Source organism: Chrysemys picta, chromosome 24 (genome assembly GCF_011386835.1).
Source record: "Chrysemys picta bellii isolate R12L10 chromosome 24, ASM1138683v2, whole genome shotgun sequence".
NCBI classification, from domain to species: Eukaryota; Metazoa; Chordata; order Testudines; family Emydidae; genus Chrysemys; species Chrysemys picta.
This window is the reverse complement of record NC_088814.1, coordinates 4,963,305-5,196,070: the sequence shown is the minus strand read 5'-3', so window position 1 is coordinate 5,196,070 and position 232,766 is coordinate 4,963,305. Positions and strand designations below refer to the sequence as shown.

At 47.8% G+C, this 232,766-nt stretch overlaps 5 protein-coding genes and 2 long non-coding RNA genes across 10 annotated transcripts; 4 read left to right on the top strand and 3 right to left on the bottom strand.

Moving 5' to 3' along the window:
* Positions 1 to 11,443: 11,443 nt before the first annotated feature.
* KPNB1 (karyopherin subunit beta 1) lies at positions 11,444 to 44,910 on the bottom strand. The gene is made up of 22 exons (XM_065577714.1): positions 44,600 to 44,910; positions 44,209 to 44,267; positions 41,000 to 41,182; positions 36,228 to 36,428; positions 33,794 to 33,946; positions 32,202 to 32,261; positions 31,785 to 31,874; positions 29,092 to 29,202; positions 27,193 to 27,294; positions 24,670 to 24,894; positions 23,876 to 24,067; positions 22,053 to 22,183; positions 20,821 to 20,968; positions 20,469 to 20,540; positions 18,579 to 18,723; positions 16,717 to 16,799; positions 15,949 to 16,056; positions 15,562 to 15,705; positions 15,347 to 15,452; positions 15,126 to 15,240; positions 14,221 to 14,382; positions 11,444 to 13,636 (listed from the first exon to the last, which is right to left on the bottom strand). Coding segments are annotated over exons 1-22 (2,631 nt in total). The 5' UTR covers positions 44,640 to 44,910; the 3' UTR covers positions 11,444 to 13,635.
* Positions 44,911 to 45,685: 775 nt separating this feature from the next.
* LOC135977321 (uncharacterized) lies at positions 45,686 to 60,396 on the top strand. Its single transcript, XR_010594760.1, has 2 exons — positions 45,686 to 53,122; positions 55,856 to 60,396. It is a non-coding gene; the product is annotated as an uncharacterized LOC135977321 (long non-coding RNA).
* NPEPPS (aminopeptidase puromycin sensitive) lies at positions 59,687 to 120,185 on the bottom strand. Its single transcript, XM_005301860.4, has 23 exons — positions 120,051 to 120,185; positions 109,532 to 109,616; positions 97,572 to 97,649; positions 92,344 to 92,465; positions 90,504 to 90,611; positions 89,328 to 89,528; positions 88,736 to 88,832; positions 88,593 to 88,626; positions 87,006 to 87,120; positions 83,624 to 83,788; positions 82,223 to 82,327; positions 81,707 to 81,767; positions 80,596 to 80,705; positions 75,549 to 75,612; positions 74,514 to 74,653; positions 68,935 to 69,069; positions 67,255 to 67,474; positions 66,488 to 66,630; positions 65,142 to 65,198; positions 64,505 to 64,612; positions 63,816 to 63,971; positions 63,659 to 63,706; positions 59,687 to 61,086 (listed from the first exon to the last, which is right to left on the bottom strand). Exons 1-23 carry the CDS (start codon positions 120,171 to 120,173, stop codon positions 60,934 to 60,936), a joined length of 2,628 nt encoding a protein of 875 aa, XP_005301917.2. The 5' UTR covers positions 120,174 to 120,185; the 3' UTR covers positions 59,687 to 60,933.
* On the top strand, positions 120,179 to 146,407 carry MRPL45 (mitochondrial ribosomal protein L45). Of its 2 annotated transcripts, none has more exons than XM_065577597.1 (8): positions 120,179 to 120,316; positions 140,215 to 140,416; positions 141,563 to 141,680; positions 142,658 to 142,756; positions 143,428 to 143,476; positions 144,351 to 144,500; positions 144,583 to 144,756; positions 145,618 to 146,407. In XM_065577597.1, exons 2-8 carry the CDS (start codon positions 140,323 to 140,325, stop codon positions 145,714 to 145,716), a joined length of 783 nt encoding a protein of 260 aa, XP_065433669.1. In that variant the 5' UTR covers positions 120,179 to 120,316; positions 140,215 to 140,322; the 3' UTR covers positions 145,717 to 146,407. The 2 variants fall into 2 exon arrangements, with proteins under 2 accessions (XP_065433669.1, XP_065433668.1); XM_065577596.1 differs by lacking the exon at positions 120,179 to 120,316 and adding an exon at positions 139,423 to 139,582.
* A 3,201-nt stretch (positions 146,408 to 149,608) lies between these two features.
* GPR179 (G protein-coupled receptor 179) lies at positions 149,609 to 188,632 on the bottom strand. Its single transcript, XM_005301858.5, has 11 exons — positions 187,350 to 188,632; positions 175,898 to 176,006; positions 170,617 to 170,719; positions 168,625 to 168,854; positions 167,254 to 167,322; positions 165,151 to 165,260; positions 163,321 to 163,559; positions 161,772 to 161,910; positions 160,217 to 160,322; positions 158,688 to 158,834; positions 149,609 to 157,079 (listed from the first exon to the last, which is right to left on the bottom strand). The coding sequence occupies exons 1-11, from the start codon at positions 188,216 to 188,218 to the stop codon at positions 152,736 to 152,738; spliced, it is 6,465 nt and encodes a 2,154-aa protein (XP_005301915.2). The 5' UTR covers positions 188,219 to 188,632; the 3' UTR covers positions 149,609 to 152,735.
* LOC122172610 (uncharacterized) lies at positions 171,467 to 175,059 on the top strand. The gene is made up of 3 exons (XR_006173065.2): positions 171,467 to 172,118; positions 172,989 to 173,062; positions 174,053 to 175,059. It is a non-coding gene; the product is annotated as an uncharacterized LOC122172610 (long non-coding RNA).
* Positions 188,633 to 196,950: 8,318 nt separating the features above from the next.
* On the top strand, positions 196,951 to 231,658 carry SOCS7 (suppressor of cytokine signaling 7). Of its 3 annotated transcripts, XM_065577665.1 has the most exons (10): positions 196,951 to 197,840; positions 205,176 to 205,240; positions 208,796 to 208,900; positions 209,573 to 209,674; positions 210,595 to 210,725; positions 211,576 to 211,744; positions 215,635 to 215,763; positions 218,568 to 218,703; positions 219,160 to 219,317; positions 225,134 to 231,658. In XM_065577665.1, exons 1-9 carry the CDS (start codon positions 197,029 to 197,031, stop codon positions 219,278 to 219,280), a joined length of 1,770 nt encoding a protein of 589 aa, XP_065433737.1. In that variant the 5' UTR covers positions 196,951 to 197,028; the 3' UTR covers positions 219,281 to 219,317; positions 225,134 to 231,658. The 3 variants fall into 3 exon arrangements, with proteins under 3 accessions (XP_065433737.1, XP_065433738.1, XP_065433739.1); XM_065577666.1 differs by lacking the exon at positions 209,573 to 209,674; XM_065577667.1 differs by lacking the exons at positions 208,796 to 208,900; positions 209,573 to 209,674.
* The last annotated feature ends 1,108 nt before the right edge of the window (positions 231,659 to 232,766 follow it).

Below are 232,766 nucleotides of genomic sequence, written 5' to 3'. Positions count from 1 at the left end.
GCTGTGAGCTGGGTTTTCATGTTTCATCTCCCTACCGTTAAGAGGAAACTCGTCTGACAGGTTTTCATTTATTAGCAGCTGAACACTGACAATGCCACAAAGTAACTGCGCCAGCAAGCTTACGTTCTGAGGGGCCGGATTCTGCAAATCGTCCTTACCTCTGAGAGCAGACAAGAGGGACAATGTCTCAGGTGAGTAAAGTTAGTAGGATAAGGCAGTGTGTGTGTGTGTGTCTGTGTGTTCAGGTTGGGGTAGATATGAGTGTGTGTCTATGTTGTTAAACTTTGGCAGCAAAATGCATCCATTTCCATTTTAGTTGGTGCTTAACTCTGTAGTAACCTGTCAAGTTGGATCAATTATTCTAGTCATGTGCATTGCAGAGATAGATAGATATTGAATACTGATGGCGATGACAGACCGAGGGATATTGGGTGATATTCCATAGATAGATTAATAGCCCTGATTCTAGGGAAATAGAGTTTCACTAAAGCACAATTAAAATGTACAAGCCGGGCTTGTAAATATGCCTTTGCGTTTGGGACTTAACAAGAAAACCCAACCTCGTTACTCAAACGGAAATAGGGCTATGGGAAAAAAACCAAGAGGCATAATTTTGGGCTTTGTTCATGCTCGTCGATTGCTGCAGAACGCTTTGAAGTGCAAATGGAGGCCTTCTATCAGGTTTGAAGTTAATTTCGATGCAAAGAAAAAACTCAGGCCGGCCTCTGCCCGTGCATGTTGGGAGGGAGGGCAAGTGTCGCGGCACCTGAATTCAGCGGCTGGAGTCAGCTGGGAACTGACGTCCTTGCAAGAATTAGCTCAGGAGGGGAAAAGAGCGAGACACTTGGAAACCTGAGTCCAGCCCCAGAACGAGCATTAAGGGACGGCACATTTGGTAGCTCTCGGACTGAAATATGAAACTTAACCTTGCTTTTGTAAGTGGGTTAAAATCTTATAAATGTTCCATGGAGAAGATTCCACACTGTATGCCAGGCTGATGGGCTCAGTAAAATGCCCAGAGACAGAGATTAGAAGGCCAGTTTTGGAGATGTGGTGTCTCCAACCCGGCGCTCGAGTGGCCAGACAGCATTGTAAGACTGGCCTTCCAATCGCCGGACCCAGGTCTCACAGCCGTGCTAGCATGTCCATGCTGCAAAATGACAGGTGTCAGGTCCGCGTCACAGCAGGCTCTGAACCACCTCCCCGGCAGGGTCCTAGGACCCGGGTCCTGAGTGTTGCTGACTCATGTGTGGATGGAAGTGGGGATTGGGCTGAAACCTGAGTCAGACCCCAAGTTTACGTGTGCAGTGTAGACATACCCTGACAGAGATTGGCTAAAACCCTGAAACATAAGGTTGACTGTCCCTCACAGAACCCCTGTTTTAACTATAACAGCTCAGGCAATCCTTGTTATCCACAGGAATTGGAAGGGACCCCCTGGGTCATGGAGTCCCCTGCTAACACAGGCAACTCCTAATACGCCCATTCATAAACGTATCAAGCTCCATTTGAAAACGAGTTAGGTCCTTTGTCCCCACTACATCCAACCCCTCTTTTCAGCTGGCTAATTTTTTTGGCCTGTCAACAGCATGAGGCAGGGAGTTCCGCAGTTCAAATCACGCGTTTTGTGAAAAAGTATTTCCTTTGATCCATTTTGAACTTGCCACGGTTTCATCACTCATCAGGCATTCTCGCCTCGTTTGTGAAGCTTAATGCAAATGAGCCTTTGATTCTTAAAGGTATTGGGTACCCAACTCTCACTGAAATCAAAGGGCCCTAAATACCTTTAAGAATCTGGCCCCTTAGTGCTTTCTTTATTGAAACAGTTGGATTGATGGAGCCAGCAGATTGGCCAAAGAAGTTCCTTTCACGTTACTATCACTGAAACATCGTTCCACCATTGACTTTTAATAGGGGTGGGGTCCCCAACTCCCTCAGGCGCCTTGAAAATCCCAGCTACAATCAAGATCTGCAAAGGCAACACTGCTCTTGAGGAAAAGATGCTGGATGACATAGCAGATGGGCAATGGGGGCTTTCACCAGTCGCTCGCCAGCTCTAATCCAGGTGGGCAGTAACAAAAAAGAACTCTTATTTACCATACTGTCGTCCACCTGGATTCCATGGCTGAAATCAATGAGAGTTTGGTGCTTAAATACCTTTCACATTCTGGGCCTTTGTCCTCAGCTTTCTGCCTCAAAGCTGCATCCGGCTTATTATTTGTATTGCGGGTACTGTCTAGCATCCCCAGTCATTGACCGTGCTAGGCACTGCAGGTATCCAAGCCTTACTGCTCACTTTGCATTACGCATGCATCCTGATCCTGCTTTTGCAAAGCTGTCCTCCTCCTGGACTCAAGGGGACTCCCTTGGGGGAGCTTACTCACGTGAGCAAGGGGTTAGCCTGATCTGGCCCCCATATTCCCCGCAAAGGAATTGTCTCACATTTCTACAACTAAACCCCAGAGAACCCCAACCCCGATAGCCCAGCAGGGAGAAGCAGGAGGAAGGAACCAGGGTATCTTCCCTTGTAGTTTAACTCCCTCCAATGGTACTCATACGCTGGCTTCTTGCATAAATCCACAAAGGGCTGGAGGTAAAACTCCACCATGTGGCCCCTGTATTCCAGAATCAAAGAGATTTTATTTGGAATAATTACTCCACTTCGGGAGTAACAGAGTGGGTAGCTACTCTCCCATAGCCGTGCCGATCCATTCCCACGGGCACAAGCCCTTAGAGCATTAATGTCATGGAGCTATGTTAAAAAAACGTCACTGATGTCAATGGCAAACCCCCCCTTTTTTCAGGATTTCACCCCTTCTCTCTATCGATGTAAGAAAACGACCACCTATCTCCCTATCAAACAGCTCCCCTGGCTCCCCAGCCATTGCGGAATCCAGTTCAAAACTGCCGTCTTTGTTCTTAAATCCCTCCATGGACAATATTCTGAGCCTGCTCCTTCTGCCTGCGTAGATCTGACCTCCCCTTCACTTCTTCTTAGTTTCTCCACTGTTTGGGCAAAACCCTTCTCCTCCGCAGCTCCTATCACAGTCTCCCCTACATCTCTCCATCTCACCTGCTTTGCACGGATTTTCAAGCATCTCTCATGTTGGCGTTTCTCTCTCGCTCATATTTTTTATGTTAACTTGGTAACTAAATTACTTCAACAGCGCTAGGCGCTGCACAACCACCTAGGGGAGAGACACACTCTGTCTTGATGAATTTATAATCTAAGGTGAGAGTGGGAGACCATAAGGAACTGCAGGAAATCTACAGACAACCAAGAACAGTAAATGTAGTGAAATCCCAACGCCTTCAGTGGGCAGGGCACATGGGAGACAAACCAGCTAAGAATCTCTTGGCAGGACATCTTTGCAGAGTCTGACCGAGGAGAAGAAGAAGTGATAGTAATGGGGCAACTCACAGTGTCGGATGCCATCAGGTGGTCGAGGGACATCTACATAGAATACATCACTGGACATCGGCAATACCAGGAGGGATGAGCTGGAGTGCAGATGAGAAGCACAGTCAGGAAAGTAACAAATACTTTCCTCATGGATTGTATTTTCTAAATGGACAACCAACGTAATTCTCAGGTGCTGAGGGACAATCTTCACTCATTGATACATTTTGCTTTCCACAACCAAATCTCTGTCCAACTTTTCATGAGCGATGTACCCGAGTATTCAGACTCTAATATCTAAACTGTGTTGTTAAATCTATTCACCTAAACTTGAGTTATTGCTGATTATGTAACTCTATGTATCATATGACTTTAAAAACAAACTTTGTATTGGTGGATAATCTAAGCACTATACCCAGATGTACAGACACTCTTTTTCCAACCCGTGTATTATATCATTTTTTTAACATTAGCTTTAATCAAATTTTTAATTTTGTTTGTCAAAAGCTGGGACTGGGCGACAGGGGATGGATCACTGGATGATTCCCTGTTCTGTTAATTCCCTCTGGGGCACCGGGCATGGGCCACTGTTGGAAGACAGGACACTGGTCTAGGTGGACCGTTGATGTGACCCAGTCTGGCCGTTCTTATGTAATGAGCAAGATGTAAGAGCTCTTACTGTGAATTACCATCAGTGGAGAAAATATGCCCTTGACAGAAAGAGGAGGGGCAAGTTGTGAGAGCTCCCTAGGTCCTCCGTGGTCTATAAAGCCAGGGAGTAAATCAGTCAAAGGGGGGGGGGGGGGGGAATGGTCCATTTTGGATATGGGGAACTAAGGCCCAGAGAGTGGTTGAGTGACTTCACTAAAAGCACACAGGAAACCTGTGTCAGAGCCGGGAATTTAACCAAGATCTCCTGAGTCCCAAGGCAATGGCTTAACCTCAAGACCAAACAAAAATAAAATAGTATTTTTGGAGGGTCCATAGACGATGTGAAAAACACCACATTTAGCCACTTCTCTTGCTGGGCCTCCACTTCTTCTCCCGCCCCTTTGTCTTTTCTCTTTAGACTGTAGTTCTTCAGGGCAGGGACCATTTCAGCCTGTATACGTACAGCTCCGAGCACAATGGAGCAGTCACCGTAATACCACCACCTTTTTTATTTAAATTGTGCGTTCATTTACCATTAACACAGCAGTGCTGGCCCGAAGTGGTTATGATTTTTCAGTGGCTCTGGGGACAGCAATGAAAGCTCAGTAGCTCAAGCGTGATGGGTGCGCAGCTGGTGCTGGGGGGATCCACTGCTCTACCCATCAGGCTCTGTCTATGGTAAGGAAATTTGCACGGCGCAAATGTAATGTAGGCAAGCTGCATGGGTGTGTCAGGAAGGAGTTCCCTTAGGTAGGACACCAGATTAAGCTGCAGCTGTTGCAGGTGCCACTTTGCATTGCTGCAGCGTGTCTACATTAGGGATTTGCACGAGGTGCGTGTTTTCACTAATTTCCCAATGTAGGCAGGCCCAAAAGGTGGGCTTTTGTTTTACGCACAGCACAATAGTCTGAAGGCAAACCACAAACCAGCAGCTTGTTGTCTGACACTGCTCAAAGAACATGCACCTGAGAGGCCGAATCATTACTTCTGATCTGAATTACCGTTGTGCCTGGAGTTCCCAAGGAAGCTCAGGGTTGTGCTAGAATCTGTACAAACAAATAATAAGAGACAGTCCCTGCCACAAAGAATTTACAATCTAAGCAGACAAGACCGAGGATGGGAGAGGAAACAGCAGCACTGAGAGGGTAAGTAAGCGACTTGCCCAAAATCACACAGCAGGTGAAGGGCAGGAATAGAATCTAGATCTCTTGGCTCCCAGCCCAGTGTCCTACCCACTAGACGATGCTGCCACCGAAGACAGTCTTACATTCCTTCCACCCTGCAATCTCTCAGGCTTCGCGGGAGGTTCCAGACTTACCAGGAATGCCCTCTGAGCCCGAAGATCAATTTTTCCTCCGTTTTTTTCATGAATTTCATTTAGCAAACAGGTCTGTTTTCTCCTTCGGTATTATTCAATGTATTGCTTTAATAATAGCCAGCAGGAACTGGGGAGCCATGCAGCCCTTTAACTTCAGTAGAACTACTCACCTAAGTTACTCGCACGCCAGAAGGTTTGCAGAATTGGACTCTAGTTCCATCTTGCAAAAATAACCTACTTAAAAAAAAAAACCAACACCAACAAGAGCAAAAAACAAAGGCATCATAAAATATCATTTGTTTTCTTCACTCTCCCCCTATAGGCTTGGCTTTTAAACGGTGATATTCAAGCACCTCCTTCATCATTGTCTGGTACCACTGCTGCAGTAAGGATGTGTGGGAAGATTTTATGCCTGGGCTGGTAAATTCTCATGTCAATTTCACATAGCTGTTGTCAACCAGACTTGTGTTCTACCTCTTCTTTGTCAAGGTTGCAATGCTTTAAAGAATCAACCTCATTTGCAGCCCCATTTGTGTGCTGCGGCTAACGTCACTCATTTGAAATTAGAAACTAAAGACTTGGGCTTTCAAAAGCATGGAGCCAAACTCCATTGAAATTCAAGTGGAGTCAAGCACCTAAATCCAGATTCTCAGCTGATGCAATTCAGTATAGCTCCAGCATTGAAACACCGCGTAGGTTGCAGAAAACTGGATGACAGCTAACATTGTGGCAATATTTAAAAAGGGCAAATGGGATGACCCGGGTAATGATAAGCCTGTTGGTCTGACATTAATCTCAAGCAAAACAATGGAGCAGGTGATAAAGGACTCAATTAATAAAAATTAAAGGACGGTAATATATCAATAATAATATAATCAACATGGGTTTATGGAAAATAGATCCTGTCCAACTACTTTATTTTTTTCAACGAGATCACAAGTTTGCTTGATAAAAGTAACCAGGCCGATGTAATATACTTAGACTTCCATAAGCCGTTTGACTTGGTCCTGAAAGACATTTTGATTAAAAAAACTAGAATGATATAAAATTAACCTGGCACATGTTTCATTGATTAAAAACTGGCTAACTGATAGGTCTCCAAATGTAATTGTAAACGGGGAGTTATCATTGAGCGAGGGTGTCCCGCAGGGATCTGTTCTTGGCCCTACGCTATTTAACCTTTTGATCGATAATCTAGAAGAAAACATGAAATCATCACTGATAAAGTTTGCAGATGACACAAAAATTGGGGGAGTGGTCAATAATGAAGAGGACAGGTCGCTAATACAGTGATCTGGATCACTTGGTAAACTGGGTAACAAGTGAGCAATAAGCATTTTAATATGGGTAAATGTATGCATCTAGGAACAAAGAACGGAGGCTGTACGTACAGGATGAAGATTTGGGGGTGGATAATCAGCTGAACCTGAGCTCCCAGTGCGACGCTGTGGCCAAAAGGGCTAATGAGATCCTTAGATGAATAAATGGGGAAATCTCGAGTCCATTAGAGAGGTTATTTCACTTCTGCATTTAGCACTGGGGCAACTGCTGCTGGAGTACTGTGTCCAGTTCTGGTGTCTACACTTCAAGAAGGATGTGGATAAATTGGGAGAGGGTTCAGAGAAGAGCTATAACAATGATTAAGGGGCTAGAAAACTTACCTTAGAGTGATAGACTCAAGAAGCTCAATCTATGTAGCTTAAAAAAGAGAAGAGTAAGGGGATGACTTGATTACAGTCTATAAGAACCCACATAGGGAACAAATATTTAATAATGGACTCTTCTGTCTAGCAGAGAAAGGTCGAGTATAATCCATTGGCTAGAAGTTGAAGCTAGATTAAATTCAGATTGGAAAGAAGACATACATCTGTAACAGTGAGAGTAATTAACCACTGGAACAATTTACCAAGGGTCACGGTGGATTCTCCACCACCAGCAATTTTTAAATCAAGATTAGATGTTTTTATAAAAGATCTGTTCTGGGAGTTATTTTGCGGGAAATTCTCTGGCTTGTGTTATACAAGGAGTGAGACTAGATGACCACAATGGTTCCTTTTGGCCTTGGGATCTATGAATTAACTTCAACAGGGTCCATCAGTTGAGGAGCCGACCCTATTTTTCTTTCTCCTTCCCACATTCAGGACAGAAGTAATGGCGCAAGTACAAGCAATTGGTTCTTAAAGTGCAATCAAATCCCGTGCTCAGCTCCGTTATTTATAACCCCTCTTAAGTACTGACAATTTTTATTTGATGTTCAGAGATGATTCACCCTTGTTCCGTTCAGCCTCCAGTTTATAGGCACTGCAGGTTCTGCGACGTTACCACATGACGTTCACAGGTTTGGTCGAGACAAAGTCACCAACATCAAAAGATGCTCTGGATTTGGGGCGCTACTTCGGGCCTGCAAGGTTAGCGTGGCTGTCTTAAATAAGCTTTGTGGCATCAGGATGTCACCAGAAGCAACGTATAGTATCGCGGGGTTTAGCAACTGTAGCTGCAGGATGGCATTAGTGTAACTGGTTAGGGGGAAACAAATGATTTAATGAGGTTGTGGCGTAATACAAGCCTTCTTTTCAGAGCCCACCTTTTGAATCTAGAGACCTCTTTTCTGGTGCTTTTAACCTCTTATTTGGGTAAGCGGAGCTAGCAACATCAGTGGAGAGGAGCTTAAATCCTGCTTGCCTTTATGCAAGAAGCCCCAGGGACTGCTGTGGGATTGCTCTCCAGGGTAGGAGGACATGGGTCGGTATGGATATGCAAATCAACAGTGGTCATATATTCCTAGCTCTAGGCATGGGTAGAGTCTGCCTATCAGATTCATAAGCCTGGATAGTGAAAAACATGAGAAGTTTACACCGGCCGATCTCGTGCCTTGTTTTACGCTGGCACCTAAGAGAGTAGAGCGTGCTCTGCTCGCCGCGTTGTTACAGAACCACCTTCCCCACCTGACTACAAGAGAACACCAGGCTGCTAGGGGGAACTCTCTTTCGAACAAGCTGTTGAAATAAGAGGCCCTGACCAGATAGTAATTTAAGGCTCCAGAAACCTTTGAAAAGAGAAATGTGTTAACACTACAGGCGTGCTTGAACTCCAGCTAGGGAAACTCCATTCTGCCTAGCTGGTTTGCCCCTGCCATTTCAACAGGGTAGAGTAGTGGGCAGGGATGCGCTCCCTAGTGTCTGTTTGCCAGACGCTGGGAATGGGCAACAGAGAATCACTTGATGACGTTTGGCTCATTTCCTCTGAAGCACCTGGCATTGGCCGCTGCCGCAAGACAGGATACTGGGTCAGATGGACCATTGATCTGACCCAGTGTAACCGTTCTTATGTAGCGTTGTGCATTTCACATCAGGCACAAGGAGGTTGTGAAGCTGAGAGAATGGAGAGGCCTTTAAGATCAAGGGGTGGCAGATGGTCTCCAGCACTCACTCCTGTGCAGCACACCAACACCCCCTCTTGTTTTACATTTAGAGGGTGAGCGTTCTCAGAAAGGCAGTCGTAACTCAGCAGTTGGATTAAGGGAGCAGGAAGGGTCCTAACCGGAGGCTACTATTAACAGAGTCATAGACGAGGTTGTGTTCTAATGGGGCGGAGCGTGCAGTTGCAGAGAGGTGATTTTAATGCCCCTGAACCCATCAGCTACACGGGGCCCTGAGGTTGAAGGAGGCTCTTTGGCTTACACTTTTAACTTGCTGAACTGCAGGATGGCTCTTGAGAGGTAATACTGGCAGAATGTAGCCTGGGGGTTGAATCCTCACATATTTCTACTGTTGCATCTTCATCTCCTGGCAGAGGTAGCAACAACTCCAGGAAGGGGTAGGGAGAGAATCATGGCAGTGGGGAACCAGCTGCACCATGATCCAGGGAAAATGAGACATACGCCATGAATCATCATCTCCTCCCTGGAGGCCTTACCTAATCAGCACAAGTGCTCCTTTCAGAATGGTACTCATCCTGGCTCAGATTCCTACCAGCTTAACCAGGCTCTAGCAACCTCGCTTGTATGAGCAGGAAGGTACTATAATTTTGATCAGTCAAGTGAGATTTCACAGTACGGATTGTAGGAGCTGTATGGGCTCTGTGTACCATCTCTCCCCCCTCCGCAGACAGCCTCCAATCACTCATGAGGTGGTAGGGATGCTAGGTATGATATATGGGAGCACGCTAGGAAGTCCCTAACTAGGTTCGCATAAGACACTGTTCTCAAGTTTCTCAGTATTGACACCTTCCCTCCCATTCGCATATCACCGAACAGCCCAGCTGCAAATGCCTACATGAAAAAGCCATTTTCACTTCTTTGAATGCTATATAGCAGCTGGAAACAGGGAGCTATTCCACACAGCATAAGGCCACACCTAAGAGGGTAATGGCAAGACCCTGTTGACTAAATTACATTCTACCTCCCTGCACTGCCTTTGCTACAGCTACTTGCTTAATACTTGCCTAAGATGGCGTAGGCTTGCCATGCCGTTAGAAACGGCCACAGCCCAAAGGGGGAAATGAGATTTTCAGTGACCGATAGTTGTATTAATAAGGTGGCTTTGGCAAAATGCAAAATCATACGTATGGGCAGAGAATAGCTTTGTCAAAGTGAGCAGTAGGTGTTACAATCATAAGCCGTTTTTAATTGGCAGTAAGTGGGATCCCAGTGAGCTCAGTCTTCCTTTACAAACAGGTTGATAAGCCTCTCACCTGTGCTTTGTGGCTCTACCCCCACTGCTCAAGTTATGCATCATTGGGGGGGGGGGGGGGGGGGAGGTATGAGGCAAATAAAACTGTTCTCCCTAACCACCACTTACGAGGCTACACAGCAACTGTGCATACAGAACAGAGGCAGCGCTGAAGATCAGCGAACCAACAGACAGCCAACCCTGCTCAAAGAGGCCAGACTTCTTCCATGAAAAGTTTTGTATAGCGCTGCTATTCCTGCTCAGTGATGATGCATGTTCGAATAGCACATATGGGCGGATGAGACATCACCGTCACCTCCAGCTCCCCCAAACAGGAAACTAGACGAGAGAGTGTCATTCATGCAATCAGAGAGTACACCCACACAGTCTCACTGAGCAAAGTAGAGGAGGAGGGTTTCTGGCAAGAGATGCAGTAGCTATATAAAATGAAGCAGCAAAAATAATGAAAACCAAAATAAAGCAGCTTTTATTTAGAAGGTAAATAAAATCAGTGGTACCAATTTGTTAGTAAGAGGGACCCTTTCCAATCCATCATTGTCAACAGGTCACAACTGCCAATTCATAGGTGACACAGTAACAGTATGTAAGTGTCAATACAGATTAAAGATATATAAAAAAGTATTCTCCGAAGCCAAATAAGCACCAACCTCCTTCGGTCTGGCTGACAATAATTTGACAGAATTGAGACAGTTAAAGTTGCTTGGTTCTGAAAGGTAAAATACTAGGACTGCATTAAGTGGGCACTTTGAAAGTTTACATTAACTTTTTCCCCCTCCATTCAACTGCAAGGGCAGTGCCATTAGCTGCCTTTGGCAAGACATTTGACCAGGAAAAGAAAAGCGTAAGAAACATACAGAAATGCTACAGCACAATATGAACTGAACTGCTTCTTGAGACCAAAAGCTTCTTACGCCACTTCCAGCACAGCAATATTTCCTCTCCTCTGTATCCCTTCCCCAATCACACATGAACCTTCACCTCACGTGGCAGCCAAAGCTGGTGCAAAGCCCAGGCTGGGAGCTAACAAAATGCTACCAAAATGCTTTGCTGAAACAAGCACATTTTGATCCGGGTGCTGAAATCGCACATTTAAAAATCAAGGATTTATCCCATTAATTAAGTCTGCCAGGCAGTGAAACTGGCTTTTCAGATTTTTTTTTTTAAATATATTTATATATTATATTGTCCCTCTCTCCAAACCACAGTGGTTACAGGATTAAAGGATAACAGTTGCAGGCGTAGCACCAACACTGGAGGTGACAGACCAGTTTTTCCTCACTACCACACTGTGGGATGGTGTTGCTTGTGTGAAAGTTGTTAAGGATTAGCTTGAACAGTTTCAAGAACTGCTTTCCCTGGAACAAAAACATGACAGACACAAGATTTGTTTCTACTACTGTCTCAGTGTACTTTATTCTCCTGCTGTCTACAGCTGAACAGCCACACAGGACAGAAACAGGTAGCACTGAGGAATGATCAGATTTCTCCCCTCCACGTCCCCCCTCCCCAACTTCAGGAATGGCTTTTTTAGGAAACCCCAACCCACGTCAAGAAACGAAACAAAAAGAAAAGGCATTAATAGAAATGTGACCCAGGCCTCTCCCTAACCAATGTTTTTGAGGTGGTCAACTCTCCCAATTCACAAACAGAGCTGTCCTCTCCTCTAAACACCTGGGATTTTTTTTGTACACTGGTTCAAAGGTCGGCACTTTGACTGCATTCTGAACCCGGCACTGAAAGGCACATATCCGATACCCTGTACAAGAGCTATTGTGGATGCTGCAGTGCGGATGGGCAACAGAAGTGGATTCCATTATCATGGATCAGTTGGGGAGAGAAGGAAGGGGATAAAACAGATTTTTACCTGCTTCTTGCAAAATACTAGATGGTTTTCCCTTCTCCCTCCCACAGGCAAACCGCTTTAAAAATGCTGCAAATTCAGAAATGCTGGTAATATCAATAACTGCATAATAAAGATGAAATTAAAAACTGTTTCAAACCCCACACCTCCTCTATTTTTCATGTCTTATTGCTGATAAAATCCAGAATAATTGAGGGACTATGCCTCAAAGAACAAAAAAACTGATTTTAAAAAGAGACAAGAGATTTTGATCCTTCACATCCTTCATTTTAGAGAAAAAAGCTGTATGCTAAGGGGAGAGGCAAACAGCCAATCTGTCCCAAGGTTGCCCATCAGACTTTTAGTACACTGTTAAAAAAAAGTTAATGGGTTCCCCTTTTAATTGGAAAGACCAAGAATACAAAAAGAAAGTACTGGGGAATGTTTGACACCATTTTATTAATCTTCAACTGCAGTGGAAAAATAGAACCTTTTACAAGTGCCGTCTTGTGTAAGCTCAAGCCAGTATATATATATTTATATAAATTTCTCTTTTTTTCCTTTTTTGTTTTGAAGTGCAGCAAGAGACCAATACCACATTAAATTCAATCAAATAAAAGAGCACAAAAGGCCAAGCAGTTTCCAAATGGCATTTTATCAGATTTTGTTTGAACATTGAATTTATCCTCATTTTGCAATCCAAAATATTACCTGAAGTTTTACTTTATTGTTTTTAAACTCTTTGGCACAATTTAGTGGGTGTTCGGGCTGCTACAGTACAAGTCAGGAGAGATCTTTCCCTTTGCATTCTCATTGCCAATTCTGAGCACTTACATTTATGGTGTTTGTTTGTTTGTTTAAGTCTGAAATCTTGTTTGACAGTTTGTTTCTAATCCCTCTAACGCAAGAGTTTTTCCCCCCCTCCCCCATTTCTACATTCACAGTTGAACAATATTAAGGAAGGAAAGGCGCTTTGATGAAACAAGATCATGAAAAGCGTCACTCAGAACGGGAGCTCTGAACATTCGTCAGTGTTTCCCTAAAATAAAAAGCCCTAAAGAGCGACTTTCCTTTTTTTCTCTTTTCTTTTTACATCTCTTATGCTGCATCAGTAGACTGAACTTCGGTTAGTTTGTGAAATGCAACTGCTAACCCTTTTTTGGGAAAAGATAAACTGCAATGACTTGAAGTTGAGAATGTGGATACCGCCTCATTCACACACACTCACTCTTAGACTGAAAATCCTTCACCCCTCCTTTTATCCCATGCACTGACAGCATTGTGTGGCAAAGGTTACAGAAGGCGGGCCAGAGACCCAGACTCCATCTCTCTTCAGCAGCAAAAGCCAGACCTCAAACACAGAGCACCACAGGTGAACCTAGTTTCCTCTCTCCCAAACTAGTCATTCCGCTTCGCACTGGCCAAAAGACAGAAAAGCTAGTTCTAGTCTCTGTCGGAAGAAGAGACTGCTTATTTTTTGATAGAAACCAGTCGTTCCCTCTTCCTCAAGACGGCCGATGTCAGGTTTTCTACGCAAGTCAGTGCTCAGCTCACGAACAGCGCCGCTGCTGTTGTTGCTGTGGCGGGATTTTCAATGTGGTGTGTTTCAAGCCTCACTCACTCATCCTCTCATTCCCAAACATTCAGCATCCGTGCACACTCCTCACTTCCGGGTTTTTTCAAAAGAGTGGAGATTTCCAGTGGGGGTCTCGGGTGTCATCCCAATGGTAACAGATCTGCAATCAAAGAGGGACAGGGGTAGAAATTTTAAAAAAGCCCCTCTTTGGAGCCAACGTGAGGCCACTTACAAGAGGCCGAGGAAAAAGCATCTTCGCAAAACCAGAAGGGGCCGTCATTCCGTGAATTCCAAGTTCAGGAATCACAATATCCCAGAGTGCACAGGAAAGCTGTTCCCCACTCTGTTCCTTTTAAAAGCCCTTACTCATACTGGGGGTCTAAATTTTACTAGCTACAACCAACCACTAAACCTCAGAAAAATCCATGCCCACGTGACCCAGAGAAAGCATGCTGGAACCCACTAGAACTCCTTAGCAGCTACAGCAGCATAGTTCTGATTCCAGCGTGAAGAGGACCTTACTCCAGATTTGTTACTCTCAAGCATCAGTTCTTTTCTCTAGGAACAAGCAGTTGCCATCTGGGCTTTATAGTTTTAAAGGGATAGTTTACAGAAAGCTCAACAAGGAAAAGCCTTTTTATAGCACGAGGCTCCTGTGAAGCGTCTCCTTCAATGGGCCTGAGCTTAGAAGTTTAACCGGTGTGGTCACTTCACAATATGAGGGAAAGGGAGAAGGGTCCTTACCAAGCTTGATTCTTCAGTTTTCTCAGTTCTTTAGTTGCCCAGGTAGCAAGGGTTTTTGTTTTGTTTGTCTTGGATCTTCTTCCTTCAGTGAGAAGTTCATGTATCATGGGTCTAGCTTCTACTAATTTCAGTACATCCTTTCCAAATGCTGTACACAAATCCCTGTGGGAAACAAAGAGGAGAGAATGGGCTTTAATGCTTGCTGAATGCCACAGCCAGAAACATGCCAGTTAGATCAGCTTTTGCTAGCAACAAGAGAAGACCGACTCCCAGCTAATGTCCCTTTTTAAATGTTGCATATGGTCAGCAACATGGGAGCCAAACAGTCTCCTAAACGGCGATTAGCTGGAAACATCCATGTCTCCTGTCCAAAGGATGTTCTCCCTGGAAGTTCCATCCAGCTCCCATTGAAGTCAAGAGAAAAGACTCCCATTGACTTCAATGACAGCTGAACTGGGCCCTTCACTGTCAATTCACAAGCTGAAAATTTCATTGTATGGAGCCTTCCTTTAAGATCATTGTCCCTGACTCCTTTTAAGGCATATACAATTTGTCCCTTCATGGCAATGATTGACAGGGAGCAAATACAGGGCTGCTACACAGCTTGTGATGAGGAACCACCACTCTGCACAGTCCTCCAGTTTCACGCCTGTTCCTGGGTTAGAACCCAACAATGAGTTACAAAAATCCTAAACTCAAGATTCTGTGGTTAGTACTTCAGATACATGAAGGAAGATTCAAATAAGTCCCTTTACAGGCTCCGGTCTCTCAAGAACCATTTCCAATTCAAGCAGATAACCTTAAAGAAAGCACTTCTTGTAATGTATTGTGTTTACGGTACTAACAATCTACCTGGCGAGTGTGCGGTCACTTATCCTCTAGCCAAAGGAGTCTGGAACGCTTACCCTATCAGCCCAGCAGCACAAGCTACTACTCCATCTGTGTGATCCTCATCTCCAGCAATGTGGTCAATGAAAGACAGAATAAATTCTACTCTGGGCTGCACCAGCATCACATCCGCTGAAAGGAAATGACTGGTTTAGTGTAGCAGGCTTAAGTTACAGCATACCTTTAAAAAAAGGTCCCCCTTCCCTAAAGGCAGTGTGCTACAGGACAAAATACTCACGATGCACATTTTCTTGGTCTCCCTTCAGTCCCTGAATGATGCCAGTGTAAGCTTCCAGACAGCCCTCCCTCAGCTCATTCAGGTAGTCCACCATGTCATAGTCCGACTAGATGGAAAACAAAGAACATGCCTGTACAATGGCCTTTGGCAAGCAACTAAGACAGACGTATTTCACGCTGGAGGAGAAGGAGCTGCCAAGTGCGCTTCTGGTTTACCTTATCGACCTGGGCTTGCGAGGCCTGCTGGAGAGTATTCAATACAACCTCTAGATATTTTTTAAACTCTCCTCCGATGGCCAGGGCAATATCACCAAACACAGAGAGAATCTGAGGCTTCACAGACCTATGGACATTCTCATTCTGAGAAAGAGAGAGATTGGAAATGGAGATCAATGACTGGAAACGTAAATCCCCTCCCCCCACAGAGGACACCCGAGTTCTCTTCAAATTATCACGTTCGCTAGCTATATATTGCTTGCGTCTCCTGATATAACCTTTTTCAAACATCTCTAACTTCTCCCAATACCGTCTCTGCCTCTCACTTTCCTTTATCGCCACTAATAGCTAGTTTGCTTAACTGGCTAAAAGTAGGTAAGCACTTACCCCCAAGTTCTCCAAGAGCAGCTGCATAACCTCGTCGCAGAAAGGCAAGATGTTGGACTGCAAGGCTCTACATAAGTCTCCAACTAGGCCTACTGCAGCCAGACAAACCTACAAAGAGAACAGTAAGTATGCACCAACCCAGTATAAGTTGGTATTCCCCACACTGCCTGACCTTACAGGGTTAGCCTATTAAAACACTAAATTATGGCATTGCGACAGGCAGGATCTAAAATCATCACTGAATAGTGACCCTTGTCTGCAATTGCCCATGAAAGTCAGAGCTTTGTTAACCGTTGAAATGCTAAGTCATAAAGAAGGGATCTGAATAAGTTTACCCGATCGGGGGCGAGAGTTCCAGATGCCAACGAGTGACAGATACGTGTTTTAGAGACATGCTGAAAAAGTTCAGCAGCCAGGTGTTCTAAGGATCAGCACCAGAGTAAATACCATGGCATGCCTGGTCTATTGGAAATTCATTCCTAGTAGCAACTTCTCTCCTGATCAATGCCACTGAATATGCAGTCAATGCAGAACCTCAGGTGTCAAGCTGATGACAGCCTGGGGTGGACAATTTTAAATAGAGGAGAGTCTATACATTCATTTACAAGTGCAGCCAGTAATTACTGAGTTCCTACAGTGCCCACATGCTGGCTTCTTCACCAGAAGCCAATAGGCCTCAGGGGATGCAATCCCGAAGAACTCTGTAAATCCCTAACTACCAACAGATGCAAAAGTTCTGAACGTGGGGCTCCCAGGTTCAGGTCCTACCTGGTACTCTGCATAGTTCTTCAGTCCAATGCCCAGGAAGGGTTTGAAGGCGTCCATATACTTCAGGAACTCTCCACCCAAGACTGCACAGAAAACACTCTGATTAGGTCTAATCCCCACAGGACAGTCTACATGTTCGCCTGATGTCTACAACAAGGAAACCCAGTCCTTTGCAGCTCTCAGGATGTACATTCAACAGCAGCATGACAAACTGATTCTCCACAAGATTTTACACTACGAATCGAGCACCAGTGGAAAACATCCTTTTGTAATAAAATGGACTTCAAGAGAATTGTAGGAGATGCAGTCCACTGAAGATAAGGAACAGATCCTTCCTGTGCTCAGAGGTGGCTGCAGGGTTCCCACAGAGGACCTGGGTTCCCCCAATACATACACAGCACCCTTTAGAGCAGTGGTTTTCAGCCTTTAATTACCCAGACTACACATATCTGGGTTGTTTTGTGGCTGCAAAGGACTGTGCAAGTGGGATCATGGCAAAAAATATGGCTGAGCCTGGGTGGGGTTTTCCACGCAGCGTTCAGTAGTGTGGGGATGCGTGGGGCAGCGCCAGGTCACACTACACCAGTTTGAGAAGTCCTACTTTGTAGGATTAAAGTTGATTGGGGGTGGGAGACAGCATAAATGAGACAATAGTAAAATCCTCCTTTCGGAACAGTTGTCCAGCTTCTATTTCAGCTATGGAAGAACTGTGGGGCCCAAGTGTAGAATAATATTTGGGGTACTTGTATTTAAAGAACATTTAACTATTTGGTGAAGGAAAAGGCTTCCTTTTATATTACATATCAGCCTTCCCCCAGCCCCTTATCACAAATTAACCCACAAGTTACTATTAACCTCTGGCAAGGAGAATGGCTTTGCCCAAAAAGGGCATCATACTGTTTATTCACAAGTCAGCCCGTTAGCCAGGGTCACAACCAATCCCCAGCAATCAGGCATTCCTCTTCCTCACTTGCAGAGCCGGCCAATCAATTCCATTGATTCCACTCACAGGATACCGATCACTTCAAGCGTAGTCACAAATCATTCAACCTCCCCCTCCTCGCCCCGTCTATGCCCCCAAAAGGGGATGCCAGGCAAAGTCACAAACCTGTTCTAACAAAGCAGCGACTCTCATATGGCTTTCTAACAGCACCCAACGTTCACATCCAAACGTACAGTGTTTGAAAACACAATGCATTCCTAGAGCTCAATATCATGCCATAGCAACAGCATTGTAAAGAGGAATCCCAATGAAGCTCTAAAACGGTCTGGTATGCGGCAACCCAAACTTTAGTAAGAATCAAAATTTGCAACGAAAAAAAATAAATTTCAGTCTCTGCTCTGTGTGGTTTTTAAAGACACAAAGATACACCAAGCGCTGACATCACTACACAAATCAATGGTGACAGATAACAGCAAATGTAAACCAGAATATTAATTGTCATTGCAATAGCATCTGGAGACCAGCAGCCCATTGTGCTAAGCACTGTACAAAAATAAAGAGAAAGTCCTATATACTGCCTATTCAACACACACAACCCATGTTATCTTCGGAAAACAACACACACACAAGAAATACAGTCTGGGAGAATCAAGCCGTCATCTGATTTGTTGGAGCGGCTAGCCTCAAACCTTCACAGATCTGGAGCCGTTATTCTGGAGTAGTTATGCAGTTAAATTTGCATCTGCGTAAACTCAACTATTTAGCAAAGGATGTTATACGTTAAGCCTTCATCAACAGTAGCAGCTGTCCGGGATAGACACAGTGCCAATCGCAAAACTACAAGTCTGATTTGTTCGCACGGAGCTGTTTGCGCACTGAATGAAGCAAAAGACTTTTTTTTCCAGTCGCCACTACTGACCTTCCACCAGGGTGCTGACTGCCATGAGGGCATCCTCTTGCACTCCCCCTGATCCAGCCGTGCTCTGGAACATTCTCAACAGAGATGCCATAACCACATCAGAGATCTGCAAAGCATCCTGGTGCTGCACTTTCCGGAGAACATTCTAGGTTTGGGGGAAGGGGGAAGAAAAAAAAAAAAGGAAGAGATTGTAATACACTACTCCCATATACATTAGGCTAAATTCTTCCTTTGAATTTTCCACACTAGCTCAGAACGCTACAGTTTTATCAAAACCATACTATGCTTTTTTTTTTAAAAAAGGATCAACTATTGCTCTGAAAACCATTGCTGCAAAAAATGCTTTGTCAGTACAAGTACAGAATGCTGTTCTCATTTCATCTATCCTTGATTTTCCAGCTACAGAACAAGCAGAGTTTATCTTTCCTGCTAGAGAGGCTGATCTCTGGGCATTTAATTTATGCCGGGAATTATGTTTGGCTAGACTTAAGCAATCCCTTTTTAACACTGCTCATTTCCCATTGTAACAATCTCATAGCAATTTTATTTCCGATTGTGGATTGTAATTGAATTTTGCTGGTAGCCCCATGAAGCGATAGGGAATTCCAGTTGCCCTGCATGTTTCATGTACACCATAGTATTAACAGGCAGGACACGTTTTACCATCGATGCTATAAAACAGGGTTTTCTACAACATTCCTAAATTTTGAACATGAGGGTGTTAAATCATTTCAGACTCTTACGTTAATGGAAATGGGAGAAGTCATGAACCCATAATGAGCACACAACAAAAACAGGGGGGAAAAGTGAGTTTCAGATAAAGATGGGTGTTCAGTAACGGCTTTTATGTCAGTGTACGTGATGTTCAAAACACACCTCTAGGAATGTTACCATACAGGAGAGAGCAGGGTCTGCTTCTGAATCCTGCATGGAGCATGCTGAATCCATGTCTACTGTAAAGTATTTTGGAGAAGTTCATTAAAGCTTATAATATGCTAATATTTTCCAGTAATATACAGAGGTATTAACTGCACTTTAGAAAAGTTACAGCAATGCTGTAACACATACAGTAGGCACGATCCCACAGCAGCTCCAGCCCTTTTGCAGTACAGACAGCAGAAAGCTATGCTGCCAGATATCACGTGATAGCAGAAAGACTGTCTGATGGATTTCCCAAGTGGCTTAGAAAAAGGATGGCAGTTTTCAGTAGCCTTTAAGACTAGGCAAGCAAGTGGAATTAATTAATTAATGGAGATATCCCATTTCCTAGAACTGGAAGGGACCTTGAAAGGTCTTCGAGTCCAGCCCCCTGCCTTCACTAGCAGGACCATGTACTGATTTTGCCCCAGATCCCCAAGTGGCCCCCTTAAGGATTGAACTCATAACCCTGGGTTTAGCAGGCCAATGCTCAAACCACTGAGCTATCCCTCCCCCCACTAACGCTCCCAAAACACGTGAGGTGTTCTTTACCAAGTTGTTTAATTTCAGTGCAAATTTAAATGAGTATTGAACTCCAACCACAAGCTGCAGTGAACAAGTTAAAACTGTTAATTTCTTTGACGAGTGTTGACAAAAGTGAGTGATTGTTCAATCTTACACTAACATGACAGCCAGTGTGAAATTGCACAGATATTTTACTTTAAATATTGCTGGTAAGATGTGTTCTGTTCCACAAAAACCAAGAGTATTTTGTTGGTTTTTAAACCGGGCACTTAGTTGTGAAAGGCTCCATCCTTTCATATGTTTAAACTCCTCTGCTCTTTTCACACTAACTTGGGTGTAAGGAGCGAATTTCATTTTAAAAATTTCATCTGCAAGCGTGCACTCTGTTCACAAGATTCTGCCTATTTCCTCTCCATGGATGTCAGAACTGGTAAGAAAGTGGTTTACCTGTAGAGTAGCACATAGTAGAGACTGAAGATCATTGAACTGGATTCTGTCTGATGTGCTCTGGATATGGGACTGTAGGAGAACAAAAACAGACTCTTAACACTTAGAAAAAAGGTCTCTAGTTGTATCATGGACACTAAGATGCCACCGCAACGGCAGTGCTATGACCAGAAGGAATGCAGCTTTAAACTGGCTTGTTCCACTTCAAGCTTCTCAAAAAGACTTGCTATATAGTCAATCAACAGAAGAACTCATTTGGCTAGAGACTAAAGCCAGAATACAGCAAAGTGATTATGCCGCGGAGTATTATATTTGCCCTGTGACCCTGGTAGCAAATTTGGCGTCTGTCTACCTCCATCTGCAGCACTTGCTGCAGCCGCTCCATAATGACCAAAGTCGTCTTCTGGACAGCAGGGTAACAGTCCTTGGCACTGTTTTTCACTATTTCCATCAGAGCTTCATATGCAGCACTCCGCAGGTTATTCTGGTGTCCATCCGGCCTACACAGGAAGAAAAGAGTTTATTTTCTTTGCTCCAAGTGGCCGTGCTGGCTTAAATACAGACCTCGTTTGACCAATTAGTAAAAGTTAAACCTCAATGCTACAGCAGAAGCTGAACAGATCTATCTGTAATAGAATACGTACTGTAATATCTGTACTATTACCAAGGCTTGAATCTAGGCTAAATTTTTGGTAGTTTGGTTTTATTAATCTGTGTTAATGAAAGATGCTGAAAGTCCTTTATTTAGCCATAGACAGCAGGGGCAGCACTTTGAGAAAAAACTTCCCAACACTATCTCCTGATGTGCCTCCACCCTAGAGGGACCACCTCAAAGACTGATCTTGTAGTTAAAGCACTAGAGCAAGGACTCAAAAGACCAACATTCAATTACTGGATCAGCCAGACTCCCTATTTGTCCTTGGGCAAGTCACTTACTCAGTGCCTTACTCCCCATCTGCAAAATGGCTGTCTTGTCTATTTTTGTGCGCTGTTTGGGGGCAGGGGCAGTGCTACTGTGTGTATACCACGTCTAGCATAATGTGGTTGTGATCTGCTGTGGGGCCTCTAGGTGCTACTGTAGTATCAAAATAAAAACTACACCACGATACACTGAGTACATGCAAGCTACAGTCATGAAAGTCACACCACACACACAGTTCTAGAGACCTTTAGTCTGTCTTGCTACAATCTTGACTACTTAGTGACTCAGGCCGGACAGGATATCTCAAATGGCTTGCTGAATATTGTGAAGACCTCTGTACGTTTCGGATTGCGTACACAGTTTTACGTGGTATTCCACAACTTGAAGGAAAGCACTGGAGGAGACAATACATTTACAGGTGCTCCGGAGATCTCAATAAGGATGAATGAGACCAAAAACTGGACAAATCCCTGTATGTGCAAATATGACTTTTCTCTTGGGAACTGACATTAGATATTCCAAGTCACATAAATTTTAGGCCATGACAAATTGACACCCTTAACACATCACTTCACATGAGAGTTTTAGGAGGCAACGGGAGCGGGACAGGAGGATAAAAAAGGGCATTTCTGCAGCGATTAGGACAGCTGGTTGGAGAGTACCTGTCTGTGGTCTCCAGGAGTTTCTGAACTATTAGCTCAAACGAGGAGGATAAACAGTAGGTTGCTGGCTCTTCTTGATCATCTGCTACATCTGCAGCTTCATAGGCAGCTTCAGCCAGACTAGAGAAGGCCTGAAATACAGAACAAATCACAGTTTCTACAACGGAGTGAGTTGATCATAACAGCAAACTAGCGCAGCCACATACATGCCCTTGCCAGTGTAAGGGATTGCAAGTGACACATTTAAAGTAATAATCTGTCAGCCTGCCCATTCGTTTCCATGGCAGCATCAATGGGTTAGGAGAAACGGCGATGTGTGGCCAAATTCATTTGCCAAAAACAATAGGAAAGGGTCAGCGGAATGAGAATTCAGCTCACAATATGAAACGAGCTGACTAGCAGGGAGAAAACTTGCCATTGTTTATAGTCCATTAGCAAGTGAGGGGCAGGAAGTCCATGCACCAACACTAGGAGCCATCGAAGTCACCCACAGAGAAGGCCACGGGCAGGACTAATGACTTCCTCCCCATGGCCAACTAGCCAAGCACAGTGACGTTTCAAAGCAATAACGAAGCCTGAGGCCTTGTCTAGACTAGGATATAAGATGTGTTAATAGCCTACCCTGTAAAGGCACACAGTCCTGACTCTCTGAGCTTTTAACACGTGAATGGACACCTGTTAGCTAACTTGTGCTATCATCTCACTTTAAAACCCTAGTCTAGACAAGGCCTGAGAGAAGGCGAACATTGCCAGCTGCAGGGCCAGGCAGTGACTGAAGCTGCCTTAAAGGACAAAGGAACTGAACAGATGAAAAGGTGAAAGCCTCATGATTTTCATTTCCATTTGCAACATTTACATTCGTTCACGTCTTCAGAAGAAAAATGCCCCAGTAACACGAGCCTTTGCCAGGGTCAATGGGATCAGAAAGAAACCTTGGCTGACCAGAGGCCCCTAAGCTCCTGGGACCAGCAGAGAAAATGTACTAAGGAAAATTAAATTTTTAATTCTACAGCTCCTAACACTTGATTTAACACCATAATCCTCACGCATCTCTGCTGGAACAGAACGAAAGGACTCAACAGTATAGCAGAAGTAGTTAATTGGTTAAAATGCAGTGAGGCGTGCCTCCTCCTTGCAATGACGCTACATGTTTGTTCAGATAAGCTGCCTAATATTAAATGCATTAGGAAGAAGATAAAGTTGAACTTGCCAAACCAGCCCAGTGGTTTGGCAATAACACAGCTTGAACGTATGCAAGGGAACGAGATGCACCTCATGTTCCTCGAGTTAGTGTTGCAGAGGCAGTATACTCAGCTAATAGGGAGAGAAAATATCCTGTGTCTCTCTCAGCTGAATGAGCAGCCGTGGCTGCCTGAGAAGGGAGGCTAGACAATACAAAAAGAGGGTGCATTAAAAAAAAGTCATCTGAAGACCTCTCTCTTATATAGTTACCATACCGCCCTAGGTCTTTGTAGGGAAGAGTAGTCTCCCCAGCATTTTCAAACTGAAGACAACGTCACACTTGTTCCCTCCCTGAGCACCTTTCCAGTTAGCTTTCTCCCCATCAGCACCCTTCCTTTTTTCCTGTCCCACCAGAGTGCGGCACTCCAGACTTGAGGCTTGTTCACACAAGGTTTCTTGTGGTGGATGAACAAGTCAGTCATCTCTTCACATTAATGTAGTGAGTACCCCATAGGCTGCTGAACGCCTCTGGTTTACGTAGGAGGTGTGCGCACAAGAATTGGTAAGTAAATCCTTCAACCCCACACCTGTTGGTAGAAGCCCAGCCCATATTGTCACATAGCAGTGGGGTCCTGCCTTACCCAGCACACATTGGAAGCCACTCTGGGCTCTGCACTCAGGCCCTCAATGAGACACTGCAACAGCGGAGCGAGGTAAATGTCATTGATGGCGGCTTCAGGGAGCAGCTCACAGATCCTGCCCACCGTCCATGCAGTCGTATCTCGAACCACCACACTAGGATCTTTCATTAGTTCTATTAGAGTGGGCATGGCCTAGAACAGAATCACAAAGTTAGTAAGAAGTCAGAATCATCGCTAATTCACTTGCATGATGCCAATAAGCCTGCAGCTGTATGGGCATGTCTTTTCAGAGTATTTATTCCATGGTCTACCAATAAATGGGACCCCCGAGCTAAGAAGCTACCTTTGGATGTAAAGAAGGGCCACGAAGTAAAGTATTTCCTAGTGACAAGGCCAGGAGCACTGAACCCTACAAGTTTCAAATCTCAGATCCTACATATTGCCTCACAGTGAGAGCTAACATACACAGGGTTAACAGCCTGCGCTAACCAAAGCTGTGTGGATTGAGTGTGCCTTCCATGTGCTGCACAAACAAAGGTGTTCCTGCTCTAAGGATAGCTACTCCAACTGATCACAAGAGTTTGCCAAATACATGCAAACGCTCGCACGTTACAATTCTAAAATTTACAGTCTTAAAAATCTCCTTTGCAGGTTGTTCAGCAACTGAGCAAAACTGAAGGGTTACACACAACCATGATCTCTGATCTCCCTTCCTGGGTAATACTCAAAGTAGTTACATGAAGTCAAATATTTTTGTTCAAGCAAGCCAACCTCCAAGAAAAACTTGGTCTGACCTGAATAACTAGTGGTTTGAGCTGGTTGGGCTCTGGCCCTTCCAAAATACACCCAAAAGCCATGACAGCGGCATCTCTGTATCGCCAATCTGGGTTTTTAATGTGTTCTTTAATGAAGGGCAGCACATGAGGAACAATGTCATCTTCACAGCAGGTTGCCAGAAGCATGAGGCAAACGCCAGCTGCTTTGCAGGGATTCCAGTCGTCATCGTCATCGTTTTCATCCTGGGAAGAGAAGAACACTTGGGTCACTCTTAGCTAAAATATCAGTTACCAACCAGAGCTTTGCTTCTACCACTTACAGATAAAACTATCTTGCTGGATCCAAGGACAAGGAATACGAACAGGTACTGACTGTGTTTTGACATGAATTCAGTCCACACTACAAACCTAAAAAAGTAAATGTCAGTTACTGGGCAAACTGCACCCTAGAGCCCTTTTATTCTCTCATGAGTGCACCCCTTTAGGTGATGGGCATCTTACTCTGGGTGGAACCACATGGTCCAACCACTCAGAATGGATCTCTGGGTTCCCAACCGTGTTAACTCTGTTTTGGCTCCTGTACGAGTTTCCCTTCAGAAGCCCATGAGAGCATAATTTTGCAGGAACGCAAACAACATCTTCAAACAAAATGTTAATCTTTCATCAGAAGATAAAATCATTTAGATCGAAGCATAAACACAATAAAAGGTCTACATGCATGGGTATTACCTACACCAGAGGTTCTCAAACTGTGGTGGTCCGCAGATAGTTCCCTTTAAGGTGCGCACCTGGGCGGCCACCCACCTAATTAATGGAGCCACGCAGGCATGGCTCCACTAATTAGGTGCCTGGACGCTGGAGAAGATGCACATGTAAGGTGAGGTGAGGGTCTTGGGTGAATAAGGGGTAGGTGGGAGGGGACAGGGGGGTGAGAAGAGGGGGCGGGGGGAATTTGGGACATGGAGGGCTGAGGCAGCCAAAGATGTGACTTTCCCCAGCTCCAGGGCTGCAGGGGAAGAGACCCCCCCTCCTTCCCAGCCCCAGCTTGAGGGCTGCCGCAGCAGGGGAAAACAGGGCACATCCATCGCATTAGAAAGGTAAGACTACTGATATTAAAATAGGAGTTGTGTGCTTCTATTTGTAGAACAAAAAAAGTTAATTATTAAGGTTTTTTAATATAGCGCTTTTATCCAAAGCGCTTTACAATAGCTAGCTAACGGTACAAACAACACTTGGAAAGATCATTGAGTGGTCCGCTGAGACCCTCAGCAATTTTCAAGTGGTCCGCGAAAAGAAAAGTTTAAGAACCACTGACCTAAACCTTTGTAAGTTCTCTTTTGCCAGCTAATTCCATCTCTGTCAGGAAGAAGCAGTGTGTCCTACCCACAGTGATTCTCTCTGTGCTGCAGTTCATGACACCCTCAATAGCCTCTTCTACACCACCCACCACCACCCCCTTTTCTAGGGTCTGAGATTTTAGGTCTCCTTTGACCCCAGGCTTAGCCTTTGGAAGAGTAACCCATTCTAGCTTGGATGGAACCAGTTAGGTAGCTTCTCCCTCCAGCTGATGGCCCTGCCATTGTTAACCTAACTCCTTTGAAGGTGCACATCTGAGGATGACTTATGTTTCCTGATTGGTTCTTTAACAACCTTACAGCCTCCTGTAATTGAACTATTTATTCAGGCAGTTAGCAATAAAACATGGAATAGGGAAACAATCTCAAACATAACAGCCATTAAAAATTACAGCCATTTCCTAGTGCGTCTCCAACTTGACAAAGCAAACAAAGGAACTCGATATGACGTGGATTTTTTAACTGTCATTTAATATCATGTTAACTAGACTTGATACAGCAAGTGATTTCATTCGGTTTTGTTTGGATACGGTTTTGTTTGTTCCACAGTCTAAATTAGCCCCTGAGAAGTCCTCATAAAAACAAACAAGTGTGGTAAAATGTGGTACTCAGAGCTTGGAATCTAAGGTTTAAAAAAACAAAAATAGGGTTCTAAATGAAGCAAACAAAACCTTGATGTCCTGTTTTTAATTCCACAAACACCAAACAGTCTGATACTGCAGACTCATGATAACCTATCAAAAGCCTTCAGTAATCAGAAAGGGAAACTTGCCTTAATGAAATGTTGTACAATAATGAAATCACCTCAAGTGGCTGGAACCAGCTTCATTGCAGCCCCAAGTCTCAGCTTTCACAAATAATGCATCATTCAGTCAGAGTGGTGCATGATGTCTCATCATAGACCAAGGACTGCTACATGAGGTGTTCAGAACAAGCATGCCTTTTCCACAACTCTATAAAGAGCCTAAAGGATCTTCCAGTCCCAGGTCATTAGTGAATCATCTATGAAAATAGAATAATGACCAGGAGCCACATTATTTAACTAATGGCATTCTATCCTACATAGTTGGACTAACAGCATTCCAGCAGTTGCTTGTGTAACGGAAGGCTGGTACCATAAGTGTAAGGTTCTTGGTGCATAGAGACAACTCCAGACAATGCATATAGCAAGGAACCTCCAACTCACCTGTTTAGTTAGTGTCTGTGTGAGAATTGGGACCAGATACTGTAGTGCTCCCTTAGCATAAAATTTGCTAGTGTGCTCTGGAGGCCTTCCTTGCTCTGCTGCCTAGAAAGAAAGGTTACAAAACAATCCTCAATAGCTGCACAGAAACACTTTTCCTTCTGAAAAAAATCTAGTTCAGTTTGTGATTTTAAGTTATCTACTTTATGCTGTAAGATCACCAGCAAAAGCTGGAACTCTTTTCCCAGGAGGACTCCTTGAATTCTACTCTAGTTAAATGTTTGATGCACATGCTCAGTTTGCTACTCCGCAAGTGCATGCTGCCACTCCCCACATTATACAAACATGCTGAAGACAAACTACAAATATTTACAAATTAAACAATTACTAAATGCCTCCAAACAGGAAGGGTAAGAGGCATTTAGCATACAGATTAGACCTCTGTGCCGACTGTCCCTTTACCCTGACTGTCCCTTTACCCTCGCTATTTTGAGCATTCAGCAGAAAAATACATTTAGCTCCCTTTAAAGAAGGAAGTTTACACTACCAGTTCTTGGAAAGAAAGAACATCTGCATGAAGAACAAGACACCATTTTCCTTTTCAATCCATCCACAATAAAGAAGAAGAACTACTTTTATTTTAGCCAATTGCTTTTTATAACCAAGCCATAAATCTCATGTATTATACACAATGCAAGAGTAAGCCTTTAAATGTTCCTAGAGGTAAACTACTGGTGCCAGTATCACTGAACTCCTAAGTCATGTTATTGGCTCATGGTACAGAAACCATTATTATTCACAGAGCTAAGGAAACTCAACCTAAGAAAATACTCATGTGGCCCTGTTCAGTACAAGGACTGAGGAAGGGCTCCAATGAGCCTTAATGAGGCAAGAGATCTAAGTTTTCCAAGGTGCTGAGAACTTTATGCACAAAGCTCAATGTAATGTGCAAACCAATGCGTGTGTTCACTATGCAGCCATATCAGCCACACATATGGGACCTCACTTGTCTTTAAAAGAATGCTAAAAATCATGCCCAAAATATGCACTTTACAAACGCTGTTTTCCAATAACCAAAACTCCCAAATCATAACCTAATTTCATCAGAATATTCAAAGACATCTCTTTAGCCCTGTTGAGTTTCAATTCCCAGCCATTCTGGCACTAGAACGCTTGTGTCCATTATTTTAAAAAAATTAAGTCCTGTTCTATTCCCATCTCAGAACAGAAGCATTTTGCTCCAGCTTTCCCAAAATTTTTACCTCAAGAGCCACTGAGCCTGAAGAATTTCAGCCCAATGGATACAAATTTTGAGAACTTACGGAAGGAACTTATAGGGACTTACAGTGGAAACACTCCTGCAACTTGTGCTCCGACTATAGTAAATATTTCCAAGGCACTCAAACCCAGAAATATTTGGGCAGCGTGTCAAGGACAGAGCAAGTTATTGGCCAAACACAATGAGCTGAGAAAAAGCTTTTACTGATGCTAAACAAACTCGAGATACTTGCAAATACAAAAGGTTACTTGTAAACCCTTGACAGACATCCAGAAGTCTAGTCAGTGAATGAGAAGTTTTGCTACTGAATCGCTCTTCATAAAGACAGCAACCGGAAATGGATGAAGCCAATATACTGCCTTGTATACCATGCAGCCGCAAGTCTCAGCTTCCATAATAGATATGCATCACTTAATACTCAGAGTGGTGCATGATCTCTCATCATGGACCTACGACTGCTACACAAGGGCTCAGAGCCAGCTCTTTAATAAAAAGATCGCCACCTTGGAAAAACAAAGGAGCTTCCAGACCTGGTTCAGTTCCTCCTTTTCAATGTTCGAAACAATGGTTACTTGTTTTACTCACCTAACACTGATCCCCACAAACACCAATTCCAAGCTCACCTCAGATGCTTCAATAGCCAGATCCATTTCCTCATCACAGACGTTTGACCAGAATTCTATTCCCTGCAGAGCCACCTCGTCAATGTCACTTTTCATTGCTTCAATGGTGATCTTCAGAAACACGAGAGAGAGAGAAAAGGGGACATTTTAGCAAAAGTCATTCTGACGCCACATATTGGCAGCATGGTACAGGAACCTAGACGTCCTGAAACAAGAGGCAGCCTGAGAGAGAGCTCGTCTTTCTTAGGGCTTGTCTACATTGAAACACTACAGTGTGGACCCTACCTATGCCAGCAGGAGAGGTTTCCCTGCTGGCATAGGTAATCCACCTCCCCAAGAGACGGTAGCTAAGTCAACAGAAGATTTCTTTCGTCCAACTAGCACTGTTTACACTGAGGGTTAGGTATATATAGCTATGACTTACGGGGGTGTGTTAAAAAAAAAAAAAATCTACACTCCGGAGAGATGTAGCTATGCCAATACAAGTTCCAAGTGGAGACAGCTGCTAAACAATACCTCCACATTTCAAGAGAGTATGACTGGGCAATAGGGAGAATAGCCTTTAAGAACTACAGAATAGCAACCAATTGCTCATGCACACTGCTTAGATACAAATGTTCACAGTACCAAGCACTAACAGATGTGACTCCAGTCATTGGTTATATGGATTTGATTGGAATAGGGGTGTTTGTAGAGAGACCTCCCCCCCACCCTAAAAAAAGAGATACACCAAAAACTAAAGATGATGGAGGATATTGTTCGAAATTCTTGCATAGGGACCTGCTGTTTTTCACATTCAAGATGTCTTGCTTATGAAGGTACTGCCCAGGTTTGGTGGTACATAAGAAGGCGGTGTGGAGGCAGAAGGCAACCTATGACATGGAAAAATCTAGCGATATTGGCGATGTTTGTGAATTTTGTGTATTCCATTATTTATCTGAAATTAACGTAGGATTACTGTCCCTTCAAAATATAGTTCCATCTACAATATGTGGTTCTTTAACTGAGACCTAAATCAAAAATCCTAAATCCTCTGCCTGGATTTTAAAGATTCTATGGCTCTTTAGTAAGAACAGAAGTTTTCCCCTTCACCACTATGTAATGCTATATGCTAGTTAGCTGCAATGCTCTGTCCCAGAGGTGGCTGCATTATAGTGGTACTATAAGTATCCAGCTTGAAATGTTTTTATTGTTCAGGAAGAGCAGTGCTATAGACCTTAAAATGAAAAGCAGGCACTCCTGTAAAAAAATAAAATCCACTCAAAGTCGCAGCCATACCAGGCAGCTAATGTAGAGACCACATTTATATTTAGACTCAGCCTTTAGTGCCCTAAGCCTGGAAAAGAACAGGCAATGAAAAGGGCCAGGGCCAGTTCCCCTGTGACTACAGGACTGCCAGGTGATTTGTGAAAATGCAATTTTTAAAACCTAAGTGACCAACCATCCTCTAGTAGCAACTGCCACATAGAAGAAATGGGGGGAAAAATTCCAATGAGGAAGGGGCAGAAAACCAATTTCTTCTTCACACAGGCGGAATAGCAGGGAAGTCCTACTTTAAACAAACACACAGAAATCCAATCCTGGGCAAAGGGATGGGGCAAGCATAAGGAACTTCTAAGACCGGGGTTCTCAAATGTTTGTACGGGTGACCCCTTTCACACAGCAAGCCTCTGAGTGCAAGCCCCCTTATAAATTAAAAACACTTTGTTGTATATTTAACACCATTATAAATGCTGGAGGCAAAGCAGGATTCGGGGTGGAAGCTGACAGCTCGCGACCCACCATGTAATAACCTCGTGACTTCCTGAGGGGTCCTGACCCCCCGTTTGAGAGGGTATCTGAGTGTTTCTTAGATTACCTATGTTTGGGATTAGTTATTTTACAATCCACTTAACAGAGAGGGAGAGGCGCTATGAACATAGCTGACAATCGTTGCTGTGAAGAGGTGAGATGCTTTTATATTCAGATTAAAAAAAAAAATCTATTTGCCATACATTTGGAGTTAAAGCCGCGGGACCGAGAATCAGGAGTTCAGGGCTCTATCCCCAGCTCTGCCAGTGACGACAAAACCTTGGGTGCATGTCAGCTAACTCAGTGGTCTCCAAACTTTTTTTGATTGCGCATCCCTATCCGTAAACATTTTTTGAGCACGCATCCCCTGCCGCGCCGCAGGGCCGGCTCTACCATTTTTGCTGCCCCAAGCGTGCAAAAAACAAAACAAAAAATAGGCCGCTCGGACTCCCGCCCAAACTGCCGAAGCGGCGCTGCTCCAGCGGCGCTCCTCCTGCCGTGCACCCCGAAGGATCCTCTTGCACACCCCACTTTGGAGACCACTTAGCTAACTCAATCTGTAAAATGTGACCACCACAACACTATGATATAATTAAATAGATATAATTGCAGGAGAGGATGTCCATAGTACAAGGAGTCATTCTTTGAGGAGGAAAGCCACTATAACTGCAAATTATCATAATGTATAAACGGTTCTAGCCACCCTAGGAAGGAAAGATTCCAGATTGGGGAGTGTGGGGGGAAACATGAGTGGAAGGCCACTCTTCCTTCTCCAGTTCTTGCACTGCAGGGGTTGGAGTGGGAGACACAGGGGAGCAATTTTCTTGGTTCCTGTCCCTCGGTTTATAAGCATGAGCACATGGAGTTAAGCCACTATTCCATTTTTGATTTGTAGTACTCACGGCAAAAAGAGCAGGACCCATATATGTTTCCATATACTGATAATAAAGGGACATTATCTTCACCAAGTTCTGTAAGGCAGCCACTCGTACCTGTCAGAGAAGGAAGCGGGTCAACAAATGTGTCATTTTTCTGAGCACATCAAGAAAATGTTACTCTCTATGCAGAATTCATGCAACAGTCACCAACACTCTTTTCAGGGACTAATACTTAATATTAGCATATTTGTAGCCTAAACATAGCATGACTAAAACAAAGGGAAGCAAAAATCAATGCAAATTATTAGTGATTAAAATTACTCCCAATTAAAATGAGTACTATCATATAGCACTATTTCTTTAAATATAACACACTTAAAATTCCAAAGGTCACTGGATGGTGCAGCGACAGACAGTTCAAGCCGTTATATCATCACTTACCCTTGTATCTGGACATTGCGTTGCTTCACAGACTACTTGCATAATAAAGTGCCTTTCAGACTGCAAAAGAAATAAAGAATTAGAAGTGTATTATGCAAAAGGGTTTAAAAATCTTCCGACGGGATTATATTTTAATTCTTTGACTCGGAGAGCACCTGATCTTTTCAGCAATTACTGCCACCAACATTACATTGCTACAAGAGCTAGGCAGGATATAGGCAGCCACTCGCCACACAGCGTTTTCATAATTACTTCCAAGTGATAAGCAGCCCACTGCAATTGTGAATCCCAAATTTGAATGTCACATGCAAGTAGGTACATTGCTCTAATCAGGAAAAAAAAAAATGGTCACAGCACTAGGGAAAGCAAGTTTTTTTTTTTTTTAAAAGCTATTGTCTCCTAGATTATTTCAGCAATTATTACAAAATGTGTCAAAAGCGGATTTAGCTGGGACACTAATTTTCTGGGAGGTGTTCAGAGGAGATAGGGAATATAATAATTTAACATTCTATTTACTACTCCCAGGCCCATTTAGAGGGCAGAAGTCCACTACAAATGCAGTATGAACAGATTACGCTCAACCAGTTCATCAAACGTTAAGGCATCGATGGAAATCAACAACAGCTGAATGGTTGACTCGGGAAAGGTTTTTATTAAGAAAGCATCCCAAGATAAAAGTTTAATTACTAGTTCCATTTTCCATGAAATCTCTATGGTAGGAACACGAGGGGTGTTCTGAACTCAGAAAGCCAGCAGAGGTCCCTACTTTAATGCCCTTGTAGATTTTAAATGTCCCCCCACACACAATTTCAGAGGTAGAGTCAAAAACTGGATTGCTGCCACACCACTAGAAAGGAAGTGCTGATCCGTGCTTATCCCTGGTCTACACTAGAGTGTTAGGTAGATGTAAAGCATCTTATGTTGACCTCTGTAAGCGTCTACATGAAGATGTAGCTCTCACTGATAAAACTTGCCCACTACACCGACTTAACTCCACATCCGTGCGAGGCGTAGTGCTTTAGTGGATGTAGTTCGGTCAACACCGTGTCAGCATAGACACTCTGTTGCTTACATTGACTGTTGCTGCCCTTCAGATGCCATCCCACAATGCTCCACCCTGGCAGTTAAACTGGTGGAAGCGCCCCTAGTGAGGACATGCAGTCGACACAACGAGCATAGTGTGAACATGCAAAAGCGATTTAATTACTGTGATGGCTATATGTCGACATAACTTAGGTTGACTGAATTCTGTAGTATAGACTTGCCCTTAGGCTACTACAACAACATTGCAGAGAGAAGAGTTTGATTAGGACACAGAGCGTATAACAGGCTAAACCCGAAATTCAGTTCATATTTAGCCAAAAAAGTCCGTGATGCTCCCTTTTCATTTTAGGTCTTCTCCAAACACTTCCCCAGTAGTTCTGCACCACAGCAGACTTTAAAACTTTAACTGTACAGCCGCGAACCCAAGTCTCAGCTCCAATGGAATGATGCATCAAGCAAAATTCAGCGTGGTGCATGATTTCTCATCATAGACCATGGATTCACTCCTTCCCTTTCGCACCCCGAATTCAGTTGCTTCCTTTACTCACCTCTTTGTCAAAGTTTGCTTTGGTGAATTCCAAAGAGTTCAAGAGTGCATTAGTCGCTGCTAGCTTCACATTGTTACTGGGTTCCTCCTTCCGCATCCCTTGGATAATGGCGGTGAGAATTTCATTGGATTTGTCCTGAAGCTGCTCTGGATCCTGAAACAAGGAATAAATAGTGGTGAAGTTAGCGGACGGCTTGCAGATTGCATCTCCGCTTTTCAGGTGCCTGCTCCCCTACGTATCAAGTCCCCCCCCATACAGTTTGGCAATGAATTCTACAGGCAGAGGAAATTCAAATCCTTTAAGGCCAAAAGGTCTTTCGTTCACTAGAAACACCAGGGGTCAAATATGAGCAACTTAACACCTCCCTGTGACACCAAGGCAGTGCATCCTTAAAGAGGGCGGTCTGCTGCACCTGGACAGCAAATGCATTCCAGAGTTTAAATCACAAGTGCCAAATATAAAAAATAAACATTAAATATTACCACTGTGCTTCAAGTCAGCAAGCCTCAGGCTGCCTCATGCAGCTATGTTATAGTGAGGTCAAACTGCCGCCAATTTCCACTCTATTCCCATTTGAGCAGAGAGGCATATATCAGTGGTCATAGCCCTACCACTGTGTCACTAATAGGCCCACGTTTGGTACTGCCAGCGGATCATGCAAGGATCAGTAGCAAGGAAGGACAGCTATAACCAAAAGAGGTAGTAGAGGTTAATCATTCAGGGTTGGAGGGACTAAATGATGAATACAGAACACCACCACTTATACCACAGGAAAAAATGAGTATCTGGAATGCAAAGTCTCAAGGGCCCCTAAACTATTGTGTTAGGATTTATCAATATCACATTGAGGCACAATACAAAGCAGTGTAAAAGGGAAAAATTCTGTTCAGCAACCCAGGACAATCAAAAAATCCACTATGGATTAGTGAAGCTTAATTACTTGCTGTCTTCCAGACAAACGGCTGACATGCACTTAGAAATCCTGGGTGTATTTGTAACTGACGATGGTTGACCTGAAGCCCCCCTATTCTAGTAGTAGTGATTGCAACTTTGAATCACCTCTTCATTTTACGTATCTCAGTACCAGTATTTTCCCTCCCAAGCCTGTTTACTTGCCCCAGAACTTATTACTGACAAAATTTTTAGTTTTCAATTCAAATCAGTCAGGCAGCAATTCAAACCCTTCAGACACTCAGTGCAGCTAGAGGCACACTTATCTTTTCAGGTCGCTTTCAAAATCTGTTTTTCCTCTGGTCTCTCCTCCTGCCTTATTTTTGTTGGTTTCTTCCACTCCCTGTCCTCACTGACACTTCTGATACTGTTTCTTCATTTTACCCTATGAGGCTTCCCTCACTGCCTGCTCCCTGTCTCTCTGCTCTTCAAGGAGGGGACCCGCCTTCTGCAGTCATTACACGTTCTTCAGACCTCTCCATCTACCACGGAAGCTTCCCAAACTTTGATTCCAATATTCCATCCTTTCTCCTGTAAAAGGGACACCACCTAAAATATCCCACTTGCTGCACGAACAGCAGAAGGGGAAAACATGTTTATCCTATTACACACTGACTGACAAGATGTTTGACCATAGATTGAAAAGTGAAAGCGGACCCTCCTGCTTTCCTTGTGAAAGCCATTACACAGAAAACTTGCCTATCTAGACCATTGCTTTTATAAACTTCTCTGTCTGATGAACTAGATGTACTGCACTGTACACTTCAGAAGGAGCACGTCTGTACGCTTTCCAGAGTGTAATAAGGGACAAAATAACCATTCAATGGCATTTACACAGAAACAGGCAGGAAGCCAGTTTTTGTTTTCAGCCTTAGGTCACAACACAGGGTTTTTAAGTGCAGTTCAGATCAGCCACTTGTCCTATATACACAACACAGTTTGATACTAAAAACAAAGTTGTCTATAAAAATTGTGACCGCTGTTTTCTTAAGGTCCTTGGCTGGAAGGTGCTGTATAGAGCGAAATATGTGTGTCAATATATAGAGGATACCTAGCGCAGCCCATGATATAATGAAATAATTTAGACTTTCGAGTCCCCAGAGACAACCTCAGTAAGCATTTACCACTTAGTTGTAATCATTGGACTCATCAGGACATTTATCTGGGTTCTTAAAATGGCACCCATCTCCATAGACTGAACACCATGCACACTCCATGATTAAATCTGCACTTTAGTAAAGATGACCTGGATTTATGTTGCGAAACCAGGTCAATTCTTCCTTCAGATGCCACTCTTTGCACTTTGGTCTCATCCGTGGGTTTTGTGGGGAATCATTCTGCTGCCTAACTCTTAGTATAGACCTCCTCAACCCGCAGGCAACAAAACAGCCTAGAGGGGTTGTCTAGAGAAAACAAGTTTAGAAGGGAGAAAAGGTGAGGAAAGAGGACACTGCATAGCATATATTCAAGAGAAAGCACTTACAATATCCTGACAGATGTAACCAATTGCCTCCAACGTTGACTCTTTCATGTGCTCAGTGCTGTGTTGATTTGTAACATTAGCTACCAGCTGAGGAATGAGTTCAGGCCACTGGTTCATGGGAATCTCGGCACAGGCAATGCCAGCCACACACTGTGAGGCTGAGCTGGGCCTGTATGTTTCCGTACCCAATGTCTGCAAAACCTGGGGAGAAAACATCAGCAATTTAGTCAGACTTTTCCAAATCAATTTCACTAGTCTACACACTTTGATTATTTGATATCAGTGACCCAATAGAGGAAGATTGGAATCTAAGAGCTCTACTTGATGGGGGAGAGGAGAGAGAGTATAGCAAATGTAACTAGCATGAGTTAGCCGATCAATTTTATTTTTACCCGCAAACATGGATTAAAACAGGTAGATTTGCTGCCTTTCCCTCTACAAACAAGCATTTAACCCCAGCAACTGAAATGAGTTTGCCCCTATATTGACAGGGTCGTGGTTTACCCCCTCCAGGCAGCAGGATTTGTCTGCATGATTAAATACATTTCTCTAAGGCACCCTTCACATTCTGTGAAGAGTGCCCATATACAGCGAACCATGAAGGGAACAATTCCCCTTTCTCTGCTATAAGATTATAAATCAGAAAAATTATCCGCAAAAGAAAGCTTTTCAACTTAGAGAAGAATTACATGAATTTCAAGTAATTTGGACCCTATTTCTTGATAAACTTGACAAAGAATGGTGAAATGGCTCAAACAATGCTAAACTTCCATTCCACCTGACCTCTCTGCTTTTCCCCTTCCCTCTTTCCACCCCTCCTTCCTTGTTTTGCTAGTGCATGTACGTTTTTTTAAATTGTTACTCCCCCCACCCTAACATGTTATGCCTGTGTAATATTGTCCGATTCTCTATTGCCTGGTCTTGCAGCTTTGATGAGTTATAAAGTTGCATAACTGTATTGGATATCCTGTGAAATGGGCAGCATTTGGTAAACATATACATGCTGAGATTCATTTACTTCTTTGTATTTTTTATTATGAAAACGAATAAAAATTAATCACAAAAAAATTGGATAAATGGCATTCCCAATCAAAATTGCTTCTGGCAGAGTAGTATGGCACAAATTAAACCTGTTTATTCTAACTGGTCGACTTGCTGAACAGTCTTTCTAGTCTTTGCTCAGCAGCAAAGGCATTTTGTACTCTCCACTTCAACAAATAACTGCCATTTTTTTTATTTTTAAAGAATTTTAGTAATTGCAGAACACTCAGCCTTGGATATTGAGATCTTTCATTTATCCATACAATAGGTACAGCACTGTTGGTAGTATTGCAAGATTCTCCCAAGCTACCTACCACTATTGTCTTAGTTGACCTTTAGGAACAAGGGAAAAAGCTTCCATGGCCATTCAATGTTTGGTATTCACAATACCAGTTGGAGCCAAACATGGAAGTGATTTAATGATGGGAATGGGACGGATACACCAACTCATTTCACATTAGGCCACTGATAATCAGACAGCAGTAATTGGTCAATACTCTCCCGTCACTGTTTAGGTCAACTGCACCTGTATTCCCCCTTTGTGATCCAGCACGGGCATCCACTATTAGGTTTTTGGCTCCCAGCCATCCCCTCTCTTGGATGGAGAGGCATCTCTCTCCATCCTGACCAGAGTTTTTCCCATGCTGCAGAGTCCCCATTCTAAACTGAGTTTCCCAGCAAACCAATCTGCCTTAATTGGTCAGCATCTGCATGTTGCTCTCTCTCCAAAGGCTTTGTATTGCCCAGTTTTAAGTTACCACACAGCCCTTTCTAAGCAAGTACATTTATTCTTAAAGTGAAAGCATTAGAGAAAATACATTAAAAACAATAAATCCCCACATGCACGCTAATAAGCTTACCAGAAATGACCCCCCCCCCCCAACTCCAACACGGGATCTGGCAGGCAACCAGCCCTTTAAATCTTATCACTGTTTTTTTTTTTAACCCTTGTGCTTACAAGTACATACCCGCTTTTAGCCCAGAACAAGCACATTCATGACAAGTCCGTCTCTTTCTGTAATGTACAGCTTGGGTCTTTGATCTTTAGAGACCATGAACATGTAATCAGTCAGACAATGGCTCTCTCTTCAGGGTGTAGCTTCAAAAGGTTGGGTCTGGAGGTGGGAACTTGCATTCACCCCTTCCCCACCCAGTCCAGGTGTCTCCTAGGAAACCCATTTCATTTTGTTTGTCCCCAAGTTCCTTCTTATCTGGCATATTGTTTAAAATAGTACTTTGAAGCTTCCCAGGTTTTACATTGGCCAGGTCTCCCCCCCAGAGAAGTCACATATAATCCCACAATAATATATACACTTTTCATTCATAATACGATGGACTCCAAAGCTATTTAAATTTAGTTCAGTAAGATCTCCCAAAGATACTGCAGCAAATCGCCATATCTGGCACAACTCCCACTTAACCTCTAAACAGGAAAAGGGGTAGTGCAAATAAGAAAATTCTCAAAGTTTTTAAGAAAGCTAGTCATCAAGAATCTTAAATCAAAAAGCTCTCTCAGTAGATCACTTGCACCAAATGATCCAATGACAATGAGTAAAGGATGATTATTTTAATTCTTTGGAGGGATAGTATTAAAGGCAAATGAAACTAATGAGTTTTCTTCAACATACTACAACACTGCAGCTCCTAAACTAGGGATCTGTTATTCTGTAATCATACTGTTACCAAAAACAAAAACTACTAAATTTCCTGTCACACATTTGTCAATTGAAGTAAAAAAACATCAAAACAGCATTACCCCTTCTTTTCCCCATTGGAAGTAATAACTGAAAAAAGTTAAAATTATCACACAATATCTAATCATCCAACCTTACTCTGGAGAATACTGTGTAAGTGTTAAACATTCAAAGACACCAATAATCCCAGACAAATGATTATGCAGAACGGGTAGTCCATTTGCACCCAGAATGTACCCATTATAAAGTTCTGCATAGATCCAAGTGCACATACATCTTCAAAAGTCAAAAAGATAACCAGCACAAAGGACTCTCTGGTTGAGAGCGCACGACCCATTGTCATTAAAGAATATAGCAGTTATCTGTTGGAAAGCCATTATTGCCAGGCCAGCATTATGTCTCTTCACGCTAACCACTTGCTAGCACAGCTAAAATCTCTTGCCATCTCCTCTGACAAAGGTCATAGCTTTTAGCTTGACAGATTACAAAGACACTCCACATCTTTACAAAACTTAGCGGTAGCTTTCAGCATCTGGAATTTCGGTAATAGTTTTTAACTGTATTCTGCAAACACCCACAGTGTGCTAGGCCCAGTGTGTGTACACACACACACACACAGAAAGACTGTGCCTGTCTCAAAGATTTCACAATGTATGCGACAATTAACACGGTTTAAAAAAAAATTTTTTTTTTTAATAAACTGTTCAAGTATGAAGAATAAAAATCAAATCCCAATGTATCTGTAAACTACTAGTGATGAAAACTATGTCCTCCAAAAAGTGTGGAATTGCAGGTCACCATTCAGAAATCATTCTGTCTGGCTATTCATATGCTTCTGAAGAATGCTTTAACAAAATACAAAAGCAGTCTCAGTTTTTGCCCCAAAACCTCACCTATAATTCCTCCTTCATGCTCCAATAGCAAATCCCACTTCTTTTCATGGTAAGGAAGAGAAAAACTAGTAGCAGAACAGAGAGGGTAGGTTTTTCCACCTAACATTATCTTAACAGGTGTTGGACATATTATTCTTCCCTAAGCACTGTCCTACATTGCTTATTTAAACATCAGAAGTAGACATTTGTCACATATTTTACACATCCCGATCTCATCACTGCTGGAAGAGTACTTACCAGGCTGCAAGCATTTGAGGGGATTAACTAAAGTAGAGGTTCTTATTGCACACCCCATTCCAGATCTACCAGATGCCCACATACCCCCACCATTCTCATCACCGATACGTTGGGTGTTCTTCCTAACACTACCTGTTCTTTAGCCATTTGCCCATAGTTCAGTTACAGACAGATATATAGTGCGACATATACAACTGAGAAGAAAAAAAAACCAACCAACCCTTGACTAAGTTCCGAGCTCAGTTAGACTGGACAGTTGCTGGGCAACTGAACCCGTGGTGTACGGTGTTTGGAGGTGAGGGCTCTGAATGTCAGTGTCTCTGTGTTCTCATTGGTATATCTTGAAAAAAATTAACTACCGTATTTTAGAACACAAATTCCCCCGGAGTTTTAAAGCTTCATCTGAGTAGCCTATTATGAAAATGCAATAAATAATAAATAAAATCCACCAGTACACAATTTCTCCCACGTACCCATCCAGAGAGATCTCGTGTACCCCCAGGGGTACACATATCACAGTTTGAGAAACCCTGAACTAAAGCAACACAGCCCTAGACCTCAATTTACGAGAAATTAAAAAACCCACGGTGCTGTGTTCTACCCCAGAGATAGCTGCATTACAGAGTTGGTGAACTTGTTCCCTCTTCCATCCTTTAGCTACCTCTCAGGTGTGTTCTGCAATTTAATGCTTATGAAACAGCTCCTCAGATTAAAGGTGCTACAGCAACATAAAGTATTAAGTACAAATGAGGTTCATTGTTCCATAATACCAAGAAACGCAACGATTTTTCAAACAGTGAAAAATAGATCAAATGTTCATTACTCAGCCATACTGTGGGAAAAATGATAAGCCGTTTGGAAGTGAATGGACAAAAATGGAATTCATTGAAGTACAGAAGTTACTTACATAGTTCTTGACTTCCCTGCGGGCATTGGCATCGATTGCAAGCCATCTCTGTTGGTACTGGGCCTTGATATCTGGGTCCTTAGACGTCAAAGAGTTCTTGATCTGTAAACCTGCTGCAACTCTGGCAACCTGGCTGTTCCCTGGATTTGCCAGCACTCTGGACAGTTCCACAAGGAAAGTGGGCTGGGTCAGGAGAAGAAAACATGCTTATGAATGGATACAAACACATACTTCTCTAATCTGCTCTTAATCGGAATCTGACCCATTAGGTTTTTGTAACTAAAGAGAATTAAACTTTTACCCAACCAAAAAAGAGCAAAACTCTTTGGACAGTTTATACAGTATCTGACCAATAGCATACTGCTGCTACCATACGACTGTGTTTTATCCCAAGAGTATGAATGTTAAGATCCTAATTTGAACTACTGAAAAGCAACGTAACTAGACTTGGATTTTTTCAGATTACTTCAGACACTCAGTTACCTTCCATGATCCTACTGTCTGTTTAAAGTATTCCTTTAAATAAAGCACTCAGGTCCTATTCCAAGGCCTATATCATCCAAGGTTGTCTGTGGTTTTTAAAATTAACATGAATTTAAATGCCCCATTGAATAAAAAATAATAATTCTTTTTTCCAAGGGGAGCACCAAGCCAGTTTCCTTTTGGAATTTTTTAATGCTTTTAAAAGCTCAAATCAGGTGCTTTATATACAGTAAAAATATTTCCGTAAGAGCAAGTTTATTACATGATTGCTCTGATGTCAAAGATATTATTTATGCAGGGCTATTTCACGTACGTTTATCAAAACCTGCATTTGTACTGTTCGCTTTTGGTAACAACTAGTGACAAAGTCCTTAGTATTCAGACTATTCGCAATTTGGCAGCTTGACATTTGATACATTTTTGCTTTGTGTGGTATGGAGAAAGAGCTCCACTAGTGCAGCTCTTGTGCCAAGACTGACCAAAGCCTTGTCTCCACTAAAAATTGTGTATGTGTTTTTCGATGCAGCTGCACTGGTTTCAGTATCAATTCATACACAAGTGACTCAGACATGGTGGAAAGAAGTCTTCCTGAAACAGTTTTGCCTGCTTTATACTAGCATTTAACCAATCTTTTAAATTGGTGCAACTGCACTCGTAGTTAATGCAAATAAAATTTCTATTGGAAACCAGGGCCTAAGAAAGACTACCTAAAAGTAGCTAGGCAACAATTTTTAAGGCGGTATTGAGGACAGAAGAACTTGTGTTCTCCATGGTCCAAAACATCACCCAAAAAGGTTAAATAAAGCTATCAAATCTGTTTTAACACCCAAACTGCAGAGTTTGTAAACAAATATATAGTTTAAACCCACCATTTTAAGCTAAATCAGTCTTGCAAAAATATCCTGAAAAATGCAATGCCCCGGGCACAAAATATACTTGTTCACTTTTTACCATAATGAAAAAGCTAATTTTACTTACCCATCAAAAAATGTATTCATATTTGAGACACAAAATTTTGCAAGGCTGGATTAAATTAAAAACGGGGAAAGCTTTCAGGAAAGGGATGTTTTTGGAATAGAAAGTGAAAATGTTGCAAGGACACACACATCCCTTGAGGGGAAACAGTGGGCTCAACTCCCAAAATGCCATACATTTGATGAAGACTATGCAAGGAAAATCCACTACAAATAAGAGTAGCCAGCAGTCACCAGTTATTTATTCTCACACCTGCCTCCCTCAAATGGTTAGGTGTTTTTTGTTTGTTTTTTTTTAAAGCTACTGACAATAGCGTTATTCATTCTAGGCCTAAACTCACAATTCTAATTTAGAATTTATTTAATTTTTCTAGACTACAGACCAAAACCCAATTGTAGTGTACCCGTTCTCACAGCTTCCACACACACAAGCATTGCAGGAAGACTCAGCAAGAGTCCTAAAATAAAGGCAGAAAAAAACTTGTGTTTCAGTGGAGGGCTATGATTCATTAAACAGTTAGCCAGAGAATTGGAGCCAATATAAAACCGTAAGCCCAATTGCAAGCAACTTTGATTACCAGGTTTCACAAACCTTTAACATTAAATTATATAGAAGTAACTCGCATAGGTTGTCAATTTATGCTGGTGGAGAGGAAAGAATGTATATGGTTGCCAAAAAATTAAACACCCAATTATTACCTCCAATCCATCAGACAAGTCGGTGACAACTAACCTTCACAGTAGCAAAGAGGAATGCAATAATTCACCCATTTTTAATCACTCACACAAAGAACCAAAGATTGCCTCCAGGATGAAAGCAGAATAGCAATTCTAAGAATCAGACCCATAGAACCTTATTTTAGTGTAATAGTTGTAATGTTGTGCTTCGATTACACAGACAACATACATTAATGATAGGACATATTTTTAACTCAATCCCCCCTTGATTTTAGTAGTGTGGACAATGCTAAGAGTTCATAACACGTTAATGAAAGTGTCTCATTTGCAGATTTCTGAGTACCCTTTCCCTCTGGAACAACGTGACCCCCAGCCTTTCATTTCCCTTAAACACATTTTAAACCTGCTCTAACTCCACCCAGGGCGGTGGACCTCAGGGCTCCCAACACTGGTAACACCTTCATCCTCTACCTCAACCGGGTCACAGACATGTAGGGGGAGCGAGGGGAGAAGCACCTAGTACAGAAGAGAACGAAGGTCCTTTTAAGAGTAAAAAGGGGACTAGAGTGAAAGGGAAACAGGATCCAGACACTGGAAGAGGAAAGAGAAAACTGAAGGGCCAAGAATGAGACCACCAGAAGGCCTGGCAAAGCGAGGAAGGAACGGACCGGCCTATGGGAGCAATGGGGGGGTTGAGAGCAGGCAGAGAAGGGTAAAGGCCCAGCACGGCAGGCCCAAGATAAAGGGGGCAGGATGCAGGATCAGGTTCTGCAGGGGGGAAGGGAAGGGCCTGCGGCCCTGGGGGGGCCTCTCCCGGGCGCACCCTGTGCAGCCCGGTCTCCCCACATGGCCCGCAGGCCCCACCGCAGCGCCGCGCAACCTAACGCGCTCCCCTCCCCCCCCCCCGGCCCGGCTCCGCGCCCCCATTGGCCGGCGCGGCTCCCGGGCGCGTCCCCATTGGCCGGCCGCCGCCCCGGCTGGGAGCCGGCAAGTTGGGCTGCGCCCTTGATGGCGGTTCGGCCTGCGCGGGGCCGGGGCCAGGGCGGGGCGCTCCCCGCCGCCCGGGGCGCTCACCAGGTTCTCGATCGCCGCCTGCTCCAGGAACTTCTGCGCCGCCTCCAGCTCGGAGCGGTCTGCGGGGAGGGGGGAGCCGGAGTCAGTCACTTGCCCGAGCCCGGGGCCCCACCCCCGGCCCGGAGCGGGGCAAACGGGCTTCCCCGCGGCCTAGCGCCTCCGACCGGCCTCCGCCCACAGCCAGCGCCCGGCCCCGGGCGCCGCCCTCCCCCATCCCCGCTGCAGGGCCGCCCTCGCCCCCCTTCTCCCCGCGCCGGGGCAGGCCCCGCGCCCGGACTCCCGCCCGCCGCCACCCAGGCCCGGCCTCCCCCTCAGGCCCGGCCGCGCCCGCCCCGGGCCTGGCGGCTGCCGCCCTCCGCTCCCCGTCCCTCCCCCACGTGCTGGCCCCTACCCGGCGAGACCGTCTTCTCCAGGATCGTGATGAGCTCCATGGCGGCGGCGGCGCGGCTCCGGCACGGGGTGGGGTCCCGCTCGCTCGCGCTCTCGGCTCCTGGTGCGTGGGGGACCCCGGGGCGGGCGGCGGCGGCTCCGGGCGGCTGTGGCGGGCGGCGGCGGAGGGAGAAAGGGCCGCGCGGGTGGGGGGAGCGCGCGCACCGACTAGGCGGAGCGGGGGGAAGGGCCCGGGCAGCCGCGCGGGCGGAGGGATATGCCTGAGCCGGGCCCGCGCCGCGCCGCTGCACAGACTCATTGGCTGGCAGCGCCCAGCACGCGCGGCGCTCATTGGGCCAGCGCCGGCGCCGGCGCGCGCGCGGCCATTGGCTGAGCGGGGCTCCGGCGCCGCGCGGCGATTGGCCCGTTTGGCCGGGCTGAGCAAGGGCGGCCAAGAGAAGCGGATGGAGAGGCCGGGGCCGCAAGGAGAAGTTCCTGACGGGGCGGGGCCAGCGGGGCCGCGGAGGGCGGGGCCTATCAAGGCCTGGGGCTAGAGGGGGTGGGGCCTATCAGGGCCAGGGGCTGCTGGGGGCTAAAGCGGGGTTGCACCATCAGGGGCTGCTGGGGGCTTAAGAGGCCAGGGGCAAGAGGGGGGTGGGACCTACCAGGGGCTGCTGGGGGGGGGGGCTTATCAGGGCCAGGGGCTGTTGGGGGGAGGCTGGGGGGGGTGGGGCTTATCAGGGCCAGAGGCTGCTGGGGGGGGGCCAGAGGGGCCAGGGGCTGTTGGGGGGGGGTAGAGGGGGTGGGGCTTATCAGGGACAGGGGCTGCTGGGGGTGGGGCCTATCAGGGCCAGGGGCTGCTGGGGGGGGTTAGAGAGGGGTGGGGCCTATCAGGGCCAGAGGCTAGAGGGGAGGTGGGGCCATCAGGGGCTGCTGGGGGCCTGGGCCATCAGGGCCAGGGGCTGCTGGGGGGGGGGGGGGCTAGAGGGGAGTGGGGCCTATCAGGACCAGAGGCTAAAGGGGGGGTGGGGCCATCAGGGCAAGGGGCTGTTGGGGGGGCTAGGGCTTATCAGGGCCAGGGGCTGCTGGGGGGGTTAGAGAGGGGTGGGGCCTATCAGGGCCAGAGGCTAAAGGGGGGGGGGGCATCAGGGCAAGGGGCTGCTGGGGTGAGGCCATAAAGGAAGCTGTATGTGGCTGGGATTACAAGGGACAGGAGCTGGGATCATATGAAAGGATGTGACGTGAGTGAGTTCTAGATGCTGGGACTGTACTATAGGGGAATGACTGAGGCCCTGTTCTAAATCAGAAGAAATACGGGATCAGATCAATAATACATCTGGGTGAGTGCCAGAGGCTTCAGAAGAGGGTGTAAGAAACTCATAATGGACAATTCTGGAATCCTCTGCCCACAGGGGAAGTTTCTTCCTAAACTCAGGCAGCTAGTGGCTGGTGCATGCTCTAAAGCAAGAGGATTTTTAGCCCATATGTAATTATCATGCTAACGTAGCTGTGGATTTCAATAGGGGCTGCAGCTCAAGGTCATTGGCCTGGGTCAATAGGAGCAAGGTCTGTAATGGCCGGTCTATAGCATTAGTCAGCCACTCACTGCTTGGGGTTAAGGAGACGCTGCCATGGGTAGGTTGCCCGTCATTGTCCATCACAACCTTTCTCATACATTCCTTTGAAACATCTGAGATAGTACGGGCTAATGGGTGGAGCACTGCTGGGATGCGGCAGACGGGGGTCAATTCCTGGCTCTGCTATACTGCCAGGTCTCATTTTGCCATATGTAAAATGAGGATAATAATACTGACCACCTTTGGAAAGTGCTTTGAGATCAACTGATGAAAAGAACTAGGGGTTAATAATTATCAATTTGTATTGTGGGTGTGACCTTTTCCTAGGTTCCTGTAGGAGACTGTGGTCACAGGGGGATGGGCTAGCATTCTGGGAACTGGGCTGGCAGGGGAAGGTGCTGTGACTATGAGGACATAGTAGGGCTCTAGGGACTGTGGGAAATGGACTAAAAGGGTTTGTGGCTAACTTTGTAATAAAGTGCTTCTTAGGGATGATTAAAACCACCATGAAGGGAAGGGCTGGAGGTAAGACACATCTCTTTGAAAGCTTTTGGGGGGAGCTGAGGGGTTTTTTAGGACATCTTCAGCCCTCCCCCGTTCAGAGGGCATTTTAAACATTGTAGGGATACAATGGAAGAGATAAGAGACTGGTGTGAATGCAGCAGTTTTCTCTCCAGCATCGTCTGTGGCTATATCTAATGGCTCCGTATAGATAAAGAACATTGGGGTAGTGGTGGGATTAGAGGAGTTTGCCAGCTAGGACACACCGTTGTCCCTCGTGGATGATAGTAACGGCTGTCCTGGTGGAAATACAAGCTAAGGAGCAAGGAATAATTACTTCAGTGGCCTCTTCCCTGTAAAACCGGGTAGAGTAGCCGAGGCTCAGGCTGACCTACGGTGCTTCACATTTTCAACATGTTTTATAAACATGAATTAATTCACCCTCCACACTCTCTCTATCCCCATATTTGGGGCTGGGGGCTGACTCATGCAATGAGGACATGAAGCAACTTGCCTGAGATCGCATAGTGCGTAGTATCCTCTCTTGTCCTGTCCACCTGAGCAACATCCCCCCCCCCCCCCCCGTAGTGTCACTTCCCATGTCCTCTCTACACCTGTGACAGCATCAAAGGCTCAGCGTTCACCCAGTCTGCGGGAAAGCCCAGGCTAACACCTGAGAAGAAACAGGAAAGCTTATAGATTATCTCCCAGGTATCAGCCCATGATATAACTGAAATTTAATGCTGTAGTCACAGAGCTGAAAACATTTCAGAGTAGCAGCTGTGTTAGTCTGTATCCACAAGTACTCCTGTTCTTGGAGCTGAAAGCAGTTACTGCTCCTTCATCGCTGGCCCCTGGGAAGCTAAGGGCTGCACCCCCTCCCCCCCGTATATACCACAACCCCAAAGAACCAGAAAATAAACCCTTTGAAGGATCCCATCTTCCAAAAAGGCTTTGGGCTTGACAGAATTTCCAGACTGGTTATCCTAAAAACTGCTATGAAGGCAAGGCAGACATTAAGGCAGACTTTGACTGTGTTCTCATTGGGGCTTCTTTTTGGTCTGTGTTTGTACAGCACCTCGCTCATTGGGGTCCTGGTCCCGGACTGGGGCTGTGTGGTGCTACCACAATAGAAGTTGTAAATCGTAATAATGCAGCCTGGTCCACACCCAGGTTTTGTACTGGTACCATACAAATATTTCAGTTACAGTGGTGATTGTTTGTATGGAGATAGTCGTACCAGTGCAATCCCTAGCAGGGATTATACTGGCAGAAAGGTGCCTTTGGCCACTGGAGCGATCCAGGAATAGCTAACCCAGTATAAAGCAGAATTGTGTGTGTGTGTAGACAAGGCCTGAGTGAAACTTGCAAGATGCACTGATGGAAAATAAAAACTCAGAAAAGGAGAATAAGTAAATCAAGGTGAAGAGGGTCTCTGGCTAGCTTGTTCTGCAGGGGAAAGAGTAATTAGTAACACAATCCGGCTCCGTTGTGATATTAAATACAGATGGCATGTGGAGAAGGGGAAGTTAGCCAGATACGTTCAAACTGATTCTCTCTTGCTACAGGTAGGAAGCGCCCCCAGGCTAATAACAGGCCCAATTGCTCGCACAAGAAGGAAGATGAGAAGGAAAGTCCAGTCTCTTTTGGCAGATGTATATTAGGTCCTTTCTGCTGCAGCCAGAGTGAGACATGACTCTCCTGGTCTGACATGAAATTCGTGCCCTGTAATTGACCATACTTCATACACATGTAAGGCTGTCTGGGAGCGGGAAGCAGTTTAAGAACTATGTGCCACTGAAATTCAACCACCTCTGGAGAGGAGGCTAAGAGAGGGAGGGAAAGTTTAGTTGATACCAGGGTGGGGGAAATCGACTCTTCTGAAAAGAGCCCTGGGAGCTTTAATGTCAATATGCAGCAGATCAGGTCTCAGCTTGCAAGGTCTCCTCTTAAGGTCCCACGCACAATAAACTCCATGGAATTCAATTTCTCTCTCTGTGAAGGTTGAAAGACTGTTGACTCTTTCAAGATATGAACCTGGGGCTCAAGGGAGTGTGTATGTTTAAAACCTGTTGCATAGACCTTCACGTCACCTTCTCAAGCCATTAAGTCCTTCACAACAGGGCTTGTTCGGCTAATTTTACAGGTGGGGACACTGAGGCACAGTGAGCCTAAGATCACATAGGGCCAGAAATAGAACCCAGGAGTCCTGGGTTCCCAGTGCCTTGCTCTAACCACTGGATAACTTGCCCCTTGCTAAATGATTGACCCTGGCAGATGGGTGCACTGATAAAGTGTAAAAAAGAACATATAAACTGGAAAAAATAATTGGGCAGCCCTGGGCTTGGGGGTATTGTCGATGGGCAGTACACACTGGGCTTGGGGGTATTGTCGATGGGCAGCACACTCTGTCCCTGGTAGCAGGGAGTTTCTTGTTCCTCAGTGGCTACTAGAGCTTGGCAGGCATCAGTTTTGCCATCCCACAGATATTTTCGAAAGTTTGAAATTTCCCGGCTTGAATCGGGACGAAGTGTCAAAAATATTTGCCCCCTGAAGACCGAGTTTGTGTTTGTTTTGGATCATTCAAGATGTTTCGTTTAAACTTTGACTTGTTTGTCCTATTTTTCAACCTTCTTTTCAGCCTCATTAACTGCAATTTCAAAACTGAGAAGGGGGATTCAGAACTGGGAAACTGGAATTTTTCATTTCAAACGGGGTCCAAATGAAACACTTTGACAATTTCAGACCTTGGTTTCTCCACGTTGTTTCCAGGCGGGGATTCATTGAGCCCGGTTCTGTTTGGCGAAGGGTTTTGATGAATCAGCGTGTTTCAATGAAAAAACAATATGTAGAAAAATTCCCAACCAACCCGTGTAGTGACCTCTGCTAGCGGGCTCCTGGGGGTTGCAACCTCTCAGCCTTCCCCACATTACTAAGTAGGAGGGGGTTCCCAGAGTGGGATACACTGAGAACCCCTTCCCTAGAATATCCGTGTCAACTCAACCTCCACCCCATTTACTATGGTGGCAGGAACCCAGCCGCCCACAGCCAGCTAGGAGAATCCGTCTTTTGAGTCTTTAACTTTGTTCTTTAGATCATTCACTGCATGGATGGATTAGACAGACACAAGCCTGTCTACTGAGTGCTAGCAGTTTCCTGAGGTACCTTTGCCATTGCTCTGTGATGCTCCTGACGCAGGCTGCTACAAGGACCCGGTTTGCTTTCCTCCTGGTGGGTTCCTCTACTGCAGTGGCCGCTGGCGCTGGGAGGGGGACAGTGGAAAAGCGGCACCTCTGCCTCGCTCGTTGCTTCTGACGAACCCCAGCGCCTCCTCTTAGAACTTAAACATTTCCCCTAATTCAGCCTAAGCAGCAAAGCAAGCCTGGATGTTTTTCTAGATCTGCTCTGGTTCAAACAGGAAGGCATTCAAGGGAGGCCCTCCAGCCTGTATTTTAACATAGCAGATCAGACAATGATCCCTGCTGGCCTTGTAACCTGTGAAGTTGTGAACTTGAGACACTCTCCCTAAAAGCTAACAATACCAGCACCCCAGAACCAGGTTTTCTTCGCCATCAGCAACATGGCTGACAGACAGACCTTAAAAGAACGGTGCCCTCTTCTCAACCACCAAATTCCAGCTGCCAGTCTCATCTCGCACCTCCAGTTCTGAATTAAGAATGGCCATCCTGCGTCAGGCCAGTAGTCCATCTTGCCCAGTATCCTGTCTTGCCACAGTGGCTGGTGCCAGATGCTTCACAGGGAATGAACAGAAACAGAGCAATTTATCAAGTGATTCAGCCCATCGTCAAGTCCCAGTTTCCGGCAGTCAGAGGCTTAGGGACACCCAGAGCATGGGGTTGTATGCCTGACCATCTTGGCTCATCGCCATTGCTGGATCTATCCTCCATGAACTCATCTAATTCTTTTTTGTACTGTTATACTTTTGGCCATTACAACATCCCTTGGCAATGAGTTCCACAGGTTGACAGTGCGTTGTGTGAAGTAATTCCTCCTAACTGCCATGTCCATCTGGCCCCACCCACTCCCAACCGCCTGCCCTCCCAATCACCATTTCCAACTGGCCCTTCTAATGGCCTCATCCGCTCCCAAAGACCCCTTTCCACTGCCAGCTGCTGTCTCTAATGGCCCTTCTCACTCTCTGGGCCCAAAGCCACAGAGGGCGTCGTAGGGCAAACTCCACACCCAGAGTTGCAGCCAGACACCCACACCAATCCCAGCTCTGGGGCCTTTGTGTGCGATGCTTCTGTGAGCTGCCACTAAGTAAACGGTCCACTCATTTCTGCTCCAAGCTGGAGCGCCCAAGTAGTCTTCAAGTGCTGCCCTACAGGTTGTTCTTGAGGACTAACATTACCTGCCATTTCATCCTGAAGAATCCCAAAGTGCTTTTAAACTGTAACAAATCGAGATGGTATCACTCGCCCCACCAGTGAAGGGCAGCCACCTCTGAGGCAGAACGCGGGAGGTGTTTAAGAGCAACGCTGCGCCGGGATTGCTCACCAAGCACTGAAATGCAGCCACCTCTGGGGTGGAACGCAGGGGCTGTTTAACAGCTGAGTAATGCTGCATAGGGATTGCTCAGCCAATGTTGAAATGTGACTCCCTCTGGGGTGGACCGTGGGAGCCGTTTGACAGCCTCCCGGAAGTGCGGCCCAACGGTTTACCCCTGGAAGGGAAGAATCCCACGTCCGGTGAAACTGCGAGGAAGGGGAGCCTCTGGTCCTCCAGACAACGCCACGGACTTCCAGTCCTGCTGTACTTCAGGGTGAGTCACCGGCGTAGCTATTGCCCGACAGACGGGGGACTAACGACCTAGCCAGCTCATGCATGGCTGAGCAATCTCAAGCGCCCATAGCAACCGCCTCAATCGGGGAGACGAGTCTAGCAAGAACGCAAAGGAGGCTGTCTTACAGCGAGGGTCCGTGCATCACGGGGAATTGCCATTGGCCCCCGGCCCATTCAGAGTATATTACATACAGCTGGTGAGCGGAGCTGAGCTTAATATAGTCAAAAGGGAGGAAATCAAAGAGAAGGGCCAGGAGTTGGGACCTCTGGGTCAATCCTCAGCTTTGCTGCTGCCTTAACGGAGGTCCCTGTGCCTCTCTCTGCCTCAGGCACCAGCTGTAAAACAGGGTCTGGCTACCCTGCTGCGGTGTTAACCCAGGTCCACACACACAAAACCGGAGCTGAATATGGAGGTGCTCTGAACCCAGGCTGGGGGTCCAGGTCAGAGCTCAGGTTCTGTTTTAACTCAGGCTGTCACCCACCTCAGTGCGGACACGGGCTATAACCCCCGTTACTTATCTCGGGTGCGTCGTAGTCTTCCGGAGCCTTTGCACAATTCCCTCAGGGCTGTATGCTCCTGCACCGGAAAGCTCCCGCCAGTTTATAGGCACCACTTTGGTGATTCAGCCCCATCTTCCGCAGGGCCTGCTGCATGTCGACACAGCCCGTGAGCAGCGGGGCCACCTGGGAGACCCTCATCGCAGCAGGCTGACCCCAAGGTGCTCACAGCAGAGCAGCACTAAAACCCATGGGAATGCATGGGCTAACCAGGTGCCCAGACCCAGGTTAACTCTGTCGTGATGACATACGCTCAGGGATGAGCCTTGATCAAGGTGTTAGGAGGCAGAGTTCATGAATGCCTGTAAAAGTGCTTTGAGATCATCAGACCGGGCCCCAGGAAGGGGCAGGGGGTTGTGCAGAATTCACAGCTACATTGGCTAAGACCACTTCCTATTTGCAGCTCGGCTCACGAAACGGCTGTGAGATGTTATTCAGGGGCAAGGAGCGGATCCCTCTCCCCGTAAACCCCCGTCACTCCTCTCTGGGGTCCCTCCGCTAGCCAGGCAAATGGCTCAAGGTGAAACAGCTCAAACAGCACCGTTTGGGGTTGAAATCGCAATGCCAATAACTTGCACGTCGGTTCCACCCGAAATGGTAACGTGGCCCCGGCTGCTGGGTTTGACCACAGGGTGGCCTGGCTCTAAGCGCGGGCATTAGGGCACGTGTGAAAAGCGCCAACCCTTCAGCACGCATGGCTGGAGTTTTATGAAACACAGCGTTATGCACAGCTCGACGCATACGCCTGCCCTAAGGGTGAGCTCCTTCAGGACAGCCAAGGAGCGAGGGGCTAAGGCTCCACGTACAAATCTGCCCCCACTCCCCCCCCCCCCGCCCGGCAGAAATCAAAGCACTGGAACCTAGTGTAAAACCAGGCTCGAGCAGAGAAGTGAGATTTCAGCCTGGGCTCTGATTGGCCTGTTCTCTTGTGATGGATGCACGCTCCTGCTCTTCATTGCCATAAATGGTGTGCTCCGCATTCGTGGGACAGCGGGCTTGTATCTGCCTGTTTTCATAAACTGACTAGCTGAACCAAGGAAGGAAATCCTGGAATCCCCCTCCAGATAAACAGCTGACCTTTAGCCCAGCGCTCAGCCCAGTCGCAGGTACTCTGGGGACGCGACACTTCCAGCGGGGTGGAGGGGTTCGAGCGAGAACTGGCAAGGCCAGGCCTCGGTTCTATTCCTAACTCTGGGAGCACGGTTCAGTGGTTAGGGCAGACGACTGGGGGGCGGGAGTGCTGGGTTTCTTGCCAACTCTAGCTCATCGCGTGACCTTGAATGAGTCACTTAACTGCTCTGTGCCTCGGTTGCCCTATCTGTAAAAGGGGTGAGCTTCGTTGTGCGGCTGAACATTGGTACGGCTTCGAGAGGCTCAGCTTAAAGGCGGCAGAGCGGTGGAGTGGAGAGGGCAGTCGGTGTACAGGGCAGGAGAGCTAGGTTCTGTTCTTGGCTCCGACGCTGCTCTAACGTGTAACCGTGAGAAAGTCCCTTCCCCTGCCACCTTTTTGGCTCTGCTCTTAAATTACATGGACTGAAAGTGGGATTTGGCTGCTCCTTTGACAGTCCAGTGCCACAGATTGCAAGCTCCAGGGAGCAGGGACTGTCTCTTCCTAGCTGGTTGTAGAGTGCCCAAGTGCACCGGGGCCCTGATTGCAGGTGAGGCCCTTACATACTCCTGAAGTACAAATAAGGTTCGGACAGGAGTGAAAATGCTGGTAAGACACTTGGAGCTGTGCCTACACTCACGCCCGCCTTTGAAGAAGGTGCAACAGCAAGGAAGCAAATTTAGGCATAGCCAGAAATGCAGCCACCTCTGGGCTGGAACGTACCAATAGTTCAACCAGGCAAAGAGATATGACCTGAGTTTAGGACAGGAAATGAAGGAGGATGTGGGGGGGGGGAATTTAGGGTGGGGGGATGTAATTACCCCAAACTGGACCAGAGCAGGACTCCAGCACTGAACCGCCCACTGATGAAAAGCTCCAGGGAATTTTTAAGAACCACATGAGAGTCAGAGCTCCCGTTTGTGTCTCATTGAAAGGAGAGCGCCTCCAGCAACGGTTACCCCTTATACAATGGCAGGGCCGAGGCAGAGGAAAAGAGCGCCACCTATTGACCTACCCACCCTACTTCCTTAGGCTTGGGTACCCCCACCCTACCTGAAGCAGAATTAACACGCAAGTGCAGACAAGCTTTGGGAGTCAGCCCAGCCCTGTAACAAACAGGATCAACGGTACCGTGGGGTCAAGCCGTGCCTAGTGGGATTTCATACACACACTGACAGGCGAACAGAGCAGGTTTGTCCTTTCCCCTCTGGAGGAGTTTACACAGCAGGTAGATGGTCACCTTTTCCCTTCCCCCTCACTTGCCCTTAATGTAGCGGCCCAAGGTCTTTTACCTCCAGTGCAGGGAGAGGAGGCGTTTCCGTGGCAGGCCAGGGGACATTCAGCAGCTCCCGTAGCCAGCTCCAAACTGCCATAGGCTGAGCCAGGGCCGCCCAGAGGATTCAGGGGGCCTGGGGCAAAGCAATTTCGGGGGCCCCTTCCATTAAAAAAAAGTTGCAATACTATATTCTCATGGGGGCCTGGGGCAAATTGCCCCACTTGCCCCTCCCCCCCAGGCAGCCTTGGGCTGAGCTCAGACTGACCATGGGCACTTCTACACTGCAAAAAAAAGACCCGTGGCAGCAAAGCTCAGAGCCCTGCTCGACTGACTCGGGCTTGCGGTACTGGGCAGAGCCTGGGCTCCGAGACCCACCCCACTGGCTGGGTTCAGACCCTGGCCTCCAGCACAGCAGAAACATCTGCCCTGCCACTTCTAGCCCTACCACTCAACTTCCACCAGCCCAAGTCAATGGACCTGGGCTCTTCTTTGCAGTGCAGACGTACCCATTAGGCACTGAAGCACCTAATCCCTTTGAGGCCCTGGGTCTGGTGCTTAGTGCAAACCAAATCAGTGAGCGTAGCCCCTGGGAGAGCAGCCCATTGTCACCCTCCGTGGCAACAGAGCAGCTTTGAGTCTGCACCTGCACGGCTGCATTTTCACCAGGGACTTGTCGCTCGATTGCACGCGTCACTTGAAGGAACACGTCCTTTGGCTTCAGCCTAACCTAGGGCCAGGTCAGGAAAAACATCCGTTCCGAGCCAACCCGCTGCCCATTGCTCCGCCTAACGCTGCGTCTAGTGCCTGAGCAGCGTTGCATTGCCTGTGCTTTAGGATCTTTTGCACACTGGGAGCAGAACATGCTTGTGGCTAGAAGAGCTGCAGCACACTTTCCTCTTGACTAGCCCCCTAGCCTCGCATCAAGGGAAGTGTATTAGAATCAAGCTAGCCACAACCCTGCCTTTACCGGACTGTCTGAGCCTGGGGAGGGGGGGCAAGGAATACATTGGGGTAGCCAACGTATTCCCCCCTTTCCACAGAGTTCGGTGGCGGGTTTCTCATGGGCTAAGGCCGTGAAAAGTGTCTCAGATTAATAGATGAAGGGTGGGATGTTCAGCATGTAATGATTACCCATCTGACTGCAGGGACTACAGGCAAAAGAGAGAGCAGAGACCTCACAGCATCATCTTATCAGGGGGGCTGGAACAGTTTGTATAGTGGGGGTAGTGAGAGCCATTGAACCAAACTATAAACCCTATGATGGAACCCACTTCAAGACAGGGGTGCAGCAGCCCCCCCCCCAGCACCGATGCATCTGATGACCCAGTAAAGACGTAAGACAAACAGGGCCCTGTAATTAAATGACTTGGGGCAGAGTGACTACAGACCACCGCTAAGACGTTTGGCTCCTCATTGCTCGGCCTTAAAGCTTTTTGAATCCCCTCAAATTCACAGGTTCACCAACTGCTCTTCACCGAGCGCAGAGCTTATTCACTGCGGTGCTTTAATTAGCCCCGTGACAGTAAGAAATAAAGAACGTGCTCTTAATGCAGTTCTGGTTTGGAAAAGATGGGGATGGGAAGACTTCACCTCTTTCCAGCGGCTGCAACCCAGACTCCACCAGAGAGAACAGTCCTGTCTTTGGAAGTGGAGGTTTTTTGGAGCGTGGGACAGGATCTGAACAGTTTATGTCCAGCTTAACTCCACACATCAGCCTGGCAGGATAAATACTCCCTCCCTCCCCCCAACTCTGAGACCAAATATTCTCTCTCGTCCCCCGGGAAAGAGGTTTCAAGCATCAGCGATAGCTGTATGCGGGAAGGCCTCTCTTGTCTTTTGCTATATATTTAAAAAAATAAAACTCATCTGAAGTTTTCTAAATGCTTCCCCGTGTTGGCATTTGTGATTAGATAGAAAACGGATCTGACTTGCGTCAAGTCAGAACCGCTTGCGATTTGTGTCCCCAAAGGAAGCTCTGATCCAGGTAGGAACACCCAGTGGATGTTACTTTTATCCTTTACCCTAACCTGAAACGATTGGAAGTTAACCTTCTGTGTAAGATTTAGAGACTGGGACATTGCTCAAAGTAGTAAAGCTCCTTGTCAAAAGGCTAGAACACTTTAAAATCTAATTTAAAACTGAATTTAATCCTTGAGAAAGGGGCTGGGTTGATAGCCCTAGCCACAGTATAACAAGCGTCTTACTGCGTACCAGCCATGACGACTACTCCCAAGAGCTCAGCCCCACGGCCTCTTCAGACTTCGGCTAACAAGCACAGGATTTTCTATCATGCAGATACCTGCCCACTCCAAATTGAATTGATCAAGTCACTTCGCATGGACTATCAAACTGTCAGGTGATCATAATTCCCAATCACAACCAGGGCTGGCTGCATTTGAATCAGGGTCCTAGAGGCTAAAATGAAGGAGATAGTTGGCATCCTTTCCCAGACAAGACCAACTAGAAGTTTGCACCTAGAGTTTGAGCCCTGCTCGTATCTATCTGCTTCAGATGAGCTAGCAGAATTGATAGGATGTGACGTACTGAGTAGAAAAACATCAATGGATTCCTAAGTAAACAAAAATTCAAGTCAAATGCAGCCTCTCCATTTTTGTAAAAAGTTTACATAAAACTTAAAACCAATATAAGTATTTCAATGACATTTTAAAAATGTCAGTGGAGCGTCGAAACCAAAATCTTCCTCTACAGCATTTGTAGTCCAGACATGGAAGTGCGGGTGGCCGAGAACTTGAAAAGGAAATTGAGTAGGACTGGAGGTAAATTGAAACTCGGCTACTTTCATGGTCCAAACTGAGAAAATGGCAAAAGCAAACAAACCATAGGAAGTGAAGAGGTTGAGGTCTGTATTTTTTAAAAGCTGCGTTTTAATGATCTAAGTTGGGGTTTGTGGCATAAGCAAGGGAATTTATTTTAAAATCTGATTTAACTTTACTAGGTCCCGGTAGCCTTAGGGGTAGAGAGATCTGACAGTTAAACCTTCCACCCAAAGAAAAGCGCCCGTCACATTTCTCTTACTTTGATGCTTTGGGCTCAGGGAAGCCCCGCCTCCATTTGCACAGAGCAGGAAGTGAGCTCTGTGGTAGGAGCAGCATCTGTTCCAAACCTACCCAGCACCTCGGCTGACTGGGATTCAAATGAGCAGCTTTGGCACAGCTGTCAGAAAACCAAATAGGGGCTTGGGAGCACCATTTCCAAATGGGATTATCTCGATCGTGGAGCTTAGCAAAGCCCACCTGCCATTCCTGCTCCTTTAAAGGGACCTTCCACATAGGATGTGGGTCGCAATCACAGCCCCACCAGTCTGGGACAGAAACCAACAGCCAAGTCCCTGAGGGTGAGGTGCCACTTCCATAGCCCTCCACTCCAGTAGGCAGAAGAACATGGGAAGGGGGTAAGGAACCTTTCACGACAGCATCTTAGTGTTTAAGATGAACTCAAAACCTCAACCTGCTTAGGGGGCAAGTGTGGTACCCAAGGATGGGTGAGACGAGGCATAGATTACTCATCCGAAGTGTCAGTCACCAGGACTTCCACTCTTGCACGTCACACGCTGCTTCTCACTTGCTCTTAGGGATGCAGCCACGCCCAGGAGCTGTAGGCACGTAGAATATACCCAGATTGTCAGACGAGACCCTCAGAAAGCCCACGTTTCAGTGAGGGAGGATAACAGATTCCATATAGATTTTTCCACAAACGACCTTGGGATGGGAGTCAGCCTAGTACCAAAGTTCCTGCAGGGAGAATAGATTTGGGGGTATTTCGCAGCAGCCACGCCAGTGATGGGATGGGATGGAAGCAAACATCTCCAGAGCAGGCTAGGAAAGCTTTTACTACTGCTTCCCGGGCTGTAGGTCTCCTACTTCCTGCCTAATTTAGATCTCAATGGGGAGCTAGTGAGATAAAGAGTGAAACAGACTAGAAGAGGGGGGGAAAGAACAAACAGAATTCTGTATAACATTTCATGGGCTTAACTTCCAAACAATTGTTTAATGAGCTGACATGGAGGTTCCCTATAATCATCCCTGATGTCCCAGCCATGGGCTGCACACAGCGTAGCAAAATACACCTCACTCCTAACCTGCAAAATTCCTGTTGTTCATCACCCAAGCCTCAGGTCAAGGTCCACCAAGGCACCTCAAGCCTGATCGGCAGCAACTCCTGCTCTTCCTGTCCCGGATCTCTTTAGACAGGGTGCCAGTTTGTACCAAGCTGCAGGATGATTGGATGGACGAGGACAAAAGAAATGAGATGTATCTTCATCTGGGATTCAACCTAGATCAACTCTCCTGGATCCAGAAGAAAGACCCAAGCTTTCACTTTGTTAGTCAGCCAACTGAACAGTGACCACAAAGTTGTTATTTTTGTTGTTCTACCTCAATAACTTGCAAATCAAATACGCTTCGTTTACCAGTCAAAATGAGATGGTCTTAACTTAGCAGCTGCATCTGGTATCAGAAACCCAAACAGCATTCTTTCCTCTTCATACCTCACCCATCACACTGGAAGGATATGATTAAGTCGATATGATGCACAACACATAGGGAGCCGACCGATTGCCTATTTTAATCACATTTCTGACTATATAGCCACACTCATTCTAGGGATGCTGGCGTTTTTCAGACCATTATACGCTCAAGATGCTTAATAGCCCACATCTGCAATAGCCATAAAGCCGCCTGTTACCCATGTACACCACTGCCTTGACTCAGCATCAATGCTCAAGTGATCTGTGCCTTGAGCAGTCTTCTGTAGCTTTAAGTCCCCGCTTTCCTGCCTATAGCTTATGCAAAATTCTCCTCCCTGTCCCCTTCTCACACACATTAAGCATGGCTACATTAACCCAATTCTGTCGCCTTTAGTGGTTCCTTTTCCATTTCAGGATTCAGCTCCAAGCTCCCTCCTTGGTTTTTAAAGCCCGTGATGACTTGCGCCAGCGGTCTTTATACAACTAGTTTCTATTTTATTCCCCCCCTTTCTCTGCACTGCTAGATAATCTCACCTCTGCTGGTGCAAAAGCCCCTCTGCAGCTCCTGCCACTTGAAACATCTTCCTGCATCTCTACCACCCCAACTTTTCAGTTGAGATTTGGAATCTCTTCTCCCTTGTCTACACCTCGTAAATTCTGTCCCTCAGCTATTAGGTCTCTCATATTTGGGATATAGGCTGTATGCAAAATGCTGTACAAGATATACAGGTCTTCTGCGACGATTAATCTGAAGCAGCAACACCTCTTCAGGCCTTGAACAGAACACAAAAAGCAGGACATCAATTTCACATTGACATTTTTATTAACGCCAACTGTTTTAATTTTTTTTTTATTTTAAAACAATAGCACAAAAATTTTCAGGGAAGCAGTCGGACAGTTAGTCTGATGACCTTCTGAAACACAGTTAAGCCACACCAAATATGAATTCCTGTTAAAAGAAAAAACTGTGGGAACTCAAACGTTCGTTTATTAGATGGTGTTGTCTGATTAGTAGACCATGCCGTTTTGTGAAGTCAATGATGGCACACAGCTTAGACTTCATCTAAGTCACACCAGTTATCACTAATTTAAGGCTTCTGAATCAAATGACCATCAACATCACAGCAAAGGAACAAAAATAAAAGCAAGTGTGGCTATGGCTGTGAGGAGGCTGGACAAGCTAGATCTTTTAAACAAGTAATGGTGCCCGCCCCTTAACGGTGGCTATGGGGAAACCAGTCACACACTACTCTAGCTCCTCATTCACATGCATTTTGAGGGTGCATTTAATAAGGAAAAAAATATTGCATGAATTGATCTCTTATTTAATGTGGCTGTGAAAGATGTTTCTTTAACAATTCCTTTCTCTCTAAGAAGGACATCAGCAAGTGGAACCAAGGAGAAAAACCAAAGAGCAACAGAACATTTTTCTTTTTGCCAAGAGGTGACACAGAAGGGATGGGGGGGAACCTACTATCCTTGGATTTGATTGGAGGTTGCAGGAAAATAATCTCCCAAAAACCACGCAAGTGGAATTTATGCACAGATTCAGAGTATGTTATACCAGCTACCTGTCTTTCATAGTGAACTGTTCCACACGACGCGCACTACAGTGTCTTAGGTCTCTGTCTTACACAGAGGTGTTAACCCATTCCTGCCCCAGACATCACAAAATTCCACTGACCCAGAGCCTCTGGTTTCCTTTTTAGGGGAGGTAAAAAAACAGAACATCTGTCAATAAGAGTGTAGGAAGGGGGTGTTAAATATTTTAACCACTGACAAGGCTTGAGGAAGTTTCACAGTTTTGTTATGCTCTATTTTATTACTATCATATTTACAGACTTGTTTTTTTGCTGAATTGCTGATAATTTTTTTTAATAGAATTTAATTCTGGAGTGTGAGCAGGAACCAGTTAACTACATTCATCGTCCAATCCCCATTGCTTTGAGAAAAGACTCCAAATTCTTGGCATATGAACCAGCTGTTGGGTAGCTCCTCCCTCTCCCCCTGACGAGGCAGTAGGACTGCAGTAGCCGCATGCTCAGATTCACACCATGGCTGGCGGGGCCTTGCGCTGCAGAAGATATTGGTGGATGCTCTCGGCGTCCCGATTCAGCCAAGCTGCATTCAGCAAGATATTTTCACAGCACTGCTGGACAGTGCGTTCTGCCGACGGAGCAGGGTGAGTCTCGAAGAAGGCCTGAATAAAACACACACAATCATCCATAAAGGCGTAACACCCACACACAAAAATATGGTTTTTTAAATGGTCAAATTTACCAGTTGGGTAGAAAGTATTTCTACGAAACCAACGATTACACAGTATCTAGCTCCTTGGGAGCCCTTACTCATGCGAGAGGAGACAATGATGTCAATGAGCGTAGCTGGGTGAGTAAAGGCCACAGGATGGGGCTCTTCGTTTGCTAGGCTACTTGTGTAACCACAGGTACTGCAGGGGAACAGCAAAATGTCTGCTCTGGTAGGGAAAATCCACAGCATTATTTCTGCAAACTGGTTGAGACAGAGCCGTCTACTGCTACGTACTGACTACCAGTGACAGCAAACTGCGCTGAAACGAAGACAGGGCCAGCAGCCATCTCATCATGGGAGGGCAGCAAATGAGAAACAAATGCAAGGTGTGAATGTCACTAGGCTACTTGGAAGACACTAAATTACGCCCACGGCCCTTTAGGATTACTAATACCTTCGCTAACGATCACATTTTTTTTAACATGCTACTTTTAAATGGGCCTCTGTCCCAGAGAAGGGACACTGCTGAGAGCACGCAGACCTGCCCTTCTCTCCACTCCCTGGAAGAATGGAAGTTGACCACATGGAAATAATTCCAGCCAGAGAACACTCCATTAAAGACTGTCACTTAGCATTTCAGAATTAACTGACTACAGGGGCCGAGTGGAGGATGCTGTCAAAATAAGAATGAATAATCATTACATTTATTTGCATACTAGTGAGCTCTTCCCCACTACAGCAGAACCTCACTAACTCATACTATTGACTAGGAGAGCCACTGAGAATTAGCACATTAGTGAGCAAGGTAACAGTATCAATAATGACGGAAACGGCACCACAAAGTACTCTGTTCACTTCTCGGGATAAGCGGCTGAGTTTTGGGTAGGGGACAGGGCTTCTGCACATCTCCTGCAGCACAAGAGGATTGCAGAGGTGTGACGTGGCTCATTCCTCTCACTGAGTGTTCTTCCCCCTATCTCCCAAAGTCAAACCCAGCCCCGCTCCGGCACATCCATTTTCAAGACAATCTTACTAGGCTTCTGCGTTTTAGAACAATCTGAATATTAAAATCAGCTTCTTATGGTGGGAGCTGTATCTGAGGAACCCCTTGACCAAATGACCCCAACTTGCAAAACTAAACACTACTCCAGGCCCTGTGTGACAGCAATATTATTTAAAGATTCGTAGAATTAAAGGTCAAAGGAGCCCATTAGATCATCTAGTCTGACCTCCTGTCGAACACAGGTCATTACATTTCACCCTGTTACCCCTATACTGAGCCCAAGAGCTTGTGTTTGGCTTAAGTATCTCTTCCAGAAAGGCAACCAGTCTTGATCTGAAGACATCAAGACATGGAGAATCTGCCGATTATGATGGGGCAATAGCCCCACCTGTTATGGTTGACTAGGGATTTCCATTTTAACAGAGATGAAAAAGGTCTACAAAAACTGTCTTTTGGCTTGGAGTATCATTTCTAAATGGTTATTGTCGTTTGTGCACGGTTAGATTTTTCTATAGCATTTGTGGGAGAAAAATATCATTTGAGGTTTGCTATGACTGTTCTAATAAAGGAGGAAATGTGGGTGAGGTAATATCTTTTATTGGACCAATTTCTGTTGGTGAGAGAAGTTGGTCCAATAAAAGATATTACCTCCCTCATCACGTCTCTCTAATACCTTGGGACCAGCAGGGCTACGACGACACGTTTTAAAAAGGGCCATGTGACATCTGATATTTCTTTCCAGAAGAAGCCTCTGCAGGCAAAGAGCAAATATTGTCCACAACACATTTTCAGAAAGCTGCCACGGACAGGCCTTGAACTCTCAGTATATGGGTGCCGCTCAGATTCAATGGCCGAAGCTTGTCACCTTGAGCCAGCCACATACTCTGACATCAGACTGTCTGCAAACGTTCCGGCTTGCCCCAATGTAGCTGTACACTGGCAAATGACTCTCTGGCTCCTCATCCTGGCTCAAACCACGCTGCTGTCCAACTCTCACTAACTTACATCGTAAAAAGATGAACATTAGATAGTTAACCACCCCGCCGCTTCTGACATATGGAGGTTTTCATTCCAATTTACAAATGGTGGAAACAGGGCTAGTCTACATAACAAAAGTTGCACCAGTTTACCTAGTGGGATGATTTTAAACCAATTTAGTTAAACGGGTGCAAAAAGCTATGTGGACACTTATTCTAGTTCAAACCAGGTTTACTGCAGTTTACTTTGACTTGAATAGGCATCAGATTAAACTAAGCCAAAGTAAGCGTCCACACAGGGGGTTTGCACTGGTTCAACTAAATCAGGTTAAAAACCCATTTACTTAAACCAGTGAAACTTTCTCATGTTGACAAGACCTGAGAAACAGAGGTTAAGTGCCCAAAATCACAGCCAGAGTCAAGAGACAAAGCTGGGATTTGAAATCAGGCATCTCAGGCTCCCCCACTCCTGTTTCTGTCAAAGAAAGCTAGTCACTCTGTCGTGATGTTAGAGGACAAGATTAAAGCAAGAGGAGTCTTACCTTAACCTCTGCAGCCATTTTATCAATTGCAAATCCATCCACCGATAGCTGAAAAGGGATAAGAATATTTAGTTTTTAAGCCCGGAGAACCATTTTAATTAGAACTGTCTAGATGTTATTAACGACACGCCCAAAGTTTCCGGGCAACTGCACACACCTTTATTAGTCTGGATATTAAGAATCCACCCTGATAGCGATTATAAAGTTCCTCCCAATTGTCCTTTACAAATTTCCAAGCAGCTCTTCTTCCCTGCTTGCTGCTTCCAGCCACTCCACCGATAACAGACACGGTATCCTGGGGACGTACCTCTTCCTGCAAACAAGGAGGAAGCAAACATTCAAGCCAGTGTCCTCGGAAACAGACCCTTTGCTTTATTTCCCAAGGCACTTTTCAGAGGTTGCTCTCGTAGACAGCATCTATCAGCTTCTGTTCTCCCAGGCTGTACACCTTTTGGCTTTTTAAGGTAGAGAACAACAAGCCAATCCATGAGGAAGAGCTGACACTAGTTAAACAGGAGAATGACTAACCCTGGGGCCTCAGAGCAGAGATCCTCAGTCTAGGGCTGAACATTAAAATACAAAGACAGGTGACACCCCTTCACGCTCTCCCTCGATACCCCTCTTGGGCCTGACACTGGGGTCTTGAGAGGTCTATGCCGCATTAACCATGGGATACAGTACGACTCTAGAAGATTTGGCAACAAGGCCAAAGGTTGGTGGGTCCTTTTCAAAAGCAGTTCTGATACTTCACCCTACCCTAGAGCCGTCCATCCTACTACCTCAAGGTGCTCTATAACAGCCCTGTTCCCATGAAGTAGACAAGCACCAACCCATCCGATAACTTACTGAAAGTGCAAAGGTCAGAACTTTTTGGATCAGTTCAGGTTGAGAGATGGCTCCGAGGACTCGCTCAATTCGGTTCTTCTCCTCCTGCATATCTGCTTGTTTGTGTAGCTTCAGGGAACAAGATTAAGCAATGTTAAACACAGCACAGATTAGGAGCAATCCTTATGTGGATTCTTACCCTGTACAGTAAATCATTCGCAATATACTGGAGCTGAATGGCTGGCACTCAAGTATAGAAGATTATGAAGTGGCCATGTGGTACTACGCGGCTATGAATACTCCCACAGCTCTCCACATTAGCTTCCCAGCAATGGGGCATATAGCCAACTGGTAATCTGCACTGGACTACTCACCACTTAGTTTACATAGGGTCAAGCAGGCACCACTCCTTTGAGCAATGGTACATTATTTTAAGAAAACAGGTGTAGGAGCCCACTAGATGGCACCTTAACACTATTTGTAACCAAACAGTTCTGTGGCAAACTAGTTTCCACGTCACTGCAGAAGATGGGAGCGACACTAGCTTCAGACAAACTGCCTCATAGATCAGTTTGTGAGGAAGAACATTTAGTTCCTGGCTGTATAAATGGACAGATCTTGAGGTGACAGGAACATAAGGCAACAAGAGCGCACTCACCTTTAGCATAGTGTCTAAAGTAGCACCATCTCCATGCTTCAAAACAGTTACATATACCTAAGAGAGAACACAAACAAGGAAGGTTCCTTGAAAAGCAGGCTTTTAGAAATGGAAAGACAGAGGAAAGATGGCAACATGGATGAATAGGCTATAGGTAAGATATTATACACAAGAGTACCCGTAGGAGTTCTCTTACAATATAAGCGATCTGCAATAATAAATTTCTCTCATCAGTGGTCTGAGACCAGATCTTGGAGAAGTTTACTGGTCCTGAAAAGATCTGTACTGGCCCAGCCGCAGCAAGTCACAAGATAGTGGACTTTAAAGATCTGTCTTACTCCTTGCCCTCCTGCTTCAAGTCACATTTCAGGACACCTCAAAGCTAGAAATCAATACTTTAAAAAATGCTATCAAGCTTTAATCTAACTAGAAAAGGGAGAGAGAGATTTTGGCTGCTAAAATCATGTTGGAAATTAAACATGGGACAGTGGTGCCAGGAGGCAGTCACAAGAAAGCGATGACAGTGAAGTGATTTCCAGTGGGATAAGGCACAAACCATTCCTGGTTCTGGTAATTCACAAGATATCTGATCTTAAAACTTATCAACCCTTTGATCTAGTCAGTCTCAGACCAATGTGATTTTCAACCCCTGATCTGGGGATAGAGATAATTAGGGTTTTTGTGGCACTTGCCTTAGACATGCTAAATAGCAGACTAGTGAAAGAGTAAATGTTTTATTAAACTACATTAACTCACTGGTGACAGATATACAAAGATTAACAGAGTTTAAGGCCAGATGGGACCATTAGATCATCTGCTCTCACGTCCTATATATCACAGGCCACTGAATTTTATCCAAATACTCCTATGTTAAGCCCAATTATTTCAGTTAAATAAAGCATTTTAGTCCTCATGAGACTAAACACCTATAAGCATTCAGTCAGCTGCCTGGAGAAAGCCAGCAATTTAAGGATTAAACTGTGAATTACTGACTTGGAGCCAGCCACAATTCAATATAGGGCACAGCAGAAATGCATTTACCAAGCAACCTTAATTCTGTGGTACTGATTTCTGCTAGCTTGCCAAAGGGGATGGGGATCAGTTCACTAATAAGTTCCAAAGCAATGAGGAGGATTGCAAACTTGCTAGAAGCAAAATTCCAAAAACAAAAGGCAAGATCCGCTCTGTACAAACCTAATTCAGGGACAAAAACCTAGGCAGGCAGTGCTGCAGTATGGGACTCATACTAATTCTGGTCACCGTAAATACAACAGTTTGGTACAGAACAAGAGGCAGAGTGAAAATGGGATTGGCTCCATTAGGAAGTAGAGTTCACAGTAACCTACAGGACTTCTCAGGTCAGCTGACAGGATGTGTTTTCCTTCTACGTGGTCCTTAAACCGACGTCGCGCTTCTTCTAATGTTGCCTTATGCCCAGCTTTTCCTAGTTTTCCCAAAACCAGGCCCCTCAGAAGTGCATCCAGATGACCTGATAAACAAGGGTAAGGAAGAGAGAAAAATTAATTTGGGACAATATTTTAGCAGCTCCATTCACGACCTACAGCCATTAGGGCAGGCTATAAATGCACAATTGTCTTCTCTTCCACATCCTTGTAAACTATGTAAAAAAGCTAGATCTTTTCCACTCCCCTGGTTCTGCTGGAGAGTGCATTGATTTTTGAGTAGAGGTTCATGAGAAGGGGATTTTGAAGGCTAGACACAAATAGGTAGATCTGTAATCTGGCCTAACTGAAGTTAGGCTCAAATGGGGATTATACCTGTCAGTGCTTTGCTACAACAGTGACTCAGATTAGTCCAGGACAAGTAGTGCATGCATAAAGATTTTCATTGGCCTTGCAATCTTTGCACTATCAGACTCATAGCTAGGGTAAGAGACCTTTCAAGGTGCAGAGAATCATGCTGAGATGGATTTTACCATGTTAGCTGGCTTTAACTGCAGCAGGAAAACACGAGGAACATTTTTCTAAACACACCAGCAGCAATGCCCCATCCCTCAAAATGCTTTGCACCCCCCAAAATTTTTTAACCTATTCACCATATAGCAGTATTTCAAACCCACTATTAAATTCCATAGCATAAAAAAATCTCCTACCCTCTCCAGGTTTGGGGTCCCATCCCAGCCTCTCTCCTATGGGTGAAAAGACATCTTTCACAAACACCTGGATTTCCTCATAGAAGTCTGTGTGGGACAAGAGAGTTGAGAGAATCCCCAGGTTACAGCTCAGGTCGCTCCACACAGTATAATTGGGCTCATTCACAAAAGCCTCCATGACTTTTAGAACATCTACAGTGCTAATGATTCCAGCTCGGGCCTGGGAGAGGAAAAGAGACAAATTAATCTCATCTCCAAACAGAACTGAAACAGTCAATAGTTCACCACATAGTTATTTAACATTCTTTCCTCTTCACAGTCTACAGGGTCAGAATGTGAGCTGCACTTGTGTGTGGAGAAAGATAGTGTCAAGATGGGTCTATTGAGAGTTTCTCACCTGCCTTATTAATAATACACAGCACCCAGAGTGCACTGAACTGCAGACAAAGCACTTTATAAAAAGGAAGCTAAGGATAATAATGGGAAAAATCGAGGGACAGAGCTTAAGCAACTTTCTCAAAGTCACAGTATGTTTGTGTTAGGGCTGAAAACAGACCCCTCCCCCTGAGACCTTCCTTTCTCCCTGTCAGATTCTGTATCCACTGAAACCTCATTTTGGATTAAACATCTAAATTTTACTTGTTACCATTTTTGCTGTTTACTTTTTGCCCTTCGTTCAGTTGGGACAGGGAAACTAGGGAAGTCAGTTTCATTTCCCAGTTCTTGTGCGCTAGCACAAAATTGTTGTTTCCAGCACTATGAGAAAAGAATTAAATAACTGTTTTTTAAAAAAAAGTGTCATGAAAATATTTTTGTTCCGAGCAGTTTACAATACCTAAGCTACAGGCCAAAACTACTGACAGCTTCTCCTTAAAAACTGTAGCAGCTAAACCGTGGCATACTTTACAAGCTTAGGACTACTTCTATCTCTAAAGTTGCAGGAAGTCAATGTAGTCTCAAAATTGTGTTTAAATCCCTCAACTGATTGCTGACCGGCAATATAAGAAAGTATGACTTCAGTTACAGGCGCTAACTGCTCCAAGAGCCCACCTTATGGGACATTTGTATCTTCTAAAGGTGATACTCAAAGCTGGTACACCTTGCTTTAATGCAAATCTGTGCTTTGACACTGTGTCCAAAACCACCAGTCATTTCTTTCAGCAAAAGAGAACCTTATCTAGCCAATTTCAGGAAAGGAGAAGGGGGGTCGACTGTTTCATATCTAATGCTCAAACCCTCTGCAGTTTCCAAAAAAAGTGTATAGTAGATGGGACATAAAAATGGATTCTGTCCCCAGAGGGTAGACAGTTGACAAGCTTCCCCAACAAGCCCTTTACTCAAAACCCTTTTAGGGATCAGGAACTAATCCTGACCCAGGTGAGAGAAGCAAGGGAAGTTTTCCAGATACTATTTGTTTATAAAAAAACCCACTAAGTGTGAAACACCCCTGCGGGAAACAGCAAAACAGAGTTGCAGGTTCAGGTTCGTGCCACAGGATTTAAATTTATACTACAAGTTCTAACTTGCAAAGCTCATTAATAATCCTCTGTATACAGTAATCCCAAAGGTGCTTTGACTCCAGGAACAGAGCCTGGCTCTTCAGACACTGATAGCTACAGTAACTGTAGTTCATCATCATCTGCAAAGCGGACAACCTAGGGCAGGAAGCATGTTGCTCACCAGAGAGAAGAGATCATTCTGCAGCCCAAGCCTGTCCACAGGGGGTAGGGAGAGGTCTTGGATCGCTGGTATTAAACTCTCCAGCATGTCAGGGCTGTACTGAGTACGGTAAAACCCTACTGTTCCCAGGTTTAACTGAAATACACCAAAACAAAACCAACATTACCAGCACTGAATAAATAAGCACACTGTTGTCCTTCTGGAGTATATGGAAACAGTTTTCAAATAGTCCTTGTCTGTACATGCAGCAGAATCAGCCATGCAGTCATTTAAAAATCGTAACTATTTTGCACAGCACAGAGGGAAAAAGAAATTAAGAGGTATGAACAAGGGAGAACAGATCTGAAATAAGGTGTGCTGAAGCAGAGATATCCAGAATGGCAGAAGCAGCAGAGGTGAAAGCTCTTGCACCATTAGTGGTGAGTTTATGTGGGGGAGACAGAGGCTAGTATTTAAAATTAGTGGGGAAGAGAGCAGAGAGAAACTAGTTCCCTGAGGTAGACTGGATCAACTCCATAACAAGGAGGGCAATTCTGAATGGAAGCCTAAAGCGAACAGAGTGTCAGTGGAGCTGTTTGAGGATGGGGTGACATGGACATGCATCTGTATATGTCTGAAGGCAGACCGCAGCATTCTGGGTCTTGGAGGAATCAGCGAAGGGGACTGCAGTGTAGACACACATCTAAGTACAGAGGAAGAACAAAAACTGCGGCATCTAACGTCACTCCACAACCAGCTCAATTCAATTCTGATACTGGCAATGGCAATGCCAATGCAATATTTAGAAACCGTCCAAATCAAGTTTGCAGATCTCTTTCTACTTCCTGCAGAAAGACAACTAAACGTCTCTGTCCTGTGTAAAAGTGCTGTGTGATAAGTAAACGTGATAAACGGCACGTCAGCTGAAATAATATTACATTTCAATGACTCAAGCTGGGTGTTCACACGTCTGGGCTGGTTTAACCGTGTTAAGATATAAAGGAGCTCAGCCAGGCTTTGAATTTATCACCCAAACAGGACAGAGGGAAGTTCATACCTCTGCAGGTGTAACTGCACCAGGGAGTGGGCTGATTTAGCGAAGCAAAACAAAGGATGGTGATTCTCTCTCAGAAGGGCAAAGTGATATTTCAGACAATATGATCTCTACTCTGCTTCTCCCATTCTCAACGGGCATATCTGAAGGTTAATCTTGGTGGACCCCACCCAGGGCGCTACGCTCCCCACTTTAAACCTCTTAGAATTCCCTGTGTTGGAGTCCAAGGATGCAGTGTTCCTCCTCTAGCCAGTAAGAGGAATGCAAAATCTCTTCTCAAGAAGATAGTAACACAACTGAAACAAGCAGGAGTCAAATCTGTCAAGTCCCAACACACCACAAATAGAACAACCCTTGAACACCACAGGACCAGAGATCAAGCACCACCATGCAGCTCTATTCTGAAAAGTGACTCTGAAATGACATTGTAGGGTTCCAGATGTGTCTCACTGAGACCATATCAAATGATCTCAGTTTACAAACACAACTATAAAAAGCAACAGAGGGTCCTGTGGCACCTTTAAGACTAAGGCTTGGTCTACACTAACCCCCAAATCGAACTAAGGTACACAACTTCAGCTACGTGAATAACGTAGCTGAAGTTCGAAGTACCTTAGTTCGATCTTACCTCGGTCCACACGCGGCAGGCAGGCTCCCCCGTCGACTCCGCGGTACTCCTCTCGTCTAGCTGGAGTACCGCAGTCGACGGCGAGCACTTCCAGACAAGACGCGATAAGTCGAACCCAGAAGTTCGATTGCCAGCCGCCGAACTAGCGGCTGGGTATAGACGTACCCTAACAGAAGTATTGGGAGCATAAGCTTTCGTGGGTAAGAACCTCACTTCTTCAGATGCAAGTGAAAGAAAGAAGTGAGGTTCTTACTCACGAAAGCTTATGCTCCCAATACTTCTGTTAGTCTTAAAGGTGCCACAGGACCCTCTGTTGCTTTTTACAGATTCAGACTAACATGGCTACCCCTCTGATACTAAACACAACTATGTTTTTTTGTTACCTGCTAGCCTTACAAGTTCACCTTGGGTTGGGTTCCTTCCTTCTCAGGCATCACTAACTATCACAGATATCGCAAGTCAAGTCCCGCCCTCACTGACAAACGTGTAAGTCCATTGTCTTTTAAGTTATGCACTCTTATTACTGGTGAGGAGGAAGGAACTCAGCTTCATTCTCTGATTCCAAGGTGAACTTGGAAGAACTGCCAGCAGGAAAAGAGGATGTTACTTACCTGTAACTGGAGGTTCTTCGAGATGTATGGTCCCTACGTGTATTCCATATGTGGGTGCACATGTGCGCCATGCACCTGAGTCCGGAAGGTTTTCTTAGCAGTGTCTGTTGACCAACACGTGCGTTGTGCATCCCCTCATGCTCGCAGCCGAAGGTATAATAGGTTGTGTGGATCAACGCTTCTCCAGTATCCCTCTTACTGCTGAGTACTCCAGTCAGCAGCAGAGGGGATTGAGGGCAGGTATTGGAATACAAATAGGGACCACACATCTCGAAGAACCTCCAATTAGAGGTAAGCAACCTCCTCTCCTCTTTGAGTGATAGTCCCTATGCATATTCCATACAAGGTGAGTAGTGAGCAGTGCGAAGGCAGGTGCGAGGACAGGCAGTCTGCAGTATGGCACGGCCTACAGCAGCACCTGCAGCCGCCACTTGGGCAATGGCATAGTGAGACGTGAACGTGTGTACGGAGCGCCAGTTGCTGCATGACAGATGTCTTGCCACGAGACATCCGTGAGCCAGACTGACATGGCTGCTTTTGCTTGCGTAGAGTGTGCCATGACTCCATCATGGGGCAATCTATAAGGGCAATCTGCCATCATGGCCACCAGCTCACTGACCCATCTAGCTGAGGTGATGGCCAACAAAAATATCACCTTCATGGAGAGGTGAGAGAGGGAGCACGTTGTCAGCAGCTCAAAAGGTTGCTTTGCGAGGGTGGAGAGAACGAGGTTAAGGTCCCACAGGGGTGTGAGCTTGAGTACTGGCAAGAAGGTATTGAGTAAACCCTTCATGAAATGGATGGTGGTAAGATGTGTAAACATAGAGGCGTTGTCCATGCGGGAGGGAAGAGCGAGGGGCACCGAGCGCCACCAAATGGACTCAGAGGTCTTGCAATTGAAAAGGCCTGACATTCTGAGATCAAGAAGGTAGTCGAGGACGATAAATACCACACTCGGTGGGTGTTGATGGCAGACAGCCCACAAGATGAACTGTTGCCACGTAGCTGGCCCTGGGGGATGCCCTCCTGCCTTGGTTAAGGATGCCTCACACTGGGGTGTAGCAGGCTCTGTCTACCCTTGAGCCCCATCCAAATACCAGGTCGAGGTGAAAAGTGCCTGGTTAGGGTGTCGAACCTGGCCCCAATCTTGTGTCAGGAGATCTGGGAGTGAGCGGAGGCAAAGTGGCGAGTGAGTGGAGAGTATGAGGAGGTCTGTGAACCAGAACTGGTGTGGCCAGAACAGGTCTACAAGTATGACGGTAGCTTGGTCCCGTCAGATCTTGCATAACACTTGTGGGAGGAGGGGAATGAGGGCAAAAGGCATAGCGGAGGTCACCTGTCCAGGAGAGGAAAAGAGTGTCGCCCTGTGAATCTTCCCCTCTGACTCCCCACAGCAATAAAGGGGCAGCTTTTGGTTAGCAAAGGGGCCCCCGTGGGATGCCCCATTTGTGGAAGACGTATCAGAGTCTGACTTTGTGTAACTCCCACTCATGGTCAAGGTAGAGTCCTTCTGAGTGTGTCAGCTAGGGAATTTTGGGTGCCTGGGAGGTATGTGGCTTGGAGCGTCATGTGGTGTTTGATGCACCAGTTCCAAAAGTGGATGGACTCATTGCAGAAGGCGGGAGACTTGGCACCACCCGGCTTGATGTACACGACCGCTGCGATGTTGTTGTAGAGCAATTGAATGTGCCGAGACCAAATGAGAGGAAGAAATGCCTGGCATGCAAAATGGACTGCCCTCAGTTCCAGCACATTTATGTGCATTCTGACCTCTTGTGGCATCCAACCCTCCTGGACTATGTGATGGTCTAGATGGGCTCCCCAACCCACGAGGGAGGTGTCTGTTGTGATAGTGGCCTGCAGGGTGGGAAAGATGAAGGGGGTCCCGACCATGACCTTGGAAGGATCAGTCCACCACATGAGGGAGGCCAGAACTGTTTACAGAACAACAATTCTGGCCCCAAATGGTCCTTGTTGGGTATGTAGATGGAGAGGAGCCACAGGTGGAGGACACACATGTGCAGACTTGTGTGTGGTGTGACGGAGGTATGTCTAAGAAAAGAGAGCGAGAGAGAGAACGAACAGCAGACCATGGCGCGCGGCTTGAGATGCAGGTCTGCAATTATGGCTCTCAGAGTGGCCGTCCATTGGGAGGAAGGCTCATGCCACAATGGGGTCGAGCCATGCCCCAACAAATGGAATCATCTGTGTAGACAGGAGCACTGACTTGTCCTCGCTGATGCAAATACCTAGAGATGTCAGGAGAGTGCAAAGGTGAGGATGGCAGAGGTGAGTTCTTGTCGGGATAGCACGACAAGGATTCATTTGTCCAAGTAGGAGTACACAGAGTAGCCGAGGCAGCGTATTTGTGCTGCTATGATGGCAAAGACTTTCATGAAGACTCACGGAGCCGTTGCTATGACGAAAGGAAGGACGTGGAATTGGTAGTGGTGATGTCCTAGCTGGAAATGGAAAAATTTCTGGTGGGCCGGATGAATGTCGATGTGGAAGTAGGCATCCATGCCAAGAGTCACAAACCAGGCCCCGTGGGGGAGAGATGGGATAATTGATACCAGTGTTACCGTATGGAATTTGGATTTCCTGATTAAGGTGTTTAGTAGCTGAAGGTTGAGAATGGGACAGCGCCCATTTGATATGGAATCAGTGAGAGACTGGCCCATAATGTTATTTCATGGAGTCACCTTTCAAAGTACTTCTCTACCTTAAGAATGATTATTCCTTAACCTAAGTAGTTCATATGACAGCAATCCAACAAGGTAAGTGTTTTTCAGTTTTGACATTTAGATTCTGATACACGCACCACTATCTACAGAAGACCTTAACGCTGAATTTTTCACTTGCAGATCTGTATTGGCCTGGTAATAGCCAGTAAAAACTCTACACACTCGTGAAGATAAACAGGACTATTTTGGGCCAGGATGGGCTTAGTTAAGCTGTGGTTGCTATGGGGATGCACAAGAAGCCACCACAGTTCAATTCAAAAGCTGCCTCAGTTTAATGGCATCGCTCAGCTTTTCCAAGCGTGGACTCCTAAATGGTCTGAGTTTACGTTGTCTAGAACGCTCTTGGAAGCAAACCCTCAAAGGGAAAGGACCTCACTAAGCAGGCGCTATGGAGCAGAGCCAGTGCAGGGTAATGCAACCGACAAGACCCACCAGAAGCACAGCAAGCTTGCAACACAAAAGAGTAGGAAAGGAAAACAAATGGACCGAATGAAGCATAATGGAACATCTCAGTGAGGTTGAATTAAAGTCTCATGCATATGTTCCCTTCTGCACAAACTCACCTTCACCCACTGGCCTGGTTTAACATCTTTCAAAACCAACGTCAGCTCTGGCTTGTCCATCAGCACTTGCATTTTGGCACAGCTGGGGTCATCGCTTGTACAAATACTAATGGGGACCATCCACAGAGGGCAGTCCTCCCCTAAACACGGGAAAGGAAAAATGAAGCCTGAGGAAAGGAGGTAGCAGACACTACTCGACACAGAGGTTCAGGCTGATGTTCCAGCAGGTTTCAGTGGCCAATTGAACACAACAGTTTAAAGTCAGCTTATTCTGACAGTCAGAAAAATGGCAACGATTCTGAGAGAAAAGGATCATTTTAGGATCTGACAACAGGAGTCCATATATCACTTCTGAAATAAAACATTTTAATTTCTGTACATGCAGTAGCTAACCAGCAGTTGTAGCTACTTAAATTATAAACGACAAGCTTGTGCTTGCTCTTATACATGGAGAATTTACTCGGTTACTGAGGCCCATAAGATGAGCTCTTTAAGATGGCAGTCAAGGCCCTAGACTGGATATTGAACAAAGGTTTAAACATCTTGCTACGATAATATAAAAGCATTTTACAGGTGCAAGTCCCTCCCCCATACATGTGATAATAACATGCAGACTCAGGATACATCTACACTGCTGAGGAAAAACTCACAGAGCCGAGTCTCAGAGCCTGGGTCGACTGACATTTGGGCTCCGATTCCTTCCCTGCCGTAGGTGTCAGAATCTGGGCTTCAGCCCAAGCCCAAGCGTCTACACTGTTATTTTGAACCCCACACCCAGTGAGGCTGAGTCAATCGACCTGGGCTCTGAGACTCGGCGCTGGGTTTTTCTTTGCAGCATAGACATACTCTAAAAATGCAAGCGCACCCAGGGCTTAGCTTAACTTTGGGTTTTAACAAGTATTTAAAAAAAATCTAAATCCTAAAAGGGCACCTGCCTGTGCAATCAGACAGTGCAAGAGTTGAGTTTCACGGAAGTGCTGGCGCGGCATACAATATGATGCACGGCTCGACTCCTGCTATTAGCCTTCATCTTACCGCTATATGGTCCACTGGCACAGAACTTCTTCTGGACTAACTTCAGAACTTTGTCCTCTTCTTGCTAAAAATGGAAAATAAATGCTAGAGTAGTATCGATTTCAAAAACTTCCATGATGGAAGAACATTGACATGAAAACTCAGAATAACTGGAAAATGTTTTTTTTCCCAGTTCCCCTTCTCCCACTGCTCAAATCAATTGGGGCAGAGGTTTTTTTTTTTTTTTTTTAAACTAGCAAGCAACACAGCTGGAAATGGATACTAGGGTATCATTCACTAGATTCAGGACAGAGTCCCAGCACATTTAAAGATCCATAGAGTTTAAGGCCAGAAGGAACTTCTAGATCATCTAGTCTGACCTTCTGCATAGCACAGGCCATTCAATTTTACCCAGTTGCCCCTATATTAAGCACAATCACTTGTGTGGGGCAAAAGCGTATCTTCTAAAAAGGCATCCAGTCTATAAATCGAGACACCAAGAGATTAAGAATCTGCCACATCCCCCTTGGCAGTTTGTTCCAAAGGTTGATGCTGCATGCAGTATTCCTGTATTGGTCTCCCCAGTGTCGTAGAGAGTTAAAATCACCTCCCTACTCCTAACTCACTACTTCCCTGTTTATACATCCAAGGATTGCATTAGCCCTTTTTGCCACAGCATCACACTGGGAGATCATGTTGAGTAGCTTATCCGTTCTGACCTCTAAATCACTGCTTTCCAGGATGCAGTCCCCCATTCCGTAGGCATGACTTGCATTCCTTGTTCCTAGAAGTATAATTCTGCATTTGGCTATATTAAAACACATTTTTGTTGGAACAGGCTCATCTTACCAAGCCATCCAGTATCCCTCAGTATCACTGCCCTATTGTCATACGTTATCATTCCGCTAATCTTTGGGTTAGCCGCAAATTTTATCAGCAGCCATTTTACGTTCACTTCCAGAGCATTGATGAACATGTTGAACCGTGGTGAGCCTCGGGCCAGTCCCTGCAGAACCCCACTAGAAACACCCCTAATTTGATTATTATTCCCCAAAATGATGAATGGAGATTTCAGATCCACTATCAAGAGTGGCCTCCAGTTGTCACTAAGGTATGAGTTCCTCATCTGAAGTCCCCAGCCTGTCCCATAACTGCAGGCACAGAGAACCAGAATCAAAGCCGCTGAAATTCAAACATGTCCTTAATCTGTACCAATGCCGAAAACCTACTGGGAGTACAATAGGGTCATTCTTCACAGGCTCACCTACTCCAAGACTGACAAACTGTAACCGTGGCAGTTAAGTGTCTTCAGTGCAGAAAAACATTTTTATCTAATATATTCTAGAAACCAATAGATAAAAAAATTCAAACAACAGGTGATAGAAAGAAGCCCATATATTTTAATCCCTGGTATAGTATGATTCTGTGAGGCTATTCAAGTGTAAAGACAAGACACAAAAGGAAAAAAAATAGGCAGAGAAAAAAATGTTCATTTTAGGAAAATCAGATGCAAGAGAATCCCAACTACAGCAGTGGTGATAACTGCCAAGTGAGAAAAGTGAAACAGGTATTTGGTGCCTGGAAGGACTAATCTGAAAAGAACAGTATCAGGAAGTCGTTTCCTGCTTCTTGTAATTAACAGGAACCAGAGCACTCATATCGTCGGAAGATTGCCTGTTACAGCGGTGCTGGGCTAAGGTCAAAGGCTTTGGAAGAAAAAGTATCATTTACATGCAATGAGATTTTACAGGTGGACTCCTAGAATAGAGAGGTAATAAAAATACTAATGAAGAGTAGAGGCAGAGACAGCTTTGCCACAGTCTGAAGGGAAATGAGGCTTCCAATGGTTTGAAAGACTGACAAATTGGTTATATAGCACATATCTTAGAGATTAAATGCTCACAAAAATACACTCAGAAGTGCAATCAAAGGCTCTTCAGGTAAGGCAGGAAGTGGTCCATTAGCACAGCTACTGGAGGGAGAACTTCTCCTCTACTGGAGCTTGGGCACATTAGTTACACAGGGCTGGTCCCCAAAGCCTGCCTGAGTCAGGCAAAATTTGTCAGGCAGCACTTTTCCCAAGCTAATGCATGCCAACTTTGCCAAGTTTTTAGGGATCCTCATTCAGCCCTGGGGTGACTCGGGACAGGTTATCCATTCATCCTTTATTTTTCTTTAAAGTTGCCTTGCCACTTTTGCTTCAGAGTGGAGAATTGGGTTCCAGCTTGCAGGAAGCACGAAGAAAGAAGCCTGGGATGATTGTCAATGATTTAAAGTGTGACGGAATGGGTACACATAGCACTTCCCCTCAATGAGTAATTCTCCATTTTAAACAGTGTCAAACCAAAGTAAAGTCCACCCTTTTCCATTTAAAGGTGCTTCTAAACCTGAAAGTATAGGGCTTGAAAAGTACTGTAGGTTAAAGCCCCAATAATCAGAATTAAAGTAGAGGACGTGACAGTAGCACCCATAGTAAATATTCCTCAAGATGTTACGGTCCACTATGGTTCCCATAGAACATGAAAGACAAGTTAGCTACATGTTTGCAATGCAACATGGCACCAAGAAAGGCAAATACAACTTTGGTCAACATTAGTAGAGGCATCTATAAAATCATGAATGGTATGGAGAAAGTAAATAGGGAAGTGATATTTACCCCCTCACATAACCCAAGAGCTTGGGGTGTCTCCTGACGAAATTAATAAGCAGCTGGTTTAAAACAAAAGGAAGTACTTCACACAATGCACAATCAACTTGTGGAACTCATTGCCAGGGGATGCTGTGAAGGCCAAAAGTATAATTGGGTTCAAAAATGAATTAGATCACTTCCTGGAGGACAGTTCCATCAATGGCTATTAGACAAGATGGTTAGGGATGCAATCCATGCTCTGGGTGTCACTAAACCTCCAACTGCTAGAAGATGGGACTGGACAAAGGGAGTGGATCACTTGAACTTGCCCTATTTTGTTCATTCCCTCTGAAGCATCTGGCATTGGCTGCTGTCAGAAGACAAAACACTGGGCTTGACGGACCTGACCCAGTGTGGCCATTCTTACGCTCATCACATCAGAGCAGGGGTCAGCAACCTTTCAGAAGTGGTGTGCCGAGTCTTCATTTAGTCACTCTAATTTAAGGTTTCGCGTGCCAGTAATACATTTTAACGTTTTTAGAAGATCTTCTGTAAGTCTATAATATATAACTAAACTATTGTTGTAAGTAAAGTAAATAAGTTTTTTAAAATATTTAAGAAACTTCATTTAAAATTAAATTAAAAATGCAGAGCCCCCCCGACCGGTGGCCAGGACCCGGGCAGTGTGAGTGCCACTGAAAATCGGCTTGCGTGCCACCTTTGGCACACGTGCCATAGGTTGCCTATCCCTGCATCCGAGTATAGTAGAAGATAGTGGTCTATAAAGTGTTAGTGAGACCTAACATATTGTATGAAGTCATAAGTGCCTCAACACTAGATTTTAAGAGAAAAAGGAAAAATTAGTGGTGATAGAAACATTAGCTTATAAAAAGTGACTAAGTGGCTAAGCAACTACTAATGACAGGGACATGAGAATCATCCAACAAGTATTTGAAATGTGTAACATCAGTGATGGAAAGACACTGTATAGGATGGTATGAACTAAAAGTAAGGGGATGACATTAAAAAGGGGGACACTTACTGAAAGTGAGATTAATTAAACTGGAGAACAGTTTCCAGGAAAAGTGGTAGAAGCCCCTCTACTTAAGATACTTTGTCCACTCTAATGTTCAATTATGAAGAATATACGGTAATCCTGTCCTAACAGTGTGATGCATCTAACTTTAATGATGCACTTGCTCAGAGAATAATTTGCCAATTTTACTGCCCCATTATAACATTCTTAATGTATATGAGGTATGATGAATTAGAGAGAATTAGAGGTCAAGAGACTAATTTCTATGCAGTGTTTCCACATTTTAATTTCAACCACCACATATCTCAGCTCCTCATTCCTGCAGGTGTCTGAGACAGTCTCGCTCTCTGAATGTTTACAATGCTGCCAACCATATCGAGAAAAACAGCAAACTGAAAATGGGTCACTAGAGAACACAAAAGACTTCAGAGCAATTGAGGGCAGATCAGTCTTCTGGCTGTACCATTTCAGAAACAGGAAGTCTATCATGGCAGTTCATTAAACTCTTTCAGGAATTATTTCCCCAATCTCAAATCTTAGCACCTGCATTAACCAATTTTCTCCCTGTTAATCCCAGAGGGCACAGACTATTTCAAGTACATTGGAGTAACATCAGTAAAGCTTCTACATCCCTGTCTATAAACCTGGATGGTATGTTTCCTTTGAGAAACCTGAGCTAATACAGTCCTTCACATCATTCATTCAGCCACAGGATTGCTGGATTCACTTTGAATTTAACTCAGAAAGTGACTTACTAATGGATCACGGCTACCTTTGCCATACACTACGAGGATCCTAGGGATTGTAGCCCACTAGCAAGACTGGCCATGCATCTTAATCCACAGCTGATTCATTAACACAAGGAAGATTGATAGGGCCAGTCTCCTAAAGTCATTGTAATTAAACTGGAATAAGAAGTGAGTCACGCCAGGTATTCTCCCCCCTATACTTAATGCACACACAGAACAAAAAGGATACTTAATGTGCTTGGAGCTGGATGCATCAGGGGAATGAACTCCATACCGCTGTGAACAGCATTCCCCAAGGAAAGTGACAGAAGCTCCTCTACTTAAGATACTTTGTCCAGTCTAATTTTAAATTATGAAGAATATACGATAACACCCCTCCCCCCAACAGTGTGATTAAACATAAAAGTGACATGCTATCTAACAGCATTCTCCCTCCCTTCAGGGGCAGATTTTGTCACGGAACAAAAGCAAGTCACTGCACTGCCTCCTGATCAAACAGAAGAAAGTTAACGTTCTGAAATGACTGGATACTATTAAAAGTGATCCAGGACACTCAAGAAAGGTAATGTTTTCTTCTGAAGTGCACAGGAACATTTAGTGTAACTAGAATTTCAAAGCATCTAATGATGTTCTGTGTTTATCATCACAATTTACCTGCTCTGCTTCCACATAAATGAGTGGAAATCCCATTTGTTTGGTCCATGTACTCATTACAGCAGCAATAGGTTTACCACTGGATTTCTCCAGGCTCTCCCAAAGGTCCTCTGTAGAAGAAAAATCATCAGTCTAAGAATTCCCAGATCCCCCCCTCCCCCAAACACACACACAAAAATGTAAATCTAAACACGCATTAAATGCTGTTAAGGCCACTAGACTGGCACCATCAGGAGTCTAATTTGTGTCATTTTATTTATTCTTATTGTCACAAATATACCTAATCAGAAGTTAAAGATGCCTCCCTCTGGGGTTTTATGCTCCATTTTTGTAAAGTTACACTATAACAGAGATCACGCAGTTAGAATAAGCAGCAGTTTAAACCTCCCATGGAAAACATCAACCTCTTCATTAGGATTCCAAAGAGCACCATTTGTAATGCATTGTTATCCAAATGTCTGGAGTAAGTAATAAAACATTCAGAACTGTAACAGGCTTCAAAAACAACTGCTCTCTTCTCTACATACTTTCCCATATTACGCCCAGGAGCATTACTGAACATCTGGATCACTTGTACCTAAGTGACACAGAGAGCCCCTTATTCCACCTCAGCATTTGAACTTCGATACACAGTAAATCGCCATGTGAAATAAGTGCCAGGATACGCTGGACACAACCTCATTTGATCCGTTTAATCCCACATGTGATCAGTTCTGCAAACGGAAATTTGCAGAAGCCTTAATGGCCAATTATCAACTTACTCTGAAAAACCAACCGCTCATTAGAAAAAAGCCTCAAGGGCAAAAATTCTGAATTCGACTATTGCGTAGGCAGCTTTACTGGGGTAAATGCAGCTCTTTCAGATCATTGTGCCTGTGTACTCCGGAGGTTAGAGAAACAGATTGGGAGAAAGCCAAGAGTATATTGGGTTCTAATCCAGGCTGAGCGACTGACTCATTACATGACCTCAAGTGCAAGTCTATTGACTTCCTTGCATCTCAGTCAACTCAGCAGGGAAACTGGGTATTTTAGAAACCCAAGATACCGCCGAAAATTGAATTCTCCAGAGTTGAGCTTTCCTGGATAAAGTACAAGAATAACTGCTGATTACCTGTAGCTGCATTCCTCTGCTGGAACCTGGTTAAGTACAAATGCATTCCTTTCCGAAAATCCTAGAAACATACAATTAAACATGTAATTGCACCAGAAAGGAGGTGCTTATTGTCCTCCGAGTGCAGTGCGCTTACTTCCACACACCCGCCAGGGATCCCTAGCACCGGTTTTACTTATCTGCCACTCCCCTAGGACGTGACATTAGGCAGCAAAATGACTTTGTAGCATTGTTGGTAGATGGCATTCAAGTTTCAAATGCACTTGGAACTTTTAAACAATCATGTTTCTATGTTGTCCCAATAGTTTACTTCCTCCTTGAATTTATTCAGGGTGTTTACATTTCCTCTTGAAGTGTAGTTATGACTCCCCAAAACTGAGTGGGAGAATTAGTGTTCAGGAATATAAACGTTCAGCAACCAGAAATCACAAACATATACCTGTTTTTAACTGTTCAACAAGAGTTTTTACTAATAATCTGCATTGAATTGTGCACAATAGAATTGTGCATTTTTACCTCATCTCCAATGTAGTCATGTAACATTCGGATTACAGATGCGCCTTTGCTATAAGAAATAGCATCAAATATTTCGTCTACTTCAGATGGGTGGCCCACGCTGACCTGGGATTTACAATGCGTAGTTAGAACAAGCAACATCTTGTCTGCAACTCTAGCTCAAAAGAACAGAGCAAAAAAGTCTCAATAGCCAACGCTAAAACAATTTTCTTATTTAATAGTTCAGCTACAGAGGAGGTTCATGTAGCCTATCTCCATGTCTGAATCTCTTACTAAGCCTGCCTAATGTGCCTCTTCAACTAGATATGTTCAGAGATGGTGGCACCAGGATTAGTTTATAGGTTGACAGTCTTGTGCTTAGCTTCCAGCACCTCATAAATAGGTCTAAAGGTCTTGCCCCAGTCCTTTGTGGCCCATGATCTACACTCGAACACTCACACTTTGACTTGACTAAATTTGGTTGAGCTCAAAGTAAAAAAAATAATATAATGAAAACTGGTTACTGATAAGGCAATGCGAAAAGTTAGAGTACCAGCACGGTACCTGCCTGTGGGTGACTGCAGTACATCCACAAGTATCCAAAATTCCCTGTTATGCAAAGCAGGATCATGCCCCCGATATCTATTATAATCTATTGATTATCTGAAAGCTTGACTGAAGATATTAAATCCCTGTGTCATTTATATAATGGAGGCTAGACTATAAATATAGGTGAATAGATCCAATAGCTACCACCTCATCTATACAAATACTCAGCAGATCAGCAGCCTAATTTTCAAAGTGTTCAAAATGACACTTTATGCACATTTTTAGGTTAAGGTGCCAGACTGACAGCCCAGAAGACTTACATTCTTATTTGTTAACAGGTACAGCACAAGCAGTGGCAACGAGTTTCCTCATATTGTCCTGTTAATGGGCCTCCAATTCTGAACCAGAGTGACCAGCTCTAAGGATTACAGGGAAGTTATTGCCCTCTGGTCTATCCTTCCCTCACTGCTGAGACTCAAAGGTACCAATTAGGGGTGGTTGCTTCTAATGTGGGCAAGTATTGACTAGGAACTGGAGTGAGACCCCAACAACTCATTTCACTGTCGTCAGAGAAAAACCACGAGTTTTGGTCACTAGTTTGCCAGCTCAAGTCAGTAGAGATGAAAGGGTATTTAAACCATTACCAATTGCGTGAGCTTTCAGATCTCCCTTAAGCACTACTTTTACTAGAAGAGGCCTTCCTATTTTAACAGAAAATCTACTAGATGTAAAAGCAATTGGAGATTTTTCCTTTGCATTGTGAATACCTGCACACTTCCCTCCTTTCTAGCTATCAGTGGAAGGTTTCTACCCAGAATTCCCAGTTGAACTGAAAGAGACAAATAATGCCAATAGCAGGGAGTCACAGCTCACTTCAATAGGATGACTGTTGTCTAAGGCATCGAGCTCTTGAGCTCGTGTGTAATCAGCCGAAACAAACTGAGTCCAGATATCATACTCTGGGAAGCAGTGGTCTACACAAAGATACTCAATCCAGGAAGCAAAGCCTTCATTCAGCCAAAGGTGGGTCCACCATTCCTGGAAAGAAAAGAGTATTTGAATATAAAATGCTTTATTTCACTAGTTTCACTTATTTTTTAACACTCTTCCTACTCACTCAACTAAAAAGTCTGCATTACAGACTATAACCTATTAACGGCCCAGTTAACCGCAAATCAGAGAGAAAGGTCTACTGAGATGGTGTCTGAATCCCCCAATATGGAGACGTCAAATTCAGGAAGTGGAATAGAACACACAGCAGACTGTGTTACACAACAGTATCCCCTTTAGCCTTAGAACAGCTCGTGAACTGAACTGAACCCACTGCAGAATGATCTACCTAGCAACTGTTTGCTAGGTGAGCTGTGCTTCCAAGAACTCAAAAGAGAGGGCAAACCTGCGGGTGGTACAAAAGTAATTGCATATTAGGCTGGATTTGAGGGCAGAGCCACAGAGGGAACAGTTGCAGGAAGCTGACAAGGGAAGACCAGATTGGGGAAGCTGTCTGTGGCATGGAAGGCCACAGTTCAACAAAGTAGCCAGATCCTGGGGAATCCACACATTCTGCTAATTACGGAAAGGCCTCCGTCAATCACAGCCTCACAGGAGTTTTTGTATTAATGTCCTTACAGGTAATAGAAAAGGAGTTTGGATACCTGAGAGAGAAAGAATACTGTTGTAAACAGATACTGAAAACCTGAAATCTAGTAATTAATTATTATTGGGGGGGGGGGGGGAGTTAAAGTAGTTTCAGGATTATACCTGTCCAAGACACACTCGCTGACAATTTTTGCAGCTTTACAATTATATGTCCTATATTTTAAGATGCATCCTCCTTCCCCATGCCTGGCTAAGAGAGACAATGCCTACTGTACTGAGGGAGATAAGGAAACCGACTACATATGAAACTGAAAAAAAAATGAGAGGAAAAGGCTTTCCCATCCTCTTATTTCTTTCAGATATAGTACTCTTACTCATAAACCAGTGGTAGGTAAATTCAGATATGTTTGATTAAGTTGCCAGGTCTATTTAAGGAGAAAAAATTGGAAAGTGATGCAGAGTCAACCCAATAGAAATTCAGCCACACAACAATTCTACTTCCTGGTTAAGAATGAAACATCACAGAGGGAATTCGAAAAGGAATAATTTCACTGACATTCTACCCAGATAAGTCCAACATTATTTATTTTTAGAGTGGAGCCTGTTCAATTTTCATTATAGTTCTGATTAAATCCGTTTCCAAGACAAAGTTCCAGAACTTAAATATAGTACTGGTGCCAAAGGATTCATGCAACTGTGAAAAATGAAAGATATTCAACTTTACTTTCAAACTCCCAACAAGTCAGGTTTTTTCTGTATTAATTTCATGACGTGTAAGTGGCTGTCAGTCACATGCTAAGTGCAACAAGCTGCTAGCCTATCCCAATGAAAACTAAAGACCGGGGTGGGGAGATGAGATTCCCGTCTCGTTGCTCAGGCATCCATTTATTTCTCAGAACTATTTTGATTCCAATTAGTTTAATATCTTCAGTGTTAAAGAGCTGGCTATCTGGTAAGATCCAACATTGGCACACTGTAACCACGATGTAACTGACACTTCCTGCAGCGATAGTATCTTTGTTCCCTGCGTACAACAAGCTACCTGAACTGGGAAAGTGAAAGACTTTCACTTCACAAAACATAATCCTATTTCAAATACAAAAAATCTGAAAATATGAAAATTAAAAGAAAAAACTTTATGAATGGCACAAAGCTTCAAAGGGGAAAGAAAAGGTAAAACTTTTTATCAAAGTAGCAAAGCCCTTACAAGACAATATTGCTTTGTTAAATGCCTTACTGTACTGGTTCTCAAGGTGTGGTAGACCACTAAAGGTCTGTGAGCCACCGGTGGTCCCAAAATCACTTGCTAGTGATCCACAAAGAGCTGGTTGATCACACAACGCCGGCTCTCAATTTCCAGCTGCCCGATTGCATTCAAAGCTAAACATACATTACATACTATCCTAATATTACTTTTCAAATTAATTGCTGTTGCTGTGACAGGGATGTGACTTGAATCACACAGGGAGGTGGCCTGTGCAATCGTGAAAGGGAAAAGACAACTTTCTATTATGATGCGTGCCACACTATGGAAAAGGCTGAGAACTGCTTCCTTACTAGTTTCCCTGGTGAAGTGACATATAAATCTCTCTTCCACCGAAGTCATGACCTCTGTTTTGGCAGCCTAAAAGATACGGCTAGGAAACTGCTGGCTCCAGAAGCTGTGCTCCTTTTGCTGCAGTGCTTCTAGTTCAATTACCAAACACACTCTGCTTCTGGCAACAAGGCTTCTGAACATTTAACAGGGTTGGCTTCCAAGGACCCATTAGCAGGGTTGTTGTTTTTTTTGAGGGGGTGTCAGAGGAAAGAAAGGAGCATCAGGCTACAACAGCACTGTAAAGATCTAATCAGGACAGGCAGACACTTCAGTAAACATGGCTTTCGGGTTTGTAAGCACAGTGGGGAGTTTATTAGCACCTTTCAACCTGCTGCCTCTCCTGTACTTTTATTCCCATCTAAATGACTTCAGCGTCAATCATTCAGAAGACTGGTTCCCTATAGACCCAAAATAATCTATGTCAGCTACTACCAGGCAACTTTTCAACTAATGGATTAGAATAATACAGTCCCAGTGTCACAAACTGAGAAGGCCTGCTTAGTAAGAAAAGTTCCTGATGACACAGTGAATCATCCCTACCAGAAAGGAAAATAAGGATTTATCACTTTAAAAGTAATCTAATATGGTGGCTTAGCTCATTTCCATGGAAACCTGCTGTTCTCTTCCCACTCTCTGGCTACATTCAAACAGACTAAGTCAACTTCTTAACATTAATTCACGCACACATGAACTAGAACAGGTTAATTAGCATTTTTCTGTTTATACACCTGTTCTTCAGGCGCATCTGGTCAAGTAGGTATTTTAAAGTCCACTTTAAAGACAGCTTTTTAAAGTATCTAACTCAACATGTCTATTCCCTTTTACATGATACTTTAGGGGGCACTTGAAGAATCTAATCATAGTTAGGAGCAGCATGACAAATCTAAACATATATGTCATGTCTCATCTTAGTTAGCATGCAAGCTCCTTGGGGTGGGGACAGTCTCTTTGTTCTGTGTTTGTACAGTGCCTAGCACAATGTGGTACTGGTCCATGTTTAGGACTCCAAGGTGCAATGGTAATACAAATAATAACAAAAATACTTTAAATATTAGATACCATAGTTACAAGGTTTCCAAACCACTGGTGAGCAAGTTCGTGTCCCACAACCAGAGCAACCCACTGGCGGGACGAAGAGCAGGAATTTTTGGGATCAATCAGCAGTGCAGTCTCCCTGTTTTTAAGAAATAAAGAGAGATTAATTGAGCAGCACAATCTGGGAAAAATAAGATTTTAAACAGTCTGAATTACCTAAGCAAGCTACAAACATGATCCGCACAACTGAAAAACAGAAGTTGTTTCAGTTTGCACATAAAACAGTTACATTAAATTTCAGAGCTGTTGGGATGACTTGGGGCAACACTTCCTCAAAGTATGCATGAAATCAAGGGCAAGAAACCCAGACAGGAGAAAAACTTTACTCTGCAAAAAATAGTCCAGCTACATGACTAGAAAAAACAGGGGAAAAGTCTCACCTTGACTGCAGTTTGCTTTCACACTTCATAACGTATGCAAAGCAAGTCTTCTTTCCCACACTCAACCCAGAAGGAGTCACCACTCATCCACGTGCCCAGTCATCAGTTGTGTTACATTTACCATCTCAGAAGCATACGAATATCCACACACAGACAGACACACACACACTCATTTCACTTGTGATCCAATAAGGGAACGCTAAAGAAATCTGTGTCATAACCATGGCTCAATAGGTCAATCAGAAGAGACTTTCAGACTCCTGCGACTCAAGGAGGGAAAAATTGTCTTGGATAAAATAGAGCCTGCACATTATGCCAGCCTCTTATCTATCATACAGGTAACAGGCAAGACTGCCAATCTGAATGCAAGGGGAGAATGTAGCACTAGCATTAAAGCAGGCTTACAAAATTCTACACACCCAGGGCAAATAATTTTTGCACAGGGAATAAAATATCAGTTCTCGTCAGCATGGTAGAGTGGGCAAGTAGATTTTGTGCATGGGCTAGTAATTTTTCATGACAATTTTGTAAGGCCAAATTAATGGGGTAAATTTAAAAGAAGAAAAATCCTGAAATCTCACTTCAATGCTAATTAACCTAGCGCTAATGAGAGTCCCATGTTGCAGAGGCTGAAGGGAGCACCTTCCAACAGCTCAAAACAAACATGAGACTATCAAGCAGAAGGTATGAAAGTTTGGTCATCTGATCAAGCAACTGAAAATGGAAGGCAAGCTAAAGTTTTTAAAATTACTCAACCCACATGTTTGTCCTATGGTTGCAGAAGTTTACCGACTTGGCTAGAACATGCAAAAATCAAAAACAGTTTTCTAAGCTGCGTAAATAACTACAGAACTATGGGGGGGTTGGGGGGGGAAATGTAGCCAAGAAAACACTTTCTTTTTTTGCAGAAGCTGCTGCTGCCAGATGCTTTTAAAATCTTTCAGGCTATCTTGGCCAGTAGCCTTAAAAGCTCATTCTTGCCCTTCTGAGATGTGAACACCAGTGCATTTTGGTGTAAAAGCCTAAATTACTCAAGACTGAAGCTAGAGTTTGGAGGAAGTTACTCAACCTTACTTGGGATGAAGCCCAATTATTATATCTCCCTAAAACCAGTCTGATTGCCTCCAAAATTAGTGAACAAAGGGGGAAAGACAGTATTTTAACAGCATACCTATAAGTAACAAGGCCCCAGTTCTCCATGGCACCTTTATAAAATAAATACAAAGGTTTATTGACATTGATACACACCTCTTCCTAAATGTTTAAAATTCAAAGAAAATCAATACCGTTCAGCAATAAAGTGAGTTACTTTACCAGCTGCAAAGTCTGCAATAGCTATGAGATCAATTTTAGGAAGAGGATAAGGAACATTGAAGTAGTCCTTATAAAAAGGCAGAGTTTTAGCAGCAACCTATAAAAAGATAAAAGGAAAAACCTAGTAAACATTTTGAACTAACTCGCAAGGATAGGCCAGAACTGACATTTCCACATGGCTGTAAGTACTCCAGAAAGCAGCACATACTGGCTCTCTGCCCCAGAAATCCCACTTCTAAAATGTGGGACTTCCAGGAATGCCAGAGTACCAACATTGGAAGTACCCCTGTTTTTTCCAGGCTTCAGCCAATCTCTACTATCTTACATTGACTTTATATAAAAGGTGATCATGCTAAATCATCTCAGTCGGGTCAGAATCTAGATTTTTGTCATGACTTCATGTTTTATTTGTATGTAATGAATTTCAGTTTACTTTCAAGCCTTGTTTCTCCATGTCACTAATCAAACCAAAACCAAAGCAGCATGACAAGTTTCACATTAATTGTGCTGTTGATAGAACTCAGCCAGAACGTAGGCTCCCCACAACTGGGGACTATACAAATAGTAGAGAAATCACTTCAAGCGCATTTACCTCTAATGCAAACTTTCCCTGTTCTGCTTTGCCAACAGGAGTGTAAACACGGACTAACACACCATCAGACGACCTGGTCTCTACAAAGTCATATTCTCCCACCACAAATGCTACTAGGTACGTTGACATCACAGGTGTGCGGGCAAACTTCACTTCCACCAGATTTTCATCATCGGGGTATGGCTTCCGATCAGTGACATTCTTTCCAACCAACACAAAAAGGAATCTGATTAGTTCCATAAAAAGCAACACTGGATTACAACTTTAAAATGCTCATTACATTTATAGTCCCCAGCTGAAAAACAAATACTTAATTTCTATAGTTTACTCCACAAGTCATATTTCGCACCGCAGTAGCTAAGGTCTGATGGATAGCTTTTGCTATCAGTTCCTGGACTCCCGCTCTCCAGGACTGGTGACAGGACCCATGACTATAGAGCCAGTTTCCTCTAAAAAGTTTCCAGAGCATGATTCTTTTGTTCAAACACAGAAAGGATGGCTGCAACAAAATGGTCGATGGACAAGACTTCTGGCTTGCATTAACACATTACAGCATCAAGCTGCCTGAGCAGAAGAAACTGAGTCCTAACTGAAAATGGCCTTTATTAGTAAACAGTCATCCAACAATAGGAGCCTGCAGGATGAGACACTGAAGGGTGGTTTCTCAGTGGCAAATGACTATTATGAAGATTTACACCATATTTGAAATGGGGAATGTGAAGATATCCCCTTTGTACCTGCGATGAAATTGCTACCACTCGCTCCTGTTACGTCTGAACTTTAATTATCAGCTCTCCAGGGCAGAGACTGGTCTTATTCGTCTAGAAAATGCCATGCATGTCTATGTAGCTTTCTAAACAAGCAAAAGTTTTATTTTTTTCATTCATTTAATTGAGCAGCACATGTCATGCCACGTGTTAGGACTCGTTTTAATAAACAACCCTCTCTGGCTTGTGCAGCGTATTTAATTTCTGTACTAGCGTCAGCTAGCAATGGATATCTACTTTTAAAAAAGCTTCCCTCAATCAAGTATAACTGCTTAGTAATGACAAATACTACAATCCATCTTCCTATTAATGGGTGTCACCAAAACACATCACTAACTTGCAAACAAAACCGCTACACAGCCAGTTGCTATTAAAAACTGAGTTCATTACTTGCACATTAAGCACTTACCATATTTGACAAAGCTACTCTGTCTTTAGGGATGACCAATGAGATATCGAATGTTGCCTTAATAGCAGGTTCATCCCAGCAAGGGAAGGCTCTGCGAGCATCAGTGGCCTCAAGGAAATAAGAGCATTAACTGAACAAATCTTTCACAGAGATTATCACAATGAAGCACATAAAAATACATTCTATTGATAGTCTGGCAAGCTAGGGTCAGTCTCTGCTAGAAAAAGTTTCCTTGTTCATCTTCCTTGGCCCTTGGATTAGTATGTTTTCTCTTAAACTATATGCTAATTCACTCTCAGGTTAAAAAAAAGGGCAAGAGAAATTCATCTTGTGTTGCCACTGAAGTTTACAGTCCCTGAGCAAAATTCAGCACAACCATGACCCAAGTAATGCTTCAGTCATGTAAAAGGGAGGGTGCACAAACATCCATAGAAAGCACACATGACCCCTTGGTTGCATCATCTCATTAGACTGCACACACCATGGTATGTTTTATGTGCATTAGATAAAGGAAAGAGTGCTTCATGTTTTTATTTATGTAACAAACTAAGACAACCGTTAAACCGTAGTCACCAACCAGTCGACTGCGATCGACTGGTCAATCCTGGAGAGATCGCGATCTCCGGCTGCTAAAAATTTGGCAGTGCAGCAGGGTCCCTGCCTGCCCCGGCCCCACACCACACCTGGAAGCGGCCAGCAGCCCCGGGGGAGGGGGAGGCAAGGGTCATCGCATGCTGCTCTTGCCTGCAAGCACCGCCCCCACAACTTTCATTGGCCAGGAATGGGGAACTGTGGTCAATGGGTGCTGCGGGGGCGGTGCCTGAGGAGAGGGGCAGCACGTGGAGCCACGTGCCCTCCCCGGAGCACGTGGGCCCCTTACGGGAGCAGCGTGGGGCAGAGGCAGGCAGGGAGCCTGCCTTAGCTCCGCTACGCCACCGCCTGAGGTAAGTGCCACCCGGCAGGAGCCAGCACCCAATACCTCTCCTGCACCCTAACCTCCTGCTCCAGCCCGGAGCCCCTTCCTGCACCCAAACTCCCTCCCAGAGCTGCACCTCTCACCCCCTGTCCCAGGCTCAGCCCAGAGCTCCCTCCCACACTGTGAACCCCTTGGTCCCAAGCCCAGTGCCCACACCCCCTCCCAAACCCCTGCCCGATGAAAGTGAATGAGGGTGGGATGGAGGGCGACGTGTGTGTGTGTGTGTGTGTGTGTGTGTGTGTGTGTGTGTGTGTGTGTGTGTGTGAGAGTGAGAGAGAGAGAGAGAGCGCGCGTGAGCGAGCAGGGCGGGGCCTCAGGGAGGGGGTGGGGTAGAACTAGGTTGCCCTTAAATTCAAAAAGTGATCGTGTGCGCAAAAAGTTGGAGACCACTGGTTTAAAGAATGGTATTAAAATGTAATGATGTTAAGAGCTATAGAATACTTGAGACAGAAGACAGCACACAATCTGAGTGCCATTAAGCTATTGGGAGTAAGTCAGAGAGTCAAAGTAAAATATTAGTGTACTTTCAAAAGGCAATTTATATGGACATTTGGTTCAAAGCAGCTGTTAAAGGGATTTGTTTCTAACACTGCAGCTGTTATACATATGCATATACTATATATAGACAGAGACTTCGACTGAGGAATTTGCCAGACCCTGGATTTGTTGACTTTTAGGTCACAGTACAAAGCTTATTTTTTATTACCTTCTACTTTGTTGAGAATGAGAAGTGGAAAATATGGATTCTAAAAAAATCAGGCCATGCATGTAGTTGAGACTAAAAAAACTGTCCCCAAATCTTCTCCCAAGAGTAAACCTTATATTATGAATGACCCTTTCTGAAAACAAAAATACAGCTCATACCTCAAACTGAGTGACAGCAGCATAGCGCGTGTCTCCGGAAGGGGTGGTATATTTACTTCTATAGAAACCTTTCATTTTATCATTCAGCTCTCCAACAAAGTCTATCTTTAACGTCCCCGTCCCTGTGACAAAAAAAGAACAGATGGGACATGTTATTTGGAGGTGCCAAACAGAACATTTATTTCGTCTGGTTTCTCAGGCTGGGCTACTTAGTTGGCTCACTGCCCTTCTGAAATAACTCTTCCCTCCAATTCCTCCCCACCCACCGCTCCATCGCCAGCACCCCTCGAACCCTCCCCTTTTTTGGCAGCACTGCATAGAACACTGCTCAGTGGCAGCTAAGCATTAGGAGTAATACAAGCAAAATCTAACCAGCCATGGAGATATAGCACTTGACCGGTGTAGTACCTGTGAGGCTTCTGCTTGTATTCACTTTTTCTACTTGATTGTAACCAGACTAAGCTCTATCTTTTTACCCAATTTAAGGACCTGATACTGCAACTATTACAAGTGAGGGATGCATGACGGGATGTTAGTTTTAACTCTACGCTCCACAGGTAGGCTTAGAAAGCCTATTTATATGGAGTGCCTAAGCGGATATTAATAGAATCTTATGAAAATCTAATACAGTAGTCAAGGTAGAGCTGTCTGCACTCTGACATCCAGGATTTATTCTGCCCTTGATGCCTCAGCACACAAGGGGAACCTGATCTTGCTAAGAAAGGCAACATGCCAATAACCTACAGAATAGAGCACAGTAACATTTGTATCTGCATAGAATCTTTACAAAACTGCATGCACAGATAAAAATATACACCTTATTCAACTGTGGTGTCAAATTCCAACCTAAAAAAATCTCTCAGAAAACGGAACTGCCACACAGTTAACAAGGAGTTTGTATATTCACAGCCTGGAGAGCACTACATTAATTCAGCTTAGCCCTTTCTGGGTAACAAGAGAACAGATCAACAATCTCTCACATAAATAGCTCCTAAGCCTAACTCCCAATGGCAGGCAGATGATTAGAATCACCTCAGGTGTTCAAGAGCAAACTTCACCATTACCAAAAGCAAACAATCACAGAATCATCATTTAGTTCTATAGGCCCAGAGTCGGACACATCAACGTAACTTTATCACAGGCGCTGTTTACTTAGTGTGTCAGCGAGAATGTTCTTTGTAGAGCAGGTCTCAAGTCAAGTGAATGTCATTTACAGTGTCAATGCAAATTAAACTTTATTCTAGTGCAATCCAGCCACTGATACAGTTCTAATGTGGAATCAACTGCTAACTAAGGAGCTAGACTGACAGTAATTTTTTAAGGCACAGGCACAATTGTTCTTATTTAAAATATACTCTTGCAAAAGCCTACTAGAATTCTAGAAAAGAGGACCTACAAACCTTTAATCCCATCATTGTGTTTTAATTTCAACCTGCTACCGCCAAATATAATTGAACAAATAGGATTCTTGTACATTTCAATCTTCTACTGGCTCACTATAATGAACAAACTAGACCAACTGGATAAGACCTACATGCATAGAATCAGACTTTGTGCATCTGTACATGAAACGTGAAGCCTGTTGCAGCTCCCCATTCTTTCTTGGAGGGGGCGGGGGAGGAACGTCAAGAACTGAGACAATGAAGTATGAGGGAATGAAATATGGAATTTTTAAAGTAGTTGACATTTTGTATCTTTCAAATCTTGATTTTTTTTTTTTTTAACAGCTAGGCAAATAGTAACCTGCACTAGATTTTTTTTTTTAGTCAGTGAAATATTTAAACATCTCTACAAGACGAGTGTTTCCAGCTGACCCAGACACTAGTATTTTACCATACAAATTGCCGCTATCAACAGGAACCCTCTCCTACAATGCTGCCATTGCTAGGCATCATGACACCTATAGGCAGAAAACCATCAACTGCACATTTTTTCCCCACTGAACTACAAGTTACTCTACTAATTATCATGCAAAATAGTTAATGTGCCTAACCACACAAGACAATATCAAACAGAGGATCTGCTGAAAGATTCCTGGAGTTGTCAGCACCGAACTACTTCTGCTGGGTACTTCTGCTGGGTAATGACAAAATTATTCTATAGCTAAGAGTGGGTGTGTGGCTTGATAGGAAGATTTCTTTAAATGCTGCAATACCAGTAGGCCATGTGATTTCAGTCAGCACAAACACTTAAATATGAGCATCTGCAGCGTCCCACCAATGTATCTTAACCTTTTAAATGATTTCTCCCCATCAAGTCAGAAGATAGTTCAGTTTACTTTTCATACCCATTCAGTCTTGGGCTTCTCTGCATGGGCTGCCAAAGGAGACTGCCTAGAGGTAGAGCCAACTGTGGTACGGATTTGTGCGAGATGGACATCAGCCCCTCCAGGACATGGGGTGAATCCAAATGCTCATTTTATATAAGCCTCTCAGTAACCAACTCTCTTCCAGTCCCTACCAACCTGGGATAGATTTTAACTCATGTCAGATGTGAAATTATTCATCTCCTAAACTATCCAATGGTGTCACCAACTCCAACAACTACTTGAACAATGCTGAGGTCTAAACCGGCCTCAAAAAGTTACTTTATGTTTAGATGACAGAGAGGGAATAAGTATTGTGAGTAAATCTTGAAACTGTGAGTAAATCTTGGAATAGAGCAGTCTTACATTATAGTACTTTGGCCTTACTGCAGCTTTCATTCAGGGATACTAAGGCACTTTACAAACAAATACTTAGCACTTTGCACTGTGGTTTATATGCTTAGAACACTATACAAACATTCATTAATTCCCAGTTATGGAATCAAGACTCTAGAAGAGGGCTGAGCCTTAAGCAACTTCTGTCATTCCCAGGTCACCAATTTTTCTTGGTCCTCTTCTTGTTTTCTCTTTCTTGTCTAGCCAAGACACCCAAAATATTCAGTGAACAATTAAGCTACCTGTTTGGTGGAATTGAGAACGGAAAGCAACTCTAGCCGAGACAGAGCCAAAGCAGGAGAGTCATAGTAACCTGAACCAGGCCCACTTTCTATGATCCTCACCCACTTCTTCTAGGGCATTCTATATAAAGGAGTTTTTCAATTAACTAGATAATTTCCCTATTAACTAGGACTGTCAAACGATTACAAAAATATTCACAATTAACCGTGAGATAAAAATAGTCACGATTAATTGCCGTTTTAATCGCACTTTAAATCAATAATAGAAAACCAATTTAAATTTATTATATATATTTTTGGATGTTTTTCTACATTTTAAAATATATTGATTTCAATTACAACACAAAACACAAAGTATACAGTGCTCACTTTATATTATTTGTTCTTACAAATATTTGCACTGTAAAAATATAAACAAAAGAAATAGTATTTTTTAATTCACCTGAGACAATTACTGTAGTGTGGTGGTTCTCAACCAGGAGACTAGGGCCCCCTGCGGGGCCGCGAGCTGGTTTCAGGGGGCCCACCAATCAGGGCTAGCATTAGACTCGCTGGAGCAAAGGACACAAAGCCGAAGTCTTACTGCATGGGGCTGAAGCCCGGGTCCCTGAGTCCCACCACCCGGGGCTGAAGCCTGAGGAATGTAACTTTGCAGGGGCCCCAGGCAACTGCCCTGCTTGCTACCCCCTAATGCCGGCCCTGGCTTTTATATGCAGAAAAACAATTGTTGTGACACAGGTGGGCTGTGGAGTTTTTATAGCTTTTGGGGGGGGGGCGGGGGGGGAAGGAGAGTGGAAGAGGGCTCAGAAAGAAAAAGGTTGAGAACCCCTGCTGTAGTGCAATCTCTATCATAAAAGTGCAATTTACAAATGTAGAACTTTTTTTTTTTTTTTACACAACTGTACTCAAAACCAAAACAATGTAAAACTTTAGAGCCTACAAGTTAAAGCATGAAGGGGCATACAAATGTTTAGCATATCTGGCACATAAATACCTGGCTACGCCAGCTACAACATGCCATGGGAATGCCTGTTCTCATTGCCAGGTGACATGTAAATAAGAAGAGGGCAGCATTATCTCCTGTAAATGTAAACAAACATGTTTGTCTTAGCGATTGGCTGAACAAGAAGTAGGAGTGAGTGGACTTGTAGGCTCTACAGTTTCACATTGTTTTGTTTTTGAGTACAGTTATGTAAAAATATTTCTACATTTGTAAGTTACACTTTCACGATAGAGATTGCACTACAGTACTTGTACAAGATGAACTGCAAAATACCATTTCTTTTATTTTTTTACAGTGCAAATACTTGTAATCAAAATAATACAAAGTGAGCACTGTATATTTTGTATTCTGCATTGTAATTGAAATACATATATTTGAAAATGTAGGAAAACATCCAAAAATATTTATAATAAATTCAAATTGGTGTTCTATTATTGTTTTCCAGTGCGATTAAAACGGTGATTAATCACAGCTATTTTTTAATCTAGTTATTTTGTTTTGCGTTAATTGCTTGCATTAACTGCAATTAATTGACAGCCCTACTATTAACACTGAGGCGTTATGGAAACTGGCCCCTCTGTTTAACTGCAATGTAAATATTAAGCTAGTTAGAAACTGGGCACTAACTGTTCAGTTGCCTGACATTCGCCCATCAGATTGTGAAATTCAGAAGGGGAAATTTTAAATAAAACAAATAGCAAAAGGAATACACAATAAGAGAGGCAGACAGACCCACCCTGAGTGACGGTATTTTAACTTGGCTGAGCCATGTAGCATGTCAGTCTGAGGCCTGGTCTACACTACAGAGTTAGGTCTACACTAAAATGTAACTCCCACCGATGTGAGTTGCCCACTACACCGACTTAACTCCACATTCATGAGAGGCGTAGCACTTAAGTTGATGTAGTTATGTGATGCAGTATCTGTGTTGACACTGTGTTACTTACATCGCCTGTTGGCTGTCAGCCCCACTGCGGGGCTCACAGCTAGAGCTCACCTGCCCCAGGGCTGACAGCTGAAGCCCCCCGCACCCCTAGGCAGTATGGGGACTCCAGCTGTGAGCTGTCAGTCCCAAGACAGTGAGGCTCCAGCTGCCACTGCCCCACCATGCCCCACACAGTTAAGCTGGTGGAAGCACGCCTGGTGAGGACGCGCACAGCCGACAGAACAAGCACAGTGTGGATGTGAAACACCTCTTTAATTACTGCAGCAGTCGAATTATCTTAAGTCGATTTAATTTTGTAATGTAGACATGCCCTGAAACTTTGGAAGCACCTCTTACCTTTTTGTAGAGTACTGGGAAAGGAGAGAGTAACTTTCTCATCTTCATTCTGATAGTTGAATCCCGTGGCGTGTATTTCTGAAACGGAAAGAGCACTTGGTTCAAACAAGAGCCTAGAATGTTTCCGTAACTCAAGAGTACTTTACGTTCACACTTCAGTGAATTGAATCCAGCTGAACTTAGCAAAATGCTGTAATCACTAATCAAGATTTCAATTAACAGAGAACAATGTAAACCTAAACACCCAAAGAAATACCACACTTATTGACAAGGTTCAATGCTCTATTCTCATGCCTCAGAAAACCAATTTAAGCATATTTATGTGGGGGTCATAGGGTTCCCACACACGGATTTCATTCCAAGCTACTACCTCGATCTCTTCCCACACACACTCCATTGGAATGCTGCACTTACACAGATCTGCAAAGGCTGAGCAACCTAATTGTTTCACAACTAGAGCAATGAGAGCTGCATGTTCAGATTCTAAACTCTTTGGGGTGAGGATTGTCTGCCTCTTGTTCAGCACCAAGCATGTTGGTGGCACTTAAATGCTGCTCTCCTGATACAGAGTGAAATTCCAGTTGAGATCTCTCAGTTGACACGAGATGCAGCAGTGTTACGGAGAACAAAGAGAAAAGTTGGTCCAATAGAGATCTGTTTAATTTTACCTAGTTGTCCAAAACATAATATTTACAAAAATCAGACAATCTGTTTTAGAAGCTTCTAGATCTCAATTTGAAAAACCAATATTCAATTTTTCAAAGCTGGTTCTTATACCCTGAAAATGAAACTCAGAGGTCTTCAGGAACAGGGACCCTGTCTTTGTTTAGATTTGTAAAGCAGCTAACAAGGGGCTCCCAGGTCCAATTGGAGCTGCTAAGCACTACATTGTAAACGGTTACTGTTAAATAACAACTCCAGGCCAGACTGACAGAGAGTGGAAATCAGCACTCCGATACCACGCTCATCCACAGAGCTGCAGTGTGCTCAGTGCCGAGGAAGCACCTTTCTAACCACCTTGCTGCCTCCTTTCTAACCAATTCAGTGAGTGGCACTTACTGTGTTTGGAGAGAACGGTTGGGTCCAGCACTCCTCACCCAGGAAAATTGCTACAGCTTTCAAGGTGAGATCCTAGACCCCCTTCACCACACCCCTGGTCTACACAAATAATCCATCACTAACAAGCCTTGAGAAACAGAGTTGTACGTAATCAACGGATGAACACTATTTTTAATACTTCCCAATGTTCTGAGCTGGTAAATTTCCATTCAACACATCACGTGCCTACACAGCATTATATACACCGAGGCATAGTTGTGGATTTACTAATACACATTGGCTTAGTCTTCTAAGGTATTAATATTTAAAGGACAACAGAAATAAGGAAAAGGGTGATAGAAGAAATTGACTGTGTTAGATATGAACACATTAAAAAGGAACATTCCACAGTATCCATTCTCATTGCATGGATCCTTGAATCACTATGCACTACAGCTACAAACAACGGAGTTTAATTTTGAAGCATTACAGAATGACCTCTTTTTCTAGGGTCATATATTGTGGTATTTTCCAGACATGCATTTTTAGATACAGCCACAGAACACTCAAGTTCATTTTATCAAGCCAGGAACTGCCAGGAAGAACTCCTTTTTCAGGAATACTGTTTACTGAAAATGTGCTTTAGTTTACTCTAGTATAAAATATTAGGGGAGAGAACATGTTGCTCCATTTTTTAAAATGGTGCGTTATTTCAGCTTGAAAGTCATGCAGAGTAAATACCAATCTCTGTTGACAAAATTTAAATGTAAAAATTGCATGAATGCATACGGTCTTACCTGCTTGCTCCATGATACTTTACTCGGGAATTAATCCGCATTGATTGCGATAGTGAGATAGTCAACCCTCACTATAAAACAATTGTAAGTGGAAAGAAATATAGCAGTGACTCAATCCAAAGAGAAAAATGATAGTTTAGTGGACTGATGTGTTGAAAGTTTAATCTAATAGTTAACACTCTGCACTTCCACAATTTTAAATTGTCTATCCCCTTCTGCTCAAACCACGGAATTCAAGTGAAAACAGGTCTGGGATATTAAGACACAAGAAAGACTTGAACAATGCTTTCTGGACAAAGGTTCACCAAATACAGCCAGGGAAAAAAAGAGAAGTGATTGGGTTCCTCTATTCTCTTAGTTTTGTAGAAGGTGGAGAAAGCAAAGGAGCCATTCCCAGCAAGCTGTAGGTCGAAGCATACTGGACAGAATGTGGTTGGACTTCTGAGTGTATGGATGTCTGAAGAATAAGGCACAATAATGAGCTTTGCGGTAAAATGAGGGAGCAAAACTGGTTGCCAATTGTATCACTAAATAAGATTCACTGAATTTTGACCCCTGCTATCTTTAGATTCCAACAGAAAACAAACCTGGTGTAGCAAGATAGAGCACCAGCAATCTGTCGAATGAGGAGGAAGGGGCTGAACATCTGCCTCAGATATTTCTCTGTCAGGCTGCCTGGAAAGTATGTTATCCACCACAGGGGCCAGCAAGTGATGCTGAGCTGACCAACTGCATGTCAGCTTGAGGACAGAGGCTAAAATAAAGAGCTAAGAAAGCAGAGTGGAAGGTCTCTTGATCCCGAGCTCAGTGAAAGAACACTATGCTCTCCATACAGGGCTGTGGCAAGGCCTGATCATGAAGTCAAGGCCTCAATGTCACTGCAGATTCACAGCTCCACCCTACTGAACCTAAGGAAGTACCTGACAGCATGCATACATAAGGCATGCAGATTGTTGCCAAATTTGACATCAAATATTTAATTTCTTAATTTATTTTTTCTCCCACAGGCTCTAAATCACTACAAACCAATCGTGCTTAGCATCAGCACATTGTTGTGGTGTGGTTTGAAAACTTTTCTTGCCTGTGCATGAAAAACATTGGGCAACTGTTTTAACCATGGTAGATACATAGCCAAAACAGCCCTCGCTCCCCCACCCCGCAGTTTTATTTTTCTGCTTGCACAGGAAGAAACTTTGTTTATACATGCAGATAACAACCATGTTTCACAACAGTACTTAAACGTGGTTAATTGTGTAGGGAAGATGGGGTCTAACACTATGTTTAAACAGGGTTGCTTCCAACATTAGTTTCCAGTGTAATGTACATAGGGCCTTAGCACTTGATTGTTCAGAGGGGATGATTTTGATGAATACTCTGGGTGCTCTCTGCAACTCTGAAAATAAGGACTCAAGAACAGCCTAACTTGCTATCACAAACTTCCTCTGGTTAACTTACATTTTTAAAATAGCAGAAAGATTTAAATCTATGAGGGTAACAAAGAGAATTTATTCAGTTAATGTTTCAAAAATGCACATAACAGAATTATTGATAATGGTGTCAAATCAAATGTCTCTTCCCAGCCCCTCAAACTCTGGCTTCCATATGCATTTTTATGTTAAAATACACAAGAGATAATTGCCTTTCTATCAAGTCAAAAATCATACTTGAAGTTGCACTATTTTTAAGGATTTGAAGGATGCCCATTCAAGACTGCAAGATTTTTTTAAATACCCAGCAAAGTATGAATAAATTAGTGATTATGCAGACCACAAATACTTAAGCCTTAGAATACGGTCTACAATATTTTTGTAAGTGCCTAAGAGAACTACTTGTAACAAACATGTAAGTGCTGCAAGAGGCTGCTGGAATTCCTGATGGAGCTGAATACAAAGGCTCCTGAAGGAAACAGCACAATTTTGGCTGTTTGGCACTGCCAGGTGATGAGTTCATCACTGGCACACTAGTATATACACTGGACCAAGTAGCATGAGAAAACAGGCAGAAGGTATTAGTTCTCAGTTTCTTTGGAAAAGGGCATTAAAAAAAGATCCAGTAAAGTTTCCAAAATATGGGGCACTACATATTTAACATCAGTTTTCCATAAAGAACATCCAGTATTTTAAATAACTCATTGCACTTTTACAGAGTAATTCCTGAAACTGCACAGTATCCAGGTGGATATGTCAATTAATTAATTATTCCAATTTACAGGAATGTACTACAAAAGTCTAGATCCTGGCCAAAGGTTTTATGCAGTTATGTCCAATCTAGTGTACTATATTTGAGAGAATACACAGACAAATACCAAAAGATAGAATTATATATGTTAGGAATCAAGCTGATTGTAAAAGATGATTCCCCCTACACTCAACTGGGGTCACTGTCCATACTTGGGGGTAAAAAAGGTGCATTAAAATACTAGAGAAGACAGTTGTAGCTTTAACACATGCTAGCTGGCAGAGGTAAACCCTAAGCTCTACCCCTCCCCCATCCCTCACAGGGCTTACCTCAATTCACTAAGATGCATTAAACACACTTTTCCCTAGTGAAAACAAGACTTTCAGTGGTGTTTTCTGAGCTAAAAATTAAAGAACCTCCTTGGTCATTTATGAGTTAAGTACGACTCTGATCTATTTATGTAGATTCTACATTAATTGTCTTTCAAAACACATTCTACATCCTGTTTGCTGCATCAAACATATTAAATACCAACAGTTACTGAGTTTAACAGCACAAACTGTAAAAAGCAGGTTTAGTGTTCTGGTTTTTCCACTAAATTCCCTAGGTAAATATCCAAGAGCTTTATAATGGCATACAGAGTCACATTCTCCCCCTCACAGAAATCAGCTTGGGAATTTTTGCTGCCACATTCAATGGCATCAGATTTTGGCCAACAGAGCTCAAAATTGAAGCAACTCACCACTATGCCTATATTTATGTTATGACCCCACCTACACTTGCAGAAAAAACATGTTATCTGAGTGGTTTTAACACACACTCCTCAGGACATGACCCGTCTCTTCCTGCTCTGCAGCAGATCTAGCACAGAGGTGGGCAAACTACAGCCTGCAGGCTGCATCTGGCCTGTGGGACCGTCCTGCCTAGACCTTGAGCTCCCAGACGGGGAGGCTAGCCCCCGGCCCCTCCCCTGCTGTTCCCTCTCCCCCGCAGCCTCAGCTCACTGTGCCACCAGCGCTCTGGGCGGCGGGGCTGAGAGCTCCTGCCGGGAAGCACGGCTGTGAGAGCCATCAGCCTGCCCCGGTGCTCTAGACTGCGTGGTTGGCTCCGGCCGGGCAGCGCGGCTGCCAATCCTGGTGCTCTCATGGTAAGAGGGCAGGGAGCAGGGGGGTTGGATAAGAGACGGGGCAGTTGGATAGGCGTGGGAGTCCTGGGGGCCTGTCAGGGTGTGGGGGTGTGGATAGGGGTCGGGGCAGTCAGAGGACGGGGGGGGATGGATTATGGCTAATATTGTTTTAAAACGTGGGTAAATGGGGTCAGCGGGTTCCATGTTTTAAACGTTATTTATAGTCACACTTAACTACAAAAGTTAATCTGTCCCAGGGAAGGGAGTCAATAAAGTGGTTTGGGCAAGCTCAGAACCACCATACTAGGAATCCTGACAAGCACAGTGCTTCTCAAAACTGTGCTGGGATCTATTTTTAAACACTGTTGCTAGCACAGTGTGGACAAACTTCAGCCTTTCATTAAAGGTGTGCCCAAGCAATCTGCCAGAGTAGAAAGTGAATTCAAGGCTCCTCACCTACCCTCTTGTGGAGTTTAAGTTTCACAGATGCAAGAAGTTAACATCTTGTACTTCCTCAGTCATCAGCATTAATCACTGACCTCCGGCAATGTGATTTATGGAGAGCTTTCTGGTGATTTTCACAAAATTTCATTGGACACTCCGCAACTAAATTAGTTAAAAGAAGTACTACTTTCTCCTTCACAAAAATGCTTACGCATCACACCATCACTCTCATCCCATCAGGTCCAGATTAAGGCAATCCAGGGCCCTCAGCACACAGAGTACGTCTGTAGTTTTAGCATGTGCGCCTACATTCGTTTTTGCCCAAAGTCTGTTACTATCCACCCTCATCCATATGCTTAATTGCACTTGAAACCTGTGCTTGCATGCACAGCTTGGGGGCCTGGGTTAAAGCACAAACTGCTTTAGCAAGGGCTAGAACCTGAGGATGGACAAGAGCACTCAAGTGCTCAAATGCCCTTCCCACAATTCCCCCTCTCCGCCTCTAAAGGACAGGCAAGTTCTCCGGCAATTGATACAATTAATTGGGAAAGAATCCCCGAGCATCTCAGCATAAATCATGGGATATGCCCACAGACAGAAGCGAGTGCAGAAACACTGAGGAAACAATGTGGGTAAAGATTTGCAGCGGAAACAGCTCATACTCAGGCAAGGTAACCAGAGAGCCAAACACCAGGTCAGTTGTGCAGTGCAGACAAACCCTACGGCCCAGGATCCCTTGTGGCCATTCAATGATTTAGATAATGGCATAGAGAGCACACTTATAAAGTTTGTGGACAACACCAAGCTGGGAGGAGTTGCAAGTGCTTTGGAGGACAGGATTAAAATTCAAAATGATCTGGACAAACTGGAGAACTGGTTTGAAGTAAACAGGATGAAATTCAATAAGGACAAATGCAAAATACTCCACTTAGGAAGGAACAATCAGCCGCACATACAAAATGGGAAATGACTGCCTAGGAAGGAGTACTGCGGAAAGGGATCTGGGGGTCATAGTGGATCACAAGCTAAATATGAGTCAACAGTGCAACGCTGTTGCAAAAAAAGCAAACATCATTCTGAGATGTATTAGCAGGAGTGTTGTAACCAAACATAAGTAATTCTTCTACTCTACTCCGCGCTGATTAGGCCTCAACTAGAGTATTGTGTCCAGTTCTGGGCACCACATTTCAGGAAGAATGTGGACAAATTGGAGAGAGTCCAGAGAAGAGTGACAAAAATGATTAAAGGTCTAGAAAACATGACCCACGAGGGAAGACTAAAAAAATTGGGTTTGTTTAGTCTGGAGAAGAGAAGGCTGAGAGGGGACATGATAACAGTTTCAAGTAAGTAAAAGGTTGTTACAAGGAGGAGAGAGAAAAGTTGTTTTTCTTGACCTCTGAGGATAGGACAAGAAACAATGGGCTTAAATTGCAGCAAGGGAGGTTTAGGTTGGACATTAGGAAAAACTTCCTGTCAGGGTGCTTAAGCAGTGGAATAATTCATTGCCTAGGGAGGTTGTGGAATCTCCATCACTGGAGATTTTTAAGAGCAGGTTAGACAAACACCTGTCAGGAATGGTCTAGATAATTCTTAGTCCTGCCATGAGGCAGGGGACTGGACTAGATGACACCTCGAAGTCCCTTCCAGTCCTATGATTCTATGAAAGGTGGTGTTGATAGGCCCCTTTGGAGCATTAGGTTTTGAAGTTAACACTCCATTGAAATGCACAAGGTGGTTCACACACCTCAGTTCAAATTATCTGCAGACTCAAGCAGATATAACTGCATATTGCCAAGCTTTTCACAACTACTAGAAACTTAATTTTTGTTTTTAAATGACAGCTGAGATTCTGATGTAATCATATTGACTTAAGGAGCTGGGGATCTAGGAACACCTTAATCAGGTCCTGCATCCTATTAGTGGCTGTTGACTAACTTCCTGTGGGACTGAAAAGACTGAAGTGGCAAACATCAAGTGGCAAAAATTTAAATAAGGAGTCAGCTGGCAACATTTTTTTCAAAAATTGTATATAGAAAAATGGCAATGCTAAAATAGAAGGCCAGTGCTCACTCAATTTGGTAAAATTAACAGATAACACTACTTCTGTGTGCAATTCTGCATGTGAAATTGCTGATTATTACCCTCCGAGCTCCTCAACATTCATGTCTTTAATAACGAGTTGCTTGTAATCCGTGAAACATCCAAAATGCTCTCCAAGTTAAATGAAGATGAAAAATAATTAGCCAATAATTATGACTTCAGCACGTAATTCACACCTCCTTAAAATGCAGACTTGCAGGGAAATCAAGCTACTTAATATCCAATATTAAATATGAGTAAAATACAATCCCCTGAAATTTACTTAAAGAGCCAACTACTTATACTTGTTTTCTTAATCCCTTATTTAGTGGAGCATGGCCATTCATTTGGACAAAGGTAATATGGCTAATGCATAACTATTCACCTTAACCAGAGGGAGATGGCCAAAAGTATAGGCCCAGGAATCTAGAAGGCAACAAATGATCCAGTCATGAAAGAAAACTCACTGAAGTGAAGGAAGAGTTTGCAATAGAAAATTCTGAGTAATTCTAAACTGAGCATCATGGTTCCAGTGTAATGTTAGTTGGTCTATGTGGCAAGTTCACAGCTACCAGGCAGAATTTCAATTACTATTTCTAATAATATCATTCATTCTCATATTTCAGTAGTCAATGCCTTTGCATATTAAGTCCTATTTATCCTGACTCGTGCATCACAATCAATAATGCAGATTCTGGAGTCCAAATTCTGCTCTCAGTTATAACTCTTTTCAAATGGGCCAAACACATGTAACACAGAGAAAAGAGTGGCCACAATTGCAGTTAAAAGTTTTGTTGATTCATGAGTCACACTTGAATCCATCTCCCATATATCTGTGCTGGCTCTGCAGGGCTTATAGGAATTAGTAATAAAAAACCCAACTACAGTTTTCACTGAAGTCAGCAAACCTGCCTCTATTCACAAGGGGAGCAGATTTGTTGAGAAAGAAGGTGCTATTTCTACCCTGTTACTTTTCAGCGTAGAACCACACTTTAAAAGGAGATAAGACATTATCTCGTCTCACATATAACAATGTATACATCAAGCAGAAATTCTTCCCCCAGTTATAGAATTAAAATGGGTAGCAATTCCTCACTACAGCCTGTAGAGGAGAAAGTTTACTGATCTTACAAAGATTCCTATAATTCTTGTTTTAAAATCTAATACATAATATTTATATTGACCCTTGTAAAATGTTATTAGTAGCAAAAGTTCAATTGATTTGTTTTATATTTGCATCCCTTTCTAGTACAATATTTTGTATTTGTGGTCAATCAAACAAATACCATGTAAAAGCAATGCATATTATCACAATAGCAGCACTAGTAAGACAGACTTCTAAGTAACAGCAACAGGTGCCAGAAAAGAACCTCTACAAATGGAATGCCAATTCCATGCAATTTTACTTTGAAAGTCATTACTATTTGGCAGCCTACCAAACTGAATTAAATGCCTTAACCCTACAAAGAAATAGCCAGAGTATAAGAATAAACCTTATTAGGAATACATTTTCTATGTATTTACGCTGCCACAGTTTACCACAGTCAAGGTAATTAAAACTCAGGATAAAGTGTTTTAGCCACAGAAATTTCTTTTCTATTTTACTTGATTATGAAAACAACAGAGGGACAGAACATACAATTATTTTAAAGGATAATTTTTTATACTAAGTTCTGCTACTGGTACTTCCAAGCTATCCAGTAAGGATACCAACACTGAAACAGTATAAAATGAATGTCACAGGGAAACTCTACGAGGTTCATTTCAGAGTATGGCAAATGGGGGGCCAATAACTAAAAACAGGTGGTGCAAAATTTTAAATCTCTTGGGCTTCATTTTAATTTTGTGGGAAGACAAGATTTTGGGGGACGTGATTTATCCTCTCCTGCTCGCTCCTGCCATTTCCTCAGGACTTGAACAGACTTTTCAAGAGGCATCATGTACACATGGTGGTTTTGTTAGGTAGGATAAATTCTACGTCCTCTGCTATTGTCATCACGCTCTTCACCTCCTCACCACCAGCACGATGCATAGCTTCAGGAATGCCTAGCAATACAGTGTGTTTAATGAGACTAAAGATCACTAATGACACAGTGTGCAATGTTGTCCTGGGGGATAAAATGTTTGTGAAATCTATGCGGGATTGGGGAGTCAGGATACGGCCCCACCGCCTGAATTAAACCTTGCCTCTGGAACAGCTAGCACTGCGTTCTCCCACCATCAAGGCTGAATGGACAGCTTCCAAATTGCTCGACAATGCTCCCTGCACCACAGTCTTGTTCTTTCACTGCCCACGGCACTTCCTGCATGAAGTTCAACTTTCTCAAAACATACCCATTGAATGCTACTTCCTTACAGCACAGATCCCTATCTGCCTGGGCACTATTCAGCTGTTCACGGCCAACACTGGCAGGTCCTCTGGTTACTTTCCTGATGTTTGCAGAAAACGTCGCCCCACCGAAGACCAAGATCAAACCAAATTAAAAACAAAGCCTGCTGGTGGATGTTCCTCTGGTCACACAAAAACCTGCACTTCTGACATATCTAATGGACACTTTAGTAAATCTTTTCCTGGTACATCACTGCAAAAGGAACATAAGCTTTCCCTATCTAAACTAGTCAGGAGAATTTTAAGCTTCAATTTTTTCTTAAGTGTTAAAAAAAATGTAATGGGTCCCATCCCTCCAATTCCCTTTCGTTTATCCAACAACTGAAGACACTGTAGGAAAATTTAAACCTATTTAACGGAACATCTTCCTAATCCAAACCCACAGTAGTTCATCTTATTTATAACCAAATTTCAAGGGAACGCTTCATGACATCACTATCATAGCGTTCTCTTCGGAAAGTTCTGCAGAGTTTTTTTTTACAGGCTGGAGGATTTAAAATGTACTCTTACACAGTGGGCCAAATAGCTGCTATCATGTTTGTACTATTAAAGACTCCATAAAAAAAAAATTAAGAGCTCACAAACAAGTCATTAAAACATCCTTAACTCTCCTTATTTTGTAAATCTACTTCATAGTACGCTAAGCATTTCTATATCAAGGACCACATTGTCCATACCTAGGTCATCTCATGCTTTCATTACTATAATTTCTCTCCACCCTCCAATCTATTTAAAATCCCATTGCTGAAATCATCTTCTCTCACCACCTTGACAATCTTGAATCTCTTCACTAGCTTCCCGTCTTTTCATATCAATTGAAAGTTCCAGTCCTCTCTGTTAAGGCCCTATGTAATCTCATCTCCACCTTTCTCTGTTCTTATTTCCTCCCAATTGGGACTCCTGTTGTCTCCTATATCAACTTAGATTCATGCCTTCTAACCATGTTGCTCCTATGCTTGGAACACTCTCACAAGCATCTACCAAGTATCAGGGGGGTAGCCTTGTTAGTCTGTATCTACAAAAACAACAAGGAGTCTGGTGGCACCTTAAAGACTAACAGATTTATTTGGGCATAAGCTTTTGTGGGTAAAAACATCTGAAGAAGCGAGGTTTTTACCCACGAAAGCTTATGCCCAAATAAAACTGAACCATCTACTAAGTACCTTCTTCCCACCTTCGCCCATGAATCTTTCCTACATTGATCTGACCATTGATTCTACCACACCTCCCTTACCTGCACTGTTACCCCATGTTTTGTCACTTGTGTTGAACTGCACACGCCTCACAGGACAGACCATGTCTCACTCTGGTGTTACATCCCTTGAGCTGAAATGCTAAAGCACAGCAGGCTAGAATTCCAGCTGCAACTCAATTTCCTTTTTTTTGTGCAAAATTAAAATAGACTTTTTTTTTAAACACAGTGTGTAGAAGAATTAAACTTCGGCTCTGGACTAACGCCTAAACTCAAAGCGTAAAATTATTTGTAATCTCAGCTCTTTCACTCACCCATTTAAATAAATGCTCAAATAATAGGACTTCTTTCTATGCATCCCTTTTGAATCCACCAACAAGGAAAGAGGGAGAATCTACCTCTTCTTTTTTGCCACTTTTCTATTCAGGGTTGGAAAAGTAGTATCTGCCTACTACCCAACATTTACCATATTGTCCCTCTGTATTTTCCCCCCATTTCAGAACTAGGAGTCCCAATGAAGAATCTGCAAATCAAATTAAGAACATCCACTACATTACACATTTAAAATCTATGCACAGCAAACTAAAGTAGACTAGAGTTTGGTGCAACAGCTAAGAAAATCTTGTGACAGTGCTCAACTCTGAGAGTGACGGAACTTCCAGTGTCAAAAGCATTGTGAGGGAACATGTAACAAACTGCATCAAGAGTAGTTCTTACCTTCATCTCCCTCTGGTGCATAGGAGGCTGTAATAATGTCAATGTCAGCACAATTCATCACAATTTGATTGGTTGCCTGTCTCACCTGCAAAAGAAGTTCTATCAGCAAGTGTCATGAAAGGCTCATATACATTACCCTTTAACACTATCTATTGTTTGGTATTCACTTGGTATCTTCATTTAATCTGACATCGGTCATTTGGAATTAGAGGAAATATTGCAACAAAGTAGCTACTAAGAAAAAAAATACACCACCATATCCTCTCTTTCTTCCATAAAATAATTTACTAGAACATGCATATTTACATTACATTCAGACTATTTCAACCTATTTATTATTACTTAGATTATACAATTTGGGGGCAGGGATTTGTATTAAATTTGTAGAGGACCCTAGCACAATGGGGCCCTGGTCCTTTACTGGGGTTTCTAAGCACTATCCCCATGCACATAATAAACACTTAGAGAAGTTCGAGATCTTCCCAGTTAGTAATGAGCAATAATGGATTACAGTAGAAGTGGAGAGTATAACTACTGAAGATGAGCTAAAACATCTTACAATATTTAAAAGATTACACAAGAACTTCATAGCACAGGAACATCTGCTAAAAGGGTAGCATTTAACTTCTAGTAAAACGTTATCTTCCGAGAACTTGTGTCTGTATACACATTGTTTTATTTTTTAAATGGCTGGCTACCAATGTAATAAAGTGCCTCGCTTCTACAACATCTCACTTGGATGCAAAAGCTCAAATAGAGAGATGCCCAAATTAAATACCAATCTACTACAAAATGAGTACAATTCTGGATGAAAGAAAACTGGAAGTTTTTAGGAACTGCTTGTCTCCCACAGTGGCTAGTAACAGATTATTCAGAAGAAAGTGCTATAAGCCTGCACGATAGAAAAATACCCAACACACCTACTGAGGCAGTTTCATCCTAACCATAAGTAGTTAGCGACTGGCTTAGTCCTGAGGCAAAAGGGGATAATATTCTTTACACACTTTTATCCTAACTAATGTAACTATAAATATTTTAATAAATGTATAATTATTTTGTGCATACTACAAAGCTCTGCTTCAATCACACTGTGGCAGTATGCTCCACAGAACTGTGTATGGTATATAAAGAGAGTACTTCCTTCTGTCAGGTTTTGATATGTTGCCTTTTAATTTCACTGGGCAGAAAATAACCCAACAATATTACCCAGTACATTTAATGTGGTACCAAAGTACCAAGAAACACATTTCCATGATATGAAACTAAACAAATGTAACAGCTAAAGTGACATGATCTAGATCTGGCAAAGAGCTAATCTTTTCCACATAGTGTACAACTCAGGAGGTTCTACATCCCCTCCCATAAATATAACCTTCATAACCAACACAGTTTCATCATGAGATTATGAAAGGAAATTTCTTATTTAGGTTTAAAAAAAAAATAATCAAGGGACACAGTCAATCTGGTTTTCAGAAAAAAATAGATGGCGTGAAAACTTTTTTCTAAATGGTACTAAATTGGAAGACCCTTATTATTCAACCTATTAGTCCAAATTCCTCAGCTAGTTGGGATCTTAAAAGTGGAATGATGCATGAAAGAGCGGTCCAAAGTCCAGAAAATACCAAAGTTAATAACAAGTCTTTGGCTTTAAAAGCTCTGAATAGCCCTAAGCACACAGAACTGGTTTCATTAGAACACAGTGCCTGAAATACAGTAGAGGTTAGGATTGATTGGAGACAACTTCATAGGCAAATCTCTGTGAGGATGCACTATTTTTAGATTTCCCTTGCCTCCTGCAAACACAAGCCAGTTTTACAAAAGGGTGCAAAGTGCTGGAAAACATTTATAAGAATCAGGTTAACCGTTAACATGTGATGTTTACTCTATCAGCCCCCACAAATATCAGGTGAAATCAGCAAATTAATATGACTATGCACCAAGAATTATAGAGTACACTTGTGATGCTATAATTACACAGCACAGTTAAAAAAAAATCTTCAAACAGGAAAGCAGGTTCTCAGTTTAAGAGACCTCCCCCCGTTCTATTAAAAATAAGTAGGAATCAACTAAATCTTTAACAAGTCTTCAACAATCCTTAAAGACAAGGCAGAATGAAAATAAAATCCATGCAAAACACTCAACATTTAACCATTTCTACCTTACCAGAACCTAAATCTTAAATTTAACAGACATTCATAGTGCCTTGTGGAGACTGATACTTTTAAATAAAAACTAAGTATTTAAGTTAATACTTAGAAAATACAGCTTATAAACTTGAGAAGTTTGTTTTCTGGAAGACAGTTATTCTGCTCATGTAGTAGTTTGAATTCATGAATACAATCACGTTAAGAAGGCAAAAAGCACTCTTGATGGATGCGGTACATTCATTTCCAAGATTATAAATATGTGAAGTGTCACCTTTGCTCCACACAGCTGTACAACATAATTAAGCTGCCCTTCAAACAGATCAGGCTGATCAAGGAGATTCAGTACAAGAAAAAGGTGGAGAGAAGAATAGTAGTAACAGGGCCAACAATAACCAAAATAAAAACACTTGCAATAAAACTGAGATGAGATGGGTGTTGGAGTTTAAATACCCAACAGATCCCTCCAGAATGGCCATCCTGGAACAGACCAACAGTCTGTCCGCTATCTTGCTACTGTCTGTAGCCTAATAACAGGGAAAAGTGAAGCCCTACTCCAGTCCTCCTCCCGCTCCCCCAACCATGCTTATTTCTCTGGAGAGTGGGAAATCAAAGTTTAATGTTTTGAAGCACAAGCTTCCCCTCCTCTCTGTTACCAACTTGAACTGGGTTGTTGATGTCCCAGATATATCAAGTCTCAATGGAAACAACAATTGCTTTTCCATGTTCTCAGAGGAAGAATAGTTATAATTGTTCTACTGAACTCAAACTCAAAGCCAGTTCAATTTCACCTCTTCAAATACCAGTAAAAATTTAACTCTTTTCTTAAGCTTTCCTTGTGGGATTCATTTTCAAAATGGTGTACATATCTGAAGAGGAGTGTCTACTTGCTCATATTTGCATCCACAATTAATTTGGAGGGATCTATAAATTTCACTCTCAAAAAAAAGATGCAGAGACTAAGCCTACCTGAAATTTTACTTTTCATTGTCCAGATTAGACATTGCAAAGATCCGAAAATTCAGAAATAATATTTTCACTGAAGTCCGAATATTCATGTAAACCAGCAGCAATTTAAAATAAAAAGTTCATGCCACTGCAAAAATGACCAATTTCATTGGAATAGACGTGAACTAGACATATCAGGCACCTCATTCAGAACTGAAAAGAGTAAAGGCTAATGCTCTGGCTATCATCCATATCAAACTACCTTAGCACAAAGAATAGTGATCATTGAACAGTTTGAGTCCTTGAGTAATAAGAGAATAAAGGCAGTGAATCTGTGGACAATTACTGCATAGAGGCTAAGTAACTTAACCATCAAGGGAGGTTGGCTCATGGAATCCTTTTATAGTTTCCATTACATAATAATCAATAAAGTCTGAACTGCATTTATTGGACTTTGCCAACCAGAAAGCCCAACTGTATCCATAGCTTTAAAAGTCAAGCCATTCCGCAATTCATTACAAGGGAAAAATTAGACAGTATGCCAAGATTTCACTCTGAAAATGACCAGTTTTTTATCCTTTAATTCAGATGTATTTTAAAATACTCATGTATAGTTTTAGTTTCAAAGGTCAAAGAGCAATGAGAGTGTCCCTCCCCCCCATACACTTTTTTATAATTCCCATCGTCAAGGCTTTCTGGTGTTCAGATCAAATTTAACATAGATGTGTCCATGTTTAACACACTAATAGGTGGGGCACAAGGAAAAGTCAGTTACAGATTACCTCACCTGAACCATAATTCTGAAAGTCCAAAACTTGTGAACATAGATATTTTCATAAGTATTCCAAAAATGAGTTGAAGATGTTCAGAAATTTTTGATTAGGTACTGAAGCAGCAGAAGAGTGGAGGGAAAGAAACCTCTTTAGGATTTCTGTACTATTTACAGCAATTAAAAAACAAGACATCTGAGGAGTTCTGATGGCATCTGAATTCACTTGAACTTCAGTCTCAAGGTTTATTCATCAGAAGCCCCTTTTTAATACGACTAAGATCTTAGCTTGTAAAATCTTTGGTGCATGGACTCTTTCTGTGTACTGTACAGTTTGTCAACACTTGATAAACAAAACCTTGTAATTTAAAGTTGTCTGATGGTTATTCTAAATATACCATTCCAACAAGCATGTACTCAGTCTGCCAAACGTTTGATTAGTATTTTACTCTCCAGAAATATGAAAACTAGTTCAGAGCCTAGAATGTAAACAAATACCCAGAGAGATCTTTCTTAGAACTGAAAGATCAATCACATCAATGAGAGAAAAGCAGCGGCAGTTACATTTATTAGTCCTTATCCACATTTTTATTCACCTATATCTAGATTGGATTATGGTAGCCAGGTAGTAAATCTACTAATACTGAACACAGTATTGCTCTGCTATAAAAAGCTATATCATATTTCAATCAGCTTTTGATTCTATTATTTTCCTATAGTTTTCACACACTTCAGAAATGTTTAAGTTTACACAGTCCCTATGCAAGTGTCTTTTCGATGTATAACGAAGGATAACCGTTTAGTCGGATGAATTATAGCATTGCACAGAACTAAGAATTAAGGGGTTTTGCCGATTTTGAAAAGCAGGAGGAATGGAAAGAGTAATAGCAGGGACCCCTGCTATTTGAATACCTATTTGAATAAATGGATTCAAACTTAGTGCATTGCCTTTAATTTTCATACTCAGATCTAAATTAAAGTACAAGTCCAAACTGCTATACTGGACTCTGACTCAAAGGGTATGTCTACACTGGCACTTCATCGTCAAAACTTTTGTTTTCAGGGATGTTAAAAAAACATACACCTTTGAATGACAAAAGTTTTACCGACGAAAAGCGCCGGTGTGAACAGCGCTTTGTGGGCAGGAGCGCTCTCCTGCCGACAAAGCCGCTGCCACTCATGGGGGGTGGACGTTTTTTGTCGGCAGGAGCCGACAAACAGCAGCTACACTGCATGGCTTTTAGCAGCATGGTGCCACTAAAAGCTGCATAGTGTAGCTATAGCCTAAAAGTTTAAGACTTTATCCAAAAGAGATGGTCTACAAACACTGTATCCTAAAGATGGATCTTCAGAGTCTTAAATGCAACACTTCACAATCAATCAATCCCTAATCAGCCTACTACAAGATCAGACACTATGCATGCCTTCCCCTAGTCTGGCAGACACTGCAAAGGCAAGCTATAAAAAGCGACAGATGCGGGCTAAAACACTGCTAAATATATCAGAATATCCTGAAGACATATTAAAGGGACTGGGAAAGGAGAGATTTAAAAGGTCCATCCATTTTATATTGTACGGCTAGCGTTTTAGGTAGAAGATATCTATTGTGCAGCCAAAACGACTTTTGCTGGCAGTTTATACACAGCAAAACTGAACTATCATGAGCTGATATTCTCTGTGTTTAATATGATGGCTTACAATTTCCAGTATGTGCAAACCAGCAAAATCTTGCTGCCCAAGTCTGTCTGAAGCTCTGAGCGGTTACACCCTTAACTGGACAGGTAATTGTTCAGAGGCACTACAGCACTACGAACTTTAATTTATAGGATTAAAACAGAAGTCGAACGTTAGGAGTCAGCTGATTAGTTTTGTTGATAGCTAACTCAGATTTGCCTTTTCAATTTGACGCTGCTGAAGAACGGTATGTTAGTATATCCCTTCTTTGTTCCTGGTCCAGCAGTAAGCCTTTTGGGACATGGAAACAGAATAGACTTCAATTGACCTAGACATTGTGTAATGACTGTGCTGAGATGATGGCTGGATCCTTAGAAATAGAGTTACAAGAGGAGACTTCCATGAATTGGAGACTTAACTATCTGGCAGTTGATATCTTTTTCTGAATAAACATTATGTTTTTTTAAAACCGTTCACAAAAAGGTACTTGCAGCAGTCTGGACTATTGAGAGGAAGCGTGGTTAGCGGACTGAACACAGAACCAGGAGCTAGACCTCCTTAGTTTCAATTCCAGCTAAACCTGCAGCTGGCCCATGCCAGCGGACTCTGGTTCGTGAGGCTCAGGCTAAGGGGCTGTCGAACTGTGGTGTAGACGTTCAGGTCCGAGCTGGAGTCCAGGCTCTAGAACCCTCCAAGGTGGGTCTAAATCACATCTTCACCACAATTAAACAGCCCCTTAGACGGAGCCAGCTGGCATGGACTAGCCTTGGGTGTCTAACTGCAGTGTAGACAGACCCTCTAACTTTAGGAGAGTTAGTTAGCCCATCTTATCTTCCCCATCTGTAAAATGGGGGATAACAAATGAACTACCTCACAAGATGCTTTTAAGGATCACCGTTTGTAGTGTGATATAAGCGTTATGTAATATAAATTTCAGTTTATACGACTGTTATATAATTTAGAAGTCTGTAGAGATCCATATGTATTTGTGTAAATGCTAAATTTTTGCAGTTAAAAGTCATATTGAATAACCAGACAGAAAATAGCTATCACTTAAATAATAAGTTAACAAGCTCCATCACTGCTCTGAAAAAGACGTTCGATTCCCCTGGCTATAAACGAGAACTTTTTCAAGAGCTTTATCAAGAGGCAGATCATAACATTGTAGTTTCTTGATAAGAGAGCAGATAACAAGCAAACCTAAAGTGCCAAAATTAAAAACTACATATAAGTACTGGTCATTTTCAAGACTTTGAAATTGCATGATTTGCTTCAGTCAACAATTGACACACAATCTTAACTACTGAATCATAAAAGGTTCTGCTCTCTGATGCTGACAGGAAAAGACCCTGTATAAGCATAACATTTACTTCTGTGGAGTAAATGAAAAGTTTTTTTTAATCAATCAGTTTACATGGTTAAAAGTTTTCAAAAGTCTGATGTTCCAAAGCCAAGGCTTCAAGCACAACACATATTTGGGCCTCAAATGCCCAGGGCAGCAGTGTCCCCAACAGAAATACTGCACAAAAGACTAACACATCCTGCTTACTGCTACAAATGCAAAGAACAATTTCACTGATTGGACGCTGACCTTTAATCTGACACTCAAAAGGATAGTTGAATTATATATTTATTATTGATTCTACAGCTCACTACTGAGGATACCAAATGGCAGAACATAAGACACTTGAGGTACACAGTAGCACAAGCTTTCATAAACAAATTGGTTAACTCAGTGATTCATCCAGGTGTCAATGTTACACCCTCCAGGTCAGAAAGTATTTCTCTTTAACCCCTTAGCACAAACTACTGTCTGCACAGCCATTGCTAGTACTGGGGTTCTTGTTAATAAATCCTGATATTAGCCCTTCGGGAGGCGGTGATGAGGGTCCAGTTATCACTCTCAATCCAAATCCAAATAATCTGGAAGACTCAAGACCCATAAACTAAGTGTCTATGCATGAAATCAGTTGCAACTTGGTGCCTAGACAAAGGCCTAGGATTCTCAGAAAATGAATAGGCGTATCTTCAAAATATTCCCGTTACCTCACATTACATTTTTTCTTCACTAGTTGATGCATTCTCTCTAAATGCATTGATCAGTGCTCTCTGAACTGTACCCTAACCTTAAGAGCACCTCAAAGGGGATAACAAACCCACCAAATACAAACTCAATGAAGGCCTTTCAAAATTCCAAAACCAGTCCATGCCTTGCACCAAGACCTAAGAGCCTAGCAGCACATCTCTAGCACTTGAGCTAAAGAACCACCACCAAATACAGAATTTCAATATTTCTTCCTCATGATGCAAATTTACTCATAATTGGTCATCTTCCTGCCAAGTCACAGGATTCACTATCATTCAAAGCCTTTCACCCACCCCCAATCCTAATCTACACAGACACCAGGAACTTGTCTGGTGAAGCAGTCTTCTCACCCCTACACGTTATATTTAACAACCTTATTACTCACATAGGATTACGTTGACAGAGAGGTTTTAACTCCCTTTTATGACAAAGGATTTTGGGATGGGTGTGTTTCAAACAAGGTATTTACAATCTTCCTCAAATATTTTTCATTCTCCTTTCAAAAGAAAGCCCAGCAAGAACCTAACAAATGTGCATCATTTTCAAACTAACTTCAGAGGGCAAAGCCTGAGCACGGTAAAGCTTTTGCCTTTCAGAAAAAGTGAGAAATTCAGTGTTTTGGGTTGTTTACACATTTTTTCTGGCAGGGTAGCCTCTTGTTTCACTGACATGTCTGCTCTGCATGATACTGAGGCCCACAGTCCCTTCCAACCGGGTGTTAACCAAGGGGAAAAGAAGAATTTGTAATGTTATACATAAAGGCTTTCAACCAGATAATTCCAAGTCACTTCAGAGACTGAATGCATACAATACCACTCAAATGCAGCACCATTTGGATTGGAATACTGACTGGGGCAAACCCTGACACATAAGGATGGCCATATGGGGTCAGACCAATGGTCCCTCTAGCCCATTATCCTGTCTTCCGACAGTGGCCAATGCCAGATGCTCCAAAGGGAATAAATAGAACAGGGCAATCATCAACTGACCCATCCCGTCATCCAGTCCCAGCATCTGGCAAGTCAGAGGCTTAAGGACAACCAGAACATGGGGTTGCATCCCTGACCATCTTGGCTAAAAGCCGTTGATGGACCTATCCTCCAGGAACTTATCTAATTCTTTTATGAATCCAGTTATACTTTTGGCCTTCACAACATCCCCTGACAACGAGTTCCACAGGTTGACTGTGCATTGTGTGAAGAACTTTCATTTGTTTTAAACATGTCGTCTATTAATTTCATTGGGTGACCCCAGGTTCTTACCTTAGGTGAAGCAGTAAATAACACTTCCTTATTCAATTTCTCCACACCATTCATTATTTCATAGACCTCTATCATATCCCCATCTCAGCAGTCTCTTTTTCAAGCCAAATAGTCCCACTCTTTTTAGTCTCTCCTCACATGGAAGCTGTTCCATACCCTTAATCATTTCTGTTGCCCTTCTCTGCACCTTTTCCAGTTCTAATACATCTTTTTTGACATGAGGCGACCAGAACTGCATGTACTATTCAAGAAGTGAGCATACAATGGATTTATATAATGGCATTATGATATTTACTGTCTTATTATCTATCCTTTTCCTAATGGTTCCTAACGTTAGCTTTTTTTGATTCCCACAGCACACTGAGCAGACCGTTTCAGAGAACTATCCATAGTGACTCCAAAATCTCTTTCTTGAGTGGTAATAACGACCTTAGACCCCATCATGTTGTATGTATAGTTGGGATTACATTTTCCTGTATACATTACTCTACATTTATCAACACTGAATTTCATCTGCCATTTTGTTGCCCAGTCACCCAATGTTGTGACATCCCTTCGTAACTCTTCGCAGTCTACTTTGGACTTAACTATTTTGAGTAATTTTGTATCATCTGCAAACTTTGCCAGCTCACTGTTTACCTTTCTCCAGATCATTTATGAATATGTTGAACAGTACTGGTGTACAGATGAGATGCTTGGGGTACACCGCTATTTACCTCTCTCCATTGTGAAAACTGACCATTTATCCCTACCCTTTGTTTTCTGTCTTTTAACCAGTTACTGATCCATGAGAGGACCTTCTCTCTTAACGCATGACTGCTTAATTTGCTTAAGAGCCTTTGGTGAGGGACCTGGTCAAAGGCTGTCTGAATGTCCAAGTGTGTGATATCCACTGGATCCCCCTTGTCCACGTGTTTGTTGACCCGCCTCAAAGAAATCTAACCGATTGGTGAGGGATGATTTCCCTTTACAAAAGCTGTGTTAACTCTTCCCCCAACAAATCGTGTTCACCTGTGTGTCTAATAATACTATTCTTGACTACAGTGTCAACCAATTTGCCTAGTACTGGTCCTACTGCCTACTACTGGATGTTTAACATCCATACAGAAGAAAAGACAGAGCTTGGATTCTTTGACTCGGAAAGGAAACCTTGGGGAGAAATGGGGAAGCGGACAGGGAACTAACCAAGAAATGTGGGGAAGGCGGGGGCGACCAAGAGCAAATGGCAGGGAACAGAGCCTCCCGACAGAGACCCCCAAAAGGGAAAACTAAAGGCTGATCTTCAGACACTGCCCCTAAGGTGGGGCCCCCCCGGGGGAGGGCGTCCCGCCTCTCAGCCCCCCCCCACGCTCCCCCACCGGGGGAGAGCCCCCCCAGGATCCCCCACAGGGGAGAGCCCCCCCCCCGATCCCCCCCCCACGGGAGACCCCAAGGTTCCTCAGTTGTAAGGACCGGGGTGGGGCGGGGCCGCAGCGCGTGGTCACCCCGCCCCCCTCCTCACCCAAGGCCCAGCCCCCCCCCCCCCCGTACCCGGCCTCCTGCCTCAGTCTGAGCCCGGGCCTGGCACCTGCACGTCGCCCCCCCCCCCCCCCGGCCGCCCCCGCCCCTCAGCCCGCCCCCCCCGGGCCCGCCGTACCTGCACGGCCGCCTCCAGCTTGCCCTCGAAGGTGAAGTCGATGAGGTCGGGCTTGAGGCAGAGCCCGTAGTTGAGCGGGGACACCTCGGCCGGCAGCCGCTCGAAGGGCCGCTTCTCCGGCATGGCGGGGCGAGGGGGAGGAGGCCTGAGGCAGCGGGGACCCACCGAGCGGAGCGCGCCGCGCCCGGCCAGCGAGCGACACACACACACACACACACACACACGGAGGGAAGGACGGGTCGGCCCGGCGCGTTCCCGACACAGGAGTGAGTACGGTCGGGTGAGGGGGGCGGGGCTGAGAGAGAGAGGGCAGGGGTTGGACGTTGCGTGCGCGGGGACGGCGCCACGCCCCGCCGCGAGAGGGCGCACGCCACGGCGTGACGAAGCGCGGCGGGCGCGCGCCGTTCGAAACCGCCGCTCCGCGCGCGCGAGAGAGAGCAAGCGAGCGCGCGTTTGCGTCAGACGCGCGCCCGCGTCCAGGCTCCTGCTCGCGAAGGCGGGGCCGTGCGCGTGCGCGTGGGGAGAGGGTTGCAGGGGGGGGAGCCTAGGTGTGGCGGGGAGGGGATACACTCCCCCCCTCCCCCCGCTCCCGAAGTGGGGCAGGGGTTCCCATGTCTAGAACCTGCACCCCCCCCCTCCCATTTCTAGAGCCATCCCACCCACCCCTCCCTCCAGAGCTGAGCGCCTCCTCCGGCCACTGCAGCATCTTCTGGGGCGTGTTTCCCCCACACCAGCCCCCCGCCTTCCAACAGCATTAGCCAGGCCCCTGGAGGCGGTGAGCTCGCCTTTAGAGCCACTAGGCTGTTCAGGAAAACGATACATTTGGGGTTCTTCTTATTTGCCTTCTGATTTGTGACCTTCCCCATGTGCTCGGGACATGTTTCCCTGCGTTTCTCCACAACAGGAATGCCACCTGTCCAGGTTTTCCCAGCATTGCCCCCCCCCTTTTTTTTTTTCTGGGGGTAGCTGTCCCTGGCAATCTGTTAAGGTGCTTTGTACGCATGGCTAGCTGTCCAGTTTTATGGGCTCAGGAAAATCCCAGTTTTTGTACCTCAAAGGTGGCAACCCTATTCCACAACCATGATTAATGAGAGCCAAGCAGCTCATGAAATAACAGGACTCCAGGAGCTGGGGCTTTGAGGAAAAAAACACCAGTTGAGGTTAACCACTGCTGAACGGGAGGATACATGAATTTATTTTATTATCAGTGGTGGATCAGTTTCATACAGCCCTTTTCTCTGCCCATTAAGCTTGGGCCTGCACTGAATCAAGCACCTCTGTTCAGCTGAAGGATGTGCAGGTCTCATAAACTAACCCCACCTCTGTATCCTATCACTGGGGTTCCTTAGCTCTCTGTTCAGTGACAGAGGACATTCCATTCCACCCAGCATGTTAATTTCCACTGTTCCTGGTAGACTGGGGAGAGTAATTTTAGGTCCAATAAATAGGTCCCAGATCTCCTCTATGGGTACACCCAGTGTTAAACATTAACCCGATTAAAATCTCAAATGCCAAAAAATAAAATCTCTTTTTGAGTTCTATTTCCTCCTTTATTTTAAGAGGGAGCAAAATATCTTACGCAGGGAAAGTGTTTTGTTGTTAATTTCCTTCTAGCCTTGGAAACCACAACTGGATTTTTCAGAAGGTTTTATTTTAGTTAAAAGTGATATCTCACTGTTTAAAATATAAGTTAGCACAGAGAGAGAGAGAGCATTAATTTGCTGAGATCCAGAGGAGTTTACAGCAGGAACTGGGGCACGGAAAAAGAACAGACCATCTTGAAGCATAATTAAAAAACAGCTGATGAGCATAGGTTTGTTTGGGATTTCTTTTTGGCTGCAAGGCCCCGAGGACAGGCAAGGAGACAGAAGAGGATGGCTGGAAGTGTGCATGGTATTTAATAAGTTCTCTATACCTGTTCCTCAGGATTGCTTTTCCAATCTCATGGTCCAGATGCCCAGAACTGAACATCTCAGATGGCCTCATGCATTTTCATGGCAGCCAGCCAGCCACAGTGCATTGTACCAGTTGTATGAAGGCTGCCTATGCAGGGACCATAATTGTGCAGCACCACCCATTAATGCCACTGTATAGAGGTGTCAAATTACCTTTGCCATCAGAAAACCCATTGTCCTGGGTGCTGTACAAAGGCATTGGAAAAGACAGCATCTTGCCCCAACTCTTGTGGCGAAAGGATCAGTTTGTCTCCATTGCCCATTCACTCCTTGGCTGCTTTTCTGAGGCCTGGCCTTCATTACACAATTAGGTCAATGCAAGGCAGCTTACGCTGACCTAACTATGGAAGTGTCTACACTAACATTTTTTCACTCCCACCGATGTAACTGCTCCGCTACACCAACTTAGTAACTCTACCTCCACGAGAGGTGTAGAGTCAGTGTCGATGTAGTTAGGTCGACGCAGTGTCAGTATAGACACGGCGTTGCTTACATTATTACTGGCTTTCAGAAGCCATCCCACAATGCCCCACACTGACAGTACAATCAGTACAAGTGCTCCCGGTGAGGTCGCGCACTGCCAACGCAAGGACTGTAGTGTGGACACTCAAAAGTGATTTCATTACTGCTGCGGCTGTATGCTGATGTAGTTGAGGTCGTCGGCATAATTTCATAGTGTCGACGTGCCCTGAGCCTGCCAAAAAAGGGCCAATGATTCGAGCCAATGATTTTGGAAATATTGACCCCGGTCTACAGGAAACTAATCTGTTACCACCAAACTCATTGTACATAGGGCAGGGAATAGCCTCCAGACAATGACTGTCAGCCACTACCATGCTGTACTGAATAAGAACTGGTTTCAGAGGGGTAGCCGTGTTAATCTGTATAGGCCAAAACAGTGAGGAGTCCTTGTGGCTCCTTAGAAGTGGGTTTTAGCCCACAAAAGCTTAGGCCCAAATACATTTGTTAGTCTCTAAGGTGCCACAAGGACTCCTCGTTGTTTTTGCTGAATAAGAACTGAGGACCAAAGTTGTAAGGCTCCATATCCTATTACCCATCCCCTGAACCACTTGCTCATTTTAGTAGGCAAACAGCGAGAACCAGAATAACCCATTACAGATACATCACTTGTTTCTGGGTGCTGTTCAAGGGCAGCCCAAAGCAGGAACCTAATCAATGAGCTTAGGCACAACGAAGGTTTAGGTAACTATGCCAAGGTCCCTAGCAGAGAGGACTGGCTGCAGAGAGATACCTGGATAGATAGCCACCTTCCTGTTGCTGTCCAGATCACCTTTGTTTTCAAATGTGTCATTACAATTCACATAAAAATATCTTCTAAATCGGTTTCTGTCTCAGACAGGGGCTGCCTAACGCTGCTGAAGGGTTTGAAGGAATAAACTTCGGTTTGGCACAGAGTAAGGGCATTTGGGGACTAGATCTAAATCCTGGAACGGGTCAGCTTCTAGGTCTGGTTTACATCCAGGGGTGTTCGTCCGTTTGAACAGTTTATTCTGGTCTCAGGTATCCTTTTGAAAGCGATTCATTTGATAGCTATGTATTGATATTGCACTAATCACAGTAGTTTCTGAGTGACTACCAAAGGTTTGCCGCATAGACCGGTTGCACAGGAAGCAATTTGTCTTCTCCGAATGGAAACAAATATTTGCAGACAGATTGCATTTGAATTCGGTTGCCAAAGTAGTTGCTTGGCTTGAGTTTGATAAAAGGGATGATAGATTCTTTCCATGGCTATGGTTCTCCCATAGGTAGAGTATGAGATGGTCTTGGCTGTGTTGAACCGCTGGAAGAATCCTTCCACCCAGAAAACCCATGGAAACATCTCTACCCCCCGCCAATGTTGCATCCCAATCAAATCAGCTTCTCCTGTGGTTCCACAAGACAAATGTATAGCGTTGTTTACAGCATTGTTGTAGCCGTGTGTTGGTGCCAGGATTTGACAGACAAGGTGGGTGAGGTCATATCTTTTATTGGACCAATTTCCGTTAGTGGAAGAGACAAGCTTTCGAGCGTCACAGAGCCCGTCTTCAGGTCTGGGAAAGATAACCAGTGTCGCAGCTTGATACAAATTGAGACAGATTGTTAAGCATAAAGAGTTAACACATGTTGCAAGAAACCACTTAAAACGAAGCGGGCAGGTCACATCTCTGCAGCTGTTGGACAAAGAAGGGATGGAGGATTAAATATCATCCTTGCATAAAAGACCTAAACTCCTCCACGGAAGTCAATGAGCTGTAATTGACCCAGAATCTCCGCAGCCACTGTTAATTCATCATTTTATCTGGCGAACAAAAGAGATCTCAAGGTTTTTTTGCCCCTCCTTCTGTTGTGAAAACCGGCGAATGTTGCCTTGAAGGTATGGGAAAAGCGGCTCACTGTTGGAATCTCAGGTATTTTTACAGAAACACGCACAAGTTTGACATTTTTTCTTGGGAACAGTAACAGATGGGGAAATAACTCAATAGGCCCCTTTATGAGTTGCCCTTGAGCACCAGTTGCCTCCAGCTGTTGCATTTAAAAACCTGTTTGCACTGATTCTCTCTCCACCCCTGCTTTCTCATGTATTTTAATGCTCCAGATGCAGTTAACTAATTTTGACTGATATTTATCTATCGTTATTCAGTCAGTCTGGGAATAAAGCCGCCTGGCCCTTTGATCCGCAGATGGAATGGTGATCTGCATGCATTGTAGCTGCTCCTGTATAAAATCTCGCTGTTTGCTACTGAAAGGCTATTTTGTAACTTCCTGCAACAAACATTCCTCTGTGAGTTAGACTGGGAGGGATCTTCTGTGTTGGGTAACTATGATTTCAGGACTCTGTCCTCTCTCTCTTACAATGGGATATAGCATGGTCCAGTGGAAAGGATGCTGGACCAGAAGACCGGGGTTTCATGGCTTTTCCACTGAATTTCTGTGTGATTTTGGGCAAGTCACTTCCATTTAGGGTGACCAGATGAGGGGAAGAAAATATCGGGACACATGGCGGGGGGGGGGGGTGCCCACCGGCAGAGCAAAAAAAAAAAAATATATTGGGACAAATTGGGACAGACACCGAAATATCGTCTGGTCACCCTACTTCCATTCCATTTCCCCTCCCATCGTTTGTCTGTCTTATCTATTTAGACCAGGGATTGGCAACCTTTGGCCCGCGGCCCGCCAGGGTAAGCACCCTGGCGGGCCGGGCCGCTTTGTTTACCTGGCGGCCAGCACATCCCTCGGTCTGCGCTGCTTCCCGCAGTCCCCATTGGCCTGGAGCGGCGAACCGCGGCCAGTGGGAGCCGCGATCGGCCGAACCTGCGGATGCGGCAGGTAAACAAACCGGCCCAGCCCACCAGGGTGCTTACCCTGGCGGGCCACGTGCCAAAGGTTGCCAATCCCTGATTTAGACTGTAAGCTCTTCAGAGCAGAGTCTGTCTCTAAGGCTATGTCTACACTACAGCTTATGTTGGCATAACGTATGTCACTCGGGGGGGTGAGTAAATCAACCTGCTGAGTGACATAAGTTACATCAACATAAGCCAGCATGCACAGCGCTATGTCGGTGGGAGAGATTCTCCCGCCAAAATAGCTACTGACGCTCGCCGGGGTTGGAGTAGTTAAGCCAACGGGAGACCCCTCTCCCGTTATCTTAGAGCAGCTGCATTAGAGAACTTACAGCGGCACAGCTGCAGATGCATTCCCTAGTGTAGCCATGCCCTTCCTCTGTGCCTGTACAGCACCTACCACGCTGCAATACAAATAATGAAATGTAATCGTAGTGACGGGCTTGGCTGTGCCTGCAGGAGCTGAACTCAACAGCCAGCCCTGGGTCGTTTGCTCAGCTTTAGTGTTATCTTAATGCAAGGACAGTTCAGACAATGAAGCCAAACCTGCAGTTTCAAGGGGGTCCCAGGGCGCTATGTTACAAAGACAGCTGAAATGCTAGAGCATGATCCCGGGGCGGGGGGAGGGAGCAGGAGCAGTGAACAATTGGAGGTGCAGCCTGATCCGCACCGTGCGGAGGAAGCTTGAACCTTCTGGGGAATTGGGGTGTTTTCTGCATTCATTGCAGCCCCAGCTGGGGCACGACCCCTATTCTTCTGTTTTACAAGGGCCCTCCAGCTTCTTTTCCATGGACTGTCTGCACCGGATACGTTTCCCATTCCCCTCCATCAGCTGTAGCCCGTTACAGCCTAGCATCGTCGTTTGTTGCAGGGAGAAGGTTACACTGACTTTCAGGCTTTGCATCGGGAAGTCACTGGAGGTTGCAGCGTTGCTCGAATGGGCCTCTCCACGAACAGGAGAGTTCTCCGGACATATGTCACAAAGAGCTCTCCATAGGCCTTCTCCAGAACCACTATGCAGGAGGGGTATAGATCACCTCTTCCTCCAGGCCTGGCTGGGATGTAGCCATGCCAAGTAGATGGCTGAGATCGCCTCCAGCAATCTCTGTGCTCCACGGTCACGAATGGCTTGTAATAGCGGCTCACAGGTGGTCAAAGTGAGTGCCAGTTCGGGCCAGGTGATCTCACAGGATAGTTACCACGTCTGTTAGAGGCGATCTGTGAAGGATTTGTTGGCACTGGATAGATCCCACCCCACAATTCCCCGTGTGTGGTTGTGTAACCCACTAATGAGTGTTACAGAGTCTTGGCTGTGCTGATCCACAGAGAATATGAGTTGTTACAATGCCTAACTACAGCAGCATGGCTCTTTAGCTCAAACTGCAGTTCATGCTTTTAGCTGTGGAAGTTCCTGGTTCAATCCCCAGGGTGTCGGCCAAGATGGAGGCTGCCACAGTAGCAGTGGTGAAGCTGCCGGGTTACAGGTGTTTTCATCTGCAGAGTTAGATGAGTCATCCCCTCTGGTTCCCTAGCAGGGACCAGCGAATGGGAACTCCAGGGTTCCAATCCCAGCTCTGACACTGACACTTTCTGTGCCTCAGTTTCCCCATTTGTAAAATGGGGATAAAATTGATTTACCTACTTCATGCGGCATGTGGCTGGGAGGATTAATCAGCTTATCTTTGTAAAGGATCTTGACAATGAAAATCATTATGTCAACTCAGATTTTCAAATCTTTGCCTTGGGGGTTTAGGTCCACAGTCCCCATTTAAAGTAATAGGAGCCATGTGCCTAAACCCCTTAGGTGTCTTAGAAAATCTCAGTCACTAAGAATCTTTCCTTAATTATTATAACACGTATTATCTCATAGGAGCTGCAGCCATGAAACTGAAAGCAAAACCCTTGTGCCTTGCCTCTTTTGTTCAGCTACCACCAATTCACACCCAGTGAGGAAAACCTTCCTCCCACCCTAGTTGTTGCTCCTCCTCCTCTGGGGAGCGTGTGCGGGTGCAGGTCAGAGAAGGGATTTCTGAGGTAGCCCTGAGAATGCCCAGCTCTGGGCAACTCCCTTACTCTGTAAAGATTATGAGTTCAGCTCTTGATTATTCAGATTTAAACTAAACTTCCTACTTTCATCCCCCTTCCCTCCCCACTGTCGACCCTCCAAATCAACTGCACGGTTCTGTGCCCCCTCTCCCAGCCTGCTTTGCTCACACAGTCACTCGCACAGAACATCGCATGGGCAGAGACGAGATGGGCTCCTGCCCAACCATGCCCCCGTCACTACACATTAGCCAGCTATTTGATACAGAAACATTTCCTCTCGGCCAAGATCAACAGTCCCCAGAGCAAACCCCAGAGCACGTCTGGGCAAGGAACAATCCTGCCAGCATGTGCGCTGAAATAAGAAACAGGACGGGAGGTGCATTGATTCGGAGCTTCGCCAGGGCTCCCGGGAGGTCGCCGTTACGTCCTGGCTGGCCTTGCAGTTCAAGAGCTGCGTTTGTCACTGTTGGCGTATCCCTCCAGGGCTCCAGCAGGCCCCCGTTTATCCCTCAGTCTGTCATCAAAGAGCAACGCAGCGTGTCGGGTCCGGACGTCACCGAAACTGATCGCAAGCTGCAGAACATCACAGCACGGCTGTTCTCAACGGATTCTCCCCATGCCATTTCCCAGGCAGGGCCGGCCCATGGTGGAAACCTTTCCTGGGAAAGGCTGATTTTGAAAGAGGACGCCGCTGAGCGGAAAGGACGTAAGCCTGGCTATAAAAAATCATGAGATTTAATAAGAACAACAGTTTGGATTCTTGTTATTTGCCTTCTGAGTTTTCAGCCTTTCTAATACACTGAGGTCACATTTCCATGCTTTTATCTGCAACCATGAGGACTAGAGATTTTTCATTCACAAAACACAGGCAGGCCCTTGCCAAAGATAGGAGCATTTATCACAAACGGGACACCGTATCTGGGGTGACATGCGGCCATTTCCCCCCAACATGCTGGGCACCCACAATGAAGGCCTTATTTTAGAAGAGCTCGGTTCCCATGTAAGCACCTAACTATACCAGCAGATTTGCAAAAGGGTTCACCACTTTGGGTGCCGAGCTATTTAGAAAATCTTAACAGGAGCTGCCGGGGGTTGAGCACTTTGGAAAATCTGGCCTTTATTTCAGTGCCCAGATCGGAGTGTCTGATAATCCAGTCCCTATTGTGAGTGCTGAGCCCTTGAGAATCTAGCCAGTGGAGCATGCCGGAAACCCAAAGGGGATGGACTCGGTAATGAATGTGGCAGAAGGGAGGGACTGAAACTGTGAGACAAACCCAGCCAGCTTGCAAAGTGCTATGCAAACATGCCTCACCAAGCTCTCTAAAAGCAGGAGAAGTCCCACTAAACAGCCATGGAGAAAAACTCGGTATAACTTTGAGGAGAAAAGAAAGAGGCACCGGAAAATAGCCTCCTTACATGGAGCCCCCTGAATAGAAAAGGCGTGAGAATGTAAAACGGGCACCTGGGCGAAACGCAATCGAAAAGTTGTAATTAACAGACAGAAACTGAGCGACTCACCCCTCTGTGAAATAGGTCTTACTACAGATAGGGACATTGAGGCCCAGAGTGATTGGCCGACAGCCATGCAGCAGCTCCGTGGAAGAGCTCAGACTAGATCCAGGCGTCCTGACACCCACACCGGATGACACACTTGCCTCTCTAGCCCTGCAGCTCTGGCAAGTCCTAGGCACAGATGTGTGACGCGCCGGGGGCACTTGTACAACTTGTCAAGCCAGCAAAGTGAAGGAGCCAGACCCTGACATCCTTTACTCCCGTTGACTTCAGTGGGGGAATGTGCCTGAGTACAAACTAGGGTGACCAGATGTCCCAATTTTATAGGGACAGTCCCCATTTTTGGGTCTTTTTCTTATATAGGCTCCTATTACCCCCCCCACCCCCGTCCCGATTTTTCACATTTGCTGTCTGGTCATCCTAGTACAAACTGGGGAAGAGCCTCTAGATTTGCCCTGTTGGGAGCCAAAGTGCCTCTGCGTCTGCTTCTAGGCAGTGCTTAATTTGTGCCAGGGCTTGCCAAGGCTGAGCCCCGGCACCTCTGGGCCTGGCAGTTCAGAGCCCCGGCACCTCTGGGCCTGGCGGTTCAGAGCCCCGGCACCTCTGGGCCTGGCGGTTCAGAGCCCCGGCACCTCTGGGCCTGGCGGATCAGAGCCCCGGCACCTCTGGGCCTGGCGGTTCAGAGCCCCTTCACCTCTGGGCTTGGCAGTTCAGAGCCCCGGTACCTCTGGGCTTGGCAGTTCAGAGCCCCGGTACCTCTGGGCTTGGCAGTTCAGAGCCCCAGCACCTCTTGGCTTGGCAGTTCAGAGCCCCAGCACCTCTGGGCCTGGCGGTTTGTAGCCCCGGCACCTCTGGGCCTGGCGGTTCAGAGCCTGGCACCTCTGGGCTTGCTGCATTAGTTATGAATATAAAAAAATTGCTTGAGCCCTGGCACCTAATTGCTTGATCCTGACCACCTCTTTCATTACAAATTAAGCACTGCTTCTAGGCCCGGGCTGGATCTAGTCTCACAGCCTTTGCACGGCCAACAAAGCTGGAGCTCAAAGAGCAAGTTATACACAGGGGCAAACTCTCTTCTCCCACTCCCTTGCCTGTGATGGTAACTGACTAAACCTGGAGGGAAAGTGAGCCCGGCAGGGCAGGAACAGACGCAGTGCTTTGATTTAGCACATCAGCCTTTTGCCTCTGGGGACCTGGGTTGACACCGGAGGTTTCCAAGTAAAAATGAGTCAGAGAGTTTCGGTTTAGTCCCTGGTGGAATGAATATTTGTCCATATGCAGCGGGAGGGGTAGAGGGAAACAGCACCAGTGAGGAAAATAAATTACCACATGCTCTGTGGTGGAGTTTTTCATTTCATGTCCCTCCACTTGGCACTCCCAACCCAGCAAGAGCAAATCTGCTAGCATGGGACGGCGTTCTGAGACGGACCGGCGTGGGCATTAGCACTGGCATTGCCATGCGCAGAGAGGTTGCTAGTTAACTGAAACGTCAGGGGAGTTGCCCACAGTTATTGCACACACACAGAGAGAGGGAGACATTGACTAATATCGTGCCAGTGCCAATAGGCCCCTATCTCTAACAATAATTATTATTAATCTCTACTAATCGGTTCTCCTCCAACACAACAGACTCAGAGCTAGAACCGCAGGCCCTTGTGGAGCGCTGGCCTCTCTCTCCATCCGTCCAGATGAACACTCTGGCAAGGAGCTTCTTCTGGTTCATGTATTCAATGTGCCCATCATACTCTCAAGGGCCTGCTACATAGCCAGCCACTGAAGGGAAGGCAGCCAGTTAGAGATGGCTAAAAGGGATGACCTAACGAGAACGTGCCAGCTCAACCAACAGCCCAGAAAGCTTAGCATGGGTCAGGACAGATGACCTTCCCTCATGGTTCTGAGATCAGGAATGATTTGGAAAGAGCCCACACGAGTTTGTGAAGCAAAGTACTGGCCAGGTGCTGTCTTTTGTGTCTCGGGGCTAGTCAGGGACAGAACAGCCTGATAAGACAGTTGCTTTAGAGTCTGGAGGAGACGCCCCTGCTTTTCAGAACGCCATTGGGGACAGGCAGAAAGATGGTATTGAAAGGAGCAACAAGAGCAACGCTGTTCCTGCCGCAATGGACGCCAAGAGTGATAGCCTGTCTGGTACCTGTGGATATCTGGCGCCGTCGTAAAGTTTTGCAGGGCAGATATATCTAAGGCCCTGTGGGGTGTGTAAAGGAGAAGCCCAGAAGCCACAGAGAGCCTAGGGTTCATGGGAACTCTGGAACCCATGAAAAAAATAAAACCCATTGGAAGCCTAGAACCTATGAGAAATTAGAGTCATATGAGAAACCTAGAATCTATTTGGAGACTAGATCCCACAAGAAACATGAGATACGTGGACCCCATAGGAAATTAGAAGCACACAAGAAACCTAGAATCTACTAGAAATCTAGACTGAAGCATGAGACATCTAGAACCCACACTTGGCACATCTGCACTTGGCCCCTTTCTAGATGCAGCACTTGTTTTTTCCTAGTGCTGGGGTGATGCCGTCTTCCCTCCAGTGCATTGTCTCGGATTATTCCCGCCTGCCCACACACTCTCCATTGTGATGTCCCGCGCTGCCCTTTCACATCTAGGGACAACACCTTTTCTAGAGCAAAGCGGAAACCATTAGCTTGATCATATGCTCACTTGCCCTGGTCCAAACTGGGCTAACTCTGCTGACATCAACAGACTCTTGCCCAGTGCCGTTTGCTTTTTTCCTCCCTTCTCTCTGCCCTCCCTGCTGCTTTCTCTGCGTAAGTGGATAATCAGCCATAAAGACTTTCCCCATTACAGGCTCGTGAACGTCGTAAATCGCCAGCTGAGACTTGAACGGCAGCGAGCGAGCCAGAGAGCAGCGGTGGCAGCGGTCGCCAGCTCCATTCCAGCAGCTCCAGTCCTTGGAGTGGGTCCAGCTCTGGACACAGCTGAGGACCCGTGTCCTTCAGTCCAGTCCTGGGAGCCAGCCAGGAGCCAAACAGAACCTCCTGCACTGAACTCAGCACCACTTCCTGAGGCTCGGACGCTGGGCTGGCACGCTGACGCCTTCTGCCCAGCGTTTGGAGCTGATGGCACAGGGAGGATTAACATTCGGAGCCAGCTTTGGCAAGAGCCGCTCAGGATCCCCGGGGAGTCAACGTGGCCAAGAGGAGAGGCAGTGTGGGACTAGAAACACTGGGCCTGATGCTTGAGGCAGGGACAAGGGCAGCAGGGGGGGAGAAGGTAGCTTTAAGCAGCTCCCAATATTCCGGGGCTTCTCAGGGCCCTGCCTGCACCCTGGCATAAGGGGAGCTGTTCTAATTTAGACTCTGATTTCCACGGCTCCCTATGGGCCCTGGGCAACGGAACAGCCATAGCGCACCGTGGGCATGCCCCCGACTTGCCCCCTACAGCGGGGGCTGGGAGCAAGGTTGGTGTAGAGGTGTGGGTGGGGGGGAGGCTCAGGGAGTTCTTTCCACCCCGTTTGCACTGTCAGAGCAGCTTGAGGGGGCCTCCGAGGGTAAGTGAGAATCCGGCCCTCTGAGCAAGAAGGCAGCCTGGGTGAACAAGCCTCCTTCCACAGTGAGATCCACGCACCCTGCCGGTTACGGTCATGTGTCAACATCGCTGTCAATAGCCCCGTTCCAGCCAGGTCTCCCTGTTCAGCAGGGCCAGGGATCGTGTGTGTGGGAAGCATGCTAGCCAATGTCCCCCGTGGAACCCATGCCTAGAACCGCAGACACACCCTGCTGTAGCTGGCACGGCTCTGATCTCTGCCCGGACGGAGTGCAGGTGCGAGCGGACGCCCCGTGCCGAAGGCTGCACACTGGGCTTTTCAGAACCAGGACCCAGCCTGGGCAATTCAAAACGTCATCGTGTTTTCCCTTTCTAGCTTCTCTGCTCGGTGGGGAGGGTCGAGAGAGCCAGGCCCCCAGCTTTCCCCGTCCATTCCGCTCCACCCCCAAAGCAAGCTGCTTTCGGAAGGGTCTTATGTTTTCCTAAACTGGTTCCCCTATGCCGAGTCAGGTCCCCTCCCTCGCTCGTAACTCTTATTCCTCCTCCAGCTGCCCCAGGACTTTCAGCAGCGGGCGGAGAGAACTCTGGGAGGGGAGAGCAGCCAGGGCACATTCCAGGGCTGCTTCTCTTCCCTCCCTCAGAGCACACATTGCTGGAGACGGAGTCAGGAAGGTAGAGCTGCTGGAGGAATGCCCGTGGCGTGAGGGATCCGGGCCAAGAAAGCCACGAATGAAAATGACTTTGCATCTTTCCTCCCCCGCTTTGATACAAACTGGATCCCTAGCTATGAAATGCAGCCACTTCTGGGGTGGAGCCGGTGACAGCAATGGAGCTGATATGTAACACGGTGACAATAATAAGTTTATGAACTCTGTATGCGACCAAGTCGGTGACGGGAAGTTATTGCCTGTTGGGGCTCGTCACAGGGTGGCTGGCCCTTTAACAGGAAATGGGGCTTAGCCCCGCCTGTGACATTGTTAATTCTCTTTCCCCAGGTGGGGAAAATCAAGATGGGTCATTGATTCAATCAGGACTCTGGGATAAATAAAGAAGAGGCTTGGAGAAGGTGGCATGGTCGTAAGGCTCCTGTAGGCTATTTTGAGCTACCAGGGAGGACCAGAAGAATGGGTTTGCTGGGGATCTCTAAGCCATAGAGAAGACAACCCAGGGAGAATTTTGGATCCTCTCCTGGGTGGGAGAAGAAGGACTCCAGATAGGAAAGCCTGAGGGTGCTGCTTGCAGAGCCCCCGGACTAGCAGAAAATGCAAGAGCGGAGTATGAACTTTTGTGTTGGGTGATGGACTTTACTTTGACGCTTGTTTTGAATTATGTTAGGAAACCAGCCCTAAGCTGGTGTGTCATTAGCTCCAAGACCGCCTCTGTGGATTATTTCTGGGACCCTTAGAGGGAAACTGAGACAGGACTGTGGCAGATGCACCATCAGCCATGAGGGGTTGCTCTAGAGGTGGGAACCCTGTAATAGAAAACATTCTTGTATGAATGGGTTGATCTCCCTTAGTAGGAAGCTGAGGAAAGGACAAATGGGAAGGCAGGCCAGTGGTCCCAGAGAAGCAACCTCTCAGCAAACAGTGGAGGGTAACTAGAAGACTGTTCTAGAAGCAGCCTTCAACTACCTGAAGGGGGGTTCCAAAGAGGATGGAGCTCGGCTGTTCTCAGTGGTGGCAGATGACAGAACAAGGAGCAATGGTCTCAAGTTGCAGTGGGGGAGGTCCAGGTTGGATATTAGGAAACACTATTTCACTAGGAGGGTGGTGAAGCACTGGAATGCGTTACCTAGGGAGGTGGTGGAGTCTCCTTCCTTGGAGGTTTTTAAGGCCCCGCTTGACAAAGCCCTGGCTGGGATGACTTAGTTGGGAATTGGTCCTGCTTTGAGCAGGGGGTTGGACTAGATGACCTCTTGAGGTCCCTTCCAACCCTGATATTCTATGATTCTATGATTGGCCTGCTTCTAGGCTGAAATGACCCAGCTGTTTTTGCCATGCTGGGAGGCTAGAGATCAAAAGGGCTATCAACAGTTGTAAAAGAGGGGGGAATTTATTGCCACTGCCAGGGAGCTGTCCATGAGCAGGGCTAGGAAGACAAGGGACACAGTGGCTCTGTGAGAGTCTCTACAGGGAGCTAGTCCTTTCAGCGTCCCCAGGTGGAAGATGGTTAGACACCTGGTAAGCAGGCAGGCATATGGGCTGGCTGATGACTGCATTTCTCTGAAATGTTGTTGTTCTAAGCTTGGCTGTTTAGTTGCTGGTTTCTGCTATCCCAGCTCTGGAGAGACCAGAGCAGCAGGATCTGAGCCTGAATCAGACCTGCTGAGGTCCCCACAGTGAGTACCCTGGGACAGTTCAATCACAAGTGGGAGAATTGTGATTCCACCCTGAGCCAGGTGATGGCTGGAGTCCTGGGCGGTGGGGGGTGCACTCGGCCAGATCAGGAGGAGTCAAAGGGGCTGTTGGCCTGGTGACTCTGACAGAGCCCAGCAGCTGTTTGCAACCCAGTCATTCATGACCAGAAGCGAAAATGAATCTAACTGGAGCTGAAAAGGAGTAAGGATCAGCATAAAGGTACTCGCCAAACTGGAATCTCCTCAGGACGCTGAGGTTCACACACCTACTCGACCCCTCCCTCCTCCCACCCGGACAAAAAAGCCACGGGATTTTTGTTTTATGATCATGAGTCAATTCCACTGTAGCTGTTGCACCTGGGATACGTTTGGTCCAGCCTGTCTCATTCAGTTCATGTGATGAGTAGTATAGGAACCACGTCCCTTCTCAGGCCATTACATATGAATATTGGGCAAGAACCAAACCGAGGAGCCCTGGTTCAGCTTTGCCCATTCCAACCTGGATTTCGTCGGCCTGAGCCTGTGGTGCTAAGGCCCACTTACGTTGCTCTGCAGCAGCCTGTGGACTCCTCCGCCTCCCCGCGAAGTCCCTGAGAAGGCCTCCAGCGCTGGGAGCCTCCCCTGCTCAGTGCACAGCTGGTGTGAAGTCCTGCTCCCAGCCCCTCGAACAGGAGTTGTATGGGGGGGGGGTGGCACTGGATGCCATGGGAAGGAGGACCAAAGGCTGCTCTAACTTACATCGGGCTGAGCAGGGATTATGCTGCGCAGCCCCAGACTGGGAGGAACCAGAAAGGTGGCTTACGGTGACCTTTGGGCCCCACAGACTGAAATGGAGGTGGGCAAAAGAGGAGTGGTGGCTTGGGCTCTCAGCTGCCAAAGTCGGGGTGGTTTGAATCCAAGTCCCACTTTCTCAAAGCCCCCCCGAGTTTGTGGGGATGCAGGTAAATAAATGGTTTTAGGATTTGGCCGACCGAGATGCTCATTCTCTCTGACTAGCAGGGCTCCAAAGCCCAGATGGCCCTATACCTATCCCCCTAAGCCGCTCTGCTCCACCTCCAACGTGAGGGTTTGTAAATCAGAGCAGTGTGTTTAGCTGCCGAACGGCAGGGTGTATAAACGGGGCTCTCGTCACGTTTTGCACGTCTCTTTGCTGGCTCTCTAAAGCAGCCGAGTGTCTGCAACTCAACCTGTGTCCTGAATCAAAACTGTTGTGGTTAACGTTTCCTGACATATTTCAGGATCCTGGCTGGCAAAACAGAGAGAGCGCAACCCTGTGACCCCGTGAAGGTGCAGAGCCAACTCGAGCCCACTTTGCAAACCAATTGGAAGGCGTTCTCCTCCCCCCCGCCCGCCTGACTCAGACTAGCGTGGGGTAGGTGTTGCTCCCTGCATGTCCCTGGAACATCCGAGCTGTTTGCCTGCCCTGGGTGTGGGGAGTGTACGCTCTGATGCAGGCTGCTGCATGCCAGGAGCTGAGTGGCGCTAGGAGTGGAGTACGAATTCTGTCGTTTCCAGAGCACTCTGGGATCCTTCTGGATGTCAGGGGGCTGGTAACGGGCTATCGGGCCCGTGGAGTCAGATCTGCTTGTGGTTAGACTGGGGTAAATCTGGAGTCGTGAGCCAAATTTGCTGCATTGTCACCCTCTAGGTTAGTGGCCTCCCCCCCATTTGTCATATGGGCAGGTGCGCCTGGCACAAACACCCAGGGACAGCTGTCACTACCTGGCCGTCATTATGGTGTAGTCAGTAGAGGCCAAGGAATGAATTGATTTAAAAGGCCCAGCTATCCCTTGAGATCCAGAAATGCATCCCAGGGGGGCACTTCGGAGAAGTGCACAGGGGGAGCCTCAGTCCCCAGGGCTGCTAAGCCAACCCCTTTCACAAGCACAGTATTCACCAAGGAACAAACGAGAGGGCAAAGGTCCAGGGATTCCTCTCCAGCAGCTTCTCCCAGCGCCAAACCTTCCCCCTCCAGCGAGTGTCGGCTAGAAAGACAATAGGGCCAGCATCTCAGCTGGTAGAAATCAGCGCGGCTCCTGTCAAAACAGTGTATAGGAATGGAATTGTGACAACATAAGTTCCTGGGGAATAGCAATATTATACAAAATCCTTATGTAAAGAAGGGTTTTACAATTTAAAAAAAAGGGGGGGGGGTAACAAGACATGTCATAGCTTTCTAAATGTTTAAAGGAGTTCTTTAAAAACAGCGTTCATTTGCTTTTCAGAGTTTTGCCTAAATGAATTGACCAGAATACAAAAATCCCAACCAAACAAACTGTTACTAGTTATCACTACTACCGGTAGTAAATTGTAAAGAAAGCTTGAACATGTGGGATATAGTATAAAAGCCACAACTGAAGACTTTTGTCTCTTTTGCAATAAAAAAAAATTTTTTTTGCAAAACACTGCAGGAATGTTCCAGTTCACCAGTTCACAGATGTTCAATGCACCAGTTCACAGATAAGGCTGGTGCCCCTCGCTCAGTCATGTGAAGAAAGAGCCCCCAACCCCTCTGCTCTATTCCTCCTCCTCATGTCCTGACTTTTTTTCTGTTTAAAACTGTCTTTTCATGTTCTTTTGCTAAACATGCAGTTTTTAATCATATCAAATAGTTTTAAAATATAAACTTTGAAAAGTTGAACCTGTAATGCAGGACAGGGAGGGTAAGAGAACTGGCCTAGATTTTAGGGGAATATTGATAACTGCCTGAAATCTTTTAGTAAGTAGTGTGGTCGTAGCCATGTCTGTCCCAGGATATGAGAGAGACCAGGTGGGTGAGGTGATATCTTTTATTGGACCAACTTCTGAGAGAGAGAAGCTTTCAAGCCACACACAGCTCCTCTTTCAGGCTGGAGATCTCTCTCGCCAATTTTCCAGGATTGTCCTGGAGTCTCCAGGAATTCAAGATTAATCTTTAATTAAAGATGTTGTGATAAAACCTCCAGGAATATGTCCAACCAAAACTGGACCACCAACAGATGTGGGTCCAATAAAAGCCACCTAGTCTCTCTGAAATCTTTTTTGGTGAAACAGTTTAATAGGTGGCCCTCCTTTGTTGGGCAAGCATTTGTCATATAGAAAGACCTCCCTGCTTTGTGAGGTGTTATTTTCCCCCCTTCAATGGACTATCAGAAATAAGATGAACAAAATATTTGAGGGAGGACATGCTTAGATCTATTTTGTAGCAGTACCTGCCAAGCAACAATTACATGTTTTAAATATTTATTTGGCATTACAGTCCAGGAGCCCTAAAGAATTTTTTGTTTTTACACAACACTTTATATTTTACTTGTATACAAACTGTAACTGGTGATGCTTTGCAGTGTTAAATAATACAAGCCAGTGGATGAGAGAGCTGAGAAATGACTGAAAACAGAGGTGTTATGATGACTAATGCCCTAATGCAGAGGGCCTGGGGGAAATTAAAAGGCTCGGCTGAAGTAGAAGAAAGTATGATTTAAGAGAAGGGTGGGGGAGTTGAGTGTTTCGAGGCTACTTTGCAATGGCTAGACGCCCAACTACCAATATTCCTAATGCACAAGCACATGGGTGTTCTTGTTAGCAGAACAGGCTGTCCAGATGCCTTTTGTTAACAATCTGTCACCTAATAACAGGTGGAAAATAAAAAGAATACGTAACTAAGCATGCACCTTACTTTTCCTTTTAACAACCTCCCTTCCCCTCGACTATCGTGCCACAGACAGAAGTTTCTCCTTACCTACAGGGAAGCCAATGGACTTTTGAAGCATTGTCCCTAAGCTATTGGCTATGAAAGTATTGCATGAGTGTGGTATGAAAGAGGATGAGTTGTTGGAAGAGGCCTGTTGATTAAAGACAGAAGCTCCTGATTTCACCCCTCAAGGAGATGAAGAAGCTGGCTCTCCGATAGCACTACTTTATAGTTATACAAGAAAACTTATTCTAAAGGGGAAAAAACAACTGGTCATAGAGACTTAACAAATGATGCATTTCTGCTCCTGGGGCGTCAAAATGTGATCTATTCACTGGACCAGTTTGCAAAGTAAATGTTCTTGGGTCTGGAAAGAAAACGCTGAGCCCCCCACCCTACATAATGTGGGGGCGTAGGGAAGGCAGCATGTGTCGGTTGCCCCAGGAGCTTCCATTTTTAGTTTCTTAGCCAATGCCATTTGACTATGATTAAAAGGTTGCCTTTAGGATGCAAATAAAAAATAGAGGGTCTTTCCCTTACTGGTACACATTGGCTTATCAGCAGGGCCTCTGCTGGCACGTGGAGCCGTTCAGCACTTTCTGAGCTAACTTGGGCACACTGGGTTGGGGGCCCCCCTACCCCTGGTGCATACTGAGCTGGGGGGCTCCCTATCTTCTCCCCCCCCCCAAGGCACACGGAGCTGGGAGGGCTCCATATCTCTCCCACCCCCCTGGCACACTGAGTTGGGGGCCCCCTACCCCTGGTGCATACTGAGCTGGGGGGCTCCCTATCTTCCCCCCCCCAGTGCACACTGAGCTGTGGGGGGGCTCCCTATCTCCCCCCGGGACACTGAGCTGGGGGGGCTCCATATCTCTCCCCCCCCCCCCCAGCACACTGAGCTGGGGGGCTCCATATCTCCCCCCCCCCCAGCACACTGAGCTGGGGGGAGGGGAAATCAGGAAGCAGCCCGTGGAATTTTCCACTCTCCGCCCGCCCCGGCCTCAGCACAGGCTCCGCCCCCTGGCCCGGTATCCGTCCATCCCGTCATGCAATGCGGATCCAAGATGGCGGCCCCCATGCAGCGGGGCTTGTCCCGGCTCCTGCCGCTCGGGCGGTGGCTGCAGGTGGAGCCGCTTGCGCGGGGGACGCAGAGAGCTGGGGGGGAAGGGGGGCTGCAGGGTTTGGGACGCAGAGTGAGCCCGGGGGGTTTGGGGGGGATGCACGGTGAGCCGGGGGGAGGAGGCTGCGGGTTGGGGGGGGGGGGGAGACGCACGGTGAGCCGGGGGGAGGAGGCTGCGGGTTTGGGGGGGGGGACGCACGGTGAGCCGGGGGGAGGCTGCGGGGTTTGGGGGGGGGGGACGCACGGTGAGCCGGGGGGAGGAGGCTGCGGGTTTGGGGGGGGGGACGCACGGTGAGCCGGGGGGAGGCGGCTGCGGGTTTGGGGCGGGGGGACGCACGGTGAGCCGGGGGGTTGGAGGCTGCGGGTTTGGGGGGGGCATGCACGGTGAGCCGGGGGGAGGCTGCGGGGTTTGGGGGGCGATGCATGGTGAGCCGGGGGGAGGCTGCGGGGCTTGGGGGGTGATGCATGGTGAGCCGGGGGGAGGACTGTGGGGTTTTGGGGGATGCAGATTGAGGCTGGGGGCTGTAGAATTTGGGGGTGCATAGTGCGCTGGGGTTTGGGGGGATGCAGATTGAGCTGGGGGGAGGCAGTGGCTAAGAAGGCTGGGTGCTTGACTATCTGCGTTTTTTTCCTCAGAGTGTAGAACCTTTACTCAGTCCTACCAGACTGACTCGGACCTCGCTTGTGGTCCCGGTGAGAACAAAGCGACGGCACTTTATCCCTCCTGCTGTCAATGCCAAGCACATGACTCGGGACGAGCATAAGTTGAAAGCCAGGGCTGCAGGCATTGTGATCCCTTATGAGCCCCCAGAACGCCCCATCAATCTTGCCTGCACAGGTAGGAACAGGATCAAAATGCTGTTGGTGTCTTCCAGGGGTGGGAGCTGGATGTGGGACAGAGGAAGAACTAATCCTAGGCAGAAGTGTGGGACCAGTAACCTAACAAATCTGGAACCTTTCTCAATCTAGTGCATTGGTTCAAAATGGGGCTGTTGGCTCTGATTACACTCACTGTAGAGAGAATAACCCTCATACTTAACTTCTATTTAGTGCTGCTGAATGGTGCCGGACTAATGGATCAGAGATGGGATAGACAGTGCATGGCAAGCTTTCGTTTCCCACACAGGAACGTGCCTTTCTGTGATCTGCAGGGACTGCCTCTACGATTGAGAGGGGAGTCCAGTCTCTCTGACCCATTCAACCCCAATCTGCCATAAAGGGGGCCAGTTATTGATGATTGTGGTGGTGTTTCTTGTGTTGTGGAACCTGGTTTGAGACCCACGAAACACCTCTCACAGGGGCCACCCAACAGCCAATAGATGGTAATAACTTTAGGTCCAAACCTGTGCTGTTTTGGGGCCGGTGCCCTGGCAGTGATTGGATACTATTGATTGGCTATTGGCTACTATCGATCCTCTGAGCTTTTTAATCCCCTCTGTACCTCTGTCCCTTTCTTTAGGTTTTGGGATAAAAGCATATTTAGGGACTAAACAGGCAATCCAGTTTCTTACTTCTCCCTGCCTGTCTAGTATTTCACCTGTTTGTTCTCTTGATACTTTCATGTTTCTTTAAGTATCAGAGGGATAGCCGTGTTAGTCTAGATCTGTAAAAAGCAACAAAGAGTCCTGTGGCACCTTATAGACTCACAGATGTATTGGAGCATAAGCTTTCGTGGGTGAATCCCCACTTCGTCAGACGCATGTAATGGAAATTTCCAGAGGCGGGTATAAATATGCAGGCAAGAATCAGTCTAGAATCAGTCTTGCCTGCATATTTATACCTGCCTCTGGAAATTTCCATTACATGCGTCTGACGAAGTGGGGATTCACCCACGAAAGCTTATGCTCCAATACATCTGTGAGTCTATAAGGTGCCACAGGACTCTTTGTTGCTTTTTACATGTTTCTTTAAGAACCTACCTTTTGCCATGGTGTTGATCTCTTCCTGCGTGCGCTCTTTCTCTCTCTCTCTCTCTCTAATACAGCTGGAATTTTTGACCCCTATGTGCCTCCTGAGGGTGATGCCCGCTTGTCTTCTCTGTCAAAGGAGGGGCTGAAGCAAAGAGCGGAGAAGCTGAAGCAGAGTGCCGCTTCACGATTAGCGTATGTATCCCAGGCGTCCATTCAGGAGCTCCTTCACTGCAAATCCTTGCTTGCAACAGTAGGATGCTCAGTTTGTCCACGCAGCTCTTGCCTTATTGCTGTACTGTCCTATGTCCGTGCTGCTAACGCTGCTATTTCTGTGATACCATCAAATAATCTGGGGGGGGGGGGGGGGCTGTGATTTACTCAGCCGTATTTTGCCCTCAAGGGACCGTGTCCGTGATGTGCTACCTTCTGACAGATGATGGCTAGACTCCCATTTGTTGTTGTTTGTGTTACACTTGTGTCCACAGTCCCCAGCTAAGATTGGTGCTGTACTTTGCTAGACACTGTGTAGACAGAGTAAGAGGCCATCCCTTCCCTAGAGAACTTACAATCTAAATAGACAAGACAAAGGGTGGGAGGAGAGCGGAAATATTATCATCCCCCTTTCAAGGAACCAAGGTACGGGGATTAGATGACATGCTCAAGGTCACACAAGGGGGTCAGTGGCAGAGCTGAAAATTGAACCCAGAACTCTTGATTCCCACTCCAGTAGGTTAATCACACGGCTATCCTTCCTCTCTGCTTCCCTTCCGTGTCCACGGCCTCTGCTCACTTGCAAAGCCACTGATTGGAAACTTCAACATGAGTCTCTGCCATTGGGATTGAGCGTGAGGCACTAGTTACGGGGCAAATTGCCTGACTTTTGTTGCAATATTATGTGCTGTATGGTTGTTGGTTATTCTAGACCACACACTACACCCACGTAATAGCTTGTCGTGGGCACAAGAGACTCTGTGTCATCAAGGAGTCCCTAATCAGAGACTCCTTAATGGAAGCTGGGATTAAAGCAAGTGAAGCTGTCTTGATCTGGAGGATGGGAGGGCTCTGAATTGCACTTTGCCCAAGAGCACTATATTCGCTGTAAGCCATTGGATGCTGAGGGCGTCGGACCAGCTCCCATCATAAAGCATTTCTTATACTTGTCTTTGCAGAATCCCGAAGATAAAAGAGTATGATCCTGACTTCAGCACTAAAACGTTCCCCGAGAAGGCCCAGGAGATATTCGTTGAAGCTCACAATTGCTTGGCAAAGTAAGAGTTGTTCTTTCTGGGTGTTGTGGTTTTTCAGGGCTTTCCCTTTGCCTCCCTTATGTGCCATATTCTTTCCGCCTCTCTTTTTAGTAGCTCCTCTTTATTTCTCAGGTGCTATGTGTTTTCGTGCTGCTGCCTCCATGAATAGGAGGTGGTTGAGATGCCACAGGCCGATACTCCTTTAATTCCAGCTGACAAGGACAGCAGTAAACAAGAGGTGGCAAATATATTTGGGGCTTGATTTCCAGATGTGTTGAGCATCTGCCGCTCTCTCTGAAATTGGTGGAAACGCGAACACTCAGCACCTCTGGAAATCAGGCCCCTGAAGGATTGTTTTGATCCTAAGTGTTACAATGTCATGCTGATTTGCACCATTTTCCAGTGATAAGACAAAACACATTTCAAAATTGCATCTTGCTTAGTTACAGTTTTAACTGCCAATAAAACAGTTGAGACCTATTTGGCTTCCCGAGGGAGTCCTGCTGTTAAATGTCATTGCCTTTGGGGCCTGGTTCCATTTGGGCTCTGTCCTTCATCTGAAATCCCAGTTCACAGCTCAGCCCTTTGCATTTTGCCAGTGGATTATAGACAACATGTGTGGGAAGCAGGGCTTCTCGGGGGTGTCTTTTCAGCACGTGCCTCTGAGTAATGTAGTGCATTTCACTTTACAGTTTCAACAAGCAGAAACTTCACTCCCTGGTGACTGAACGCTGCTACCCGGTAAATATTTATCTGGAGTCCACATGTCCTTTAGAAACCACTAACAGGCTGAACCAGTCTCCTTTCTTTCTTTGTACTCAGAGAAATGAGGCAGAACACAAGTCTATCTGGGAGTTAAGGACCTGGCACTTCGTAGCATACATTCTGTGTTTATCTTGGGGCCAGAATGGAAGTGTCCTGTAAACACATGAGTTTGGGATCTGAATGGAGCTGAAGGGAGGTTGCTGTGTGCTACGGGACCAGAATTGGATCTACCTTTTAGAGAACAATGAACATCATTTTTGTAGGATCTCCACAATGGGCTTACTGCCCCCATTGGAGAGAATACCAAACTCCCCCGTTGCTTTCAGTGGCAACAGAATCAGGCCCAAAGAGAGTTGTGGCTGCCTCTTTGGCTCTGCCACGGTAACTAACAGAGGGACCCTGTTTGAGCAGTCAAAGAAAGTAAAGCCGCATTAATTGCTGTTGCATTGGAAACATAAGGGGAGACCCCGTTCAGCTGAGAGCAACCTTGTTTTCATTTTCCTAAGATGCTGTTAAAACCGTGCTAAGGAAGCGTGTAAACGAGACCATGTCTTTGAGTTCCTTTGTATTGGGGTAAGGGTGATACTGGAAGGGGTTCATCCATATCCCCAGGGAAAGCCAAGCGCCTTTTAGGGTGCCCTGGTGATACTGAGTATTTGTAACAGTGCTCAGCCCCGCGACCGGAGGGCCCGGAGTTAACCCCTCATGTTCTGCGTCTCACCATCGTGCCACATGAGCACAGACGGCACATTTACTCATTCATGGTTTCGGAGCTTCTTTCTCCCCTGAGTGCTGGAGCCTGTCGACCGATTAGTCTTTGTGTTGCTAAGGGACATCATTTTCTCCCTAGGAAATGGTGCGTGGGAACAGATACAATACCATCCGCTGGAGCTTTGTGGAGTCGCTGGAGCCTCCCAGGGTGGTTCAGATTCGATGCCCAACTATGGTGAACAAGGGCAACCTGTATGCCCAGGTGACGGTCCGCATGCACACCCGACAGGTACGGTCTCTTATCTGCGTGGTGTCGCACAGCCAGCCCTCGTTTGAGGTCAGCATGACCGGTTTCATGGTTCTCCCTACAGACCTTGGCTATCTATGACCGGTTTGGACGGCTGATGTACGGCGGGGAGCAGGTGCCGAAAGACGTCTTGGAGTATGTCGTATTCGAGAGGCACCTGGTCAACCCTTATGGCTCTTGGAGGGTACACGGCAAGATAGTGCCAGCCTGGGCTCCGCCCAAGGACCCCATTATCAAGGTAACGTATCTGAGAGCGGGCTCCCACTCCTGCTTCATAGACCATATGATAAGTCTGCAAAACTACCCCCACCCCCCAAATCCTGCACTCAAAAGCTGCTCTTTCAGGCTCTTGGCAACTTCACTGTTGGAGGCTCTCCGGTGCATGCACCAACCCCTCTTGCCATTCTGTGCAATTTGGATATTGCCAAGTAGCTTCTACAACGATTCGGGCAAAGAATAATACATCGGGCTAGATACAGTTGAGCCACTGCCTGGTGCAGCTGGTTGGAATGGGGACTAGGAGCTTTCGGGACTAGGAGCATGAGAGGCACAGGGAAAGGGATGATCTTGTGGCTAAAGCACGGGAGATCTGGGTTTCTAGTCCTGGCTCTGCCACAGACAAGCTGTGTGTCCTCTATTGAGTGACTTAACTTCCCCATCTGTAAAATGAGGGGAAGCGCTGACCTATCCCCATCTTGGGGTGTTGGAAGGCTTAATCAGTTAAGGTTTGTAAAGCATTTCAGGTCTTCAGCACTGATTGATTTTTATTGGCCTGAGAGTTGATTGGAGGAGAAAGTCAACCCCTTTTGGCCATGCTGCTGCTGCATGTGGCCAGGCAGAGACGTGCATGGGCAATCACCTGTTATAGCAGACAGGTTCCAGCTAAGGAAGGCTGATGAGACGAGAGAAATGGCACAGATGTTCCCAGCACACGTGCACCATCTGGCCACCTTCCTGCTCGAGGGCTGTGCAGTGCCATAACTCTGTGGTTGCCTTTGTAGCCTGGGAAGGTGTTTTTCTGTTAGCTTAGGGGCTTTCAGCTCAGAGCTTCTCCGCAGTCAGTCTGGTGGCAAGCTAATTCGGTGTCTTGCTCTCTCAGACGGTGATGGTCCCTGGCCCCGTCCTGGACCCCTCGCAAGAATTTGATGAGATCCAGTATGAAATTCCAAAGCCCAAACAGACGCAGTGGTACAAATAACGGTGGATGGATGGAGCAGCGACGGGGGTGAGGAAGCAATAGACTAGAGATGGGATTGCGTGATCAGCAAGCAGTGTGACTGCAGGCCTCTAGTCCAACTGAGCAGAGACACCATCAGAGAAGTCTGTGCAGGGAAACTTACAACGAGCAGAATGCTCCTGGCGCAGGTCGGCTCTTCCCCGTACCACACGCCGTCTAACTTGCTGCCTCTCAAACTATCGGTTTTGCTTTGGAGAGCAGTGATCCCACATCTTCAGAATTGCTCATTAAGCAACTCTCAGTGCAGAGACTGATGTCCCAGCTTCATTGGCCAGGGGGTGTCTATGGGTGTAGAGTGTGACGCACTGTCTTTATAAACCGTTGCTGCCCCCTTAATCTGCACTGCAAATGCTGCTGTGCTAGCACGGACCATCCTTTTCTTTTTTCCTTCCCCTAGTTTGCCTCAGTGGGTGGTGCCTACCCCTGGATTCTGTGATTCTGAGCCCCCTGTTCTCCTCCCTTGCTCTGTGCCCCGATAGTCCCAATAACGATCTGTGGGAGGCGAGCGTCAAACTCTCCCGCTCGAATGTTGGAAACCAAGCTGTCAATTGCCATCCACCCGGCTTGCACCCAGAAACGGGGAGCTCCCGGATGGGGTTGTAATACTGCGCCTGTAATGTAATAAATCTCCACTGGTTCGCTGACCGGGAAAGCTGTGTCAATTGCAGCCCAAGAGGCAGCAGGTTTTGCCGTCGATGCTTCTGGAAGGTCTGTATCCGATTGCCGATTGTGAAGATGGATGATGGTATATTGCTGACAGTGGCTACGTTGGGCGGGGGTTGGGAGGACATAGTTGCTCTCACACAAGTTTTTGCAGCCCCACATTCCCAGTAGGACAGCCTCAGTCATCTGAAAACGTTCAGAAAAGGGCAACTAAAATGAGTAGGGGTTTGGAACGGGTCCCATATGAGGAGAGATTAGAGGCTAGGACTTTTCAGCTTGGAAAAGAGGAGACTAAGGGGGGATATGATAGAGGTCTATAAAATCATGAGTGATGTGGAGAAAGTGAATAAGGAAAAGTTATTTACTTGTTCCCATAATATAAGAACTAGCGGCCACCAAATGAAATTAATGGGCAGCAGGTTTAAAACAAAAGGAAGTAGTTCTTCACACAGCGCACAGTCAACCTGTGGAACTCCTTACCTGAGGAGCTTGTGAAGGCTAGGACTATAACAGGGTTTAAAAGAGAACTGGATAAATTCATGCAGGTTAAGTCCATTAATGGCTATTAACCAGGATGGGTAAGGAATGGTGTCCCTAGCCTCTGTTTGTCAGAGGATGGAGATGGATGGCAGGAGAGAGATCACTTGCTCATTGCCTGTTAGGTTCACTCCCTCTGGGGCACCTGGCATTGGCCACTGTCGGTAGACAGGACACTGGGCTTGATGGACCTTTGGTCTGACCCAGTACGGCCATTCGTATGTTACCTTTGCCTCACTCTTGTCTCCCTGTGAGAGAAGTAAAAGGCTCCCCACCAGCTCCGGTTAGCTCCTGCTCCCCTCCTTGGGCTGTTCATGTAGCTCCTCCCTCCCTTTTTGCTTTGAGTTGGCATTCTGCTTGCAAGGGCTGCCTTGGGGACCAGCGTCCCCCTTGCTCTGCCTGGCTGGGGTGTTCTGTTTAGTGAATAGAATCATAGAATATCAGGGTTGGAAGGGACCTCAGGAGGTCACCTAGTCCAACCCCCTGCTCAAAGCAGGACCAATCCCCAGACAGATTTTTTTACCCCAGTTCCCTAAATGGCCCCCTCAAGGATTGAACTCACAACCCTGGGTTTAGCAGCCCAATGCTCAAACCACTGAGCTACCCCTAGAAATAGAAGCTACTCTGTCACCCACCCTGGGAGAGTAGCAAAGTACTGGCTTCGTGGCTTAAACCAGCCAAGTCTCCAGCGTCCTAGTTGGCTTTCCGAAGGAGAGGGTGATGAGCAAATGACTTGAATGAGGTCACAAGCTGCAGCACTAGCTAGAATACCGCTGGCTCCTAGTCCTCAGAGCAATCCCAGTATGGATGTAGCTGCGTTTTGAAACTGGCATACGTTCGCAGATCGAGGAACGATGCCCACACCTACTGGGAATACAGCGTTCTTAGAAACGGACCATGTCCTATTTTACTTTAGCACTCGGCCCCGTGGTGGCAGGTGCTGCCCCAGAGAGCTTGCAACCTAAAGCCAGTTTTGTTGGCTTAGAAATAGAAACATTTCTTACAAATGCGCAAGTGCCCCTCCGGATTTCTCAGTGGCGTGAACCTAAGGCAGGAGACCCTCCATTTTCTTCAGTCTCCCAGGTTTTCCCAGAGTGCAGGGTTTGGAAAGTGCCTACCCCGCAGATTACATGTTTGGTCTCTTGGGGGAGAAGCCAAGGGTGCTTTCTTGATCTGTCCTCAGACTCATTCCTTTTGCTCTTACTCACAATACAGCTGTTCATGTTTTAGCAGATGCCAGAACCCTTGTCTGTTACTCGGCCCTCTTCAGGAGGCCATGTGCCATGGGATTTGAGAGCATTATTCCTTCTGCCTCAGAGGAGAGTTGATCCCATCTGTTCCATATGGAGCCTGCAGTAAGAGACTCTGAACTACTTATTCTTGCATAATTCTTAAATATCTCCTGCGAGTGGAGTATTTCTAAAATCTCAGCCAAGGCCTCCTTCTCTCCATTGGGAGCAAAGCCAGCAATGGAACCTCTTTAAGAATCCCTTGATTTTTTTTAACCCCAATCCCCCAAAAGAGCATCTTCCAAACAGAGCTTTCAGAGGATAGTCAACCCATGGGCTCAGGGCTTATAGGGAAATCTCTCTACAGCCCCAGCCCCACAGGCTGGGAGGGGACCGGCTACCTAAGAAAAATTACAGTTTCAGACCCGTTTTGAGGCTGGGCTGACCAAAGCTGCTGGTCTAGTCTGTACGATACAAAACCAGACCCAAGTGTCTTCCCTGCTCTGGTTTTTGGTTAAGAATCCGTAGCGTGTGGGCTCTGAGTGAAAAGTGCCCATTCCTTTCTTACTGGAGTCGTTGAACGGGTTTGTGCTCGTCAGGGGAAAGTCTGCGCTGGCCGTCAACCCTAACGGGGCAGTTCATAGAATCATAGAATATCAGGGTGGGAAGGGACCTCAGGAGGTCATCTAGTCCAATCCCCTGCTCAAAGCAAGGCCAAACCCCAACTAAATCCCCAAATGGCCCCTTCAAGGATTGAACTCACAACCCTGGGTTTAGCAGACCAATGCTCAAACCACTGAGCTATCCCTCCCTCCAGGGTTAAACAGACCCTGCAAGTTTCACGCATGTGCACCTTGCGTAATCCTGTAGTGTCTCTAACATTATTTAGCACCTAGAGGCCCCAACCCAGCTGAAGGCTGCACTCTACAAACACTGTCTGTCCTGGAGTGCTTAATCTAAGTAGACAAGACAAAGGGTGAGAGGGGAAGTGACTTACTCAAGAGGCCAGTGGCAGAGTCAGGGATAGCCCCCTGATCTCCAGTCCCATGCTCTACTCACTAGACCGTGCTCCCTCTCTCCAGTACCATGTTTTCTCATACAGAGAGAGACACTTGCACCAAAGTGCCAGTCAGTAGAAGCACAGTTGCTTCTCTGTGTGACCTTCCGCCCACTTGAACCCACACCTAGTGAAAGGCCGGTGTTAAATTCTGGATGGCCTGCAGTGAAGGCTGGGTATGCAAAATTTTCCGTAACTGGAGGAACAGCACTGGGGAAAGTTACGCAGACCAGCTGGTCAAGCGATGCACTGCTTGGGCCTATAAGGACATCAAGGATTCCTTAATCCCTGAGTCACAGCTTCAGCGACACCAGAGTCTTGAGAGAGAAGCGATGGGAAAACCCCAGCAATAAATCACAGCCAGTAGTTCTGCGTGTGGATATAGATAACTCTCTTTATTCTCTGTATGTACATTTTCTTACACAATCGGATGATCTCGTGTGACATTCAGCGCTGAAACAGTCACGGACGCTACGGCATTGCTACTCCCTACGGACACAGTGAACGTAAAGGACGGGAGGGGAGAGGAGACAAATCCTGGGCCAAAGCCACGCAATGGGGGACGAAGCTAAAACATTCACTTTTGCTGTCTCTGATCTCACTGCTCCCATCTGAACGGGACCGGTGGCAGAGGTAACGAATACTGGGAAACGACTGTCCCGAGCAGCCCTGACTCTTGGAGAGAAGGGGAAAGGGACAAGGTCAAGTTGGTAGAACTGGCATCTCTCTCACAGCGCTTTCTCTGTAAGGGACTCAGACCTATGCTACCTGGGCAGCGAACCACTGCTGGACGGAGCTTGGAGTTGGGTGGGGACCTCTAAGGCTGGCCCGGGCTGTTCTCCCCACATTTCTTTCCTCGTGGGGAAAGCTTTCCTTTGTATTTCTCTTTCTGTCCATGGTCAATAATTGTCCCACGGTCAATCTGCCGCTGCCCACGTCAGACACCGCGTTTCCTCCCGTGGAAGGTTCCAGGGGGAGGAAGTTGCATGCACCTTCCGTTGTACAATTCCCACATGTTTTAAGGAGTGGGGAGAGCCAGCAAACGTTGGTCGTGGGGAGAACGAGGCACTGTCTAGAGCCAGGCACGGGGTGGGCAGGTAGGCACTGCTGGCTTCCCATACGCCCTTCTGCTGACGCACCTCGGTCCTTGCCCAGCAGCACTTCTGCTCTCCTGACTAGGGCCTAAGGACCCGCTACATTGATCCATGCTGCTCAGGTTCCCAGCATATGCCCTCCTCTGCACAGGGGCCCTTATTCGGGCTGCTGCAGCATTAGGCCTTTTTGGGGACTGGGTTTCCAGCAGGCATAACATCTCCCAACTCCACCCAAAAATGGGCGGAGGGTGGCGGGGGTAGGGTGGGGACAGGACAATAAAGGCATCCAGGAAAACACACTTTTTTTTTTAATATATCCCATCTTCTAGAACTGGAAGGGACCTTGAAAGATCATCGAGTCCAGCCCCCTGCCTTCACTAGCAGGACCAAGTACTGATTTTTGCCCCAGATCCTTAAGTGGCCCCCACAAGGATTGAACTCACAACCCTGGGTTTAGCAGGCCAATGCTCAAACCACTGAGCTATCCCTCCTGGACTCTCTGTGTAGTCTAAAAGTGAAGGCTTGCTATCCTTGACAGTGAAAACACTGTTGATGAAAGTGATTACCCTTCCTGGAAAGGCTTGGTTGCTTTCTGTGCCGGAAAGCTGAATCGTAGCCCTAGGCGTGTTTGCACAGGGTGTGATCACACAGATGCGCACAGTAACCAGGAATGACAAAGTGCTTTGGAAAGTTAGTGGCATTGTTAGTTAAGACAATAAACACCCTTAAGTTGGAGTTCCCATGACAGTAGTGTAACAGGGCATTGTATTTAGCCAGGTGTACTGAGCCCTGGGGTTCGTTAATACTGAGGTTTCTAAAACCGAAGCATTGGAATGGCCTGAAGGTTAGTTTATTCCCCGGGAAGACATGCGGAGCTTTGTGGCAAGAGAAAAGACAATCACTGACTCACAAATGACATTCAGGCACTGAGCCAGCATCACTGGAACGAAACAAAAATGGCTCGTTTGAGATGCATAACATTTGTGTGACTGGTTCAGGGCCCTTGTGGAGAATTTAAAAGTAAATTAATTTGAAATCTAGGCAGCAGAGTGACACGGGACTGGAGCGGAACATAAGCAGTAGCTTGTATATCTTGAGCTTCAGAACCTGAACTAGATCATTGGAGTTACCCTTCGCCGGAATGAAGATGGCAGCAGCATTTGACGAGTAATCAGTTGGGCTGTTGGCAAGGACTTGAAAAGCCTCTTCCCTTTCCTCCTTGGCCTCATCTTCGCAGTGACCTTGTCCCCTTGTTCCCCCTCACGATTACGTTTTTTGTTTGGCTCTGCACAATAGGCTTTTCATTGACGTTCAGGGTCCGAGCCTGTCAATTGCAGAAGTCTCTCGATACCCGTCGTCTTCAAATCGTAGACTCCAGTTGTGTGCCCAAAGTGCTGCTTATCACGCCAGACACAACTGTTTCCCTGTTGCCTTGTCCTGCCCTGTCTGTGTGTCTGTTTTCTCCACTGGCTAGCTCCCCTCCGTTGCTAAGATTGGTAGCTCTTTGGGGCGAGGACTGCCTTGTCATTACAGACTCCGCGCACGGCACAGTGGAGTCTTGACCCTGACCGGGGCCTCTACCATAATACAAATGTTCAACAACAATAATTTGAAGGTGCTCAGGACCTCGCCGGAGGTGACCTTGGCGGGCTCAGGCCTGGGAGAGAGGGTCAGTGACTTGGGAAAACACAAACCTCAACGTAAGTAGCTCAAGGGAGCAGTAAGATTCCTCAGTTAGACTAAGGATGAGCGGCATTTTGGGTGTAAGGCTTATTGATCCCTCATTGTTTGATTTTACCCTCCTGTTTGGGCCCATTGGTTTGCACACCAAGTAGTTCCACGCACTTCCAGACGCTCAGCTAACCGAGACAGAGCTGTAAACATAAACGGAGAATCGTATGATGAAGGACGCCATGCACATCCCTCGTTTCGCCAGAGCTCGCGGCTGAGACTTTGTGTTTAGCGAGTTCCAGTTTTAGATGAGCGCGTTGGACGTATGGCCGGTGAAAGCGGGTGAGGCTGGCTTTGAGGATGGTCTTAACGCTTTCCAATGCCACTGGTTTGACAAAGAGGACACTATGGAACCTCGCTACGTGTTGACAGACACAGGATGGAATCTGTAGAGTATCACAGTTGACTTGGGTTTTCAGTGAAGGCAGAAAATTGCAACTGTCCCCTGACCGGAGTGGCCCATAGAGTGTGGTTCGTTTCCACCAAATCAAGGATATTTGCGTCTGGGGTTTTGTCACCCACGCCATCTACTGTCCGTGTAGGATTCAGTCATGCCCTTAATCCCGGTTTGGTGGACACGCAGTAGGCTGTGCTAAGAATTGAAGCCGTCCTTGGTTGAAGCCGCCTTCTCACCTCATCTGCATCCGTTTCCCACCCGTATGGAAAAAGCTACTCACAGTCCCATGGGCAGACGTCTGATTTGGTTGGGCTGGGACCCCTGGTTTCCCCTCTCCGTTTTTCTGCTGTTTTGCTTTCGGCTGGGGTGGCGCGGACGGGACTGATGTCTCCTGCCTCCAGCGGACGTGCCTCCGAGGTTTTGCTGGTTTCCGCTTCATCCTTTGCGGCCGCCGTTGGAGCCTCTTCCGCTTCCCACGGGCAGATGTCTGCCATCACGCTGCTACCTGTGCTGAGACACCTGGTCACGATGGGCGCCATGCCCACTTCCCAGGGGAGCACATCTGCCATCAGGCTATGGCCTTTGCTGAAACCTCTCGGGGGCTTGGGGTCAGGCACGAGGCGATGCAGTGGCTTGTGTTCGGCCTGGCCCATGGGTTTACTTTTTGATTTTTTCGGCTGGGCTGTTGGAGTTTCTGTGACAGCTGTGCTGGCCGTTTCCACGGCTGCCTGACTGGGCAAGGCTCCTTCGACGTCCCACGGACATATTTCCGCCTTCGAACTTTCTTTTTCCACCACTTTTGGGTCTAATCCTTCCCAAGGGCAAATATCGGACGACTTGCTTTCGATGCTCTCAGATTTCCTCGAGGACATTTTGCCCGGGTCAGTTGTTATAGAGGAGTCCTCCCAGGGGCAGACGGATTCTCGCTGGCTGCTTCCCTTCTCCAGCGTTTTAGCTGGGATGTCTCCAGTTCCTCTTGAACCTGTCTCCTCCCCCCGACTTGTGTCCTGTCTTAATTTCCCTTTAGCTGATGGAGCTTCAGACGCTTCCCAAGGGCAGATTTCAGCTTTAACGCTGGCTTCAACCTCCTCGCTTTCCCAAGGGCAAACATCTGCCTTTTGGCTCTCCACACTGCCGGATTTCTTTGAAGGGCCTTTGGACGGTTCAAAGCTTCTATTGTCCATTTTTCCAGAGGATTCCTCCACGCTCAGGCTCTCCCAGGGGCAGATGGATTCTCGCTGGCTGCTTCCCTTCTCCAGCGTTTTAGATGGACCCGCTGCTGCTTTCAAGGTGATGCTCTGGTCGCCTTTGGAGAGACCAACTTTCTCCCGTGTTCCTTTCTCTGGTGGAGTCTCAGCCACCTCCCGGGGGCAGATTTCCGTTTTAACACTGGCTTCAACGTCTGCATTTTCCCAGGGACAAACCTCTGCCTTCTTGCTTTCAACGCTGTGCGATTTCTTTGAAGCAGCTTTATACAGATCTAGGCTTTTTGTAGCAGGCTTGTCCGAGAGTTCCTCCTTGTCCATACTCTCCCAGGGGCAGACAGATTCTCGCTGGCTGCCCCCCATTTCTAACTTCTTAGTTGGCATATCTCCAGTCTTTCTTGAACCGGCTCTGTAAGCTCCATCGCTATCCTGTTTTACTTTCCCTTTATCCGATGGAGCTTCAGCCGCTTCCCGGGGGCAGATTTCCATTTGAATGCTGGCTTCAACCTCTGCACTTTCCCATGGACAAACCGCTGCCTTTTTGTTATCAGCACTGTCAGATTTCTTGGAGGCAACTTTAGACAGATCAAAACTTTTGGAAGTTGGTTTTATTGGTGGTTCCTTCGCATCCATGGTCTCCCAGGGGCAGATGGATTCTCTCTGGCTGCTCCCCTTCTCCAGTGTTGTAGATGGACCTGTTGCTTTGGACCTGATGCTTTTATCCTCTTTGGAAGCCACACCAACTTTTCTTAATAAAGTTCCTTTCTCTGATGGCGCATCAGCCACCTCCCAGGGGTAGGTTTCAGCGTTAACACTGGCTTCATCCTCCTCCGTTTCCCAGGGACAAACCTCTGCCTTTCTGCTCTCGACGCTGTCACATTTCTTTGAAGCCTCTTTAGGCAGATCAGTGTGTTTTGTGTCCGGTTTTGCTGACGATTCCTGCACATCCAAGCTCTCCCAGGGGCAGATGGACTCTCGCTGGCTGCTCACCTTGTGCACTGTTTTACATGGACCTGCTGCTGCTTTCAGTGTAGTGCTCTTGTCCCCTTTGGAAAGACCCAGTTTATCTCCCGGTTTTATTGTTCCTTTCTCTGATGGAGTTTCAGCCACCTCCCAGGGGTAGGTTTCAGCGTTAACACTGGCTTCGTCCTCCTCCGTTTCCCAGGGACAAACCTCTGCCTTTCTGCTCTCGATGCTGTCCGATTTCTTTGAAGCCCCTTTAGGCAGATCAGTGTGTTTTGTGTCCGCTTTCGCGGACAGTTCCTCCATGTCCAAGCTCTCCCAGGGGCAGATGGCCTCTCGCTGGCTGCCTCCCTTCTCCAGTGTTTTGCCTGGACCTGCCTCTGCTTTCAGCGGGATGCTCTTGTCCCCTTTGGGAGCTCTCTCTTTATCCTGTTTCACTGGTGGAGCTTCAGTCGCGTCCACGGGGCAGATTTCATCTTTGACGCTGGTTGTCACCTCTGCGGTTTCCCAGGGGCATGCCTCGGGATTCTTGCTGTCCAGCTTGGAGTGACGGGGCGTTTTAGCCTCATCCCTGCTCAGGGGTTGTACGGCTCCGCCAGAATCTCTGGTCTCCCAGGGACACGTGGATTCCCATTGGCTTCTCACCCTCTCCAGCTTCCTACGTACGATGCCTCCTGCGTCTTTTGAACTCCTCCTTTCTGCGCTGCTGCTTGCTTTGGCTGGCGCCGACCCATCTTGGGGCCCATCTGCTTCTTCCACGCTCCCCTCCCAGGGGCATATTTCAAACATTTTGCTGGTGTCGTTTTGCTGGGGTGGGGTTGTAGTCTCCTCGTCCCAGGGGCAGATGGTGACTTGTTTACTGATCTTCTGCCTGCTTTCCTCAGGACTTCTGGCTGTGGCCTCTTGCCTTGCCGTCCCGCCGAGGGATAGCGTTGAGGTTTCAGCCAGTTTGGGCTTATCGCATCGACTGCCAGCCTCTTTTTCTTTCTCTTTCTCCCTCTGGTTCCCCTCGTCCTCCTGTCTTCTTTTAATGCTGCTCTTCTCCCTTGCCCGGTTAAACGCTTTTATGGCTAACCCTAAGCTCTTGAAGGAGCTTTTCTGGGGGGGGATTTTAAGGCTTTGGGCTTTGGCCAGAGAGCTGTTTGGTTTCTCAGCGCCTCCTGGCTCGCTCGGCTTGTCCTGCTGACTCTGATTGCAAACCTCCTCCTCCGCCAGTTCCCACGGGCATATTTCCGCAGCAAAGGACGGTACATACGGCAGCCTGCCGTTCCCAGGCGTGGCCGGAGGTTGCCCGTTATCTTCTCCCCGCTCTGCCTTCTCGGTCTTTCCCGAAAGCTCCTCCACCTCCCATGGACAGCTGTAGATCAGCGCCCCGGTATCTTTGGAGCCCTGGCCGGGAGCATCTGCGGCAGGCCGCGTGTGCTCCTGAGAGTCCCAGGGGGCAACCTCGCTCCTTTCGAGGCTGTGAGCCAAGCTTTGGTACCTGATGGGTGGTTGCGGCGGTTTTCTCTTGCCGGCAGGGGGCGCCCTCCCCAACAGGTGAGAGCTGTCGACGCTAATGCTTTTTATCGGGGCATACGTGACGTGTTTCTGCGTCTTGCTCTCTGGCGGGCTCACTTCCCCCTCCCAGGGGCAAACGGCGGCCCTGTCAAAGCTGTCTTGCAGGAGGGAGCTCTCAGTCCCTTTGGCTACAGCGTTGCTCTGCGGCTGCTTCCCTGCCTCCGGGGCCTGCTCAGCGGCCCCCCCGATATCTCCCTGCCCTGAGGATTGCGTTTCAGGAGTGGAAGCTTCCTCCTTCCCCTCCTTTTCTCCAGCTGGTTCGCAGCCGTCTTCCAAATATGCCCGGCTGGTCAACAGCAGGGCCTTCTCTCTGGCGCTCGTGAGGACGCTGAGGGATTTCTGCAAGGGGGAGGGCTTGGGGTGAAGGGGTTTCTTGTCCGCCAGCAGGTTGTGGGCACTGGCAGACTTGTAGACAAGGGGGGCTGAGTCCAGGGAATCACTGTTGGTTCTCTCGGAGGCTTTCTTGGCCAGCTTTTTCCTCATCAAGGTGTCTAGCAGCGGGGGTTCCTTGCAGACGCTGTCGTGCCTGGAGGGCGAGGAGCCCTCCTTGGGGTCCCGCACGTGGTCGTAGGTGCTGTGGGACTTCCTCAGAGAGAAGGCTTTGTGCTTGGAGGAGTCATCTTTCACCTTCACGCTGGAGCTGCCGGAGTCCAGAAGCCTTCTTTTGTAGGAGCCGGAGCGACTCCCACCGCCACTTCCACCAGAGCTCTCCTTGTCCTCTCTGCTGCACTGCCGAGACACGGACTCTGGTATCTCGGTGATGCGCCTCATAATGGAGCGGCCCAGGCCCTTCTTGGAGCTCCTCTTTTTCTGAAGGTGAGGGTTGTTGGCGGTCATCCTCTTGGTTTTGTGGACCTCCAGCTGCGTGTAAAGCTTTTTTAATTCATCCTACACATTGGGTGGAGTTTGGGAAGGCAGAGGAGAGAGGATAGAAAGAAAGGAGCACCGATAAATATATAAAAACTCTTACTCAATCAAAGTGTAATACCGGTAACTCGGCTCTGGAGCTAAAACCATAGGCCTCTGCTCCTTGAGTGAAAGGACTGGATCGGTTAGGCCTGGTTGGCTACAATTTCTCAAGCTATGTGGAAGAATGGGTGCATGAGACACCCGGAGGGTAGTTCACAATCAAACTCTTCTGTTTTTCAGCCAACATATTAGAATTTATTTTCATCTACCCCAAATTTTCCACAGAAAACGAATCCATTTCCCACCCAGCTCTAGGTATTCTCTGCGAGCCCAGGAATTAACAGCAAGCCCGGTTGCTCCCGGGATGGGCTGACACTGGGGAGCACACATACCCTGGAGAGCAATACAGCCTCCCAAAGTGAGATAAGAAATCTGATCCAATCAGGACTGAGTCATGTTTACACCACTTCCCCTCCCCTTTCACCAGCCTGAGTTTCTAAGCCCAGGCCTGTGGCTGATCGGGACATCACGGAGCGAATCTTGATTAAAGTTAGGGTGACCAGACAGCAAGTGTGAAAAATCGGGATGGGGGTGGAGGGTAATAGGATCCTATATAAGAAAAAGACCCAAAAATCGGGACTGTCCCTATAAAATCGGGACATCTGGTCACCCTAATTAAAGTGGATCATCCGGCTCTTTGAGGGGTGTTTTTTCAGGGGTGGGATTGTCAAAGGGAGGTGCCTAAATCCCATTGGAAGGCTCCTCATTGCCCTTTGTGCCTATGAACCTCTGAAATGTACGTTGTACGTCAGCCTCTTGAGTTCATTTTCCTTTTTGAGCAGGGGTGTAAAATGTGTCTGGATTTCCTCTAGGAGAGGGTTGGAAGGGAAGGGAGGGCGGTGGTGAGGGGGGTTGGATGGAGCTGGGATACGGCCATCCATTGAACCAGCCCCATCTGTTCATGCCGGATTTTTAAACCCCTGATTAAAAATAATAATAAAGAGCCCAAAGTCCTGGGCACTCCCAGGACCTGCTGAAGCCAACTGGCACTGCAGGTGCCCAGCACCTTGGAAAACCAGACTCCTCATTGCTAACACCTCACGTTGCAAAGGAAAAACCCTCCACTTGTGGGCCCCCCTCCCCCCGCAGCGCTGCGTGCCTGGGTCTTCAGCAAGGCAGACAGAGCCCACAGGCCAGTGGGATGACTCCTGTGAGTAAGGGCTGACGGATCAGGCCCTGAGACAGGTGTGAACTTGGGCCCCCCCCCATTTCAATTGAGTGTTGACTCTGGAGACTAACGATGACGTTGTAGATGTCAGCCTTATTAAGTGCTTTGCTACTGACTGTCCCACGGATTGCTGCTGGAGCACAGGTGAAGCAGCCCCTGCTTCCACCCCGTCCCATGCTCGCGGAGGGATGTCACCCCTCACCCGAGGAGGGAAGGGAGATCCACGAAAGCCCCAGGGCAGGTATAACCCTCGCCACCCCTTTTGGTTTGCTTCAGGAGAAAGACTGCAAAAGGCATCTCTTACTCTGCACAGTTCTGTATAGCTAGCGTCAAAAGAAGGTCCTGAGTGTGCCACCCACCCGAATGTCATCGGGGTCAAGACTGTGCTCGCTCCATGCCGACGTGATGCTGTTGTTCAGGTAGGAGCCCGAGCGCCGCATGTCCAGCTCGTCCTCGTAGACCTCCGCCGCAATCTCCTCCCGCAGGGGCGATTTGGCGTGCAAGAACTGGGGGAAGAGAGCGGTGGCACAGGTTGAAGCCCTTGCTGCTTGAGGGCTGGGGTTGTCAGGGCAGCTTAGAGAGTTTGGCCTGCAAATGCACCTATCTCCTCTTGGACGCCTTTGCAAATCCTGGAGCCATCTTGCCTATCTTTCTCCTTAATGACCTAGGGCTTGTCTTCACTGCACAGTTATACCCGGAGCATCGCCCCTCGCTCGAGTCCCATCCGCACGCGTGAACGCTTCTCCCGAGCGCGGTGGGTCTATGAACATCAGTTGTCTGGCCTTAGAGAGGGAATAGGCTACAGCGCGAGTGAGCGCAACTCAGCTGCTAACATGGCCTCTCTGGAGTGTGGACGCGGGCTAGCGCTGCTTGACTGCCGCTGATCCTCCATTGCCTTCCCACAATTCCCCCCGGGCGCCCCAGAGAGGACAGAAAAGTTGCCCCGCAATTGAGCGGGAAAGAATTTGTAGAGCGCTCAGCCTGCTGAAGCCCAAAGACCCCCGCGATACATCCCCCCGGGAGTCTTAACACGACAACATGAGTGCGAACAGCGGCGGTGTGGACACAGCCGCTGGGGTGCTGGCATGTGGCCGCGCTCCCTTGAGAGGAGCTACCTGGGTGTAGATAACTGGAGTGAACTCTGCGGTGAAGACAGACGCCTCCTGTCACCCCCCATGTCCTCGGCCTGCAGTAGAACGTAGATCCTAGCTTTGCACCAGTTAACCGGCGTGGTTGGCGCTAAACACGTCAGTCACTCAGCTACGAGCCAGGGCAGCTAATGGTGCGTCGCCCCTGTTGGAGGCCTTGGTACCCTGGTTTTTTACAGCATTCCTGAATGGTACCTGAGTGACAGATTTGGCTGGTCCTCCTTCCTCCCGGCTCTCTCTGCAGTCGCCTAACCCAGAATGCATTGCCCACCACTGCAATACATGCAAGCCCTCACGGCACTATCTACCCCTTGCCAGCTCTGCACCACTACCCCAGCCCTGGGCAGAGGGGGCACCGCAGGGCAGGCTGGAGGAGGGAAGGTGAGTGGCTGGGACTGACGTCTCCCCCTGCACAGCCCCATGGGGCAGTCATTGCTGCACCGTCCCCTACAGCTTCTGAATCAGGGAGGTACAAATTGCCCCCCTGTTGTCTCAGACTGTGCACGGACGAATCTGTCGCTCTATTTCCAATGCTGCAGCATCTGCCAATGGTTATCCCTTGCAGGCCGCTCAGTTCACAGGGAGCAGGCAGGCTGCTTAGGTTGTTAGGGAGGGCTCTGGGTGCTTGTCAAGGATTTAAACAGGGGACTCTACCCCAAAGGTAACTGGGAGGGAGAGCAGGATTGTGGTTTCAGCCTCGGGGAGAGCAATGCCGGGGGAAGAGGCCGGAGGCGGGTTACCTTGGGGATGAAGAGCAGCGCCAGCGTCATGGTGATGGTGACGTGCGTGTGAATAAAGAACAGCAGAAGCGTCCAGTCGGGGTGCAGCGAGGGAACCATCACGAACCTAGACGGTGGGGGGAAGAGGTAATTTACCGAGGGCCGGACTTGGTCTTTCTTCCCCACGGCCTTGGGGAATAAAATCTTACCCGCACATTTGCAAAAGGGGCTGGGGGCTAAAGGCCCAGTGATGGCTGGGAAACGACCCAGGCACTCTATTGGACTTTGGATCCAGACCAAGAGAGGCACCACATAAAAGCTTTGGGCCAGATCCCCTTTGCTCTGCCCCTTCCTTGCGCTGCCAGTGCCACTGCCTTTGTTCAGGGGCCTGCTTCACCTCTCCTGGACCCTGGTGTAAGTCACTGACACCAGGGACTTTACATGGATGTAACACAGGTGGGGGGGCGGGAATCGGTCCCAATGGGCGTTTGGCCCAAGAAAAGCCTGAGTAAAGACGAATAAAGTCCCCAGCATTTGGCCCATCTAATTAAATTATCCCGCCCCTTTGCTGGGCAAGGTGGGGGGGCCGTCCCCAAAACAAGAACCCCTCCCCAGCGGTTGCTTGCTGTCCTGCTAGTTGGTGCATATGTACATTCTGCATTTACCTGTCAGAATAACCCCTCGCTCTTATCTAGCAGTGTTCATCTGTAGATCTCAAAGTGCTTTACAATGGTCGGTCCCATTATCCCCATTTTACGGATGGGGAAACTGAGGCACGGAGCAAGGCTGTGACTTGCTGAACATCACCCAACAAACCAGTTGCAGAGCCAGGAATAGAAGCCAGGTCTCCTGACGGCCGCTCCAGGGTGCTACCCGCTAGGCAATGCTGCCGGTCTCCTTAGGTACTAACACTCTCAGGAGTGGACCTCTCTGAGCTTTACCAAAGTGGTAAGCATTATTCTCCAGGATGTGCTGCCGGGGGTGGGAAACTGAGGCTCGGAGTGATTAAAGTGACGCGCCTTATGTGGGACAGCGAGTCAGTGACTAGAACCCAGGATTCCTCGGACTTCCGCTCTCCTCCTCCGGCCTCCCTCCTGCTGGGAACAGAACCCAGGCATCCCGAACCCCCTCCTCTGCTCTAAGCACGAGGCCCCACTGTGGGGCGTTGGTGGGACAGTGCAGGGAGCGTCACTGGTCCTGTTCTACGCTGTTGGGGATCTCACTCTGCAGGGCTGGTTCACGGGCTGGGGAATCTTGCTCGTGCGCCTCAACTGTCTGGTATCCTTGGAGCTGAGCTGGGAGATCACAAGAGGAGGAGGAAAGGGCAGCCCGTTGAACCGACCTGGTTTTGAATGAGCTCAAGCTCCCACTTACACTTGACCTGCCCCCGTGACCTCAGCGGGTGTGCAAAATCTAGGTCCGGCCCTGGCGGGAGAGGGGAACGGGATTGCTGACACGTGAGTCTCCAGCTCCCTTTCTAGCTTAACTGGACTGAGCTGTGGGGCGCTCTGGGCAGAGACAGCCCCAGGTCCTGCAGCCGAAGGGAACCTCTGGCAGGGCGATTCCCCATCCCCACCTGACAACGTGGAAGGCTGCAGAGATGATCATCTCGTTGTGCAGGGCGATGCCCATGTAGCGAGGTTCGTGGAAGGCGGAGGGCACCATCCGGGTGGCGTAGCACAAGAAGCTGCCCCAGAATAAGAAGAGCATCTCGGCTGGCAGGAGAAAAAGAGAGATGGAGAGATGAGCAATAAAGGTCAGGGCCCGTTGCTCTAGGACATTCATTTTTTCTATCGCGAAGCCGTGCTCCGTGGAGCTGAGGTGGCAGCCGGTTGATGGTCTAGTTAAAGCGAGCTAGCTGGCATGAACTCTCTGTTAGGAGGGCAGCCTTCTTCCGTGCCCATCCTCCAAGCACTTCTCTCTGCCTAGAGCCAGAATGCCCTGTATGGTTGCCAAGTGGAACAGATTGATTGCAGGGCAGGATCGCTGTGGCTCTGAAGGCAGCGTTGTGATCCCCAGAACCACGGCACATTATTAGTCGTCAGGACCAGGATGGGAAAGAGGGGCAGCCCCGGAGACCTGCCTGGATAGCCCCTCTGTTTTGTTGTATTTGCCCCTCTCTGCCTCCGTGGACGCAAACCCGCAAGAGAGACCAGGAGGGGAAGCCCATGTGTGGGTTATGCACTAAGTACAATGGGAGCGGCTCCTTTGCGTCTGCCGCAGATCCCAGCCATGGTGCATTCGAGCCCGCGCCTCCCCATCAGTGCCCGGTGCGGGACGTCGCCATGTTGCTGAGGCAGGTGGGGGAGCCTGAAAGGAGGCCTGCCACAGCACCTCCACAGCACAGCGGGTGGCGTGGAGGACCAACAGCAGAGGGGTCTCCCATGAGGGCCGTCTCAGCGCTAACGCGCGGCCTTTCGTTATTAGTCAGGCACGTTTCCAGGGGCCATTCTGACCCTCCTCACCACGGGCCAGGTCCTGCCACTCTCGCTCCTCTCAGTGGTACCTTAAAGCAGGAATAATCCCCCTTGTGTCAACGGGGCCACTTAGGGAGCGGGGTAAGCATCGGTATGAAAACCCGGCCCCGTGTGATTTACATTGAACCTGCTTGTGGCTTTCCTGCCTCCTCGCTGAGAATTGCTCTGGGCCAGAACTGGTCGCAGTGGATGTGTCTACACTGCACACTAAGCTTGGGTTCTGACTCCGGCTTGAGCCCAAGCCTGCACTTCTGTCCACACACAAATCAGTCTGACCCAGGTCAGCAAGCGCTCAGGACCCAAGACCTAGGACCCTGCTAGGTGGGGTGGCTCAGAGTCCAAGCCCTGCTGAGACTTGGGTCCAAGCCCTGTCGTTTTGCAATGTGGACGCAGTTCAAGCCACAGACTCGAGTCAGAAGGACGTGTTAGCAATGGTAAACCCAGGTTTACACTGCAGTGTGGGATTGGAAACACCGAGTCCACAAGCCTGGGTCCTACAGACAAGCCCACTGAGTCTCTTAAGCACCTTGCCCCATTTGGGGGCTCTGTATCTTTAGACCTTTGTAGACTCTGGGACAATGACGCAAACTGAAGGCCCCCTCCCCTCCCTCTCTTGTGATGTCCGAAGCTTCGGACGGAGGGTCTCACCCACAACCATCATGTAGTCCCACCGGTCGTGGTCGCAGATGTAGAACTGGAGCCCCTGGGCGGTCTGGGAGCGGATCACCAGCGGGATGTTCTTCTCGATGTTCTCCAACATCCCCACCGTCCAGGCGGCCAGGAACCAGAGCACCAAGAGCAGGATCAGCCCAAGCATCTTCAGCACCCGCCCGCTGGTCATGTAGGGCATTCGCTGGGCCGAGCGGGAGAGAAACACCTTCAGGACCCTGCAGGACAGAGAGGGAGGAGGTGACTCTCGCATCCCCCTGGGCCTTTCCTTCGACGGCCAGCGGATGGCGGACTTAGGACTTCAAGGGGTCCCTTTGCACCGGGTGGCTTTCACCCTCACCCTCCCGTTGCATCTTGTCTGCGCCGTCGCGCCGCTAGAAGGAAAGCCCACCTGCTAGAAGGGGATTACAATATGACTGATCTCTGCTCCGAGGCCATGCAGGTGTACAGTAACTCCTCACCTAACGGTGTCGTTCTGTGCCTGAAAAATGCGACTTTCAGTGAAACGATGTTAAGCGAATACCACCCCTTCCCCCAAGCCCTCACCCTTGACCCTCCTCCCCCTTTACTTCGCATGCTGCGTCCTCGCTCCTCCCCTCCCCTCTCCTCCCCTCCTGCCTCCTAAACGCTGCAAGCCAGCTGATTGCTGGGGGCAGGAGGCGGAAGGCGCTGATCCGCGGGGTCTGCCGGCGGGCAGGAGGCGCTGTGGGGATGGGGGCGGGGGGCGTAGGGAGGCTGCCAGCTGTGAAGAAAGCAGGCAGCCAAACAACGAAAGAGAGGAGCATTGCACAACTTTAAATGAGCATCTTCCCTAATTGATCAGCAACGTAACAACAAAACAACGTTAACCGGGACGACTTTAAGTGAGGAGTTACTGTAACTGCAAACTAGCATGGGGCTGGGAGCTCAACAGCGAGTTTGTAAACCCCTTGGGTGGGGGACTGCCTTTTTGTTCTGTGTTTGTACAGCACCTGGCACATTGGGGGCCAGGCGGCTCCTGGGTGCTACGATATACGAAACAAAATGACACTCTCTTGTATGGAGCAAGATCTGCCCGTATGCCTATAGACCGACATTGGGCCTGGGTGAATTATGGCTTTTAATTGAAGCCATGTTGTTAGTATATGTGATAAGCCCAAAGTACGTGACTCAAAAGAAGGAGATCCTGAGAAAGTTGGGTGGTTTGTGTTAGATCTGTGTGAACCTTCAGATACCGGCATGATCTTATTTAAAGTTTGGGTTGAGACAAGAAAAAGAAAAATACGGTTAATTGGGTACATAAGGGCGGCCATATTGGGTCAGACCAAAGGTCCATCTAGCCCAGTATCCTGTCTTCCAACAGTGGCCAATGCCAGGTGCCCCAGAGGGAGTGAACCGAACAGGCAATGATCAAGTGATCTCTCTCCTGCCGTCCATCTCCACCCTCTGACAAACAGAGGCTAAGGACACCATTCCTTACCCATCCTGGCTAATAACCATTAATGGACTTAACCTGCATGAATTTATCTAGTTCTCTTTTAAACCCTGTTATAGTCCTAGCCTTCACAACCTCCTCAGGCAAGGAGTTCCACAGGTTGACTGTGCGCTGTGTGAAGAAGAACTTCCTTTTATTTGTTTTAAATCTGCTGCCCATTAAGATCTGCTCTAGAAATTATTTCTGGGGCAGTCCTATGGCCTGTGTCAGATGGGAGATGAGACTGGCTGTTCACAATGGTCCCCTTTTGGCTTTGGAGTCTATGAAACAGCTGCTTGTGGGAGGGCTGGTAGAAGGAGGTGCTGTCTGATGGGTCATTGCCCTGGCTGCGTTACCGGTAGAGCTTGAGGGTGATGGTCCCGTAGACGATGGCAAACCCAAGCATGCGCACCCAGCGCAGGACGATGCAGCGGAAAATGCTCGGCTTGAAGTACAGGATAAACACCTGGACAGAAAGGAGAGAGAGGGGTTGACTCTAGGGCAGCTCCGATCTCTGTTTGGGGAAGCTGAGAGGGCCTTGCTGCTCCGACTTCCCCAGCTTGGACATCATCTGAGATTTGGGTCCTAGGTCTCGGTTGCACCGGTGGAGATTTTCAGTCTGCTCGGGCAGCATTCTGGGGCATGGTAATGGGTGTCGGTGATGTTAAGAGCCACTTTGAGGCCCTGGGACGCCGCCAGTGCGGTGGAAAAAGGGGTTTGGGGCACATCTAGACTCGGACAAAAGTTGCGTTGTTGGATGGGGTTAGCTACCAAGTTCTAACAAAACCTCTTTTATCTTCGTCTAGATAGAGCCTTAATGTGAATTAGGCCCAACGTCTTCTGTGCAGTGTTGTGCGTCAGAACCCTAGCGTGATTCACAGAAGGGGCTGGATGTTTATAGGGATAATGGGAATGCTAGAGCTAGCAAATACTAACCAAACCAAGGCTAGCAAATACTAACCAAATACTAAACTAAGTAACTCCCCTCTGCCCCCTTATTTTGGGAGCGAGGGTACGTACGTGTGAGAAATTTGCTGAAAAACCCGAGGATCAATTACTTTGGAAAAGACTCACTCCCCTTCCCTGGTGCTTTCTTGAAAGGCAGAAGCTGTAAATCTTGCAGGACAGAGAGAGGATTAAGATCATTTAATTTAATTCCAGTGACCGAAAAAGGGATTTGAGTTCCTGAGAAGGATGATCTCACGGGAGCTGGTGGCCGGGCCAGCAAAATTAGCCATCAGCTTAGTTGCCCTCACGCCCTGTTGGATGGCAGATCTTTCGCTGCTCCTGGCCTGGAGGAGGAACCCCAGATCCTGGATCCACACTCTCCATCCGCCTTTTGTACACCGTCGGCGGCTTCTTGTCCCTCAGCTGCGTGCGAACCTGCCACGGACTCTTGTGCGCCGAAGGGAAGAGGTTGATCCTTGGGGTTCGGAAGGTGCTGGGGCTCCCTTGTCCCCTCTCCCCCAGGCAGGGGCACTGTGACCTATCCCAGGGGCTGGGGTGCCCTGTGATCAGCTTTGAGCTACGCCCGGGTAGGTGGGGAGAAGAACATCAGGAACACACAGGGCTGGTCTTCCTTTGACCTAGCTACTGCCTCTCGGGGAGGTGGCTTCTCCCATCGACGTAGATCGTGTCTACACCGACGCGGCGCCGCTGTAGCATTTGAAGTGTAGGCAGTGTACCCTCCGGCTAGCGAACTCTGGGTGTGAAATGTGCCACTGGACCCAAACCCTCACATGGTCTTTCCTAGCTACCATGGGGCCTATCAGGGGACCATGTGATGTTGTCTACCAATAGACAAGCTCCCCACCCAAGAGAACTAGAGTCCCGTGGGACAGCAGGAGCAGAGCCAATCCCCGGAGAGGAGGGACAGTAAATGTCTATGCTCTTGTGCCGTTGAGGACTCCTCTCTGCCTAGGAATTTACACGGTTCCATGCGCATCACTCTGCTACCGGACGGCTCTTACTAGATACTAGAGACACTCAAGTACGTGCAAGGCCTTGAAACATGGTTCTAGCCTCTGACTCCTCCACTGGATGATGGATCTGTGGGAGGGCCTGGCAGGTGGACTCAGGGTACATCTGGTGGTATAATTTCCAGCCGGGATAGATGGATCAGTGCTAGCTCTGATCAAGCCAGTGCACTAAAAGTAGCCGTGTAGCTGTGCTAGCGTGTGCAGTGGGACGGGTTAACTGCCCAGCGCGTGCCTTCATTGGGATTCCTGGAGTGAATCCATCCCCAGTGTAACTCTATTGGCTGGATTTGGCCCCCTGAGGTCTCTCTGTCCTGGCTAGAGTCAAAGATACCATGGCACAAGGAGATCACCAGACAGGAAGGTCTGAGAAGAGGGAAAGCACTGAACCTTCTTCTATCCGGCCCAGGCTCCTTCAAGAGTCAGGGTGCTCTCGGGGCAAGGGACGGAGTGCTGACTGCCCAGGGCAAGCCAGATACTTACAGGGAAGTAGAGAAGCAGAGATCCAAAGAGGATGGTCTCCAGCAGGATAACTCCTGATGCCCGGATCCTCTAGGGAAACAAAGAGAGAGAGACACACACACACGTGTGGTAGAGAATCCATGCGCTGGGGGAACAGAGCAAGCAAGCATATGCTGCCAATGTGGAGGATGGATCTGCAGGGGAGCTGAATGCAGAGAAGGTATTTCCTGAATGTGCCCCTACTTGGAGGGGGGAAATGCCCCACATCCTTACTGCAGCCCCCCAAAATCAAGCTCCCTGGGCGTGGGCACCCCTCTCTAATAAAACTAATATATATTCTAGACCTGGGCTCTTGAAATAATCCCACTGGAAAAAGAGGTGGTTTGAAAGTGGAGTTAATCCAGTGTGCCAGGTGAGACTGTGCACCAGCAGGAGGCGCCCTTGTCAATGGAAACAAACAGGAGCATGTGGAAACCTTGCTCTTGCCAGGTGAAGATTTTTATTTTAAATGAAAATGGATGGGGCAGGCGGGAAACCAAGCTGCTAACAATAATACTTTGCCACCTCTAGTGCCTTCCGGATGAGGCCCTTAAAGCAGTTCACAAACAATTAGGATGCCCCCCCCCCGCCTTCCTCCCCCATGACTGAAGCAGTTAAATATCACCCTGTTTTCCATATGGGGAAACTGAGGCACAGAGCAGGGAAAGCGACCTGTCCAGGTTCTGGGGCAGCACTGGGAAGAGAACTGAGGTCACCTGGCTTCTCATCCTCTGCTTAGCACTCCTCAGCTCCGGCGCACTGGAGGGGAAATCGACCCCTGGGTAGGGCACCAGCACAAGGCTTAAGCAGGGCTTTCTTGGGACTTAAGGTGTGTATAGAGGTTGGGCGGGTCCCCTGCCCATTGCACACAGCCAGCTGACCCTCCCAGGCCCCACTGAGGCAGGAGAGTCAATAGCATCCCCCCAGTTCAGAGGTTGAAGCAATGTTTTCTGAAGCGGCCTCTGATTTTGGCTACCTCCCTTTTATGGGTGCCCAGCTGGAGACCTTCAAGACCTGATTTACAGAGGGGTGCGCCGGGGCACCCCACTGCTCCAGCCAAAGTCAGCAGCAGCTGCAGGGGCTCGGTGCTGAGGAGGCTCCAGAAAACGGAGGCACCTAAAACCAGGGACCCCTGCAAATGTTTCCCTGGGTGAGGTGGGCTCTGAGCCGGGTTTAGCATCCTGCTTTCCTCTCTCTCCAAGGATACTGCAGAGAACTTGCGCCAGGTCTCGGAGGCTCCACGATATGGCCCCGAGGTGCTGCAGAGGGGAGAACCGGGTTCTTTGGAGTCCCCTGTAGCAGGAAAGTCCCCGTAGTAAAAGCGCATTCCTCGGTGACCGCCGCGTGCCTTGCCTTGCTCATTCGAAAGTGGTAGGAGACCAGCATGCTGAGAAAGACGGCCAGCATGCAGAAGGCCTGGAAAGAGAGGACGGCAGCCCGCAGGGACCAATCCTCCTGGATCAAACACGGGGTGTCGTCCATGCACGTCACGCATCCTTCCTTGCAGGGCCGGCACTCGAGCAAGGTCCCAGAGTCCACGGCTCCGTACTGTCCTGCGTACTGGGATGAGCTTTCCTGTGGGCCTGCAGGGGTGAAGAGGAGGCGCGCGGGAAGGTTAAAATGCCGTCGCGACTCTGCACAGCCTTTGATTTCTCTCCTCCCACAAAACAGATTCACGTGACCGGTCCCGAGCCTGATCAGAGCCGGCGCTAGGGGTAAGCAGACTAAGCAATCGCTTATGGCCCCGAGCAGCTCAAGGGGGCCCCCTATTCGCTTTTTATTATGTGTTGCGGGGTGGGGGGAGCAAAAACATTCCTGTTTACGGCACCCAATGGGCTAGCACTGCCTCTGGGCCTGATTCTCTGCTGCCCCGCACCACACACCGTCCTCTATACCAGCGCAGCGTAGGTAGCACCCTCTTTGCGCTGGTATCGGTGATAGCCCAAGGTGCAGAGCCATCACTGGGACGCTCTTCTGTCTCGCTAGGGCATCTCTAAGGCCTGGTCTACAGCCAGAGCTGCATCAGTTGAACTCAGTGGTTCCCAAACTGGGGTTCAGGAAATGTTACAGGGGGTTCTCGGGGAAAAAATTCCCTAGGGGCGGCCAGAGCTGTCCTTAGGGACCCCGGGCAGCACGGGGCCAGCAGTCCGGAGCCCCTGGACTTCCAAGAGCTACACAGATCAAAGCAAGCAGATCTATCACACTGAGGAGATTTCAACTTCAAGACTCCTTATAAGAAATGGAAAGGGAGGTGGATATTTTTTGCTGTTTTTTTAAATTAAATAGGCAGCTAGTCTTGTTTTTAAAATTATGACGAAGAACAAGTTTAAGCTTCGTTGTAATGTGCGTTGTTTGCCTGGACTGCTCAAGACCTGACTGCTTGTGTAGGAGGAACTCTTTGAGTTGGCTTTTTAAATACCTTCCTCCTGTTTCACATCTGATACTCCTTAATGAAACATAGGAGCCTTGTCTTATACAGGCTTAGTCAAAGTGATACAAGCTATGAAAGTGAGGTCTTGGAAGAGTGTTGCCCTTTTCATAATGTAATAAAAATACTGTAATAATAAATATGTGTAATAAGCATGTCATAAAAACCAATTTTATCTTTCCAAGATCACTGCTTTTATCATTTATACTCGGGTAAAGGAGAAAATATTCATTTTTAGGAGGGGGTTCGCGAGACTTGACATTTTAGTGGAAAGGGTTCACAGGTTGTTAAAAGGTTGGGAACCACTGGTTTAACTCAAGGTGTGACATAAACTGGCTCAACCAAGTAGGGTTAATCTTGGCCCTGTGATTTCCAGTCCCACCCATCCCTGTCCGCCGATGAAGGGTATTTTCCTGTACTGGGCGGGAGATCGGGGCAAGGTTAAGGCAAAGCAGGGCACAGATCAGCCCCAAGGGTCCAAACCCATGGATGCATTTCCAGACGGTGGATCTGCGGCAGCTAGGAAGGGAACCCTTTGGAGAGGCCGGGTGCTTAGAATTCTCGGAGATGGAGGGGGACGGGGGGGCGCTGTGGAGTCGCAGAACTGGGAAGCTAGAGAGGAAGGAGGGTGCAGTGGTTAAAGCACCGGCCGTGGCTATGGGAGACCAGGCTTCAGCTCCCTGCTCAGCCTCCGACGTTCTGCGCAGCCCTGGGCAAGTCACTTAGCTTCAGCTCCGCCGCTGGGAAACGGGGGAGGGGTGTTGGGGAGGTGCTCGCATGCTATGGGGCCGGTCGCTAGAAGAGCCAAGTACCAAGCTTTGGCTCTGCATTGTGGATGCAGCGCCAGGAAAGCGCCACGCCCAGCCACCCAGAGGAGACGCTCCGGCTGGGGTAGGCCGGGCAGGGTTACCACCTACCGGACCGGCCAGCTCCGGAGGCCCTGCTTGTGCCGTAGAAGCCCGGCTTGCACAGGCAGAGGTATCTTCCGAGGACGAAGCCGCGGCTTTCCTGCGGGACACACTAAACAAAACACGCCACATGTGAGTGACACGGATCCCCTTCTCCGGGGGGAACCTGGAGCCCCAATGGGAATGTTTGGCCTCTCCCTGACCCCTCCCAGCTGGGAATCTAGATGGCTTCCTTCGGTATGACTGTACCTGGAGGGGTTCCCTCCCCCGGCCCCCGCTCAGTGCAGTCCCCCCGTCCCTTTCAGTTTATTTCTGGAAGCCAGTGGTTAAACATTTAAGAATTAAAGGCAAAAGCCTGATGTTCAAATCCCCTCCTAAAACCTAAATGGACGCGTAATGCGGCCAAGCGCTAATCCCGCTACCGCGAGGGCAAAAGCCGGGCGCGGGCAGCCTGCAAAGAGCTTCCCAGTTAATGCCGGGGACGGCGAGATCCCATGCCGGAGGCCAGATGCCAATGGAGAAATGGGACAGATTGCATGCGAGGCCTAGAACAGGGAGCAGGGCAGGAGCTTGGAGAGCCCCAGCCATGAACCCACCGAAGAGCTGGCAGCGAGTGGCCTTCCTACCTGCCGCCCACGCGCCCGCTCCCCACCCCCGTCGTTCCAAACACAACAGCCATCGACCGCTGCTCTGCTGCCAGGAGGCAATTGCTTAACGGGGAGGAATCAATCTTTCGCCTGCCATGTGGAGTGCCCTCCAGGGCAGACTGAAGGCAGGGGCTCCAAAGAGGAGGCCGAGCAGGCCCAAGGAACCAGAGGGGGTGGGGAAGGAGAGGGGGAGGGCAGCCAAGGGAGTCAAGCTCCCCCCATCTCTGCTCTCCTGGCTCTCAACGTGCATTCCCCATCATCCACTTGGTGCAGGTGGCCGTAGTGCTGGCTCAGACAGTCCTGCCTCCGGTGCTACCCACCCACCGGTTCCCGCACTGCTCCGCTCTGGCCAGGTGTCTCAGCCTTCACCCTGCGGGGGTGCCGGGACTGCCAGTGAGTGGCGTAACCCGGGCTGTAAACGCCTGGCTCCTAGGAAGTGACCTGAGGCGACCAGCTCCGTTCCCCAGGCCAGTGATACCCCATCAGACAACGGGAACAGCTTGTATTGGTCTGGGATGTGGAGGTGACGAGCCCCTTAGCCCACCACTTCCCATCCCAGTGCTCCTTTTGGGCCAAGCAAGATGCCAGCAGCTCCCAAAGTATCCACTCTGCTCCCCCTGCAATCCTGTCTGTCCAGGCCAGTTCATCAGTGGGCGTTTTGCTTTTCCCTCTAGGGCTTTCTGTGTGAGTGCCGCTTCTCTGGGTCTGCATCATTGGAACGTGCGGAGCTGCTTTCAACATGGGCGAGAAACTTTAATCTAAGACAACAGGCCGAGCACCGGAAAGCAGGGACGAGGGCTACCAGCCAACTGGGTTCAACTCTCAGTCGCCAGAGTCGGGGGCGATGCAGCAGGTTCCAGCGAGGTAGGGCACTGGACTGGGAATCAGGACGCCTGGGTTCTCTTATCTAGGGTTACCATATTTTGTGCCTCCAAATGGAGGACACTCCACGGGGCCCCGCCCCCGCCCCCAGCCCCGCCCATGCCCCCGCCCCAACTCCACCCCCTCCCCAAAGTCTCCGCCCCCTCCCCTGCTTCCCGCGAACATTTGATTCGCGGGAAGCCTGAAGCAGGTAAGGGGGGAGTGTGGGGGGAGGAGGCGCGGCCCAGGCTGGCCCCCGGTGGCTCCAGCCTGGGTCGGCTCGGGCCCTGGGGTGCCGGCCCCGGCCGACCACCCCCGGCCCGCCCAGCACTGCTGGCCCCCAGCGGCCCGGCGCACCCCCCGGCTCCTGGCCCCGCGACCCCGGCCGACCGGCTCCCGGCCCCGCGACCCCGGCCGACCGGCTCCCGGGCCCGGCACCCCGGCTCCCGGCCCGGACCCCGGCCCGGCACCATGCCCCCGGCCCCGCGACCCCGGCCCCGCACCGCCGACCCCAGCGAAAGAGGCCCCGGCGGAGCCCTCCCTCCCTCCCTCCCGATTTCCCTGGACATGCCTGGCTTTTGGGGATTTCCCCCCGGACGGGGATTTGAACCCCCAAAAGCCGGACATGTCCGGGAAAATCCGGACGTATGGTAACCCTATCTTATCGTATCCGGCACTGAGCCGCTGGGTGACCTTGAGCACTTCACGTCCCCTCTCTGTGCCTCCCACCCCCTTGTCTATTCAGCGGTTTTTGGGGCAGGGACTGTCTCTCCCCATGTGTTTTCATAGTGGGGCCCAGATCTCAGTCGAGGCCTCTATGGTCATAAGGGGAAGCACAATCTTTGTAGGCTAATTTGCACATTGCTCATGCAGGACCAGTGACTATGCAGGAAGGGGGCACCAGCTGGCCCGTGGGTGGAAGTGGGGTGGAGCCGAATAACCATGTGGTGAGTATGGGGAGCCGCAATCCCCCAGGGGAGCCAGAAACAGACCAAGGAAACTGATAGCTAGTGGGGGCTAGGGAGACAAGGAGCCACCATGCTCATTAATGCTCTTGGGGGGATGTCTCTGAGCCGGGTCGTGGTGGCAAAGATCACGCTAACGGAGGCAGGATTATTACCCTTGGCTCTGTTAGCCCGTCCTGTTCGCCTGTCCTCCCTCCGCCATCCCATCTAGGGTGACCAGACAGCAAATGTGAAAAATCAGGACGGGGGTGGGGGGTAATAGGAGCCTATATAAGAAAAAGACCCAAAAATCAGGACTGTCCCCATAAACTCGGGACATCTGGTCACCCTAATCCCATCCCTCTCATTTTGCTCCTGGATGCCTTGAAAACTGCCCCCTTCCCCTCCTGATCTTGTATGCGGATTCCATGATTTCTGCCGACCGGAGTGCATTAACCCTGCAAACTTCAGCAGCGCTCCAGTAATTCAAAGGCAGCCTTTTAATTACACACAGAGAGAGCCGTGTGTCCCTGGTATTTACCCAGCATGGGAGAGAGGGGAGCAAAAAGAGAAGCAGGACGAGGCAAGATTCGTTAATTAACAAAGCCGGCCGCGCTTCCTTTCTATTTATTTTTTAATGGATAATTACATCAAAAGGGGCGTGGGGTGGGATCTTGCTGCGTTTGTCATTTAAAATTGCCCTGGAGGCTGCAGGAGATCTGATTGGACATTAGATCCCAAGCGCTGAACCTCCTAATCCCCAAATGATTAAAGCAACCCTCTCGCTCCCCATCTCACGCCTGCTTGGAGAAGCTGCTGCCTTCCTCTCTCCCTGCTGAGCAGAGGGGACGTGCCAGGGCTGCCAGGCTGGGTATTAGAGAGGTGACTGCTCAATGTGATGGCTAAGAGACACTGCCAAGTACATTAAGCCCTGAAATGTGACCTACCTTAACATGGTTATAATCTGGTATCTCTATCTATCTAATCATCCAGGCATTTATACGGCACTCAGCCCTAGGGGATGGGGAGGAAAACAGCGCACGCTAATGATGCTAACATATCTGCATTCCAGACAAATGGGACGTTCAAAGGAAGCTGGGGGCCCGACTCCCTTAAACGCCTTTGAGATCTCCAGGCTGCATTCTTGCCACACCACAACGAAGCCGCCTATTTTTGTAGGACCTACAGGAAAAGTCACACTTTGTACTGGTGTTGTCTTCAGTGCAGGAGGAGGGGGTTGGGCGGGGTTAGAAAACTCTTGAAATCTGATTCGTCCTTAACAAACAACACTCAGGGGTTTGTATGGTCAGACGTTAGCTAATGACCCCGGTGAGGGAGGAAAACATGATTCTCCCCATTCTACAGATGGGGAAATCACCCGAAAGGCGAAGGGATGTGCTCAACACCACACAGCAAGCAAGTAGGGTTGCCAGCTCTCCAGGATTTTCCTGGCCTCTCCAGGAACTAAAGATTAATCTTGAATTGAAGATCACCTCCTGTGATGAAATCTCCAGGAATACGTCCAATCAGAATTGGCAACCCTACAAGCAAGTGCTTCACTTCTAGCTCAGAATTGCACTCAGGACTTCCTGCCTCCTAAGGGCAGACCTCTATGCATCCCTGCCTCTCCCAAAGAGACAGCATTGCCTGGTGGTTAGGGCTCTAGCCTGGAACACCAGAGACGTACGTGCAATTTTTTCCTCCCGGACGGACTTCCAGTGTGACTTCGGGCAAGTCTCTTAGGCCCAGGCCCTCGAAGCTATTCAGGGGCCCAACTCCCATTGAAATAAAATAAACGCCTAATCATAATAAAAACCTGATACCTCTGAGGATCCGCCTCTTTGGCTCACTCTGTGCCTCAGTTTCCCCATCTGTACAATGGGGTTTTACCTGCCTCACTGGCGGGCTGTAAGGCTAACTGTGTTGAAGAGTGTGAGGTGTTCAGATAGTAGGGTCATGGGTGGCAGATCGGTACCTAAAATAGATCATTCTATTCCCATTGGGGTCCCTTCTTGGGGGCGGGGGGTGGTGGTGATGCACTGAAGATGGTTCTGATTCCAGGAGCTTTTCAAACTGCCCACTGCGTGCGGCTGGGAACTCTTTCCATAGGAGGGCATGCCAGCCAGCAGCTGGTCAGGGCAGGGTTGCGAGATCTGAACTCATGGGATAGGGGCGGTAACTGCCATGGAGTGGGGTCGATGGTCTGTGAATGGAGATGGGTTCTCGCAGCTCGGAGGGAGCCAGGTCACACGCTGTCTCTCGTGGCGAAACAGAAACCAATGTGCGTACATGCAGATTTGCGCAGTAAACCTCACTGGCTGCGAGGCAGGGAGCAGCTAAGCTAAGCAGATGGGTCAGCAGGAGTGGGGATAATATTCAGCGGTGAAGGAGATCCTGTAATCAGAGCCTGGGAGTAGCGGAAACCAGGAGCGAGGAATGACTCTGGAAAGAGGAGTGACGTTGCAAAGAAGGATAATGTCCTTTGGGGGTGGAGGGAAGGGAGATCTCAGGATTTGAACCGGAGCTCACTGAAGTCGGAGGGAGCTTTTCCGTTGGCTCCACTGAGGTTTGGATCAGGCCCTCCGGCCCAAGGAAAGGGCTTTCAGTCGCACTGGGGTTTGCCTGGGGAGCTGGACACTCCCCTGTCCCCAGATCCCAGCTTGGGCTGTGGGAAAGTCTGGATCTGGACTGGGCCTTTGAGGCCCGGCTGCTCCTACACAGGGGCTTCCGCGAGGCAAGAACCCAAGAGCTGTCAGGGGCAGAGCGGGCGAACAAGGTGCTAAGTGGTGCCTGGCAGGGAGGCGTGTGGGCAGCACTGGGAGCCCAGGTGCCGTTTACCTGTGTACTGTTGAGATCACACTGGTGCGTCTCGGTGAACCATCCCGGGCCGCTGGCGCACTGGTTGATGTCCACGTTCTGCAGCTTGACGTCCATCCTCACCACGCCCCTGGAAGAGAGGAGCAAGGGTTGGGTGCAGCAGGAGCTGGGAAGCTGAGCCGTAGGTTCCCCCTCTTGCCTCCCATGGGACCGGGCCGTAGCACTAAGGGTCCCCACAGCTGTTCTGGGGCCCAGGGCGGGAAAGGAGGCTGCCTTCCGCCTACGCCCCATGAACGACACCTGGACCGAGACTGTAAACTCAGGCTCTGCCCGTGTGGTCTAATAGCCAGGACATTGGGCTTGGCCACACGGGCTCCCAGTGGCTCAGACATCTTGTTCTGCTTTCACTAAGGCCGTGGGAGGCCTGGGTTTTATTCTCGGCTCTGCCGCTAATGGGCTCCATGACCCCGTGGAAGTCATTTCCCCTCTCTTTGCCTCAGTTTCCCCTTTCGCCCCTTGTCTGTCTCGTCTATTCAACCTGTGAGCGCTTTGGGGCAGATGTCTCTTGTGAGTTTGTACAGCCCCTAGCGCAATGGGACTCAGATTTCCAGTGGCTACTCTCATAGCAATGTCAGTCTGGAAGGGACCTCGAGAGATCATCCAGTCCAACCCCTTGCACTGAGGCAGGACCAAGTGAACCTAGACCAGCGCTGACAAGTGTTTGTTTGACCTGCTCTTAAAAAACAGCAATGACAGGGATTCCACAACCTCCCTTGAAAGCCTCACTTCACAGAGCTTAACGACCCTGATAGCTAGAAAGTTTTTTGGCTGCAGATTAAGTTCATTAAATCTTGTCCTGACTCCAGTGGTCCTAGAGAACAATGGATCCCTGTCCTCTTTGTAACAGCCCTTAATGTATTTGAAGAAAGTTACAGGTCCCCCCTCAGCCTTCTTTTCTCAAGCTTAAACACGCCTGTTTTTTTTAACCTTTTCTCATCGTTCAGGTTTTGATCACTTTGATCACTTTTGTTGCTCTCCTCTGGGCTCCCTCCAATTTGTCCACATCTTTCCGGAAGTGGTGCCCAGAACCGGACGCACGATTCCAGCTGAGGCCTCACCAGCGCCGAGTAGAACGAGAGAATCACCACAGTTACCTCCTGTGTCTTACATACAAAGCTCCTGTGAATACACCCCGGAGTGATATTAGCCTTGTGCACCACTGCACGTAAATAACCATCGTATTTCAGCAGAATGCGACCTGCAAATTGCAAAACCGAAACCTGAGCTGGAAAGAAAGGTGTCCTTGCTAGGTGAACCCTGCCCCCAGGCAGGGGACTTAAGTGGTGCTAACGGATCACACTGGCTCTCTACCCAGAGCAACGGAGGTATAGCTACATGATGGGGAAGGTGGGAGAGTTACACATCAAATGGGAAAACTAGGCCCCATTGGGGTAAATTCATAGAATATCAGGGTTGGAAGGGACCTCAAGAGGTCATCTAGTCCAACCCCCTGCTCAAAGCAGGACCAATCCCCAGACAGATTTTCGCCCCAGATCTCTAAATGGCCCCCTCAAGGATTGAGCTCATAACTCTGGATTTAGTAGGCCAATGCTCAAACCACCGAGCTATCCCTCCCCTTGGTTAAGCCCGTTAGTCCTCTGACTTCCCCACAGTTGCACTGGTGTGATTAAGAAGATAATTGGGCCTGGGAGCTATGGAGCTAAGTATCCTAGGGCAAGGAGCCATCCAACGAAGGAGACGACAGAGAGCAAGGAAAAGGAAACGGACAAATTAGGGGGAGAAAGAGCGGGTGGCTGGATGCATGGGGTGGGGAGATAGAAAGACAGAGGGATCTTGACTTGCATACGTTGGTAGATAGATTAGATCTGCCTGTGCAACTCCACTCAGGAACCATTCATTATTTAGAGTCAGGTTTTGACCCATTTTCCATGCACAGGATGACAACCACTTCCCTTCCCTGTTGCATGTCTCTCTCCCTTGTCATTCTCCAGCCAGACACAGGGAGAGGCTTTTAATCAGCATGGATCCAGGAGCTGGCAGGGAAGGGGGAATTGCCCCGCGCCAGGTGTTGCCTGGGGGGTTGTTTGTTTTGTAAACAAACCCCGATAGGCAGGACAAGCAGCGTGGGCTGCAGCAGGCCTGCCTCTACGGGCGGTGGGCCAGCTGGCTTCCTGGGCTCCCCCCGGCACGCTTCTGCCCTGGATGCAGGGAGATGAGATTTAGGGCTTACTGACTGCTCAGCCTGTGGATGTGTCTTCGGCACAGCTGTTCTCGAGGCTGAGCGATCCAGGCAGTCACAACCACCTTTCTATTTATATCACCTGCCTTGGGTGGCAGCCAGAGGCATGGGGGTGAGGTCCGGGGGGGGAAGGGAGGTAGGAATACAGCCTGAATTAGAGCAAGGTGCGGGTGAATCCCCCATCAGCTCCCTAATCTGGCTGGCTGGACATATTACAGCATCTCCCACTAGTGCTGCCCTAAGGTGGATCACCCTTTTAATTATAAACCCCATTTAAATAAGAGTAGGGTTTCTTAAAGGAACACTGCCAGGTTTAGCGCCTGATCCTGCAATGAGCTCCGGGTGGGTGCTGGGGTCCCCTGCCGGCCTAAACGCTAGATCTACGTTCCATAAAATCAATCCATCAAACGAAAACAAAATAAAATAAAAAACACCCCAGTCCTCCCCTCAACAAAAACCACAGACTTGTTAAGAAACCATAGAAATGACCCATAGCCTTATGAGATGGACAGGTTAGGATGATTTAGCTAGCTAGATAGATTAGATTAGATAGAAATTGACTATAAACCATAGGTGAAACTGACGTGTTTTCAGCACTTGCGTGATGGGCTCTAAAGGTGAACACAGAGCATCAGTTCAGTGGTGGAGAGTGAGATTTGTAAAAGGTGTAATCGTTTGAGGTATTTGCAGTAACTCAGGGAAGGACATTTCATAGAATCAGAGAAATGTAGGGCTGGAAGGGACCTCAAGAAGTCCTCCAGTCCAGCCCCCTGCGCTGAAGCAGGACCTAGACCATCCCTGACAGGGGTTTGTCCAGCCAGTTCTTAAAAACCTCCAGTGAATTCCACAACCTCCCTTGGAAGCCTGGTCCAGAGCTCAACTACTCGTATAGTTAGAAAGTTTTCCCTAACATCTAACCTAAATCTCCCTTGCTGCAGGTTAAGCCCATTACTTCTTATCCTACCTCCAGTGGACATAGACTCATAGATTTTAAGGTCAGAAGGGACCATTATGATCGTCTACTCTGACCTCCTGCACAACACAGGCCACAGAATCTCACCCACCCACTCCTGGAACAAACCCCTAACCTATGTCTGAGTTATTGAAGTCCTCAAATTGTGGTTTAAAGACCTCAAGGTGCAGAGAATCCGCCAGCAAGTGACCCGTACCCCACGCTGCAGAGGAAGGCGAAAAACCCCCAGGGCCTCTGCCAATCTGCCCTGGAGGAAAATTCCTTCCCAACCCCAAATATGGCGATCAGTTAAACCCTGAGCATGTGGGCAAGACTCACCAGCCAGCACCCAGGAAAGAATTCTCTGTAGTAACTCAGATCCCCCCCCCCCCCATCTAACATCCCATCACAGGCCATCGGGCATATTTACTGCTAATAGTCAAAGATCAATTAATTGCCAAAATTAGGCTATCCCATCATACCATCCCCTCCATAAACTTCTCAAGCTTAGTCTTGAAGCCAGATATGTCTTTTGCCCCCACTGCTCCCCTTGGGAGGCTGTTCCAGAACTTCACTCCTCTGATGGTTAGAAACCTTCATCTAATTTCAAGTCTAAACTTCCTGATGGCCAGTTTATATCCATTTGTGCTTGTGTCCACATTGGTACTGAGCTTAAATACTGACAGGTTTCAGAGTAGCAGCCGTGTTAGTCTGTATCCGCAAAAAGAACAGGAGTACTTGTGGCACCTTAGAGACTAACAAATTTATTAGAGCATAAGCTTTCGTGGACTACAGCCCACTTCTTCGGATGATATATGCATCCGAAGAAGTGGGCTGTAGTCCACGAAAGCTTATGCTCTAATAAATGTTAGTTTCTAAGGTGCCACAAGTACTCCTGTTCTTTTTGAGCTTAAATAATTCCTCTTCCTCCCTGGTATTTATTCCTCTGATATATCCCATCTCTCCCATCAGCCTTCTTTTGGTTAGGCTAAACAAGCCAAGCTCTTTGAGTCTCCTTTCATAAGACAGGTTTTCCATTCCTCGGATCATCCTAGTGGCCCTTCTCTGTCCCTGTTTCAGTTTGAATTCATCCTTCTTAAACATGGGAGACCAGAACTGCACACAGTATTCCAGGTCTCACCAGTGCCTTGTATAATGATACTAACACCTCCTTATCTCTACTGGAAATACCTCGCCTGATGCATCCCAAGACGCATTCGCTTTTTTCACGGCCATATCACATTGGCAGCTCATAGTCATCCTGCGATCAACCAATACTCCGAGATCCTTCTCCTCCTCTGTTACTTCCAACTGATGCGTCCCCAGCTTATAGCAAAAATTCTTGTTATTAATCCCTAAATGCATGACCTTGCACTTCTCACTATTAAATTTCATCCTATTACTATTACTCCAGTTTACAAGGTCATCCAGATCTTCCTGTATGATATCCCGGTCCTTCTCTGTATTAGCAATACCTCCCAGCTTTGTGTCATCTGCAAACTTTATTAGCACAGTCCCACTTTTTGTGCCAAGGTCATCAATAAAAAGATGAAATAAGATTGGTCCCAAAACTGATCCCTGAGGAACTCCACTAGTAACCTCCTTCTAGCCTGACAGTTCACCTTTCAGTACGACCCTTTGTAGTCTCCCCTTTAACCAGTTCCTTATCCGCCTTCCAATTTTCATATTGATCCCCATCTTTTCCAATTTAGCTAATCATTCCCCATGTGGAACCGTATCAAATGCCTTACTGAAATCGAGGTAAATTAGATCCACTGCGTTTCCTTTGTCTAAAAAATCTGTTACCGTCTCAAAGAAGGAGCTCAGGTTGGTTTGGCACGATCTACCTTTTGTAAAACCAGGTTGTATTTTGTCCCATGGAGAACAATTGATTACTGTCCTCTTTGCAACAGCCCTTTGCAACAGAAGACCGTTACCTGGCTTCCCCCCCAGTCTTATTTTCTCAAGACTAAGGACTTTGGGTTTTTTGTTTTTAAATCTTGGGGGGAAATCCTGAAATATTTACTCAGGTGAAATTCACCTTTGGGAATTCAGCAAGGAGCTTTTGTAAAGTATTGAGTAAAATCTGCCTATCTACCTTAGGGTTTTGTGTCATTGCCCATCACCATGGTATCTGAGCCCCGACGTTGGCAATAGCGAAGTCCATAGTGCACTTTGTGAAGTCTCTGGCTCTTTTCCCTTCTGGGGTTATAAAGTCCTACGTGACATAAGAGCAGGGGGGCTGGAACAATGTTTACAGTGTCGAGAGCCATTGAACCAAACTGCAAACCCTGGATATAATGGAAACCACTTCAAGCCAGGGGTGTGACAGCACCCCCAGCTCCAGCACCTAGATATTTGGTCTTTAATGAGTGCAAAGTTGCTGCTGTGACTGGTTACCGTGGAAAAAAAATTCAGGATTGAATGTCTTGTTGTTTGTATCGGAGTAGGGCCTCCATGTCCCCACCAGGGATCAGGGCCCCAGCGTGCCTGGAGCTGTACACAGCTATAACCAAAAAATGGGCCTTGCCCCGAAAGGTTTATAATCGCCGTATGAAACGAAAGACGACAAATGGATACTTTTGTCCCACTCCAGTCAATGGGGCTGCTCACGGACGTCAAACTAAGCATGTGCCGATGTGCTTTTGCTGGGTCCAGAGAGCTCAGCACCTTGCAGGATTGAGCTCTAATGCAGAAGCAAGGGGGAGGGACAACAAAGACAGCTCCGTGTAAATCCCACAGGGTTAAGGCTCTGGGTCTGTCTACACTACAGTCAGAGGAGCGACTGCAGCACGCGTAGACATATCCCAGCTCGCTCTGATCTAGCGGAGCTCCGGTAAGTAGCAGTGAAGCAGGGGGAGCCCAGGCCGTACAAGCCCATATGGGACCACTGGGTATGTACTCGAGGGGTGAGCCCATGTTGCTGCCGCTTCACTGTTATTGTTACTGGAGCTGGCTAGATCCGCAGCCACACCTCGGACTGCAGTGTAGACAGACCCTCTGCGTGATTCCAGGCGCCGTGGCTGGCTGGACCTGAGCGTTTGCCGGAGGTGGCGTTGTCTGAGGGAATTTCCTTCTGGAAAATCCACCAGGAGCGCTTGCTGCTCACAGCACTGTTAGAGCCACTCGGGGACTCCCAGCCTTCTCTCTGGGTGTCAGCACGAGGCTTATGCCCTATTTAAGTCAGGCTAGGACCAGTTACTTAAGAGCAGCTTGGATTGCAAGCTCTGTGAGACCGGGCCTGTCTTTTTGTTCTGGGATTGTACAGCGCCGAGCACAGTGCAGTGCTGGTCCAGGGCTGCTTGGCACAATAGTAATCATAGTGAACAAACAAACAAAGAGAGGTTAAGTGGGATTATTAAGTGGGGCATCAGCCCTGGGGCCCTCGGCACAGAGCTGAATTTTGCCCAGAAAGCGGGGGACAGAGAGAGTACTGTGCAGCTGTGTAGGACGGGTGGTTTAATGGATCGGGCACAGGACTGAGACTAGGTGCGCGTCCCGGTTCAGACACAGATGTCCTGTGTGACCTCGCTCAAGTCACTTTGGCCCAGTGTGTGGCTAACTCCCATTGAAAGCAGGGCAGGGTTAGGGGTTCAATGGGAGTTGGGCGCCTAGGTACCTTCGAGGATCTGGGTCTTAATCTCTCTGTGCCTCAGTCCCCCCACCTGCAAAGTGGCCAGGAGACGTCCCCACCTCCCCGGGATGCTGCGAGGCTGAAATCAATCAGTTCCCGTGAGAGGCTAGGGTGAGGGCAGATAAGCACCTAGGAAGAGCTGCAGGCTGAGAAGCAGAACTAAGAGGCTGGCTGGGAGGGCTTCCTTGCCCGGCCCGCCCTGGCCCTCTGAGAACGAGGCCCCCGGGAACCTCTCTGCAGAGAACTGACCCGAAGGGAGGTGGTTCTGCAGGAGGGGATGGTAGGGCCTTATCCCAGCACAAAGGGCTTCCCGTATGGCCGTTTCCGCCAAGAGGCCCCAGCGGTGTTCCCCGTTACAGGGCTCTCAAACAGTGACAGATCTTCAATAGACCTGGAAGTGATCAGAATTCAGGAGGGGTTTTTATATATATATGAAAGGAAGCACTCATTTAGCTAACACAATTAGGAGAACTAATTCCGGCCATTGTAGTGCCCAATAGACCAGCCATGAGCATGCAAATGAGGACCAGCGCCCATCAAATTATTATTTATATTACAACAGGCGAGATCAGGGCCCCATTGTGCTAGGTGCTGTACAGCCATGCAGCGAGAGACAGACCCTGCCCTGAAGAACGTACACGCTAAATAGACAAGGTAGGAGGGGAAACTGAGGCACAGAGCAGGGACGTGACTGGCTCGAGGTCACCCAGCAGGTCAGTGGCACAGAATGAAGGTCTCCTGATTCCCTAGTCTGCTGCTCCACCCATTAGACCATGCTGCCTGTTCCCAACAGGGATTCTGCCCCTTGAATCAAGGAGGAAAGTCAGTCCAACGTGGAGTTGGGAAATCAGGGAGAAAGAGAGTGGCGGGGAGAGAGGGACGAGTCAGGGAGTTATTAAGGGAATGTGTCCGCGGCACAGGCCACACCGAGCAGCGACTAGGGATTCGGCAGCGCACGAAGGACACGTGGGACATGTCGTGAAATACAGGGGAGGTGGGAAAATAAACCAAGGGGTGGGCTGGGCAGGAGGAGGTGTTGAATTGGGTCTGGTTTGTGCAGATAGCTGCCAAGGCAGGGTCTGAAATCCTCTAAGATTGAACCTCATTGACCGTAAAACTGAACCAACTGCCGTGTCGCTGCTGCTGGCTGAGTCCGACTGCCCCTGCCGCTGGAATAAAACCGAAGCTCGACGGGCCTGATCGCCGTCCAGAGAGCAACACGAACGTGCTGTGTATGAGCGCTAGATGGATGGATTACCTGGCTGATGCTGGAAAGGGGCTGACTGTGTATTTATTCAGCTGTTGTCCAGGTTCTGAGAAGTATTAAGCTCCACCAGGGAAGCCATTTTCCTTTTATTTTTTTTCAATGGGGCTAACTTCAACAATTCACGTTTCCCTAGGGAGAGGCGTCTGCTGGTAGAAACATTGGCTGTGCATTTCCAGCCATGGGGAGGGTTGTTTTTTGTTTTTTTTTACGGTGCTCAGAATACTTGTCTGGCGGTTGGGTGTGTGTTTGTGAGACTGTGTGTGTATCAGTGCGTGTGTGTCTAGTGTGTATCTGAGTGTGTGTGGTCCTGAGTCTGTAGGTGTGTGGGATTGGGTGTGACTCTGAGTCCATGGGGGTGTGACTGTGTGGGATTGTGTGCGTGTGACTGTGTATGTATACGAGTGTGTGTGCGTGTACCCTGCGATTTATACAAAAGGCACTGCCGGTTACACAACATGGTGGTACCTCTGTAGCAGGGCATGATTTTATAGCAGCTGAAACTGACACATACGGCCCTAGGTGACCAGAAACAAGCAGGAGGGCATGACGTATGCTCAGATCAGACTTATTCGCCTGCATAAACTCATGGCCAGGGGGTGCCAAGACACAGTGTAAAGGACCACCTGTTGTTTCTGTTTTCTGTAAGCAGGAAAACAGCTGTCAATAGAAGGGAGGGCTGTGGGGGGGGAACACATATTGATGCCTAGATACATGCAAAAGGAGAATGCTGAGACCCTGGGTGGCTCCAGACGGCACCAGCCTCAGAAAACAAATAGAAGGAGATACATGCCTCCATCAGCACCCAGTCCTAAGGCTGGGGTCATGGGACCTCTCTTTGGCTAGAGGGTAATATTGCTTCTCACTTCCGAGCCAATAAGGCAGGACCTGAGAGCAGAATCACCTGTAGGGGACACGCCCCAAGAAAAGATTAAACCAATCTTTTGATTGACTTGATCACAGTCTATAAGTACCTACCGGGGGGGGGGGGGGGGGAAACAAACATTTTATGACGGGCTCTTCAAGCTAGCAGAGGAAGGACTAACAGAATCCAATGGCTGGAAGTTGAAGCTAGACAAATTCAGGCTGGAAATTTAATGGTAAGAGACATTAACCATCAGATTTACCAATTTACCAAGGGTTGTGGTGGATTCGCCATCCATGACCATTTTTAAATCAAGACGGGTGTTTTTCTAAAAGATCCCCTCTAGGAATTACTTGGGGAAAGTTTTCTGGCCCTGTGTTATGCAGGAGGTCAGACTGGATGTCACAATGGGCCCTGCTGGCCTTAGGACATCTGACTCCAGTTCCCAGCTCTGGATGTAGCTCCAATCTTCTTCTCTCTCTAATGGGCTGAACTAGATTCCAGCCACCCCAAATAGGGGGGGTTCCAGCTCCAAATCCACAGTGACACAGAGTTTGGGGAGGTCCTCAGATTTGACCCACTGGAGCTGAGAATTTGGACGCAACTCTGGATTGGAACTTTTGGTTTGGGCTCCAGGTTGGGAATCGCTAGAAGGAAACGCGTAAATCCCATTTCTGGATGGATATCCTAGAGACTAGGCTCTGACTGGGACGTGTAGAAGGTTAACCTCTGAGCCCTGGTAAAGCACTGGCAATGTTCTGGTCTTATCACCCAGCGTTCTGGTCCTGCACCTTCTCTTGTGATCCTAGGTTTACCGTCCCTTCGCACCGGCATAGATCAACCCCCTTTAGCATCATCGTTCCAGAAACACCTCGGTATCAAACAGAGTCCAGAGCTGGCCCTATAAACCATAGCTGGGTAGGAGGAGAGCCACTATGGTCCAGTGGGGGAAACGCTAGACTGGGATCCGGGTAAATCCCAGTGTTGCCTCTGACCTACTGTTTGTCTTTGCATTTCTATAGTCCCCTCTCTGGCTTGTCTCGCCTGCCCTCCCTCCCGTTGGCCAAGCCACTGTTTGGCTCCTTGGTCCGGGTCACGGCATGGAAAGACAGGGGCTTGCTGGGGGGAATCCATTTTGGCTTGTAATAAGGCCGATCGTCCAGCCCACGCCAGCGAGGCAGCGTTCACCCTGTGCTGCTCCTCTCCCTGCTCTGACACGGTCCCCGATGGATCTGGAACGTTGGGATGCAAACAGGGAGGTCGGAGGCCCCCTCCCATTTCAGTCGGTCCCTGGCCACTCTGGGGGGCCGAAAATAGCTTCTCCCCTCCCCCTACATGATTCCCTGCAAAGGACGCCCGTGGGGAGCCTGGGAGGAAGGACGGGGATGCCAAGGGTCGCATGGGGACTTGGCACCGAGCGCCGGAGCTGCTCGCTGGAAGCTTGTAACCCCCAGACGTGGAGCAGAACCGAACGTGTAGGATGCCTGGAGTCTGGCAGGAGCATTGGGGTTCCCTGTGATCAGAGAGAGCCGCAGCAAGAAAGGAGGGCTGAGGCCAAGGGGGGGTGAAAGGGCTCCCCCCGCTCCCAATCCATCATGGCGTACCTCAAATCCCCCTTTGCAATAACCACCCGGAGCCAGGTTCGTTCAGGGCCCAGCCATGGATTGGCTGGCCAGGGCTGTGGCTTGGGGGTCTACTGGGGTCACCCCACCTGAATACACAGTGACAATGTCAGCTGGCGTCCAGCCTGTCTTCCAGCAGAGTCCAGGGCACTGGAAAACCCGGGGAAGGGGGGAGGAAAGATGTGGTGGAGACCCAGAAGTGTGTACATGGGGGCCCTGCAGGTCCGCACCCAGAGCGATGGACGAGAGGGGGTCCCCAGAACTCCGTCCCAGGCTGACGGGCACCTCTGCAGCTCTGTGCCAAAGTGTAGGTGGGGTGGAGAAATTCCCGCAACTCTTCGCCTCTGAGCGTGTCAGTGGCAGGGATTCCGTGTGAGGGATGGGGGAACCGTGCAGCGCTGCATCCCAGGGGTGTGTTAGGTGGGGGATCCCCCTGTTTTGCACCCCAGGGTGGGGTATGTTAAGTGGGGGATCCCCAGCTCTGCACACAGGGGTGGGGTATTTTAGGTCAGGGGCTCCCTAGCTCCGTACCCTGGGGTGGGGTATATTAGGTGGCGTATCCCCAGCTTGGTACCCTGGGCTGGGGTATGTTAGGTGGGGGGAATCCCCCATTTTGGCACCCCAGGAGGTACGTTAGGTGGGGGGGGGGTTTCCCCAGCTCTGCACTCTTTAGTGCGGGGGTGGAGGGAATCCCTCCAAGTCTGCAGCCTAGGGAAGTGAGACGAGAAGAGAATCTGCCCCACCCCCGGCGGCGGGCTGGAGGGGAGGGGGAATGCAGTGCTCTGAACTCTCCTTCCCAAGCACCCCCTACCCTCATCCTCATACACCTCCCCCCCACAGGCATCCTCCCCTCCCCCCGGCATTGCCCCCACTCACTTGAACTCGGGGGTCAGGTCCGGCTTCAGCCCGTAGAAGGAGGAGGACAGGGTCACCATCCAGCTGGGCAGGAACTGGCTGTCCTGGCACTCCAGGAAGGGCGGCGACCACTTGACGTGGCTGGCGTCCATCACGTAGCTGTCGCCCCGGTTCCACTTGGGGGTGTCCAGGCTCTGGAGGTCGTTGCAGAGGACCCGCTTGTGCAGGAAGAGGCCCCGCTGCTGGGCCTGCAGGCTGTTGAACCACTGGTTTTCCCAGCTCAGGTTCCGCAGGCTCTCGGAGGAGGCCGACAGGTCCTGCAGGAGGATCTCGTTGTTCTCCTTGGTGGCCTGGAGCATCAGCTGGGGTTTGGAAGACGCCGGGTGGGCGTCGAAGGTCAACACGGCCCGGTAGACCTGGGGATCCCCTTCGACGACGCTCCGGACCAGGGCGTGGTACCACTCCACGTCCTCCTTGACGCTCGACTCCCTGATGTCATTGGTCTGGAAGATCATGTTGAGGAAGTTGGTGGCGTGGGTCAGGGTCTCGGTGGCCCCCCGCAGGGCGGAGCGCAGGCCCGGCGGGGGACTGGAGGCCCTGCCCCCGTCCCGCACCTCGAAGCGGCGGCTGCAGTTGGCTTGGGAGAGCCTCAGCGCATCCCCCGAGTACAGGAAAGTCAAGGCTGCCGCAGCACCCTCCAGGTCCATCTTCTCCAGGTCGGGGGTGGGCACCCAAGTGGAAGCTGAGGAAGAGGACGACGACAGGGTCCATTCCTTCGCCTTGGGCGTCCTGGCCTTGGGGGGAGGCGACCTCTGGGGCTGGAAGATCCCCGCGCCCCACACAAGCTCCATCTGGAAGCCCCAGAGCAGAGGCCACAGCCAGACTCCCATGGCTGGGTGAAGGATCAAAAGAGCCAAGATCCCGCCGCCCTGCAGCCGGCAGGGCTCATCTCAGCAGCGGTGGCAGCAGAAGCCGGCGGGGGGAAGAAGCCTCCCCCCCGTGGACAAGCATCGGGAGAGCCGGGGACCCTTAGGTGGAGGAGGAGGCGGAACAAAGCGGTGACGGGCTCATTGCTAAGAGAAGCAGCGCCGGCGTGCATTTATGCCGGCCCAGGTGCCCTCTGCAGCTCCTGAAATAGGCAGGACTCTCTCTCAATCGCTCTTTTTTTTTTTTTTTTTTTTTGGTCCCCCTTCCCCCTCCCCTTTGCTGGCGACGGAACGGACGTCACCGGCTCCAAAATCTGTACATCTGTCGGCGCTGCCCTCTCCGCCACCCCTCCCCGGTCGCTCGTCCACGCCTGGACCTAATGCGAAGGCTTTTAAATCGCTGCAGATCCTCCCCCGCTCCCCCCGCCCCGCCGCACACGCCCAGAGCGGCTCGCTGCCCACTAATGCTCCCAATGGAGAAATCCACCCGGGGCCGGAGGCAGGGGATGATTGAAGGCGACTCTCCCTCCTGCTTTAGTTCCATTAGGGAGATCTGGGGCTGGCTGTGATGCAAGCCGATCCTCGATGGCTTCCATGGCAACGGAGCCTGAAAATGTTTCGCCCCCACCCCGCTTCCCCATTCAGCAGCTTCGCCAAGGCCAGACTGGGCATTGATAAGGTCACCGACTGCTGTTCGCATCACACCGCTACATGTCAGTAACCCTTTCGGCGCCGCCTTCCCCGGGTCGGGTGACCAGACAGCAAGTGTGAAAAATCGGGGCAGGGAGTGGGGGGGAATAGGAGCCTATATAAGAAAAAGACCCCAAAATCGGGACTGTCCCTATAAAATCGGGACATCTGGTCACCCTAGCCCTGGGCCAGGCCGGGCTGGGGGGGGGTTCAGCCAGTCTGTGCTGCTCACAAGCCCAATGTCACCATGCGGCGTGTGTGTGATGGGCAGCGTGTCGGAGGGATGGGGGGAGCAGACGAAAAGGGGGAGTGAGGCAGAGAGAATGAAAAAGGGAAGGAGACCCAGAAAGCGCGAGCGAGAGACGATCCGGGCAGGAGAGAGCCAGAGCCGCGGGGGGCGGGGGGGGGGGGCTGGGACTCAGGGTGTAGGGTTTGGTTCAACACCCCCACTGTACACATTGCTCCAAGGGCACTGGCCAGAGGGAGAGGTGGGGGGCTGGGAGCGGCCTCCCCTCCCCTCCTGCAGACGAGAGTTTCTGCCTCGACTGCCTGTTAACAAACACGCACGGCTGCTGGGAGTGGGGGCATGAGCTGGGAGGCCCCTACAAGCGGAGCCCCTTGCAGACAGTGGCTATTTATGAACCAGGAGGAGGCAGGTAACCCTCCCACATGGGGCCAAAGATCCCGGGACGGTGTAACCCTCCCACCTGGAGCCAGAGAGCCCAGGACGGTGTAACCCTCCCACCTGGGGCCAGAGAGTGGGATGGTGTAACCTTCCCTCCCGGGACCAGAGACCCGGGACAGTGTAGACCTCCCACCCAGGGCCAGAGATCCCGGGACGATGTATCCCTCCCACCCGGGGCCAGAGATCCCGGGACGGTGTAACCCTCCCACCCAAGTCCAGAGAGTGGGACAATGTAACCCTCCCACTCGGGGCCAGAGATCCTGGGATGGTGTAACCCTCCCACCCGGGGCCAAAGATCCCGGGACGATGTATCTCTCCCACCCGGGGCCAGAGACCCAGGACGATGTAACCCTCCCACCCAAGGCCAGAGACCCGGGACGGAGTAACCCTCCCACCCGGGGCCAGAGACCCAGGACGATGTAACCCTCCCACCCAAGGCCAGAGACCCGGGACGGTGTAACCCTCCCACCTGGGGTCCCGGGATCAGAGTCCCAGGGCGAAGGGGCCGGCCGTGACTCTGCAGCCACTTGATTTAGGCTAGAGGCAGGTGGCAAACCCCTGTTGGGGCCGCACCTCTGCGTGTGGACAGGGAGCCTGATTCTCTTCCCGCTCAGCCCGCTGCAGTGACTCCATCCAAGTCAATGGGGCGAATGGAGGAGGAGGGCGTCGGTGGGGCTGGAGCTGAGCCCAAAGCCCTGGGCAGCCGGGGTGGCTGTGCTGACGGTTCAGAGCGAGTGACGTGCTGGACCCCCCGGAGCAGGGGGAAAGCGGAGGCTGCTGCCTTTTGAGTTAGGCTTAAACGGGAATCTCTCTCGCCCAGGGATGGTTCCGCTCGGCCAGTGCCACAGCCCACAGTGCTGGTGGTTCCTGCTTCCTCCTCTCCATCTAACCCTGGGTCCTGATCTGCCGCCGAGCTAGCCCGTTCCCCGTTGTGAAGGTGGGGAAACTGAGGCACAGTGTGACTTGCCGCAGGTCCCACAGAGAGTCAGGAAGAGGACCCGGATCCCCTGAAGCATGGCCGCGAGCTGCAGCGGCTAGCCCGTGCGGCCGGCTCCCGCTGCCGCCTCCCCATCAGCACACCGAGGGTGGCGCTGTCATGTCACGTCCAGTCATTCAGCCGGGCCGGCCCGTTTATCAGCCAGGCCCTCGGCTCTGTGGAAAAGGACCTTTGCTGCAGTCTTGCGAGTGCTGACTGACGCTCCCGGCTTTAACACCTCGATGGTGGCCCCCTGCACTTGAACCTGTCCGGCCAATAGACTTCACCCGGGGCACTCCTGCATGCAGCTAATGGCATTTGGCTTCCCTGCAACGAGCAAGGAGGGAAACTGGACCCAAGGTGGCGGATCAGCAGCAGCGACAAAGCTGGAGAGAGTGTCTAGGGCTTTCCCCGTGGCGAGGGCCTGCAGGCTCGGCCCTGGGCCTGTCACGACGATGCTTTTGCCCAGTGGGCTCCGGAGTGCTCGCCAGGGCGTGATCCCCAAGCCACTGAGCAGCACCAGTCCCACTGGAGTCAGGCTGATGGGAAGGAGGACTGGGACTGGCACCGCCACCCACGGCCTGGTGTGGGGGGGACCGGCTTAGGTGGGAATGTGCGAACTATCCCTATAGAGCCTCCTTAGCGGAAGCCCAGCTGTGTCCGTAAGCAGCTCGCTTAGTGCCGGCTGCTGGGTCAGGCCCAGCGAGTGTTGAACTGAAGGGTGATGGGGCGTCTGGGGAGAAAGTCTTTCAGCTTGGCTGCTTGCCCGCCGGCCCTGCTCCCCGCACCTCCGATCTCATCAAAAGCCGTGGAAGAGCAAATGCACCAGGATGTCCCACGCAGCAGGTTCCCTGGGGAAGGATGCGCCTGAACCCCCACAAGCGCCAAAGGCTTTATGACCTGGCGGGAGACGGCTGAACGTCCCCCACAAGAGGGCTCCCCCGAACCACCCACCCACACTGCAGGGTTTCACCTTGCCCAGCCGCTTGGCTTTGTGTCACCAGAGGGCGCTGTGACATCACAGCAATCCCCTTTCCCATTAACTCTACAGGCCCATAGTTCATTCCTGCCCCAAGTGTCCAGTTCTCAGCCCTTCGCCTCACCTGCATGCGCTGTGGGGGCCCCCAGCAGGGACGGGCTGGCGTGCGCAGCCAGAAAGCCCACGCTGTGCCCTGGGGCAGGCATGCCCAGGTGAACATTAAAATAGCAAAGGGGTCGGTGCCATGGGGGAGTGACAGAAACCACGATGGAATCACTCGGCTTCTGATGAAGCAGGGGAGAGACCTTGGCCCTAGAAAATCTCTCTGGAGAACACCTCCCCGCGCCCGGATTCACAGGGCAATTACTAGCTATATTGCAGTACAGCCTAGAAGGCCCCACCTGAGATCAGGCCCCATGGTGCTGGGCCTGGCACAGACACATGGTAAGAGACAGGGCCCACCCGGAAGAGCTGGCGGTCTAAACAGACAAGGGGCAGGAGCAATGGAGTAGTATGGTCTCCGTTTTACAGGTGGGGAAACTGAGGCACAGAGCAACTAAGGGTGAGATTTTTCAAGCACCCACCGCCAGGGCCAGATGTTCGAGAACAGCTCATTTCTTAATAGTCTGAAAGATCTGGTCCCGCACAACTTGTCTATGGTCAAGTGGGGGAGCCAGGAAGCAAACCCAGATCCTAGCTACAACCCAGATCCTAGCTACAATGAGGCTTTCCCTTCTGCAGCAAAGCACTGGCCCCTGGGTGCTCTCGAAGCACTCTGCACACAGGAATGCAGCCGCCCAGCCCCCTCGAGGGGCAGGTCAGCCCCGTGTCTTACAGAGACACCCCAGGCACAGAGGGGTTACCTGACTTGCGAGATCACAGTGCAGGCTTGGTCCTGACGGTGCAGGGGCAGAGTGTGGCCCACAGGCCTGCAAGTTACAAAGTGATGGGGAGCCCAGGGACCCTGGGCGATGCTGCCTCGAAGCAGGAGAGAGGCCTAAGAGGGGAGCAAGTAGCTACACGCCTCCTCAGCACAAAGAAGATGCTGCGTCTCCCTTGTCTATGTCTGGTGCCTAGCTCCTGCTCACGTGGACTGAACAGCCTGTCCTGCTTGGCACCCTGAGAGGGCTGCTGGATCTAGGCGCGTATCTGTAATAATGCCACGTGCACGGTCGGGAGCCCTTTTCCATGGAGTCAGGGTCCCAGGTGGGAAACAGACACGCCTCAGGCTGCTAACTGAATCTGCACTTCTCCCGGCGTGATGTGGCATGGTGCCCCTTTGCACGCTCATAGGGAAGCAGGGAGCGGGAAGCACGGCCTAGTGGTTAAAGCCTGGGTGTGTACGTCCAGCGAGCTGGGCTGCGTGACCTTGGGCAAGTCTTCACCCTCCCACCCTGGGCTTCAGTTTCCCCGTCTGTGAAATGGGGATCATGTTCCTGACCGACATGGCCTGCCCCGGGAGATTAAAGTTTGCAATCAGAGCAGAGCATTTGTCCGGAGGGAGCTGATCCAACCCTGAAAAATCCAGTGTCATGTATCATAGGGAGGCCTTGGAAAATGTCTCCCTAGTTGCTTTTGCTGCTGTTTCATGCCCTCCTTCACTGGTATCCTCAGAGAATTGCTCTTAATCCTTCTCCCGGAAACGCGACTGGGCTGAAACGGCCACTTTCGAGTGCCAACCCTAAGCCAGCCGGGCGGTCAGTGGCGCTGCTGGATCTAACTTCTACCATCATTTAAAGGGATCTGGGATGCTGAGAGCAGCTGCGCGTCTCCTCCCCCCCGCGCTCAGCTTAACTCTCTCTGAATGCAGCTCTTGCCTTCTGGTCACTTCACTCAAATCACATGTAATGATGTGAAAGTGAATTGCTTTCTCCATTCCATTACCCCAGCTCCAAGGCTGGGCTGGGCTTTGGTTTTCCACTCAGCCCCTTTTCTGTAAAGTTCCATATTGTTACCTCCAACTACCTGCTTTGCAGCAGCGGCGTCACCTTAGCGCAGCTTTTGCAGCGAACTGTGGCGGGCTGCAATTCACCGGGACCTGCCCTTTTACTCTTCGCTGGATGTCACGTGCAACCTGCTTCCTCCGGAGCACACACAAGTGGTTTCGCATTGTGGAGGAGGCAGCTAGTGCTGCTCGGGTCAATAGGGTTTGAACCTCCTACCTCCAGCACTAAAAGCATGCTTCTGTTGGCTGAGCTAAAGGAATATCTCAGGTTATTACAGTCTCATAACTGCCTTACCCCTAGCAGGAGACCACTTCCAATTTGTATTGTGGTAGCACCTAGCGGCAAGGCCTTGCACTGTGCCATGCTTACCGCCTTAGACAAGCGGTCCCCAAACTTTCCCCCTTGCACCTCCCTTACCTGGTCTGCACTCCCCCTCTCCCAAGAGCCGTGGTCAGGAACCAGGGCCAGGAGAAAGGCTGGAGCCCCAGTTGGGAGCTGGGGCCATGAGCGGAGCCCCGGCCGGGAACTGGGAGTGGGGCCGCGGGTGGGGCTGGGAGCTGTGACTGGGGCCAGGAGCCAGGGACAGTGGCTGGGAGTGGGCCCGCGGTTGGGATCAGGAACTGGAGGCCGCGTCCGGGAGCGGGGCCGCAGTCGGGGCTGGGGCCAGGAGTGGGGCTGTGGTCAGGGCCGGGGTCAGGAGTGAGCTGGGGGCAGAGCGGTGCTGGGTGGTGCTCCCTCCCTGCCCACCGTGGGGGCTTGCCCAGGCCCTGCCGCGCCCCCCCAAACATTCCTCCACGCCGCCTGGGGGGCACCCCCCACAGTTTGGGAACCACTGCCTTAGACCCATTCATCAAGCCCCGCAAAGAGGAGCCTGATCTCTAGCGCCTCCTTCTGGCTCAGTGCAAGTCAGTGAGGGAGCCTTGTCCTGCACTCTCTGCAGAGGGGCAGCAGTGGGAAGGAGAACATTGGAGATGGGGCCAGGCTGCAGATTTGGGCTCTGAATTTAGCTGTCCTCGCAGGTCGGGTTGGGGTGTGAGGTTCTGGTTCTAGAGGAAATGGTTGGTTTCTAGCAGACCCCTGCTCGCACCACCCCAAAATACTGTGCCATGGTGCAGCAAAAGGGGGTGAATTCTTGCGAATCAAACCCTGATGGGGTACTCCGGTGGCTTGGCCCTGCCAGCACCAGGGCTAACGTTAGCCCGTGGTCGGTTTCCTCCTTTACGTAGCTCAGTTTGGATGTCCAGACGTTGTGTTTTGCAGGCGCTCAGGGCCCCTCCCACACACAGGGGCCAAGAAACAAGGCTCATCCCTTGCTTAAAAAACCTAAACCAACTTTTTTTTGTGCTCAGTAAAGCCAGCTTTTAACTCCCTCCCCTGCGCAGGGGGCAGGCAGCGTGAGGCGGTGGGAGGGAGTAGGCTGAGGTGTTGGGGATGGGGGTGGGGTGGCAGAGCGGAGGAAATGAAAATGGGTGGAAGAAACAGTGTGGACCCAAGGTAAAAACCGTGAAAGGAGAAAAGAGCCCAGCAGACTCGGAAATGCCCCTGGGAAGCCTGGTGGGCTCCAGAACGTGGCAGCAGCTTCTTGGTAGCACCCAGAGGCCCAAGCTAAGATCAAGGCTAATGGTGCTGTACAAACACATTGCGAAGGCCGACCCTGTCCCACAGCCTAATCGGAGGAGGCACAGAGAAGCGAAGCCCTTGAGCCAAGCTCACACACATTGACCAATGGCAGAGCTGAGACTAGACCCCAAGGTCCCCGAGTTTAAGAGCAGTGTCCTACCCACTAGGTCACACTGCCTGTCTAGCACTTGCTCCATTGAGATGTGAAGGGGCTGAACCTCTGCTGGACTTGTAAGTGCTTGACGAACGCTCCTCTTTTCAGCCGCAGCATTTGGGGCGCCGAGTCAGGAACTAGCCCTGGTGAGGAGCAGATGGGATCGAGGAGCAATGTTACTGGTCCCGAATAAGGACCTTAAAGATTGCTTTGGGAGGGATGGGGGCAGCATGGGGGCCTAGGGTTATAGAGCCGAGAGGGAGGTGGGGGTCTGGAGGCAGCTGTGACGGGATATGGAGAGAATGGTGAGCTGGTCCAAGTGAAGATAACAAGGGCCATAGTGGGTCAGACCAATGGTCCAGCCAGCCCACTATCCTGTCTCTGACAAGTGGCCAGTGCCAAATGCTTCAAAGGGAATGAACAACACAGGGCAATTTTGTGATCCATCCCCTGTCGTCCAGCCCCAGCGTCTGGCAGTTGGAGGTTTAGGGACACCCAGAGCATGGGGTTGTGTCCCGACCATCTTAGCTAATAGCCATTGATGGGCCTGTCCCCCATGAATTTACCTAATTCTTTTTTGAATCCAGTTATATTTTTGGTGTGAGCAGGGATGAGAGAGAGGAATGGACAGTGGGGGAGATTTAAGCCCTGATCCTGCAAATGGCTCATCTGTGACTGAGGATGCATTGAGCTGCCCGTGCAGAATGAGTTACAATCCTGGGGGCCTAAGACCACAGCCGGGTGGAGAAGGTGGTTGATGGAAAAGGAAACATAACGGGGCAATCAGAGGAGACCAGTCAGTGCAGGGTGACCAGATGTCCCAATTTTATAGGGACAGTCCTGATATTTGAGGCTTATATAGGCGCCTATTACCCCCTACCCCTTGCCCCGATTTTTCACACTTGCTGTCTGGTGACCCTAGGTCAGTGTCACATCAGGCCATAATCGGCATCTAGTTAACATGGCTTGAGTTGAAGGCAACAAGGCTGCGCGCGTGTGTGTGTGTGTAGTGTGTGTGTGTGTGCGCGCGTGCTCATGTACCACAATGATGGGCTGGCTAGGGGAAATCAGAGGGCAGGCTAAGCCCCACCCCACAGACAGCGCCGAGCACAACAAACATCAGGCCCACCACCAGGAGGAAAGGTAGGGGGCGCATAGGGCTGACGGTGGGGCAGAGACTCAGGAGGGGCGGGGCTTATGAGAGAAGGGGTGGGGCCTATCGGAGACACCACCAGGCTGGCATAGGGGTGTGGCCTAGGGAAGGGGGCGAGGCCTATCGGGGTCGGGGCGGACGTCGGGCGAAGTGACGTAGATAAGGGGTGGGGCCTAGGGAAGGCGGGGCTCACGTCGCTCGAGGGACGCAGGGGAGGGGCGGGGCCGAAGGCGGGGGGCGGGGCCTGCAGTGAGGGCCGGCGGCAGCGAGCGGAACGAGGGGGCGTGGCTGGCGGCGGAAGTGAGGGGGCGTGGCCGGCGGCAGCGAACGGGGCGAAGGGGCGTGGCCGGCGGCAGCGGAAGTGAGGGGGCGTGGCCGGCGGCAGCGAACGGCGCCAGGGGGCGTGGCCGGCGGCAGCGGAAGTGAGGGGGCGTGGCCGGCGGTAGTCCCCCCGCTGAGGGAGAGGGAGGGAAGGAAGCGGCGGCGGCGGCGGCGGGTCCCGGGGCGGGCGGGGGAAGGCCCGGGCGGGCGGGCGGGCGAGCGAGGCGCCGCCCCGAGCCGGGCCGGAGGGATGCAGCGAGCCGAGCTCCGGGAGGGGGAGGCGGCCGCCTCGTACCGGGTGCTCAGCCGCCTGCTGGGCTATGGGGCCGGGCCGCAGCCGGGCGGCGGCTCCAAGGGCCCCGCGGAGGAGGGCGGCGCGGCCGGGGGGTCCCCGCCGCCGCCGCTGAGGGGCTCCCGCCCGCCGCCGCAGCTCATGGTGTTCCGCAACGTGGGGCGGCCGGGGGACGGGGACGGCGGCGGCCCGGGCGGGGACGGGCCCGGGCCCGGCCCCTCGGAGCTGCTCTGCCCGCGGCACCGCTGCGCCCTGCAGCCCAAGGGGGACCCGCGCTGGGGGGGGCTCCCGCCGGCCGGGCTGGAGCTGCAGCTGGCGGCGCTGGAGGTGGGCGGGAAGGGCCCCGGCGGCTGCCCCTGCCTCAGCCTGCTGCCCGCGCCGGGGGGCCCGGCCGCCGAGGAGACCAGCGACGCGCTGCTGGTGCTGGAGGCGCTGGAGCCCGACGAGGCCGAGAGCGGCTCCGAGGAGGAGCTGGGCAGCCCGGGCCGGGCCGGGGCCGGCGTGGGAGGGAGGCCGGGGAGCCGGGCCCAGCCGCCGCCGCCGCCTCCTCCTGCCGCCCCCGCCGCGCCGCCCGGGACAGGCGGCCCCGGCGCGAGGAAGGGCTCGCTCAAAATCCGCCTCAGCCGCTTCTTCCGCACCAAGAGCTGCAGCGGCTCCCCGGCCGGGGGGGAGCCCGCCGCCGGCAGGAGGCGCTCGGGGGAGCTGCCCGCCTCGGCCGGGAGCCTGTCCGACGTGTCCAGCCCCAGGGGCCGGGAGCAGGACTCGGGCAGGTAAGGGGGGGGGGCGCGAGAGGGGGCCCAGCAATGGGGGGAGGGCTCGGGATTGGGGGCTCTATGGTGCTGGGGGAGGGCGCGAGAGGGGGCCCAGCAATGGGGGGAGGGCTCGGGATTGGGGGCTCTATGGTGCTGGGGGGGGCGCGAGAGGGGGCCCAGCAATGGGGGGAGGGCTCGGGATTGGGGGCTCTATGGTGCTGGGGGAGGGCGCGAGAGGGGGCCCGGCAATGGGGGGAGGGCTCGGGATTGGGGGCTCTATGGTGCTGGGGGGGTCAAGGCACTGGTGGGCTCTGCAGGCTTGGGGCTGTCAAGAGTATGGAGGTGGTGGCACATGCGAGTAGCAATAACCTGTGCTCGGCCTAAGGGTGTGGGGAATGAGGCCAGCCTGCACACTGACCTATGCTCTCTGTGCAAGGGTCCAGGGAAGCCATACTGGGGAGGTGTGTGCGTGCCAGGGTGTACAGTTTTAATGCAAGGGAGGGAGAGGGATCTAGAGGCTGCATGCCATAGTATGCCCTCTTAGTGTAAGGGTGGGAGGGGGGTATGTAAGATGGCACACGCATGCCATGGTGTGGGGTAGAAGGATGCTTTAGTGTCCATTCACCAGGAGGGGCATGGGGTACGCTGTAGGATACATTCCTGTCATTGACAGAAGGAGGTTGGCATGCATATGGAATAGCATGCCCGTTCAGCTCCATGGGCAGGCATGCACCATGATGTGTGTTCTCAGCACAAAGGCCTAAGGAGGTGGTGGGTTATGAATATCCAATATCGTGCTGGTTGCTGTTCAGTCCTTGCTCTGAGGGGCTCATCATTCCTACCAACAGAGTTCAGGCATATGAAATACACTCCTAACAATGCTTTGGGAGCATCCCTGGGAAGGAATAGTTGTTGATAAATACCCACGAGCATGAGCCATGGGGTTTTGGGTTCTTGTGTTGTTGTAGCTCTCTGAGCTGTGGCGCAAACGTAGTATCTGGTGTATGCATCCTCAGGGCAGAGCTTCTTAGTTGAAGAAGGCTTTAGTTCATCAGGCCATTGATTACTCCTAGAGCTTTCTAACTGCAGTTCTTTGGTTAGTCACTGCAGTCATGGCATGCCTAAAAAAACACTTGACATTGGCTAGGCTTGGAGTGTGCTGAGACAGCAGCCTGTTGTGCTGGTCTTTGCTGTCTCTTGTCTTGCACTTGGATTGACAAGGTGAGGGGAGGTGATTGCTTTTATTGGACCAACTTCCATTGGTTAGAGACACAAGCTTTGAAGCCACACTGAGCTCTTCTTCAGGTCTGGGAAAGATAGTCCAAGCATCACAGCTAAATATGAGGTGGAACAGGGTGTTTAGCATAAGCTGTTAGCGCGCATTCTAAGCAACCATTCAAGGTAGAGTGGCCCGTTAACACCAACTAAACAACCCCCCTCTTTTTGTCCAAAAATTAGGAAGCACTAGTATCACAGTCTAAATTTTACGGTAGACGTGGTGATACTAACAGTGCTGTTGTCTCCATCAGCAGGTGACTTCCGGGTTTTGAACCAGTGTTTGAGCTATTCTGTTTTGTTTATTCCTGGGACGCTAAAGTCAGCACCTATCTCATGAGCCATTGAGGAAAAGAATTGTGGAGCTGAACAGTGTTGTCCAAAGAATGAGCCTTATGTTCTCCTGGGCCACTTCCAATATGACTTCAGCAATAATATTCAGCGCTGTAGTAGGAATAGTCACATGTGAGCTCTGCATGCCCAGTGAGCTTGTATTCCTGTGACAGCCATAAGTTAATAGGGACAAAAGGAAACTGCTTCAGCAGGAGGAGTGAGGTATTTGGGACCAAAAGGGGCTCATGTGGTGGCCTGTTCTCTGCTCTCCATGTTACCATGTGGGCTTTGGAGTTCCAAGCTTCCATTGCGCTGCAGAGGCTACATGCTTGTTTCTGCGGCCGGGGATGCTGTAGGGGTGACATCACTTGGCTTTTGTTGGTGGGGAGGCAGGGAGTACCTTGCTGAGATCTCAAGGAAGTTTCTGGTCAGCCCAGGAGCAGCATTTAATGGACTCAGGAAACAGTCTAGTCCTCGACCAGGAGAATTGATTGGCCTAATGCAAGTCCTTTGTGAAGAGAGAGCATATAGAAGGACATAGTTTAAGAATTTATGATGGGTGAGCAAGAAAATCCCCCAACATCTTTGCTACTCACTCCTAACAGCCTTTGGAGAGTTGTGGCCCAGCGCACCAGTTTGTGGTAACTATACAGCCAATATGCCCAAAACCTTGCTCACCTTACTGGTGTAGGCTGGGAGACTGAAATTACTGGCTTCTTCTAAAAGGGGATGTCCTGAGTTAGCATCTGAGACCATATAGCCTAAACTTCTTGGCTAAATTGCAGTGTCAGCTTGTTACCACTTAACGCTGGTCAATGTGTTTGAGCCTTAAGTACTGTTAATGCACTCCTGAGATGAGCCTTGGTGGGTCTCTACATGTGGGATGTTGAAGCTGTTTTATACTGTGGTTTCCAAGCTCCATTTACCATAAATGGACCTTAGATGGCAGAGAGATTCCATTTGCTTGTAATGACACTATTTTGCTAATGTACTTGTGGTTTATTCACTCACGCCTTGTTCTTGCTATTGACCAGAACTGGAAGTCTTTAGGATTTCTGAGAACTGAAATAAAGTGGCGTGAAATTAGTTGTTACGTTTTACCAGATTTTGATCAGAAAGAGCATACTGCCACATGGATTCTTCCTTTTGTAGGAGAATTTAATGGTCACCGCTGTTGCCATTTCCAACTCTTACACATGGAAGCATGGGATTTTGTTGCACACATTAGGTAGTATTTTAACAAAGATTAGCTAAATGTGCTGAATCGAACTTTACGAGTCCTCTCAAAAAGGTCTAGATTTGAACTGTGCCTTCTGTTCCCATGGGCACTTTTTCATGGAGTTCTCCTTGGGAGGGATAGGAAAGGAGGCACATCACTGTTGTATTTTGTTCTAGTTCCCCTACTTGCCAGGAGGCTACATAGTAGTGAAGCATCCATTGCTAGCTACTAGAGAGTTCAGCTTTATGCCATCTTGTGCCAGTGAAGAAGAGTAGGTTAAGGTGGTGGGTTGCTGCCCAAGCCTGCAGCCTTATGTGCACAATCTGCTTCCATGCAGATGTGGGAAGGAAGAAAGGCTGCTTTCAAGGAACCATGTACTGCATTGCCCACATTTGCTGGACCCCCTGTGCTTTAGCAGTGGGGCAGCACCAAGGTTCTTACAGTTGCTTCTGCCCCCTATTTTATTCGTTTAACTTCCCGTCTGGGATCATATGGTGTCTTTTCTCCTTCTCCCGAGTTGCCTCAAAGTATGGAAGATTTTTTTTTAGGTTTCCTAACTTGCGTGCTGGGTACCCTTTCTCAAGATACCAAATCACCTGCACTGCTTAGCTGAGTTGCTGTCCCAAGGATGCCCATATCTGTAGGTTCCTCATGGCAAGGGGTGTTTTGTGCAGACTGCTGGTTCTTTGCCCTTGTCCTCACTAGAAGAAAAAGGGAGTCTTTAACACCCGTGAAAAGTCTAGTGTAAACAAGGCAGTTTATAGTTCTAACACGTTAGCTGCTTGAGGTAAATCCTATGCTCTCCCTTTGGGTTTACCTCCATCAGCTAATGCACGTTAAAACTGCAGCATGCCTTGTCTGCACCTGTCAGTATATCTGACTCTCTGCCCCTTCCTCCTTCCCAAATAATTCCTGTTCTAAGATACTGATGCTGAGACGTTTTGTCTCTATACTGCAGAAGGGTGTTTACCCAGTGCGACTTTTTCTTAAATGTTACTGCTAAGCAGAATCCCCAGTATTTGAAGTTGCGGTCTAGGCAATCCATAGCATTCAGATGCCCCGAGGGACCATGTTGCAACTCTGCTTGGTAAATGTAGCAAAAGTTAAAAGGAAAACTGACCCCATTAGCTAAGATCAATAGTCTGTTCTGATGAACTGGGGTAGACTTTGACTGCTACTGAATATAGGGATACCCGTGGCAACGTTCCTGCCTTTGGGCCTGAGCATTGATATTTAAATGCTGCATCACGGAAATGGCTCTCCGAAGCCATTGTGCACCACTGCTCCATTCGTATTGAACACGTGGGTGTGGAGTTAGGCATGGATACTGCATCTGCACACGCAGAGTCCCAATGACTTCCACAAGAGGCTGCCTGCATGAATCCAGTTGCAGGCTTGTAGCCCAAGGCTTATAGCAGCTCTGGCCAGCAGCATCTGCCCACCTAACGGTCAAGGATCTGATCTTTTTTTCAGTCCCTTCTAACATTCCTTTATGCATTCATATGCAGAAGGTGCCACATGACCCCAGTGGAAATGATCGGCCAGGACTTTGATCTAAGCCAGTTTAACTTATTACCATCTCTGCCTGTCTGGAACCAATTACAGAAACTGGAAATGGAAAAGATTTATGTCCCCTTGCCCTGACTTACTACAGAACAATGAGTTCTCATGGCTATTGTCTCGGCTTTATTGATTTGATGGACAACTGAACCTAAAACACTTTCCTCTCCTCTGATTTCTAATGATTTCAAGATACCCCATCTTCGCCATGTCATCTGTGATGTTTGATATGGCTCATCTGATGCTCAGACTTGCCGTTCATGCCATGTGAGCCGCTTGGAAATTCCATCACTAGCATTCTTTAGCAACTGCCATGTTCACCATAATGCCCACTTATGGCTCCCTCAGGACACTTAAGAGATCTTCTGCAGTATTAAGTTAAACTGATGCAGTGGTATTCTGTTGACGGTCACACTTGATTACTATTAACATTTTCCACCATAATTTGGAGACCATTGCTGTATGTGAGGAGAAGAGGGAAAGGAAATGTTAGAAGAGATCATATGAGTTTAATAGTGAAATGTAGCAGAGTCCAGTCCCTGTGAATCATTTCTGGATCTGACCCCACTGCAGATCTAGAAGTGAGAAATAACACATGGTGCTTTTTTTTTTTTACATGATTATAGAATGGTAGCGTAAAAATGTAGCCGTTTTGGTAATGGCACAGAGAGGTCCAAAATGTTTCTGCTCTGTGCTATTCATTCCTCTAAGGATAAAATAGGGCTTTAATAATAGATGGTTAGAGGTTTAATTCCAAACTATTTTGGTTTTAAGTGATTCCGTAAAAGTGATCAGTATCTAAATGGTAGGAGTATTTCTCACTACTGTCCTTATTTGCAAAAATAGAACTAAAAACTTCCTTCACACCTGTGCTACCCCATCAGAGTCAATGAGGTTACTCAGGTATAAAGGAGAGCAGAATTTTGTATCCCCTGCAGAAAAGGCAGGATTATACTTGCATATTCTGCACTCTTAACCGATTTTAATGCCCGATGATACAAAACTGGAGCTTAGATTTCAGTGTTCCAATAACTTGGTTAAATTGGAACATGCGTCTGACGAAGTGGGTATTCACCCACGAAAGTTTATGCTCCAATACTTCCCTTAGTCTATAAGGTGCCACAGGACTCTGTCGTTTTTTGGTTAAATGATATCATGTGGAGCGTAACACTTCCCAGAAGATGGGAGACAGCTAACTTTCTCTGAAACTGACTAGCATCTTAAGAGGCTGGTGATAGGACAGCCAAGGGACACAGGCAAAACCTTCTAGTGGATTTAAGGGAAGCATTCAGATTATGGAGAGCGCTTCCTCCTTGCAAATCTAAAAATGGAGGTGGAGAAGAGAGTTCATGAGGAACCAAGCCAGCCTTGTAAAATCCCACTTGCCCAGGGTGAGAGATTCTCTTGGATGGGCAAGTAAAATATGGGCATTTCCATCATGGTAAGGATGGGAAAGAAGAGCTTATGCCTAGGTTGGTAAATCTTTATGTCAATGTTGCAAGGCTGAATGTAGAAAAACATGTTTGTTTGGATGGCACTGCTCTTAAATTGTGAAGCATGGCACTAAGTAATTGACTCATCTGGCCTGGGGGGAGATTTCCGGAGCAGTGCATTTGACATCTTTCATGTGGCCAGCAGTTGGGTAGAGTCTTGTTAAGACAATGCTGTCTGCGATACTGGGTGCTACCACTGTGGACACTCTTATTAGAATTCTGTAGCACACTTTTAAGATCATGTCTTGCACAAAGGCCAAGATTCAGGCTTGATTTGCCTGGAAACACTCAAGTAGCAGCCATGTACTTCTTACCCCCAACACAGGAACTTTGCCTTGCAGCCTCTAGCATGAAACTAAACTTCTGCACAGCAAGCTTTAAACAGGCTAGTTTCTTTATTTGTTGTGGGACAAAAAACTGCTTCCTGTGAGGTTATAGGCCAGCCGGCCTGCCTGTCGGAGGCTTTTTTTAAACAACAGTTCATGGTCAGCATTGGCTGTGCTCAGATACCATTGTGGTTGGGCTCTCTATAAATAGTCCTTTCAAGTATAAAGCAAGGGATCAAGTTAGAGAATTCTGACCACTTTTTTAACGCTCTGTCGTTACTGTTGCAAGATCACCTCTTGCACGAAGAGCTAGATTTTAGACAAGAGCCTTGGAAGGGAGACGGCTGAGTTTCAGTTCCCACCTCCGCAATGAACTTGGATCTTGAGCAAGTCACAGCTACTCTGCCTTGGTTTCTTTTATGTTAATTGGTGATCATACCCAACCGGGCAAAGCCCTTCAGGGTGCTTCAGTCAAGGATACTGTACAGGCTAATTTTCACTGGGTAGTGGTAGTAGGTGGCTAAATTTGTAGGCCTCATACTAAGTAAATTTTGGAAAGGAAATGTTACGGGCGTCCTCAGAGGTACGTTTTAGCTACATTTCCGTGTAGCTGAATGGGCTTAGAGAGCAGCTTTTCCACAGTTCACCTGATCTCTCAAGGAGGCTGTGTACCTCATGTGACGCTTGCACATGGCGTGAGTGTCAGTGCAGAGTTAACTGCTCTGGTGTGCCACGTGTAACCTGTAACTCTGTCTTGGTGATATCTGTCCTTCACTAAGGCATCTTGATGTAATGGCCAACCTAGGGAAAGAATTAGCTCGGTTTTAAATAGGCCGCACGACTCCAGTTGGAGTATATTTGCTCTAACTGACTTTCCTCCTGAAATTAACTCGTTACTTAGCCGTTTAGAGACGTGGTATAAAGACTAAGACTTAGCTTTGTGTATTGGTGGTTGTACTTACATTTTCTAAAGCAGGTTTGGCTTGATATTGGCGTACGTTTTCTCATAAGTCTTAAACTGCATTGCAAGGGTAGTGACTGGGCTCTACCAGCTCTTCAGAAGATCAAGCTGAATGGTTTTTCCAGAGCTGAGGAAGAATTGCTACTTTCCTGTATTCATTCATTAGCTTTTTCTCTTTCTCAATAGGAAACCCCGATTGACAAGAACTCAAAGTGCCTTTTCTCCGGTTGCTTTCAGCCCCCTCTTCACAGGTAAGGATAGAAAGATGAAGTGAAACACTTTATTTTACACTTTTAGGTGTGTTACTCCTTTAGATTTAATTACAGATAATTAAAAGACTTCCTTTCTGTTCATCTACTAAGAGCTATGCAATCCATCAGGAATTACAACCCCCTAAAACTAGAACCCAGCATAAGGCTTGTCTGCACTGGGAAGTTAATGTGGATAAAGGTAGGGTGTGAATTTAAAGCACAATAGCTGTTCCTTATTAAATGCCTGTGGGGGACACCGTTGACAGGAACAGTTAATCAGAAGCAAGTCTGTGTAGACCAGCCCTGAGGAACACAGCTCCTCATTCTGCTTCATGTTTTATTTTCCCCTGTTGAAAGGGCAATGGGAGTCTGAACTATGATCCTAGCATGCAAAGGGCTGTCTTTATTAGACATGCTGGCACTTGTAGCCACAGCAGTGTGACCTACCATGTTTAAAAGCAAGAATCTTCACCCTGGTGCAAGCAACACTTCTGTACTGGGTTTTGTACTGGTGCAGAAGTCTGTAATGGAGAGCACCAGTCACATACCAGGACCCTGTCCTAGGCACTATGCAATCACAACAGTGTGTGTTCCTGCACCAACATGAGTTGAAACCCCCACAGAAGTAATTTTAATATTATAATAATATAATAATATTAGCACTCACTTGGTTTTTTTCTGTAACATGCCTAGCTTCCCGTAGATGTGCAAAATGTGCATTCATTCTGCAAACCAGAGATTGACAAAGCCGAAACTCCTAACACCATCTCCCCAGCTGTTGCCAGTGTCCTGGGATCTTTGTGTGTGTGTGTGTGTGTGTGTGTGTGTGTGTACATACGTGGGAATACAAACCTTGTATAACCTTTCTCTATAAAGAAATTAAAACTTTAATGAACTTCATCATGATGGGTTTTAAAGTAACTTTTCTCCAGAAAAACTTCAGAGAAGAAACTGGAAATGACTAAATCGATCACAAGTTTGAAATCACTTTTTAATTTTGCCGGTGAATGAATCTTGTGACTGGTTTTGTTACTCAGGTTTTTCCGATTGGCAAACATCTTCTAAATAGCTAAACTTTCGGTAATCTGGAAACCGTGTCGTCTCAAGACCTTTTCACTTGCATAAGACCATGCCAACTTCCTCAAACGGTCTTGTGTCTGGATTATTGATATCTTTGTCTGCTCACAGACGTCAGGTTCTCTTATGCAAAAAAAGGGTAGTTTTTTATTTGCTGATTTTAAATGGGACTTTTCCAAAACTTGACACTCACTAAGGATGACCTAATTAGAACCTGCTTGGACCAAGTTGCATGGATCAAAGAGGGGCCTCGTACCTGATTTGTCCAAAGGTCTTGGAAATCAAAGGTAAGGCCAAGAAGCCTGCCTCGCCTTCTAGGTCAATAAGCTACCTATGGGGAGACGTATGGTCAAGAATCTCAAGACTCTTTACCTTGGGGTGAGGAAGTCAGGATCTCAACTACCAGGCCACTCCTTCCTTTTCCAGTTTCTCCCTGCACCTGGAGGTTCATTAGCGGGAAATGTTGGATCCTTAATTAGCTAGCTTCTAGTCCACAAGACTGAGAGCTGATGTGTTTGCAGCCCCCGTTACCTTAAGTATTTTTATTCTGTCTTTTGTTTTTACTTGGCTTTATTTTTAGGGGGTGGCAGTAGGCACGCAGGTGTGAGCACCCACACGTGGGGAAGGCACCTGAAAGAGAGAAGCTACCCAAGTAAACCGCCTTCAATCTTGTTTCCTGAAATTATTCAGTGTGTTCTGTTTAAAAATCCAGAGACTTGAGATTGCCATCTGTAATTTCTAGTAAACAAGAGTTGTCAAACTTCTGCTTCTCCAGAGTTCTGTTCAGTGGGCTATCCTTTTTGTTCAGTGTTTCCATAGTGCTTGGCTGAGGCCCCTTCATGCTACGACAATGCAAATGATTACATCTTGAGAGTGGATTTGTCAGTTGGATTGCTTTAGGGTTAGTTTAGTTTAATAGTAGTAGTTTAGCTTTGGTGATGTTTCCTCGGTTTTATTGATGTGTTTTAACACACGTTCACTGCAATGGGGTCCAGAACCTTTGAGCACCTGGGTCAATACCAGCTAGGTAACAGCTCTCCCAGTTATTTGATTCAAGCAGGACGCTGATCTTAAGGGCTACTCTGCAGCATAAGCAGGCGTTTAACTCACTTGATCCTGTAGGCTGTTGGCAGGCAAACTCCCCTTGAAGTCAACAGGAATGTTGTCTGTAAGACTTCTGGCAGGGATGGGCAACTTTAAGGTGGTAGAGGGCCACAAAATCCTCTAAAACCCTTTGGCAGGCTGGGGTGTATGATGTGGGGGTTGGGTCCTGCACCTAGGAGGTGGGAGCCCCTGGGGGGGGGGGGTGTTAGAGAGTGAGCCAGCCCCACACCCACCCTGAAGTGGTGACTCCTGAACCATGGGGCTGGGCCTGGTACCCCACTCTGGCCCATTAGCTCTCACCACAGGATCACCTGACCCACATGCCTACATGTAAGGGAGGCCCTCCCCGCATAATACCTTATCCTGTCCCCTTCTTGGCCATTGTACCTGCCCCAAGCTGGGCTGTGATGGGCCAAATAAAATGATCTGGCAGGCTGTTGGCAGCCTCTGGGCTGCTAGATGCCCACCCCTGGCTTATCACATCTGGCCACAGGTACCAGTGCATGAAATTGGCTTTTTAAGCCACGTCATGAGCATTAAAGCCATAGAGAACTTCAGGGGAATTTTTGTAATGCTGTGGTGGTCAGCATCTGAATCTAGAAATCAGAAGAGCCCAGCGAAGCATATTGAAGGTTAATATCATGAGAAAGAGAATGTGGTCAAAGAACTGCCATTGAAGTATTGCTGACTATCTTCCACTTGGGTCGGTTGGTGGGAAAATCTCTTTAATAGCTAAAAACATGAATGGGTTTTTAAGTCCAAAATTTGACCGTTCCATCAGATGTGCCTTTGGCTATTGGAGTCTTTCCTTTTGTGTCTAGCAAATACCTAGGAGCGTGCATGAAATGCACACGTTAGGAAGCCTTGGCAAGCACTGGTATGTTTAATGTAGCAAATAGAGTTAAAAAACAAAACACACCCCCTCCAGCTCCTTGCTTGGAATGCCCTTCTGCGGTATACCTCAGTCGCCGAAATTCAGTGCCTGCTGCGTCAGCCTGGAAATCTTGCCTGGTAATAGCCTTCAAGATGACTGAGTCTGTTGTGCTATTGAAAGACTTTCTACTGTGTATGCTGAACTTAGGTTGGGTTCGGAAGCATGCATCAGTATTTGCCATTTGTTTGCACTTGACTGTTGCTTAGAGCCTGACCTTTGGGCTGCTGGGGCAGAGTTGATCAATGTCTTATAATCAGTGCAATGGGGAAATTCAACTTGAAAGCATTTAATAGGAGACTGAAGCAGAGGCCTCTGACCTGTGTGGAAACTGACCTCCAAAAACTTTCTAAAGCCACCTCCTTGCTGCTTGACTGTCTCTTCCCTTTGCATGCGCTGGAGAATGTGCAAACTCTTACCAGTCTCTCTCCATGAATCTTCAGGTGAAACTGTGTCACTAGTGGATGTGGACATCTCCCAGCGAGGACTGACCTCGCCTCACCCTCCGACTCCTCCACCTCCGCCACGGAGAAGCCTCAGCCTGCTAGGTACTCTACATACATCCCCCTAGAATTTCCTTCTTGGTCATGTCTGTGGCTGTAAGCGGTAGGGATTGAATTATTTTTCCATTTTGGAGTACAGTGCAGGCTCTTACAGGCTCCCTTCCGATAAACTGATCTCGCCTTCCCAAGCAAAGGATTTCTTCCAATTCCATATCCAGGGCTGCTGCTGAATCAGTTGGCAGGGAGGGTTATTCTAGAACACTGTGAGGTGGTCCCTTTCTCCCGGGTTCAGCATGCGAACTCGACAGCACTCCCTGGCTTCTGAGATTGAAACGCAAACTTGCATGTCTCATACGTGGCTGCATATTGGGCTGCCGTTAGACGTTCAGAAACCTGTTGATGTTCTTAATCTTGTATTGCCCGACACATTCTCCCTAAATACCCAGTTTAGAAACTAACTTCTGCAGGAGAGGTGGTGTAGGTATCCAGGTGACACTGAGTGACGCAAGTTCTGAGGTTACATCAATATCTGCTTTTCAGAGAAGCTAGTGCAAGGCTGAGCTGTTGGCTAATGTGCCATCCCTTCCCCTCCTGCTCAGCGCTGCAGGCGGAGCTGAACGCTGGGCTTGCTCTTGCGCCATTGGCAGGTGCTTGGCGATCTAGCAGCTCGCTTACTTTCCTATATTCTGAACCTCTCTTGCTTTTGTTCTCTTCTAGATGATATCAGTGGGACGCTGCCTACATCTGTTCTAGTGGGTCCGATGGGGTCTTCCCTGCAGTCTTTCCCTCTGCCTCCGCCTCCTCCACCCCATGCCCCAGGTCAGCTTAGTTTTAGCGGCAAGGCTGTGTTATGCAGAGATCTGGACTAATCTTTTTTGGCAAATGTCTGACCTTACTGAAGTCTGTATTGCCTGTAAGAACGATAGCAAGGGTTGGGTGCTGCCCCCTTGGCCGGTTCAGGTAATGCAAGATTGAGCTGGTGGTCTACCCATGTTACAAACTGGGACATGGTTGAGTCAAGCCTCTAGGTTCCTTTTTAAACTATTTGTACATGTAATGTGGCTGTCTGCATTGCTCGTAATAGCTGAGTTACCCTCTTCCATTTGGCAGCTTTCAAATCTCCACTTCCTCCCTGAGGCTCAGCAGAACTAGAATGTACCTGAATCACAGCCTCTAATCCTAAACTGGCTGCAGGATGCACTGCGTGGCCTAACAGGTGTGATCACTGGGGCCTCTTGTCTGCTAGTGTTAGCGTAGTTCTGGGAATAGGGCTCAACACTGGCTCCCTAGGCACCGGAGTAAAATCACATACAGGGCTCTGCAGCGACATAGCTCTATCACTTAACCTTCCGGTTTCTATCTTCCGCGTCAAATTTTTTAAGCTGTCAGATTTTGGGCCTAAATGACTTTGACAACATCCCTCTCCAATCCATTTTAAAAGCAGGTGAAAAGGCCTTGGCATTTCCATGGACAGGCCTCTGAGGGGACACGGGTGAATAGCTGGTGAAGACAATGAATTAGTTGCCTTGGAGTTGCTACCCAGGTTTCCTCACTCTGTCCTCATTCCCAAGGACGCTGTCCATCCATCAGTAAAGCTTCTTTTTCTATGCCATGGCTTCATTGCGCCTGCTTTGTCCTCTAGAATCCAGGGCCTGTTTGGGGAGGGCGGCTCTTATTCTTTGCAGTATTGCTTGTAAAGGAGTGACCGTTGCCTGCCATTGTTGGTTGTTTCCCTGCAGATGCGTTTCCCCGGATCGTCCCGTTCAGACCGTCCGAGGCAGTGATCAGCCAGACCACCCAGCATCTTCACTGTCCTCTCTACCGACCAGACTCGAGCAGCTTTGCAGCTAGCTTGCGAGAACTGGAAAAGGTAAAGGCTTCCTGTGGGGTCTAGATCTCGGGTCACTCTTACAAGACCTCCAGTGGGCAAAGGCTCTCCATTGCTGGACTGTTCGTGGGTTAAGTCAGAGATCAGCCTTATGGGCTTCGTTATTTTCCCCATATGCATTTGGAAGCGTGTGATGCGGATGGGACAAAAGGAAAGATGTTTCCCTAATGATAGCCCTGCCAGTGATCAGTTCCTCACTTGTATATCCCCACCAGCTTTAGAAGCACTTGGATATAAGTGGAAGAGGGGTAATGTCTTCCTTAGTCTGGTAGCTTGCATGTGTAAAGAGATGTTGCTTGTATGTGGTAGAGGGACGGGATGGCCTTGTTTATTCTAGGAAATTGACTCATTGCTGTCAATGATTGACCATCGCTCTTCCTGGACTAGTGATGAAACAGGTTTATCTGCTAGTATAGCTAGAACCAAATGGTTTAATGTCGTCTGACTTTCTGTAACGGTGTCTTAGTGTTCCCCAGCAGCAGGTTATGGGGGACCTGTGGCTGATACCTTTGGTCCGCATCAGATGGTTCCCCAGTGTAGGCTGGGTTGTTGATGGCAATTTATACCAGGATGCTAAACTGCTCCTCTTGTGGTGAAATACTGGCCTTGCCGAGGAAATGCTTCAGCACTGCTTTTGCCAACAGCTACAGACAATGCCAAACTGTTAATTCTTCCTGGGAGCGCACTGGTGCTAGGATGGGGCAGAAAAGGCCGACAGTTCTTTGAATCCGTTGATGGTTGAGTTAAGCCGTTTAGTACGGAGCTGTTAATGGGCAAGTGCCTTTCTAGCTTACCAGAAGTCTGAAGACCTCTTTGCACTCTCTACTGGTAGTGTGGTTGGTATTGGGGACCAATGAACTGGGAAGACGCAGAAATGAAGCTGAAGGGGAAGCCAGACGGATCCTTCCTGGTCCGAGACAGTTCCGACCCTCGTTACATCCTGAGCTTAAGCTTTCGATCGCAGGGGATCACCCATCACACCAGAATGGAGCACTACAGAGGTAAGAGCAGCCCGGTTCTTGGAGTCGTCTCGTTCGCTGAGATGTGGCTGTGGCCCATCTGCTAATCAGCTCTGCGCTGCAACTCCACCTGTCTGTAGGAGCCCAGAACAATGCATTGTGCAGAGACCTGCTTGCAAAGGGGGAACTGAATGCAGCCATACCTTGCCTTCTGCTTCTGTGCTAAACTGCAGACCTCAGTGAGGGTTCTGTTGTGGGTTGATCCCAGAGGCTATAATGAAGGACCTAAGTGGGAATATTTGGCTCTAAGTTGTGTGTGCGATTGATCCTATTAAAAAAACAAACAAAAAACCTAACCTTTTCTACTCTCTCACGACAGGGAAGGCTAAATAAGGAGCCATTCACCTCATGAGTTGTCATAGCACACAGACTAGCCTAAGTTGCAGCCATCTCTGCGGACTGTTCTTGTCCTAGCGATCACAGACTTAGTGGCCAAGGGAGGGTCTCGGGCTGTGAATGCTCCATTTAATCCCTTAACTCCTCTGAACGGCATCTTCCCATCCCCCTCCTTCTCAAACATCACTCCATTGAGAAACTGAGCAATATAATCCAAATCCCCTAGTCCCTTTTCCTCCGTGCCCATTCTGCATGCTTCATTTTCGGAAAGCTTATTAAGAAGGAGCTAATGGACTTCCAAAGTTGCTGTGCAAGAAAATATGAAGGAAAAGCTTATTGATTCATCAATAGAGCTTTAAGGCCAGAAGGGACCATTGTGATCATCAAGTCTGACCTGCCTAGAAGACCTAGCTCAGTGTGCAATCATTGTACCTTGTTCTTATTTATGAGAGTTCAGTTATTTTGGTTGTTGGAGACTAGCAAGGCTAAAACTTTGGGACTATTTAGTCTTGATGTTTCACCTGTTAAATGGGAGGTGATCATGGGATGTCATTGCTGATGAGTTACTTTGCCTTTTGGTCACCTTCACACGTACTGTGTTAAAGCAGAACTTCAGCGTTCATGCGTCTGGCTGGTACAAACTGCCGATGTCCAAGCTGAAGTTTTAACTTTGATCTTGTGGCTTTTCTATTCTGAGAACTCTTTGCATGTTGCTTATACCAGCTTCCTGCCTCATTTGTCATCTTGCTGAAGGATACTGCCCCCTGCCCACAAGCATTTGCATTTCAGATGTGGTTTTCTGTGTTGGGACTGCACAAACTGTTCTGGAGGGTAGCAAAATGCCTGAGATACTCAATGTTGTGAGGGGGTACCATCAAAACAGATGGTCTTACAACTCCCCGTAACAAATCAGCAGCCTTTACCTAGGTGCACAAGCACCAACGTACTTGAACCTCCGTGGATACCAAAATTAACCTCTAAAGACATGCCTGCGAAAAGGGTTTCCCTCTGAGATTGCCTAGCCCACTTCCCCTTTGGACAGTGGCCCTTGCCATAAAGCCGGAAAGGGCAGATGCTGGTAGCAATTTGTAATTTGAGGCCCTCTTGACAAAAGTTCTTGTATGGTGACTCTCTCCTACCATGAGCAAGAGCTGGCGCAAGTTTCCTTTGCTGCTTCTCAGGTTTAACACCTCAAGGGTGAGAGGTCTCTGTTACCAGAGCTTCATTCCTGTACTTCTGTAAGGCTGCTGCCCTTCACTCGGCGTCGCCTCCACTGTGTGGCCATAATCAATCGCACCTGTGTACATATCTGGTTGTATTCCCCCTTTCCCAGCTGCCCTTCACAAGTTGCTTAGACACTGGTTCATCAACACACCTAGAGTGTGTGCTTAGCTATTAGCATGTGAGTAGTTTTATTGATTTTTAAATGGGATTACTCATGGTTAAAGTTAAGCCTGTTCTTAGCAGCTCTGCAGGATTGGGGCCATAGATTATAAACTGTTTGGCGCGTAGTCCATTAATAAAACTTTCAAAAGTGACAGACCTTGAGGAGCCCAAGTATCATTAAAAGTCAATGGGACTTAAGATCCTAGGTGCTTGGGGTTTTGGCTCTTAAGTAACTAATGTGGTTTTGAAAATGTTACCCCAGGTCTTTGTGTGCGGTGTGTAGTATAATGAGACCCTGATTTGGGCCTCTGGGGCCCAGTCGAATATAAAAGATGAATTCCAAAGCTCAGAGCTGCCTCTCCACTCCAACAGTCCGGTCGCTTGCAGCAGTTCCCAGGAATCGCCTTACCGAGAGACCCCGGCACTCCTGTTTGTGTAATTAACTCGACACTTACACTAGGATTGGCGGCGCTGCCTGCTGAATGTGCTACAGCTGTTCTGAAAACTGCAGAGCTGAGCACTTTGCTAAACCAATGGAAGTGACAAGTGACCGAGCTAGAGGAAGGGTAAATAGGGAAATATTTGACCTTCGGATTTCAGGTGGGTGAAATGGCACAGTGGGACATTTATTTGTGCCTAGGGACTGGAGCATACACGCGACATAAAAATGTCCTGCGTTCTGAGCAACATGCAGACAACTGTTCTTTGATCTTCCTGAAGCAGGTAGATTTTAGAGCCTGGGGTTTATACGATACTTCTGGGGGGTTAACAGCTCAGTGTTACTACGTAGCTATTCCTGAATAATTCCATGGGTAGGGAAGCCCTAAAGGCTGAAACTTGCACTGGGATAACTACATTGATTTAGCTACCCCTTGGCCAGTCCCTAATTTAAGTGCTCTCTGCATGTCTGTAAAACTGAATTTACTGATAACTTACTGATTTAAATTGTGGCATTGCAAGTGCTGCTCTGGGCCAGTACAGCATGTCTGCATTCAGGGTCTGCCCCACGGGGGTACCAACCTTGGCGTAGGTGCCCACCTCTCTAATGTTGAGTTGGCCCTAGGTGTAGCTCTTGGGGATGTTACCTCTGCTGTTCGGATGAAGCTGTATTCCGTACTGTGCCCTCCTGAGGTACTTCTAAGTCTCTGTGCTTGCTCCTCCATTGCTAGGGGGCTTCTCTCTGCTCTGGTCACACGTTCCAGGCAGAGGGAAGGAGCAAACCTGGCACTGTGGGGTGCGCAGATAGCATTCCTGCAAGCAGGGGGGTGAGTGGGCCTGCATCTTGGGGTCAGGGAGGAAAGTGGTCTCCAATCACTGCACAAAGATGTTGAGGGAATGGTCTTGGGTGGCTTCTAAGGATCAAACTAACCTACTGAGAGATCTCGAAGTAGCTTAGATGGGGGAGGGCTGTCTCTATACTGGCTCTTCCCAGCTTCATCATTTCCAACCCTAGCTTAATGCAGAAATTGCATCAAGAGGGGGAACAAGGGAGAAACTATCACTATCCGTGTATCTTACCCCTGCCTCTAGAGTGAGAGGGCAGGGTTGGACTGAAGCGTGTCATAACATGGGGCCACACCGTTCCCGCTTGTAGAGGTGATGGCCAAAGGGTCTAGAGACACAGGCTCCCCGGTACTTACTCCAACAGCTGGGATGTATCTGTGTGGGTCGGCTGGGCTCACTGTGCTCGTGCTGCAGCCGCATTCTTCTGCTGGGATGGTGGTGTTGGGGCCCTTTAGAGCAACACTCCCTCGCGCCCCCCCCCCAACCCCCCCTCCGAGACACAGTGGGGCAGGTCACTCCTCTCAGAGCTATTGCTGAAGGTTATCTGCAGTTTCATGGAGAAATCACTGCAGCAGGTACACTCGGGTCATATTTTGGGGGGTTTCTTTACAACAGCAAGGGCTTAGAGGCGTTTTTAAGCAAAAGCGTACTTGTCAGTGGCGTGGGCATGGGCCATAATACCAGTGTTAATTCAGCTCTGAATGGGTAGCCCAGTCACTGGCCGGTCTGTTGAAATTGCCCACAAGTATGCCAGCGATGGTGGTGACTTGGTCATCTGTCCTTTGAAGACATGAGTGAGCAGCGCAGATTAGTCTCTCCTCTTCCCTGCCAGCCCCTTTGTAATACGAATCATTTCTTGTTGGAAGGAACCTTCAGTCTGTGGTGTCACCCCAAATTTGAGGATCGCTGCCAGTCTGTGGTGGAGTTTATAAAGAGAGCGATCATGCACTCAAAAAATGGGAAGTTCCTTTACTTCCTGCGATCCAGGGTTCCAGGTGAGTCTTGCACCTAAAACTACTTACAACTTTTTGTGTGTGTATGATCTGTGATCAGGCTGGGCAAGTCCTAGAGCTGTGTGTTGTGCGCTGTGACCAACACTGACACGTGTCCTCGCACATCCGCTTTGTACGTGTGGCTGAAAAGAGTTTCTCACCCAGAGCGTGTTGTGGAAATAACCTTTCCCCAGGCGGGAGCTCATCTCAACGTCTCCCACACCCAGGAAGTGCAGGGATTACTGGGGGATCGCCAACTTTTTATCCACGTTAAATGAATAAGTATCTGGTCCCATCATTTGCAGTAGCCCTGGATCCCTGCACTGTTAAACACTTATTAGCCAGTTCTTTTCAGCACTAGCGCGATAGTAACGGATAGCTCATTGCTATTACAGATGTGGTTGTACCCACTAGACAATGGACCCACCCCCTCGACACAGACTTCCTAGTGCTCCACGGTGCACATCATACCATGCACCTGGTTTGTAGCCAGTTAACTAGTTGCTAAAACTTGACTGTTTCCCCCAGTCTCAATGCTGCTACCCTTTCTTGTGGGCAACTCAGCAGTTCACAGCTCTCCAGTTCTCCCCTTGATCTCGCTGGGCAGAGACACATTAAGCAGTGCAGATGCATGGGAAGATTTCCAAGTGGTGAGCTAAACATGAGCCTCAAGCAGTCGCTACTGTAGATTCAGCATCCCTTGGGGAACAGCAGTGCCGGAATACATCCGTGCTTGCCACAAGAAGGGAGCATTAGTGAGGTTCTGTCAGTGCATGTTTGATTGTGGCCTGCTAGGGAACAGGCTTCTTGCAATTCCGCCCCAAAGTCAAACTCGGTATGCATGCTCTCAATTCCCTATTGCCCCAGTGCAATCTGACAGCAGAATTTGCATTCGTGTGCTGGGGCATTCTGTCACTGGCTCCCGCTCCCTCCCCCCCCCCCTCCCCCCCCGTATCCAAAAGCTGATGGGATAAATCCAGTACGGAAAGGAAGAAAATACTTCTGTAAAGTGAATAAATGTGAAACTGATTTGAAGGGGGCAGTAATGGGGTTCAGAAGTTCAAGTGGGGATGCACAGTGACCCCTGAATTAAATGGCTGGAGCGTGAGGAATTGGCACATTCAGCCACTCAAATAGGAAGTTGCAAAGAGCTGGAAGCGAATGGTAGCGATAGCTACACAGGGTGATGAGGGTGTGAATTTACAGCTTGCATTACAGTCCTAATTAGCGAGCCCAGCTGAGATTGGGGCTCCATTGTGGTAGGCCCTCTGCGTAACTAAGGCCCTTCTTGGTGTGCGGGGAGTCAATAAGATACATTTGTGCACATCATGTCTTGGAGTAACTAATACAGCTCCCCTTACTCTTGTCTCCAAAATATCCCCATGTGCATAGACCTGAAAGATTCTTTCCTTCCAGCCCCCTGTTTCTCCCTGAAATCTCTCCCTCCTCTCTACAAGGAGAGTAGCTTATTTAAAAGCAACTTACTCCGGGCAAGTGATCATCTCCTACCTGCCTCCCTGGGGTCGGTGTAGGAAAGGTCGTTGAATGGCACTGCTTGCCTCTCTCAAACGGCACATTTGCCCCTGCTGTCTCACCTGGATCTTAACGCTTTCCTTGTGATGCCCCACTGGGGTGCAGCCCTGAATCTGAACAGGTTGTGCAGCCCCTATGCCAGCAGTGATTTCTGGTGTAGTCTCCCTGAGTTCGAGTGCCTTGGATCCATATCTCCTCTGCACTCTTGTGTGTGCTATATTGCAGCAGAAATAATGTTCACCTCTTGGTGTGGGGGTTTCGAGTGTGTATCTGGCTGCTAGCAGCGAGGCAGATGGCTAGCGCAGTGTGCAGATCTCTCACTGTGTCCCTGTCGTTCCTGGCTGAGCTCCCAGAGGCTTATTCCTCTTTGCGGGGGCAGGGGGGAACCCTCAATTGATTCCTTTTCTTTGCTTTCTCAAAAGCTGGCTCACTGCTTCCTGAGCTGCCTGGAGCAGTTGCAAGCCCATCTTAGTGTGAAGAGCTTTTGCCTTCTCTCCTTTCACTCTGCTCTGCTGGCCTCCGAGGCTTCAGTCAGAAAACTCCCTGCCAGCAGGAGGGAGTTAGAGTGGAACTAGTACTGAATCCGTCAGAAAAGACAGATCAAACACATCCCTGCTGCTGCTGACCTCTCCGCTGCCCTTAAGCTTGGGTGGGTATCTCAGAAGGCTGTTCGGTGCATGGGCTGGCTCCAGTGATTCAATACAGTTCCTGCCCCCAGGGCTTGACACTGCTGCTGCCTCTATGCCCAGCCTCAAGAGTGAGTGAGTTACCCCATGGTTTGAGGCTCATTCCAACCTGCCCTTCCCAGTGCCGATACAGCTGCTCCCTGGTTACTCCAGTTTAGTCTCCTGCTTCCCCTCCCCCATGACGTCCGCATTCTTGAAATGTGATGGTCTTCAAAGCCCTGTCGCTTTCCTTCGTAAAGTGATGCTTCGGCTACTGCTGATTCCCAGAGAGCTCGGTCGGAAACGTGCGCAGTCCTAGAATCTGCTTCACTGCTGGAAATGGCAGAACTGATGGGGCATTAATCGGAGGGGACCGTTCTCCCCGGATTTGCTCATGAGACTGGCTCCCGTCCACGTAGAACATGGCCAGCAAAGCCATGCAAGCTGAAAGCAATGGCTCCCTCCTCTTGGAGGCTTTCCACTCCCCTGTGCGAAGCAATGCCTTGGTCTCCTCTCCGCTGGGGCCAGTTTGCTTCCTCCTGGTTTTGATAAATAACTTACTTTGCTTCTAATAAAGCCTTACCTTGGTCTCCTCTGTTTTTCTTTAAGGTCTCCCTCCAACACCTGTCCAGCTCCTGTATCCTGTCTCCAGGTTCAGCAACGTCAAATCCCTCCAGCACCTTTGCCGCTTCCGGATCAGGCAACTTGTCCGCATAGACCACATTCCAGAGCTCCCACTGCCCAAGTACGTTCTCATGACTGGGGGTGGGTGGGGGAACTTGTCTGTTTCTGGGCCTAGAATCTAGAGGGCAGATCTGAGCACTGCAGCCCCTTCCCTGTTCCTCCGTTTGCCTGTCGGTACCTTACGTGGCAGCTGTAGCATTTAGCCATGGAGCAGTGCAAGAGGGAATCTGCATGTGGAACTGGGGAAGGGAGGGACATTGGGCAGGAGCAGATGGCCACGGTGAGGAGCTGTTGGAGCAGGGACAGCTGGCACAAGGGCAAGCAGCAGCAAACGAACAGACAGGCGTGGTGGCTAGCTGATGAATGGGGAATGTGGAGTCTTAGACGGCTCGCTCTTCCGGCTGCAAAGCCCCTTGCTTTCCTGTTCGGAATTGGCACCCTTGGCCTTGGGTGGGGCGGCAGGAGGAATCTATCTGTTCTGACTCCTCGCTAAGGGGTCTGCCTCTGCCCTTTCCAGGCCGTTGATCTCCTACATCCGGAAGTTCTATTACTACGACCCCCAAGAGGAGGTGTATCTGTCGCTGAAGGAAGCTCAGCTGATCTCAAAACAGAAGCAGGAGACTGAATCCTTGACGTAGCGAGGCTGCCGCGCCCATCTTGTCACTGTCACGGACGGTAAAATCCACTCTGCCATCCCAGCCATTATTCCATGCAGTTAAAAAAAATCCTTGCTATCCTGTTATTGCGGGGAAAGTGCAAGGAGGTCAAGGGTCATTCTGGCTGACCAGGGTTTATCCTGGGATTTGTTCCTTCTGGTCTCTTGGTTAGTTGCAGGAAGATAACAATGTTCTGGTGTGTTTCATCTCTGATAGGGCTTGGGGAATACCAGCTGCTTTGGTGGTGGTGGGTCCTGCATCTAGCACTGTACACATTGGTGGTGGTCTAACCAGCCGGGACCCAAATCACATTGGACTGGATGAACACATTGGAAGTCAGTGCAGGATACAGAGCTTTCCCCGCACACACACGTGGTCAAGGAGTGAGCTCAGGCAGCTGCTGCAGTGACAAGAAAGCTGCAATCCAGGAACGAAGACTGGGAGGGAAATGCCTGGTCAGTAGGGAATGGTTTTCTCCATTTTAGCGGGGGGCAGCTGGACGCTTGATGGCAGCCTCAAGTGTTGGGACGCTGGAAGCTCGGGAGACGCCTCTCCTTCTCTACAAGACTCTTTTCAGGCGGCTGCAAAAGCAAATTGTTGGAGAGAATTGATTAACTGGGGAATTAATTAATCTAAGATTATTCTCCCAGTGCCCGAGTGGACTGACCTCTGCTAATTTATCTTCCTGCGAAGCTCCTTGGCACACCAGGGTATGCAGAAGAATTCTAATGACTCCTTAAATGGTATTAAAGTGGATGGAGGGAGCCGGGGGGTAGGGGAGATCACCAGAAATCTGAGTTGGAGGCAGTGATTAGGCTTGGTATTAACTGCATACACAGTTAAATTAAATTTCAGCCCGGCTGCCTTTTCACGTGGGCTGACAGTGTCGGGGCAGTGGGTCAAAGCTCAGCACAACGCACTATATCGTGAGTAGGAGGTGAAGCTACCTTTTCCTTTCCCCTGCTTTTTAAATGTAGAGGACACAGGTTCCTGGGTCTGATTCTGTGCCAGGTCTCCAAGAGGTGCAGTGCAGACCAGGGAGAGACGGGGATAGGTTGCTTTATGGCACTTTTGGGCCCTCCAGGTTCTAAGCTTCTCCAGGGATCCAAACAGCCCAGGCCTGGAACAGAGCAGTAGCCCATCCCAGTTTGCCTATGGACTGCAGCTCTGTCAAAAATCCCTGCAGTACCGGCTCTTAAAGGTCCATCCCAGCATGCCATCTATACTGAAGCTTGCAAGGAACGGGCCACGTTGTATTGTTTATGGCAGCCACGTGCTGTCTGACCTGTGGGGATGCTCTCCTGGTCCATTATGGCTCATTAACAGGCCTTAGACATCACTGGAGCAAAGTGACGACAAAGTGCACATGGGGATAGATTCTATCTGATGGGACAAGTTCTACTTGATAAGGGTGGGGTGGATGCTAGGCCTGTATCAAACATGCATGGTAAAAATCAAGAGCAGTGCAAAGGCTGGGGGAAGTAGCCTAACCTTGCTCTGACTTAGAGGAAATGTAGCGTTCATGATGTGCCTCTGATGGCTACCGCAGTGCTCGCTGGCATTGGAGTCTCCAGGCTTCTCAGAGACTTCAACTTTCTTGAGGGCGAGGTCGCCTTTGAATTGGCTCAGGATTTTGTGGCCACCATAGACCTATCCTAGGTGGTTGAGGCCTCCACACATGGAGTGAGGCATGTGCTGGGTCTTGCTTCCAAGTGGGGGTTGGTGGCTGACTGTTAAATCTTGATCATTTCCAGATTATAGGTTGGGATTGGAGGCTAACATTGGGGAAGAACAAGTTAAGAATTACTTAGACAAATTACATGTCTTTTGTCAGGCCCTGCCAACTTGAAGACATCTTGGAATACTTAAGAAACTAGCTGAAGAGCTCTCTGAGCCATTAGCTATTCCCTTTGAGAACTCATGGAGGACAGGAGATGTCCCAGAACTGGAAAAGGGCAAATATAGTACCTATCTATAAAAAGGGAAATAAGGACAACCCAGGGGATTATAGACCAGTCAGCTTCACTTTGGTACCCGGAAAGATAATGGAGCAAATAATCAATCAGTTTGTAAGTGCATAGAAAGATAATAAGGTGATAAGTAATAGTCAGCATGGATTTGTCAAGAACAAATGTCAAACCAACCTAATATCCTTTTTGGACGGGTTAACAAGCCTTGTGGATATGAAAGAAACAGTAGATGTGATCTATAGCGACTTTAGTAAGGCTTTTGATACTGTCTCACATGACCTTCTCATAAGCACAGTAGGGAAATATAGCCCAGAGAATCTACTATAAGGAGAGTGCCCACCTGGTTGGAAAAACGTACACTCAGAGTAGTTATCAATGGTCAGTCAAGCTGGAAAGGCATATTAGGTAGATCCCACAGGGATCTGATCCTGGGTCCAGTTCTGTTCACTATCTTCATAAAAGATTTGGATAATGGCATAGAAAGTACACTTATAAAGTTTGCGGATGATACCAAGCTGAGCGGGGTTGCAAGCACTTTGCAGGACAATTAAAATTCAGAATGATCTTTACAAACTAGAAGAGTGGTCTGAATTAAGGATGGAATTCATTAAGGATAAATACAGAATACTACAATTGCACAAATATAAATGGGAAATGACTGCCTAGGAATGAGTACTGCAGAAAAGGATCTGGTAGTTATAGTGAATTACAAACTAAATGAGTCAACAATGTAATACTTGTTGCAAAAAAAAAAAAATTGAACATCCATTCTGGGATGTATTAGCACAAGTGTAAGCAAGACACGAGAAGTAATTCTTGCACTGTTCTCAGCAATAAGACCTCAGCTGGAGTAGTGTCCAGTTGTGAGCACAACAATTTTGGAAAGAATTGGACAAATCAGAGAGTCCAGAGGAGAGCAACAAAAATAAGTCCAGAAAACATGACCTATGAGGAAGGATTGGAAAAAACTGGGTTTCTTTAGTTTGGAGAAGAGAAGAAGGGGGTGGGGGAAAACGTAAGTCTTTAAGTACGTAAGAAGTGGTTGTAAAGAAAGTGATAAATTGCTCTCCTTATCCATTGAGGACAGGACAAGAAGTAATGGGCTTCAATTGTAGCAAGGGAGATTTAGATTATACCTTAGGAAACGCTTCCTAACTGGAAGGGTGGTTAAGCACTGGAACAAATTTGCCTAGGGAACTTACGGAATCTGAGTCACTGGAGGTGTTTAAGAACCGGTAAGATAAACACCTGTCAGCGATAGTCCAGAGAATACATAGTCCGGCCTCAGTTCAGGGGACTGGACTAGATGACTTATTGCGGTCACTTCCAGTCCTACCTTTCTGTGATTCTCTGCCGTTTGAAGCTAGAGCTCACTGTTTCTCCCAGCAGAGCGATGGATGTGTTTTAATAACTCCTCCACAAAGATTGCAGGACTCCACTGCGTTCCAAAACTCTTACGGGATAACGCTCTGTGGCAGGCCCACTAACAGGGATCACTTGTCCTACCTTTTGAAGCACCTCTCCGCTATCCACTGCCCTCCGAACTCCATGGTGTGGTAATGACCTGCGCCGGAGTCAACACTTGGGGTGGAAGTTAAAGTGCCAATGGTTATTTTATCGTCTGATTGGTAAACAATGTTGACGCTTAGCAGGAGGAGCAAGGAGAATTTTCTTCTCCACCGTTGCACCCGCAGGGAACTATTTGGAGTGCTTGACAGCCTGATAAATCCTCTCGGGCTCTGCTTTGAAGCAGAGCTTTCCAGCGGCAAGGAATTTTCCATCTCCTTCATGGATAAAATCCATCAGACTGAATCTGCTGCCACGAAGAGGTAGATTCATTTCCGCTGAGGACAGATGCTCGGTCTCCTCTAGGAGTCCTGCCTCGTTCTGCTTGCTGAGCTTAGAGGTATTAAGGAAGCTTCCGCCTGCAAGTTGGACCCATCTCCCATAGCCAGTGTCGTCCAGTACTGCATACTTCCGTGACTTGTAGACTCTACCTCTTGGTGCAGAAATTTGTTCCAGCTTGTATTTTAAAAAAGCCTCTAGCCCTTATGGTTGTGAAGGCAACCTTAAACCTGAGCCGAATGTACCAATGCAGTGATGTTTGCACAGAGCCTGGAACAGCAGCTCTGGGAGGGCTGGACTGGCCCATACATCTCAATGAGCTTAGAAATGACACTTAAAATGCCAACATTTATTTATTTAGTTCCTGCTTAAATGATCAGCCGTTACTTGGCTAATGTGCTTATTTCCCAATCCCAAACTGCTCCCCATGCCATCTCCGCTGCCAGCAGTCCTGCTCCCCCCAGAACTTCCCAATGCCGTGGTGCTAGTACCGACACCTAGTGTGCACTGAGAACGTTCGGCGCACTGAAATAACATGGAATGACCCTCTCTTGATTGGGTGGTCAGCAGGGATGGTACCTGGTGTCTCAGGATGAGAGCTTGAACCTCTACGGCTTGAGCTGAGGGCCACGCCCATTAGCTAAAAGACAGTAGCAGACTCTCACCTGTACTGTTGTACAGTAAAAAAGCCCTTCGGTTTTGAATGGAAACAGAGGGTGCAAAACGCAAAACTTCCTGGTTCTCGGGGGGAGGGGGGTAGGAATGTTGCAGGGTATGTCCAGCTTGGCCTGCAGTACACAGGCAGCAAGTGTAGTCTGGTGCACTGACTCCTGAGCCAGCGATGGAAGAAGTGCCCCAACCATGGCTGTCCTTGCATCCCTTTCTTCATTTCCAAAACCAGCTGGAAATCAGGGCGGTTCAATGCATGCTACTGGGTACTAACCACCCAAAGCCTTTCCAGCTTCCGCCATCTCAGGGGAAGAGGACACACCCTTCCCCCATTGAGCCTTTCTGGCTTCCGCCATCTCAGGGGAAGAGGACACACCCTTCCCCCATTGAGCCTTTCTGGCTACTGTAGAAGGAACCACACTAGGGCTTCCCTCACTCTTGGGGTCCCGACAGGCTGTTGTCCCTGCCTATGAGGGAAGCCTTGTATCTGGCTTCCTGCAGGTCACGTGCCTGCAGTCAGTCATGTGACTGACGTCAGCTCCCCATGGTCATGACAGGTGTACTGGGGGGCCTGCATGTGCCCCGAAAGCCCCGTGCCCTGTTACAGGAAGGTTTTGAGTCCTTCATTCAGTATCTCTGCGTCTCGGGTACATGAGACAGGAGGGGTTTGTATGGGAATGGCTTTTTTCCCCTTGAAAAACAATTGTAAGAGTTGTAGAATGTTTTTGTGCATTTTCCCTGAAACGTGCTAGCTAGGACGCACTTCATAAATCCCCATGTGTAAATAATTAACTCTGGTTCCTTAGCCAGGCCAGAAGGTGCTGGGTAAGGGCCTCTCTAGCTCCGCTGGCTAAGCAGATCTGGAGACTGCTTTATGGGAGAGGCTAGTGCTAGCCTGGTGTTTTTGGAGAGAAGAAAGAGGACAGGAGAGCTAGAGATGAGATGGGCAGATCAATCTGATCAGGGGAGCGGGAGGGGAGGTTCCCTAGCTGGGAATCTAGGTGTGAGGTAGTTCAGGAAACAATTACTTGTAATCTAACCCTTTGAAGCCAAGAGCTAGGCTTCTAGGAACAAGCGGTCAATACTGGTACCCAAGTGGTTAACAAAGTGAGCCGTTAACTGACTCTCTGTTTTTGCCAAGGAATGGAGTTCTACCTCTCTGACTGGGGGAGTCTTTCCTCTTTAGCTTACTCCTTATCCACATTGCTGGGTCTGTCCGTATGGCGGTTCCTATGCTCCCCTCTGCACTCCTGTACCAGCCCAGCTCTCCTGTGGGAGTCTCTGATCTGCATTGGATTCTTCCCGTGTAAACCAGGCTGACTAATTCTCTTCCTCTTCTCTCTCCAATTAGGAATTTGCTTGCTGAGATCCTGTAGCAAAGAGCCTAAGCAAAGCTACAGTAGAAAGGAGGCGCGGGAAGGGGGAAGCCTGCCTCTTTCCTCCTCTGAAGAGGCTTCCGGACTCCTAAGAAGCCCAGCAGAACGGAAATTGGAGCTCTGGCTTGGGGATGGAGCCTTTGACAGCAAGTGAACTGGATCCCAGACTCCTCGCAGAACGGCGAATGTCACGGCACTGGTTACGATTTCAGTTTTTATTTTTGATGTTTCCGTTTCTCAGCATGGGAAATACTGTCTTTAAGAGCAGCTGGATTTTAGTCCACCGCAGATTCAAGGGTGAGGGAAGAGAGGGATCTCGCAGCAAGATCATCCAATCCAGCCATCCTGGGAAAACTGCTCTTTGGCTACCATCCATGCGGCTGTGGCCAAAGAGCTGCGGGGAAGGAGACTGAGCCAGATTCGTGTGCAGCTACGTAGAATAATTGTGGGTGGGGGGAGGGGAGGCGCTAGCGCTCTAAACAGAGCAGCTGCGTAGACCCTGTGCTTTCTAGGAGACGGTGCAAGAGCCCAACCTAGCCTGGAGTCGCCGAGTGGTCCTGTGCGCTTTCACATCCTACCCAAGGAGGGGAACTGTGCGCGCTCCATTCAAATGTTCTGAAGCCTTCTGCCAGCGGACTAGCTTGTAGCATTGAGGGGCAAGAGGCTATCAGCCACCCAGCACATGCCAGAAGATGTAGCCCAAGAGTTTTTCGGGCTAAAGTCCTTTACAGTTCCTCCTGTGATAGCTGTGGAATCTGGCAAAGCTGTTGTGTCTAAATTCCAGCAATCCGTGAGCCAAGGGCATTCCTGCCTCACTGAAGCCGTCTCAGCACTGCAGAGCCACAGGGAGTTTTGTTCAGGCCTCTGTGCTGGCTACTCCCAAAAGCTGTGAATGAAATGGCTTTTTCATCAAAGGAGCCGTGTCGAATCCTGACGACTAATTGCGAAGGCTGTTGTGGGGCATCTCTCCGACTCGACGGACCGGGAACCAATTTTTGACCCTGACCGTGGGTTAGGTGGGATGATGCAGGAGAGAAGGATGATCCCAACATACTTGGAGACGGCTTCCTGATCTTCCTGTGAGGGTGATGCTCTGTATTTCTGGTGATGAACTAGAACGTGATCTGGGAGGATTGCAGCCCAGAACAATTCCTGCAGATGGGGCCAGTAACAGGAGAGCTAAAAGAGTGTTGCTTCTACTGTATTTGCCATGTAGCTCCTAAATTTTCCATGGCTTACTGGGTTTGGCACTAGTAATAGCTCTCTCATCTCAAGGAGCCTGGTCTGCTGCTGTCTTCACAGCTTCTAAGGAGTTGTTTTCATAGCAAAATGTAGTGTCTGCCCTTTGGTGGGGATGAGGCCCTTCCAAGGAGGGATCTCGCATCCTGTATAGTTAAACTAAAAATTCCTCTCCGCGTGACTGCTGCCCACCTTCCCTCCCAGCAGTGTGGTGGTCTGGAAGTTGTGATGTTTGTGTCTGGCACTCGGGCTGCGGTCTTCTAACCTGGCATCCTTTCGCTGAGGTCTGAGTGTCCCCTACGTTGGATGTAGCAGTTCGTGAGCCTTTAGGATTCGCACCGTTCCTTAAGGAATGATGTACATATCGAGGTTAGAGAGAGTAGCATGAAATCTGCCTCGCTCTCTGTAAAGAGCACCTCTAGAGCAGGCTGGAGGCCAGGGCTCTTCCTTTCCTGTGTAAATGAGAACAGCTTCACTTCCGGATGAAACCACAACAAGGCTTAAGCAGTCTCTAGAAATACCTCATCTGAAAAAATTTGCTACTGAATCTGCATCCCGTTGGTGGTTACCTACGTGGGCAGGGGGTAGCAGAGAGGGATGAATGCCCTCTTAGACTGGTCATTTACAGTACGTCTACACTGCCTTTTCGGTTCTTCTCCCCCCCCCCCCCCCCAAAAAAAAAAAAAAAAAAAAAAAAAAACAACCAACCCATGACTGCAAGTCTCGGCGCCTGGGTCAGGCTATGGAGGCTAAAAATAACAGTGTAGATGTTCCTTCTTTGTGCTGGTGTTCAAGCCCCGAGACCCACCTCCCTGGCCAGGTTTCAGAGCCCAAGCGGGAACGTCTGTTGCTATTTTTAGCCCCGTAACGCAAGGCAGAGCCAGTTGATCTGGGCTCTGAGACGTGCTACTTTGGGTTTTATTGCAGTGTAGACAGAGCTGTCGCATGTCTTGTTCCCCTGTGAAATCTGCGCTCTTTAGGTCCATAGCACAACATGACCCACCAGCGAGGCTCCAGAAGTTTAATCTCTCTCATAAACCCTACGTCCCCCCCCCCACCAGCCGGAGATTTGCAGTTCACATATAGTCATGGGCCTGGTTAAGATCAAGGAGCGCACAGCAAATTGGGACGAATGATGCACAGCTTGAAAATCCAGCCGTGCCGCTGGGGTGCACAAGACTGATTGCATCTTCCTTTACAGTGGGAGGGGGCCTGGATGTGACAGCAATCCCTAGATGCGTAGCCCCTCCAGTTTTGATACAGCTCATCCTAGCCATGGATTAAGAATCCAAATATTCAACCTCCAGCGAATTCATACACTGGAAAAAATCTGCTTCCCTGGAGTGACTGCAAAGGAGGATCCGACACCTCCAAAATGTCTGTAAACTTATGTGCAGCTGCAGACTAACAGCTCATTAACCTTCCCTCTAATTGGACCGCTCTGAGAGGCACTGGATTGGGAGAGCAATGCAGAGTGTGAAGGGGCTGGCTGTTGGACTCCAATGGTCCCTTGTTTTCCGCCAGCCATGGGGAACAGCTGCAATCAACATGGGTCTGGGAGACTTGTGGATCTGCTTGTAAAGAGAGTGGGGGGAGGACCTATCCTCCTCTTCTCCCCCCCCCCCTTAAATTTGGAAGACGTCTGTGCTGTTTCTCACATACCTCCCACCCAGTTCTTTCTGGAGCAGATAAAGAGTCAAGCTGTCAAATTGATGCTGGATTTGGGGAAGCAAGGTGGAGACTTAAATAGGCAGGCTGGAAAAAGAAGAGGAAATGTATTTGGAATGGCCAAACACTGAAATAACCTGTAGAATGAACTACTGTCCCTGAATGGGGTTGCCTCGGGGGGGGAAATCTTTTTTTTTTTTTGAGGGGGGCGGGATAAAAACGCACAAATCTACAACCCAGCATTGGCTGGTTTAAAGAGAAATGCTGATCTCAACTATTTGACCTCTTAATTCTCTGGCATGTTAATTCTCCACTTCACTCTCCTTTTTTAAGCCCGATGCAACTACTGAGGACTTGTTCCCGCTGAGCCATGGAGTCCTAGGGCAGGTCATATACATAAAACATCCAGGAGCAGTCCAAGAAGCAGCGTGACTTTTTGAAATGCTGTTGCATCTGTATTGGTTCTGCTGTGAGCATCCTCGAAAAGGAATTTCCCCCATGGGCTGTTTGGCAATTTCTGCTGGTACTTGAAACTTGAACGCTGCAGCGGGTGAGCGTTCTAGCCGGATGGTGGTCGGCTAACAAGGGCTGTGGCTTGCATCCTTGAGCTGCTGGTCAGAGATGCTTTATTTTCCTCTGCCTGGTGACCGGGATTCCTTGGTATGGAATGGAATGCTGTCCGCTACTGAGCATAGGAGGTGCCGCTGTTCGGGGAAGCCTCAGTCTTACCAACAGGTATCCCGAAAGCACCTTGCAAGAGTCGGAAGCTTATCACAATTTTACTAGTCTGTACCATTTCCATGGAGAAATCTGTCCGCAAATTACTCTGGGCAAGTATAATTTGTAAGGCTCAACTTTAGTTGCCTTCAACAATAGGAAACTCCACCAAACTGTTCCCACGGGCTTGCAGGGTTCTGCATGCTAATCTGTAAATGGGCTAATCTGAAGCAGGTCTCTTCTTACGCAAGATCATTTTAGTGATCTGTGAATGGAGGCAGGCGTAGCAGCATCACACTACGTGTAAGGGTGACAGGGTGCTACACACCTGTCCTATAAATTTACCCCCCCCTCCGCATTTCTCTGGCATAGCCAAGCGAAGGGAGGCACATATACTGCATAACCATTCTGCTGCCTCTTTAGTATCGCTTGGATAACATTCCCGACACTCGTGCAGTAAATAAGAACGCTTTTGAAATCCATGTTGAAAAGAAGTTTGTTCATATTGAAAGCACCTCTTATCACTTCAGGGCTAGGTTTCTGAGCCGGTAGCTTTTCCTGCTGGAGGGATGGGAACATCATGGACTCCAGCAGCAGCTGTAAATGTTTTTTCCTGCTCCAATTCAGAGACTATCAAGGTCTGAGGGGAATGGACAGAGCCATCTCCTCTCCAAGTGGGCACTGTTCTTCCTTACTGGATGTAGCAGGCCTGTGGATGGAGATCTTATAGGTGACCTGTTCCTAGTTCCCATTTGGTCAGTGATCCCTGTCCCCATGTAGGGAGGAACATTTCACATTTTTATGAGACTATTTTGTTTTCCTTGTAGGTTAGTGGGCTTATCTAGATTTAAAGGGACACGATCAATTTGATTCTCTTAAAGTTACTTGAAGCGTTCTTTAGTGTCCTGATCTCTGATTCCTTTAAGAAAAAGTAAGTTTGATAAGTTTATAAATAGGATTATATGATGGGTTTGCCTGCGCTAGCAGGGGACTGGATGAGATGACCCAAGGAGGCCCCTTAGAGTCCTGTAACCATGGGGTTTTTCTGCTGCAGATTATTGGGGTCCTATTTAGTAAGGGAGAATTTGATTATTGATGGGGCGAGGGAGATGGACAGTGAAATTGACTAATACTAAAGTGCCGTCAAATGCACAAATTAAAGTTGAAAGAAATCTCTTCCATGATCTTTTCACACGCATGCTGATCTTTGATGATGTAACTACAGCTGGTACAAAATTTCCAGTCAAACATATTCAAGTTGACAAGGTGTCTTTAACGGTAGTTAGCTCAAACACCAAATTTGTCCCGTTGCATACGTCGCCATCTTTCTGTTCACGGCAGCAGAGTCTATAGGTAGTGAGACGACGTGACTTGCTCCTGGGGAGTAAACTTTTTTAAATAAAAAAGGCAACTGTTTTTTGAGCATCAGGTGCAATTTACTTATGAGAGTGTCCTGGTGTTAAAGCAGCTCTGAATCTTTGGAGGAAGAGGGAAGAACATAGTTGATGTCCCCACTGGTGGTACGCTGCAGACATTTTCACTAGTGAGACATTAGTTTAGGAAGCCAGCTGTCAGCAGTAGGGTCAGCAGGGAGCTCAGGATTTGACCTGTGAGGCTCCCATACTTAAGTTGAAAACTAAGAGTGTAGAAATTTTGAAGACCTCTTCTCTGAAGGGGAAACAGTGCAAGGAGGCGGAGCTCAAAATCAAATGGTGTTTCAAATATTTGGCTCAGTCTTCAAACTGTAAATAACCATCCCATATCCCTTCACAGTGAGTTCAGTACGCAAGAGTCCAAATTGTCTCGTTCACAGCGTGACACTTCTGGCTAGGGTCTTCTCTACAGGGCTCCCCATGTTGCATGCCGAGCCCATTTCCCCACTCCTAGTTATGACCTGGTGCCTGCCGTCAAATGACACGGAGACAGCTCTTCTCTTCAGTGGCTTAAAGAGTTAAAGTGGTTGACTTAACCAAGCGAATCTCAAGAGGCCCTGTAGTCCTGTTTACACAGACAGAGACTAAGCCCCCTCAATCCAAATGAAGTCAGTGGAAGCAGAGCGCTCAACATCTTAGTGTTCATTCCTCATCAGGGGCTTGTGCTACTGGGCCCCTCTGGCAATTGGGCTTGTACCTCTTTGGCAACACCAGCCAGGTAGGTGGTCGCGTATCTTGTAGGATAGACAAGTACATAAGCTCAGTGTAGAGGCTTCCAACAGCTGTTTGTGGGTCTGAGCAGGGTGGTGGAATTCTAGTGCAGGTGATGGCCAGCGGTGGGATTTTTCTAGCTCACTGTAGGGCCGGCAATGAGGGAATCCAGGCAGCGGAGTTTGCTAAACATACAGGGTGTGGGAAGAATTAGGTTGTGCCCTTTCTCGATTCTTCAGAATTTATAAATAAAGCCTCCGGTTTGGCTTGTATCCTACCATTAAAATCACTGTCAGGTTTAGGCCTCCCTGTTGGAACACTCATTGGAGGTCTCGGATGTGCATTCAGCTGTCTCATCTTTCAGTTGAACTTTAAACCAATGAAGCATTTCATACGAGGCTTTTTTGAAAACACCCTGAATAGAAATCCCTTCCCTCTTTCAATCAGGTGTCACTTGGCTGACCGCTGATGCCACGTCTTCTAGGTAAAACAGGGTAGACCAGACCTGAAGTTCTAATCTACAAATTAGGGGCAGGTGAGTCCCAAGGGGATAGCATACTCTGCTAGGTGTTAAACCTGGGTTCTTTCTCTCTGCCACTGACTTGCCACAGTGAGACCTTGGTCACATCTCTTAAACACTGGTTGATTTCCCCAGTTGTAAAATGGGGTGAAAGATGCTTCCTTTTAAAGTGCTTTCAGATGAAAAATGCTATAGGTGCTAATCAAGAAAAATGTGGGCAAACTCTTGTGCGCTCGCTAAAAATGAAACAAAAAAAAAAACTTCCACGCCTTAATACAAAAAAGCAAAAAAAGGGGGCTCACTCCCTCTTTTTTTTTTTGCACATCACTTTAAAACCAGTGACCAATAAAACAAACACTGGAGTTGCAGCCTCCTATCCTTTTTTTAAAAAACAAAGCTTATATAGGCAAATATCTACTGTATTTGATCTTGATTAATTTCAATCAAAGTAGCATGCAAAATTCTTGCCTAGCTCAAAGACACTGACTCTTGGGTAATCCAGATAAGGAACTTCCCTCTGTGTGACGCATGTTGTAAACCAACTGGATAAAAGCTTCTGCTCTGACGTGTTTCCAAGCCCCAGACTCTTTAACCACCATCCAGCAGAAATGCAGCTTTGTTTAATTTTTTGGTCCTTTTTTTTTTTTTGGCTTAATTTATTAAAATAGTTGCTGTATAATTTATTTTCATAAACTATATTAAAAGGTTACTAAAGGGTAACCAGACTTGCAGGCCAATCTTTAAAAAAAAAATAGTTTTTTGATATAAACATAACAAATGCACTTTGAGTGTGTTTGGTTATTTTTGGGGTGGGGGGGGAACAAGGTGTATCTGTGGATTAGTCCCAGAAGGGGGTTGTCTGTATATATTGTATTAATAGGCATGTTTGGCCTCTCGTATGGAAGCGTTAGTAACTGCTGCCGATCTTGTCCAGGAAGCCGGTGTAAAATTCTCCGTTTTTTGTAAATTGTCAGTGAGGGAGACCTCTGACTTTTGTGTTTGTAACTCATTTTTATTGTCGTTTTGAACAGTGGGTTTTTTGGTTGGGGAGGGGGGGGCGGGACAGGGGAATTTGAAATAAAATGTTTAGAAATTGTTTCACGGACTCTTTTTAGATATTTCGCTCGCAGCCAGGAACCTGCACCAGTGTGGGGTTTTGTCCCCCTCTTGCAGTGATGAGCCTCTACGCCTAAAGCAACAACGCTGTTAGGAAGGGCTCTAGGAGGCTCCTCGCCCTGGAAGGGAAGCGTGCCCCGTTGAATGGGATACACAACTGTCTGGTATTCTCTCCACGCCCCCGATGGTACATGCTCCAACAGC

What these genes read in the sequence shown, in the direction of transcription:
- NPEPPS (XM_005301860.4), bottom strand. Translation starts at nt 120,173, where the DNA reads ATGCCGGAGAAGCGGCCCTTCGAGCGGCTGCCGGCCGAGGTGTCCCCG. An exon ending in AACCAGGCCAGTGGGTGAAG is followed by an intron (nt 69,070 to 74,513) that starts GTGAGTTTGTGC and finishes GGTGTATTTCAG; the next exon opens with TTAAACCTGGGAACAGTAGG. An exon ending in CTTTAGACACTATGCTAAAG is followed by an intron (nt 64,613 to 65,141) that starts GTGAGTGCGCTC and finishes TGTTCCCTGAAG; the next exon opens with CTACACAAACAAGCAGATAT.
- GPR179 (XM_005301858.5), bottom strand. Translation starts at nt 188,218, where the DNA reads ATGGGAGTCTGGCTGTGGCCTCTGCTCTGGGGCTTCCAGATGGAGCTT. An exon ending in ACCACTTTCGAATGAGCAAG is followed by an intron (nt 167,323 to 168,624) that starts GCAAGGCACGCG and finishes TTGTTTCCCTAG; the next exon opens with AGGATCCGGGCATCAGGAGT. An exon ending in CGCTGCTCTTCATCCCCAAG is followed by an intron (nt 158,835 to 160,216) that starts GTAACCCGCCTC and finishes CTCTTCCCCCAG; the next exon opens with TTCTTGCACGCCAAATCGCC.
- KPNB1 (XM_065577714.1), bottom strand. Translation starts at nt 44,639, where the DNA reads ATGGAGCTCATCACGATCCTGGAGAAGACGGTCTCGCCGG. An exon ending in AGGCGGCGATCGAGAACCTG is followed by an intron (nt 41,183 to 44,208) that starts GTGAGCGCCCCG and finishes CTCCTGACCCAG; the next exon opens with CCCACTTTCCTTGTGGAACT. An exon ending in CGCAAGCCCAGGTCGATAAG is followed by an intron (nt 15,453 to 15,561) that starts GTAAACCAGAAG and finishes TTTTCCATCTAG; the next exon opens with TCGGACTATGACATGGTGGA.
- SOCS7 (XM_065577665.1), top strand. Translation starts at nt 197,029, where the DNA reads ATGCAGCGAGCCGAGCTCCGGGAGGGGGAGGCGGCCGCCTCGTACCGG. An exon ending in GAGAAGCCTCAGCCTGCTAG is followed by an intron (nt 208,901 to 209,572) that starts GTACTCTACATA and finishes GTTCTCTTCTAG; the next exon opens with ATGATATCAGTGGGACGCTG. An exon ending in CAGAATGGAGCACTACAGAG is followed by an intron (nt 211,745 to 215,634) that starts GTAAGAGCAGCC and finishes TCTTGTTGGAAG; the next exon opens with GAACCTTCAGTCTGTGGTGT.
- MRPL45 (XM_065577596.1), top strand. Translation starts at nt 139,505, where the DNA reads ATGCAATGCGGATCCAAGATGGCGGCCCCCATGCAGCGGGGCTTGTCC. An exon ending in CGCTCGGGCGGTGGCTGCAG is followed by an intron (nt 139,583 to 140,214) that starts GTGGAGCCGCTT and finishes TTTTTTCCTCAG; the next exon opens with AGTGTAGAACCTTTACTCAG. An exon ending in TCCGCATGCACACCCGACAG is followed by an intron (nt 144,501 to 144,582) that starts GTACGGTCTCTT and finishes TTCTCCCTACAG; the next exon opens with ACCTTGGCTATCTATGACCG.